The sequence below is a fragment of the Mesoplodon densirostris genome, chromosome 12, assembly GCF_025265405.1.
Source record: "Mesoplodon densirostris isolate mMesDen1 chromosome 12, mMesDen1 primary haplotype, whole genome shotgun sequence".
In the NCBI taxonomy this organism is placed as follows: Eukaryota; Metazoa; Chordata; class Mammalia; order Artiodactyla; family Ziphiidae; genus Mesoplodon; species Mesoplodon densirostris.
This window is the reverse complement of record NC_082672.1, coordinates 51912659-52199123: the sequence shown is the minus strand read 5'-3', so window position 1 is coordinate 52199123 and position 286465 is coordinate 51912659. Positions and strand designations below refer to the sequence as shown.

The 286465-nt window shown below is 42.6% G+C and overlaps 2 protein-coding genes and 2 pseudogenes across 2 annotated transcripts; 2 read left to right on the top strand and 2 right to left on the bottom strand.

Annotated features, from left to right (window-relative positions):
- Positions 1–43101: 43101 nt before the first annotated feature.
- On the bottom strand, positions 43102–164791 carry SCML4 (Scm polycomb group protein like 4). Its single transcript, XM_060115066.1, has 9 exons — positions 164753–164791; positions 105269–105440; positions 82258–82387; positions 79786–79986; positions 77259–77390; positions 74977–75171; positions 54739–55029; positions 45821–45966; positions 43102–43227 (listed from the first exon to the last, which is right to left on the bottom strand). The coding sequence occupies exons 2-9, from the start codon at positions 105422–105424 to the stop codon at positions 43102–43104; spliced, it is 1377 nt and encodes a 458-aa protein (XP_059971049.1). The 5' UTR covers positions 105425–105440; positions 164753–164791.
- LOC132499770 (U6 snRNA phosphodiesterase 1-like) lies at positions 108934–109207 on the top strand (annotated as a pseudogene).
- A 16129-nt stretch (positions 164792–180920) lies between the features above and the next one.
- Positions 180921–246335, bottom strand: SEC63 (SEC63 homolog, protein translocation regulator). Its single transcript, XM_060115075.1, has 21 exons — positions 246064–246335; positions 224886–224985; positions 219935–220049; positions 218259–218371; positions 214354–214415; positions 213703–213761; positions 211964–212014; positions 210836–210944; positions 208447–208541; positions 208215–208347; positions 206757–206849; positions 205926–206080; positions 204452–204599; positions 203023–203105; positions 194436–194495; positions 194061–194234; positions 190556–190714; positions 188698–188799; positions 186503–186601; positions 182290–182394; positions 180921–181326 (listed from the first exon to the last, which is right to left on the bottom strand). Exons 1-21 carry the CDS (start codon positions 246185–246187, stop codon positions 181183–181185), a joined length of 2283 nt encoding a protein of 760 aa, XP_059971058.1. The 5' UTR covers positions 246188–246335; the 3' UTR covers positions 180921–181182.
- On the top strand, positions 225170–226118 carry LOC132500395 (large ribosomal subunit protein uL23-like; annotated as a pseudogene).
- Positions 246336–286465: the final 40130 nt, after the last annotated feature.

Genomic DNA, 286465 nt, shown 5'->3' with positions numbered 1-286465 from the left:
GGACCATCCCACATGCAGCAGAGCAACTAAGCCTGTGTACCACAACTACTGAGCCCGTGTGCCACAACTACTGAAACCCGAGTGCCTAGAGCCCGTGCTCTGAAACAAGAGAAACCACCGCAACGAGAAGCCCGCGCACCACAACGAAGACCCAACACAGCCAGAAAAAACCTAAATAAATAAATAAATAAATTTATATCTAAAAAAAAACTTAGGCACCATCAGCAATCTTCTCCATATAACCATTCTAGGAGTGGATTCTGGTGACCCGGTTTCTTTCTCTCATGGGGCCTGAAGGATCTCGGAGGCTCCTGGTGTGGCGTTATGGTTATGACTCCATGGGAACTCCTCAGCCCCAGCCGAGGCCACGCAGGGGCGGGCACCCAGCTGGGGTTGTCTGGTGCAAAGTCCCTGATAGTGTTATTCAGCTGGACTTGGCCATAGACGCAATCGCCCTGGGTATTGATTTTGCTTTTGTCTGTAGTCCAAGATTGTGCAGCAAACATGTTGACCCTTCAGGAAACAAAAGGTCCCTTTGTTCCAACAAGAAAAGATTCCGTGGCATCTCATCAGACAGCACACCTTTTCCTCTTTCTCTTCCTTCTCTTAATCTCAGTGTTCCCTGAAATACAGAATCCTCTTGGGCTATCAAAACCGTATAGAGAGAAATAGAAATAATAATGTCAATAATTACGAGCACGTGCTGAGTACATGTACATTAGCCTCACTTACTCACGGAAGGTCCTAATATTTCCCCTTTATTGCATGTGAAGAATGGAAAGCCCAGTGAGTTTAGTCATAGCCCGAGACCACGCAGCCAGTGAGTTGCAGAATAGGATTCAAACCCAGGGGGGTTGGTGCCAGAGCCCAGGCTGCACGTCCAATCTGCAGAAAAACTGTTGACATCTTCATGAATTGTCACTTTGTGGCAGTAATTCAGTTCTGTAAGTTTCTGGCAGTGACTCAGCTTTGTTCTAAAGTGGCCCTCATTTGAAACTAAGCCAGAGAGTTGAGTGTTCATGGTTACTGCCCTCCACATCTTACTGGGTGTGTGGATGTGCTGAGGCCACTCTGCTTTCTGAGAAATTAGGCAATGAATTCCCTGTTGGTTATCAAAGCCCCACTGAACACAAGGCCCCATGTGTGATGCTGAGGGGAGACCGGAAACAAACACAGCTCACAGCCCCCGCCCCAGTGGCTTACATGTAATGGGAAGATGGGGCTGTGGAGAAGAAGGACCACTTCTTGGTCTCAGCAGGATCTCTCTGTAGGTTTCCAGAGGTTATATGAGTGCACGTGTGGAGACTGGATTCACAGCTTTGCAAAGCCACCCTCTTTTTGCAGGTGTTCCCTTGACACTGGAAGGGCAACTTGAACTGCAAGCAGGCCTATAGGTGCCGGCCGGTTCTGCCCACAAGGCACAGCCAAATGTCAGGGTTGGGGCCCGGGGGGCGAAGGCACTCGAGACTCACACCGACTCCCTCCCCTCCTCGTCTCCCACAGCTCTTGGTTAAATGGACCGAGACCACTTCTCACAGGGTCCTTCCCACATCATCCGGGCCCCTCGTAGGTGGGCTCCGTGGTCTTCCTAATTTTGCATCTTTGAAGAGCTGTTCTCCACTCTTGGAACAGAAAATGTTGGCTGAGTTGAGGTACTTTTCTCCTACCAGCCTGGTGGGAGAAGAGGACAGGGAACCCCAGAAGCCAGAGCTGTCCTGTGGCAGACACAGGAAGGCTGTGTTCGCAGTTTCATTTTGTTTCCGGTGCTCAAGGGAGGAGGTGCCGGCAGCAGCCCCCGGTTCAGCACATCTTCAGACTGCTTTTGAAAACAAGGAGTGACACAAGGGGAGAAGACGCAGCGCTGCCCTGGGGCTTCTGTGCTGTGCGGTGACTCCAGGCCACAGAGGGTTACACCTTTTACCCTGAGGAGCCTTGGAGATTAGATCATTCCTTGACCCCGAGACACATAGAGATGGAAAGTTAGTCTTGAGCACCCAGAAAGGACCTCTTATTCTATCTTCTCCACCGTGGATGGAATGAACAGTTGCCACCAGTACATGGAGCTCTTCTCATGAGAGGAGGGGCCTCAGCTGGTTCACAATGAATTAGCTGCTTCCTCTGTGCACAGCCCAGCTTTACACACAGCTGCTTATTGAATTCTCACAGCAGCCCTGTGAAGGAGGTGCTGGTATCACCACATCCCCACTTCACAGTCAGAAAAAAACTGAGGCACGACGATGAAGGGGGTTTCTGTCCACAAATAGAATCAGAACCCAGCAGTGGGCTCCAGTGGCCACCCTCCCCGTTGGTCATGCTAAGCATGATCTCACCAGGGCCCAGGACGCCTGGCGGTTCAGGGAGCGGTCGGGTCATTTACTTGGTGCCTAAACCATGAGTTGGAGACACCTTTGACCTTTATATTGTGTTTGGAGAGGAAAAAATAATGTACTTCTCTTGACGCCTGGTTTTGCACATCACCAGAAAAGGAACAGTCAGTGATTCCGTAGGGAAAGTTTGAGGGAGATGGGAAGGGGGCCTGTGTCAACAGCTCAGAGGAGAGGAGAGAGAGGCAAACTGGTCCTGTGTTAGATTCCTGGGGCAGGAAGAAAGGGGGCATGTGGGCCAGGGGCTGTTTTCCATTTCCCCTTATTCTGATGTGGGGAGCTGTAAGCTGGGCTTTCTCCTGTGGCACTAGTTTGGATGGGTGAAAGGGTGTCAAAGAAGAGCAGCAGGGGGGCTGCCAGGGCCACACAGGACTCCGTCCCTCTGCCCAGAGGGCAGGGGGCTACAGCCAAGCCTCACAGGCACTCTGGGGCTGGGCCACTGAAACCAGGGTCAACTAGCTGACCGAATGAATGGATGGAAATGATGAAAGTCCCCATATGCCAGACACCACACCGGGCAGTCACACAGACGGTCTCAGGCACTTCTTACTAAACCACGTGCTCTACAGGCCATGCGATCCTCATTTCTGGACGAGGAAGATACAGTCCGGGAAGATTAAGCAATCTGCTCAGGTCACTCAGCTAATAAGTCAGAGAGCCAAGACCTGGACCCTCAGTCCCCATACGCAATGCTCTTTGATGGCACCACAGCAGCAGAAATACCAGTGTCAACTCAGGTCACAGCTCAGTATGAACTTGAATCAGCCAATGGGACACGTGCCTGATGATGTCATTCCAGCCTGTTTCCAGCTCTCTGGGAACAAATCACGTTCTCTTTCCTCACCCATTCCTCACCTGCAGGGCTGGGCCAAACCAGCAGATGTGAACCCCTCCAAGAGGGAATGCGAATCTTTTTTTTTTTTTGCGGTATGCGGGCCTCTCACTGCTGTGGCCTCCCCCGTTGCGGAGCACAGGCTCCGGACGCGCAGGCTCCGGACGCGCAGGCTCAGCGGCCATGGCTCACGGGCCCAGCCGCTCCGCGGCATATGGGATCCTCCCAGACCGGGGCACGAACCCGTATCCCCTGCATCGGCAGGCGGACTCTCAACCACTTGCGCCACCAGGGAGGCCCGGGAATGCGAATCTTAATGACCTTTATCCAATGTGCACTAAATGTCATTTTGGTTGCATTATTTTATTCATGCCTCACAACAATGCTGTGAGGTGATTCCTATGATTATTCCCATTTTATAGATGAGGAAGCCGAGCACACAGAGGCTAAGTAAGGGCAGAGCGTGCTCCCGCATCTGGGCATTCGGACACCTAGCCCTTCCCTCACCAGCACGCTCACGTTTCGGCTTCCCTCTTGTGGGTGCGTGGATGCCTGAATGCATGAATGGAAGAGCATTTAATCGAGTGCCTCGAGGGACGCCAAATCTGACACTTTCACAGGTGCCATCTCATCTTTGAGTGTGACTGGAGCATGCCCTGGAAGTGACGTGTGGATGAGCACAGCAACGGTTCCCATCTCCTGAGTTATCGAAAAAGTCCGTTGCCCTTATCTTCCTCACCTAACCTCCCATCAATTCCTGTCCTGAATGAGAACTCTTCTTTGCAAACACTGCCGGCCTCATAACGTAACAAAGAAGAATGCTCAAGGGGATTCACTCCGAAGCTCTTTAGGGTGCTTACTTCCACGGCCGTGCCTTCCTCTAACAGCCTGGGAGCAAGCACCAGGGCTAATTCATCTTTGCACTCCCTTCGGGCACCTGGCACGCAGCGTGCTCGGTGTCGAAGGACTGAGTTGCTCGGCAGGATCAAGTGAGCCCCTCAAATCTGCTCCACACCCTCTGTGTCTGCTAAACCCCCTTCGCCATTTCCTGCTCTGGGTTCCCCTCCAGAGCCTCTGAGCAGCAGTGAGGGGCCACCACCTGCCCAGCTGTGTGGATAAGGCCGGCTCGGGAAGCCTCAGCTAGTCGGGGAGAACAAGGAAAACCCCTCGTCATTTCCCCTCTCCTGCTTCTCGTGCAGACACCTCACATTCCATTTAAATGCTCCATCTAAGATAATTTCTGGTATTGGAAATATATATATATTTTTTGCGGTACGCGGGCCTCTCACTGTTGTGGCCTCTCCCGTTGCGGAGCACAGGCTCCGAACGCGCAGGCTCAGCGGCCGTGGCTCACGGGCCCAGCCGCTCCGTGGCATGTGGGATCTTCCCAGACGGGGGCACGCACCCGTGTCCCCTGCATCGGCAGGCGGACTCTCAACCACTGCACCACCAGGGAGGCCCTGGTATTGGAAATATTGAAAAAAAAAATTTGTTTAGAAGAGGCTGGTGGTGGAGGAGGTGAGCTCTGGAAGGCGTGCCTTCTGACCTTGATCAAGAAAGGGAAGGTCAATGCAGAAGCATATTTAGCCACAAGCTTTAGACTATGCGGTATTCTTTCCCCCTTCTTTCTAGGTTTACTTAAACAAAAGGGAAAGATAACAACATAAAAACAATGAAAACAATTATAGACAGAGAAAGAAGAGTTTCATAAAACAACAGCACCCAGGAGGGGCCTTTTGGATTGCGTGCTCTCAGCACCCAAGCCCCCAGCCCACACCGAGACCTGCCTTCCGGTCTCAGCCATTTGCCTCAGGTATTGCCTTCACGTACGGTAGCTGGATTAGGGCTCAGGACCAAAGGCCAGGAATGCAATAAGATACTTTTATACATATTGATCCTTTAAAAAAAGAGTTTGTTTTCATGAAACTTTAATTCACTTTTTTTTTTTTTTTTTTTAGCTTTTTAGCCTAACTGCTACACATTTTATCCCTGTTCTTTGTGAAATGCTAATCCAGCCCGAGGTTTTCATTTTCCGGGTGTAACTTTTCAGAAATTGTATATCTGCATAGCAACCCAGCAAGAGCTGCCTATGTCACGGTATCACATGTCAGAAAGATGAAAAGGACTCCAAATCTCAGCTCTCCACAAACTTGGCCCTCCAATCCTGGGGCAGAGAGCTTCTTGGCCTTAATATAAATGGCAGGAGAGCCATTTCAGGGCCAGAGAGGTGCAAACTTTTATCTTGTTGATGACAGAAAACGACACATGACCTCAGCTCAGCTCAGTGGGGACGAGCAAACCAGAAACAAAGGCCGTATTTTTCTCTGCTCTCGTCCCTGCTGTCAGCTTCCAAGTGCAACCTGAGCCTGGATTCCGAACCCAGTGTCCAGATTAGAGATTGTTGACTCAGATTTAGTGGTGAAACGTGAGCCCGACTCTGTTGATGGCAGGCCTTGAAGGAGCAAGTTTACTGAAGCCAAGAGAGATTGTATGTCAGACGAGAGCCTGGCTTCTCTTTATCACAAACTTCCTGATCTGCCTCTGTTTTAATAGTTTCCACCAGCACCACCAAAAGAGACAGCAAGAGAGAGAGAGAGAGAGAGAGAGAGAGAGAGAGAGAGAGAGAAACAAAGACGGAGAGAGACAGAGACAGAGGGAGGGAGAGACAGAGGAAGCCTTGCCCTCAGTTCCATCTCCTCAGTGTCATAAATCAGGAAATTAACAAGTGTGTAACTGGCCTTTGCCACAGTCCAGGACAATGACCTTTTTGTGTTTCTTACCGGTGGCCAGCACTTAACATAATCAACGGAGAGCCCCACTCAGAAAGGATGTAAAATGGGGGCTTGATCTTGCCATTTAAAGGATATTTCCCAATATGCAGGCACATGGCTTTTATGAGGCTCAAACATGGCTTAGAAACTCGCCTCTTCGGTCTGAAGGCAGGTCATTAGGAGAAATCATTACATCGCTTTCCCTGTCTCTGTCTCTCCGTTTTCTACTTTGGCACCTTCCCGGCTTTTCCTTGGCTTCTGATTTCATCCCTCTTTTAGATTCGCTGTGCCGTCAGTAATTTATGTGCAAGATATTTTCCCAACCTCCAAATGTTTTTCCATTTGGCAAACCATGTCCCGAAGCTTCTACACAATGTAACTGTAGAGTCCATTTACACTAGAAAACATAAGCTTGGTTAATGGAAAAGCCTAACAAGCCCATGTCAGTGACCCCGGGTGCAGGGCCGAGTCACAGACGATCTTCCAGGCCACCCCTGGGGACGCAGTGGGGCTGAGTGTCAAGGAGGAGTGTCTTTCCCTGGTTCCACAGATGCTTGGCTTCGACCCTTCTTGTCTCCGAAAAGGGAAGAATTCCTTCCAAGCCCCTTTCTCGTATAGTTTTTGGAAGTTTTTGGAAGCTTCAGGGCACCATATGGAGAATCATTTCATGATTCTCCTTGATGGCTTTTACGTGAGCAGCTATAAATTGAATGGTTTCCTTCAGGTCTGATATCCCTATGGTACCTGCTAAGGATTGTCAGGAATCATCACTGAAGGTGTTAGTCCTGTGCTGTTCTTGATAGGAGAGAAAACTCAGCCCCCCTCCTGGCAGGGCACAAAGTTAAGGGCACCCGGGACGGGGGGGTGCGGTGGGATGGGGAAGGCTGCACAAGCCTTTCCAATTGGTCACAAGGGTGCTTTGCCCCCAGTGACTTTTTCATTCCTAAGTCATGGATTTAGGACGGAGGCGGAAGTTGAGTCCCCGTCCCTGCCCCAGTGCGGGGCTCCTGGGCTTCTCCTAGGGCTCTCAATAAGCCAGGTCCAGCTAGGCCCCTCCGTGATACATGCTTGAGGCTGATGGACTGGATTTACATCCAGTCCCTCACAGGGCACATCTAGGCAGCATTTTGGCTTCTGAAAGATGAGTTTTATTCACTGAGTAACTGACACTTTCTCTTCCTAAACAGTTGCAATGATACAAACTCCCTGCATTTTACCTTTTAGAAGTGGCTCGTGACGTGCTCTCTCTCTTGACCCAATATTCTGTTGATTTAACAAGCCAGTCAAAGGCAAAGAGTCATTCTAATAAGGATAAGACTGTAGGTGAGTCTTTTTAGGGTGTTTACTTTGCTTGGGTAGCATTTCCTTAACTCACTGAATTTCTCTGGCCCTCTGGATCAGTGCCGGGGGGGAAGAGGGTGGCTAATATCTTCTACGGAACCACTGATGAATGAGGCACCGAGCCCTTAAACTGTTTCCCAAGAACGTCTGTTAAAAAAACAAACAAACAAACAAACATAAAAATCATAGTACTGAAGATTGGTTAGCTCTAGGAGCTCATTCCCTCGGATACATTTTTAGGCTTTTGTTTATCTTTCTTGATTGATAAAGTAATTATCAAAATGCATTAGAAAATAATAGCCAACTGGTGAGAAAAGGAACAGTTGGAGGAAGCAAAGCAGTGGAGGAAAAGCATGCACAGACTCTACCCCAGGCTTTCCAGTGAAACTCCATGAAAATTCATCTTCTCGTTTGCCTTTCCCTTCCTCCGGGGCTGATCAGGGCACTGGCTTGATAACGTCTCTCCATCACACGGTAGCTAATGAACTCCTCGGGAAAGGCTGCTCTCAGCCTCCCTCCCCGAGTCCCTTCCCCCTTTCTCACCTTTTCTCCGTCCCTCTCCACTCTGAAGTCTGCCACGGGCCAACCAGAACCCCAGCAGATGTTTGTGTTTTATGATCCAAATGGGAGCCCAAAGGATCAACCAAATACCAGCCCCAATGAGAGATGGAACCAGGCCATCTGACATCAGAAACACAGAACGCCCACCCGTCCAGGCGGGCCTGGGCTTCCAGGGAGCAGAAGGAGGGCTAGATAATTAGCTGGCACGGCCTACGTGCTGGCCCATTGCTCTGCCTTCTGAAGAGCACACAGAGTCCTTTCCTGGAGGCTCAGGGAGGTTGGGCAAGACCCTCCATGTGTCCCCCTCCCAGCATGGCAGTCCTAGCACACAGTGGTCTCCCCTCATGCCAGAGCACCCCGTGGTGCCCTGACTGTGCACCCTGACCCAGTAAAGAGCTGGAGGTTAAGGACCACTACCGTGGGTAGCTGGGAAGTGCCGTGTGGCTCAATGGGCAGCCCTAAACCCCACACCAGTGCAGGAGCAAATAAGGAGAGTGGACAGAGTGTGGGTGGGCAGATGGAAGGTCTGCGCTTCTGTCTCAGCTCCACCATTTACACTGCTATTGGCTGTGCTGGTTTTCATTGCCTCTGAGGCTTGGTTTCTCCATCCATGATATGGAGATTGTAATACCGACGCGTGGAGTTACTTCCAGGAAGAAGTGATCCTATGTGTGCCAGCTCTGGGCCTGTTCCTTCACTGTCCCTGCTCTGCCTTGGATGGGAGGGGACCAGACCCTGGCTGAGTTCGGCCAATGGGAACATGGGGGAATGTATTTCCTTCCCCGTCTCTCTGACTCAGGCAGCTTCTCCGGCAGCAGCTTCCTCTCTGCCAAGCCTCCAGTCCCCTCTGGAAAGTCCTTAGTATTGCAGTTCCCGTAATGACCTCCTCCCTTTGTCCCTCAGCCTCAGGGCGGCCCTGCCATCCCCTGCCCAGCTGCTCAGCTCACCGTCACCATCACTGGTGCAGCCGGTCCCCTTCATTGAATTCCCTTGCATGTGAATGCAAGTGCAGAGGTGCTTTCTGTTTTCCTGGTTGGACCTTAGGCAACAGAGCCTGTGAACATGTAAACGCGCCGTACACCTAGATGGAAACAGAAGCTCTCATTGCACTAAGTGCGAGGGGAGAGAGCGGCTGACTTGGTTCTTCTCACCCTAAGCATCACATCCTGGACTTTCACCATGAGGTCAGGATCCTCCTGGGCCAGCTGTCAACCGGAAACAATTTCCAGAGGGGTTCTTCAACTGGGGATTTTATAAAGACAGAAAAATTGGATAAGACCTATATATTTTTAAAATCATACATTAGTTTAAATATATATACTATAATAAAAATATCCAGTGGACTTCTGGTCTGCCTTCCATTTACTCTCCACTCAGGCACCTATAGACAGTGTGGTCTGGTGTGTCTAGACTCTTCTATGTTCAGCTGACCTTCTCCTGAGTCTCCTGATATTCCTGTTTCACACCTGGGAGCATTTGCTCACTTCCCAGCCTCACCCCCTGCTTCAGTGAGTGAGCGTTAAGGGTCGTCTCATCCCTGTACTACTAAGGGGGGGTGTGTCCACCGACCCCCTGCTCTGTGTCTCCCGGGTTTGCTCGGCCTTCAGTGCCGTTTCTCTCCGCCTGCCTTCTGTCTTCTGGTTCTGCTGTGCCACAGGGACGCGGAAGGTTGTATTCCACCCCTTTTGGCAGGAAGAGTAACTTCCTCATTGAGGTCAGAATTGAAAATGGATTTCCCCATTGGGCAGAGAGAAGGAGCCCTGACTTCCTGTGTCATGTTATTAATCAGTGGCCCTCCCCTGCTGGTGGCTGCCCGGCTCAGGATGGTCCCTGCTTAACCATTTCCTGCCCAGCATCGTGAAGGCTGCAAAGGCACAGTAGGAGCTATGAAGTGCTCTCTATTTGAGTATTCTATTTTGTGGGCCATCACCCTTTGGGTCCTGAGCTACCTGTGCTCTGTGGGGAGAGGGACAGTTAGGACAGCAGGGCCTTTGCCTGAGGAGCATATTTAATACATTTTTCTCACTCCCATCTCCTCAGGCAGATTTATGCTATTTCATCTCAAAGTGACAGGCGTAGAAAGACATTCTTTATGGGGAAGGCTTCTCTCCTCCCCTTTGGCTGGATTTCATGTCATTCTTATTGAAAGTATAGTAACCAAACAGCATGAGGACATTTTAAACACACCTGTGACATCACAGATGACATTGTACACTCAAGCGCAGAGCTGGGAATCCTTAGGTGTGTACTACCAACATCTCCGGGATTGCAGCCCTGCAATTTCAGACTCATCCCTTTCTCACACAGTCATAAATCGTAACAGTTGAGAGCTGGACTGGACTTCACCGTTCATACCATTCAATGCACCTATCTTTGCACCTCAGGGAACTGAGATGTGGACGTAGGCTGAGTAACTTGGCCAACGGCAGGTGGCTAGTGAGGGGCGGTGTCAAGGTGAGAGCCTGGGTCTTCAGGGACCTCAGTCGAGTGCTCTTTCCGGTGACCACCACGGCGATAAAACCAACCAAAGCTTTTGTTGCCTTGATGCATGTGAGTTGTATTCCACAGATGTGACACCCAGATAAGATTAATGGTGCCCTGGTAAATGTTCAACCATGGACTCTATGGAAAATATAACGTGTGCATATACATACATACACATGTGTGTTATAAATATTGCTAACATAAAGGATGTGTAGCACACAATTTGCACATAATAATAAAATATACAATGCTCTGTTATAAATTCCGTACAGCCAGTTGATCCTCACAGGATGTTTTTGTTGATTTTGGCTGAATTCTTGTACCTGTACCTGGTTGCAGTTGCTGAAGGAGCGTTCAGATATTTTCTTGTGTGTTAACAAATAAGACAAAACCAAAGCCACAAAGACAGGTTGGAACTTTGCTTGTTTATCAGTGACAGCAATGACTTTTTTCCTAAATCAGATAGTAGCCTTCAAATGTGGAGAGAATATTCCTTCAAATTTTTGTGCTATTTGCAATGTAACAGTCATATATATATATAGGACATGCTTTTGAGTTTAATTCTCACTATTAATATTTTCCATTACCTTAAGTTTAGACCATCAGCAAAATAATATATCAAGCCCTGCTGTCTAACATATGCTGATTTCCGTGGCATAAATATTTTCACCATGATCAGTTTCAAGCTAACAGTGTGATGATGTCATTGAACTCAGAGTTGGCAGGACATGTGCAGTGGCTCCTCATTTTACAGTATTTCCACTATTCAGATACAACAGGTATAAATAACCCCAAGAGCATAGATAATAGTATAAGGTGGTAAAATAACTGGGGAGTGATAAGTTTTGAGCATCAATTACTCTTGTTTTTAACATAACTTACTTAATTGTAATGTGTATAATTTAATTTTTAATAATGTCTGTATTTAACAACTGGCTCATAAAATTCCTGAAAATTGAGAATCAGCTCTCGTGAGCCCATAGGGGCAGCCTCCAGCACGGCACTAGCAGAGTATGGATGGGAAGGTGCTTTGCTCCTCCTCAGGGTATGCCCAAGGGCACCAGGCTGAGGAGACCAGGATGCTGGCCATCTGGGTACGAAGGCCTGGACGGAACTCATGCTGAGGTGTAGAGGGCAGATTTAAGAACGTGGATCGGATCCCATGCAGCAGGTGAATAAAGGTGGGGTTGGGGCTTCCCTGGTGGCGCAGTGGTTGAGAGTCCACCTACTGATGCAGGGGACACGGGTTCGTGCCCCGGTCCGGGAAGATCCCACATGCTGCGGAGCGGCTGGGCCTGTGAGCCATGGCCACTGAGCCTGCGCGTCCGGAACCTGTGCTCCACAACGCGAGAGGCCACAACAGTGAGAGGCCCGCGTACTGCAAAAAAAAAAAAAAAAAAAAGGTGGGGTTGATTTTTTATACATCCTTCCAAAAGCTACAGAAAATAAAGTTTTAAATATTAGTCAAGGAAATTGACAGGAAAAGGGGCACAGGAAAAAGAGAAACAAGGAGGAAAAGGATTATTGTTTTTTAAATATCCTTTATTAAGACAGTAATGTGCTGACACAGAACCCTCGGCCTGCTTTTGTGGACGCTCCCATGGGCCTCCCACGTGTGTGCCATGATGCACACAGTGCCGGCCCTGCCCTGGGCATTCCCTCAGTGAGGACCTGACCTCCTACTGCTTTGGAAGGAGAGGATGAGATTACCAGAGTTTTGGATCCATTTTTGGATCAAATGAAAACGTCAGGCTAATCCTTAGCATGTTCCTCTCCTCTTACAGATGCTGGCCTCACCCTAGGGGTGGGCGTCGGATCTCTAACAGTTCCCGTCCTAGGACGGGGCAGAAAGTCCCATGCTGCTGTCGAGGCTTGTGGCACCCCTCCTGACCTCTGTCAGCAGCACCCTCTCTGCACCGGTGACCCCATCTTTCCAGACAACTCCAGCATCACCTCCCCCATGAAGCCCTCAGGGATGATGACCCAGGCAGTCACCCACTCTCCTCTTTCCTCATGGCATCTGTTGTCATTTGCTGTATCTTTTGTTCACTCATCTCTGTTCCCAACAGGACTGTGGGCTCTTTGAGGGAAAGGAACTTCTCTTGCCAGTACCTGGTGCATGTAGGTCTCAGTAAATCTTAGACCCCCACGTCACCTTGTTTAGTGATTCTCAAACACTCGTGTATAAGAATTACCTGAAGAATGGATTAAAATGCAGATCCCCAGACCCCAGAGCAGTGACTGGGTCTTTAATAAAACCAAGTGATTCTCAGGCATATATGTTCACAAACCATATTTTGAGAAATACGGACTTGTTCAATCTTTTCATTTTATAGGTGGGGAAACAGAGGGCAAGAGATCAAATGATCTGCTTCAGGACCCTCAGCTACCGAAGTGTAATGGGGCGTCACGGTGCTTTGACATAGAACCGCCTTAAATCCTTAGTAAGCAAATCACAGCCACACGGATGATGACCGTTAGGAATATTAAACAAACAAAGAAACCCTTGAACTGAAATCACTGCACACCACACCTTAAAACAGCAATAGACTCTCCAGATTTAGATGCCTCCACTAGAAGGGTGTGCAAACAGGTGTCATAAGGGCACCCCTTTCCTATTGCTTATCAGTGTCTCCCGAAAATCTGAGTTGTTTTCTTGCTGACAAGGGAACAAGTCCCCGGATGATTTCTGCCTCTAAACTTGCCTCACCAGAAGCCGTCTGCCACAAGCTCTATTTCCAGCAGAGTGTCCTCTGCCCGCCTTCTGATGCTCACAGTTTGCAGCAGCAGACACAGGGCCCCAAGCAGACCCGGTGTTCAGGTGTCCCGTTCAGGCCTATTTTTATGAGCAAATCCTTGTTTCATCTGTCAGTTGTTTGGCGAGTGCCATGCGTGCTGGTTACTGCCTTGGGCAGCAGGTGCCACCTAGAGGACCCTGTGACCACAACCGCGGTTTGGCAGGAGCTGGGCAGCCCCTGGCCCAAGGAAGCCCTGCAGCTACCCACCAAGGGTTATACCAGCTCCTAAGCAGCCCTGGCACTAAGGCTTCAGAGGATGGGCTTGCCAGGGGAGCAGGAGAACAGAAGAAGGTCGGGCTGGTCCTAGCTTTCAGCTTCCTTCCTTGATGTGATTCCGAGGGGAAACGGGCGGGCGCTCTTTTTCTCGGCCACAAGGTGGCAGCAGTGGGCTGGCCAGGTGCCGGCTCTGCGCGTGGCTCTAGGAGGACAGTCCAGCACGCAGAGAAGGTGTCACCGGCTGCCCTTTAAAATTCCTTTTTTGTCTCTTTTGACTTACTTCACTCTGTATGACAGACTCTAGGTTCATCCACTTCTCTACAAATAACTCAATTTCCTTTCTTTTTATGGCTGAGTAATATTCCATTGTATATATGTGCCACATCTTCTTTATCCATTCACCCGATGATGGACACTTAGGTTGCTTCCACGTCCTGGCTATTGTAAATAGAGCTTCAATGAACATTGTGGTACATGACTCTTTTTGAATTATGGTTTTCTCAGGGTATATGCCCGGGAGTGGGATTGCTGGGTCGTATGGTAGTTCTATTTTTAGTTTTTTTTTTTTTTTTTTTCGGTATGAGGGCCTCTCACTATTGTGGCCTCTCCCGTTGCGGAGCACAGGCTCCGGATGCGCAGGCTCAGCGGCCATAGCTCACGGGCCCAGCCGCTCCGCAGCATGTGGGATCTTCCCGGACCGGGGCATGAACCCGTGTCCCCTGCATCGGCAGGCAGACTCTCAACCACTGCGCCACCAGGGAAGCCCTCACTGTAGCCCTCATTAACATATATGCGTTAATATACGATATTTGTTTTTCTCCTTCTGACTTACTTCACTCTGTATGACAGTCTCTAGGTCCATCCATGTCTCTACAAATGACCCAATTTTGTTCCTTTTTATGGCTGAGTAATATGCAGAAATAGAGATACAGACGTAGAGAACACACGTACGGATACCAAGGGGGAAGGGGGTGGGTGGGATGAATTGGGAGATTGGGACTGACATATGTACACTATTGATACTGTGTATAAAACAGATAACTAATGAGAACCTGCTATATAGCACAGGGAACTCAGGGCTCTGTAGTGACCTAAATGGGAAGGAAATCCAAAAAAGAGGGGATATATGTATATGTATAGCTGATTCAGTTTGCTGTACTGCAGAAACTAACACGATATTGTAAAGCAACTATACTCCAATAAAATTAAAATAAAATAAAATTCCTTGTTTGGAGAAACTGCCATTCTTATTAGTAGGGGCACGGTGATTAAGTTACCAAAACCCCTCCCTTGGTCTTGCCTGTGGACTAACCACAGGCCCCTCTCTGCCTTCAGATGAGTAAAACGGCCACTGCGGGGCATCTTGACCAAACCACAGCTTGAAGAGGTTGAGGCCGGTGGGGACTGCGGGGAGAAAGCCCAGAAAGCACCGATGCTCGGGGTGTGGAGACAGAGGAGTACGGACAGTTTTTTATTTATTTTTAATCTGAGCATGAGTTCTGGCTTCTTTGCTTACTAGCTGTGAACTTGAAGTCTGGCTTTGCTTCCCCTTCTGTAAAACACCACATTCCTCATTTTTCATATGGCAGTAGTCACAGGGTTGTTCTGTGGATCAAAGGAGACAAAATGGTTTGCAAACTCTGAGGTCCCATGTACACAGGTGTGCAGTTGTAGGGGTTCATCTTTTGACCTGAGCCGTGTCACAGAGCTTCACACACTGGAGGAACAGACACTGGCAGGGGAAGGGGCCAGCTCCTCTGCTAGAGGGTCACTGGAGTATCCTGCATGAGCTGCAGGCCGTAAACTCCTGATCTGGCCTGATAGAGTCGCCTTCCAACGAGTCTTCCTGGATGCCTTTCCATGGCATGTTTCCAAGCAGAAAGCTGGCAGTGGCTGCTCCCTCTTCCTCCACTGAGCCTGCTTTTCCATATTGGAAGAAGATGAAATGCACATTTCAGAATGTAAGTTTTTCCTGCAGGACACTATCCCCAATGGTGGAGTGATGGAGAAAAATATTAGATGAAGTCAGGGGATAACTGAGTAACATACTGATTTATAAACTCGTGGAATGAAATGAAGGCATTTTTTCCACTGGTGGGGTTATTTATTATGTCCTAGCTGGCCAGATCCAAGGGTTGAAGAGGCTTTGGTTCCTGAGCAATAGAAATAGCAGGAACCAATTTTCTCCATTGCTCCTCTTTCAAAAACGCAGAACTCAGCCGATGTTGAAATACACAGTCATAGGTTCGACTCGAGACTGCCCTGCTCATCACCTTATTGGGGTGAATGGGGACTGAGACCCAGACCCCATCATCCTGGGATGGTGGCAAAGAAGAGATTAGACTGTCGTCACGGGTCATTGTTCTGTGGAGCTTTTCCTGTGGACCATCCCTTGGTGGAAATGAACTACTCTGGAAATATCCCATGAAATACTCTGATGGGATTTTGATGATAATTTGACTAAGTTATACATCAATTGGTTGGAAAGTGACATCTTTATGATATAACATTTTTTCTTCCATGAATATGGTGCACCTTCCATTTATTCCATTTCTCCTTTATATCTTTCAATATAAAATTGTGTTTCTTTATAAAGATATTGCACATTGTATGTTAGATTTATTCTGAGATAAATTATAGCTTTTATTGCTATTGTAATGGTATCTTTAAGAATATCTACATTTTCTAATTATTTGTGTGTGTGTGTTTGTGTGTGTGTTGATAACAGTTGACTGAAGCCTTATTAGTTCTAAGAGTTTGCCTGTTTTATTGAATTTTTGTGTAAACAATCGTATCAAATAATACTAGTTTTAGTTTCTCCTTTTTGATCCTAATATGTTTTATTTCTTTTTGTTTTTTCCCAGTGCTGATTAGCATTCTGAGCTCATCCTACCACTCTTACTGACTTGAAGGGAAATAGTTTTTTCTGCATAAATGTTTTATTTCAGAACAAATTTAGATTTACAAGAAAGTTGCAAAGATAGTACACAAAGTTCTCGTATAGCCTTCACCCAGTTTCTCCCGCTGTTAACACCTTACATAACCATGGTACCCATGTCAAAACTAAGAAACCAACACTGGCACATCGATGTTAGCTAAATTCCAGACTTTATTCAGATTTCAAGAGTTCTTCAACTAGTGTCCTTTTTCTGTCCCAGAATCTGAGACAGGAAATCACGTTGTGTTTGGTTCTTATGTCTCCCTAGTCTCCTCTGGTCTATGACAGTTTCCCACTTTTCTTTCGCTTTTATGACCTTGACAGTTTTGAGTACTGGTTAGGTGTTTTGTAGTGTGTCCCTCCATTTTTTTTTTTTTTTTTTTCTTGTGAGGCATAATGTGGCTTTAAAGTTTAGTGACTTGTCTAAGGCCAAAAAACAACTTTTTTTTTCCTTTAATGTCTTACTTTTTTCTGATAATAAAAAATATAAATAATACTAAAAAATGCAATGAAAATTAAGGAAATAAAGGTAATCTAGGGCTTCCCTGGTGGCGCAGTGGTTGAGAGTCCGCCTGCCGATGCAGGGGACACGGGTTCGTGCCCCTGTCCGGGAAGATCCCACATGCCGCGGAGCAGCTGGGCCCGTGAGCCATGGCCGCTGAGCCTGCGCGTCCGGAGCCTGTGCTCCGCAACGGGAGAGGCCGCAGCAGTGAGAGGCCCACGTACCACCAAAAAAAAAAAAAAAAAAAAAAGGTAATCTAAAATCCCATCACCCAGAGAAAAGCACCATTTACATTTTGGTGTGTATCTCCAGACTTAGTTCTATCAAAGGGCAAGTTTAGAACTTGGACCCAGGCCAGAATTGAGGTCTCTTGGTGTCTTTTAAGAATATTTGCTTTTATTTATTGTGATATATTTCAAATACACAATATGTATCAAAAATTGTACAAAAATCCATGAACCCAAGGCCCACATATGACAAAAGTTCTCATTTGTATATTTACTTCAGATGCCTTTTGTTTTAATAAACAAAATGTGGCAGTGTTTTGACATCCTCCCCACCCCTGCATCCTTTTCCTCTGCCCTGGAGACAACCACTTTCCTGAGGTTGAGCGTATCTCTCCCACACGTGTTTTTCTACTTTTCTATGTACATTTGCATACTTAAACAATATAAGGGGACTTCCCTGGTGGCGCAGTGTTTGAGAATCTGCCTGCTAATGCAGGGGACACGGGTTCAAGCCCTGGTCTGGGAAGATCCCACATGGCGGAGCGACTGGGCCCGTGAGCCACAACTACTGAGCCTGCGCGTCTGGAGCATGTGCTCCGCAACAAGAGAGGCCGCGATAGTGAGAGGCCCGCGCACCGCCATGAAGAGTGACCCCCGCTTGCCACAACTAGAGAAAGCCCTCTCACAGAAACGAAGACCCAACACAGCCAAAAATAAATAAAAAAGAAGACCCCAAGATCACTATTAAAAAAAAACAATATAAGTTATCATTTCTGTATTTTTAAAGATTTGCTCAAACTATATAAATACTCCTTCTACTTTTTTTGCATTCACCATTGTATTTCTGGCATTTATTTGTGTTGACACACCTGTATCATTTTAGTTATTATATAGTATCCCACTGAATGAATATATCAGGATTCATTTATCCATTCCCTTGTTGATAGGCTTTTAGGTTGTTCTAATGTTTTGCTATTTCAAGCAAATGCTGCTGTAAATATATTTGGCTTCCTTGTGAACACCTGTGAGAATTTCTAGAAATGGAATTTTGATGTTGTAGTGTAGGCAAGTCTTCAACTTTATTAGACATTGCCACAGTGCTCTCTAAGATAGAGATTCAGGTGCTAGCCAGCCAGATCCATGCCTTCTCCTTGGATTTGGGCTGGAGTTGGGGTGGCTCTAACTACAACTTGTGCTGCTCTGTCAGTGTGCCTCCACATTGCCCTGGGCCCCGGGGCCGGTGGCAGGCTTGAAGCCACGATGCTCGCGGTGCACCCTTCATAAAGAGGGCTGCAATGATCCCTTCCACTGCCGTGCGCATGCCCGTTGCTGTGTGCCTGTCCTGTCCTTCCCATCAAGAGGCCTATCTCCCCTTCCTTGAATCTGGGCTGCTCTCGCGGCTTCTTTGACTAATAGGAAGGAAGGACCTGTGTGACTTCTGAGCCTCAGCCCCAAGAGACCTTGCAGCCTCTTGTCTCCCCTTCTTAGAACACAATCCTGCCACCTCAGGAAGCCCAGGCCGGCCCCCTTGAGGGTGAATGACCATGTACAGAGAGAGGTCCTGCCATCAGCAAGCAGCTGGACATGTTGAGTGTAGCCGTCTAGGACCATTCAGCCCTAGGTGAGCCCCAGGTGAGCCACCAGATGCCTGTGGTTATAGAGTAACCCCTGGCAAGACCAAGGGAAGAACCATTCCAGTGTACCCCACCCAAGATGCTTACCTATGGTATTGTGAGCAAATGAAATGATTGTTGCTCTAAGTCATTGAGTTTTAGGGTGGTGTGTCCCACAGCAATAGTCACAGTGCCTCTCCCACACCCCATGCCGCATGTCTCTTGCCTCTCACTTTCTGAGATGCAGGATACCATGAGACCCACTGGTGCCCATACAGACACATCTGGAAATGGTAGCTGGCACGCCAGGACCAACGGAAGATGGGAGCGGGAGGGGTAATCCGTCTCCCTTCCTCCCCTGGGAGGGACTGTCTGAGGATGGGTCGTGTCATGTGGTCTCTCTGCAGGACGGAGCAATCGGTTTCTCGTGGAGCCGTGACCAGCTTGGTTTAACACACCTCCTGATGTTTGCACCCTCTCCTCCCCTGACTCTTTCTTATCTTCAGTTCTGCTTCCCTAGAATCTTGTTTCTCAATAAAGTCTTAACATATAACCTTTTGCTCAGCCTCTGTTTTCTAGAGATTCTGGGCAGAGACAGTTCCAAGTGAGGTCCTAGAGATCAGATCCTCAGAATGGGATTTGGGAGTTGAATAGCCCACTGGTCTGAAGGCACTAGGCCCTGGTCTGGTAGTGAGTGGACTGGGAACAACCCAACGTGCAGTGGTGGCTCTAATGCTTTCACCTGTGCTGCGGTGGGGGTGCAAGTCGAGGGACTGGGATATGCCCGTAGTTTCCAAACTGCTGCACGTTAAAATCATGTGGGGATCTTTCAAATAACCCCACGCTTGGGCCCCACCCCGTACCAATTAAATCAAACTGTCTCTAGGTGGAAGCCAGGTGTCAGCAGTTTTTAAAGTTTACCAGGTGATTCTTATATGCACCAAAGTTTGGGAACCATTGGAATATGCATGGGCTGTGGCTCTTGATTGGTGAAATGGGGTAATTACAATGGTAAGGATAGTGGTAGGTTCTGGCTGCTTTTGATGGCTTTGTAATACTTGATTTAAAAAACAAATGTTTGGGACAGTTTACTTCCAACTTAGAGCATGCTGGGAAAGCCAGGGGGCCTCTGTGACAGCCCTGAACGCTCATCTCCTGCATCCATGGCACAAACTGTGCTGAAAATCAGCCCCGGGATCTGATAATAAGAGAGACAGAGCTGTGAAAGACACTGAATGTGCAGCCTTAGGTCTCCTGAGGCAAATTCATGGCTCTAAACGCGACAGAGTGGGACCCTGAGACTTGGGACAGGGACATTGATTGGAAGAGCCTGAGAATCCTCAGCCCCCAGTTCTCCTTAGTTCTCCAGGCCAGCAGAAGCAGGCCCCTCTCATTGAACAGAGGAAAACGGCTTCCCTTTGCCTGGAGACAACGTGTGAGGCCTCGAAGGCTGGTCCATGTACTCCGAGATCTGCCCCCTGACCTGCACCCCAAGTCCCTGCTGTCTCCAGGTTGATTGCCAGGGGCAGGTCTCAGCGGAGCTAAATGTGGACACACAGTCCCTGCTTCAGGAGGATGGTGCTCACACACCACAGCGTCCGGGACCCGGTGAACGTCTGCCGGCAGGAGCAATGTGTGCACACGTGGCCGTGAGTCTGCAGAGGCTGGACTGATGAGGGCGGACCGTAGGCCGGACAAGAAGGACTTGATTGACGTGGATCACTCACTGGTGCCGCGGGATTCAGTGCGCTGGCTGGAACGTCAATCCTAAGAGTTCGCTTGGAAGTTACATACAACCAGGGTCTACAGTAAAGCATGGGGCACATCTGCTGCGAGTTCTGTGTGTGTGAGTGTGTACGTGTGAAAGAGAGTTGCGAGTGCACATGAGTGTGTGAGTGTGCTTCTACTGAGAAGGGGCTTTATCCTTGGCTTCCTTCGGTGGGCCAGGTGACCGAAACCAAAATCGCCATCTATTTTTGTGCTTTGGTGTCTCGGTAACTTTTGAGAGGCTTATTCACAAAGTCCCTGAAAGAAGGAAAAGGTTCCACTTGGGCTGAGGCCTGAGCCTGAGAGCTGGTCCTTGCCTGGGACAGAGGCCCTAATCACCAGGCTCGACGACCCGGCCTCGGTCCTCAGGGAGAACCAAAGGCCTCACAGAGGACAGGGGTCCTCCATGTGCTCACCTTGCCCTTCAGGTGCCCATGGAGCAAGGGTGGTGGAGGAATGAGCAAGATGTTTGTGGTGCGTGAAGCGCCCAGGGCTGAACCCGCCTCCTGGCACGGAGCAGGAACCGGCTTGGTGCGGCCACCTCGCCTGCTGCAGCCAGAGCTCCACAGCCGCTCTCCCAGGCCCTGAGTTTCCTAAGGCCCAGCCCGGGAGTTTGCTGCAGGCCTGGATCGCACTCTGCTGGGCTGGGAACTGGCCTCTTAGAGGGGCCGCCGCCCAGCTGCATAATCAAACATTAGGAGCCCAGATGAGAAATCACAGCATGGAATTACATCCAGAGGTTCGACCAGCTTCTCAAGTCATAAATCATAGTCAGTTCTCTGAGAACCACGGGTCATCGGGACCTCCAGGCATCTCACACACGAGCTGTTTCAGCAGCAGTCACAGTACGAGCAATGGGTAGGAAGTGAGGCAACGACCCCAAACCTCAAAACCTCCCTGCCCGGGGAGCGGGAGGGAGTCTGTGTCAGAAGCGGGGGGGGCGGGTAGACCCAGTGCGCTTGGTCCTGGCCTTCCCTGAAGTCCAGGCCCCCTCCCGGCCCCCGCACCGACTCCGCGCAGACGGAGGCCCATTGGGACTCTAGAGCTTTTACTGGATGCCTCTTTAAAGTGTCTAATTTTAATGAAGAAATCTTTCGTCTGCCATCCTGTTTCCAGGCGACAAGTTTGGAAGGAATGTTCACAAGTCACTGAGGCCCTTGGAAGAGCGTTTGCGGGTGGAAAATGTAAGGCTGTGAGACGAGCACATAGACGGTCTCACTGGGGTCGGGGTGGAGGAGGCTGAGGAGGAAATAAAACGCCAAGAAAAAAGGCTTCAAGAGCCAAGTGGAGGAAGGATGCAGAGGTGCAAGCAAAAGGGGAAAGTGTTGGACTGGAGATGTATAAAGAATAATTCAGCCAGAAAACACAAAGTCCTTCCCGGGGGAAATCTCACGCAGCTCCAAGAAATGCTAGGGACCAGAGGATGCGTGGGAAGGGGTGGGCGAGAGAAGAAAGGGTGGGAGGGGAAATGTCATCCACTACTGGAACGAGGCAGAGAGACTCCGTGCGTACACAAAACACACACCGCACACAACACACACACACACACACACACACACCACGTACCACATACCACACACCACACACCAGAAAAATTCTCAAATTCATCCCCTCTGGAGCTTTTTGAGCCAAAACGAAAAAACCAACCAAACAAAACAAAACAGCTGAACTGGAAAGTGGAGCAGTGTGGAGAGGGAATAGCAGGTCTGCTGGGTTTTACACCTGGGAGTGTTGGCGTGGTGCTCAGACACAGCCCTGCCCCTCTGGAGGTGATGCTGAAAGAAGGTCTCCACTGCCTATTCTCCAGGCTCCCGACGGCTTTGGCCCAGCACCTCCAGTCCTGTATTTTGCATGGAGGGAATGGCTGCCTTTGCCTCCATCTCTGAGGGGCTGCCATAGTGCTCCCACCAGCTGCATGACACACTCACTATTACACCACCTCCCCTTCCACAGGGGACATGACGCCATCTTGGTAGGAGGTCAAAGCAGACGCCAACATGTTTAGCATCACCTGGTCCTTCTCTGAGGTTCCCAGGCCCCACGGGGAAAGGGATGGGTGAGCATGTATGAACTCACGCACAGGAAATTTGGCAGATGAGGCTATGGGACTTAAACACCGGCAAGAGCCAAGGGTAGGGTGGCGGAGCTCAGAGCTACTCTAAGTGCCCTGGACGAGAGACTTGAAGTGAGAGCTGAGGGGCGTTAATGGAGGTGGTTTTGTTGAAGGAAAGTGGATCTCCTGGATCACTAAATCACTGGAAAGTCTCCTCCAAGGCCGATGAGCAGATGGACCTGGAACTGGCTTTGACTTAGCGAGGCATTTACAAGCCTGTGAATTTACTCTCGGTGGACATGAGAGTGTGTTCCTTCAGCTGGTGATGAACAAAGGAGCAACTTCCTACCTCTTCCTGATTTACAGTCCATGCCAGCACCAAACAGTGGGGGAGAAGGGAAGTGGCAGGCTAGCATGACTGTAAAATATTTGGATAAAACATCAGCTTGATTTGCACACAAATGGCATTTTCAGTGTGCTTCTGTGTACCCGGTTTCCACTAACGACATACTACTTGTAGATGCAAAATTTTAAGGATGTTATCTTCAGCCTGGAGAGAAAGAAACTGTAATTTGCAGCTTTTGCTAAGAATGATAACCTCATTAAGTAATGGGATTCGCTGATTAACTGCTGCTAAGAAAACATCATTGCCTAACCTGTTAGTCTGAAACCGGCAACAGAGCTACTGTCAGATCCACTTCTCCTTCACCTCCCAATCCCGGGGGATTTTACAGAAATATTTCTCATTTAAATAGCCCTTGCCTCTCAATAGTTTTTTATTGCTTTCACTAATAGGTTAACAATAAGTTAGGAGCTACTCCTAGATGGATATTGAATCAACCTTGGTGAAGAGTTCAAGGAGAAAAGCAATTCTGCTTTAAAAAAATGATTTTTTATGAAAGGGATAATGGGAAAATGTGCAAGTTCACTGAGCACTAAAATGAATGGAAATTCTTAGAGATCAGAAGGCAAGATATGTCCGTGCTCAATATGTGTGATGGCACTTTACATTCCTACAATGGAGTGGTATCTCTTTCACTACCTGAATCACAGTGATTCACATAGTATGTAGGAAATTCTCTTCTCTGGTAACTTGCCTGAGAAAATCAACCCCATTCTGTTCTTAAGAATAACTTTCCCTCGTAGATCCCTAGGGAGAGACCCCTGAGTTTGGTGATCATCTTGGTCTCAGCTGCATAAGCTCCTCTCTTCTCTACAGGGCCCCATGGGCCCTACCAGCTCAGGACTCTCAAGATCACGACAGGAGAGTCTAGGCACAAACAGCCTTTCTACGGCTAAGCCACAGGCCCATGGCAGCTGGAGTGACCGGGAGGGGGGTGGGGGAACATAGACCTCTGCTAGTCCAACACACTGTGGTCTGGAAAGGTGAAGCCATTTGCCCAACACCCGCAGCAGGTCAGTGGGAAAGTCAAGATTAAAACTCAGGCTGGGGGTGGCTTCTGGTCCAATCTATTGATGAAATCAAATTCATATTGTATGGCAAGACAAAAATTTAAACAAAATTTTTCTCTGCTGGTTTGGGCCTCCTCCCTCCCCTTTAGTGTGTTTCGTGTGTCTGCATTACTCAGACTTCCTTAGGGGATAACATTCCTTCTTAATCTCGTTAGGGGTCACAGTGACCCATGTATGTACATGCTTTGTACATACGGATCTGGATTGCGTAAACTGTCAATACATCATTTGATGCATAACCCTTTGTCTCAAAAACTTATAACTGCTTTGACCTCTAACAGGTGGAACAGTCCTCAGAGCTTTTTGAAAGAATGTCTCCTGCGTTATAATACTCAGGTTGGCTTGAATAAAATTTTCCATTTCTTTCTTAGATTGACTATTGATTAACTTTTTAATTGACACTATCTTCTGGCTCTTAAGAAACAGGGCATGAGGCAGGGGCTGTGCATGTATGTACACACGTTCAGGGGTTTACATGCCTGTATGTCAGCTTCAAACCATGCATGCTTGCTGCACTGTTCCTGCCCTTCAGTGCTGTCTGCACACCACACAGTTGCTCTAATCCAGGGCAAGACTCCTCCCTTCATAATGGTGTTCCCTCCTTCTTTTCTAGGTCTGCAAGTGTTCAGGTGGTCAAATCTATGTTCAGATTTGGCAGGAAAACATGTAACATTTACTTCAGGATTTCTTCCCCACTTGGACCTTTTATAATTAGGATACTATAGTTGGTACAAAATGAGAAAAAGTAATGGAAGTAATGGAAGCTGGGTTTTCGGAGCTTGCATCTAACTATTGGAGAAGAGCAGGCTCAGGGAAGGGATCCTTAGGACCTGGGTGCCTGGGTTTTCTTGGGGGAGGCTCAGGGGCTAATGGACATGTGAGAAACGCCACCTAGTTTGGACCTGTGCTGGAAGAGAGAGGGGAGAGATGAGCTCGGAAATGGTTGTGTTCGAGTCAGGGCAAGCAGTAAGGTTAATATTTTCAGAGGCTATTAAGTTTTAAGTAAACCAAGGGCAGATAGTAAGAGAAGGCTTTGGAGGTCTTCACCACAACTCTCCCCAAGAGCTGTCCCCAAGTGTTCCTTGCTGGCCTTACCCAGCCCAGAGAACACTTGCATGAGATGATCCCCCACCCGGATTGTTTCACTGAGAACCATGTTGCCCTTGTCAAGGATCATTGCAAAGCACTGGGGATGGGTTGGAGGCCTCTGAGCAGGGAAGTGGCAGGTCAGGGTGAGGGGTGGATCAAAAACCAGGAGCACAGACCCCAGGGAATATTCATTGGAGTGAGGTCTCATGAAGTTCCTCATCTCAGCACCAAGACCCAGCTCTACCCAATAGCCTACAAACTCCAGTGCTGGAAGCCTCAGGCCAAACAACCAGTAAGACAGGAAAACAATCCCACTTGTAAAAAATAAAAAATAGAAATGAGATGGCAAAAAAATATGTCACAGATGAAGGAACAAGGTAAAAACCTACAGGACCAAAGAAATGAACAGGAAATAGGCAATCTACCTGAAAAAGAATTCAGAGTAATGACAATAAAGATGATCCAGAATCTCAGAAATAGAATGGAGGCACTGATGGAGAAAATACAAGAAATGTTTAACAAAGATCCAGAAGAACTAAAGAACAAACAAACAGAGATGAACAACACACTAACTGAAGTGAAAAATACACTAGAAGGAAGCAATAACAGAATAACCGAGGCAGAAGAATGAATAAATGAGCTGTAAGACAAAAGGGTAGAAATAACTGCCAAGGGGCAGAATAAAGAAAAAAGAATGGAAAGAATTGAAGACAATCTCAGAGACCTCTGGGACAACACAAAACACACCAACATTTGAATTATAGGGGTCCCAGAAAAAGAAAGAGCCTGAGAAAATATTTGAAGAGGTTATAGTTGAAAACTTCCCTAACATGGGAAAGGAAATAGTCACCCAAATCCAGGAAGGACAGAGAGTTCCATACAGGATAAACCCTAGGAAAAACATACCAAGACACATATTAATCAAACTAACAAAAATTAAATTCAAAGAAAAAATATTAAAAGCAGAAAGGGAAAAAAAAAAATAACATACAAAGGAATCCCCATAAGGCTATCAGCTGATTTTTTCAACAGAAACTCTGCAGGCCAGAAGGGAGTGGCAGGATACACTTAGAGTGATCCTGATTTTTTCAACAGAAACTCTGCAGGCCAGAAGGGAGTGGCAGGATACACTTAGAGTGAAAGAGAAAAACCTACAATCAAGATTACTCTACCCAGCAAGGATCTCATTCAGATTCAATGGAGAAGTCAAAAGCTTTTCAGACAAGCAAAAGCTAAGAGAATTCAGCACCATCAAACCAGCTTTACAAGAAATGCTAAAGAAACTTCTCTAAGCGGGAAACACAAGAGAAGAAAAAGACCCACAAAAACAAACCCAAAACAATTAAGAAAAGGGTAATAGGAACATACATATCAATAATAATCTTGAATGTAAATGGATTAAATGCCCCAACCAAAAGACACAGACTGGCTGAATGGATTCAAAACAAGACCCATATATATGCTATCTACAAGAGACCCACTTCAGACCTAGGGACACATACAGACTGAAAGTGGAGGGATGGAAAAAGATATTCCATGCAAATGGAAATCAAAAGAAAGCTGGAGTAGCAATTCTCATATCAGACAAAATAGACTTTAAAATAAAGACTGTTACAAAAGATAAGGAGGGACACTATGTAATGATAAAAGGATCAATCCAAGAAGAAGATATAACAATTATAAATATTTATGCATGCAACATAGGTGCACCTCAATACATAAGGCAAATGCTAACAACCATGAAAGAAGAAAGTGACAGTAACACAATCATAGTGGGGGACTTAACACCCCACTTTCACCAATGGACAGATCATCCAAACAGAAAATAAATAAGGAAACACAAGCTTTAAATGACACAACAGACCAGATAGATCTAATTGATATTTGTAGAACATTCCACCCAAAAGTGTCAGAATACACTTTCTTCTCAAGTGCACATGGAACATTCTCCAGGATAGATCACACCTTGGGTCACAAATAAAGTCTCGGAAAATTTAAGAAAATTGAAATCATATCAAGCATCTTATCTGACTACAATGCTATGAGATTGGAAATCAATTACAGGAAAAAAACTGTAAAAAACACAGTACATGGAAGCTAAACAGTGCTCTACTAAATAGCCAAGAGATCACTGAAGAAATCAAAGAAGAAATAAAAAAATACATATAAACAAATGACAACGAAAACACAACAACCCAAAAACCTATGGGACGCAGCAAAAGCAGTTCTAAGAGGGAAGTTTATAGCAATACACTCTCACCTCAAGAAACAAAAAAAAAATCTCAAATAAACTATCTAACCTTACACTTAAAATAACTAGAGAAAGAAGAACAAAGAAAACCCAAAGTCAGTAGAAGGAAAGAGATCATAGAGATCATAAAAATCAGAGCAGAAATAAATGGAATAGAAAAGAAGTAAACAATAGCAAAGATAAATAAAACTGAAAGACTGTTCTTTGATAAGATAAACAAAATTGATAAACCCTTAGCCAGACTCATCAAGAAAAAAACGGAGAGGATGCATATCAATAAAATTAGAAATGAAAAAGGGTAAGTTACAAAGGACACCACAGAAATACAAAGCATCAAAAGAGACTACTACAAGAAACTCTATGCCAATAAAATGGACAACCTGGAAGAAATGGACAAATTCTTAGAAAGGTGCAATCTTCCAAGACTGAACCAGGAAGAAATAGAAAATATGAACAGACCAATCACAAGTAATGAAATTGAAACAGTGATAGCTAGTGGGAAGCAGCCGCATAGCACAGGGAGATCAGCTCGGTGCTTTGTGACCGCCTGGAGGGGTGGGATAGGGAGGGCGGGAGGGAGACGCAAAAGGGAGGGGATATGGGAACATATGTATATGTATAACTGATTAAATTTGTTAATTAAAAAAATTAAAATAAAATAAAGTGTTTAAAAAAAAAATCTTCCGGGCCTCCCTGGTGGCGCAAGTGGTTGAGAGTCCGCCTGCCGATGCAGGGGATGCGGGTTCGTGCCCCGGTCTGGGAGGATCCCATATGCCGCGGAGCGGCTTGGCCCGTGAGCCATGGCCGCTGAGCCTGCGCGTCCGGAGCCTGCGCGTCCGGAGCCTGTGCTCCGCAACGGGGGAGGCCACAACAGTGAGAGGCCCGCATACCAAAAAAAAAAAAAAAAAAAAAAAAAAAAAAAAAATAAATAAAAAAAAAATAAATAAATAAAAAAAAAATCTTCCAACAAACAAAAGTCCAGGACAAGATGTCTTCACAGGTGAATTCTATCAAACATTTAGAGAAGAGCTAACACCCATCCTTCTCAAACTCTTCCAAAAAATTGCAGAGGGAGAAACACTCCCAAATTCATTCTACGAAGCCACAGCCACCCTGATACCAAAACCAGAAAAAGATATCACAAAAAAAGGAAATTACACACCAATATCACTGATGAACATAGATGCAAAAATCCTCAACAAAATACTAGCAAGCAGAATCCAACAGCACATTAAAAGGATCATACACCATGATCAACTGGGATTTACCCCAGGGATGCAAGGATTCTTCAGTATATGCAAATCAATCAATGTGATACACCACATTAACAAATTAAGGAATAAAAACCATATGATAATCTCAAGAGATGCAGAAAAAGCTTTTGATGAAATTCAACACTGATTTATGATAAAAACTCTCCAGAAAATGGGCACAGAGGGAACCTACCTCGACATAGTAAAGGCCATATATGACAAACCCACAGCAAGCATCATACTCAATGGTGAGAAACTGAAAGCATTTCCATTAAGATCAGGAACAAGACAAGGATGTCCACTCTCGCCATTCTTATTCAACATAGTTTTGGAAGTCCTAGCCACAGCAGTCAGAGAAGAAAAAGAAATAAAAGGAATACAAATTGGAAAAGAAGAAGTCAAACTGTCGCTGTTTGCCGATGACATGATACTATATGTAGAGAATCCTAAAGATGCCACCAGAAAACTACTAGAACTAATCAATTAATTTGGTAAGGTTGCAGGATATAAAATTAGTGCACAGAAATCTCTGGCATTCCTATACACCAACAATGAAAAATCAGAAAGAGAAATTAAGGAAACAGTCCCATTTACCATTGCAACAAAAAGAATCAAATATCTAGGAATAAACCTGCCTAAGGAGGTGAAAGACTTGTACTCAGAAAACTATAAAACACTGATGAAAGATTTCAAAGATGACATAAACAGATGGAGAAATATACCATGTTCTTGGTTTGGAAGAATCAATATTGTAAATATGACTATACTACCCAAAGCAATCTACAGATTCAATGCAATCCCTATCAAACTACCGATGGCATTCTTCACAGAATTAGAACAAAAAATTTTACAATTTGTATGAAAACACAAAAGACCCCGAATAGCCAAAGCAATCTTGTGAAAGAAAAACGGAGTTGGAGGAATCAGGCTCCCTGACTTCAAACAATACCACAAAGCTACGGTAATCAAGACAGTATGGTACTGGCACAAAAACAGAAATACAGATCAATGGTACAGGATAGAATGCCCAGAGATAAACCCACACACATATGGGCACCTAATTTACAACAAAGGAGGCAAGAACATACAATGGAGAAAAGACAGCCTTTCAATAAGTGGTGCTGGGAAAACTGGACAGCTACATGTAAAAGAATGAAATTAGAATGCTACCTAACACCATACACAAAAATAAACTCCAAATGGATTAAAGACTTAAATGTAAGACCAGACATTATAAAAACCTCTTAGAGGAAAACATAGGAAAAACACTCTTTGCAATAAACCACAGCAAGATCTTTTTTGTCCCACCTTCTATAGTAACAGAAATATAAACAAAAATAAACAAATGGGACTTAATTAAAAGCTTTTGTACAGCAAAAGAAACCATAAACAAGACAAAAACACAACCCTCAGAATGGGAGAAAATATTTGCAAATGAAACAACAGACAAAGGATTAATCTCCAAAATATACAAACAGCTCATGGAGCTCAATATAAAAAAAACCCAAACAATCCAGTTAAAAAATGGGCAGAAGACCTAAATAGACATTTCACCAAAGAAGACATACAGATGGCCAAGAGGCACATGAAAAGATGCTCAACATCACTAATTATTAGAGAAATGCAAATCAAAACTACAATGGGGTATCACCTCACGCAGGACAGAATGGCCATTATCAAAAAAATCTAGAAATGGTAAATGCTGGAAAGGGTGTGGTGAAAAGGGAACCCTCCTGCACTGTTGGTGGGAATGTAAATTGATACAACCACTATGGAAAACAGTATGGAGGTTCCTTAAGAAACTAAAAATAGAACTACCATATGACACAGCAATCCCACTACTGGGCATATACCCTGAGAAAACCATAATTCAAAAAGAGTCATGTACCACAATGTTCACTGCAGCACTATTTACAATAGACAGGACATGAAAGCAATCTAAATGTCCATCAACAGATGAATGGATAAAGAAGATGTGGCACATATATACAATGGAATATTACTCAGCCATAAAAAGAAATGAAATTGCGTTATTTGTAGTGAGGTGGATAGACCTAGAGTATGTCATACAGAGTGAAGTAAGTCAGAAAGAGAAAAACAAATACCGTATGCTAACACATATATATGGAATCTAAAAAAAAATGGTACTGATGAACCTAGTTGCAGGGCAGGAATATAGAAGTAGACATAGAAAATGGACTTGATGACATGGGGTGGGAGGGCGAAGTTGGGGCAAAGTAAGAGTAGCATGCACATATATACACTACTGAATGTAAAATAGTTGGCTGGTGGGAAACAGCAGCATAGCCCAGGGAGATTGGCTCGGTGCTTTGCGATGACCTAGGGGGGTGGGATAGGGAGGATGGGAGGGAGGCTCAAGAGGGAGGGGATATGGGGACATGTGTATGCATATGGCTGGTTCACTTTGTTGTACAACAGAAACTAACACAGTATTGTGAAGCAATTATACTCTAATAAAGATCTATTTAAAAAAAACAAACAAACAAAACTCAGGAGCAGTCACTGACCCACAAACAGCTAGAGTTACAACCAACTGATGGGAGTAAACAGCCTGGAACAAGGATTCCAGATTCAAAGGCCATTGTTTGAGGAGATTTCCAAGCACTGCAATTTATGTTAATCCTCCTGTCACAGGAGGCAGCCCTCTTGTCCCTGATTACTGACCTGGAAGGAGATCCCAGTCCAAGATGAGCCTGGGTGGACCCTTACCTGGGGACTCTGATCAAATCTGGTGCTCCTTCCCTGCCCCGGGGCTGCTCCTGTGTAGTCATGGGCTGGAATAGGAAGGTCAAGGAGACACGAAGTGTAGTCAGTAGAGACCCCTGGGCTCCTGTAACAAGTCCCTCCTGAGCTACTGTGGGGCTGGGCTGGCGACCGCAGGGGCTGGACTGCAGGCAGCCAGTGGGAGGGGCCTCCCAGGCAGCTGTGAATCAGGCCTTTGGGGTCTTGGCTGTCAAAAGACTTCATTTGAACGACTTTTCCTTGTTATCTTCTTATAGGAATTAGTCCTAATGAAATAATAATGAACATTAAAAAATTGATCAGACAAAATATACAGAGGCTCATAAGTTCCATTCTTTAATAAAAATACAGAAATGCTTTTTACAGCATGAACAGAAAACACTGCATTGTCTTGGAATCTTAGGATTGAGAAATTTTATTGAATCAGTCCCAGGTCCATGATACACTGTACTAGGAAAAAAAAAAAAAAAAGAAAACTGCATCAAAAATGGAAAAAAGCACCTGAAAATATTAAAATCATTAAGGCCAGTAGTGTTTATTTAATGAAACTGTACATATCTGACTATGTAACAGATATGTAACGTCTGACTAAACAGTCACTGTTTAAGGGAATACATTAAAAACAGACCTCTAAATAATGAAAGAATTGGCGCCAAGGAAAAAGTTACAGACAATAACCAAAAGGCTTTGAAAAATTTACAGCACATTTTGATATGGTGTCATATATAATGGTCTATTTGTTAATAGTCTGTTTGCACTGTACATTGTCAAAAATGAGCACATCACCTCACTCCTGAACGTGCTTCGCTGGAGCCTGCTTATTACAAATTAGAGACAAATTATAAATATGTGCAGTAAAAAAACATACAGATAATGCATCTGTATGAATGGTATGTGATGAAATTAAACTAGAGGATAAATAACTTTAATAAGTGCTACACTTTGAGGCACATGAGGAATGAAATTCATGTCGTTTCTAAGTTATGGACACAGCATCTTTTCTCCCCACCTGTTTTTGTACCTTAGTGTAATGCCTATTTGCATTTAACCTAGTTATCTTATGTTTGCATGCTTTGCAAACTGAATTACAGAACCAGATTGCCTGTTACAATTTCCCATTATGTGACACAATTACATAGGAACACTTCGAGGTGAGAGGATTGTCCTAACATCAGGAAACACTGATTGCATCATGCCGGCAAAGAGCAAAAGTTAAGGAGCGTCCTCTTTCCCCAGGTGACAGAATTTACTGCTCTTTCTCTCCAGTGTAAATGCTGTTCCCCATACAATGAGTTCTATTCACTGATTTCTGGTCTGCAAGATTAGATCCATTAGTATTTAAAACATAAAAAAGTCAGACCCCAAAACTACACGTTTCCTAATCGAAGCTCCACATTCCTTGAGCACTTCTAAATAAAGCAGGGAGTTGAAGTAATGTTCCAGAATTACCTTCTGTCCATAAAGAGTGAAAGCACAATGGTTTTTCAAGTAATTACCGTATCTGCAGCACACACACCAGGCCCTCCTTGCACACATGCCTCGGCACAAGCAAATGATGCAAAAACTTTTGCTGGATGACCTTTGTTTCAAATCCCCAAACCTAATCATAAGCACATGCATGAATATGTGTGCACATGCACCCTTTTACAGTCTTTAATTAGAAGGGAGGGGAGACCATCTAGGTAGAGAAAAGGGACGTAGTCAACCCTATTTCTCTCTTACCGAGATGAGGGGATGACGTATTTGTACCTTCGTTAAAGACAGAATTTAACCAGGGAAAGCACGCAGCTGCCCGTCTCCCAGGTGGAAAGACAGCAGAGTCTCCCGCGTGGGCATACTGGGAGCAAGATGTAGAATAAAGAGGTGGAAACATGAGATTAACTAAGGCTGAGTTGAAAGAAAGAATCTGAAAATAAACCCCTCAACTTATCAAGCAAAAGGCACAACATTTCAATCATCATCATTCAACCTTGAGAGCTTAGCACGCATGGATTTCCACTTACTCAGAATTCCTCATTATTTAGTGGAGCCTCGTCATAATCACAGCCTAGCATCGTTAGTAAAACACAAACCTTTTGGCCTCATGACACTTCATGATGTTACAGTGGCACTTAGCAAAAAGTTTTCACTGTTAATGTGAAGAAAAAAAGCTCAACAGAATACAATTATGATGAAAAGATTTTATTTCATCTATTTAGTTTTCGTGTGTGTATGGAATAAAAAGTAAATTTATCTACAAATGTACTTATAGTATAAAATCTTTATATTAATAAAATTACTTCTACTTATCTACAGGAGAGAAACAGTCTAATTAATCAATAACTATAAATGAAAATATATGCTATATAAAACAACTGCTATTTCAAAATTTCTGGAGGATGAGATGAGACAAGCTCGTTCTTTTAATCCTGATGTGATCAAGGATATAGCTGGAAGACGACAGCAAATTAAGTATTGTGGCTTAGAACACAGTGGAGAATGAAAGAAATCCAAGTTCTCCAAACTCTCTCACACTTGGGCAGAAACACTTTCAGTTTCTGTGGAGGAAACAAGTTTGACTTCTAGAAAGACCTCGAGGGCACGTGATGGGGCTGGATAAAGGCCAGGAACAGAGCATTCCCGTTCCAGAATTTTGCTGCCTTTCTCCCTCCTCTAAATCACATTTTCGTTTGGGAAATATGTCATCATCTTCCCCTACCCAGACACAAGCCACTTAATATTGCACACGTCTCAGCAGACTTATAAATGTCTGAAAACAAACCCTCACCCCAGAAGTGCTTCTGATGTAGGTCATTGTGTCTTATCTTTGATCCCAGCTGGCCCTCCTCATTTAAACTGAGACACTGGTCTGGCTTTGGTCACTGAGAGGCACAGTCAGTGCTCAGCGGGCCTGGACAAAGCTACATGTTCTATGAAGAACTATGGACACACTACTACATATAAAATAGATAACTAATAAGAACCAACTGTACAGCACAGGGAACTCTACTCAATACTTTGTAATGACCTATATGGGAATAGAATCTAAAAAAGAGTGGATATATGTATATGTATAACTGACTTGTTTTGCTGTACACCTGAAACTAACACAACATTGTAAATCAACTATACACCAATTTAAACAAGAATTGAAATTAATAAAATCACTTTACAAAGAAAAAAACAACAACTGTGCACCGATCAGAATAGCTACTGGAGGGCAGAGTGACTCCATGCAGATTGCAAGAGCCTGCATGGCTGGCAGAAACAACTCATGCTTCTGAAGAGGTATGTCACATCAGCTCCAGGTCACTGGGCTCTTGACCTTCGAGGCCGAAAGAGGAGGGACACCTGGTGGGATGGGCACTGGGGCCTATGCTTGAGGAAGGCTGATGAGGCCTATGAGTGAGACATCAGGGCGAGTCGCAGAATGAAGCAATCAAAAGGGACAGGACTCTTGTTTCTGAAATCAAGGACAGGCTGAGAGGGCAGGACCTTGAGGAATGGAATGAACAAGTGGAGTTCGGGCCGGAAGCACAACAGAGCCGAGGAATGCTGTAGGCGGGTGACGATGGGACAGTGGGAGCAGGCGAGGGTCAGGACAGCCCGGCCAGGGAGGGAAGAGGCTACCTGTTAATTCTTTATTTCTCCCTCCACCTCCTCTCCTTCCCACAAGGCATTGGAGGTAGTGGAATGGAGAAAAACAGAAAAGAGGAGACAAAAGAAACATGGAGACAGGAAGAAAGAATTAAATGGAAAGTAAAAAAGAATGAGAAAGGAGAGCAAAGTGATGCGTCTGTGGCTCTGAGGAGGCGCTATGGGCCAACGAGAGAAGAGGATGAGAAAACATCTAGACGAGGCCAGACAGGAGAGGCAGAAGCTGGAAATCATAAAACAGAAGACCGAGGGGCCAGCAGTCCCACCGGCCTTTGCTGAAAGTAACTGAGCTGTACATGCCTCTGAAGGTCATCTGAATGCCTCTCCTTTTCCAGATGAGGAATGGGGGTGCGGGGGAGCCAGTAATAACTCGGAGAGCTTGTTTCTTTGTATTGCACCACAATCTGCTGCCCGTGTGGTGTGCAGCCAGCGGGAGACGGTGTGGAAAAGACTTTACCCTGGAGGTGAGCTGTCCAGGTGTCCCTTAAGGCTTCTTCCTCCCAATTCCTCTGCTATTCTAGAGTTCTAGGTACACTCACAATATCCTCAGCTTACAATGACTAAAGATACAGCAACGAACTGTAAGTGAGCTTTAAAATGAACCCGTGGAATGTTCATCCAAGGGACGCTGACCTTCAGATCAGTCTCTGCACTGCAGCTCCTTATACTGACACCTGCCTAATACAGTCAAGTTAACACATGAGCTGTGGCTGTTATTGCTCAAACCATCTGTACCCAGTAAGGAAACGCACAAGGAAAAGACTAACTACTGAGTATGGAGAAACATTGCTTTACATCTCAAGTGGTTTACCTGTATTCTCACCAGACATGACCCCAGTGCCTTTGACTCCAAAAAGAAAAAAAAAATCCACCCTCGAGTGACGACGATGGGCTTTCCACTTTGAAAAGAATGGGTTCTAGCATCTAACAATGACCCCAAAAGAGATGCAGCGGAAATATTCTGAACAATGACAACATCCTTGGAACATGTGCTCAGGCTTTTGAGGTGATGTCTTTGAAGGTGAAACACTCTAAGCTTTGGTGTGGTTGTGAAAAAAAAAAAATCAGTCAAATAATTCTATTCTCAATGCTCCTATGTACCTTCTGGGGAGAAAAGAGAAGCCCCTGATCTCTCCAAATCTGCTCTCAAGGGTGGAGATGGGTAAAGAGTGAAAAGGACAGGGGAAGCTTTTCTTCTACACACGTCCTGTGGGCTGCGCCCTCCCAGGCGGGCTACCATCAGCATGACGACAGAGTGGCTTGCGGGAAAGACCCAGCTCCACTGACCTGCCCTCTCCAAGCTAGGTACTGGGAGTGCAGGGCTCAGGGAAGGTGCTCTCTTCCTCCGGGAGATGCTTGCTGTCCTTGAACAGTTAACCAGCCCACTGAGACCCTACTCATGCTGAGAGGCACCGAGCATTGAGTAGGAAAAGGAAAAGATGTCTTAGAAGTAAAGCTGTAAGGAATCTATTGTTATTCTCTGATGCTTGCAGTAGAACATGAGGCTAAGACAAAAAGAGGAGAGAAATGCAAGTCAGTGACTGCGGGGTTGACCTCCTTGAGCGTTTGGGGAATCAGAGGAAACGAAATGCCTTATCTCTTCTTTTGGCCTGTCCCTTCGGCACTTCTTTCAGTAAAGATATGGGGTACAAAAAGAAACTAGTGGCTTTTTGAATAAAATACGGAAACTAGTCAAGCATTTGTTCATTCAGTGAATGAATATTCATGAGGTGCCTTTTACAATATATGGCAGGTGCCGCTGTGCAAGGTGCTAGATATAATTGTAGCTACTTATTTTCATAGAGAATCTGCTCCATAATCCAGAATTTTATCTAAGCAAACTACATAAGCTACATGTTATGTGTACTTTGGGATCTGATTTTTAAATCATTGCTAGATAGCTCTTCTGAATAAGGGTGCTTGAGAAAGCAAAAGCTCCCTTTGCAATCCCTTCTCTAACCTTCCCCAATTCCCACCTCTTATTGCACCAACTCACAAATACACACTCACTGGGGTGTGCACACACAAGCATGAAATCCATGTGGGCTTGGTGTCATAAACTGTATACCTCTTGCATAAATTCACAATAGACCATGTTTACTTTTCTATCATCAATTATAACTTGTTTTTGTCTAAACTAAAGCTCCCTTAGTTTATTATATCACCAGTGAGTACAATTAAGAGATAGGGCTTCCACGTCTCGTAGCGCCTTTTCCAGTTAATGAGGTGCATGGACTTATAGATTCATTCATGCAAACTTTTGTAACTCACATGCTTATGTGACCACAGCCAGATTTACAACTACACTAAAGATTCTCCCAGGACACCCTTTTTTTGTGTGTGTGAGACCACAGGAATTTCGATAGTTTTTCATGACAGGGCTGATGAATCTGATGGCTATGACCTATCTGAGTCCCACATTGATACTCAGTGTCTGCTCCTCTATGCTAATGTAGCGGAGCTGGGATCTATTCGCCAGTGTCAATTTGTATTATAGGTGTTGTTACTGCATGGACAAGCTCTGTTAAAAAAGAGAAAGATTGCAAAGTTGGCTTCATCTCAAACGTCTGTGTCTGATTCACAGACATCTGTGTCTCCCTGAGAAATAACATTTTCACAACCAGAGCTGTCCAACAGAGAAATAAGCCACTTCCTATGGGAGTAAACTCCCCCTAATGAGAAGCGGTCAGGCTGTGGGGAAGGCGTTCCAGCACTGGATGGAGAGGCGGAGCCTGCCTAAGGTTTGAGGATGCTACATTTATGATGGAGGTAGCCTCCGGTCACATATGCTTACTGTAAAATGACACCCAGTGTGGGTCTGCTGTTTCATAGTGAGCTGTTTGGAGAAGCAAGGTTTTGGTTGTGTTCCAAAGTAGGATCCGATCAATAGAAGACGTTTGTGTTGGCCTTTACAACAAGCATCTAATACATGGAACCAACTCGAAGGCTCAGGTCATGTGGTCGAGCTACAGAGCAGAGAATGGTGGGCTGGCAGCCCAGAGCAAGTCCGAATGGTATATTTAGACCCTTTGGACGGAAAGATGCCCACACTGTCAGCTATCATTACTTAACCAACTGCTGAGCAGCTCTTGGCTCTCGGACGCATCTCCACCCTTCTTGTGCCCCATATCAACTATGCGTACCGCACGCTGACCTGGAGGAAAGGGTCATTCATTAGCTCTGCTTGCTGTTTTTCCTCTGGAGGAAACCAAGCTCAATGCTGAGTGTGAGGAGAACCCCAGGCTCTCTGTGTAGGATTTTAAGAGCACAGGTCTGGGGCCCTGTTTAGAAAAGCAGGGAGCAAAGAAAAGCAAAACCTCCTCTAAAAATACGCTTTTGCCCAGAACTGCTTCTAAGTTAGGGGAATTTCCTGCAGCCTAGGAGAGCCAGAGTGAGCGTTCTTCTCAAGTACAGCGATTTGGTGAAGTCCATGTGTGATGATACCACTGTAACCACAGAGGAATTTACCACAGGAAGTGTCCCAGCTGTTGCTTATTAGCATTAGAACAAATTACACAAAGCAAATTGTTAGCAGACATGTTTCCATAATATTTAACTGGTGGCAATAAATAAGAACGATTCTCTTTCAAGTAAATGCTAGATTTCCAAAAATCCAGCTTCCAATTGTCCATGAAGGAATCGTCTTTGATTAGGATAATGGTTGGAGGGAAGCGCACCCTGGAAGCTGAGGCTCCCAGCCCTCTTCCCGGGGCAGCACGGCCGGGAGTCCTGTGAAAGGAGCCACTGGGGTAACATCACAAGATGGGAACAGGACTGTTTGTACCTCTAGACGGCGGACCATCTGCTGGGTTCACCGCTAGGCTTCTCAGCACGGTCATCTCATGCCACGGGGAACATGGCACGTGGCAAGACCACAGCAGAGCTGGGCAGCTACCTAGTTCTTGGAGTGAGTTTGTAACAAAAAATAAACCATGCCCACGGACAGGTGTTCATCCCTCTCCTTAACAAAATATTGCAGTTCTGAGAAATCACCTCCTCCTTCCCAATTGCCTGTCTTGTTATCTGAGGTTTAAGGAAAAAAACCGTGAGTCCCATCTCCTCCTCCTCCTCTTAAGCCCATTGGAGAAGAGTTGAAAAAGCACCGGATCAGAGCAAATGTCACATAGCACTCACCTCCCACTCACACGTATGGAAACCTGGCTAGTTCTTTAGAAAGAAAGCAGAGTATCTCCATCTTTCAAGATCTTCTGACAATGACTAAATTCAAGTCCCTGGTCACTTCTGGGCACTTCCAATCATCTTCAGAGCTATGACAAAATTCTCCTAAAACAATCTCAGAAAGTAATAAAAAACATACTTTTAATTAAAAAAAAATAAGAAATCTTCCATACGGCACATAGATACAAAAATAGGTTACTGTAGCTTAAAGGGTTGGGCCTGTTAGAAGAGGTGCTCTCTTACCGTCTTCCTAGGACAGTTATTTTTGTCTTCCCTTCTTTACTGTTTCCTTCTCACGCAGTATTCCTCCCCAGTGTATTTTAATATCCTATTTGGTTTTCCTGAGGCGCTCCCCACTCCTTTCTCCTGCTGTAAAGGCAAATACAAGGCAGCCCTGCTGAAAAGAAATGATGGAAGCGCGGTATAGCTCCGGTGGGCACTAAACCAGCCCACTGGGCTCCCTGGTGAGGCCTGTCCCCTTAGTCACACGGAGCAGAGCCTGGGCTGGCTTGGTGAGTCCAGTTAGCACCTGGCCTGAGCAGGCCCAGAACCCCAGCACTGTCCCCCAGTTGTCTCCAGGGCGCACCCTGCTGGTGTTAGAGGGGATACTTGGCAGTAACAGCTTAGAGAGGGTTCTGCCTCAGGGCTACAAAGCTGGGAAGGCATTTGAAACCAAACAAATGCAAAAGCTGATACACTCCCAGCCACTTTCAAAGGCTCTTCCCACTACAGTGTCAGGAAACACACACACACACACATACAGACGAAATGCACTTCTTTTACCTGAAGTCCTCACAAAGGGAATAATGTGCCTCATAAAATATTTTAAATGCCTTAGGCAATAGAACTGTCTCTAGATTTTTTTTTAAAGTGTTTAACAGACAAGTGTAATTGGAAATGGTTGGAACATGTACACACACACTAATTTGAGATTATGCAAAACTATATCATTGTTTACCACAACCTGGAGAAATCTACTGCCATGGACTAACAAGTAACACATCTGTACAAGTTCAAGGGCCCCCAGATAAGCTCCCATTCAGATGAGAATGACACGCGAGGCGTGACTCTGTCTGAGGTCCGTTTAGAGGAGATGGCCTGGCATGTTCTACATTTGCTAAGCTATTTAGCTGCCTGGTTTGACAAGATTTTTGAAAGGGGTGAAAATTAATTTAATTGCAGTATTGCAACAATAATTTGGTCGGCTAACTGCATTTCATTGCAAAAACAGGAAAGGAAGAATTTCCTCCTTAGGTTATTCTCTGATGTAGCAGCATTCCTTTCAAGAGTAATGAGATTTTTAAAAAGTCAGACCTTAACTATCATGGTTTCAGCAATCTGTCCTGCTTAAAGTTTAATGCAAAAGGAGATAGCATCTCTGTGAGAGCAGTTCCACAGGAACATGGACCCAGTTTTCTCCTAGACTTGAGATGGGAAAATCTCTCTCCCCTGAAAACTACTCCGAGTATCTCCTTGACATTGTTTGCAGATGATTTTGATTCGGCGGCACCAATGTTGACGTGTTGTACCGAGGGAGGCACTCCTAAGAATGGTAGAAAGTTTTGAAAATCTCTATATGAGGGATATGTGGATGCAAGGGGCACCACGAGTTTCAGAGGATTGAGCAAAAATGGTGGAGTGAGGAACATAGGCTGTCGTGGGATTTTCTGGATCTCACTGCGATCACACTGGCCGTTCTGAATATATACACTACCCATGTTTTTTGTTTGTTTGTTTGTTTTGTTTTGTTTTTTTTTGCGGTACGCAGGCCTCTCACTGTTGTGGCCTCTCCTGTTGCGGAGCACAAGCTCCGGATGCGCAGGCTCAGCGGCCATGGCTCACAGGCCCAGCCGCTCTGCGGCATGTGGGATCTTCCCGGACCGGGGCACGAACCCGCGTCCCCTGCATCGGCAGGCGGGCTCTCAACCACTGCGCCACCAGGGAAGCCCACTCATGGTTTTTTGAGGGCAACTATCTAACTCCAGATCAGCAGTGAGCACTTCACGATTTACAAACTTTGAGGGACAGAGTCAATTTATTGTTTCAAAATCTTGAAGACGCTGTCCCAAGGCCTGATTCAGGGTAGTTCTGTGAGGTGCCGGGACCAAGAGACATTCAGCTCTCCCGCAGCCTGATAACTCAAGCTCAGTTCCATGGGCAGTTTTAGAACACTCTGCTCTATCCCTTTTCTGTCACGCTTTAAGTCCGCCACCATTTGCGTGTCTAAAAAGGATTTTGCTCTGATGTGCTTTCTCAAATACCACTCATCAAAGTGGGTCTAAGAGCGTGGCATGGAATGTTTCTTATGATCCTCATCCAAGTTCTAATTATAGAGGATCTGATCTGATTTATAGAGGATCAATATACAAATCTACCCAGGGCTGCCCTCAAGTTTGTCCTGGTCTTGTCCTGCACAAGGTCACCTGGTGGAGGGGTGAGAAGGCTGCAGTCCCACCCTGCTCCACTCACCGGCCAAGACGCCCGTCCACGCTGCGTCCCGAGGATGGTGTGCCTTTTCTGATTTGCATTTGGGCCAAGGGAGGCCCTGAGTGGCCCTTGATCGTCCCCCTCCCAGAGATCACAAAGGCTAGTATTCATCTCCTCCCTTACATCACTACGGATGTCTTTTAAGGAAGAGGACATGCCCACGGCAAAGGCAAATTCATTTTGAAGATATGTTTCCTATTCAGTGAGAGAGGAAGGAAAAAAGAGACAGGGAGAGAGAGAAAGGAAAAGGATAAAAAGAAGAATGGAGACAAGGCTGCCCTTCTGCCTAGTAAATTGTGGATTCATTGTCCATCCCTGGACACAGCTGCAAAAGGGTAGAAATCAATTTTTTTCTATTACTCCACGGTGAGAAAGGAAAACCTATTTGTAAATTCAATTAAACCCAATAATAGCATGTCTGTGTACATGCTATTATTATTAAAATTAGCCACACACACAACTATATAATCCCACGATGTAACTAGAAATCAACACTCTCCCATTTCAAAGCTTAGTAGAGACATCTTTCTTCTCTTTTAAAGAAGCACCATGGCTAAATGTCACTAAGCTCTCCGGCATGCCAATACATCGACACCTCAGTAATGACTCTGGAAGGGAAGGAACTCCAAAGCCCCATCTGGGAAGAACGTGCTTCCAAATTCTTGACTTTGGTGCTGGTGCACCTCAGTCAGTCAGTAATGAGTGGATATGAACTAGAACCTTCTAGAAGACGGTTTCTTCCCAAGTTGCAATCTGTGGTGCTGATTGTGGAATAAATTCCTTGTGTCTGTGTAGGCTAGGTCTTGTTCACAGAAACCCTAATCCATCCACTGGGTATTGAATATCAGGCTGCTGAAGAGAGGGTCTGGAAAATACATTAGCACTCTGCCCTCTAGTGGGGCAACACAGTACTTCAGATAACTAGGAATAGAAAAGATATTTTTTCCCTTCTCTTTCAGAGAGCAAAAGAATTCAAGTTTTCCAGATAGTGCAAGGTGAGGCATTTATCCTCAGAAGACAGCTTCCAGAGCTGAATTAAGCAAGGCTCACAATGATAGGGTCCCCAAGTCAGAGCTAAAGACAGGTAGTGCTGCGGTGGGCGTCCCCGCAGAGCCTGCAGGGACAAAGGTTCTTCTCACATCCTTGGACGTCTCCAGGGTCCTCCTTGGGTGATAGCATTCAGTTCCCCACACTCTCATTATAAAAACAGTACCCACCCTAAGAGCAACCAACCTACCAGAAATGTTAAAAATAACAGGCTTCTTCGTAATTTTTTTGGCAAATCATTAACACAGAAGAACCTTTCAAAAGGGCCATGTTGAATTTTTTAAAAGGTCAAGATGCACGAGTTTTATAAAAAGACCAAGTCTTTGTGGCTGTTCTTTTTCAGGAGAGAATCTTTGTGATGGTGGCAAATGTTGGTAAGGCAGAAGATGATCTGGAGATCTGTTGTCTGGATTTTGCTTCTATCTTTTAAACACCTTCAGAACTTGGCTTGCTTCAGTTTATCAATATGGTAGCAGAGTTTCAGTGCAGGTCCCAGCTTTAGGCCCAAGTATTTCATGATCATGTCACTCTTCAGCAACAGGAGGGCATTGCCATCAATCTCCTGGTGGAACAGAATCAGAAAAAAGAAAACCCAGAAAGTGGTCAAAGTAATCAAATAGTGGCCACAGTTAGAGTATGGTCAGGGAATAAAGTAAGGGAATATGGATTTACTTAGATGCATATTCTCTTAGTCCCAAGGCAAGACCTTAAGAAAATAAACGAAAGCCTACAAATACTATGTGCTCCTCTTCCCATATTCTCCCTGGGGTCATTTGATACACTGGATCTTTCATATTCCTGCTCTCTCCTGATTGAAGGAATCTAACATAATCCCAGCCATATTCCCAATATCTCACATATGTTTACCTCTTCATCCAATCTAGGGCTAAACAAGCAAGAAGTGCTTGTTTAGAAGGTCTTGTTCACAGAAACCCTAATCCATCCACTAAGTATTGAATATCAGGCTGCTGAAGTGAGGGTACCGAAAATACATTAGTAGTCCGCCCTCTAGTGAGGCAGAACAAGACCCCTACCCCCTCCCCAAATTCATATGCTGAAATCCTAACCTCCAGGTGGTGGTATTTGGAGGTGAGACTTTGGGAAGTAATTAGGTCATGAGGGTGCAGCCCTTGTGAATGGGATTAGTGTCCTCATGCAATGGGAAGATGGCAGTCCGAAACCTGGAAGAAGAGTCTCACCAAAAGTAGACCTTGATGGCAACCTGATCTTGGACTTCCAGCATCCAGAACTGAGAAATAAATCACTGTTGTTCATAAGCCAGCCAGTCCGTGGTACTTTGTTACAGCAGCCTGGACTGACTAAGGCAAAGTATCATCCCATTAGACCCTGAAACTAGTAGTTACCTTTCCATTCCAGGTGCCGGTATAAGACCCTGACTTCCATCTATCATCCTAATCTCTGGTTTCTTTTTGTGGGACACTCACTTGCCTTTCACTGCTTACCAAATTGCTAATAACACTCTATAAGGTATTTCAGGTGTTTTTTTGGCCGTCAAGAATACTAGGTGGCATACAACTAAATAATGCACCTGCTTCATCTAAGGTTTAGCACAAATAATTACTAAGGGAATGCCAATCCTCTGAGGTCCCAATATTGCTCCCATTTGTCTCTGAAAATGGTAACCCTCCAGACTGCATGTTGAATTCATGAACTTAGTAAGGTTGGGTTTCCTCCTTCACCTATAGTGCTATTTTCAGATTAGTAGAGACAAAGGGTAGAGATTTTGGGTGCTCAGGTGGGGAGAAGAGGCACAGTACAGGACTGATATAGCAGCCCCTCTCATTCCTCTATCCAGCCAGCCACTCAGCCAGCACTGATGAAGCACCTACCCTGTGTCACTCAGAGCTCATCTGTGGGCCCTCCCAGGGGCCTCATTGCTGAATGTTCTCTCTTTCCCCCACCTCCTAGACTTCCACTGACTCCTGTCATGCTGGAAGGAAGCCAGAGTCCTCCCACCCAGATCTGTCTAAACATAACCCCACTGCAGTCCTTGCTCTCAAGGCCCCACTGTTAGCTGAGGTCAAATATATCCCTAATAAAATATGAGTGTTGGATTAGATGATGATCCTCCTCAGGTCTGAGTGTATGATTTCTATGATCTTCAGTTCAAATAAAATGAAAGACAGGGAGGAAAAAAATAATGGTAACTCTGGTAGACAGAAGAATGCTCCCTCTCCTCCCCACAAGATGTCTACGTCCTAATCCCTGAAACCTGTGAATATGTTAGGTTACCTGGCAAAGGGGAATTAAGGCTGCAGATGGAATTAAGGCTCCTAATCAGCTGCCTTTAAAATAGGAAGCGTATCCTGGATTACTGGGGAGGGAGGAGACAGTGCAATCACAGGGCCCTTCGAAGTGGAAGAAGAAATCAGAAGAAAAAAACCAAAGAGTTGGCAGCCTGGGAAGGACTCAGCTTGATGTTGTTGGCTCTGAGGATGAGAACAGCGAGGCAGGAGCCAAGAATGAGGGTGGATCTCAATGCTGAAAAGGCAAAAGGAAATGAATTCTCCCCAGAGCGTCCAGAGAGAACGTCAGCCCCACCGACACCTTGGTCTTAGCCCGGTGAGACCCCTGTCAGATTCCTGACCCACTGAACTGTAAGATAATAAACTTGTGTGGTTTTAAGCTACTACGTTTGTGGTAACGGGTTATAGCAACAATCGATAACTGACATAGTAAGCTTGGCAGGTAAAGTACTAATTCTTACCTTTAAAAAAAATTACCATCTTTATATACTTTAGAATCTCCTGACTATGCAAATATGTAGATGGCCTGCTAACCAAAGGCCATCCGCGAGCCAGGCGCTGTGCTGAACACTTTATGTGCATTTTCTCATTTAATCCTCAAAGCAGCTTAGGAATAGGCACTGTTTGTTGGCATATTGTAGGTGTGCTATAAATGTTTGTTTATGCACAGACAGACGGATGCACAGACAGACGGATGGATGGGCAGGAAAACAGGCACTCCTGATAAAGGCCAAAGTGAGGGAACCGATGGGACAAACAAAACTAGGTGGTTGTTCCGCTCTGAGAACCCTGTGGTTCCATCCGGCCTCCCTTGAGTGGTGCCCCCGGGCATAGTGCAGAGGCCCCCCGCAGCCCCCTGACCGCCCCCAGGCCCACCACTGCGCGTACATGCTTCCGGAAGAGCTCCACGTGGGGCCCCAGAGCCTGCGGGTCTGCGTCTTTCACGAACCAGACCACATCCTCCACGGACCAGGTAGAGGGGTTCCTGCTCCTTGGCCGCCGGGTGTCCTGCCTGTCCGGAGAAGGGCTTGAGGCTGGAAGGTAGAGCACAGAAAGGGAGGCCATGAGACAGCGGGCCTCGGGCCTTGGCACCTACCTGGTGCCTCCTGTCCCCACCTGGCCCTCGAGTCCAAGGCAGCGGCCTGAGTGACCTCCTGCGACAGAGAAAGGCCAGGAGTGCCTACTCTTGGCAGGAGCCTGGAGCACCGGAGGCCACTCCTCAGGGCAGCAGCCTCCCCCCTCAATACAGAGGTTCTCTGCTCTCCCAGGGAATAGAGCACTGGAAAACGGATCTCCTCCAGCAGGTTGAAATGCTGACCCATGTTAGAGTTTTAAAGACCCCCCCCCGATCAGTCCTGTCTCAGTGGGCCCTGGGCCTGCTGTAACCAGGTTCCATGAAGCTCCAAATAGACCTCTGTAGTGCTGTGATGCCAAAACGACTTCAGGTCCTTTCTGCCTCCACTGCTGTCACCCTGAGACAAGAAGGACGCGGCAGAATGCAGGGGCATTTTGTGCTTGTCCTGGGTCTCTGGTGCTACAATCTCAGAAGCCCTGTCTGTGAGAGGTCCGTGCCCTGCTCCGCATGTGCAGAAAGGAGACTCACCGCCTACACGGAGCACCTCGCCAGCCCTCGGGTCTGTCAGAGCACGTGCTCCAACCTCCCACTAGACGAGGGATTCCTTGACAACAGGAACCTAATCCTGTGCCTGGTCCACAGCTGGTCCCTGGTCAGTGATTGTGGCATGAGTTGCATTGCTGCATAAATGCTTTTCCCACATGGCAGATTAAAAGGTGCAGGACATATGAAGGAGGAGAGAGTAGTGAATTAATATTTAAGCAATATTTAGGGGGTGACTTGTTTTGTATGTCCCAAAGGAATTCATCCTCTTTCCCTAGAACCAGCATCCCCTCCTATCTCTCATGTTTCTGAAACCTCAGTGATATCTCTACCTCCTGTCCCTTATTTGCTCCCCGCATTTAATTACTCTGAAGCTATCAGAAGGATGCCTCTCACACTGGTCTCCTCTCTTCCATCCCTGCTACCCCAATCCGGGAACTTCTTACCTGACCCTCTACAAAGGTTTTCTGGCAGATGTCCTCACCTCACGCTTTATTCCTTCTAGAGCAAAAACTGTCCCGGCTTCACACTCTCCCTAGTGCCCCCTTGTGGATGGCCCTCGCCGTGCACCAAGTCCGTACTCTACCACAAGATCAAGGGCTCTCTTTGGTCTCAATAACATCTTTCCTGCCTGGATAGAGAGGAAGAGCTTTGGTGCCAGAGAAACCTAGGGACAAATCCTGGAGCTGCCCGTCGTTAGCTGTAAAATGGCAATGCTCTCCACCTGGAAGGGCAGGTGTGAGGATGGAAATGGGATTGGGGCTGGCCTTATGGCTGACCTGCATCAGGTGGTCCACAGAGGGAAGGAGGCACCCTGCCTGCCTCCCTGCCCGCCTCCCTGCCCGCCTCCCTGCCCTTCTGCGCACCCCCATCTGGGCATACTGGTTCTGACCGAATGTTCATCCAGCTTCCAGTCTCCACCTTAGCTAGTGCTTTTGCCTCTCTCTAGAAGGTGTTTACCTTCCCTCCTTTCCAAAGAAGCTCTACCAGCCGTCAAAGCCCAGGTAGACCCCATTCACAGGCAGCATTTCCATGTCCTGCCATCTGGATGTCATCTTCCTCTACCTTTAACTCCCAAATCTTTGTTTGTTCTTTTCTTAAAGATGCTTTCCACATCTGCCTTGTATTACCATTATGCCTGTGCTTGCCTGTAACCTCCAGTTAGTTTTAATTTCTTGAGGATGATCTTTTTCATCTTCCCCCTGTTCATCCACGGACATCTACTGAGTGTCTCTTGTGTACCAGGTCCTGGGCAAAGTGTTTGGTGAAAAATGGGATCCTCTCGTTACAGAGTTTATAATCATTGACTCTCCACAGCTCCATGCAAATATATTTGTAATATGGGTTCAATGAATGTAAAATGAATCAATACACTTCGCAGAAACAGTATAAGTAACTTACACAAAAGCTTTGTGCGAGTAATCCTTAATCCTATTTTCAGGCCCTGAACAATGAAGCAGCTTCCCTACAGAATACTCCTAAATTAGAAGTTGAGAAGCCTTCACTTCCATTCCCTTCTTTAATCTCAGGGTGCAGTGGTTTTCTGCTCCTTTTTTTCCTCCTCTTTTCAATGTACTTGAGAAGTGCACAGTTCTCCAGTAGTGCTGAGAAAAGTACAGCATCACATTTGAAGTCTGTCCTAAATACATAATAGTTTGGTTGAGAATTGAATTTACTCTGAGATTTTCCCTGCCTTTTCCTTGTTGGACCTGGAAGGGTCCCCTAAGGTGATTTGGCACGGGCTGGGGCGGTGCATTTTGGCGGGAAACTGTTAATACACCCTAGGGCCATCTGAATGCCAACGCATGCTTATTAGAGATGATTTCACTGCATTTAAAGACATCTGCACTCAACATGGGGAAGAGGAACCACGGAAATCGCATTTGCCTTTGGAGCCTGCCCCATCGGACTGTCAGCGATAATCAGGGTGATAATAGATGCTCTGATTACAAAGGCGGGAAGTCTTCAGTGCCAAGAATGATTTTAGAGTGATCAGAGCGGAGGTCAAATCTAATTTCCTGTGTTTGACAGGAAGGAAAACCACCAGACCGACTCACAGCATCATCCATGGGAGCCTAAGGTCCTTTGAGCAAGGCCAGGGAAATACTTTCCCCATGAGCCACAGCCATGGAGTTGAGCAAGGTGGTCTGGCTTGTCTTTATGGGGAGGCTCTCCAGGTGATGAATGTGGAGGGGAAGTGGCTTCGCTCCTGGCACCTGGTACTAGCTGTGGGCATTTTCATTTGGCTCTCTGAGGTGCCTCACAGTCATACAAGACAGCAGCGGGAAGCTGTCTCACCTCGGGACCTGCTCAGGATCCAAAGCACATGAACTAGCTCTAGGAGGAAGAGAGGGAACTTTCTAGCAGGTTTGAAGAGGCTTTGCAATGGCCTGTGCTCACACAAAGATAATAAGCACACTAGCCCCTCCAGCTGCTGCGAAGATCTCAGGAAGACAGATGGGTCTGGCCTGACACAGCCAGGCCAGGCAGATGTGACTGGACAGCAGTCAGACTTGATAGAGGTGAAAATATCTTGCTCCTAAAGGAACAAAGCACTTGCCAACCGCCTTTAGGGGAGGTGGCATTCTCCAGCGCCGAGAACTTCATACGTGGTCAGGTCTGTTCCCTGGGCAATGCAGGAGACGTGTGTATAGTAAAACCCAGCTGTGAATGGATGTAGAATGAAGGATGGTGGTGGCTGTTTCTAGCGCTGAACTCACATCCACCAGGAATAGACTGACTGTGAATCTGCCTAAAGCAACCCCGGATATCTTCACAGCCCCGGTACTCGTGCTGCTGCCTGTGAGTCGCTCTCTGTCTCACACAGACCCACAAGCACATGCATAATTTCCTTTTGTTCATTCATAATTCAGAGGAAACTTTTTAGCTAACAATAGAGTCATGTGGAAGAATGGAAGGAACAGTGAGCTGGGAGTCAGAAGCCCCTACCACCCGCCCTCTGTGCAAGCGTCTCTGTGCTTCTTTGGTGTGAAATAAGGAGTTGGGAAGGATCTCCAAGGTCCCTTCACACCACAGGCTGTCCCGGGCAACACGAGGGAGCTACTTTCTCACACACCTGAAGCCTCATCAGTGTGTCTGTGTGCAAAGCACAGTGAATGCAGAGCCAATGGCCAGGTTTTGAGCCCCTTCCTGGACCTGATCATTCTATTCTCTATGAGCCTCCGTTTCTTCATCTTGTTTCTCAAAAGTATTGTAGGAGTCAAGTGACTATATGGCTTTGGGCTGGAGCCTGACAAGAAGCATCTTGGAAGGAAGCCCATCAGTCTCCAAAAGGGGCCCCTCAGAATCATTTGTTAACTTTTTTCTCTCTGGAATTGGACGCTGTCAGTGAGCAGGGCCCACGTCTGTCTTGCTCACAGCTCCATCCTTGGACCTCAGAAGAGGCCCTGGCACATTGTGCTCCATAAGTATCTGCTGGCCAGGACTGACCAACATCTCTTTGAGTCTTAGTTGCCTCACCTGTCAAACGCCTACCATGTTGTGAGGATTAAATAGGATAATGTGAAGCATTAAATGGTAAGAATTAATCAGAAGATAGTTGCTATTCTTCTTATTATGTATCATTCCATAATGGCCAATAGATTTGTCTTCCTAAGTTCTGTGGTTGTCAGCTCACTTCCCTGTTCAGCCATGTCTGGTGTCCACAGAGTAAAGAAAGCCCAGTCTGCTTGACTTGAACCCCAAATTTCCCACATGATTTCCCTTGGCGTCCCTGCACAAACTCTTCTCTTTCCTTGGAATGAATAAGCCGTGCCGTGCCTTCACTCATTCCCCGCCCCCCACATCGAGCGCTGTCCCCATTCTTCTTTCTCTTGCTGAATTGTTCTCTATCCATCACCCAAGACCATACCCTATGGAATCAAACTCCAACCCATGGAAAGCATATGAGTGCTAATAACAATGCCAGAGTCACTTCAATTCTGAAGCTTGGACATACTTGTGGTTGGGAATTCTACAGCATCTCCTGTTAATGCAAATGTCAGGAAGCTTTTGTTATCTAAAACCTCTTTATAGTTCTTAGTGATTATATCTTGGATGAGAGACAGAGGAGAGCTCTCAGGTTTTCACCTGAGTATCAGCAAAAAACAGGGAAACGTGTCCTTTGAATACATCCCTTCAGAGTCCACTGACAGAGGCGATGGGCATGATATATCAAGACAGCAGGAGGAATTAGAAACAGTGCTGCAAAAAATTTCCTTGCACATGTCTCTGAGGAAGTTTCTATAGGTTATGTTCCTAGAAGTATTATTGGGTCATAGGACATGAACATATTTAATGGAATATATACAATAATTTGGGGAGCATTAGCACCATCATGATACTGGGTCAATTGATGGGTATAATTTAACTATTGATTTATTCATTTTTATGTCCTTTAATAATATTTTATAATTTTTTAAATAAAAGAGTTGCACATTTCAAAAAAAAAAAAAAAAAAAAAGACAACAGGAGGCCAGGGTAGGTATTCACATGAGAGAGGACTGAGAAGTTTGTCATGTCGTCGATACCTACTGTCCTGTGCAACCTCATGCCATTTTCTGGCTTCTGCGGTTTTAAACCATTTTGATTAGCACCATGGGGGAGAATCCATTTCTAGGTCCCTTCCAGGTTTATGACTTAGGTCAAACCCCCTTAAAGAGATATGGTTTCTTAATACCAACTGCTTTCACTTGGGATGCAATTTCAGAGCAATACTGAGCACTTCTTTGGGTGGAGAGAAAACTTAACAGCCCTCCAGAGGGCCTGCAGCTGGCACCTGGACTGGCATCTAGGTGACAAATGGGTAAGGAGGCCAGGGGTTTTCTCTCCTACTTTAATATACTGCCACTCAATTCAGCATGGTTTATCTCCATGGTTTCCAAATGCATTTAGCTGTGCAAACTTTGTTCAAACTACACAAATGTAGAACCCCACTCTTCAAATGTGAAGAGGCCCTGGTTAAAGAGGGCAGTGTTGAGGTACTATCTGCTCCCATCCCCTCTCTCCTATGCCCTAGAACCTCTGAGGGACCCCTTGAAGCCCATTTTGCATGGTTTGAAAATCCCTGGGATAATTTTGAAAGCCACCTTTGGAGTCAGTTGAAGTCAAATCCTGACTCAACACTTGACTGACCTTCTCTTGATCTTCAATTGCTTTATATGTAAATTGAATATAATAATACCTACAATAATAATATATACTTGCTATAATAATAAATTATAAGATATAACTTATAATAAGTCATAAATATTGTGTGGAAAGTGTCTGGCCCACAGTAGGTGCTCAATAAATAGCTATTTAGGATATGCCTCAAACAGGCCCCTTTCATGGGGCTGCGGAGGACTCAAATATGAGTGAGAGACCTCATGAAGCTGAGAGTCTGGCTCCTACTATGGGACAAGAGAGAGGAAGTACTAGAGATGAGGAGACAAAGTGCCACAGGAGGAAACAGGATGGAAGGGACATTTCTAATCAGCAGGGACTGAAACTGCCAGTTGCCGACCCAATCTTTTTTCCACTTCTGCTTACATCTTCCTGGCCACAGTCAGTGGCTTGCTTGGAGTGGAAGGCAGCAGGCACTGGTGGGTTCCATTTCTCTGGTCTCACCCAAGATCCTGAGAGGCAGAAGTCCTGAGCTAGTGGGGCTCTCCTGGGGTGCATCTAGGGCTCTGACAGAGAGGGCTCTCTCAGAGCTTGTTCTGAGCAAGGGTCTGGGCTTCCCTTTGGCTAGATTACTCAGACAGTAGACGAGGACCTAATTCCAGGAGAACAAAGGGCTGAAGCAGAGATGAAAAGGAAGGACGGGGGGCTGTTGGAGTTGGGATGGGAGTTCGTCCCAGGACTCTGTTGGGAGGAGGCAGAAAGAGAAAGGGGGAGGGAGCTAAATACCTGAGACCCCTTTGAAGGGTCCTGGATTCCCCTCATCTGGGCCACCAGATGGGCTGGGGTGGGGCAGACAACTCTTCAGGGACAGATGGAGTGGTAGAGGTTCTCTCCATTCAAATCGTGCCTTCCCCTTACTGCTCGAAATCCTACGTTTGAGACATAGGGTCTAAGATTTCACCAACTTAAATAGGAGAGTGAATATCTCCTTTTTAAAGAATGGCAATACTCTTAGGTTTATGAGTCCATTCAATCAGCCTGGTGTCCTGTGATCACCACCTCGAGCAGCTGGGAATTGCATTGAGGAGAAGAGGTTGAGAGAAGGAGACATGTGACGGGCAAAGGGACCCCAGGATGAGGGCTTTGACAAGCAGGGGCAATGAGAGGGCACTGGGCTCCGTGGGGGGAGTGGAGTGGGGTAGAGAGAATGAATGTTGACTGAACGCCTACTATACGTTTGATATTACACTAACTCTGGGGATAAACGTAGGAAATAACCGCTGCCCCTCATTTACTTTATGGTGCGGGTTTGTGCCAGATTTTGTTCCCTTCTCTTGTTCTTAGAAATGAGATGCAACGTCTCTCCCCTTTGGTAAATGGGCTCTGCCCACTCAAACCTGCCTGGCCGACGGCCCTGCGTGACAATGTTGGGGAGCAGGGCCATCCACGTTTGGCAAGAGCCCCCATGGCTGAGGGAACAGTGCCTTGCCCCTCAAAACTGCCTCCCCTCCTTGGCCCACAGAGGCTCACCTGTGATGGTGAGGCTCTTTGAGGGGAGTGTGTGGAGGATCTGAGATCATACGCAATAGCTCACCACTGTGGCCGTCAGGGCTACCAGTGGACGAGCCAAGGCTCAGAACAGAAATGCCAGAGAAGACAGCCAGCCCGCAGGAGGCACCAGAGGGGCAAGATGAAGACTCCCTGACTCCTGGGCCACTGGCCTCCTTTCTTTAGCAGTTCTCAGGTGTAGAGTTGATGGGTTGTGATCTGTTGAGGGGTGTGTTCACGTGATCTGTGATTGCTGATATTTATTGAGCCCTTACTAACTCTTAGGCCTTGTACTAAATACACATATGAATTTATGTAATCCTCCCAACAAACCTATGAAGTAGGTGCTATTATTATTATTCCAATTTCACAGGTGAGGAAACTGAGGCACAAAGAAGTTCAGACTTGCAAAAGGTCACACAGTCAGAAAATGGCAGATCCAGGATTCCAGCCCAGGCCATCAGGCTCCATAGTCCATGTGATTATCCACTATGCTCTATTCATACTCAAATACTGAACTGAAAATGATTTTATTTAATAACATAAATCAAAATGGACATCAAGCTACCCCTAGAATGACAGTACCTTCCTACACTGCATTCCAATAAGCTAACTTCAATGGGTGAGACAGAAGTAGCATCATAACCAGTACTGTGGGGGGCCTTCCCTAGTGGTCCAGTGGGTAAGACTCCGGGCTCCCAACACAGGGGGCCCGGGTTCGATCCCTGGTTGGGGAACTAGATCCCACAACTAAGAGTTCATGCACATGCCACAACTAAGACCAGGTGCAGCCTAAATAAATAAATAAATGGAAAACCAAACCCAAACAAAAAAACTTACAGGACAAAAATAAATAAATAAATAACCAGCATTGTGGGGATTTTACTTAACTCTGGTCTGCCCATGTATTTGTACCCTGCAAGAGTCACCCACTGTGCAAGAGAAAAGTCTTTAGCAACTTCTGGTTCTTCTTTTTCCAGGCACAGAGCTAGTCTACACCTCTCAGATTCCCCCAGAGTGAAGTGTGGTAAAATGGCCAGCTCTTGCCAATGAAACATGAGTAGAAGCAATGGGCATCACTTCCAGGCTCTAGGGATACATATTCATCTTCCTCGTTTGTTCCTTCCCTTTCTACCACTAGATGCATGGGGCATGGAGGCCATAGGGGACAGGAGAGCCATGAAATGGACAGATCCTGGGTCCCTGAGTTGGGTGCACACACCAACTAGGAACACCCACTTTGGACTCCTGGATAAAAAACTTTTATTGTATTTGAGCCACTGTACATTTTGGATTCTACTTATTCCTACAGCCTAACTTACTCTAATATACCATTTTCTTTGCTTATGGTCAAAGGTTGAAGTCAGCTGCCCTCAAGAACAACAAAAATCCATGAAGGGATTTGTGGAAACTTCTAATTTCCCAGTGTTGCTGTGTTCAAACAGCCACAGTCCCCCGGTCTCCCTACATTTGGTGGTCCCAGGGCAAGGGCAGAGGAGGTTAGGTCATGGGGAAACCAGTGCACGCATTACATTACCACATCTGTTTCCTTCAAGAGAGGTCCCGTTTCTCTTGGGGCTGGAGCCAGGGGGCCTCAGCCCAGGTGCTGAGGGGCCTCCAGAGGACGTGGGGCTGGTATGGGGACCACCGACTGTGGTGGCTGAGCCTCCCCCAAGGTGGCCGTCTCCAGAGTTCTGCCTCTTGCAGTACAACGAAGAGGAGATGGGCAGGGAGCCCCTGTGGCTAAAGGCGGAGGAGGAGGAGTCCACGCTGTAGCGGTTCATGCTCGCAGGGTTCACCAGGCACTCCTCAGTGGTGACCGTTTTTGCTAAGCAAGAAGGCAGGGCAGAGAAGCAGAGATCAGAGAGCAGTTCAAGAAGACACCTGGTGCTGAGTCTTGGAAAACCTTTCCCCAGCAGCACAGGTGCCACTATCTGTGGGGATGGCAGATGAGAAGGAATGGATACCGCGGCATAATCCCAAATAGCTCACCTCTCAGCAGATTGACACCTCACCAACGAAGCATATTTTAGTAGGGATTGGGATATGTGACCCTCCATGCTCTGAGGAAAATGTGATTATCTTGGTTATTGATGACGTGTAAATAAAATTCAAACGAAGGTCTTTCTCCCTCCATGGCTCTGTTCCTCCAGGAGTTTCCGCCAGCTTGTCAGAATCTCCCTGCTCCCTCTTTTCTTGCCCATCACCACTGCCTCCCACACCTGGCCCATGATTCCTGGGAGAGATCAAGCCAGAGTCACAGTGTCCCAGAGTTAGGAGTAACAACTTTGGCCTGGGTTCTTTTTTTTTTTAACATCTTTATTGGAGTATAATTGCTTTACAGTGTTGTGTTACTTTCTGCTTTATAACAAAGTGAATCAGCTATATGTACACATATATCCCCATATCCCCTCCCTCTTGCATCTCCCTCCCACCCTCCCTATCCTACCCCTCTAGGTGGTCACAAAGCACCGAGCTGATGTCCCCGTGTGATGCAGCTGCTTCCCACTAGCTATCTGTTTTACATTTGGTGTGTGTGTACATGTCAATGCTACTCTCTCACTTCATCCCAGCTTACCCTTCCCCCTCCCCTTGTCCTCATGTCCATTATCTATGTCTGCGTCTTTATTCCTGTCCTGCCCCTAGGTTCATCAGAACTTTTTTTTTTTAGATTCCATATATATGTGTTAGCATATGGTATTTGTTTTTCTCTTTCTGACTTACTTCACTCTGTATGACAGACTCTAGGTCTGTCCACCTCACTACAAATAACTCAATTTCATTTCTTTTTATGGCTGAGTAATATTCCATTGTATATATGTGCCACATCTTCTTTATCCATTCATCTGTCGATGGACACTTAGTTTGCTTCAATGTCCTGGCTATTGTAAATAGTGCTGCAATGAACATTGTGGTACATGACTCTTTTTGAATTATGGTTTTCTCAGGGTATATGCCCAGTAGTGGGACTGCTGGGTCATATGGTAGTTCTATTTTTAGTTTTTTAAGGAACCTCCATACTGTTCTCCATAGCGGCTCTATCAATTTACATTCCCACCAACAGTGCAGGAGGGTCCCCTTTTCTCCACACCCTCGCCAGCATTTATTGTTTGTAGATTTTTTGATGATTGGCCTGAGTTCTGACACAGGTGTGATGGTGCTTCCTCCCCACACTTTTAGTTCCAGTACACACAAGGGCACTAACCTTCCACCAAAGATAACAAACTAGGGACACAAATGCTGATCTGGATGGCCCCATGGTTTTCCCCAAACCCTGCAGATGAGAGAGAAAGAACCAATCTAAAGCGCAGGGGGAGGAGAGGACCTGGAGACTCTGCCAACCTCATCATCAGCTCCCCCACCCAAGTAGATCAGGCCTTTCTACACTTTTAAAGCTCATTCTTGCAGCCTGTTGAACTCTGCGAGCTATACCTGTGGCCAAATGGTGTGGGGTGTTTTGCTTTGTTTTGTTTTGAAGAACAAAGTCCAGAGGAATTATAGGGATAGAAAGAGGAAGAAAAATATTCTAGTAATTCCTTTTCTTCAGTCCCTCCCACCCCAGACAAGATCATATCTGTCTGGCCCCATCAACAATCATCTATATACTACACATGATCAAAACAGATATAGACATTCCCCAAAGGCATTAGAATAACAAAAACCAAGGGATCCTCCAATGTTGGCAATGAGTAAACACATTTGGGCCACAAGATCCAGATGTCTTCTTCATGTATGGATTCCTTGCACAACATAGGTATTGAAAGATTAAGAATTGATTTTATTATGGGAACTAGCAGGTCTTCTCACAGATGAGGATGCATATGGAGCTTGCCTGGAAATAAAAACCATTGCATATGGAATGCAGCTAAAGCAGTGCCTAGAGAAAATTTGTAACTATAAATACTTATATTTAAAAAGAAGAACATTCTTGGGCTTCCCTGGTGGCGCAGTGGTTGAGAGTCCGCCTGCCGATGCAGGGGACACGGGTTCGTGCCCTGGTCCAGGAGGATCCCACATGCCGCAGAGCAGCTGGGCCCATGGGCCATGGCTGCTGAGCCTGCACGTCCGGAGCCCGTGCTCCACAACGGGAGAGACCACAACAGTGAGAGGCCCGCGTACCACGAAAAAACAACAAAAAAAGAAGAACATTCTCAAATTAATAACCTAATCTTCCTCATTAAGATACTGGGGGGAAAAGGGCAAACTAAACTTAAAGCAAGCAGAAGGAAGAAAATAATAAAGATTAGAGTGAAAATTAATTAAATAGAGAATAGTAAAATAGAGAAAATCAAAGAAACCAAAAACTGGCTCTTTGAAAAGATCAACAAAATTGGCGAACTTTTAGCTAGATTGGCTGAGAAAAAAAGAGAGAAGACTCAAATTGCTAGAATCAGAAATGAAAGAGATGACATTATCACCAATCTCACAGAAATAAAATGGATTATTAAGAAATATTACAAATATTACAAACAATTCTATGACAATTAGGTAACTTAGAAGAAATGGTCAAACTACCAAAACTGACAAAAAGAAATAGACAACTTAAATAGACCTATAACAATTAAAGAGATTAAGTTAGTCATCAAAAAACAAAGAAATTCCAGGCTTGGATGGCTTCATAGGTGAATTCTAACAAGTATTTAAAGAAAAATTAAAACAAATTATTCACAAATTCTTCCAAAAAGTAAAAAAAGAGTGCTATGGACTGAACTGTGTCCCCTTCAAATGTTCATATGTTGAAGCCCTAGCCCCCATTGCAACTATATTTGGAGAGAGGGTCCATAAGGAGGAAATAGAGGTTAAGTAAGGTCTTAAGGGTAAGACCTCAACCTGATAGGACTGGTTAAAAAGAAAGTACTGACAAGAAGAGGAAGAGACATGAGAGAGCTCTCTCCCTCTTCACACACATGCACAGAGATGAGGCAACGTGAAGACACAGAAAGTGGCTGTCCACTAGCCAGGAAGAGAAGTATCACCAGAAACTAACCCTGATGACACCTTGATCTCCGACTTTTAGCCTCTAGAATTGTGAGAAAATAAATTCTGTTGTTAAAGCTACCTAGTATGTGGTATTCTGTTATGGCAGCCAGGCAGACTAATATAAGGAGGGAATACTTCCCAACTCATTCTATGAGAACACTAATACCCTGATACCAAAACTAGACAAACTCATCACAAGAAAACTACAGATTAATGTCTCATTAATATGGATGCAAAAATTCTCCACAATATACTAGCAAAACAAATCCTTAACATACAAAATGACTTATACATCATGATCAAGTAGGATTTGTTTCAAGAATGCAGGGTTGGTTTAACATCTGAAAATCAATTAATGTAATATGTGATATCGATAGAATAAAAAACAAAGATCATGTGATTATCTCAATAGATGCAGAAAAAGCATTTGAAAAAAATCCAACATTGTTTCATGAGAAAAACACTCAACACACTAGGAATAGAAGGGAACTTCCTCAAGCTGAAAAAGGGCATCCATAAAAAACCCTACACTTAACATACTTAATGGCGAAAGACTGGATGCTTTTCTTCCTAAGATCAGGAACAACACAAAGATGTCTCTATTCTTGCTACTTCTATTCAACATTGTATTGGAGGTTCCAGCCAGGGCAAGTAGGTAAGAAAAAGAAAAGGCATTTAATTTGGGAAGGAAGAAGTAAAACTATCTCTTGTATGTAAAAAATTCTAAGGAATCCAATAAAATACTTTTATTAATTGAAATTAATAAATGAATTCAGTAAAGTTACAGGATACAAAATTAATATGCAAATATCAGTTGTACTTTTATACATTTGCATTGAACAATATGAAAATGAAATTGGGGAAAGAATTCAATTTATAATAGTATTAAAAAGAATAAAATACTGAGGAATAAATTTTACAAAAGAAGTATAAAACTTATGCTCTAAAAACTACAGAACATTACTGAAAGAAATTAAAGAAGATCTAAATACTTAATTGGAAAAAAATTCATGTTTATGAATCAGAGGACTTAATATTATTAAGATTATTACCATCTTACACCCTAAATTCATCTATGGATGGAACGCAATTCTTGTCAGAATCTCAGCTGACTTCTTTGTAGAAATTGACAAGCTGATTCTAAAACTCATATGGATTTTCAAGGAACCATAAATAGCCAAAACAACCATGGAAGAAGAAGAACAAAGTAGAGTAGTCACACTTCCCAATTTCAAAATCTACTACAAAGCAATGGTAACAAAGACAGTGTGGTATTGACTTAAGGAGAGACATATAGAACAATGGAATAGAGTTGAGAGTCCAGAAATAAACCTATGTGTCATGTTCAACTGATTTTCAGTGAAGGTGCCAAGATCATTCAATAGGAAAAGAATAGTCTTTTCAACAACTGATGCTTGGACAACTGGATATCTGCATGCAAAACAATGAAGTTGGACCCTTACTTCATACCATACACAAAAATTAACTTGAAATGGATCAAAGACCTAAATGTAAGAGCAAAAACTTATAAAACTCTTAGAAGGAAATATAGGGGTAAATCTTTATGACCTTGGGTTTGACAAGGTATTATTAGATTTGACACCAAAGGCATGAGCAACAGAAGAAAAAATAGACATATTGAATTTATCAAAATTTAAAACTTTTGCATTTTGAAAGACACTATCAAGAAAGTGAAAAAAATAACCCACAGAATGGGAGAAATTACTTGCAAATCATACCTCTGATAAAGAATTCATATCCAGAGTATATTAAAAAAAAAACTCTTACAACTCAACAATCAAAAGACAACCCAATTTTAAAATGGGCTTGAATGGACATTTTCCCAAAGAAGATAGACAGATGGCCAATAAGCACATGAAAACTTGTTCTAAATCATTAGTTATTGGGGAATGCAAATCAAAACCACAATGAGGTACCACTTCACACTCACTAGGATGGTTATAATCAAAAAGTCAGATGATAGCAAGCGTTGGTGATGCTGTAGAGAAATTGGAACCCTCACACACTGCTGGTGGGAATGTAAAATGATGCAGCCTCTTTGGAAACAGTCTGGCTCTTCTTCAAATGGTTAAAATAAATTCACCACACAACCCAGCAATTCTACTCCTAGGTGTGTGTGTATGCATGTGTATATATATATGTGTGTATATATATATGTGTGTGTATATATATATATATGTATATAAATATACGTATATATATGTATATATACGTGTCTATATATAGATATATAATATATATTCCCAAGAGAAATGAAATTTCCACATAAAAATTTATATATAAATGTTTACAGAAACACTATTCACAATAGCCAAAATGTGGAAATAACTCAAAAAGCTATCAACTGATGAATATATAAACAAAACATGGCATATGCATACAATGGAATAATTTCAGGCATTAAAAAGGAATGAAGTACTGATCCGTGCTACAGTGTGAATGAGCCTTGAAATGTTATGCTAAGTAAAGAAACTGAGCCACAAAAGACCACATATTAAATGATTCCATTTGTATGAAATGTCCAGGATAGGCAAATCTATAGAGACAAAAGTAAATTAGTGGTTGCTTAGGATTTGGAGGTTGGGGGAATAGGGGTTGACCATTGAATAATACACTTTATTTTTATTTATTTATTTTTTTTTGCGGTACGCAGGCCTCTCACTGTTGTGGCCTCTCCCGTTGCAGAGCACAGGCTCCGGATGCGCAGGCTCAGCGACCATGGCTCACGGGCCCAGCCGCTCCGCGGCATGTGGGATCCTCACGGACCGGGGCACGAACCCATGTCCCCTGCATTGGCAGGCGGACTCCCAACCACTGCGCCACCAGGGAAGCCCGAATAATACACTTTAAATGGGTGAATTGTATGATGTATGAATTATATCTCCATAAAGCTGCTTTTAAAAACTCATTGCAGAGGCCCAGTGTTTGGCTGTGAACACATTTCTGTGAGTGTTGTACAGTCAAGTGCAACAGTGCTTTGGCTGCTTGGACACAGGGAAGCTGAGCAGCAAAGGGTAGGCATGCATGCTCTGTGCCTCGTGCTGTGTGGCTAATGCAGTGCTGAACGATGTCTTCAGGAACCTGGAACCCTGCACCTTCCCCTAAATGGCCTCTATGGCATCTTCCCTCCTGGTCAGAAGACATCAGCAGGAAGGACCTGGCTATGGAGCCAGATACTAGGCTGCTTCTTGAATGGAGCGAGGAAGAGAAAGACTAACATTTTTTGAGCACCTACTATGGGCCAGCACATTCCAAGCCAGTGAGCAGGAAGCCTGCCATTATATTCCCTTCATTGAAAAGTTTTCATAGTCTGGGATACTAATCCTTTTAGTGTCCCCAGTGTCTGGCATGGTGCCTGGCATTCAGAAGGCGCTCAATAGGGCTTCCCTGGTGGCGCAGTAGTTGAGAGTCCGCCTGCCGATGCAGGTGACACGGGTTCGTGCCCCGGTCCGGGAAGATCCCACATGCCACGGAGCGGCTGGGCCCGTGAGCCATGGCCGCTGAGCCTGCGCGTCCGGAGCCTGTGCTCCGCAATGGAAGAGGCCACAACGGTGAGAGGCCCGCGTATCACAAAAAAAAAAAAAAAAAAAAAAAAAGAAGGCGCTCAATAAATATTAAGTAGACATTTGGGCAGTAAGGCTGCTGTTACACAGAAGACGTGTTAAAATTCAGATTATAAAGAACTAAATATAAATTCTTCATGTAGATGCTTGGTTAACAATGAAAAAAATCTAAAACATTTATTCTGTTTATTACATGTTTTAAATCCAAATTAAATATGCCTATGGAAGTCTGATAGTCTAAGGTAGAGAATGCAGATAGTTCACCAATCTGCACTACAGCTGGAAAATAGAGACGCAGATGGAATATTGTTCTCCTATGACAACATGTGGAAACGGGGAACAAGGGAATATGGACCTTATTCGTTTAAAAACTGCTGACAACCATGGGTGAGACCAAAGGTAATAAAAGCCAGCTTCTGGGCTATGATCCAAATGAGTTCATCAGAAAGTAAAACCTACTTGAGAGAGCGTCAAGCAATAGCCCTCTACCCAGCAAAGGATGTGACAGTGATCCCAAAGGCGGCCAGGTGGATGGCCATGGAAACAGGTCGCTAGGCCCCAGCCAAGGTCCTACACAGCCTGTAGCTCCCAGGAAGCCTGGCAGTGATTAGCACGTTCAGGTGCACACATCAGGGCGCCATTCAGAATTGACCAGATGGATCTGCTCAAACCCGATTAACACAGCCTTTTCCTCACCTTTATAAATAGGGGTGCTGACACTTAACATCATACCTGAGTGTAAAAATGACTGATTCAATGAAGGCCATCATCATTCAACCACGGGACCGAAAAGGACCTTCAAAGAGCACCCGGCTCAGCATCTCCCCGAGTGTTACAATGTGTCCCACTGGCCCACCAGGGGATGATTCTTGGCGGTACTTAGGTGTATTAGTTTCCTCAGGCTGCAGAAATTACCACAGATTTGGTGACTTAAAACAACAGAAATCTATTCTCTCCCACTTCTGGAGGCTACAGGTCTGAAATCAAGGTGTTGTCAGGGCCATGCTCTCTGCAGGCTCTAGAAGATCCTTTTTTGCCTCTACCTGCTTCTGGAAATAGTCAATGATCCGTGGTGTTCCTTGGCTGCAGACACACCACTCCAATCTCTGCCTCTGTGGTCACATGGCATTCTCCCTTTTTGTCTGTGTCTGGGTCCAAATTTCCCTCTTATAAGGACATCAGTTGCTGGATTAGTGCCTGTAATCCAGTGTGACCTCAACTGGATCACCTCTGCATAGATCCTATTTCCAAAGAAGGTCCCTTTCACAGGTACCTGCGGTTAGGACTTGAACATGTATCTTTTTGGAGGACACAAAAACAGGTGAACGTTATTTTATTACAGTCATATATTTTAGTGCACAGCAATAAAATATAGTTAGCTCATCAAACTATGATTTCACTGATAAGGTATCACTGCTTAAGATGACTAAAGGCTATGGTTAAAAGAAATGAATCCATTTCAAGGAATATCTTGAGTAAACGTTTCTATAGGTTTTAGTCAGACATAGCAAAAATTGTGAAGGTGGTAAATTAACGGTGGAATGCCTTGAGCTTGCCCCAAATTCTCTTTTCAGGCAGGGTGGTATTTGGAGCGGAAAATAAAGTACATAACTGAGCCTCTTATTTAAAAGCTTCCCCCAAAGAGATCTTACAATCTCCTCACAGTTAGGTCACAAACCTCGTTGCCTGAAACGTCTTCCTTACACCTAACCCCAATTCCTCTTGCTTCCGTTAAAACGATGACTTCCGGGTACCTACCCTTTATACTATTAAAACCATTAAGTCATCCAACATACAGGTAAGTTGAATTTAATAAAGTGTGGCTCGTGAATTGTTTGTTACCCAAAACCACTATTTAAAGTTGGTAAAAAAAAAAAAAAAAAAAAAGGACCAAATCTCCTTGGAGAGAGAACTACACTTTTCAAGCAGTTTTGTGGCTGACTGGTGAGTGAACACCAGATGGGGCCAGAAGACCTGGGATCATCTGCGGAGAGTGCCCTGCGTGGATCCGATTCCCGCACACAGACTTGTGGTAAACCACAGGGCTGACAGATTAAGACGTTCCCAGTCTTTTTTCCTGGATTCTTAGAAAATCCCTTCTCATCTGAAATGAGGTACCTTGTCACCCTGGCACCTCTCATTAAACAAGAGGATCCAGCCCAGCCTCTATTTAAGGCCGTTTCATCGCTGTGCACACCAGCTCAGCAAAGCAGGGTAAACAAGAGGCATTTTATGTGCTTCTCTTCTATAACCCCCTGCCTCTATCCAAGACACTAAGGATGCCACTTATAAATCATTAAATCTTTCCTCCAGAAAAAGGATTAATCTGCTTTCATACGATCACAAGAGCATGCTTAAATAGAAAGGCACAGGCACAAATGGTACACTCAAAGAAGGCTGCCACGTTTTCAAGGTTTGGTGTCTTAGGAACGTTCAAAAGAGGCTAACGTGCCTCTTTCATCATAGCTAATCTGCTTGTGGACTACGGTTTCCCCAGCTGCTACGTATAAAGCCTATTAGGCTAAAAAATACTCTAGAAGACTTCAAACCCACTCAAGCCTCAAAGGATACCCCTTTGCTCCTGAACCTGAACCAGGTCTAAGCCTCCTTGTTTGGAGAACAAAGCTCTAGGGTCTGAGTCAGGAGTGTGTGGACTCCTCCCTCCACCCACAGCCCTGCAGAGGCCTGGGGGACGCCCAGCACAGCCCTTCCTGCTGCAGTTCTGGAGGGTCAGCTGAGCACCTGGAAAGTGCAGAAACTCCAGAGAGAAGCAGGAAGAGGCAGAGGGACAGGAAGGAGAAAGCCAAGAGCCAGAGAGAGAAACAGAAAGTCCCAAAGCGGCGACAGCCGTCCAGGGAGGGAAGAGAGGCCCACGTGGATGAGACTCCAGACTCTGCTGCCGGAGGTTTAGCTCAGGGGGTGCTGGCCCCTCTTCAGGTAGGACACAAGAGCCAACTGCTCACAGTTAAGTGAGCTTGGACTATTAATTTATTTAAAGAATTTTAAATGGCACTTTACTTGGATTCTCTGACCAAATGAAGCCCTGAACGGCGACACCACCACCGTCTGCAAAATTATTCTCAAGTCATCTCTCTGCGTGCAATAATAACCCTACATCCCAGAGTCTCAGACACTGTTCTTCCCAGCACTAAACAGTTCTCTCTCTCGCTCATACACACACACACACACACACACACACACACTCCCCCTCCACTCCCCTTTCCTCACATCAGTCACAACTTCCCAGCTGAAGGAGCAACTGCAGAGTGAACCCCTTCTGCAATCAGCTCTGCTACCTTCCCCCAGGCTGAAAGCCATTGCCTCTCTTGGGATTGATTGCCAGCGGGTCTGCCCAGCCCAGCAGGCCACGTGACCCTGCTCAGGCTGACAAGAAGGTCAGACCCCTGGACCAGTGTCCAGAGGGCTCCGTGTGTGAGCGCCTTGGCTCTGCTGTTTAAAGAGATAGCGGCACCACGGATCCCTAGCCCTGAACCCCAGACGAGAAAAGGAAGTAACAGAGTCGGCCTGATAACACCGCCACGTGAATACCCGTGGAATAACTATTCCCCTCTGCTTAACCAGGTGCCACCACCTAAGGAGCACAGCCAGTGAGTTCAGGAATGCAGGGAAAGAGACCTGCAAGGAGAGAAGCAGAAAGAGGAAGGGGGGCAGGAGGGAGAAGGGCCAGGAGACGCTAGCAGGTCCCGGTAGAGCTGCCCCTCCCCTGCTCAGAGCCGGACCTGGGCTTCACTTCCTACCTTGAGTGGCTGGGTCTCCGCCACCAGGCAGCCGCATGCACGCTTCTCGCCAGCACCGCCGCCAGCGCCCAGCGCGTGCTCAGCTGTGGGCGGCAGGGAGGCCCTCGGCGGGACTCCTCCGTGTCCGAAACCAGCAGATTTCCTCTCTGCCCTCCTGCCGCCTTTCACTTCGGTTCTTGTGGAGGTCTGCAGGTTTCCTTTACTCCGGCTCGGTCCCGCCCCCTGTTCTGGCTCAGATAAGCTCATCACGTTTTCCCTTAGGGCCCCCTGTGGCCTCTTGTCCCAGCCTTCCTGGTTCAAAGGGCACCAGGCCACACCACCTATGAGGCTTAGCCTTTCGTTCGCTTCAATTAAATTTTCCATTAACTTGGCCTCTGGCCAGTATAGATTTTCTCTTCAAGCTCGTCTCTAAGTACAGATCGCTCAGCCCTCAGAATCTACCTTATAGCTCCCCTTGGGTCCATTTAAGTACATTTATACTTTCCCCCTGACACCTGAACTTCTTTAGTCCTTTCCAATGTTGCTGGTTTGCCTGAGACTTTGTCTTTAAGAGTTAAGATTTCCTCTTGTGGAAATTTTGCCCAAAGGCAATTTTGCCCAGCCTCAGCCGTTTGAGAATAGTGAATGCCCTTTCAGTCTCCAGAGGAGAGCAGGTTCCCTAACCACCATCCCTGTGGTTTTTTCTTTGCAGCTTTGCCAAGCCTCTACCCCAAGGCTTAAGGGAATGAATTCCCAGAAGGCGGGGGAGGGTGAGAGTGTGGGACCTCCCACAGTCAAGTTCTGTTTCCTCAATAGCACCCCCCCCCCCCATCTTTTTGGTCTTTCATAGAACTCTGGGGAAATTTAAAGTGACCCTTAATCAGGAAAATGTTGGAGTCCCTGGAATAGAGAACACCATATAACTTTTGGTTCTAAATGGACATCCTAATTTTTAGGAAGGCTTTCCCGTATTTCTCAAGTGGGTGACGCAGGCTGCCATGGTGTGAGAAGCTCTGTGGAGAGGCCTATATGGCAAGGAACCAATGGCTTGTGGGAAATGGAATCCTGCCAACAACCATACGAATGAGCTAGGAAGTAGATCCTGCCCTAGTTGAACTCTGGGATGCTTGCAGCCTCGTGAAAGACCCAGAGCCAGGGGACCAAGTTAAGCTGCACCTGAATTCCTGAGCCACAGAAACTGTGAGATAATAAATGTTATTTTAAGCCACTAAGTTTTGGGGTAATTTGTCACACAGCCATAGATAAATAATACAGGTGGGAAAGGGGAATTTGTTTCATTCCTCTTGACTCTGCATATCTAGGTTGGAAGTTGTAACTATTAATTCGGTAGCAGCTAGGATGTATCTGCTACAGAATACCTAATTCTCTGTGAGGAAGTTTATGGGATTTTTTTTCCCCCAAAATCAAAGGGTTTGCTACTTATGTCTGAGACCCAGAAACTACCAACTAATAGGAGAAAGCTCATGGAGTTTATCTTAGAAGGCTACTGGTTTCCAAAGCTCCTTCAATTCCTCTTGGCATGGTTTGCCAATTTAACCCTAGTTCTGAGGCACGGTCAGTAGATACTGGTGTGGATAACTTGCAGATATTACCTTAGGACCCACCACAGGGGCTCAGGGTATTAGTCCAGAGGAGCAGCCCAAAGAATAGAGTCTCCAGTTACAGCTCCTCTGGGCCCTGGAGATTTGGGGACGGCCAAACCTCATATACTTGATCCTTTGTTTCCATCAGTTCTTGTGCTTTCTGTGTTCTGATGTATAAACCAGAGACCTTGGTCACCATCTCCTTGGATCTCCTTAGAGACCTTGCCCATTCCCTAACATCTACTCTTCCATCAAGGCAGGAGCCTCTTTGGACAGGCCTGCCAGAAACACAGAGGGCCTTCCGCACCTGACTCAGCTGTCCCCAGCATCGTCCCCAGTTCAAGAGTGTCTCATGGAGTAGGGGTAGGGATGTCACATGAAGGATAGTTTCATGGAACAAAGGGGAAGATTTCCAGTAGATTTCTTCATTTGAAGAGAGGCATGGGGCAGGGGTAGGGGTGTCTTTCAGAGGATTCCTGAGACCAGCCTTGTAGGAAGAAAGAGTTCATACCGCCTATTTCTTGGCAGCCTCTTTTTCTCCTCCACACTCCCTCCTAGAAGGAGCTCTCCCAAGCAGTAGAAAGCCTACTGGGGATTTACCACCATCATCATTCTGCTCCTCAAGTCTTTGGTGTGGGCATCTTTAATCCACAAAATGACTTTATTTGTGATCTTGGACAAGAGGAGCGTTATCTTCATTTCTTTTTGTTTCATTTTAATGTATATACTTTCTATTAAAATAGTACCAAATTGGTCACCATGATTCAATAGTAGCCTATTTATCCCATATTTAAAGTACCTTGGGAGGTTACAACAACTTAATTGGAACATTCATTCATTCATTCATTTAATCAATAATTATTGAATCCTTGTGCTTCCTCAACATCTACAGGATTCAAAAGAGAAGCAAATCATTACAGTGCAAAGGGATCTAATAAATTACTGAGCATTGTGAAAATCTATTTCAAATTCTACAAAACCCAGTGTTTTCCTTAGTGGTTACATTTTTCCCTTTTAGCTCAATGTTTTCAAATAGGTACAGATATTATACTTCAATGAATGATATCACTGAAAATATGATAAATAGTTTTTCCTAAATGAATTCATATTGGCACACAGGAAGAGCTAAGATCAGGAGTTCTACAATGGCAAACACTCCCTATTCCATGCTGTAAGAGCTCTGGCTGGGCTTCTCCTGGACCTATCTGTCCGAAAATAGAGGAAGCCCTTTTATATTTGCTGCCGAACTTGCGGACATTCTTCTTTTCATCTTTCCATCAAAACTTTCTGCAAAGATTCTTAAGAACTGAGCTTGACACTGATACTTTGTTCTCCTTCCAAATGACCCCCTTTCCAATGCATGGCTTGAGAACCAGATGGCTCATTTTGTTTACATGGCCCGTGGCTATGACAGGGTGAACATAGCTCTGCAATATTCTAATCATTGGCCTGCACATGCCTTCCTTCATTTCTTTTTTCCCCCCCATCATTTCATATATTATTTAAAATACCAGGTCAAACCACACCTACTGTCGGTGGAGTAGGCCACTTTGTGTGGGTTTTGTAGGGATGAGAAAGTTCTCCTGGTGTCCAGGATGATAGGCTCTGACTGTCCTGTGGATGTCATCTAGCAACGATGTAGCTAGGGCACAAGGATAAGGATGAGACACTCCTTGGGGCCAAGATATTAACCCAGAAGGAGAAAAGATAATTGATGTCCCTGGAGTGCAGTTTCTGCCTAGATTTTGCTAAGTGGGCATTTGTGTTTGTTTTGTTCTTTTACATCTTTGCTAGAAGAGGTGACACAGGGGTACCACAAGCCACTTGTGAACATCCATTTTGTGTGGTCAGGCTTCTGAGCAAGGGAACAGGACACACACACACCCCAGCAAGTGTTGGGTAATGGGGCCCTACCGATAGGCTTGGGAGGAAAAGCAAAGGGCCAGAGAGGAGAAGACCTAGGCTCAGCTTCCACCCTGCCGCTGCCTTTCTGTGTGGCTCTGAACAAGTAGCCTCAGCTCTGCAGGTATCACACGTAGAGGGAGCTCAGAAAATGTTTGCCAACTGATCATATGGATATTTCTGTATAATGGAACTCATGCCACTTGATAAGCTCTATTTCCTTTTAGAAATAAACAACCTTTTGGAAAGAGAGATATGCTCTGGATAGTCATTCTCTGTAGAGCTATTACATTAGACAAATTTGTAGTTTAACAAGGAAGCAGATTTGATTTCTAGATGCTGGGTATGAAGGTTCAACCACAGCAGAATGTACCGTGCATGTCTGTTACTCCAGTAGTTTTCTGGTGCCTGGCTCCAAGACCACCAGCCAAGGAAGAAAACATCCAGTCTCAAGAATAAATGTCCTTTCTCATCTCCCACCCCCACTGTCTGTGTATCAAAAAAAGCTACTCAACAAAAAGTAAACAACTTGTTCCCATCATGTCAAACCTTCAAAAGGCAGGAAACCAATCACTAAACTAGATCGTGCAAAAGAGTTCAGCTATCTCACTTGTGGTTTCCAAAGACGATCTCCCCAACGCTTGGTGAGCAGTTTGTTCTATTGTGTCGCATAGAATTCGAAACAGTAAATATTTACTGTGGACTTGTTACATCTCAGGCTCTGCTGGGGACTGCAGGTCCCTGCCCTCAAGTCTACCTAGCAGGGAGACGAGGTCTGGACCCAGGTTCCAGCAGTATAAGGCAGGGAGGGTATGTAAACAAGGGTCTGAGAGAACAGATCCCTAGGGTCTTCTAGGAATTTGGGGAAGCTTAGAGGGCAACAGAGACCCTGCTGCCGGTGGTGGTCAGGCCACACCAGGAAATTTGCCTGTCAGCATTCTTTCCTTTCTTTCACTCTCTTCCCCAGCACTGCAAACCTCCTCTTTCTCACCTGGATTTGCACATGTGCCACCTTTCCTGACTACTCTGCCTCCTCACGCCCCTCTCTTCTTCTCCAGCCCACAGACACCTCCACGGGGCACCAGATCATCCTCAGCAGCAATGCTTTTACAGGTTTGGCACCATCCTAGCACAGAGAGACTTATTTTACCGAAAACCTGAAATAAATTTACCTCTGGGAGCAGGACTCCGTCAGCACACACTTTCTCGTTCAAAGTGTGGTCCCCAACCAGCAGCAGCACGGACATCACCTGGGAGCCTGTTAGAAACCAGACTCTCAGGCCCCACTCCAGCCCTCCTGAGCCAGAATCCACATTTTATCAAGATGCCCCGGTGGTACTAGGGCATATTAAAGTTTGAGAAGCACTGGCTAAAGCTTACTTATAATTGAGACTTTGTTTTTTTTCCAACATTCAAAGATAAGGTAAAATTTCCCCATGATCATCTCAGGACTTCTGACAGAACCACAAATGTCATCAAATCCATGTTTTTGCTTCTGTTCTCCTAAAGCATCCAGAGAACTGCTCTTCTTCTGAAAACATGAACATTTGGCTGTAAGGTTAATAGATTTGGAGGAAAATGACTAAAATTCTTGGTCTCAAGCCAAGAACTCTACCTTCCAGACTGAATTCAGGCAGCTGAGTGGGTCTGAAACCTGGTTTTCCCTGAATGCAGGAGAAAGATCATTTGGTGACAGAGTTTATATTTCAAAGGTCTGAGGAAGAGATTTGGAAGAAGCCCTCTCTCTGCTCTAATGTGAGCCCTTCTGTCTTGGTATCCTCATCTGCCCCTTTGGGGGACCCCACCCCCCAGGGCTTCTAGGGCCTCTCACGTCCTGCTGTCCACGGCCTTCCTCTGCCACCTCCAGCCGTGACTGTCACCTTGGAAGGGACCAGAGGGGACAGCTTGCTCTTACTCCTCTGGGTTGCCAGAGTTCACCCTAATGGCCCTGACATGTGGACATCTGCACTTGTCGCCAGTAATGAGGAGATCTCTCCATCCAAGCAGCTCCTTCTACTTCTGAATGGCTTTGACTTTTCAAAGTTCTTTACAATGTCAACCCCAGCTGAATCCTGAGGGAGCTGTCTTCTGAGAGTTCCACCTGGTTATTCAGCTGCCAAGTCCTCTACGTGGGAGAGTATTCCTGAAACCAGGCTTCTCCAGCTTTAAGTGTCTTCAAAACACCTGGGATCTGTTGTGGGAGTGAGGGAGGGCCACTGAGCTTTCCCTTTCCCAGGTTATGACAGTGCTCCTGACCAGAGTTGGAGTGGCAAGGCGTGAGGTTTAATTAAATCTATCTTCAGGGCCACAGAGAACAAATCCACGTGACCTGCTGTCATATCCGAAACAGAAAATTGTGTCTTCCCCAAATCATCCATTTTTTTATATAGTTCCTTATGTGTCATGGCTTTGCATTTTCTTGTTGTCTGATTAACTGTCTTTTGGAAATGTCCTCATGAGTGTTGACAAACCCTCTAACTGTGTGGCACCAAACCTGGAACACTCCAGCTTTGACTGCACAACCTTGGGGCAGAGGAGGATCTGGTTCAAATGAGTTCAAGAATGTACGATCTTGTTTAGGAACGACGTGGTCCTATGGGTGGATATGAAGCCTAAAATCAACGAAGACCTCCATCCCTTCGCTTATAAATACACCTGCCTTTCTTGCCACAAACGTGGGAAAGTGGGTAATAAACTAATTCCTCATCCAAGGTAATAATAACTTGATATGTTATCCTTTAAGGGAACTTTGACAAGGCAATCCTGAAGAGGCAATGTCTTAGTCTAAAGGCAAACTCTTGAGCGGTGTCATCCTAGGCCCCATGGCAGACGGGTAGGAGAGATGTGTGCCAGGGGGCCGCTCAAAGCTTACCGCGCCGTAGCTGCTTCCCCCACCCTCCCTGGGGCCCCAGACACAAGAAACACACAGCGCTTGGTTCTGTAGCACCCAGGGCAAGGGGAACAATTTCCACAAGAACTGGAGCAATTCATTTTTTCAAAGCAGCCACAGGCTAGGGAGGGACTCACGAAAACAACTGGAGTCATTACTTCCAAAGCCAAGCCAACTCGGAAAGAAACCAGCTTGCAGGCAGAAATACCGGCCTCAGCCAAGGGAAGAAGTGAGGCGGCTACACTACACTTTTCCCAGGAAAAAGACAGGAACTCCAGTCAGCATGGTGAGCTTGGAAGGAGAAAGAATAAGGAGGAAACCAAGGCAAAGGTTTCCTCAGTGATCACTTAAGGAAAGCTGAAGGGGGGTTCCTGGGACAGGAAGTTAAAATGAAACTATTTTAGTTTCAGTTTTGCTGAAGCTGCAAGACAACAGTCTCCCCATACCAGAGTGAAGTGTGGAGATCTAGCAAAAAGAGGTGGTGGGAAGCCAGTTTTACCTGTGTAGATGACCACCCACATGCAGCCTGCAAAAGAAATTGTAGAGGTTGAAAAGCAGGTTGAATAGAAGACGAACTGTGGAGAGAACTGCCCCATGTGATCCAAGGGCTTCAATGTGGCCGTGTGAATAGCTTGATATCTATCCCTGGAACTCAAGAGACACAATGGATTATTGCTTGATTTCCATGAGAAACCAAAAAGTCTGGCTGCTGTGATGGCAGGACAAAGGCGAGGTGCCTGCTGAGATCAGCCTGCACGCCCTGAGTTTGTTTGGGCAAAGGATGTTTCTAAGGGACCAGATGCAGGCCATCAGAAGAGAGATCTGAAGTGAGGTTGTCTTAGATCCTTTCCATAGGACTGTCTGGAGGCACAAGGGGGCCTCAGCAGAAAGAAGCTAGAGATGTACCCATGGATGCCTTGAGGCTGTGGGAAGAATTGTAAGTGACCAGCCAGAGAAGAGTTACCTTTGTCCATGTCAAGGAACGTGCAGATGAGAGATGGTAGGATCACCAAAGGACCCATGCAAGAGCCCACAGGATGCAGAATCAGCTTGAAACACCTGCCAGAACCAGGGAGGCCGATGCCAGCTCACAGCGGGATTAGTCAAGTAAAAACCCTCCTACCTCTTGCCTCTCCTCCTTCCCTCACTCTGATCAGGAAGGATTGGGAATCATTATTAGCTAGATAAGGAAGGGGCAAAAACATAGGGTTGGGCAGGAGGTGGGGAGAAGCCAACCATGCCCTCCTTTACTGCTGCAGGCAACTGGCCTGAAGCAGGGCTGAGCTGGGAATGGGGAGTAGTTCCATCTTTGAGTGAAATTTAAAGTTTGATGATCACACTGACCTGGACATATTAATTATTTACTAGAGAATGTTATCTGAAAGGATCCAGAAAAGTCACGAGATTTGCCCTAAATTTCATCCAGGGACAGGGAAGAAGTGGTCTCACAGGAGACTTTCATTTAAAGGAGAATGGGAGACATGAATTATGTGGCTTTATGATTATGTCCATGGGTCATTGCTTGTTCAATGTAACCATGACTTTGGGGTGTGCAAAGTGAAATCAGATCATCATCTGCTATTTTCATTGCAAGATTCACTGGAAGATACGTGAGCTTTACAATATGTTTCTGAGTCAACTAAGGTTTACAGGAGAGGCCAGATTCATAGACTGTCAGAACCGGAACATTACACATGAGCAACTCAGCCCATCATTTCACACAGGAAACTGAGGCCCAGAGACATGAGAAGACTTTCCCAAGCTCACACATATAGAGGCATCAAGAAAAACACAGAAGTATATAGCATCTGCTCACACAAACTATATTTAATTAGGTACATTTCTTTTTAAAGGCCAGATTTCTTCCTGTTTCCCAGGTCTCTGAAAGTTTAAAGTAAAATTGTAGACAAGGCTCTTGACAGGTTGTGAGAAAAATCTATGCTTAGAATCTAACTTTATCCTTCCCTGATGTCCTCCTAGGCTTAAAACATAGCCACTCCTATTATAAGTATCCTTTTGTTGAATGCTCTAAGGCTGTCTGTGAGCACATACCTGCAAATGTAAGTTTTTCATCATTCATACTGGTCACTCAATACCTCAAAAACTTTCCTAAGCTCACATACATATTTGCCTTATTCCAAGACAGGGTCTCACATGGTGCTTGGAACAGAAGAGGTTCAGCATGTGTTTGCAGAATGACGTAATGGTTAGATTCCATTTCACTGTCTATGTGTTCTTTATGTATCAACAACACTGCTTCCAGAGAAAGAAAAAAGGCAACATGCCTGTTCATCCTTGGGAACCTGGAATCTAGAACCTGGACTCATGTTCAACTCCTTGCAAATCCATAAGTGGGGGGGGGGGAAGTGGGGAAGGAAGGAGCAGCCCACTGGGCAGACAACGGTGTGGCAAGTTTGCCCATGTGGCCTTGCTGCCCTTTCCACTGGCCACTTCCCTATGCTGAGCTATTCTGGGGCTGGTGATAACAAAAGGCGTTCAGCCCCTGGGTCACTTTCTATCCTGTGATGAGAGAGAAACACTCTCACTGGAGGACATATGTGATTTATGGGTGGGTCAAATTCCTGCCACGATAGACACTCTGTTACACATTTTACTGACCTGGATAGGAATCTGAGGCCCCCAGACAGGACCAACGTAATCAATTCGTTAGCCCTTGTTTCTTCAGGATTTCTTTGTTCCCTAGGCTAGTAGTCCTTCAATTACTCAACGATGATGAATAAATGCCCAAGAGACTTAATTAGAAGAGAGGGAAAAACTCACTCATTTCATGTGATGTGGTCTCATTGTCTAAATTCTAATAACTTAGGCCTAGAAGCTATAATGCCAGCTCTCAGTAGCTGGAGCCATCTCTTCCCACTGCAGCCTGGGCAGGGACCGCCGGGGTGTACTTGGTCCTGGTCAGCCTTGACTGTTCCCCGGGCGCCCAGAGGAGCAGCCCGTGAGCTTCCAGCAGCAGAGCTCCCAGGAGCCCCCTTAGTGTCAGCCTCACCTGCCCCGGGAGGGCGGGGACACCTGGAACCACCTGCAGGCCCAGGAAGACAGACGGGCAAACCCTACCTGACTCCATCCTGTCTTCCTGGCTCTCAGGGGCTTCCTCGGAGGCGCTGGTGCCCCTGGGGAACGGCTGGTGGCTGAAGAGGTCGTCACACAGGAGGCTTCGGCACAGCTTGGCAAGGAAGCGGAGGACGTACCCAGTGCTGTTCACCACGGGCAGACTCCGCAGGTGCTGCTTCCCGTCAAAGGACGCGGAGACTGGAAGAGCACAGAGACAGCGACTCAGAGCGGGGCTCTGGAGAAAGCCGTCAGCCCGTCAGCCCTGGGGAAGAGCTTTTGGTTTGTTCAGTTTTGTTTTGTTTTCCACTAAGTTGTATTGGGATTTCACCAGTTTTTTTCACTAATGTCCTATTTCAGTTCCAGGATCTCATTCAGGAGACCACATTGGGTGTAGCTGTTGTGTAAACTCGGTCTCCTCAGGTCTGTGACTGTTTCACAGTCTTTTCTTGTTTTTCATGATCTTGACAGTCTTGAAGAGTACTGGTCAGGTATTTTGTAAAACATCCCTCGATCTGGTTTGTCTGATGTTTTTCTTATGATTTTACTGGGGTTATGGGTTTTTGAGGAGGAAGACCACAGAGGCAGTGGGGGGTGGTACATGATAGCCACAGTTCATCACTGGGATGTTAACCTTTACCTTTATCTCCTGGCCAAGACAGTGTGTGCCACACTTCTCCACTGTATTCTTCGTATTCTGTTCCTGGGAAATAAGTCACAAGGTCCTACCCACAGTTAAGGGCCGTGGAGGGATTAAGCTCTATCTCCTGGAGAGGGAAGAGTCTCTATATCATTTGGAATTCTTCTATAAAGGAAGACTTGTCCCATTTCCTCCATTTATTTATTTGTTTATTCATTAATATCAGTGCAGACTCAATATATTTATTCTGGGGGAATTCCCTGGTGGTCCAGTGGTTGGGACTCAGCCCTCTCACTGCCAAGGGCCTGGGTTCGGTCCCTGGTTGGGGAACTAAGATCCCACAGGCCACATGGTGCGGCCAAAAATAAATACATACATACATACAAGTTTAAAAAATATATATTTATTTTGTGTTGTGGGTTGTCCAATACTATATTATGTATCTTATTGCTAAATTATTCCAATTTTTGTCTTTGGGATCTTTCAGACTGACTCCTGTGTCCCTATGACATACCCTCATTTATTTTTTATTTATTTATTTTTTTTTTGCGGTACGCGGGCCTCTCACTGCTGTGGCTTCTCCTGTTGTGGAGCACAGGCTCCGGACGCACAGGCCCAGCGGCCATGGCTCACAGGCCCAGCCGCTCCGCGGCATGTGGGATCCTCCTGGACCGGGGCACGAACCGGCGTCCCCTGCATCAGCAGGCGGACTCTCAACCACTGCGCCACAAGGGAAGCCCTACCCTCATTTATTTTAAGCAACTCTAGATAGGTGGATCTAGATCAATAGTTAGGTCTACATAGATACGTCTAGATCTAGACATATAGGTATATTCAAATAAACCTGAGTTCGTACTGAGGTCTCCAACTCTTAACACAGCACCACAGTGTTCAGGGTTCATTTAGCCTAAAGGGGAGGAGTCTCTATAAAAGGACAATAATGTCTCCACAGTGATGTTAGATCAAACTCATTTTCTCTAGGGTGACCAGAATTTAGAAGAAACACCTGGTTCTTCCAGCCCAGTGCATGTTTCTTTCTGTAATCCTCCTCACAGCCCTCTGCTGCTGCATGAAGCTCGCAAAGCAGCTCCAGGGTGCAGAACACATGAGAAGATCCCCAGCAGGACATTCTGCTCCCACCTGGGCTCCGCCCTCAGCACCAGCACCTGGAAGGCAGCCTGGATTTTTATACTATATCTCTCAAAGGCTAGCACACTGTAAGGGCTGGGGCAGGGCTACCAGAGCTAGTTTTGATTTCAGAGCTAAAAAACAAACAACAAAAATACTCCACACCCATTTAAATTAGAAATCAAAACAATCTATTTCTCTTGTGTAGCTTTTTATAGTTGGACAAGAGCTTTCACACCTCTCACCTCATTTAGGCCTTCTGACTGCCCTGTGAGGACAGTGGAGAAAAGGTTATGACTCCATAATACAGATGAGGAAACTGAGGAGAAGGCCTAGAGTGGTTTTTTTCCAGCTCATGAGGCCTGTAAGTGGCACTTGCCTGTCACCTTAATACTCCAGATGACTCAGATTAGGAGAGCCAGCAAAGAGCTGCTTAGATGATCAGTAAGGGGGTCATCCTGGCCACTCGAACACTCTGGGAATTCCCCCTTAGGCGGGCACTGCTGCTTGCCTCCGATACCTTGAAAGAGTAGGTGTGCTGGAAACTGAACCCACAGCAGGAAGGTCTGGGTCATCAGGCCTGTGCCATAAATCAGTGTGTATACATTCCCAGAGGTGCCTGGATGGTCACATAGTAGGAAAATTCCACCTCCTGGAAGCAGACATGGAATTTGTGAGATCACAAAATCTACCCCTCTGGGAGAGTGTGACTAAGGCAGAGCGTCCCAACAGGTGTGCTAGGAATGGGTCATGGGTACTGAGATACTATTCCCCCTCAGCCTGTGGGGTGGCCCAAGGCCCAGCCACAGCAGGTTAAATTCCCGTAGCCCATGGTGCCAGCACCAGTGTTCACCATTTTCTACATGTTGTGCCATATGGGGATGTTTAGAAAGCAGTGCCCTAAGGATCAGGTTCTAGGTGGAGAGTGGGAGAGTCTGACTATTCCTCCCTGTGACCCTCCCTAAACCACCTGGGGGCTAGCGCCACCTTGCTGGGCTGCCACATCACCATTAGAAACATGAACGCCCACCTTGCCACCTCACAACCTAAGGAGGTGGCATGAGGAGGCCCCTCAGCGCTACTGCATTCTCCATGACCAAGTCCTCAGCTCCGGCCTTCCTGGGAATCCCTCAGCCAAGGGAAACTTGGCAGGGCTCTGCCCGCTCATGCATTGGTGCCAGGCACTGCAGAGCCTCCTCCCCAGCACCGAGGCCCCTGAGGCCACAGAAAAGCTGAGCAGGAGAGCAGGGAGAACGGGGTCAGCTCTCCCAGCTTGGGGGGCAGGGGCCGCAAAGAACTCAGACAGGATTCGCTCAAGAGTGGGGACACACGGTACAGGAGGAGCTTTCTCTTAGCACTGGGTCTGCGTCTTGAGCCCTGCTGTTTAGCAAGGAAAAGGACAAGGGCTTCAACCTCAGAGGGCAGGCCAGGATCAAGAACCTGGCTCTCAAAGAGAACCCAGAAGAAGAACAGCCAAGGAGCTCTCAGAGGCCTGACAGCAGGACTCTCCTCCTGGCCTCTCTTGGTGCAGTACTTCTTCGTCCTGTCTCTGCGCACATCTGCTGAAGTCTCTTAAAAGTCACCCTGGGTCAGACACATGCACCCAGACCTTGCCAAGTTCTATTTTAATCAATTACCAGCAAGTCAGACCCAGCTTCCTGCTCAGAGGGAGCTCCAGAAGGAGGGCTGAATCAATCAGAGCTGGTAAAGCTGTGTTGGAAAATCTCCCCGTCTGCAAGCCCTCGGGATCAATCTGGAGTTAAATAAAACACTTATGCTTTGGTTTTTCAGGACGCAGCCACATTAAAGGCCCCTCTCCCCGACCCTTATCTTAGCCAGCCAGCAGGGTCACCTGCACTGCCCCAAGGCTGGGGAATTGTATCCCTTTTCCCTGGTGATATGGAGGCTGTGTCTATGATGCTGGGCCAGAGAAGACACCAGGCTGTCCCCTTGGAGTCAAAGCATCTTGCAAAGGCCTGGAGCTCCAGGGCTTAAGGGCGGGTGGTAACAACCACTGTGCGTGTGGGGAGCCTCGGGTGAGACAGACAGAGCCTCTGCGGGGAAACATTTGAAGGGGGCAGAGCTCCCAATTCTGCCTCAGACTTGTGGTGACAGTTTCCACTCCCTCTGGATGCTGTTGGGTCAGGGTGGAAACTGGAGGAGGGTGGTGACAATGGGAGATGGGATTGACCCTGAAGGCTCTTGTTTAAAAAAAGAAATGTCCTGTGAGGTGGGGTTTAGACCATGAACTTTCCCCACTTCCCTGCATGGTGTTAAGTGCTATGAATAAGGAATAAAGCAGAGGAAGGGAGAATAAATAGTGACAAGGGCTGATGTGTTAGCAATGTGGTCAGGGAAGGGCTTTTTGATAAGGTGGCATTTGAGTAGGAATCTGAAGGAACTCCAGGAGCAAGTCACGTGGACAGTTGGGGAAAGAGCATTCCAGAAAGCGAGAACAGCAGGTGCAAAGGCCCTGAGGCAGGAGGAGCATGGTTGGAGGACACAGGAATGAAGCCACTGTGGCCAGAGCAGAGTTTGGGACTCAACAGAAGTGACCAGGAGATCAAGGAAGTTCCCAGGACCAGGTCACATAGGACCTGGGGGCCCTTGTAAGGATGTGGGTTTTTTCTCAGAGTGACATGGGAGCCATTGAGGGTTTGGAGAAAAGGAGGGGCATGATCTGACTTTGATTTTGAAAGAACCAGAATCGTGAAAGGATTCTGGATATATTTTGAAGTTGATTCTGAAAGGATTCTGGATATATTCTGCAGTTAGAACAATAGGATTTATTGATGGGTTGGCAGTGGGAGGTGAAAGAGGCAAGTCAAAGGAGAGGATTCAGATGTCCAGTCTTCTTATCCAGATGTGGAAGTATCTTCTCCTCAAGCCCCAAGAGACACCTTTGGCACATAGGCTCATTTAAGGACCCTGGAGCCCAGAAGATGGGGACAGACCCTGGCCACAGTCCCCCAAGCCTCATTATAACTATTTTCCTCTTTGGAGACACACCCACGGCCCTCCTCATACAGCCTGCTCCAGGGCTTTACCTGACACCATCTCACCACCGTAGCCCTGCTTGACCAGGGAGAAGACCAGCTTCTGCTGGTGGGCACAGTCGATGCATGCTTGCACGGCCTGCTGCAGGACAGCCGACGGCCTCTCGGGCCCAAAGTGCTCGGGGAGCTGCTGTACCTTCCTCCTCTCCAGGTATGGCCCTGCGTTGGCTTGCTTGTTGATGTAGAGGCAGACTGTGGAAACAGACCCACAAAGCCCTCAGCATCGAAGCACGTCAGGCCAGGGGTGGCTCCTGTGCACACTGGGGGTGCCTCAGCCATGTCCCCTTGGCCCTGGTCTTGGGAAACCGAAGGCCAAAGTGGGACCAGTTCTTCCCAACTTAAGAAGTAAAAGAGGCAATAGAGTCAATCACTTCCAGTTGCCAGGGCTTGCTCTCAGAAAGGCCTCCTGGTTGGGAAGAAATAGGCATGTCCCCTCCGATGTACTCAAATCTGAATTGTAGACAATTATGGACAATTGTGGACCATGTATATAAGTGTATTTACGTGCTGGGAACATACACAAAATCTTCCCTTCTCCTCCCAGGAAGCTATCAAGCTATATATAATGTTTGCCATTTTTTTTGTTAACCTTCAGTAATTTAAAAAAATCAACATGTTGCTAATTACTCCAAAGACTACATATTCGATGAAATTCTAAAGAGGATTCTATTTACAATCTCAGGATAATGAACACTCAGCAGTCCATTTAGGTGAGCCCAACCAATGGTCCCCACACTTTTAAAGTAATATACCCCATTGGTAAAAAAATTTTTACCACATGCCCTAACATGTGTTTATTTATTTATAGATTATATACATTCTCAACCGTATTAATGTATTACATACATTTTAAAGATGTAACCAAAAAATAGAAAATTTTAAAGGAGATAAAAAGAAATATTAATAGTAGGTGTCATATTTTCTTCCACATGTTAATGACTCCTCTTATGTCTCCCCCTGCCCCCAGCCCAGGTATGAGCATCTTACCCTGGGGGCCACTAGTGCAGAGAAGCGTTAAAGAGGGACTTTAAGAGGAGACCAATAGGACTTTGGAAGGATTAAACAGTAACAACAAAGTTGAAGAAAATTAGTTTTTATTGAGCACCTACTATATTCCAGGCACTGTGTATCCTTTATCTTGTTTGATTCTCAAGATAAGCCTGAGAATTAAATATTATTACTTCCTCTACTAAAGAAGAAACTGAGGTTAAAAGTGGTTAGTGGCTGCTCAGAAAGCGTAATTAATGGTGCAATAGGGATTTTAACTAACGTCTTTCTGATGTCATGGCCTGTGCTCTTTTCACTCTACCAGGCTTCCTTCTTCAACTAATCCCACATGACTAAGGAAAATCTAATTGCTAAGGGACCTTCATGCCAGGCAGTGTGCTAGACCCTACAGAGAAAATCTACACAATCCCTGACTTCAGAGAACTTAGGGCCCAGAAGGGGAGACAGACCTACTCAGAGAATCACAGGAAGTGATGTGGGACCTTGGCTACAAGAAACATTAGGGAGATGCTAGGAGAGCCCGTCCTGGGAACCTTGGCAGGAAAGTCAGTGAATGCTTTCTGGAGGGATGTACCTGAGCTGAGGTACAAGGGAGGAATAGATTGACCCCAGAGGAAAGATCATTCCAGAAGAAGGAAAGAGAATATGCTACGATCCTATGACAGGCCCTAAAGACTAAGAGCAGGGCCTTGTTGGCCATACTACAAAATTTGGTCTTTACCTAACAGCATTAGGAGAGCACTGAGGGATTTAAGTGGGATGGGGCTGCGGATGGTTTGTGATGAGGGTGAACTATGGATGTGTATGTGTATGTGTGTGTGTGTGTGTGTGTGTGTGAGAGAGAGAGAGAGAGAGAGAGAGAGAGAGAGAGGGAGAGGGAGAGGGAGAGAGAGAGAGAGAGAGAGAGAGAGAGAGAGAGAGGGAGGGTGAGAGAGAGAGAGAGAGAGAGAGAGAGAGAGAGGGAGAGAGACCATCCGACTGCTGTTACTCTTAAGATGGAACTGTTGGCTGGTGGATGCCCCATGAGAGAGACTGGGCCGAGCTCCACCCTGAACTGGACTGGAAGGCACTGGGTGGGATTGAGGGGCATTAGGATCCTTAGGAGATCTGGAAGTACAAACACAGGGATAGAAACTCTTCAAGGTGAGCAGGCTCGCTGTTGGTGCAAAGTAAACGTGGCTCTGAAGATAGTCTGGGCCGCCAACTGCTCTTTCTAGACTCCACCCACCCACAGCAACCAGCTGAACCTAAGATGCATTGAAAACCAATTTTAAATAATCCAAGCTGTGAGACACTAAACTCCTGTTCTCAGAGAATTTGGTCATCCTATCTACTGTCCAGCTGACACACTGAATCCTTCATTTGAGCGACCTCAGTGGCAGCTCTCTAGTTCACAAAGTAACTTTAGCTGGCGGGCAGGCCATCCCAGCCTTGGAGTTCATTCGCCTCACCTACCTGTGAGAGCCTGTGGTGCTGCCAAGCTGGGTATGGTGGCTGCATCCTGAGGGATGGAGCTGAGGTCGGGCTCCGGTGTGCTCCGCGGGGGCGAGAGGGCTAAAGGCGTCATGAGAACCCGAGACTTGAGCTGCAAGAGAGAACCCAGGGAGTCAATGAAAATCTGGAGATGCTCTCTACACTTTCCCAGGATCCTTCCTGGGCTCAGTTAACCACTGCTACTCTGTCATTCTTCCACACCTTTCTATTGTGCAGCTTTGGGGGCTGAACTTCAGATTCAAGTTCACGATCAAGATTCAAGTTTGGGTCACACCCAGAGGCCAGCTCTGCACCCTGTCCTTATAGTGGAGCCACCCAGGAAATGACTGTGTCAGGCAGCGGGTGTGGGACACACAGAGGTGTGAGGAATTGCAGCCTATAAGCCTCCTGAGTGCAGGATGCAGGGTGGGGGACAGTTCCCAGCCTGAACCCCTGTGCTCCTGAGGTTCCTGTGGACAGGTCTTTCCTGACAGCCACCCAGTGACCAATCCTGAAGCTTTGCTCACTCTGCTGAGCTTTCTGTTCACAAAGATCACTGGGTCCTGCTAGAAGAGACAGCAGGGGCCATTCTTCCAAAAGGTGACATGCTTCTCAGGGTTTATTTCCTGCAGTGGAGACCATCAAAGGCTGATGCTGATGCTGCTGGTCCATGGACCACACTTTGAGTAGCAAGGGTGTACATTCTGTTGTTAATGTATATGCAATCCCCATCCATATCCTAACTTGATTCCTGGATTTTTAGGACGTAATAATAATAGTAGTCCTGGAGAAATAGCATTCCTACTGCTAGTTCTCCAACCATTCTACATTCATTCATTTAGGTCATACCAGTGTTTAAGGGAAAAACATTCCAGTGCATGAGAATACCAACTGCAAAGGTCCTGAGGTAGAGCATGCCTGGAGTGTTTGTGCCACATGAAGGAGGCAAGAGTGAGGTTGGAGAGGTGGTAAAACCATGGGGCTTTGCAAGACACTGTAAGTTCTTTGACGTTTGCTCTGAGCTCTTCTGAGCAGAGAAACTACAGACTCCAAACTGACATGTTTAACAATCTTTCTGACTGTTGTATTGAGAAGAGATGAAAGGAGCAAAAGTGAGAGGGCCACTGATCTAGAGTAGATGAACAACGATGGTAGGTTGGATCAGGGTGAGAGCAGTGGAGGTGAAGAGAAGGGGACAGATGCTGGACAGATTTTGAAGGTGGAACCAGAAGGACTTTCTGACACACTGGAGGTAGTGTGTGAGATAAAAAGAAAGAAGTCAAGGATGACTCCGAGGGTTTGGGCCAGGGAGTTTGCAGGTGGGGGAAGGAGGAGGGGAGAGTGGAGACAACGAAGGAAGGTCGGGTTGATTTTGGACATGTCAGGTGTAAGATGCTTAGATCCAAGAAGAGATGGTAAGTAGGCAGATACGTATACTGGACTACAGAGTTCTGGGGGAAAGTCTAAACGGAGATCAAATTTTGGAATCATAAGTAGTGAGTTGATATTTAAGGCTATGATAATGAATGAGATCATCAGAGAATTGAGGGTAGGTGGAGAAGAGGATGATCCATTCATTGAGCCCTGAAAGACTCCAACATGAAGAAGTCGGAGAGAGAGGGGTGACCAGCCAAAGAAACCAGGAACTCTATCCAGTGGGGTAGAAAGAAAAGCAGGAGAGCACGGCACTGCGGGGACAAGATGGAGAAAGTGTCTCATGGAGAAGAGAGTGACCAACCATGTCAAATGCTCGGTCAGACACGGAGGACCAGAAGTGGCCACGTAGCAACTTTTCAACAAGAGAGGCTGTGGTGCAGTAGGTGGGATGAGAACCTGATTGGAATAAGCTTAAGAAATAGTGGGAAGAGAGGAACTGGGTCAGGAAGTAAAGCCAACTCTTGCAAGGAGTCTTGTCTTAAAAAGGAGTGGCCAATTAGCCATAGCAGCAGGAAAAGTAGGACTGAAAGATTTTTGCCCCACAATGAGATACCACCTCACACCCATTAGGATGGCTACTATAAAAAAAATAAGATTTAAATTAAAAATAACACATGTTGATGAGGGTGTGGAGAAACTGCAACCCTTGTGCACTATTGGTGGGAATGTAAAATGGTGCATTCCTCAAAAAATTAAAAATAGAATTACGCAGAAATTCCACTTCTAAAAGAATTAAAAGCAGTGTCTCCAAAAGATATTTGTACACTCATGTTCATAGCAGTATTATTCGTAATAGTCATTGTGGAAGCAGCTACAAATGTCCATCAGCAGATGAATGGATAAACAAAATGTGGTATATACATACAAGGAAATATTATTCAGCCTTAAAAAGGAAGAAAATTCTAACACATGCTACGACATGGATGAAACTTGAGGACATTATGCTAAGTGAAATAAGCCAAGTACAAAAAGACAACTACTGTATGATTCCACTTATATGAGGGACATAGAGTAGTCAAATGCACTTAAACAGAAAGAAGAATGGTGGCTGCTAAGGGACGGAGGGAGGGGGAAAGGGAGAGTCGTTGTTTAATGAGTATGGAGTTTCAGTTTTGCAAGGTGAAAACGTTCTGGAAGTTGGATGCACAGCGACGTGAATATACTTAAACTACTGTACTGTACACTTAGAAATGGTTATAATGATAAATTTTATGCCATGTGGTTTTTATCACAATTACTTAAAAAAAAATTTTTTTTTAATTTTATTTATTTTATTTTTATTTTTGGTTGCGTTGGGTCTTCGTTGCTGCATGCGGGCTTTCTTTAGTCATGGTGAGTGGGGGCTACTCTTCATTGAGGTGTGTGGGCTTCTTATTGCAGTGGCTTCTCTTGTTGTAGAGCACGGGCTCTAGGCACATGGGCTTCAGTAGTTGTGGCGGGTGGGCTCAGTAGTTGTGGCTCGCAGGCTCTAGAGCGCAGGCTCAGCAGTTGTGGTGCACAGGCTTAGTTGCTCTGCAGCATGTGGGATCTTCCTGCACCAGGGCTCAAAGCCATGTCCCCTGCATTGGCAGGTGGATTCTTAACCACTGCGCCACCACGGAAGCCCTATTTTTTTAATTTTTAAAAGATTTTTTGTTGTTGTTTTTGAGAAGGGGGAAATATGTTCTAATGCTGGTGGAAATAGCCCAGTAGAGAGGGAAAAATTGATGATACAGGGGAGTGTGTGGAGAACTGCTGGCATTGAGACTCTGAACAGGTGAGAGAGGATGAGATTTAATGATCTGGGCTATGGCCTTAGAAAGAAACAAGGACTTTTCATCTACTGCAGTAGGAAGGAAGGAGGAATATGAGGCTCTGGATTTGGGTGGATGTGGAGGTGGGAGCTTACAGAAGGCCTTTTGCAATGGCTTCTAATTTCTCAGTGATGCTGGAAGCTGTGTGTGAGGGTGGAGGAGAGTGGGTTAACGAACTAGCGGGGTGGGAGGCCGTGGGGGGAACGGAATCTGGCTGCTGAGCAGCATTGAGGGCACAGTGGGATGTGCAGAAATGAATTTAAATTAATTGAAATGAATTTAAAAGGAGACAGGCCAAAAGTGAGCATGTTGGCTATACAAGGCTGTATGTGTGCAGAGTCTGGGGCTCTTGCTAGAGATCCTGTATAATCAGAAGCAGCAATTAACAATAGATCGTTCATCTTAATTTGAGTTTAGCATTTGAAAAAATTAAAAGGCTCATCATGTAGCAATACCATACTAAGTATTACAAAAATAATTTAAAAGAAACTTCAGTGGTGGGACAGAGTAGATGGGAAACCTCCTGAGACTCAGTCACCATGACTATGGCAGGGTTTCCTCATCTGCCAAGTGTGAAGAGGTCTGCGGCCACTCTGCCTGTTCTCCCAGCTCAGGCACCAAGGGTTCCCCTGGTGGTGTCTCTAGGAGTGGTATCTCTAGGAAGGTACAGCTTGTGATGGAGAGGCTGGTGGTGACAGTCTCCAAGGACCGTGGGCAACAGGCTCTGGAAGAACCTTGGCTAAATCCTCCTTTACAGGCTTAAAGCCCTTCAACGCCCAACATACAGATAACAGTGTTGGTGGGGGAAAATAAACAGGATTAGTAAGTCGTCATTTTCCCGCCTGTGTTCTTTAAGTAAATTACCCAAAGATCTGTGTGATCCTTCCTGAGAAAAATGACAATGATGATGATGAGATGGATGATGATGAGAAGGAGGATGACGGCAGCTAAGACTTAGATAGCAGACACTGTTTACTGTTCAGGTAAACTTCATAATGACCCTAACTTTAATACTTGCTCACTATTTTAATATTTATTAGAGGGGGATCTGTCCAGTGAACCCACCTCCAATGAAATAATATAGTTGGCTGTTACCTCTGCCCATAATTCCTGCCCAGGTGAAGCAATGAAAGGGATTAGAATAAGTCAGCTGGTTGCAGGAAAAACCTTACATATTCATTCATTCATTCAACCTGTAAAACAACTTCTGGGACTTTTGAACAAAGAAGGAACCTCATGCAACTGTGGGTGGTATATGACTTTTAAAAAATATCCTTTTGGTAAGAGGATAAATCATCAATAGGAATATCCTTTGACTCAGCATTCTGAAATTTCTATCTCATTGCTTAATATAAAGAATGAATCATGGGCTTCCCTGGTGGCGCAGTGGTTGAGAGTCCGCCTGGCGATGCAGGGGACATGGGTTCGTGCCCGGTCCGGGAAGATCCCACATGCTGCGGAGCGGCTGGGCCTGTGAGCCATGGCCGCTGAGCCTGCACGTCTGGAGCCTGTGCTCCGCAACGGGAGAGGCCACAACAGTGAGAGGCCCGCGTATCGCAAAAAAAAAAAAAAGAATGAATCAGAAGTAAGGTAACCTAGAAAAGGGAGAGGGGTAGGTCATAGGGGCATGGGAGTCAACTGAAAGAGCTTTCAATGGCCAAACCTGGAGCAACACGAGCAACAGATAAAGAAGGTAGTAGTGGATTATAATTCAAAGTATACAGTGAATATCCATGACTCCATACTCAGATAAATGAGTGACTGACTAAGTAAAAATACATGGGGAGAATCGACAGATCTCCCATGTATAAAAATTCCAAATATTTTATTGTGGAGTATAACTCTTCCTCCTTAAGTGTGGGCCACACACAGTGACTTCCTTCCAAAGAGGACAGTATGGGAATGGGGGGAAAAGTAACTTTACAGTGGAGAAACTGGTCACACACCACCTCAGCCAGGGGATCCAGATCACCATCCACAGTGATAAACCATGTCGATAGTTTGCACCCTTGATATGACGTCATGGGAATGGCACCTTACCTCTGAGATCTTCTTTCCAAAACTCCATAACTCCCATCTACTCAGGGGATAAACTTCAAAAATCCCAAGTTGCAGAACGTTTTATAGAATACTTGACCAATACTCCTCAAAACTGCCAATGTCAACAAAAACAAGAAAAGTCTAAGAAATTTTCACAGCCCAGAGGAGCCTAAGGAGACATGATGACTAAATGTAATGAGGTATCCTGGATGGATTCTGGAACAAAATAGGGGAAAACTAATGAATTTCAATAAAATATGGACCTTGTTTAACAATACTGTATGGTTATTGGTTCACTAGCTGTGACAAATGTACCATAATAATGGAAGATGTTAACTACAGGAGGAACTAGGTGTCGGGTATATGAGAATCCTCTGTAGATTTGCAACCCTTCACTAAACCTAAAACTGTTCTAAAGTATACTTTATTTAAAAAATATCCAAAACAGAATCTGGCAGAATAAACTGGGTAAAATAAAGAGGAAGGAGGGAGGAGAGGCCTCTTTCTTGGCTGCATAAGACTGGAAGAAGATTTACTGCCCAGGATGCCTTGCTCTGACATGCAGGAGCTAATCCTTGGCCTTCAAAGCCAACAGCCCTGTACAGATGCTGGCAAAGTTGGCACCTTTACCTGAAATTCAAAACCTCGATCAAATGGGTAAGGCGACTCCTCATCCAGGGTATGGTTGCCAGTGGCTGTGCTTTGCCTTCTTAAAGCATCATGGTGGGGTGAAGCAGAGGCATAGAGGCGGCCCCTGCCAGCTGGAGTCTCCACCAAAGGGGCTGGGGAATCTGGGATCAGCTCATCTTTCTTTTCCATTCACAGATCCAAAATACGGACCTGGAGAGTTTCTTGCTCCCACTGTCTTCAGGGGAAGACCTTCTCTAAGACATTTGCTAGAAAATCACTGCAAAGAGTTGGGAGGGGATTTGTCTGCAAACTGAGATGTGTGGCCAGGGCACACTAAAGAAGAAGGGATCAGCTGATGTAAAATTCAAGTATTTATCCAGAAATATGCAAGTGTGGAGAAACAGAAGTACTGACTAAAGAGTATTTGTTAGATTGACAACAAGAGGTTAGTAAATGAAGGATACAGAATGTGGTCAGGGGGACTATAAAGATGTGTAGAGCCTGCCTGCACATCAGCAGAGGATGAAGCAGCAAAGCAAAACTAAAATAAGTTCAGGATAGCAGTAGGCACATACAATGGAGCACTAGCTTTTGGGTCTGGGTTCAAAGCCTAGCTCAGTCACTCACTAACCCTGTCCTAAGTCTCACTACTTAGACTTTCAGAGCCTACATTTCCTCATCTGTAAGGTAAGGATAACAGCACCTTCTCACAAGGATGTGACAAGAATGAAGTAAACAGGACTTCCGGGTAAGATGGCGGAAGAGTAAGACGCGGAGATCACCTTCCTCCCCACAGATACACCAGAAATACAGCTACACGTGGAACAACTCCTACAGAACACCTACTGAACGCTGGCAGAAGACCCCAGACCTCCCAAAAGGCAAGAAACTCCCCACATACCTGGGTAGGGCAAAGCAGAGAGATTCCCGCACAGAAGAGCGGTGCCGAGCGGCACTCACCAGCCCGAGAGGCTTGTCTGCTCCCCCGCCGGGGCGGGCGGCGCTGGAGCTGAGGCTCGGGCTTCCGTCAGAGCGCAGGGAGAGGACTGCGGCTGGCGGCGAGAACTCAGCCTGAAGGGGGCTAATGTGCCACAGCTAGCCGGGAGGGAGTCCGGGAAAACTCTGGAGCTGCCGAAGAGGCAGGAGACTTTTTCTTCCCTCTTGGTTTCCCGGTGCACGAGGAGAGGGGATTAAGAGCGCCGCGTAAAGGAGCTCCAGAGACGGGCGCGAGTCGCGGCTGAAAGCGCGGAGCCCAGAGACGGGCGTGGGACGCTGGGGCTGCTGCTACCGCCGCCAAGAAGCCTGTGTGCGAGCGCAGGTCACTGTCCACACCGCCCTTCCGGGAGCCTGTGCAGCCTGCCACTGCCGGGGTCCCGGGATCCAGGGGCGGCTTCCCTGGGAGAACGCACGGCGCGCCTCGGGCTGGTGCAACGTCACGCCGACCTCTGCCGCTGCAGGCTCGCCCCGCACTCCGTGCCCCTCCCTCCCGCCCGGCCTGAGTGAGCCAGAGTCCCCGAAGAGGCTGCTCCTTTAACCCTGTCCTGTCTGAGCGAAGAACAGACGCCCTCCGGCGACCTACACGCAGAGGCGGGGCCAAATCCAAAGCTGAGACCCAGGAGCTGTGAGAACAAAGAAGAGAAAGGGAAACCTCTCCCAGCAGCCTCAGAAGCAGCGGATTAAAGCTCCACAATCAACTTCATGTACCCTGCATCTGTGGAATACATGAATAGACAACAAATCATCCCAAATTGAGGAGCCAGGAGTCAGTGCTGTGCCTCTGAGGTGGGAGAGCGAACTTCAGGACACTGGTCCACAGGAGACCTCCCAGCTCCACATAATATCAAACGGCGAAAATCTTCCAGAGATCTCCATCTCAACACCAGCACCCAGCTTCACTCAACGACCAGCAAGCTACAGTGCTGGACACCCTATGCCAAACAACTAGCAAGACAGGAACACAACGCCACCCATTAGCAGAGAGGCTGCCTCAAATCATAAAAAGTCCGCAAACACCCCAAAACACACCACCAGACGTGGACCTGCCCACCAGAAAGACAAGATCCAGCCTCATCCACCAGAACACAGGCAGTAGTCCCCTCCACCAAGAAGCCTACACAACCCACTAAACCAACCTTAGCCACTGGGGACAGACACCAAAAACAACGGGAACTACGAACCTGCAGCCTGCAAAAAGGAGACCCCAAACACAGTAACATAAGCAAAATGAGAAGACAGAAAAACACACAGCAGGAGAAGGAGCAAGATAAAAACCCACCAGACCTAACAAATGAAGAGGTAATAGGCAGTCTATCTGAAAAAGAATTCAGAATAATGATGGTAAAGATGATCCAAAATCTTGGAAATAGAATAGACAAAATGCAAGAAACAGTTAACAAGGACCTAGAAGAACTAAAGACGAATCAAGCATCGATTAAAAACACAATAAATGAAATAAAAATTACTCTAGATGGGATCAATAGCAGAATAACTGAGGCAGAAGAACGGATAAGTGAGGTGGAAGATAAAATAGTGGAAATAACTGCTGCACAGCAAAATAAAGAAAAAAGAATGAAAAGAACAGAGGACAGTCTCAGAGACCTCTGGGACAACATTAAACGCACCAACATTCGAATTATAGGGGTTCCAGAAGAAGAAGAGAAAAAGAAAGGGACTGAGAAAATATTTGAAGAGATTATAGTTGAAAACTTCCCTAATATGGGAAAGGAAATAGTTAATCAAGTCCAGGAGGCACAGAGAGTCCCATACAGAATAAATCCAAGGAGAAATACGCCAAGACACATATTAATCAAACTGTCAAAAATTAAACACAAAGAAATCATATTAAAAGCAGCAAGGCAAAAACAACAAATAACACACAAGGGAATCCCCATCAGGATAACAGCTGATCTCTCAGCAGAAACTCTACAAGCCAGAAGGGAGTGGCAGGACATACTTAAAGTGATGAAGGAGAAAAACCTGCAACCAAGATTACTCTACCCAGCAAGGATCTCATTCAGATTTGATGGAGAAATTAAAACCTTTACAGACAAGCAAAAGCTGAGAGAGTTCAGCACCACCAAACCAGCTTTACAACAAATGCTAAAGGAACTTCTCTAGGCAAGAAACACAACAGAAGGAAAAGAACTACAATAACGAACCCAAAACAATTAAGAAAATGGGAATAGGAACATACATATCAATAATTACCTAATGTAAATGGACTAAATGCTCCCACCAAAAGACACAGACTGGCTGAATGGATACAAAAACAAGACCCATATATATGCTGTCTACAAGAGACCCACTTCAGACCTAGAGACACATACAGACTGAAAGTAAGGGGATGGAAAAAGATATTCCATGCAAATGGAAACCAAAAGAAAGCTGGAGTAGCAATTCTCATATCAGACAAAATAGACTTTAAAATAAAGACTACTAGAAGAGACAAAGAAGGACACTACATAATGATCAAGGGATCAATCCAAGAAGAAGATATAACAATTGTAAATATTTATGCACCAAACATAGGAGCACCTCAATACATAAGGGAAATATTAACAGCCATAAAAGGAGAAATCGACAGTAACACAATCATAGTAGGGGACTTTAACACCCCACTTTCACCAATGGACAGGTCATCCAAAATGAAAATAAATAAGGAAACACAAGCTTTAAATGAAAAAAAAAAAAAAAAAAGAATGAAGTAAACATTTAGCATAGGGCTAGTGCAAAGTGAGAACTCAGTAAGTATTTCTGATCATTATTGCTGCTAGTATTATAATTTTATTATTAGAAATTCTAGAAATACAAGTGAGTTCCAAGTTTCTTGTTCATGTAGCCATGGCAGGAAAGGGAAATTGCCCGTCTTTCTTCTAGGACCCATCTACATTTTCTACACTTACCCACTTGGGATCACATCTTCCCAAATCTTTGAAAACCCACCCTCCTACCTTACACATTGCACATAATCCCCTTTAAGAAATATTCCCAGTACGTTAAGTATTGCTTAGGCAGGAGCTGCCCTTTCCAAGTTGTATCATTTAAGCTAAGTCTAAAAAGGGAAAAAAAATCATTCCATGAGGCAGTCATTTACTCAACAAATATTTATTGAGCACCTACTGTGTGCAGGAAACTGTTGTAGGTGCTGAGGATACCTCTGTAAATGGGGGAGATAAGGTCATTGTTCTTGATGAGGTAATATCATAGTGGAGGAAACAAATAAGAAACACAACAAAAATGTCAAATTGTGATAAGTACTACTCTGAGAAGTAAAATATGGGGATGTGATAAAAAGGGACCAGGTGACTAGGGTAGGCTGATAAGGAGGTGACACCTACATCAAGATCTGAATGACAAGAGGGAGGCTGAGGGCTTCCCTGGTGGCTCAGTGGTTAAGAATTCGCCTGCCAATGCGGGGGACATGGGTTCGAGCCCTGGTGCGGGAAGATCCCACATGCTGCGGGGCAACTAAGCCTGTGTGCCACAACTACTGAGCCTGCGCTCTAGAGCCCACGAGCCACAACTACTGATCCTGCATGCCACCACTACTGAAGCCCGCACACCTAGAGCCCGTGCTCTGCAACAAGAGAAGCCACTGCAATGAGAAGCCCACACACCGCAACGAAGAGTAGCCCCCGCTCGCCACAACTAGAGAAAGCCTACACGCAGCAACAAAGACCCAATGAGGCAAAAAATTAAATAAATAAAATAAATAAATTTATAAAAAAAAAAAGAGGGAGGCTGAGGAAAGAACTTTTGAAGGAGACAGAGTGGTCAGTGTAAGCCTCCTAAAGCTTGGCTTCTTCAAAGAACCAGGAAGCCAGAGTGGCTGGAATTATGAGCAAGAGGCAGAAGGATGCAAGATGAGGTTAGCTGGGTGGTCAGGGCCCAATCATGAGGGCTTTCTAAGTCAGTGTTGTAGACTGAATCGTATCCCTCTCAAAAAAGACTTGTTCAAGTCCTAACTCCCAGTACCTGTGAATAGGACTTGACTTGGAAATAGGGTATTTGCAGATGTAATCAAGTTAAGATGAGGCCATACGGGATTAGAGTGGGCCCTAATGCCAATGACTGGTGTTCTTATAAGAAGAGGGAAACTTGGACACAGACACAGACACACAGGGAGAATCCCATGTGACAGTGGAGGCAGAAATTGGAGTGATATGTCTACAACCAAGGAACACCAAGGATTGCAGGCAACCACTAGAAGCTAGGAAGAGTCAAGGAAGGATCCTACCCTAGAAACTTCAGAGAGAGCATGGCCCTTCCAACACCTTGATTTTGGACTTCTGGCCTCCAGAACTGTTGTTTTAAGACACCCAGTTTGTAGTACTTTGTTATAGCGCTCCTAGTAAATAAATACAGTCAGATTAAAAAGTTTGGATTTTATTCTAAGAGTTATGGAAACAATTAGAGAATTTTAAGCAGAGAAAGACACAACCCAGTTTTTATTTTATAAAATTAAGTATGGCTGCTATATGGAGAATGGATGGGGAGAGGCAAAATAGAGAAAAGAATACTAGTGAGGAGGTTATCATATGGTCCAGACAAGAGGCATAGGTGGCTGAGCTAGGGTGAAAGTAGTGAAGACAGAAAGAATTGGTTGGATTCAGGTGTACTTTGGAGGTGAAATTAAGGTGATTAGAGAGAGAAAGTGCAAAATCAAAGATAACTTCTAGATTTATTCACATAAACTTTGTTTGATAGTATATTTTTATTACATTAGTTTAAAACATTAGCATTTTACTTGTTGCTCATTTAGTTAACTTTGGGGAAGCCATAATACTGGCTTGTGTCTAAGGTTCAAAACATTCCTCCTCTAATACTCAAGCAGTAAAATTTCAGAATACTACAGGAAACATTCTATGCGGAACTTCTGGGAGAGGACGTGAAAAAGAAGTCGAGCATCCACATTTCCTCATCTGGGAAATGAACACTGAGAATTGACATGATTTCACATTGCCCAATGAGCTGCAGGGGAGTGGTGAGAACACAGGACTCAGAGAGGGCTGGGGTTCTAATCCTGGTTCTGCCCCTGACTCATATGGGACTCTGAGCAACCCATTCAGTGCCTCTGGGCTTCATCTTCCAAAGCCATTAATGCGGGTAGGGTTGTTGGCATTTTTTTTTTTTTTTTTTTGGCCTTGCCACTCAGCATAAAGGATCTTAGTTCCCGGACCAGGGATCGAACCCGTGCCCCTTGCAGTGGAAGCATGGAGTCTTAACCACTGGACCACCTGCGAAATCCCAGCTTGTTGGTTTCTAAGTTCTATTCCAACTCGTAATGTTGTGTATGTACCTTGCATTAGACTATTTCTGAAATCATTAAAGAGTGTGAGATAAAACCAGTGTCAGTGCCATATTTTGAATGTTGATTAGAAGAAATGAGGCATCCTAAATTTCTTTGGAGTTTTGTTTCTGGGAATATAGAAAATTATCTTATTTGGATTAACTGAAAACAACTACCAACAATGGATAAAATGTAAGATTAGTAAAAGTATGGAGGCGCTAACAATATATAAAGGATAATTGGGCCCAAATATAGGTGAAATCTAGACCTCGGAATTGCCATGGATCAGGGCTCACCCAAAGGGCTACAACCTCAGGGTAAGGGTAAGCTAGCTGTAAACTTGTCCTGCCCTACCCCACCCATACCTGACTCTAAGGAAAGTTGCCTTGACACTGGGGGAGGGGGTGTGCAGAATCCCTGGGAAGATATTGCCACAAGCCAGAGCTCACACAGATTTGCAGCTCAAGTTCACAGAACTTGGGCAACCAAGAAAACTTCAGGCTGTGAAGTTAGTTTAAAAATTACCCAATCTGGCAGTGCTCCCAGGTTGCCTGGAGAAACAAACACAAATCATCTCTGGAGAAAGGTCTCAAAGAAGTCCCCAAAATAATTTTTCAAAGTCAGTGAATAACACAGCCCAAACACACAAGGAAGCAAGGAACCAAAGCAAGAATGGGCAATAAAAACACATAGCAGTAAAACCCAGAAACGGGGCTTCTCTAGTGGCACAGTGGTTAAGAATCCGCCTGCCAGTACAGGGGACACGGGTTCAAGCCCTGATCCGGGAAGATCCTACATGCCGTGGAGCAACTAAGCCTGTGCGCCACAACTACTGAGCTCATGCGTCACAACTACTGAAGCCTGCGTGCGACTAGAGCCTGTGTTCCACAGTAAGAGAAACCACCGCTTCTTTCTTCTTATGAGAAACCTGCGCACAGCAACGAAGAGTAGCCTCTGCTCGCCGCAACTAGAGAAAGCCTGTGCACAGCAACAAAGACCCAATGCAGCCATAAATAAATAAATAAATAAATATAAATAAATAAATAAATAAAATAAGATATTTCAATTATCAAACTTAGATTCTAAAAGCAAGTGTGATACTATGTATAAAGATATAAAGAACAAGTTTGAAAATATCTCTGGAGAACAGAAAACTATAAAAAATAGCATAGCAAAATGTAAAAGAACCAAATTTAACTTCTATACAATAACTAAAATTAAAAACTAAATAAACAGATTTAACAGCATACTAAACATAGCTAAAGAAAGAATTAGTGTGCCAGAAGATATGTCAGAAGAAATTCACCAAAAAGTAGCATAGAGACAAATAGATAAAAACTATTGAGGGAAGGTTAAAAGACAATGCGAATATGAGAAGTTTTAACATTAGAGTTTCAGAAAGAATGGAACAGAGATTATATTTGAAAAGATAATGGCTAAGAATTTTCCAGATCTGATGAAAGTTCTAATCCACAGATTCAGGAAGCCCAACAAACTCTAAATAAGATGAATAAAAAAGAAATCCACAGGTAGACACAACAGAATGAAATTGTAGAACACTGAAGACAAAGAAAAAGATCTTAAAATTAGCTTAAAAATACAAAACCTGCCAGGGAACACTCACATAAACCAGATGGAGAGCTGAGTTCTTTACAACAATGGGCCCCAGAAGATAAATGGAATAATACCTTCAATGTGCTGCAAGGAAAATAACAACCTAGAATTCTACACCCAGCAAATATATTTTTTTCCAAAAGTGAAGATGAAATAAAAGTACTTCCAGACAACAAAAGCTAAGAGCATTCATCACTAGAGGATATATATTAAAGGGACTTCTAAAAGATGTACTGCAGGAAATGGACAGTGATTTCAGGTAGAATGTATGATATGCAAAAAGAAATGAAGAATTTTTTAAGTGGTAAATAAGCAGGTGAATCTAAATGAAAATAATTGTACAAACCAAAAATAATTGTTTTGGGGGATTAAAAAAGCAAAAAAGAATTAAGATGTGTAACGACAGTAATATTGACATGGGGAGATAAATGGAGTTAAAGTGTCCTAAGGTCCTTGTATGATCTAGGAAGAAGCAAAGGTAAGGTTAACTTTAGAAAACTCTAGTACGTAAGCATGCTGTAATTTCTAGAGCAATCAGTAATACAATAGAAAACATAGTGCTTAAACTTCAAGAAGTAGAAAAGAAAGAATTATATGCTTAAAAATCCAAAAGAAGGCAGGAAAGACAGGTAAAAGGAACATAGAATGAGTGAGACAAATAGAATACAGAAAATAAGACATAGATTTACACCCAAATTTATCGATAATTACTTTAAATATAAATGGACTAAATGTCTAGTTACAAGATAAAGATTATTATACTGGATGCTATGGATTAAAATGTGTCTCCCCACCAAAAGATGTTGAAGTCCTAACCCCTAGTACCTGTAAATGTGACCTTATTGGGAAATAGGGTCTTTGCAGATGATCAAGTTAAGATAAGCTCATTAGAGTGGGCCCTGATCCAATATGACTGTGTCCTCATAGAAAGGGGATATTTGGACACACAGACAAACATGTACAGAGGGAAGACAATGTGAAGACGCAGGGAGAATGCCATCCACAAGCCAAAGAACACCAGAGGCCCCCCAGAGCTAGGAGAGAGGCCTGCAACAGCAGATCCTCCCTCCCAGCCCTCAGAAGGAACCAACCTGGCTTATCTTGATCTCAGATTTCCAGCCTGCAGGATTGTGAGACAATAAATTTCTGTTGTTCCATCAACAGATGAATAGATAAAGAAGTTGTGGTATATGTACACAATAGAATATTACCCAGCCATAAAAAAGAATGAAATAATGCCTTTTGCAGCAACATGGATGGACCTAAAGGTTATTATACTAAGTGAAGTAAATCAGACAAAGACAAATATCATATGATATCACTCATATGTGGAATCTAAAAAAATAATACAAATGAACTTATTCACAAAACAGAAATAGACTCACAGACATAGAAAATAAACTTATAGTTACCAAAGGAGGGGGGGATAAATTAGGAGTTTGGAATTAACAGATACACACCACTATATATAAAATAGATTAACAATAAGGACCTACTATATAGTACAGGGAACTATAGTCCATATCTTATAATAACCTATAATGGAAAAGAATCTGAAAAAGAATATACATATTCAGTAATACACATATATAAGTAATACATATATCTAACATGTATATATATTAAGTGATATATATGTATATCTAACATGAAATTAATACAACCTTGTAAATCAACTATATTTCAATAAAAATAAAATTTAAAGAATTTGCACTGTTTAAGCCACCCAGTTTGTTGTATTGTGTTACAGCAGCCCTAGGAAACTGATGTACCAGATTCTATTTTTTAAAAATCATGTTTTCTCTCCCTTCCTTCCCCTCCCACACCATCCGAGGATAGCTTTGTCCACGTCCCTGCCCATAGCTTTCCCTGGGGGCACACTTCTCCTTTAGGCTCACTCTTTCTTCACACGAAACTCCCTCAGGGTTCTGCTGAGATTCAGGGAGCAGGGTTAGGGAAAATTGAATACCTCACCGTGTTTAACCTTAGACTTTAGTCTAAAAAACTTGCCTGTTGGAAATGCAAATCAGCTCCAACAACAAGAAGTTTGTGGCCAATGGCCTAATTCCATTCCGAGGAGTCAGCCTGTTTCTGGGTTTACCCACACCTTTTTCTCCTTTCCCTTGGGAGAGATTAAACATGCAAGGGATGGAGGGGCCAGTATCCTTTGGCTTTGTTTATATTTCTCTTACTCCTTAGCATAAGTGAAAATACCAACTAACATTTATATCTGAGTTACACTCAGAATGCTGGTCAGGAAACATTCACCAGATACCGCTGCCCCAGACCTACTGCTTAGCCTCACCCCTGACTATTGCTCCAGCCCTGGGGTGAGGGCAGGAGGGCGGGGATGGTCACAGAAAACCCCAGGAGAGACAGTTCCCCGCCCTAGGGTTAGTGTGCACGGAGGCGGAGGTGGTGCTACCATCCTGCCTGGGTGGGGCTGAGAAGAATGGGTTAATTTCCTCCTGACAGAGGGCAGCCGAGAGAGGAACCAATGAAGCCGTGAAGCCCGTACTCCGTGAGTACGAGGAGACAGAAGGAAGAAAAAGGAAAACAAAAATAACCATCATTGGATAAAGTGGGATGCAGAAAAACAGATCCATCCATGTGAAGTATTTAATAAATGTCGACGCTGCCCTGTGACTCCAACAATCTTTAGTAGAGACCACACATTTCAAGGAATGCTTGCTGTGATGCAGTTTCTTACAGAAACTGGTGAGGGAGCCAAGTTCTATGCATCAGCAGGCGTGGGGTCGGCCCTGAAGACGAGAGTGGGGATATGGAACATACACTTACAGGCATCCTGTGCATAGCAGAGCTCAGAGCAGTGGGGAGGTGGAGCAACTTCTATTGGTTCACAAGAGGTGATTGTTAAATTTTCAGGAATATTGCAAGTTGTTTGTTAAACACAGCAATTATTAAAAATTAAAGTGCATACACTTACAGAGTATTAATTTTTAAAATATATTAAGAACAAAGGCAGGGCTTCCCTGGTGGCGCAGTGGTTGAGAGTCCGCCTGCCGATGCAGAGGACGCGGGTTCGTGCCCCGGTCCGGGAAGATCCCACATGCCGCGGAGCGGCTGGGCCCCTGAGCCATGGCCGCTGAGCCTGCGCGTCCGGAGGCTGTGCTCCGCAACAGGAGAGGCCACAACAGTGAGAGGGCCGCGTACCGCCAAAACAAAAACAAAAAACAAAAAAGGTAATAGATACTCAAAACTTATCACTTTCTAATTATTTTTACTGTTGCATCTGTGTGGAAATAGAGTACAAGAGTGATACTGCAGCACATCTTTTACCAACTCCACGTTCAGGAAAGTCACATTGGTGCCTTGAAACTGGCCATGTTGGGAATATTTACACCTTGGAAATTGGCAAATGCTACAAATAGGGCTGGATTTACTGTTTTGTTGACTTATAGGCTTAAGAGAGTGATGGAGAAAATATTAAAAATGCAAATTAAACTTAAAAGTGTGTCTTGTCTGTAGTCATTACACAGCGAATAGAATGAAAAAACAAATATTTTTTGTTTTCACAAACTATTATCCAATTCAGAAAAGAAGTCAACCACATCCTTGACAAATGAGTGAAATTCCAACATACAACTTCACTGTTTACATTTCTCTCACTCCTTAACATAAGTGAAAATACCAACTAACATTCATGTCTGAGTTACACTCAGCATGCTGGTCAGGAAACATTCACCAGATACCGCTGCCCCAGATCCACTGCTTAGCCTCACCCCTGACCATTGCTCCAGCTCTGGGCTGAGGGCAGGAGGGTCACAGAAAACCCCAGGAGAGACCGTCCCCTCCCTAGGTGCTGCACACCGTTCAGCCCAAGGGAATGGCCCCTGCCTAGTGCCTTTGTAGTCATTTCCCTCGTGGGCCACAGGTGGTACTTCATATGCACCATCAGCAAGAGGGGGACCTTGAAAGTAGGCACAGGAAAGGTTAGATGTCGATTCTTCCCTTCCATACTATTAGGCTGCCGTTAGTGTTCGTAACTATGACTCTTAAGGCAATAGAAGATCTGGATAATCAAAGAAGCACAGAAACCAACTCAACAGTTATAATAAAAACACACTTTAGAAAGAGGCTTTAAACAAATGTTGAAACAAACAAACAAACAACCCTTTCCACTTAAGTTTGAACATTCTCTTAACTGAGATTTTTGTTAACTTGACGTCCTTGTTACACAGTGCCAAGAACACATACTTTTTCGGGGGGGAAAAGGATGACAATAAGAAAGGAGAAACAAAACAAAAGGTTGCATTTACTGTTGCTCTTTAGAAAATTACTTTCTTTATAAAGTGAATTTACCAGTTAATGGAAGACTGTCCTTTAAATAGTTAGCAGAAATTGCTGGCTCTTCCCAAATATCCATGCTCCTTTCTTCATTTATTAATGGAATCCCTGGATTTCAGCTTATCGCGTGGTCCCTCAGCACTACATTTTCCTGCCTCCTGTGGAGCTAAGTGTGGCCAAGTGACTCACTTCCGGCCAGTGAGTTGCTAGTGTGAGGGTGTGTACAACTCTGAAGGTTTCACCCTTAAAGGGGAACAACGTGCCCTCCACCACCTCTGTCCCCATTCTGCTGGCCGAAGTAGTGGGATGGCGGGACCTGGAGGAGCCACCTTAGAGCATGAGGTAGAGACTGTGTCTTAAGATAGCAGAGCAACAATATAAGAGGAGCCTGGGTCCTCCACACGGTGGAGTCATCGAATCAGCCCCACATGGCCTTCCCAGACAGTAACATGAGAGATAAATTAGTTTCTATCTTCTTTAAGCCACTGTTCTTTGGCCTTTGTTACAGCAGCTGAATTTGTATGCTGAATGATACAATTATTAACATTTTAGAACATATAAACTATTTGTTTTTAATATTTCAGGGATGATATTCTTTCTAGAGCATGTTACACTTTTCTTAGCTGGTTAAACAGAGCAAACAGAAAGTAATCTAGGGCTTCCCTGGTGGCGCAGTGGTTGAGAGTCCGCCTGCCGATGCAGGGGACACGGGTTCGTGCCCCGGTCCGGGAAGATCCCACATGCCGCGGAGCGGCTGGGCCCGTGAGCCATGGCCACTGAGCCTGTGCGTCCAGAGCCTGTGCTCCGCAACGGGAGAGGCCACAACAGTGAGAGGCCTGCGAACAGCAAGAAAAAAAAACAAAACAAAAAACAAACAAACAAAAAAAGAAAGTAATCTACTCTTTTTTGAACCAGGAAACACAAATACTATTCTGAACAATAATGCAAGGAGATTGCTGAGGTGGCGAGGGCTGCTGGCCCGACAGTATGTGGCCTCAGGCTGCGGGTCATGGTTAATTCATGCCTAATTCCTGCAGTTTTCCTGACTCCTCTCACTATGAAATTATCAAGGATCTATAAGAAATATATATATATAAAGTGCTTAAGCCCAGAGACTCAAATGTAGAAGTGCTCAGTAAGTGTTACTTATGACTATTATTGCTATTAGTATTAATTATTATTATTGTGTACTGGGAACAAATGGCTATCTTAAAAAACCGGCACTTTTTTCTTCCTGCTTAAATCATAAAGACACAGAAGCTGAAAATCCCGCTATTTGGAGCCATTATAATCAGCTATGTCTACTGAATGGAAGTTAGGGTTTATCCCTGGTGCAGACCCTCTCTCTTTACCTTTTTAAAAAGACTTCCATGGTCTCCTTAGTCATGAAATGTAAGGAAAATCTACCTGTTGACCTTGGGGAGTCTCTGAACCGAGGACCTAAATCAACAGCAGATTCTTCAAACTGAGATGTAAATGTTCTGTTTTATAATGAAGAAAGCTGTTTTTATGGCAGAGTATGGCTCTTCGGAGAAAATATGACGTTAAGAGGTTTTTCCTTCCTTTGACTGGGGTGAGAAGGGGGCAGCAAGGCCACAAAATGATACTCACAGCAGCAAGCGTGCCCCAGCAAAGCGGCTGCAGGCCGGGGCCAAGAGACATGGCCAGATGGGCCCTGGGAGGAGGAATGACCCATGAACTCTGGAGCACTCACATCTGAATGCCAGTTAAACCCTTCCTTTTCTGCCTATAATTTGCTCATGTTATTCTCAAGACTCAGAGAAGAGGTTATATATCACAGCCTGTGTTAGCTGTGCTTGGGTCTTAAAGGGAGAGGCTTATACCCATACTTGGACCAGAGAGAGTTTCCACACGTGCAGGGACACAGAGGTGGTTGACAGAGCAGCTTGGGACAGCACCAGGCAAGAAGCGACAAATGTCAACCAGCACAAACCTGTGATACAGTTGGTACAACCAGGCATCCTCAGAATATCCTGGCTCAAAACTTACCATTTTATTATGATAATATTGTTAATATAAATATAATAATGTGCTGACATAAAGTTATAGTGTTATTATTTTATAACTGATAATATTATTGTATATTTTATTGTTCTAAATTATTAACATGATATCATATAATTATACTTTCAGTATCCAGCTGTGTGTGCAATCTTCTTCCCAAAATATCTTCCCCTTCAAATCAAAGGCTATTAAACTGCAATAATCAAGCTTGTAAGAAATGCGTCTACAATAAAGGTAAACAGACACTGCGGAAGGGTTTGGAAGCATTTTCTTAGTAATAAAATACAAGATCTTTAAGGGTAGACCAAGTAATATCTTATTTCACTTGCTCAGGATTTTTTTTTAACAACTCTGGCTCCCCAGCTGTGTCCCAGGTAGTTAAAATTGCCAAATGAGTGGCCATTTGGTAAATGGAATCAAACTGTACACTTTCCTTGCTGGCATCTCCACAATTAAAACCATTTCATTACTGGTAAAATGGGGCTTCAGGGTCTAAGAAATTGTCAAAATAAAACCGGAGAGACTTAATACGTTGCTAACTTTATTTTGCCAAGTAAGGACATTTTTTTTAAGATTACCAAACGCTCACAATATATGACACTTAATAAACTTTAACACCAAAATAGCAGGAAGCACATATTTCAGAATAAAGGACAATCCTGGGGCTTTCCTGGTGGCGCAGTGGTTAAGAATCTGCCTTCCAATGCAGGGGACACGGGTTCAAGCCCTGGTCTGGGAAGATCCCACATGCCGCGGAGCAACTAAGCCTGTGCGCCACAACTACTGAGCCTGCGCTCTAGAGCCCACGACCCGCAACTACTAAGCCTGCGAGCCTAGAGCCTGTGCTCCACAGCAAGAGAAGCCACCACAATGAGAAGCCCACGCACCGCAGCTAAGAGTAGCCCCTGCTCGCCTCAACTAGAGAAAGCCTATGGGCAGCAACAAAGACCCAACACAGCCAAAAAAAAAAAAAAAAAGAATAAAGGATGATCCTTTAGGTAGAATCATTTTAGCTTTGTGAAGACTTTAGACGTTTTTCTCCTGTCACCAGGAGCGGGTCGGAACTTCATATAGACTGGCACCCGGTTTGGAGCCTTTTTTCTCGAACACAAAGCCCATGGCTTGGGGAGATATCTGGGAGCTGCTGGCCTGAAATAATTCCCACAATTTCCTCAAATATATGGGAGGTGGACTGAAAGAAGAGCTGTGGCCTGTTGTCCCCAGAAAAGAGACCCTGTGAGGCATGGGAATAAGATCCACCTGCCATGTGCAGGGCCCGTATGTCAGCTAACTGTCTCCAAAGCTTTCTTCCTGCCCTGAGCTGTCTCTGAGTGTTAGGAGAACTGAAAACTGCCTTTTTCAGGAGACAGGAAAATTGCAAAGTTGGGTTCATTCCACAGAGTGAATTTCCATTTTTCCTGGCCCCAGAAATGCTGTGTCTGTCGGTAATTTTCTTTCTTGGGTCACAGCTCCCAGGGGAGCAGGAGAAAGGCCAAATAGGAGAGAAAAATTTTCAGTGTGTTTCTTTAGATCCTGGATTCACTCCCTGGCTCTATAAACAGAAGGGCTGCCCTGCTCCAGCCTTTCAGATGCAATTCCCAGACCCCAGCAACTGCATAGGTAGCTGAGCAGAGAGACCTGCCCTGGGCCAGCTTCAGAGACACAATTCTGAAACCGGTGTGCCCATGAGAAAAAGGAAGCTCTCTTTGTTAAAAAAGTAACCAGTGACAGAAGGCTTTGCTTCAAGAGCTGGCTGAGTAAAAGCTTCTTTTACTAAAACCAGTGACCCCCAAATAACTTTAAATCACCTTCCCCCTACCTATTGTGTCTATTTTCCAGCAGTTGGAAGAACTGTGAAGAACCAAAGGGATAGAGGTTGAATTCATTACCAATTCTTCCGGAAGCTTTGTCATTCTGCTGACCTGAAATAATTTCCATACATTTTCCTAAATATATGGGAGTTAATTGCCAATTTGCATTTTGGTTTGCGTATTCAGATCTCAAGATGGAAACATAAGCTCTTTATTTCTAGAAAAATAGACGAAGGAAAACTTCTGAAGCTCATTTTCTAATGCCCGAAAGGCTCATGGAAAACAACTCAATGATCTTTCTTTGCTAGCAGACTCTTCAAAAACATCTTAGAGGAGAAGCTCTCCCTCGGGTTTGGGTTGTTTTATGTGATTTCAGTTACATCAGAGAATTTATTCTCCACCCCACAGCCTCGCCAAATCATTAATTCTTGAAAGAGTAACAGGATTTTCATTTTGCCTGATATGTCTCCTTGTAGCCAATCTTGACGTCAGCGCCTTTTGTAAGCAGGAAACTACGAATTAACACCCTGAATTTTCATGATAAGTCCCCTTATTGAGGCTCTATTAGGGAAAACTCTTCACGACCTTTGACACTAGCTTGCTCGCATTATTAATTTAAATGTCTCAGGGACATCATCTGCTTCTACTGAAATTAATGACAAATGAGTTCTGGAAAGTGGCTTCCAGAGCCGCCCTCATAAGAACAGTCAGGGGAAAGCTCAGTGTCTGAAACGTTAATTGAGATGCGAGGCTTAATAATGTGTGTTTAGCTATGACCCTAAAATCTGCTCGCCTTACAACTTTCCCCATCTGGTGTAATTTGCTTTCTCCACTTGTAAAAATGCACATGACAGCGACAGCATGTATTGTGTGCCATGTTGCAACAATGAAGCCTCGTCTGTCACATGCTTCATTGAGAGAAACTTATTTCTCACCCTGTCTTTACCCAGTTTCCAACCTCTCATCACATTCTGCACTGGAGTTCTGCCCAAGCGCCATGCCCCAGCACAGTTCCACTTTGGAGAAAGGAGATGATGGAGCCATACCTTGTACCCGGGTTTCCGCCCTCTTTTCTTTGGGATCTTCACTGCTGGTAAAGAACCAGCTGAAGCAGAATAAAGGTTATGAACTGCCATCTTCATAGGTGTTGAGTGAAGTGGGGGTCGGCCTCGCTTTCTCCCCGGGATCCTCTGAGACTGCATTTCTGCTGGTGCCAGTCTTACAGAAGGAAGTGACAAATCGCTCACAGGCAGAAGAGGTGCTAAGAATTAGTCCAGACACAAAGCAAAACAAAAACAGAAGTGTTTGTTTGGTTTGCAAGGCAAACATGGATCTGGTTTGGTGATTTTGGCCATACCTACTCCTTAAGGGAGGGGAAAACCAAATATGAGAGAGCCAGGCACCATTAGGAGCTTTTAAAGTGCTGTTGGGCTCCTGGTATAATTTCAAGGATAGTGAATTTCCACGGGACTATAGTGAAGTAGGGAAGACACTGGCTAGGTGAGGAGGACAACAGCTTCCCAGCAACAAGCACAACTGATGGTGTCTCCAGCAAGGAGACAGCTTTACCTATGTGTCTCAGTTTCCCAGTTCAACTCTGAGCTGAAATAATAACAGTATTAAATAAACACAACCATTTTCTCACATTCACTCCTACCTTTTGGTTGGGTGACAGATTGTTATGACCTTTTTTTTCCCATGAAAGAAATTTAACAGTACAAATCAGTTGGATTAATGTTGATTATGTCCCCTATCAAAATGTGGACAGAGATTTGCATACAGAGATGTTCATTTTGACATGATTCAGAACTGCAAAAATAAAATGGATAGAGCCCAATAACAAGCAATAGGGGAATGGTTAATATATCTACAGAATAAAACAGTCAACTAGCTACAAGCCTTTAACAATACTCTTTTTAATAACATGAGGTTGAGTGAAAAAGCATCACACAAATTGCACATAAAAGTTATTTCAACTCTGCAAAAATTTATGTGGTGAAAAACTAGAAGGAAATGTGCGAAAATGCTGCCAATGGCAAAGATAGTGGGACTATGGGTAACTGTTCACCACATACAAATCCTTTCCCCCTCGTACTATAATATGCTTAGCATTAAAAATACTTATAATAAGCTTCTCAAGTAAAGTTGGCTAAATCTTGCAGCAAGAGGTAGTTGATCAACCTCAACCTAGAGAACGCAGCTGTATCATGAGCTCAAGGATCACATTTCCTGGAATGTTCAGGAAAGTGGCAAGTGGGACAGAACTTTAGACTTTAATTCAGGGGTGATGTTAGGTGATAAAATTCATTTCTGAGCATTAGTGATACCTAATAGTGGAAATGAGAGGCTCTTTCTCAAAAGGCTGCTGAAAGAGTTGGAAAAGACAATAGAAGCAATCCCTACACCCTGGTCTGGGCAGCACTGCAGGGACCAGATTGCTTTACTCAGGAATGAAAATATCAAATAGTGGGAATTCTTAAAAACATGACAGGGAAGAGACTCCCCTGGTGGCCCAATGGTTAAGAATCTGCCTTCCAATGCAGGGGACGCTGGTTTGATCCCTGGTCTGGGAACTAAGATCCCACATGCCACAGGGCAACTAAGCCCGGGCACCGCAACTACTGAGCCTGCGTGCCACAACTAGAGAGAAGTCTTCGCATGCTGCAACGAAAGATCTGCATGCCGCAACTAAGACCCAACACAGCCAAAAATAAAAATAAAAAAATTAATATTAAAAATAAAAATAAAATTAAATTAAAATTAAAAAAACATGACAGGGGAAATCTGGGGCATAGCTTCTATAGATGTAAGGTCGCTTTGTTAATTCTGTGAATATTAATGGTATTCTATCAATGTCTTGATTTTTCTTAGAAATATCGTACCTAGTAAATAGATTTTTAAAGCATACATTTACCTATTGACTGTATTGTTAAATATTTCAGATAGATGGACAAGTTATTAAGGATATCAATTTTCTGTTTTTGTCAGTTTAAGAAAAATACTATACCTCATCAATTCTATGATGCATATTTTCTCACATATTAACATCTTTGAAATCAGGATGCACCCTAAAGCACTGTAAGCATGTCAGAATTCCATAGGGAGCATTTTTTCTTTCTTAGTGGTATATGAAATAATGACATGTGATATATTTAAAGACATCTTAGAGTCAAGGAATTATGATCAATGCAGATAAACCCATATATAAACAAATATGTAAACATCTAGACTATTTCTAGACTTAGTATCTCTGCTCCACAGTGCCAACGAATACCCAAATATTCATTTTCAAAAGAGAGGCTTTTAAAAACATTGAAAAACCACAAAAATTATTCAGTAAGGTTTTTGCTATGTGAAACTTTATCTGAATCCCATTTTGAACTACCATGATCAAGTTTCTGCTTCTTCATAATTAGTTTATCTTTACAGATTTTGGAAACAGGAATTTTCTTAGTCTAGGACAAGTTTCTCTGCCTTTCTACTTTCCTCTAGTGAGGAGGTCAGCAATGTATTTAATAACATCAAGATCAAAAGTCAACAAGAGAAAATCCACAATCAGAGAAGGCACTGAATTTCTTTCCTCTCATGAAAATGTGAGTCCTCTGGAAGGTTCAATTAGCAGCACTCCTTCCCTCGTGAGTTGGGATACTCTGCTAACTGAGACACTCCCTCACAAAACTCTTCTTGTTGAACAGGTTTTGAAGAGTAAAGGAAGGGTAACAGGGCTTCCCTGGTGGCGCAGTGGTTGAGAATCTGCCTGCCAATGCAGGGGACACGGGTTCGAGCCCTGGTCTGGGAAGATCCCACATGCCGCAAAGCAACTGGGCCTGTGAGCCACAATTACTGAGCCTGCGCGTCTGGAGCCTGTGCTCCGCAACAAGAGAGGCCGCGATAGTGAGAGGCCCACGCACCGCGATGAAGAGTGGCCCCCGCTTGCCACAACTAGAGAAAGCCCTCGCACAGAAACGAAGACCCAACACAGCCATAAATTAATTAATTAATTATTTTTTTTAAAAAGGAAGAGTAACAAACTAATGAGCACATTATCCTAAGAATTTGTATCACTCAAAATTACACTTAAGTATCCCCAAATTTCTAATATGCCAGAAATAATTTCCTAGGAAAAATAGTCATCTTTTAAACTGGATTCTTTTGTTCTACTTCCCTCTCCCCGGCGGGAGGAAAAAACAGGACTCGTGCTACTTTCCACTCCCTTCTATAGAAGCACATCCATCGCAGGAGTATGAAGGACCTTTCCAGATAACTAAATCTGATCAACGGACTTCATGCTAATAGAACAACAGTGAAGTATTTTTAATGGAATACTAAGTACTGGTTAGTAGTTGGGGAGATACTTGGAGATAGGGAATCTTCCCACAGTCTCCTCAATTCACCATACCTGAATGATTATGTATTTCATCCATCAATCAAGAAGATGCTGTTCCCCAATTCCTTGTTACAAATATATACCATTTTAACACAAAAATAAATCCAATTTTAAGTAATGGGACAGAAAGCTGTTAAAAACTGAATAGTCTATTTTAACCATGGGGGAGTCTCAAAATGTCTTCTTGGAATAATTTTAGAGAGTTGGGGGAAAGCATCTACAAAATGATTCTTTCAATAACAGATCCAACTTCCTGCGCAGAGGAATTCCTGGTGTGGTTCAACCGCTGGCAGGCAGGCTGTGCTATAGTGGAGGGGGTCCCCCATGAGTGTGGCACTCCGGGTGGGTTACGGCAGCAGTGGCTCCGAGGCTGAGGCTGAGGCCGGGGGCCCGGGGCCAGCCGGGGACTGGAGGCCGCAGTCGGGGCCAGAGCCCCCTTCCCAGCCAGAAGTTGCCAGTACCCGACAGTGTACTGGACATGTTCCCAGGCACCGAGGAGTGGCCTGCAGATGGTAGCGCAAAACACGGGAGCCGGGTGCTCACCTTTCCCCACGAGCGGGGCAACTGGGCCGCCCATGTCTACGTACCATGTGAGTAATGCGTGAGAAGCACGTGGCTGACACTGACAGGTGCCCCTTATGGGAGGAAGCTGGCCCCACCCAGGAGGAAGAAGCCAGAAACCTTTGACATTGGTGGTGGGACAGAGATTAACTCAACAGAGAGAGAACAAGTTTCAAGAACCAGGGGATTTTTCTGTTAACTTCGTTTCAGGTTTTCTGGGTTTTTTTTGTTTTTGTTTTTGTTTTTTTTTTGCGGTATGCGGGCCTCTCACTGTTGTGGCCTCCCCCGTTGCGGAGCACAGGCTCCGGACGCGCAGGCTCCGGACGCGCAGGCTCAGCGGCCATGGCTCACGGGCCCAGCCGCTCCGCGGCATATGGGATCCTCCCAGACCGGGGCACGAACCCCTATCCCCTGCATCGGCAGGCGGACTCTCAACCACTTGCGCCACCAGGGAGGCCCTCTGGGTTTTATTTTTATATTGGGGTGTAGTTGATTAACAATGTTGTGATAGTTTCAGGTGTACAGCAAAGTGATTCAGTTATACATATACATGTATCTATTCTTTTTCAAATTCTTTTCCCATTTAGGTTGTTACATAATATTGAGCAGAGTTCCCTGTGCTGTACAGTTCAGTTTTGAATTCGTTGCCTGAAATATTTTTTACTAACCCTGCGTATAATGTTCTCCCTGCTCATGAGGATGTGACCAAGGGAGGGTCTAGGGCAGAGTGTCAAGGCCATCCCAGACTGCAGCTGTAGCTGGTACTTTATTTCGAAGAGGGCTGTAGGTGTGCTGGCCTCCAATCCCACCCCACCCTAGCCCTAATGAGTGAGTGGCAGGCAGAAAATATCCAGGCTGCAGAGTCTGACCTCACTCCACTACCCACTACTCTGTGTGCCCTTTAGTAAGTTGCTGACTTCTCAGAGCCTCAGTTTCCTCATCTCTAAAATGGGGATAGTAGTAATACCTATCCTCTAGGACTTTTGTGAAGATTAAATCAGATAATCTATATCAAGTTCTTAGCACGATACACGGAGAACGTAGTGGCTCTTATTATTTTGTGTTAGATCAGGTAGTCTCTTGGAACCTCCATTTCCCCATCCACAGAATGAGAAGGATTCTCTATACTGCCTACTCCATAGGGCACTTGGGCAAATCGAGTAACTTATTAGGTGTGAGCAGACTATTAACCATGCAGCTCTAGTCACATGTTTGGTTAAAAAAAATGAATAATCTGTGAACACACAGTGGTGGTCCTTGTTGTGTTCTTTGTCTTTATGAACAATTAGGAGCATTCTAAATGTCTATCAGGAGATTCTAAATGTCTAATAAGTGTCTGATTAAAGAAATGAACTGTTTCTGATTATGGGTTACTGTGGAGCTGTAATCATGAGCTTGATTTATGTAATGAGAGGAAGGCTGTCCAACATGTGGTGTTATATGGAGAAAGCCAATCGAAGAACTGCCATGCCCTCAACGTTTTTAACAAATAAGATATATATGTTAGTACATGCACTGAGAAAAGGCTGGGGAAATAGGCACCACATTTGACAGCCTTTATCTCTAGGGTAGTGTCTTGAAAGTGGGATGTATGTGCCTACGGAAGGGATCAAGATGGTCCATTAGAGAGAAAAGTATTAAAACCTTTTTATGTATTTCTCTTTATCTCATCTTTTAAAATTTCTGTTGTTCCAAGTGTACATTTTATAACACATAATTTTGCAGTGTAGCACATGTATGAAATTTATAAATAAATACACATTTATTGTGGGTAAAAAAAACAAACAAAAAACCCAAGATTCAAACACTTTGGAAAAGATGGTGGCAAAACTGCAGGGTCCCCAAAGTCTCCCTTTCCCAAACTAAGACATGAACAACAACAACAAAAAGTAAAAATAGCAAAGATCAATACTGAAAATAAAGAAAGGTCCCAATCTTGGCCTGCAATGGAAACAAAAGAGATCGAAATTTTTTAGGGAAAACAAAATTATGGATGATAGACAATCACAATTTATCAAATATTTAAGGAAAAGGTCAAAACTAATAGCAAAGTAAAATACTCAAAGATATATTAAGAGGCTGTCATCAAGCATAAAGAGCCTCTCTGTGTCTTAAGAAACTTCCTTTAAGAACGAGCAACAACGGGCTTCCCTGGTGGTGCAGTGGTTGGGCGTCCGCCTGCCGATGCTGCGCCTGCGATGCAGGGGACGCGGGTTCGTGCCCCGGTCCGGGAAGATCCCACATGACGCGGAGCGGCTGGGCCCATGAGCTATGGCCACTGAGCCTGCGCGTCCGGAGCCTGTGCTCCGCAACGGGAGAGGCCACAACAGTGAGAGGCCCGCGTACCGCAAAAAAAAAAGAACAACAACAACAAACAAAATCCTAAAAAAAATACACTCAACAGCAAAGGGAAAAATCTATAAGCATTTAGGCAGAACAAACAGATCATTTACAATAGGAAAAATAAACAGGCTAGCTGTCCTCAGCTCCATTAGCCAGAAGATAATGGAATCACTATGGTGGCCATTTTTCCAGATATTTATCGTTGCCACATTTTCTCCCATCACAGGGCCTTTGCCTACAATGCTCTTTCCTCCTGCTCTGGCTTACTCCCCTCATTCTTCATCAATTAGCTCAAGGAAACTTACCCTGAGTTCTCATTAGGGTTCCCTAAGCTTAGAGTTCCTCAGCTGTGGCTACTGCATGTAAAGCATCCACATTGGAACTTGGACAAGAGAAGCAGATGAGAACATGAAAGTTATACCACCTGCTGTGCCTCTGATCTAGCAGCCACCTTTCTTCTGCCAGCATCCATAACACCTGGGTGGGCTAACCTGTCTGCTTGCAGAGGATAAAATTTCAGACCCTTCTCTGCTCTTCATATAGACTTAATAAGAAGTGGAAGGAGTCACATGAAGAAAATAATAGTTTTTGAAATTCTACTTATGCCTTAAAAATAAGGTGAATAAATTGAAAGATTAATCTATCATTGGACAGATGGATATTTCAAGAGTATAATTTTAACCTAAATTATTCTATAAATTAAGTGTAATCACATTAAAAAGCCAAACTGATTTTAAGACAAGAAAGACAAAACAAAGGCCAGCAGGACAGACTTGCCCTTCTGGTTCTTAAAATATGTTATAAAACTATAACAATGGCAGTATTATGGTACAGAAATAAGCGATCGGATTAATGGAAAAGTTAGTCCAGAAATTAAACGTATATTAAGTTTCCATTTGTTTGAAATTTAGGATCATTTCATATCAATGCAGACTGCTCAATAAATAATTTGTGGACAACTGGCACTTAGAAATCAATAAAATTTTAACTATACGTCAGCAAAATAAATCCTAGAGATATCTAAGGCTAAAATATACAAAAATAAAAGACACGTTAAGAAGTGCCGGAGACAATATAAGTCAACATTTTTATACTCTTGGGATGGGAATGGACTTTCTAAGTATGATGGAAAACTCAGGAAGTGGACATGGAAAGACTGATGGACATGACCACGAATGCTTTCATACAGCAAAAGTACAATCGTGAATAAGGTTGAAAATAAATGAAACTCTGAGGAAACCATTTGCTACATACGGAACCCACAGAAGGTTAATACAAAGAACTCCTTCAAATTACTAAAATAAAAATTAACACTCCAATAGAAAAATGGGCAAAGGACACAGACAACTCACAAAAGGCAGGGGGTGCGTTCGAGAAGGCAAGAAAAAAAAAGAAGAAAGAAAAGGAAGGAAGGAAGGGAGGGAGGAAAGAGAGAGGAGAGAAATAAATGATCAATTATTACAAGAAAAGATTCTAAGCTTCACCGGTAACCTTCCAAAAGGTAAACTGAGATATCATTTGACACTTATCAGATTGATAAATGTGAATAACCCTGATAATACTCCATGTTGGCAAGGGGGTAGAGGAAATTCCCATTTACTGTTGGTAGAAGTAGAAATTGGTTAAATTTTCTTGAGGACAATTTGAAAATCACTTACAAGCTTTATACGTGCACACTTCCTAATCTAGCTCTATCACTCCTAAGGATTTATCCTAAGAAGATAATCTGGGAAGAACACAAAGATAGATGGCCAAGGATATTCTTCAAACATTGTTTATGATAGTAAAACACTGAAAGCAATCAAAAGGCCCCTCTCAAAGCAGCCTTCGTTTAATAAATTATTTCACATTCATAAAATGGAATACTCTGTCATTTGTGTGTATATACATACATACCTATATACATGCATTTATGAAGATTGCAAAATAGCATTTATAGTATGATTCTATTCATATCTCTTTTACATATACAGATAGAGATAAATCTGCATGTGTTTAGGCATAGAAAGAAGTCTGAGAAAGATAATCATCAAAAAGGCTGATGGTAGTTGCTCTGGGCAGAAAAATATTGAAAGATGATTTTGTTTTCTTCTTTGTACCATTTTGCATTATTTGAATTTTTAAACCATGGGCAGAAAAATAGTATAAAGGGAAAATAAACAATGAGTGAATAATTCTCATTCTCCGGAAGTTTCTATTGGAAATGTGTGCTTCTTTAGATGGCCTTTCGTTTTCTTGTTTTCTAATGGTTTTGGCTCCTAAGCCACAGAACTTCACTGGCCACTGCTTTAACATCTCAAATAAATTGTAATGAAAAGGCAAAAGACTTTATAACCAATAATACAGAGAAAGTTGTTTCAGAGCTAAGAATGTTCATAAACAGATGGTGGACAGGGGTGCTTTGCTGGGCTCCTGAGAGAACCAGCTCACTGTGTTTACTGGCCTTGATACCACCTCCCTGCAGGCACTTCCACCCAGTTGGCAGCTGGGTTACTGCCCTTCCCCCAAAGATTTCCACTCATCTCCAAAGACCTTCAAAAGACCTCAAGTGCTGTCCAAGGACATCCTAGCCATGGGCATATAATTTGATACATCCAACTATATAAATCATTTGAGAACTGTCAAAATCCTGAAGTATATATGATACCTCTGAATTTCTCTGCTTTCAGTTGCGGACTTCGGTAAATACAGACTGCCTCAGTTCACTTCAGAATTAGAAGCCATCCTAGAGCAAAGAGCATTAGTAAGCATTAAAAGGTTCTGTCTTTAGAACAACCTAACATTCACGTCTCTGAATCTCCAAGTTATAACCTTTAAGTGGTTGTCAAATCCTGACAACGTATTAAATCAAGTGATTTGCTGCTGGTTTTCAAAGTCTCCCTCTTCTTATCAAAAAAAGGCTTGGCTAGAAATATTATAGCTGAAACCAAGAGAAACTAAGATCTAGTCTATGAATTTGGGGATGACAGTTTACCTGCTTGCCTTGCAGATCTAATACACATAAATCAAGATCCTGGCTAATGGTACTTCATCAAGGTAAAGAACAAGGAATTACCAAATTCAAAGCATACACCAGTCCCATGGGGCCATTGAGTCACCTAATTCAATCCTGAGGCATGTGTTCATGTATCCATTCATTCATTCACTGTTTCATTTATTAATACATCCAAGAAATATCTGTTGAATATGAAGTGAGTGTCAAGTATTGTGCACAGACACTTGGATTACAGACAAGAATAAATAAAACACATCTCCCTAAGATATGCACTATGGAGAAGCAGACAAGTAAGGAGGCAATAATAATATGTGAGGTAGATGGTATAACAAACGTTTCCTATGAAATGCTATGAGAACATCAAGGAGAAAAGAAATCATTTCTTTTAAAAGGGTTGGAAAGAGTGGATGCAGGAGAAGCACAAAAAGGTGACATCAGAGCTAGGATTTTCCAAGCAGAGCAAGCTAAACACACAGAGCTGGCGATACAGCAGGTACGTTCAGGGATGTTTGGTGGTGCATGGAGAAGGGATGGGCCAGCCAGACCGGAAGCAGGGCCAATGGCTTTCTGTTGTTTCTAAAAGCATTGAGATGAGGTAGTTACAAGGCTCTCTATCCTCCTAATGGACTCGAGATTATTTCCTTCTATTAACTGCATGGGATGGGTTTCTGACCTTGGTGTCAGTCATGCTCTTTCTCACTGTCATTTTAAAAGTACAACCAGAAGACAACCCTCAGAATAGGAGAAAATATTTGCAAATGAAGGGATTAATCTCCAAAATATACAAACAGCTCATGCAGCTCAATATCAAAAAAACAAAAAACCCAATGAAAAAATAGGTGGAAGACCTAAATAGACATTTCTCCAAAGAAGACATACAGATATCAACAAACACATGAAAAGATGCTCAACGTCACTAACTGTTAGAGAAATGCAAATGAAAACTACAACGAGGTATCACCTCACACTAGTCAGAATGGCCATCATGAAAAAATCTACAAACAGTAAATGTTAGAGAGGATGTGGAGAAAAGGGAACCCTCCTACACTGTTGGTGGGAATGTAAATTGGTACAGCCACTATGGAGAGCAGTATGGAGGTTCCTCAAAAAACTAAAAATAGAATTACCATATGACCCAGTAATCCCACTACTGGGCATATACCCTGAGCAAACCATAATTCAAAAAGATACATGACCACAACATCCATTGCAGCTCTATTTACAATAGCCAGGACATGGAAGCAACCTAAGTGTCCATCAACAGAGGAATGGATAAAGAAGATGTGGTACATATATAGAATAAAATATTACTCAGCCATAAAAAAGAACAAAATAGTGCCATTTGCAGAGACGTGGATAGACGTAGGGACTGTCATACAGAGTGAAGTAAGTCAGAAAGAGAAAAACAAATATCGTATAATATTGCTTATATGTGGAACCTAGAAAAATGGTACAGATAAACCTATTTGCAGGGCAGGAATAGAAAGGCAGACGTAGAGGACGGACACGTGGACACATGCGGGGAAGGGGAGGGGGGGATGAATTGGGAGATTGGGATGGACATATATACACTACTATATATAAAATAGATAACTAATGAGAATCTACGGTACAGCACAGGGAACTCTACTCAATGCTCTTGTGGTGACCTAAACGGGAAGGAAATCTAAAAAAGAGGGGCTATATGTATGCATATAACTGATTCACTTTGTTGTACAGCAGAAACTGACACAACATGGTAAAGCAACTGTACTCCAATAAAAATTAATTAAAAAAAAAAAAGTACAACCGGAATCTTATTTTCTCTCGTTCTGGGGGCACCATGTTGCATTCACCATAAGCCAGAGTCTCTAGCATCATTCTTTTGCCAGCAGCCTCCTACGTACCCTAATACCCATGGCTCCCCAGGCTGCTTAGGTCTGTATGTGAGGTAGTTTCAAGCAATCAGGATGTGCCTTGGCATCTATCTAGAATTCAACCACTCTCCAAGGTGACGTAAGCCCTCCTGCTTCAGGGTCCTTCCTTTCTCCACACACGGATCTCTCCCTTCTCTCAACTCCTTCACCACCTATTGCCTGTGCCGCCAGTTTCAGCAGGCACTGATTAAATGATGGTTTATATAGTTTTCTCATTGCAAGCACGTAAGTGATTTCTGCCCACCCCTGGAGGCCCGGGGCCGTGTTTCCTTCATTTGTCACTATGCTCTTCACAGCACCTGGTGCAATGTTGCCCCCACAGAGTGCACCTAGCACCTGTGGCAATACCAGTCGCCTTGGAGTCCCGCCATCTCACCGAGGCTCCCGGCTTTCATATGTTTTCATTTTGGCTAGAAATATACGAACGTAATAGAACACTTTGCTGGTCAATGAGAGCTTCATACCATAAGAAGAGGGACAGCAATATAATCTGTTGAATGGAGAAAAAGAATTCCCTTAATATATATTTTTCCCCAATTCTGTCACAAAAATTGGGCCCACAGAAGCCAAAACCAACACTCATGTGTACTCACTCCTGGCACTCGCTTTCTGTTCTCTGCTACTGTTTTCCACTGGAAATAAAAACCAAGGCTCCTGAGAGGTAGCTAATTCTGTATCTTGGGGACAGAGAAAGGCCAGAATTAGCTTGGAACATCTTATTATTACCAGACAAGGATGACTTAAAGAATATCAGGGGTGGTGCTAAGAGGACAAAGAAGCAAGTTGTAACAATTTATGAATCAACCATAATAATAACAATGGTAATAGAGTGAATTGAAATAACTGTTTGTGAAAGGCTATGAATTCTTTATGATACTCAGGAGACTAAGCTAAGGGGCCCCAAACTCTTATTTGTAATTGTTTTAATACAATAGAAGGGAGAATAGAATAAAATATAATTTATTTATCCACTGATTGCATACTGATATGCCCTTGTCTTTCCACGTCTAAATACACATGGATGAGTACAAAGAAATTATAAATAAGCCAGCTTATTCTGGAAAAATAGCAACTGACCCAGGAACAAGCCCCAGTTGTGCCACATAATAACCAGGTAGAAAGTGGGTTCAAGAGAACGCTGAAGGCGATGAATCTGCTCAGTGTCTTTAGAGGGGTTCTAACGTGCAGACTTACCCCCTCAGTCCCCAGAGATGAAGCTTCTAGATGTGCATAGTAAGTGTGTGGAGACTTCAAGATGCAGGCAAATCCTGCACAGAACTCCCAGCTCTGCTGCTGGGTAGGTGCAAGGGCTTCCCGCCTCCTTGTAACTGGCCGTCGGCTGAGAGGGTAGATTCTAAAGCCTGTCACATCCACTCCACCCCTGGCTGAATTTATAAAAGCCCCTCCCTCCCTGATTCTGCAACCTTCCCTGCATCAAGGAAGGGTGCAGCAGCCAGGGTGATAGAGAGCCAAAATTCATATATTTAAGGGGAAGGAGGAAAGATACATGAAGGAAGAGCAGAGACTATGAGCCTCGAAGTGGGGAAAACACCCGTTCCAATCTGCAGGGTTTGGAAAAATGTTAGAACATTTGAAAGAATGAGAGACAAGCACACCACAGAGGTATGAATTATTTACTGGCTGGGCAGCTGCTCGGCGGTACCCTCAATCAGCTGTTTTCTGGGTCCTGCCAGTACCCTCAGCTGGCACAGGAAGAAGAGAAAGCTGCTTCTAACTCCAGCACCGCCATCTGGCCTAGAGCTGCTCCTCAGGAGGTAAACTTCAGAGGACAAGGGAAAGCAGAGGCCAGACCCCAGAGGGACTGGCTGCCACTTCCTTGTTTCAAGTGTTCACCCCTTTTTAAAAAATCCAGTCCCCCACACTGACAGGCCTCCCCCCTCGGGTGATGTCCTTAGAGAAGGCAGCCCTCGGGAGATTCCATGGGCCAGTCCTGGGCAGCCTCCCTCAGCTCCGCCCCCTATACCGCGCAGCAGTTCTCTACACCAGGGGCCTGGTCCCCAAAGCTGTTTGCCAAGCTTGCCATGACAGCTGGCTGCTGGCTGCATTTGCTCAATGGGAAGTGCCGGTCTGAGTTTGGAGGTGGCTGTTGGCGTGGGTGAAGCCAGGGCTCTGTCACCCACTGCCTCTGCTTTGCTGGGTCTCCGCCAGGAGCTGCCTCTCCTCTGAGGCTCTAGCTCCCGCCGGGCAGGCCCACGTGGTACCACGCTCTGCTGGGTGGCCTGGGCCTGCCTCCTGCCACACCACCTCGTCCCTCTGCCCCTCTAGCCGACAGTGGCTCACCTCCAGGGACCGTGGCTAATGGTCCAGCCTCCTGTGTTGGCTCTTCCATCACTGTGCCACCACTTCCCTGCATTACATGCCCAGCACCTTAAAAATACTAAAGAGGTTTCCTAGTTAGACCCCGACAGACGGACATGGAAAGGCAGGTCAGTCCATGACCGGGCAGAACTTTGTAAGAAAGGCTCCTTTGGGAAGTTCCCATCTTTCCTGCCACCTCCAAGAATGGAGTCTGTCTCTCTGTGGCCACACCTGGAGCTCTGCACACATGCAAACCCATGGGTTGTGAGCAGGAACCTGGAGGAGGGAGGAGATAGAATGCTTTCTGCCATTGCTGTGGTCAGCAGAATCGTGGCTAAGAAAAATAAGAGCAGCTGACTTTCAAGATCAATGTTTAAGTTTACATCGTAGCATGGATGGCATGCTACCATATGGTGGGTGAGGAAGAGACACATACAAATACATACACTCACACATATATCCACTTACATATGCATAAAACACCTCAGGAAGGGTTTAAAAATGGTAGCATTCATCTCTTGGAGGTTGGCGGTGGGAGAATGGGGATTTTTCTCTGCATACTGTTTTCTACCTTTTGTATTTTGTGTCTATTCAAAACTAAAAATAACAAACAAATAAATGAGCTCATCCACAATCTCTTACTCCAGAGAAGAATGGATGAGTGGCTCTACCATCCGCAGCCATTGATCAGCCAGGGCCATCTGCAGTAGCATGTACGGGGTAGGATGGGGCAGGTGCTCTGGACCCTGCAAGGACCACGAATCACAAGCCGATATGTGGGTGCTACGCTCATTGGGTGCCATGGCTGTGTGCATTTGTACTGACCAGGACAACTAATAACCCCAATGACCTGACTGACTGGACCAACAATTGTTTCAACGGGCATTCATAGGCCATAAGGCATAGTATCAGGCGCTAGTGGAAATGACCCCAGATTTAGGGCGCTAGCCTCTAGTCCTGGCTCTGTTCCTAACAGGCAGAGAGATAAAGACCACTCAAACCCTCCCGGCCCCCCTCTAATCTGTGCAGGGTTTATCTCTAAACTCCCTGAAGAACAAAGCTGACAGATACCTCCAGTAAGAAGACAACAAGCCCTCGTTCAATCCAGACGGTTTCTCACTTTACATTGAAGCACCAGCGAGAAGAGCAGCAACGCCCCCGTGTCCCTTGTCCCACAGGACAACACAGAAACAAAAAGGGCCACATGACTGCACCCTGTTGCCGAGGAGCCCTCACGCTGCAGGAAGCAGTTTTGGAGGCTGCAGCTGCACCCTCAGGGAGAGCCAGGCGAAGGCCTCGCCCAGCGGGCAGTGGGAGACTGTCCCACGATGGCCCCTGGGCAGATCGGGAGGTGAGAGGCAAGCGGCCCGCTAGCAGCTCCTCACAGGCCTCCTACACGCTCGTGGTCTGGGAGCATCACAGGGGCTCTGCCAAGACTCACGTCAGCTTCGTTGAGCCTTGCCTGGTGGCCTACATGGAGACGTGCCATCCCCAGGGTGCCAAGGCTGAGCCGGTCCCCATACTCCCCTCCAGCCTTCAAGAAGCTAAGCACCGAGGAGGGGAGAAGAGATATTTGTACACGATATGGCAGGAGGACGGTTCTGAGGCAGCTTGTACCCTTAGGATGAGGACCAAAGGGTCCAGGATGCTCAGAGAGAAGAGGTCTGTGGGGCTGAGATTCTTGGGGCCGCAGAACAACCAAGGGGAAGTCAGAGCATGGGGCCTGCTAACCTCTCTCCACCTCACCCTCCACAGGTCCTTGCAGGCTGGCACTCCCCGAGGGGCCCTGGGCACCCTCCCCTTTGCTACTGAACCGAGAGGACATCCAAACTGAAGGGGGTCCCCTGATGCAGCCCTGGAATTTTGCCCTATTACCTACTCCTAGCTCATTTCAGGCGGCTTTCATGGGCTTGAACACAGTGGTGAAACCGATCCGCTTCCAGTCTGACTGAAGGGTAGAAGGAGAACTCAAGGTGAGTGAGTTGAATCACAACAAGTCTCCTCAGAAGCCTCTAAGGTGGTGCCCTCACTCACAGTTTCCTCTAAGGTCGGAGTCAGAGAAGTGCCGTTACTTGATCTTTGCCCAGCTTTTCAAGAGAGAGATCTATCCTTTCCCCAAAAGCCAACAGCTTCTCCCTGAAATGTGAGGCCTTTCCCCTTGGCTAGATAAAAAGGAATCACTTTCCTCAAGAAGGTGGCTTTCTAGAGACTCCTCCCATACAGCTCTGTCTGGATAGGATGTTTCTGTTCTACATCTCCCCAGTGTCTGTGACTGACAATTTCTATCACGACACCACAAACATGTCATTCCATTTATTTGCATCCTTGTCTGTGTCTCCTAATATATCTGAGCTCCTTGAAGGAGGCGCTGTATCTTGATCAACATATCCCATCTAATTTAGCATCTAGTACAACTTAGGGACTTAACAAATATTTATTGAATAAACGATGAGTGGAGGATCACAGCCCAGCCCCTCTTCCAGGACTCCCTCGCCTCCCCAGCACAGAGGCAGCTGGATCCAGCCCAGGGCACTTGCCACCAGCAAGCTCAGGACTCTACCCCACAGTAGCCACTTTCCTACAACAAGGCCACCCCAGCAAGACACAGTGCCCCACGTGATCCCAAGACGGGCCTTCACCTACTTCATCTCTATTCACTTTCATGATTCTCTAAGGTAAGTATTACTGTCCTTGGATTTACAGATGTGGAGCTATGACCCAGAGAGGTTGCATGAGATCACCCATTAGTGGGCAGAACTCAGATTCCACCCCAGGGTCCTCTGCACAGATCCCTACAGCTGCCTCCCAGGGTCAGCCCTGGGTGGCATGCCAGGAGCTGGCAATGGAGCTGGTCAGGGGGACAGGAGGGAAGCCCAACCCTTCAAGACACACCTCCACATCCCTATAGGATGTAAAGAGGTGACACTGATACTAAGGGAAAGCTTAGGGGGTCTCAGGCAACCCAGTCAACTCACTGAGCACGCGGTGACTGGACGGATTCAGGGGCACAGTTATTCGGCCAGTGCCTGTGACATACAGACTGATCCAAAGATTTTTGAAAGATTAATAAAGAGCCGTTGCAGGCAGCAGTAAGGCAGCGTGTGCTGGAAGACACTGTCTCTGCTGGGAGGTGGAGCCAGTGACCTTCCGTCACTCGGTCTCTGAACTCAGTCCACAGTGTAGGGAAAGGCACTTTTTAGGGCAACTACAACTATTTCTTTTTTTGAAAACCACCATTTCCTGTTTTGTTCTCTATTTATACTTTACATTTAGTTTTGAGAAAGCACTGGTGGTTTGGTGTTTTGGCTGTTTCTAGTTCAGTCTTTATCAACAGAGCAAACTTTCTTTTCAAGACAATGTTTTAGCATATAACCGAACTGTAGACCTAGATTCCTTTAAAATACTTTGCTAAGAAAAATTCTTAAAGCTTTAACAGTAAGACAAATCACAACTCTCTAAATCAATGCCTCACGGAATGGGAATCCATTCAGCAGTCCTGGGGGTTGTGAATTCCTCAAGGATTTCACACAGGGATGTTTTAGACAGCATCCTTTTCAGCACAAACATTTTCACAAAAATTTTCAGGCACAGAAATGTGAAACTATGCTATCTGCATTATGATACTCTTTGTAAAACACTGAAGTATCCAAGACACTGTTAGTGGTCTGCAATGAGACTTAGCAACTGAACGTTTGCCCTGGAAGAACTCACTGTCTAAGAAAGATACACACCTTGGACTGTCTAAGAAAGATATACACATTGGCTCCACATAGGCAGGATACAGCAGTCAACAGAAAACAAATATGAAAATAACCCAGGAACCAATGCCCTCACCTCTTTGCAAGTCAAGGAGAGATGTATGTTAGAGGTGAAAGACAACAACAGCACGTGCATGCTTATCTTGAAAATGATTTTGGTCCTCTGTGTTTGGGGGTGGAAAGCTTTGCTTCCCCAGTATACAAGGGCCGTGTTTCTTTGATCGAGGGGCCAGTAGGAGGAGCTGGTGGTCAGGGCCCAGCGAGCAAGGATCAGGAGAGACGGTTTTGAACTGAAGTGGGAAGTAACTAGAAAAGCAGTGTGACGCTTGGGCTTCAGTGTCCTGACCTGTCAAACAGAGACACCAGTACTTGCCAGGGTCACATCACCAGGCTGCCTTGAGAATCCGATAAGAAAATGCCCACAAGAGCCCGTCCTAATCTTATTATTATTAAAGAAATACACCCAAATGCATCCAGAGAATGCCACACTCCTCATCTCCACCTGCAGAGCATCACACTAGTCCTGTCTTCCCGCTAGATTATACCCTCCTCATGGGAGTGAAGCTGCTATGGACATCCTGGCATCTGGGGGACTCAGAGCTCTCTAGAAGGCTGTGAGGCTGGAGGGGTCCTTGGTGCCTTGCACTGTCACCATCCACCATCTGTACGTGCAGTCACTGTGCACTGGTTCACTCTTCCCCTTATTTCACAAAGAAGAATCCCAGGGTCTTTAAATAGGAATGGAAACCATCACCAGGTCTGGCAATAGAATGGGTGAAGGGAAGGAGGGGCTGGAACAAACAGTACTGGGAAACTTTTCCCTGTGGTATTTTTTGTTTCTTTGTTTCCGTATTTGTTTTCCTAACGTAAAAAAGGAAGACAAAGTGTAGTCCTAATTTGCTTCTGATCACCAAGGGTCACAAAGGCTTCCCAGTTGTCCTGTTAAGTGCAGTTGCAGCAGCATCCCACCAGGGACACGGTGGGCTGGTCACTACTTCTTGGACCAGTGTCCCCCAGTGGCCACCCTTAAACAGCCTGGGGCCCCAGAGTTCACGGTACTACAAGACTAGGGACGAAAAAGCAACTTCTTGGCCCTCAAAAGGGAAGCACTGGTCAGAAATGGACTCTTATCCCCTTGGTCATCCCTTGAGTGATTCAACAAATATTTTCTGGGCACAATACTGTGTACCAGGCCCTGTGCAGAGCCCACTGGGGACACGAAGATGAACCCAGAGTGATCCCTTCCCCAGAGACTCTCAGGAGGACAGAAGGAAAGCAGAGTACCTACAGGTCATCACGTGTCCTCAAGTCCCAGCCCATCGTGACCACACACACACACACACACACACACACACACACACACCTCCTTCCAGGGGGGCCCCAATGGCACGTTGTGGTGTGCACAGCACAGCCAAATTCTCAGTCTCCGTCTCCCAGGATGGCTCTTAGCCTGGTGACGCTCGCAGGTCACTCAACAAGGAAAAGCAGTCACAGCACACACTCAGTCCAGATAAGGAGGGGTGGCTGGTAACCACAAATGCAAAGCCTCTGCAGACCAAGCATGCCAGCCCATGGCACAACAGCCAAGTTCATGTGCGGGTCTTCCCTGAGCAACTCCTTCTTCCCTTGGGACACCCCACCCATGGAGCACGGGATTCCCAGTCCCTCCAGCCCTTGTCAGCGTCTCCCTCACACCTGTGCCCCTGATGCTGCAGGCGCTGTCCCTGGTAGACATGGTTACACATAGGGCCCAGCTCACAGGACCAACAAGGTAACAAACAGTGGATGAATAAGTAAATGGATGACAGAAGCGGGTAACTGTGCGTACATTATTTTGTTAAATTCTCACTACAAGTCTTTAAAACAAGTATTATTACGTACCCCCATGACACGGATGAAGAGTCTATCAAAGCTACACAGGTGATGGCTCAGAGAGGCTCTGTGCCTTGTGCCAGACACAGCCTCTCACCACCAGCACCTGGTTAACAAGATGTTAGTCACTGAGACCCAAGGGGTGTCATCTCCCAGGGCTTTTGTTTCTGGCTGGAGGTGGAGTGGGAGATGTTGTATTTTAAAATGTCTGACCGAAAAGTCTGGAAGCCTTGCACACAACCTGAGAGAAGTCAAGGATGTTATTACTGCTGTACCTGGGCTGGGTAAGGCTTATGTGACCTGCTGGGGCCCTGCATACAGTGAATCCTCAGCAAATAGGATTTGATTGACTCATAAAAAGAAAGGGAGGGAGGGGAGCATAGAACAACATAACTGTGGCCTTCTACTGCTTGGTTGTGAAAGAAAAGGTCAAAAAAGGAAAAAATAATGACTCTCGTCCTGGTCTCTCTCCCATGGGTTAGCAGTCAGCAAACAGGGGCTTCCTGGATAATTTTCTACACCTTCTCCCCTTCTCAGAGGTCTCCTGAGGCTGTGCAACAGCAGTTAAATCAATTCTTAATTAGCTTTCAACATTTACCTTTTGAAAATCCATACCTATATGAATATTTATTGAACACTTACCACTTACTAGGTGCAAGGCACGTGTGCCAGGCCCTGGAGATACAAAGGGGCATCAGGACAAGCATGCAAACAGAAAAGTTTCTGCAGTGGCAGCCTTGCCTGGTCTGGGACAAACCTTGCAAACTTACTGCAAGAGGCAGGCAGAGAAGTCTCAACAGAGATCAAAGCACAGAAGGAGCTGAGAGTGACAAAAAGCACTAAAGAATACAGGGATGTGCCATTGGGTTAACTTTTATTTTTCACAGCAAGAATAACAAGGATGGAATTAGCCTATTGCTTAAAATAGACTGGAGAGTTCGCAGGTGACAGTGAGCTGCCAAAAGGCTCGGGGACTATTTGTTCCTGTTTAGTACGGGAAGGGGAAGGATCTCAAACTGGAGGGAGCAGAACACAGGGTGAGCAAGAGGTCGGCTGCCCTGGGTCGGGACAGAAAAATTGGTAACTGTTCATCACTTCAGTGAGCTCAGTCTCTCCAGACTCAGACAAACCCTTTCTCCAGGGCAGCAGGAGTTTACTCATACGGTCTCAGAGCTGCTGCTGGAAATTTCTGAGAAATCGTGGGAAATGGAGAAGTACTAGAAGAGCAGAGGGGCATATTTTATCCCAATTTTTGAAACAGGTTGAATTCTGGATGTGAATAAGCCATTACAGAACTGATATTTAAACAAATTGGTAAACTCTTATAAAAGAATGTGGCCATCACTAATATTGGAACATTGGCTCGCTAAGAGCAAATTCCCTTAAAGTTTAAGGGTTAACCTAACTAGATTTATTGGTGGGGCGAGGGGGTGGGTGGGGAAGTAGGGATTAGGTTGGAAATCAGGAATGCTATAACCACGGGCTGTCTTGATTACCACAAAGTATTTGGCAATATTTCCCAAGATTATTTCATGGATCAAGATAGTACATGTGAGTAGAAGGATAATACTTTTGGGTAGAATTGTAACTAATGAGATACCACCTAGGCTGTAAGTTGCATAACTAATGACAACACTGATCTGCAGGTTGTCCCTAGTGGCATGCCACAGGTCTCTAGTGTAAGTTATATTCTCCCTGATGACGTGGATGAAGATTTGGAAAGCAGGCCTATCAAATAAAAGTGGATAACACAAGTCTGGGAGGGACAGCTAATGCTACAGGTTACAGAATTAAGATTAAAAAAATTTTAACCTGGTAAACCAAATCAATCAAATAGAAATTTTAAAAGACAAAATACTTAAAATCCTCCTTCACAGATGTACAGGAGAGACTTGACAGGAAGGCTTTCTGTGTGAAAAAGATCTAGGAATTTTAGTTAACGACAAGTCTTTTTTAGACTATGGTGTGGGCTATTTTATTAAAAAGCTCACAAGATTATAGATTATGTATAGTGTCCAGATCAAAGGAAACAACCTCATTGTCTGCAGAACATCTAGAGTTTTACACTTGTTTCTGGGGGCAAAAATTAAAGGAAATATTATATCCAAAAGGAGGGGAAAATGGCATATGGAAACTTTCCTCTGTGGAACAGTTGAAATAACTGAGGACCCTTAGCTTGGAGAAGAGATTGATTATTCCATGTGGCACGAGTCAGAACCAGAATATAATAGGCAGCCTCCAAAATGGCCCCCAATGATCCCCATCTCCACTCCCACACTGTGTCAAGAATTTAAATTAAATTATTAACAGAAACATTGATTACTCAGAATTCTCATAATCTAAGACCCAGTCTAACTCAAAACTGGGAAAGCAGTAATTAATGTGCTTTCTTACATCAGCAGCAAGAAGAACTGAGTGAGATACTATGTATTACTGCCAGTGGGTATTTATTCTATGGGGCAGGAAGCCCCTGCATGCACGTGAAACACAGAACCAATAACTGGGAATCATACCGGACAAACAAATACTTAACACGAGCTGAACAGGACAGGGCATTGGCTTCCTCCTCACTGCTTCTGGGCGAGCATCTGTCTCACTGTGACTCAGGTGGACTCACATTCTTTCTGCTTTCATCTCTTTTGTCACTTCTTTATAGGCTGAGTTGCACCTCTCTATCTGGGGCAAATCCCAAATTCTAAGAAGCCCAGTTAAGTAAGGACATTAGAGCCTATTAAAACAAGAAGGTCAGTATAGGAAAAGAAAAATATTGTATGCATTCCAAACATCAGACTCTTTTACTCTGGTCTTATTATCAGTCTCGTATTATATTTCATAATAGATTTTCAAGAAGAATCTTTGTTTGCTATGAGACCTGAGGGGCAGAGGTAGTCAATTAAGATGAAACCAAAGATGTGATCACAGCAGAGTTGCTGGCACAAGGAAGGTGCTCTCCACAGATGCTTACTGAGTTGGTTTGCACTATGTTGGATTGAATTGAACAGATTTAAATAGAAGCGCTCAGGATGAGGCATTTAATAAACTGTCATCTAACTGAGCTGGGTTGACAAAATAAATCATGGGAAATCCATATCCTGGAACACGGTGCAGTCTTTAGAAAGACTAATTCCCTGGCCCCAGAACAGCCCAGAGGGGCACATTCAGGCATCTCTCTGTGTGCTAACAGGGAAATGTCTCCAGGATTTATTGTTCCATTAGAAAACAACAATAAGAAGTAGCCAAAGAGTATGTTAGCACGTACACTTATCTCATTTGTTTTATACAAGAAAAGGCGTATATACACTTTTCAGAGCACATTTTGTTTACTTTATTGATTAAAATCTACTTGAGTGTACCAAACAAATGTTCCAATACTTAAACTTTGTTCTTTGATAACCTAGTTGAGTAGTGAATTCGTTTCCTAGTGCTGTCATAACTAATTACCACAATCTTGGTGGCTTAGAACAACAGAAATTTACTCTCTCACAGTTCAGGAGCCAGAAGTCTGAAATCAAGGTGCCAAGCATGGTTTAGTCCCTCCTTAGGGTCCTGAGGGAGAATCTGAGAGTCTGTCCCTTGCCTCTCTCCTGGCTTCTGGTGGCCACCAGCAATATTTAGCATTCCTTGGCCAGCAATTACATCACTACAGTCTTTTACTCCATGGTCACATGGCCTTCATCCCTCTCTGTGTGTCTCTGTACCTCCACATGGCCTTGTTGTAATGACACTAGTCATTGGATTTACAGCCCATCCTAATCCAGTTAGACATCACCTTAACCAATTTCATCTACAAAGATCCTATTTCCAAATGATATCACATTCCAAGATTCTGGATGGATGTGAAATCTGGGGGGGACACTATCCAGGCCAGTACAAGTAGTATGCATCGACCTTTCATTTGGGGGAAATACTGTCTTTACCTTACCATCTGTGGTGGTATGTTAACTAGAATATGAATTTCTATAGAAGTCTTTTGCTATAATTTAAGGTATTTTTCTTCCTACATCCCCTAGGAAGATGAAGAAAATCTGATAGCCCTTCTTGTAATTTAACCATAATTTTTTTTACCTTCAAGCTAATTTGTGCAAGTAAAGTTTTCCACTTAAATTTACATTTTCCAGATAAAAATATTTGTTTTAGTTGATACACAATTACATACAGTGAAATGCGCAGGTCTTAAAGGTACAGTTTAATGAGTTTTGACAAATGCCTACAACAATGTAATTCATATCCCAGTCAAAATTTAGAGCATTTTCGTCACCTCAGAACGTTCCTTTATGCCTCTTTCCAGTCAACCTTACTCTTCCAAAGCCAACCACTATTCTGATTTCTCTCACCATAGACTAGTTTTGTCTGTTCTTGAGTTTCATTTAAATGGAATTATACAGTATGTATTCTTTTGCATCTGGCTTCTTTAGTTCATAAACATATTTTTGCACATATAATTAATTCATTTATTTTTATTGCTGAATAGTATCCTGTTATATGAATATACCACAACCTGTTAATCTATTCACCTGTTGATAGACATTTAGATTGTTTCTGTTTTTAAGGTATTTGAACAGATCTGCTGGAAACACTCATGTACAAGTCCTTTGTGGACATATGTTTTCATTTTCTAAGGTAAATACCTAGGAGTGGAATCTCTGGGTCACAGGGTAGGTTTATGTTGAACTTTATAAGGAACTGCACAACAATTTTCCAATGGTTGCACCGTCTTCGCTCCCCCAGCAGCGTGAAAGAGCCCAGCTGATCCATATCCTCACCAATATCAGTGCTGTCAGTCTTTCATTTTAGCCATTCTAGTGTGTAGAATTTAATTTGTATTTCCTAGATGAGTAGAGACGTTGAGCACATTTTTTATGTGTGTATTGGCCATTCACGTATCCTCTATTTAACGTACCGGCTCAAGTCTTTTGCCCAAATATTTATTGGGTTGTTTGCCTATTAAATTATTGAGCTGTAGGAGTTCTTTATATATTTTGGATACAAGTCCTTGTCAAATATCTGTACTACAAAACTTCTCTCCCTGTCTGTGGCTTGCCTATTTACCCTCTGAATAGTGTCTTTTTTTTTTCTATTTTTTTTATTAGTTTCTGCTTTATAACAAAGTGAATCAGTCATACATATACATCTGTTCCCACATCCCCTCCCTCATGCATCTCCCTCCCTCCCACCCTCCCCATCCCTCCCCTCCAGGCAGTCACAAAGCACCGAGCTGATCTCCCTGTGCTCTGCGGCTGCTTCCCACTATCTGTCTACCCTACGTTTGGTAGTGTATATATGTCCATGCCTCTCTTTCACTTTGTCACAGCTTACCCTTCCCCCTCCCCATATCCTCAAGTCCATTCTCAAGTAGGTCTGTGTCTTTATTCCCGTTTTACCCCTAGGTTCTTCATGACATTTTTTTTCTTATATTCCATATATATGTGTTAGCATACGGTATTTGTCTTTCTCTTTCTGACTTACTTCACTCTGTATGACAGACTCTAGGTCTATCCACCTCATTACAAATAGCTCAGTTTCGTTTCTTTTTATGGCTGAGTAATATTCCATTGTATATATGTGCCACATCTTCTTTATCCATTCATCTGATGATGGACACTTAGGTTGTTTCCAGCTCCGGGCTATTGTGAACAGAGCTGCAATGAACATTTTGGTACATGTCTCTTTTTGAATTATGGTTTTCTCAGGGTATATGCCTAGTAGTGGGATTGCTGGATCATATGGTAGTTCTATTTTTAGTTTTTTAAGGAACCTCCATACTGTTCTCCATAGTGGCTGTACCAATTCACATTCCCACCAGCAGTGCAAGAGTGTTCCCTTTTCTCCACACCCTCTCCAGCATTTATTGTTTCTAGATTTCTTGATGATGGCCATTCTGACTGGTGTGAGATGATATCTCATTGTAGTTTTGATTTGCATTTCTCTAATGATTAATGATGTTGAGCATTCTTTCATGTGTTTGTTGGCAGTCTGTATATCTTCTTTGGAGAAATGCCTATTTAAGTCTTCTGCCCATTTTTGGATTGGGTTGTTTGTTTTTTTGCTATTGAGCTGCATGAGCTGTTTATAAATTTTGGAGATTAATCCTTTGTCAGTTGCTTCATTTGCAAATATTTTCTCCCATTCTGAGGGTTGTCTTTTGGTCTTGTTTATGGTTTCCTTTGCTGTGCAAAAGCTTTGAAGTTTCATTAGGTCCCATGTGTTTATCTTTGTTTTTATTTCCATTTCTCTAGGAGGTGGGTCCAAAAGGATCTTGCTGTGATTTATGTCATAGAGTGTTCTACCTATATTTTCCTCTAAGAGTTTGATAGTTTCTGGCCTTACATTTAAGTCTTTAATCCATTTTGAGCTTATTTTTGTGTATGGTGTTAGGGAATGATCTAATCTCATACTTTTACATGTCCCTGTCCAGTTTTCCCAGCACCACTTATTGAAGAGGCTGTCCTTTCTCCACTGTACATTCCTGCCTCCTTTATCAAAGATAAGTTGGCCATATGTGCGTGGGTTTATCTCTGGGCTTTCTATCCTGATCCACTGATCTATCTTTCTGTGTTTATGCCAGTACCACACTGTCTTAATTACTGTAGCTTTGTAGTATAGTCTGAAGTCAGGGAGCCTGATTCCTCCAGCTCCTTTTTTCGTTCTCAAGATTGCTTTGGCTATTCGGGGTCTTTTGTTTTTCCAAACAAATTTTGAAATTTTTTGTTCTAGTTCTGTGAAAAATGCCAGTGGTAGTTTGATAGGTATTGCATTGAATCTGTAGATTGCTTTGGGTAGTAGAGTCATTTTCACAATATTGATTCTTCCAATCCAGGAGCATGGTATATCTCTCCATCTGTTTGTATCATCTTTAATTTCTTTCATCAGTGTCTTATAATTTTCTGCATACAGGTCTTTTGTCTCCTTAGGTAGGTTTATTCCTAGATATTTTATTCTTTTTGTTGCAGTGGTAAATGGGAGTGTTTTCTTGATTTCATTTTCAGATTTTTCATCATTAGTGTACAGGAATGCCAGAGATTTCTGTACATTAATTTTGTAACCTGCTACTTTACCAAATTCATTGATTAGCTCTAGTAGTTTTTCGGTAGCATCTTTAGGATTCTCTATGTATAGTATCATGTCATCTGCAAACAATGACAGCTTTACTTCTTCTTTTCCGATTTGGATTCCTTTTATTTCCTTTTCTTCTCTGATTGCTGTGGCTAAAACTTCCAAAACTAGGTTGAATAAGAGTGGTGAGAGTGGGCAGCCTTGTCTTGTTCCTGATCTTAGTGGAAATGGTTTCAGTTTTTCACCATTGAGGACAATGTTGGCTGTGGGTTTGTCATATATGGCCTTTATTATGTTGAGGAAAGATCCCTCTATGCCTACTTTCTGCAGGGTTTTTATCATAAATGGGTGTTGAATTTTGTCGAAAGCTTTCTCTGCATCTATTGAGATGATCATATGGTTTTTCTCCTTCAACTTGTTAATATGGTGTATCACACTGATTGATGAATAGTGTCTTTTAATGAACAGAAGTTTGGGTTGGTCTTTTTTTTCAGTGAAGTCCAGTATAGCAACATCTTATTGATTAGTGGTTTTTGTGCCCTCTCCAAGGAATGTTTTCCCACCCCAAGATCATGAAGATATTCTCCTGTTTTCTTCTAATTTAGAAGCTTTGTGATTTTACTTATTACAGTTTAAGGTCTATGATTCATCTCAAATTAACTATTGTGTTTGGTGTGGGATAATGTTCAGGATTCATTCATTCCCACGCATAGTTAGCAAGTCATCCCCAACACAATTTATTGAAAAGGCTTTTCTCTCTCCATTGAATTGCTTTGGTGCCTCTGTCAAAAATTAATTAACCAGGGCTTCCCTGGTGGCACAGTAGTTGAGAGTCTGCCTGCCAATGCAGGGGATGCGGGTTCGTGCCCCGGTCCGGGAAGATCCCACATGCCACGGAGTGGCTGGGCCCGTGGGCCATGGCCACTGAGCCTGCACATCCGGAGACTGTGCTCTGCAACAGGAGAGGCCGCAACAGTGAGAGGCCCGCGTACCACAAAAAAAAAAAAAAAAAATCAATTAACCGTATGAATTTGAGTGTATTTCTTGGGCTATTTATTCTTTGTCACTGACATATTTGTCTATCCTTATGCCAATGCCAAACTCTTTTGCTTACTATAACTTTATAGTAAGTCTTAAAATCAGGTAATGTAAGTGCTCCAACTTCATTTTCCTTTTTCAATATTATTTCATAACTTACATTTGAATTTCCACATAGGTACAAAAAAAAAACCTACTGGCATTTTGAATGGGATTGCATTGAAACTATAAATGAATTTGGGAAGAACTGAAATTTTACCAGTATGGGGTCTTACCATCCTTACACGTAGTATACCTCTCCATTTATTTATGACTTCTTTGGTTTTTCTCAGAAATGTTTTTGTAGTTTTTGGTGTAGATATCATTCACACATTTTGTTAAATTTATCATTAAGTATATTTTGGTTTTTGATGTTTCCCCACCTCCCCTCCTGGCATGGTGCACTCAAAGTCATCCTTCCAGATGGCTCAAAGGGCATCTCCTTGAGGAAACTTCCCATTCCTACATCTACCTATACCTGCTCACTCCCTAGGTATGGAAGCTAGAGTTCTCTGCTACACCTAGGAGGGGCTCATTTCTCTCTGGAATATAGTTCATCAAGGTTTCTTTGCATCTATCACTTTTTGCTAGTCCCATTGAAAAGTATAGGTTTTATTTTTCTAAGTTTTTCTTGTTGCTTCCCATGTCCAAAAATATTTCACATTTTTTTACATCCTAACTGGAAGTAGAAGCCTCTAGGTATTCTTGCACATGCAAAGACAGTTTCCAGAAGTATATGCTATTACAAGGCTAAGGACTGAGAAGTGTGGAATGAGAGTGAGCACATAAGTGGGTAAAGAGAGACATTTTTACTTTTTACTATGATCTTTGTTAATTCATTCATTTATTCAGCAACTGTTTATTGAGCACCTACTATCTGCCAGTGTTCTGGGCTCTAAGGATATAGTATGAACAACAACAAAAAGTCACTGCTCTCATGGAACTTATATTCTAATGGGGAGAGACAGGCAATAAACAAACAAATAAACAAATATGTTATAAGCTAAGTGATGGTAAATGCTATAAGAATAAATTAGGTTAAGGGGGATAAAGCCTGATGGCAATGAGGGTGCTTTTTTATATTGATGGCCTGGGAAGGCCTCTCTCATCAAGGGATACTTGAGCAGAGATCTCAGGGAACTTGGAGAATGAGCCATGGGGATATGTGAATGAAGAGGGTTCCAAGCAGAGAAAACAGCAAGTTACAAGCCCTGTGGTGGGTATGTACTTGGGTGTACTCCAGGACAGTATGGAGGCCAGGATATTGGGTGTAGACTGTCTGAGGGGAGGGACGGGAGCTTAGGTGAGAGAGAGAATAAGGGGCCAGAGACTGTAGTACCCCGTAGGCCACTTATGAGTGTTGGTTCTTTCTCTGAGATGCAGAACCACCAGACGTTTCCAAGCCAGAGAAATAATGTGACTCGCTCTGGCTGCTGTGGAGAGCACAGCTATGTGAATTCTGTACCAATTTACTAATTTTCATTTTAAACATGAACATGCGTGTGTACAACTTGTATATCTTGAAAAAATAATTTAAAATAAGTAAATAACCCTCAACAGCCTGCTACAAAGTTAAGTCCTGGCAGAGTGCCCACCATTATTTAAGGTCAGGCCCCCTGGGAAGGTAAGATGGGGTCCAGGGCTTTGCTTCTCAAGTTTCATTTCAGCCTTACAGATGCAGGACACCCAGAGGGGAGTCCAGAGGAGACAGAGAAAATGGGAGCCAGATTCAAATTGCAATATGTTGTTTAAGCATCCAAGTAGACCTAATATTGGAATCCAAACACAGTATTTTATACCTATGTATATGTGTGTGTGCACACACAGACACATACAACCTTTAATTTTAAGAATTGGCTAGCCCTCCAAATTTCTCCTGCTAGCAGAGGATATTATCCAGTTGTCCCATTTTTTTCTCAGCCCTTGAAAGGAAAAAGTGTGACAAAACTGGGGTTGTCGAGGCAGCCCAGAGCCGAGTTGGACATGTGGCCCTTACCTGGGAAGAGGCCCTGGTCTCATCCCGGTCTGAGGCGTGAGACCAGCACCGGTCATCTGAGTGGGGTGGGGTTCAAGTTCATCTCTCCCCCTCATCCCATTCACGAATGCCTTCTATGTTTGCCAGACGAACCACACCCCCGTACTTGCTGCCCTCACATGCCCTGGCTCTTGCTGGCACACATGGGAGGCATGCAAGCAAGCACGCTGATACCTTCCTGATAACTTCCTTCTTCCTCCTTGCCCACCAGAAAAATATTCTCAAGCCTGCTCCACTGCTGGACATGACTGATTGCAAATTCTTCCTAATCTTGAGCTCAACCTTGCCTCCCAGAAACTTCTCTCCCCGGCCCTAGTTCTATCTCTGGATTGACATGTGAAGTCCACTTTCCCCTCCATACGGAAGACTAATTCTTTATGTTTCTAGAGGATCATGGTGAGACTCACACCTTCAGTCTGCCTTTCTCATCTTGCCTCTCTCCATTCCAGACCCAGGACATGCTCCCCCTAATCCACAGACAGACTGTCTTGCACATACTGTTCAGCCTGCTGGAATCCCTTCCCACCTCCCTTCTCTGTCCGGCACACTCAAAGTCATCCTTCCAGATGGTTCCAAGGGCATTTTCTTGGCAAGACTCCCTACCCTGTCCAACAGCGAGGACCCATGGCGCTTTGTGGGAACTCCTCTTACAGCTGGCCTCTAAGTGCCTAGGAATGAGTGATGTAAAGTTTCCCATATGTGGTGAGCTGTTTTATAGGCCCTCAGATCTAAGAGCACATGGCAGCTATAATATTCGCAATCAGACCTGATGAGAAATCAGCCTGGTTCTGAAATATGATATTCCTAATTATAATGAGAACAATGGCATTGAAATGGACAGACATTATCTCCGAGGAGACCCAGGATTGGCAGGGGATCAGAGGGCACGAGAACCCAGGGATTCATGTGGAGAAGGCCACAGTTATGAGTTCATGATCTATAGATTTCTGTCAGCCTCAGAAGAAGGTCTAAGGAGACATTCCTTTTCTTTTCTTTCCTCATTGAACAAAATAAGATTTATCACGGGGTCAGGTGATACCACAGAGAGTCCTATGCCTACCACCTTCTCTACTTCTCACAGGCAGCTTTCAACTTAGAGGGCCCCTTGTCAACTCAGAAGGACAAACAATCAAAAAGAGATTTTTGTCCTAATAGGCAGTGAACAGGGGCTCAGTTGACAATCCATGTGCTAAATGACAGTATCATATCAGCTTCAATTTATTGCACACTCCCTGTGGCCAGGCAATATGCTAAAAGTGTTATACCCATCTTACCTCATTTGCTCCCCATGGCTACCTGTGATATAGGTGTTCATGTCTATAGAGCAGCAGGCCCACCAGAGGTCAACACTAAGGAGCAGACCCACCCAGCTGTGCCCTGGATGGTGGTTACTGGGTCTCACTGCTAGTGGAGAAGTAGAAACCAATTAGGGATGTTACGTTTGTTTGTAATCAGTGAACTTGTCCAATAATTATTGAGCCCCTCTGATGGGTGAGACACATGGAGTAACTTACTTTGGCCATGCAGATAGACAAAGTCAGGTCCACTAGCACCAGAAGTGGGTCTCCTGCCCTTCAAGGACCACCTCCTCCAGGAAGCCTCCCTGTCTTTCTCCAGTTCTTGTTCTTTCTCTTGGAGGGGCATTCAGGTCTGCACCTCAATCCCCTGCTCCCTTAGGTCAGAGGTTATCTATTCTGTGTGTTTGTGTGTGTGCACGCACGCGCACACAATTATGTCTTCTCCTCACTTAGGGCAAACTCTGAGGACAGCTGCTGCCTGGCACTCAAGGCTCTGTGATGCAGCTTTGGTGTCCGAGCAGCCCAGGGTTTGAATCCCAGCCCTGCCACTGCCTCTTTTCATCTCTGATTCAGCCACCTCCAAGGCCAAATCTCTGACCTGAGGGCAGTTGCCATATCTTTCTCTTGGTTCCTGGCTCTTTGCCCATGTGGTGCTGGTAGTTGGATGAAGCCTTGAGCTCCGCCCTGTAAGAATCCTCCAGCCTGTCTGATGGCAAAGAACTGGCTTCCCCTGCCTTAGGGCTCAGGTGCTCCTGTGTGATAATTGATAAATCGCTGGCAGCCAGAGAATGTACATCAGCAACAGGGGAGGGAGAGGAGGGAAATTTTTTTTCTTTTTTTGTGCGGTACGTGGGCCTCTCACTGTTGTGGCCTCTCCCGTTGCGGAGCACAGGCTCCGGACGCGCAGGCTCAGTGGCCATGGCTCACGGGCCCAGCCACTCCGCGGCATGTAGGATCTTCCCGGACCGGGGCATGAACCCGTGTCCCCTGCAATGGCAGGCGGACTCTCTACCACTGTGCCACCAGGGAAGTCCGAGGAGGGAAATTTAAATGAGTCTTAGGGGATTGGAAAACTATTTGGTGAAATGTTCCTAAGCTTTTTCTACTTAATACCCATAAATTTCAGGGGCCATGTGCACTAACAGCTTTTGATTTATGATGTCTGTATTCTTGCACTGTATTTATGCCAAATTATGAAAAGGTAGCAAGACTCAAAAGAACCTTTTAAAAATGCTTTGGGACCCATCATGGGGTCGAGCCATTTATGTCAATCTTTGCCACTACTTGGTTAAAACAAGGGCTCTGGGTGCTGACAGCCGAGTAGCTAATTGGTGTTGGACCCCAGCCCACCAGGAGTCCTCCTCTTCTTAGAAACATTTTCCTCCCTTCCTCCAGACCCCTGCCTCAGGTAAAACCTTTTAATGGCTGCTGAGGGCAAGGAGGAAAGCCCACCTTGGGTAAACTTCGTGGGGCCAGGTCTCACTCAGCTGCCACAGCACAGAAATATTCCCAAGACCCCTAATTAAAATGCCTACAGTCAACCAATATGCTCCTGCTTCATTGCCCAGGGGTTGCAAAGCTCCCTGCTAAGGCTGAACACTAACTAAACACTGTGTCAGCCTTTCTTGTCCCATTACAATGTTATTGTCATATTTATTAGCACAATTCCCTGTTGGACACTGGTTGGAATATCTGAAAAGTGAGTTAAGCACTCTCCTTGGCTAGATGGGGAAAATGCTTGGCCATTTTGGCCATTTCCCTGAACACGCATCAACTTTGCAATTTGTGCTCACAGCAACTCCCCGCCAAAGACAAGCCGCCCTGCCGGTGTTCCTGCACTGGATGGAGAAGTTCTCGCAATCTGTAATTGTCTTGCATTCACGAAACTGTAAGATGACTAGGTTGTTGCCATTGTTTTTATTTCAAAGAACGGTTCTGTTATCTGTTTACTAAAACTTAACAACCTACAGCACTTCCATGAATTAATTACAGTGTGAGGGGAAAACAAACACAAACATCACCCATCACGTTGTTCCAAATCACTTCAGCCCAATTGCTTGATATTTGGAATTCAGTTTACTTTTGCACATCTCCCTCAATTACTCCCTCCTGCTTTGTCTGTCTGGCTGCCTGCTTCCGCATTCATTTGTGGGAGACGTATTTTACCCAGAGTAATAGAGAAGTTGGATGAGGAAAAAAGAAAACAAAAACAAAAACAAAAACCTCTTCGGGATGTTTGACAAGGAAGGAAAGACATGTTACTATTACAATTTTGTTCTTGGCCACAACAGGGATGCATATCCCGATACCTTCTTTCTTCCTCCTTGCCCACCAGAAAAATATTCTCAAGTCGTGCAGCAGGAGAAGGTTAAGGATCTAAATACTATATATAAAGTCTGTGTGGAGAATATGTGTGGAGAATCAGGGTCAGGGGAGTGATATGTGAGCAATGTCTTAAAAGACATAGAATTTCATCACATGGAGAAGTGAGGGAAGACATGGGAAGAGAAAGTGAAAAAACACAGAAGCTTTGAGAATGTATGGGAAAGGGCAAAAGGCTCATATGGCCTTTTTCATTTCTATTTTTGCATATGTTTTATAATATGTATACTGCATTAATACAAGTGTATGTATATAATCTATGACTATACATACACTGGAAATGTGCGCTCAAGGAATTATTTATGATGGAGAACACAGTCCAAACATTTGGCACCTATTGATGTAAGCAGTGGAGTCTATGTGAGATGTTTAAGCAGCTGAGTGACTAGAGTGGATCCATGTGTTACAAAGGTAACCTTGCTGCCATGCACGAAGTGAGTGACGGGAGGAGGAACTAGGCAGAGGAGCAGGGCTGAAGCCTGTGGTCCAGGAGAAGGGTGACAGTGAGGGCCTGAGCAAGGGCAATAGAGGGTGGAGGGAGAACCTGAAAGTGCAGGAACTCTTTTGGAAGTAGCATCAATTAGAACTTGGTTTCTAGTTGGAAGGCATGGGGTGAGGAGAGTTAGGGATTCTGAAACTGTTATCTTGGGTAGCTGAGGAAGCAGTGATCGCTTTCATGAAGTCAGAATAAAGGAGAAGGAGAAGATGTGGGGAAGGGAGCAAATAATGAGCCCAGCTTTGGAAATGTTGAGTTTAGGGTACCTGTGGAACACATGGGTGGAGACGTCCATGAAAACAGTTGAAATGCCAACCTGGAAGTTGGGAAGCTAGCCAAGCAAGTCTGTGGGTGCATAACCCCCTCAGGTAACCACCCATCCTGCTTTCTGTCCATACATCTCCTTCGATCCCTCTGGAAAACACAGGGAGCAGCTCCACGCCAGGCCTGCTGCCCTCGTGGTCCAGGGAAGGGGCGGCTAACAGAGAGGCCATTCATGGGCGGATAAGGCACTAGCCAGTTCAAGCATGGCCTCTGTCCTGTAGGCTCACACAACAATCCTGATGCTACCACTATCAGCTGAGGAATTCAAGCACAGGGGCACTCATTCTCACTCCCCTCACTACAGCCCTCTTCACACTGCCTGCCACATCGGGGCCAAGAGTCACCGGAAATCTTCAGTCAGGGGCATCAAGTGGTATGTAGATAAATAAAGTCACCCCAAAAGCCCCCAGAAAACCCCTGGCCCCCAAGTAAGGCGGCTACCCCAGTGCTTTCCCTCAATGCCTGGACACCAACCGAATCCATGACAGGCCAGTCAAAGCCAATTCACACCATCAAACATGAGTGAGGAGAGTGCTTGAGTTATATGTTATTGCAATGTATTTTCAAACTTCCTCATGCACAACCATCACATATTGCCCATCCTCAAATGAGGGATTCTAGGAAAACTTTACAGGTTAACGTTGACAGCGGCTCTGGCCTGGGATTCAAGAATGCAAGCTCTTCATCCTAACCCCGCTACTGTCATAGACCCTGCAGCAAGGGTGCATCAGTCTCCTTGCAACGAAGCTTGTTACCAGCGCACATGCATCCAAACATCAGTGTCAAAATTCAGGTCACAACAATTATTATTCATTTTCAATTGGTTAATCTCTCAAGAATAAGAGGGAACTCCCAGATTGAAGAGTTCAAGAAAATCTAGTTAAAGGGATGAAACTTAGATTAATAATTTTCACTTGAATAGAATCTGTATCCTCAAGACTCCCCCACCCAACTGGTGAACAAAGCATCTTAGGATGTCTCCTAAGACATCCTAAGATGCCTTGTGTCCTCCTGGGAAAGGTAGAATGCACAGTGGGAGCTGCGACCACAGCATAAACTCTGAGGTGCTATCAGTACAACCCTCCTTGTTGAGTTCCATCAACTTCATGAACTTTGTGAACTTGCACCGCTGGGGGAAGAGGAGAGAGGGGGAGACTCCAGTTGCCATTTAAAAAGAATTTGGAGACATCAGATCACCTCCTCTGCCCTGAGGGGAGAGTTGGAACCTTTGTGAGGTAGGTCCCCCGGCCATCTGGAGTGGGTTCGACAGATATGTGACTGACCTAAAATTCAAAGAAAAGTAGGTGTTTGCTAAGTCATGAGAGGCCATCATGAGGCACATTTAGCATTGATAGTTTCCAAGGAAATAGATGAAAACTGTCCGTTGAAATCTTAAAACTGCTGTGCACCGAATTATACACCCCCAAAATTCATATGTTAAAGGCTTAATCCCCAATGTGATTATATTTGGAGAGGGCCTTTAAAGAGGTAATTAAGATTAAATGAGGTCATAAGTGTGGGAGCCTGATCCAATGGGACTGATGTCCTTATAAGAAGAGGGAGAGACACCAGGGGTGCTCACGCACAGAGGAAAGGCTGTGTGAGGACACAGCAAAAAGGTAGCCATTTACAAGCCAAGGAAAGAGGCCTCAGGAGAAGTGAAACCACTAACACCTTGATCTTGGACTTCTAGCCTCCAGAACTGTGAGAAAATAAATTTCTGTTGTTTAAACCACTCAGTTTCTGGTATTTTATTATGACAGCCCAAGCAGACTAACACGGGCACTATGAATATTTTCTTCTTTAGTACCAGAAAGAGATCACTGCTGTTTTCATCCTACAGATATATAATCAAAATAAATACAACTTGTTTTTGTGAACTTCCTTGTTTTCCTTTTTGTGTGTGTGTGGTACGTGGGCCTCTCACTGTTGTGGCCTCTCCCGTTGCGAAGCACAGGCTCCGGACGCGCAAGCTCAGCGGCCATGGCTCACGGGCCCAGCCGCTCCGCGGCATGCGGGATCTTCCTGGACTGGGGCACGAACCCATGTCCCCTGCATTGGCAGGCGGACCCCCAACCACTGCGCCACCAGGGAAGCCCCCTTGTTTTCTTTATTGTATTGTTTGCTTCTTGTTCTTCCTCATGTTACTTCTGAATCAACTTACCCCTACTCCTTTCTCTAGTCTGACCAGAACTCATCACTTCAGGGAGTGGAAGTTTCATCCCTCTCTCAGACATTGAAGATAGGGTGAAGACAATTACAGCCTCTGCTGATTTGCAGCACTTTGTGTAAATGAGGGCTGCCCAGAATGCCCCCAGTCAAAAGGCATCCTCCTGGAGAAGAAGATGTGTCTTCTTCAATCCCACTGAAGTGCCCACCACTGATTTTCTGTTCTGCGATGACATTAAGTCAAAGAGGTCAAAGAGATAAAAATGCTGCCCTAAGGACTTTTTATTCCACTTCCAAGGACAGTTTAGACACAAATTCACAGAGAGGGGACAGTGGGTAAGTGAAATTGATGGTGCTACATAGCATCATCCAAACAAGCCCAGCCCAGAGGGGGACATGAAAATGTTCAGCTCCCTTCATGGTCATGAGACATGGACCTATCATAGCTCCTATGATGTCACATCGTATACATCACATCTGAGCTCCTTGTCACCACTGAACCAGGCTTCACATTACATATTGAGATAGGGTGTCCAGTGACCCCGACTTCTGGGGCAGACATTATCTCACCAGAGAACCAAGCTTGCTGTGACATACAATCCTGTGCAGGAGCTGGCAGGCAGCCCGAACGGCAGCTGCAGAACTGTGGGCAGCTCAAGGCACCGACAGCAAACATGGCAGCCAGCTGGGAGAGGCAGGGAACGGCCACTCCCGGGAAGGCAGCCAGAAGTCTGAAGGGTGGCTCCAACCTCCCCAGAAGTAGAGTCACCAACAGGGACATTCTCTAAAAGCTGCTCTGAAAGCCAAAGAATAACTCTTCCAGGAGACACTATGGGAAGGATTCAGAGGATCACAGTCTCTATGGGTGAACTAAGCAATATCACTAAGGATTTCAGCTCCAAACCCTCAGACCAGAGATAGGGATGGCCTAGGGCACAGTGGAGTGCTTAGCAAACTTTGGATCCTTAGCTACAACCTTCGCAATATTTGTCATGTCTGAACACCTCCTATGATGGTTAATTTTACGTGTCATCTTCACTGAACCATGGGGTGACCAGATATTTGGTCAAACTCTATTCTAAGTGTATCTGTGAGGATGTTTTTGGATGAGATTAACATTTGACTCTGTAGACTGAGTAAAGCAGATTTGCCCTCTCTAATGTGGGTGGGGCTGATCGAATCAGGTGAAGGCCTGAATAGAACATAAAGGCTGAGTAAGAGGGAACTCCTCCTGCCTGGTGGCCTTTGAGCTGGGACATCATTTTATTCCTGCCCTCAGACTTGAACTGAAACATCAACTCTTCTTGGTTCTCAAGTCTTCCAGCTTTCAGACTGGAACTACACCATTGGCCCTCCTGGGTCTCCAGCTTGCTGACCACAGATCGTGGAACTTCTCAGCCTCCGTAATCATGGGAGCCAATTCCTTTTTTTTTTTTTTTTTTTTTTTTTGGCCACTCCGCATGGCTTGCAGAATCTTAGTTCCCCAACCAGGGATTGAACCCGGGCCCTCGGCAGTGAAAGCACCAAGTCCTAACCGCTGGACCACCAGGGAATTCCCTGCCGACATCTTATAATAGATCTCTATCTCTAATCGGTCTGTCTATCTATCTATCTATACTATTGGTTCTGTTTCTCTGGAGAACCCTAATAATACACCTCCTGTACCATATTTACTTAATACCTACTAAATCTTTAAATAGTTTATTTAAATAAATGCATTTTAAAATGCAACTTTGTCATATTGACAAGTTTAAATCAAATATTTTGTTAAAAATATAAATATATAAGCTAACTGTAAAATTAAATACACACTTATTAAAATAATAGTTCCCTTGAAAACACACACTTCTGATGGTAACTGTATATGGCACAAAACTTCTGTCTCTCATTTCAGTCCCTAGCAAATGGAGATCAACTATATTTTATAGTGAATTTTACCCTCCTTTCAAGTGGAAAATCCTTTCCTCTTAGGCATCAAAAGTAATACTCAATACACAATACAACAGAGAGAATGCCATTACTATGTGCTTCAGTTATCAGTTGCTACACTTAAAACTACTCCAAGCTTTGGCTTATTGTGTAGGTCTCACCGTTTTGTGGGTCAGGAATTCAGGAAAGGCTCCACTGGGCAGTTTGTCTCTGATCCTTGTGGCATCAGCTGGGGAGGCTGGGACAGGAAGATCCACTTCCAGGATGGTATCTTCACTCACATGTCTAGTGGCTCCGTGTTTCATGCCTATTCCTCTCTCCCCTTGGTGTCTCATCCTCCAGCACCTCTCCACAGAGCTTTGACTTCTCATGGCCTGGTAGCCCTGGGGCAGTCACACTTCTTATGTGGTGGCTCAGTGCTCCAAGGGTGAGCATTCGGAGAGTCCCAGAGGTTCCTCCTGTCTGTCCTGGAACGTGACTTCCGCCACATCCTATGAGCCAAGGAAGTCATTTAGGACAGCCCAGAGTCAAAGAGAGGGAATTAGACTCCACAGCTCCATGGTAGGAATGTCAAAGAATCTGTGCCATCTTTATTCCTTCATCCCGTTCTTATGTACTGAAGAAGGAGAAAGTCCTCAGACATGGGATTTCCACATCATGGATAAAAGTGTATCGTCTAAGAACTAAGGCAGGAGCCAGGTCACACTGGAGCACAGGCATCAGTTTGAAGTCAGACACACCTAGCTTTGACACCAGTTATACCACTTGCCGGGTGACCTTGAGTTTAAACTCACTGACTCTCGGGGGTGGGGGAGTGTTGTCTGTAAAGTGGAATAATGGTATGTTCCAGGGCTACCCTGTGGATACCTAGTAAAAAGCCTTACTTTAGTCAGTAAGAGTTAATGCTTTTAAGCAAACCCAGAAAAAACTGATGATTTTACAAAGGTATTTTTAAAATACTGTATTTATGATAAAACCTATTCATACTCTGAAGGAGAATGAGACATGATACAAAGAGCCTTCTCACTTAGCTTAAAGCTGCAGTTTTTGGAGGAAATTCGCTAGCGAGCATCTTCTCAGAATGTCAAAGTCACCCCCAAATTCCTGCCATGATATTTGAGATGGCTCTGCTTAGTAATCATGTAGGGAGCTGGCAAAACAGAACCATCTCTTTTCTAAGCCATAATTAATCAGGTGTTTGGGGAGGGAGGAGAGAGTGAAATCCATGGCAGCTGGCATGCTCTGATCCACAGGTGCTCGGCGGTGGTGATCACACCCCTGCAGAGGGGCATTTTGGAAATGCGCTGGTCCAATGCAGGGGGCAGGGTGAGCATTACTGTACTTGGAGGGCAGAGACGAGGGACGCTGGGTGCACGCAGCTGTCGCACATAATGAAGCCCTTGCTCACCGTATAGTCACATAAGTGAAGACCTCGTTTTTCTGAATCTAGAACTAACTTCGTTTTGCGTATAAACATAATGTATTTCTATTCAGCTATAATATTTTCCAAGAATTCAAGTAGTACATAAACCAAGGAAAGACTGTCTCTATTTTGTTCAGAATTCCAAGAGTTGTTTACCATTTTGGAAAATCATGTCACTGGCAGCAGCAGAAGCTTGTGCTATTCAAGTCTCCAGTATCACTCGCCTGTTTTAGCTGCACTGGAGGTAGCGAATGTCAAGCACCTGATCACGTCACTGGCCTCCAGAGCCAGGCACCTGCACTGGAAGTAATTACAAATTACGCTGCCTTCGTTCCTCTTTGGATCTCAGGTGTGACATCATGCTGATTTTTCTTAAATTGTGGGTGGGTTATATTATCTGGGAAATTCACTTCAGGACTGTAAACAGGGCATTAAAGATATTTGTAATAAAAATGAGGGTTGAGGGTGACAGGCCTGAGAATCCACTGCTTTAAAAGAAGTTTGGGGCTTCCCTGGTGGCGCAGTGGTTGAGAGTCCGCCTGCCGATGCAGGGGACACGGGTTCGTGCCCCAGTCCGGGAAGATCCCACATGCCGCGGAGCAGCTGGGCCCGTGAGCCATGGCCGCTGAGCCTGCGCGTCCGGAGCCTGTGCTCCGCAATGGGAGAGGCTACAACAGTGAGAGGCCCGTGTACCGCAAAAAAAAAAAAAAAAAAAGAAGTTTGTGTGGATCAAAAATGCGTTTCCAAGTGGAAACACCAAGGAATCATTTCCCTTCTGGAACCTGCTGGACCTAGGAGCAGCCCAGCCAGGCCAAGCAGGAGCAGCTGGCATTGAGGCATGAAAGAGCTCTTTCTCTTCAGCCCTCACAGGTGAAAAGACATGGATGCTTCAACAGCTTTTCAAAATTAAGGCAAGACTCAGGAGACTTCACATGGCCATGTGACAAGTTAAGCCTCAGTTTCCTTATCTGTGTAATGGAGATAAAAATAGCCCCTCCCATATTGACTTCCTATGTGGATAAAATCCAACAAATGAGATAAAGCATGTTTAGTGCTTCCCTCAGCACCCCTGAGCATACAGTGCTCAATAAATGGAAACATGAATTTATTACTGAGATAGGCTGGGACCTGGGACCTGGGACCCGTTGCTGCAGTGCTTGCACCCGGACAAATGTCTCCTGAAGCAACAAAATACGAAGAAACTATAAGGGACTAAAAATAGCTGTGTGCATGTGCAGTTGGGGCAAATCATGGACCAAAAGGCCAAAAACCCAACTGCCACTTCTGAAGAGCCAGGAGCAAAAGGAAGGTGTTGGGAGCAAAAGCAGGGTACTGCGCATGCCCCCTGCACACAACACCACCAAAGGGGTGGGCAAACCACCTAAGCTACCCCTCCAGCCTGACCCCTGGACACACCCCTTACCCTCACCCCATATAAGGAACCAGCTGGCTTGCCCTCAGGAAGCCAGCAAGTGAGCAAGGGAAACTTACTTGTCCTCGCTCCCTCCTGCTGCACCAGGGGCCCCAATAAAGCCTTACCTGAATTTCTTGTCTAGCCTCTGATCCATTTCCATTGATTAAGGAGGCTAAGAACCCTCGTTGGTAACATTACTGTTCATACAGCACTTTACAGTTTATAATGCTCTTTTCTATATACTGTCTCCTTTGAACTTTATATACATTATCCCAAGTAATCTTCCCAACTTCTGAAATATTATATCCTATGATCTAGTAAAGTAGGGGTAACACCAAAGAGTGTGCATGCCCTTTCCACAACACTATGCTGCCTCCACCCATGCCGACATTATTCATTTACTCATTCATTCATTCATTCAACAAATATTTATTGAGCACTTGGCATATTCAAGGCACTGGGCCTCAGCAGTGGGGGCTAACAGGACTACCATCCCTGGGAGGAGGGGAGGTTCAGGACGACCCAGAGTTGCCACGATACTTGAACTGGGTCACACTGGTAGCCACTCAAAATCCATGCTGCTCCATTCAGATTTATTATGTGCAGCTCTGAGGACAAAAGAACACCCTCACGGTAGGAAAAACTTACTGGAGGAAGAAGCCGAGGGAACTTCTGGGGGAGAGATTCCCTTGCTAACAATTGGAGCTTCCAACAGTGGAAAGGGGCAGCCCCTTGAGGATGTAGGCTGCATCCTTTGCAGACACTAGGGGAGAGACTGAGGCTGCCCTGGGAGGGAGGCCTTCAAAACCCATTCAGTTAAAGAATCTGGGAATCACTTAGAGATCACTTCTCAGAGTAGAGGTTTTTACTTTTAACTCTTCCCTTCAAATGTCAGATGTTTTTCCCTTAAGCTCATTATTTAGGTTATTACTTTAACCTTCCAGCTTCCACAGAGGGGTGACCTGGCTAGAAAATGGTCTGGGACTTAAGTGGATCCATGGTCCCAGTGTAAATTCTTCTTATCCTGTCCCAAATCCGTATTCTCAGGGATGAAAAACAAAACCCCCTGGAAACTGATAATCAGTCTACCAAGTACACAAGCAGAATACATGAAATCTCAACCAAAGGGCAGCCTGGGACTGCTTAATTTTGCCCAGGAAGCCATGTAACTGTCCACTGTTAGAAATCTACAAAGACTGGCTAAGTCTTTGGTCCCATGTAAATATTTTTTCCTCAGGCATGAAAATGCCAAATATAGTCATAAAAGCAGTGGCCTAACAGAAATAGATTTTTTAAATGATTATACTTCCCATTTATTCCACACTACTCTGGTCTCAAGCCAACTAATAAGAACTCAATTTCTCCACACCTGACACTAGCAGATTTGGGCTGCTTCCAGGGAAACGTGTGTAAAAGACAAACATTTCTGAATGTGCTTTTTCTTTACACTGCTATCAGAGAAATTTTAGGTCCTTTATTCTTTACTAGGTTCATGCCACAAGACTTCTTACTAAAAGGAGGGCAATAGAAAGAAAGGACCAGTCAATTATACCACCACACATCGTCACACACCATTGCATCCCAACTTCAGTTTCTGACTTCAGTTCCCTGGAGACAGTTTATATTCACCTGCTTTCATTAATACAATACACATTTGTACTGTGCTAAATACTTAGTATTAATTACATTACAAACACTCAGTACAAGGGCTATATTTTCACACTGTAGGTGGTGATTTCAGGCGTTAGAGCCAGTTGTTGTTGTTGTTTTTTCTTCTCATTGTTTCTATGCTTAATTTGTGCACCAAAATTTAAAGCTTTCTACAGCTTTCCACTTGAAGCATCTTTGCAAATGAGGTCTTAAAGTGATAAATCAAACATGCTTGAGTATCTTTTGGCATCTGTAAGGGGGAATTCTCAATAGAAGTGGGAATGCACTGATGGCTATTGGGTTGACTCCCAAATTTCATGGCACAGTCCCCTAGCACAAGCAACAAGGGCAACAGTATGAATCAAACCAGTGACCACAGGTTTCTCAGGACTGAAAAGTGACACAACTCTATTCCCACAGTGGAGTTCCTTCCTGATCAATAAACCCAATGCCTCCCCCAATGTTTCTGAGTTATTCACTTTAGGATAAATAGCATATCTTAAGAGCTAATTGTTTGATTAAGCCTTGGCATCATCATAATTTCCCAATAGCGAGAGCACTGAATCCTAGAGGTTGTGAAGGAAAGAGGTCAGCCTCTTTTCTGGAGGGCCACAAAGAATGAGAATGATTCCTGTTGGCTTGTAATAGTTTAGACATGGCGAGGCCCAAAGGAATTAAGTAACACAACCTCCAAATCCTGGCTCCAAAACAAAAAGTGTGAATGCCCCGAAGTTGGTTTTCACCTTGGGTTTTTCTCCTCAATTCTTCTTTTTTTCTTTTACCAAGGCCCTGTCAAAACAGGATTCAAATCCTGAGGCCAGTTCCAGGCCTGCTCAAAGACTGAATCCAAGGCAGATCCTCACACATGGCCGCTGTTAAGGGTTAACATCAGTCTGGTGAGAGCGCTCAGGGCCTGCCTCCGGACACCAGAGGAAAACACACTCCTTGGCGTTCCACCCTGGTTTTCTCATTAGAATGATGATGTCCCAGGATGACTTGTGGACAAATGCGAAAGGGAACATAGAAAATCTCTCCCTCCAAAAGAAGACAAACAACCCATAAAGCTCTGTGAGCTGACAGCCTTGTGCTCCTGTTGGCTATTGCTGAATCCTTTCTGAACTGCACCAGGGGATATAGGAGGGAGGGTGATGCCCAAGTCCTCATTGGAAGAGGGATGGAATAGGCTCTCTCCTCTGGGTTTTATCTTTGTTCAGTGCCATTTTCCCTGGGCTGGACTAGGACCTAACCAGAGTAATTCTTTGCTCTGCCCAGATCAGCATTTGCTCCCAAGTTTAGGGACCGTCTTCATAAAAGGCTGTATATTTCTTTAGAATGAATTTCAGCCCTATGTGTGTGTTTTGAAAGAACTGGGCTTTTGCTCTAGAATGGTCAGCACAGAGAGACAAAAAGGGCAAAGTCTTTTGTTACCAAATATTCAGCTCACGAAAGTTGAGTCACCATCACAGGGCTAACCAGACAACGTCACCACCTTTCAAAGCACAGCGTTGACACTATTTTTCCCTGGCACATTAATTTTCTCACAACAGCCAACTCCACTCCTCTGCTTCTGCACTGAATGCCCTCTGGAGACAGTAAGGCCACCCCAAAGTGCTCAAAGGAGTGTGCAATCCTTCCTAAAAAGCAGTAACACTGGGACCAAGTTCCATTTATGTGATCAATAAATGAAGCTGATGAAAAAGAGTGCACACCTGCCTCCCCACAAATAAAAATTTAGGGAGAACGTGTCTGAGTTTGCGGGAGAGTAAAGAGGAGTTTATACAGTTTGGTGCCACCAGATTCTCTCTAAATCACAACTGGTCAAACAGTAACAACAGCAACCCCAGGGAAGCCCGCAACGTGGATCTCGGAATATACTCCTGTTACTCCAGGTGTCACATAGACTCAGTGGAATGGCCTAATGCAAAGTGAGAATTGCCACTGGGTAATAAACTCCTTTCTGTCCTAAAATAATCACTGCAAGAGGCAGTGAGAGTCCACGAAGTAATCACTTCAAGAAGCAAGAGGTGTTTTATCTCCTCAGTGGTGGCAAAGTGCCTCTTCAGATTGAAAAATGCTGATTTATTCCAGAATGCGGAAATCCTGCTGGCTGTTCGTCTTCGTCCCCCGCTCCTGAAGGCAGGGATGTTCTTGACTGTGTCCGAACTGCCAGTTTAACCCAGCAGGAAGTTTTGTCTCCATGTCTATTAGCTGAGAGAAGCAACAGCTCACCAACGCTGACATTTGAAGAACCCAGAGGGTGGAGAGAGAGGTCTGACTCCTGGAAGGAGTGATTTGCACACATCGCCACTTGCCTTCCAGCTGCTGTGCCCAAATAGTAGCGTCCCTCCTCAGGCTGCCCCTGAATGCCACCCACAAGTGACCAACAGCACTGGAGAGTGGGGCACGGGGGTTTTGTTGTGGAGCAGGCTGCTCTGAAGTGCCCAGAACTCCTGTACCTCCTCAGACATTTATACACATAGGTCAGAATAAGCCAAATTTCAAACAGCCCTGAGCACGTCTAAAATGGCCTGCAGCTCCTCTTCTTTGAGCCTCAGTCTGAATCTCAGCATCTGACCACCCCAGGGTGAGAGTCTGAAGACGTATTAAGGAACAAACCCTTGCCAGAACTGAAGCCGAGATGAGCGCAACAATGAAAAACACTTAGAACCTTGTGGGCTCGCAGCCAAACACTCGAACTTGGTTTGAACGGACCAACGAATGCACGATTCGCCATAGTGATTTACAGCAGAGATTCTAGCAGAGATTTACAGCAGAGACTAGCGTGTGGCCCTCTTGCAAATGCAGAGGGTTTGGGGGGAAAGGTAGAAAAGGAAAATGAAGGAAGAGAAAGCGACAGATGCAAATGAATCCAAACACTCCGAGCCACTCTTTCAACCTCAGATATTTTACAGTTTGAGTGATCCTAATGGTCTTCGAAGCACACTGGGAAATGTCGCAATAGATGTTTGAATTAAAGTCCAGTAGGTTTGCCAAAAGACCAATTGTTAAAAATTGGCAAGATTCCAGAGAACTTACTAGGCTGCAGACTGCCCGGGGCTGAGAGAATTGCGAATTCCAGAGAAAGTTAATTATCACCTTATTGATAAAGGGGTAATTTTTAAAGCTTATGGTGTGGCTTTTGTGACTCAATTAAAATTTAGAGTAATTTACTAGACACAGTGGTGGCTTCTGTTACATTATATAGTATAAAACCATTTGATTTTTCTCCCAGGGGCTGTTTTTTATCCCCCTCACCTCTCCTCACCTGTCTGCCTTTGAAGGCAACAAAAACATTAAAAACATGTAAATCTCAAACTAGCCTTTTGAGAGATTGCAGGATTAAGAAGTAAGATGTCCAGAAGACACTTAAACAAAGCTCTCTCCTAGAAAAGTCAGATTTGTCCACCAAAATTAAGAATCACATGTGCTCACACCAAAAGGGACTGCTTTCACAAACTTCATTTCCAAAATGTGAGACCTAATTTTATGCCCTTTGTTAATTTGATGGGAAAAGAGTCTTTCCTCATCTCTTTTCCCTTCTCTCCCACACCACCTGCAAATAAAAGCAGAGGCTCCGTGGAAGAAAAGCCTCACTGAATGAAACTGGAGGTGCTTGGGCTGTGAAGCTCCCAGGCAGTGTCGCCTCCTGCTCTCTCCAGGACGTGTTGATCGGGGTAAGCACGCCCAGTCACCTGGCGTCAGTGTGACGCTGAGACTTCCAGGGGTGCAGACTTGGGAGGAACCTCGTCCCGAGGAGCCCTGCCCGGGGCCCCAGGGAGCCACTTCTGAGCTCCACCCCACCTCTGCCTGCCAGGACCCCATGTTCGCTCTAAAGTGTCTTCAGGAGCGAGTGAATGTGTGTGATGTGTCAGCCAGCCACGCCGAACTGCAGACCTCCAAAACACTCTAAACTATAACTTCCCACGTGTGCGTAAAGATTATTTCTCTCTGAGCATTCCTTGTTTTGATTTAAGGGCACTTCAGCAATGTTTCCTTAAACTTGTTTAAATATTTAAGATCCAAAATTTAGATTAAAAAATACATAAAAGCCGCCACAATATGAGAGGTTTTTGCTTGTGATTTTTCACATCATTTAAAGTTTTAAAAAATTTTTTTAATTCTATCTTTGTACTCTGGGGCATCGCTTGAATTTTATAATAAGTAAATGTTATTTCACATTTTAAAAGTCATTATTCTTTCAAAGCTTCAATATAAAAGTTTTACAGCAGAGACAGTACCTGGGGCTGGCTTGTGTTCTAGCAGCTGGTCTGCTTGTCTTACCTGCTGTTGGAGGAGCCCCTGCGATCCCAGCCCACAGAAGCCAAGAACTAGAAAGTGAAACTGCTGCTGGTTTCACTTGCCTCAAAAACACACTACCAAAAGCAGATAAATGACCCAAAGCAATTTACTCTTGTATCTCTTATTGTTTTCTTTCTATTATTGTTCATTTACTTCTCAGGTTGTTTTATTCTTGCTGTTGTCGTGGTTTTGTGGGGGTGGGTCCTGGCAGCAAAAATAGAAGTCATTTTAGTGGCATAGGGAAGAAATTTAAACACGTTAAACATAAAAGAACTGGGTGCTTGTGGAATTTTCACTTTTCTTATAATTCCACAAATCAAGCAGACATAAATTATTTACCAAAATATTACACAGCCTCTCCACACACACAAAGATAAAGAAAACACATTCATATTTTTAAAAATATCTGTCACAAGTATGTTTGAAAGGTAGATTGTGAAGCCACCAGACAATTTCCCTAAAACTGAAGGCTCTACATTCACATTTTATTTGAGTCTAGACAATTCACTACTGCTTTTCTAGGTAATCTGCACCAAGCACTGTTGCTCAAATACCCGCTTCATTTTTTCGGGCTACTTCTACCAAGCAACACACAAAAAAATGCTGCACATGAATATTGCACCCCTAGGTAGTTTACTTTTCCACACTATAAATTCCTTCATAGTTATTTTTATGCTTTCACTCCAAATATCCTATCTTATATATATATATATTTTAAAGTCTCGAGGGAAAAAAAGCAACTATGTTTCTCACTCTTCAAAAATGGTTCCTCTGGTTGAAAAGGAAGAAAAACAGAGTATACAACAAACATCTGGATTCTGAAGTGCCTGGATTACTTTCTCAAATACCGCAATTTCTGAGACCAACCAAAAAGCCACTTTCTCAGAAAGCTACTGATTGTCGGATCCTCTTGAGTATCATCACAGAATCCAGCGCCTCCTCTCCTTCACTGTTACAGGTAACAGAAGGAACTTTTGAGCACCTCAACCATCAATCTGATGATTACCTGCAGCCCGCACCTCACCCTCATCCACTGTCCTATCCTGCGCAGCAAGCAATCACGCCCCTGGATTCAAGTCACACAAAGCCCTACCTGGGAAGGAGGTGACTCTGTATTTAAACTTGGGAAAACTGCTCCTGACACTCCATAGTCACCTGGTTTTTTTTCCCCAAAACTAACCAACACCAGCAACTAGCAGTAAATAGTATTCTCATCTATCCTGGTAAATTAGGAGAAACTAGTACAAAGACAAAAAAAATATTCCATCTGAGATATAAAAAACAAAATCCAATTTTAAAAACCACTCTTACATGTTCACAACATACTGATTATAAAAATTAAATTTTAGGTAAATATTTTTATCCCAAGACATACTACAAGTTTTTAAATTAAAAAAACAGAACAAAGCAAAGTGAAATCATCATGCCAAAAAAAAAAAACTAACCAATTATTTGAGTGCACATTTGGGAATAAAAATAACTTTCTACATATTCAAATGCAGAGTGAAAGAGTAGTATATGTACCCCAAATTGATAAACTATATAATTCTATACTATGTCTTCCCCTCTGAGATCTGGTCAAGAAATCAAACACTGTATTTTGAGTCGGAGGAACTAAAGTTTACCTGCCTGCCTCAGCGGTTTTAGTGCAGGACACTCGTGCATTGCCGTAAATGTAGGCATGCAATCCAGAAGAACTGAAACAGGTAATCTGTTATGCTTATAGTGAAAAGAGAAGGATCCCATGTCAACGGCACACCCTCCGATTGTGCATCTCCCTTACCTACAGCTCGTTCACCAGAGCCCTGATCAGGTTCTTTACCAGGTCGGGAATGTTGACTCAGAAGACAGATGACTTTCAGTACATGCAAACCGAGTATTGCAAAAGCTAATCTTCCACCCGTGTGTTTAGTAGCTCACAGTTAGTCTCCAGCTGCCCCGCTCTCCGGCTGCAAACATCTCATTAGACTAATGCATTCAGCACAGGCAGAAAACTCGATTTACCATAGCTACAGCAATGAATTTCCATTACGATGACAGCTTCAACCACATCATGTCCAGAAAACCAGCCAACCACTGGCTTTTAAAGAACACACACATTTTACATGCAGAAAACGAGGCGTGCGAGTGTGTGTGTGTGTGTGTGTGTGTGTTTTGTGTTTCCTTCCTCTTAGCAGCCCAACTAAGAGAAATGTGCAGTGTAGCTTTTTGCTGACATGAGCTGCAAGGTAATGACACTTCTGCTTCTTTGGTAGTTACGTCCTGTAATAACCTGAATTATGACACAATTGTCAGAATGGGTGTTTCCAACATTTCGGTTTTCATTACCCCTCCTCTGTTGCCATAGAAACCAGACTGTAACATCATCTCTTTGTCCCAGTCCTGCAGCAGTGTGCCAGCACCGGGCTTATAAGATACTGGTGATCTGAAGGAGTGAATGCTTGACTTTGAACAAATAAAATAAAAAGAATTATTCTAATGACCTCGTTGTTCAGGAGAGACTGTGTGTTTGCCGGAGGAGTGTGCCTATACAGGTAAGCACACCATGCTCATACGTACTGACTCTACAGCTGCATACAACACATATGGTTAGTTCTTTTAAACGGGGCACTGACTTGGGCTCCAGATCTGTGTGTAAGTGCAGAAGCGTAAACATGGTTTACACTCATAAACATGGTCGGGTCCTGCATGAGGTAGAATGGTCCTCACATGGGATAAGGGCCACTATTCATCCTCCATGCCCTATTGTTTTCTCTGTGGCAAATCAATTTATAGTGGTAAAGGGACTTTTTCTTCTTTTTTTTGTAAAGTGGAGCAAGGCTCCCAATTGCCCATTTCATTCACCCCATTCTGGCACTTTATTCCCAAGTATTTCCTACAAGATGAAACATCTGTTTAATATGTGACCACCTGCAGGCTTATTCCTGGGGGTGAACAACAAGCAAATTTAGCCAGGACTAAACATCAACCAGGGATAATTAAGGTTTAGGCCACAACTTGGACAGTTACTGAGAATGAAAAAAATGAAATTACAATTTGAGCTTTTTCCAAATATATATACAGAATCACAAAAGAAAGAAATAAGAAATCTCTCTCCTCAAATTATAAACATAGAAAAAAATTAAATTTTTTTGAAGTCAAAGCATTGTACTTATTGAACAAGAAGTAAATTCACTACTTAATCATCTAATTTTGTTGTTTTGTTTTGTGTGGGAAAAGGCAAGTTTGGTAGTTTTTCATTTTGCTCATTTAATATAAGTTCATTTCATTAAAGGAGGAGGAGGAAGAGGAGGGAGGGAGAGGAAGAGGAGGAGGAAAGAAAACAGGACCCAATGGATGAGTTCAATTTGGCCAGCATTTCTGCTGCAGCCACAGTGGTAGTATTTATGCCCATGGCCTTGAACACAATCCTACACTACACTCAGTGAAGCACCTTGGCCTGAGATGCTAGACCAGTCTTTGCTTTAAAATATTTCTTCAGATAAATCAAATAAAAATTTCCTAGATAATCTAGAATATTTCCCAATTTCTGCAAAAGAAGAAAAAGGCTTGTCAAGATCTGCCTGAAATAAAGGAGTTTTCAGTTTTCCTACCCAGCTCTAGAGAATTTGTGATTCTGGTCCTTGGGGTGCACAAGATCCATCCTTAAGTCAAGTGTGTCTGGGATGCAGGCACTGGCATCACAGGTCAATTGCACAATGAGGCTTAAAATGGAAATTAACTAAACCTCGCTTGCTTTTAAAAAGTAGATAGATGCTTGATGGATAGACAGATAGATGATAGATAGATAGATAGATAGATAGATAGATAGATAGGTAATTTTACTGGGATTTCTTTCTTTATACAACCATGACTGTGGGTCTTAAGTAATTAAGTTCATGTTTTTAAAAATCCTCAATTTTTTTTTTTTTTTTTTGCAGTACGTGTGCCTCTCACTGTTGTGGCCTCTCCCGTTGCACAGCACAGGCTCCGGACGCACAGGCTCAGCGGCCATGGCTCATGGGCCCAGCCGCTCCACAACATGTGGGATCTTCCCAGACCGGGGCACGAACCCGTGTCCCCTGAATTGGCAGGCAGACTCTCAACCACTGCGCCACTAGGGAAGCCCTCCTCAGTGTTTTTAATTCCAAAAAGAGAAAGGAAATTTGGTGGGATGGCTGCATACAAGCTAAGGGCTCTGTTGAGAAGACAAGGGGCCCTTCCGAGCTAATGTATCTCCAGGTTTTATACTTCCCTGGGCTAGGATCAGGATGCTTAGGCTATGCCACGTTGTTAATTTTCTTTGGTACTGTGGTTACATTTCTGTCTCAGACCACAGGCAGCACGTTTCACTCTTTCTACACAAATGCTACTGGGTTGGTGGTTAGCAAGAGGCAGCCAGAGGGAACAGGTTAATTTGAGGGCATCCCAAATGCAAACCTGCTTAGAGTAGCCTCTCTCTGAAGAGTAATCCCTATGTCAGCTGCTGGTAAAGAGTTCTGGTTCCAACACAAGAATCAGTTGGAGAGGGCTGTGTCCTGGACAAAGGAGTCAGTGCTATGGGAAAAACAACCCTTGTCATCATAATAATAGCCAACATTTACTGGGGAAATATCATGTACCAGCCCTTTTCATATGTTATCTCATTTACAACAACCCTATGAAATAAGTATTATGAGTACCATCCCCATTTTACAGAAAATGAAACTGAGACTTGAGGACTTTAAATAAGTTGCTTGGGCAACTTATTTAAATTTAAATACTTACTTAAAGTATGCAGCTCAGAAGTGTTGCATACAGGACTGACCCAGGCATTTTGTCCCCAAAGACACAGTACTTAGTCATTTGGCCACATGGCCTCCTGGCACTGCCCCTTGTTCCAGCTCTGCCATTAACCCAAAAACATTGGTCGAATGTTATTACACTCTCCTTCTATAACATGGGGATGGGAGTAGGAGACTAGATCACCTTTGTGGTCTCTTATGGTCCTGACATTCTACAGTCCAATGAATTGCTTTATCTGCTGGGCTGGAACAGGCAAATGCTTTGGGCTGGAGGAGAACTCAGTTATGGTTGTGGCTATGGCCATGACTACTAAGGGGGAAAATAGCACCCTCTCTTTCATTAGAATAAGATCTGATAAACTCGTGCTTTGGACTGTCAATTTGGGATGGAGGTAGAGGGGAGAGAGCATAGAGAAAGAATAGGGAAGTTTTAAAGGCCAAGATCCCATTCCTGAAGTAGCAAAAGGAGACCAGTTTCCCACAGTCAAGAAGCCCCATGACACTGCTTCCACATCATTCAACACAGACTTTTCCCTGAATGTTCCTGAAAATTTGAGAAGTTTCAGGGTTATGGAAGGTATGAGGCTTATGATCCCGTTTTGCCAGAGGGGAAATCGAGGCGGCAGATGGTTAACCTGATTAGTCAGACGAGAGGTAAACAGTTAGTAGAGCCAGATCTCCTAGTTCCTCCAAACTGCCACGTCTTCAACCCAAAGCCCTACCTTCCACAGGGCCAGATCTTTGTTTAAACTACACAAGCAGGAATCTTTCAAAATTAGAAGCAAAACTGTTCTTTGTAGTGAAGTTAAACGGGGAACAATCTCAATGTCCAATAAAAAGAGATTATTTAAGCTAATGTATCATGTGTCCATACTATAGAATATACAATGTAACCACCAAACAACCAAAAGGATGTCATAGAAAGCCATGACATGAAAAAATGTTCTCAATATATAGTTGCCAAAAAATGCAAGTTACAAAAGAATATGCAGGGCTTCCCTGGTGGCGCAGTGGTTGAGAGTCCGCCTGCCGATGCAGGGGACACGGGTTCGTGCCCCAGTCCGGGAGGATGCCACATGCTGCGGAGCGGCTGGGCCCGTGGGCCATGGCCGCTGAGCCTGCGTGTCCGGAGCCTGTGCTCTGCAACGGGAGAGGCCAACATACCACAAAAAAAAAAAAAAAAAAAAAGAATATGCAGAATAGAATCTTATTTTGAAAAGAAAGAAAAAGATTTGAAAAATACTGGAGCTATGGTAATAGTGATGATCCCTTGGTGACAGGATTATGAGTAATTTTTATCTTCTTAATCTCTCTTTTTTATATTTTCTATAAAGGAACACCTACTTTATGTGGTAATAAAAAGTTAATGTGAATTAATTGATTAGTGACAATTTTTCCTTATTACATCTGCAAACATATTTGCTTTTAATTCTCATAAATCTTAAACCTCAAATTTCTTTTACATCAATGAAATAAAAATAAATCCTGTGCCTGGTGGTTTTAAACTACATTCAGCCATGGCCTTAGCCAGTGCTTCAAGCTTGAAGACTGCTCCCCAACTCTCTCAAGTTATCCTGTTATCCTCCACTCTGGGCTTCACCATCACCTAATATCTTTGAGCCCATGCAGCGTATCCAGCACAACTAACACAAAATCAGGGACAGACTCCCTATCCTTCTACACCCAAGGGCTCCCACGGTCTGTGGGGTCCTTTCACACCTGATGATACTCAGTCTTGCTTTAGTAAAGCCATATTCTAAAGATAAACGAGTTGGTGAGGGGAGAAGGTGATCGAATGAAGTGAAAATCACTCCCATCCAAGGAAAAAATGACTCATTAAAATTCTCTTGGGCCTAAAACTTAGTTCCTTTCAGATGGGGCCTACTGTATTTGTGGCTCTGGGCCTGTGGCCCTGGCTGATATTCAAGGATTGACTTAGTGGAAATATTTGTCTCAGGGTCTGGCAGTTTTGGTGGTAGCAAGTCCAGTGACCCTCATCCCAGGTGCAGTGTCTGGTAACAGGGTTAGTCAGTGAGGGCATGTGCTGACAGCCAGGAGAGCTGCAGGAGACAATAGCTGGGACTTTTCTTTGGTAACTAGTCTGTAGATTCCAAGCTGCCAAGGAACCAGTCTTGTTCTCCACTGAATCCCCAACATGTGTCTGGTCTGTAGTAGGAAATCAACAAATAATTATTGCTTAATGAATAAAAGAAACTAGTGGTTAAAAAGGTGACCTAATCTTAATCAATATTAGTATAGGCTTTAGACCTGATTCCTTTTCCCCCCCCCCAAAAAGTGACTGACTTTGGATATCTGCCATCAGAAAAAAAAAAATCCTAATCTGTTAAAACTGAAAGGATGACTTCCATTTCCTATCTCCCTCTACCTTTATGCTCTAAAAATGCTATCTCCTTGGGATCACTTCTGCTTTGAGCCATGTTTGTTTGAAACTGATGAATTTTTATTCAGCATTCATAAAGGTGATCTCCAAATACTTTTGGCTATTTGATAGGTTTCCTTTAAGCTCCTAAAATATTTTCCCCAAGTTAAATATGAGCGATCAATGTTGGAATGCTGAGAAACTCCTAGAATTAGAGAAAGTGAGCCTCAGCCATACCTGTATGTATACTCCAAAGAGACAGAAAAAGAGGCTTCAAATAAAGTAGAGTATATGCAATTTACTCTTTTTTAACCTGAATAGCCAAAGCAATCTTGAGAAAGAAAAACGAAGCTGGAAGAAACAGGTTCCCTGACTTCAGACTATATTCAAATCTACAGTAATCAAAACAGTATGGTACTGGCACAAAAAAAGACACATAGATCAATGGAACAGGATAGAAAGCCCAGAAATAAACCCACACACCTATGGTCAATCAATCTACAGCAAGGGAGGCAAGGCTATACAATGGAGAAAAGACAGTCTCTTCAATAAGTGGTGCTGGGAAAACTGAATAGCTACATGTGAAAGAATGAAATTAGAACATTCCCTAACACAATATACAAAAATAAACTCAAAATGGATTAAAGACCCAAATGTAAGACTGGATACTATAAAACTCCTGGAGGAAAACATAGGCAGAACACTCTTTGACATAAATCACAGCAATATCTTTTCGGATCCATCTCCTAGAGTAACAGAGATAAAAACAAAAATAAACAAATGGGACCTAATTAAACTTAAAACCTTTTGCACAGCAAAAGAAACCATAAACAAAACAAAAAGACAACCTGCAGAATGGGAGAAAATATTTGCAACGGATGCATCTGACAAGGGATTAATTTCCAAAATATACAAGCAGCTCATACAGCTCAATATCAAAAAAAAAACAACCCAATCAAAAAATGGGCAGAAGACCTAAATAGACATTTCTCCAAAGAAGACATACAGATGGCCAATAGGCACACGAAAAAATGTTCAACATTGCTAATTATTAGAGAAATCCAAACCCAAACTACAATGAGGTATCACCTCACTCCAGTCAGAATGACCACCATCAAAAAACTACAAATAATAAATGCTGAAGAGGATATGGAGAAAAAGGAACCCTCCTACACTGTTGGTGAGAATGTAAATTGGTACAGCCACTATGGAAAACAGTATGGAGCTTCTTTAAAAAACTAAAAATAGAGTAGCCATTTGATCCTGCAATCCCACTCCTAGGCATATATCCAGAGAAAACTATAATTGGAAAAGACATACACACCCCAATATTCATTGCAGCACTATTTACAATAGCCAAGACGTGGAAGCAACCTAAATATCCATTGACAGATGAATGGGTAAAGAAGATGTCGGGTATACACACACACACACACACACACACAAAAAACACACAATGGAATATTACTCAGCCATAAAAAAGAATGAAATAATGCCATTTGCAGCAACATGGATGGACATAGAAATTATCATACTAAGTGAAGTAAGCCAGACAAAGGCAAATATCACATGATATGGCTTATATGTAGAATCTAAAAAAAAAAGATACAAATGAACTTATTTACAAAACAGAAACAGACCCACAGACATGGAATACAAACTTATGGTTACCAAAGGAGAAAGGACAGGAGGAGGGATAAATTAGGAGTTTGGGATTAACACATACACACTACTATATATGAAATAGATAAACAACAAGGACCTACTATATAGCACAGGGAACTATATTCAATATTTTGTAATAAACTATAAGGGAAAAGAATCTGAAAAAGAATTGATATATATATATATACACATACATATACACACACATATAACTGAATCATTGAATCACTGTGCTGTACACCTGAAACTAACACAACATTGTAAATCAACTATACTTCAATTTTTTAAAAAGGAGTATATGCAATTTAGCTGATAAGTTACTTCTTCTGGACCCAATTTCTACAGAAAGGGGTGTGTGTGTCTGTGTTAAGTAGGAAGGACCAGGGGGCTCAGCTAAAAGAAACTCTACATTTTAAAAATGTCATTTAGAGAATAGCCTGTTGGGGGTTGCCTGCAGTTGCAGTTGCAGTTTCTAGAATAAAGTCATTGATTACCTGAAGCTCCATCTCCCTTTATTTGAGGGAAGATCTCCAAGATGGGCCCTTTAGTTACCAGAAGGCAAGAACACAACCATTGTCCTTGAAACAGAACTTGAATGCAGATGATGCAGTCTGAAATTTTTCACTGTCTTTAGATTAAAAAGTAGCTGGTGGGTGAATAAAAAGCAACCGGTTGATGAATTCCCTGCAAGGATAACCAACTTTAGTATGGGCCACAATTTTAATAAGCCCACTTGGTTAGAAGCTGAACCCAGAAAACGGAGTCTGGGGCCAAGAGGAAGGAAGAGAGAAGTAAGGTTGCATTGACAGTAAAAAATAACTCAGAGCATTCACTGGCAGGGAGTCCAGTGAGCTTTCAGTGAGGCTGACCCAACTCAATGATACGACAAAACACCTGGTCTGAATCATCCTATGCCTGGCTTCCCACATGGTCACAATATGGCTGCCACTTGCTTCCAGGCCATGTACTTCCCCATTCACATTCAACACAAAGGAGAGCTTCTCCAGGTACCTTCCACAGAGGAGCTAGGAAGCTTCTTTCCTAGAGCAACCTGCCAACATCTCTCTCATCTCATTGGCTGCAATTGGGCCATGCCCCATACCTGAACCAATGACAGCCACTAATATATGCTGATTGGCTTAAGCCCACCTTTGGAGGGGGTGGGAGGTGGATTCTGTTTTGCCCCAGGCACAGGAGCTGCCTGGGGAGGGCTGGATACCTGAATAATTGCAGTGCTCTTGGCCAAAAGGAAAAGGAATGGGTGCTAAGGGACCATAACCAGCAAGAAGTGACTGATTAGTAGAAGGTAGGGAGGGGGAGATCTGGGAGGAGAGAAGAGCTTGATGGGTTGGGGGATAAAGAGATGGCAGGATGCTGTGCGCTGCGCATGTGACCCTCACTCCTACAGCACTCTCAGACATGATCTTCAGGAAAGACCACAGAAATTGTGAAGTGCTTGATGTGGTTGAAGTTCTTGTAGAAATTGGTGAAGACGCTGAGTTTTGCTCTGTTTTGGTGAAGATGTTGAACACATGAGAAGCCAGGGACGAATACCAAAGGGATTCAAAAACTGTTAAGCCTGGGGAAGTAGTTAACGGCTAAGCCATATGAGGAGAACTCTGGACTTCCCTGGGATGTGAAAATCAGGAATTTAAGGGACAGAAAGGCAGCCAGCTGACAAAGGGGCTACAGCCATGTAAGTTGGGTGTATATTCAGCTATACTGCACTCTTAAGTAAAGGGGAGGGATATTCTGGAGATCCTTGACTGGAATTGGTGCTCTCCAGATGAGCTATTCAAGACTGAATGACTCACACTTTGAGAAGAGTACCTTAATCTAGCTGCACAGTTCACCCCTAACCTGCATGTGTGTGTTTTGTGAGATGAGAGATAAAAGCCAGGCCCTGACTGAAGGGAATCGATGGGAGGGTCGGTTCCGTCCTCTTGAACAATGTAGGGGCTGCAGGCAAGCCTCGGGAAAATGGCCAGGTGGAAACTGAAGGAGTTCCTACAGCTTAGGGCTCAAGGGATGCTGTAGGGACTCAGAGGCTACCTGCTTTTGGCAGCAACAGGACATGTGGCAGCACCATCTGGGAAAGGGTCCTTTACTGACCTTCCAGTGATGGAGACCAGGAACAACCTCTGGACTAATACAAAACCCAGAGAGTTTGGGGGACTCTCCAGTGAGGGATGCCCATCTTCTCCTGGTTTGTGGGAGTTATATTCATACGAACACTAAAGGAGATGGGAATAGCAAAAACTAAAATGAAAAGAAAATTTAACAAGAAACATACAAGTTTTATGTGAAGCTCAGTGGCTCAGAGCAAGTATTCTGGCTTGACCCTATCTGTGACCTTGGGTGAAGAAACTCAACTGCTCTGTGCTTTATTTAATTTCTCTTGTCTGTAAAATGGGCATAGTACTACTGTTGTGAGGATGAAATGAGTTAGAATAGATATAATGTCAAGCTGTTAGAATAGTGCCCGGAATGAATGAATGAATGAATACATAAATAGCTATAATAAGGAAAAGGGAATCTAAACGGCACAAACACACTTGAGAAACAGGAGAAAAGGGGGATAAAAGCAACAAAATTGTAGAAGCTGCAAAGCAAATGGGCTGATGGACGAGAGGGATCTGACCTGGTGGACCCACGATATCTGAACCTTTATTCTGAAGTCGGGGGTACCAGGATGCACACACTTCACACCATGAAAGCCTCTGAAACTGGAGGCTTCAGGAATCTCCAAACGTGGAAGTGAGAGGGGACTAAGAACAAGAAGACCAGACCCCCTCCCCACCCCTATGCTGCTGGTGATGGCCCCTCAATCCTGACCAAACAAAGGATTACTCTATTTTTTTTTTTTTGCGGTACACGGGCCTCTTACTGTTGTGGCCTCTCCCGTTGCGGAGCACAGGCTCCGGACGCGCAGGATCAGCGGCCATGGCTCACAGGCCCAGCCGCTCCGTGGCATGTGGGATCTTCCTGGACTGGGGCATGAACCCGTGTCCCCTGCATTGGCAGGCGGACTCTCAACCACTGCGCCACCAGGGAAGCCCCCCACAATCTCTTTTTACCTCAAATGTATTGAGAAAAATTATTAATGTGCTCACAGTGGATCAAGAAACTGATTATTTAAATGATTAGTAGGTACTAATTAGCAGCCACAAGTCTTAAAGGTGTGCAGGGTGTTAAGCCCCCAACTGCTCCTGGGCTCTCAGCTGGACCGAGGCTTCCTCACTTTGCCAAATAACTTTATTTTTAAGGACAGAATCCAATTCATTTTCCAAACAACTACCTCCAGAGCCCCAAATGGCGATGGCCGTCACAGCAAGGGGACTCCCTCCCTGAGGTCAATTCTCCATCCCATTTGCTCAGATGCCAAATTTTGTGCCTCCAATACATTATATTTTAGGGAGATTAAAAATTCATATCCCCAACATAGTGAGACAAAGGATCTCATTTTGGCAAAAAGGACCATTTGGAATTATGCCTGGGGGGGATGAGTTGTGAAAAAATCTGTCCTAAAGCAGCAGGTTGTGATGGCCCTGACTACTAAGTTAGCATTGCTGGAGCCTGGAGAGTCTCCCAGGGAGACAAGTAATGGTGGGAAATTGCATGTGCTATTAGCCTGTTTTCACACTGGACTTAGCAGCTACTAGAAAGGTGATGGTTCTCTGGAAATTACAGAATAGTTGACTGGATTCTTTTTGTCTCCATAAACCAGTGGAGGAACTGGGATTCTCTCCTTTGCATGATTTCCTGTTACTAATTAGAATATTACAATCTTATGGAACAAAAGGGAGACCAAAGTCTGAGTTCGAAACTCTGCAGTGACTATATTCACCTAGAAAGAATTAGGCAAGGCATTATTTTGAATCCTCAGATCTCAATTGTGTGTGACAGAACATGGAGTTGCATTAGAGTTTTATCATCAGAGTAAGAGGATACAGTCTGGGGAAGCTGGGTTTTATGAGACCCAGATTGCTATGAAAATGTACTACACGTTATTAAATTTTTACCTCAAATCCTCCGAATGCCTGTTTTTCTTTCCTGGACCAATTCACAGCTCCTCGGTGAACTTGGGTGCCACACATGTTGGACAAATCCATGGAGGATGCTCTGCTCAGGGTCCTCTTCCCACCTGCAGTGAGAGGAGACAAGTGGGCCTCTGCCCTGGGGAAGACAAGGACCGCTCCCTGAGGCAAGCCTCTCCACCATGGAAAGGTTCACTGTGGAGAGGAAAGCGCCTCTCCTGCCAGGAGCTCAGCTGATGTCTCAGACCAAGTTTAAGTGTCTGACAGGAACAATGTTCTCTCCCTGGAAGCCAGCACTTACTGGGTTCTAGGAGCTTCCTGACCAAAGCTCCAGCCTGGCAGCCAACCCCCTGTCTGTCAAGGTGCTGATGGGACCCCTCCCCCCCGCCAAAAGAGTCATCTCTCAGGCACCAATGTATTGCACTTTCATTTATCAGGGTTTCCTTGGTGTTATGGGTTGAATTGTATCCCTCACAAAATATGGTGAAATCCTAACCCCCAGTTCCTCAGAACATGATCTTAATTGAGACAGGGTCTTTACGGAGGGGATCAGGGTAAAGTGAGGTCGTTAGGGTGTGCTCTAGTCCAATATGACTGGTGTCCTTATAAAAAGGAGAACTTTGGACACAGAGACAGACATGCATTGGGAGAAGACAATGTGAAGAGACACAGGGGAAAGATGCCATCTACAAGCCAAAGACAGATCCTGGAATGATCCTTTCCTCACAGCCTTCAGAAGGAACCAACCCTGCTGACAGCTTGATTTTGAAAATCTAGCCTCCAGAACGGAGACAATACATTTCTGTTGTTTAAGCCACCCAGTTTGTGGTACTTTGTTATAGCAACCCTAGGAAACTAACACACTTGGCTTTCTCTCCCCCAAGACTAAGCAGGTCAGGAGCAAGGGGGAGCATATCTACATCTGAGTCAGTCCTATTTTGGATGGGATTCAACAGTGGAGTGAAGGAAACAAGCTCAACAAGGGCCAAGCAGTGTTATTAGGAATATTATAAGGGTTCTGGTCCCTCATAGGGGATTGAGTCCTTTGACCCAAAATCTAAATGTAATGGACACATAGACTGTGTGTGTGGTGTCCCATAGGACATTGGGTGTAAAATGGTTATCCAGAAGCGAGGTCCCCAGAAGGCTCCCACCAGGCTTTGTTCAGGGTGGTGCACAGGTGGTATCATGACTTCCATATTTCTGCCCTACCCAACAGTTCCTATTCAGCATGGTCTTCAGTCAGAAAGTAAACCTCTCTAAGAATCCACCTGTCAATGCAGGGGACACGGGTTCGAGCCCTGGTCTGGGAAGATCCCACATGCCACAGAGCAACTAAGCCCATGAGCCACAACTACTGAGCCTGCGCTCTAGAGTCCGCGAGCCACAACTACTGAAGCCTGCGTGCCACAACACAACTACTGAAGCCTGTGCACCTAGAGCCCGTGCTCCACAACAAGAGAAGCCACCGCAATGAGAAGCCCGCACACCACAATGAAGAGTAGCCCCCACTCGCTGCAACTAGAGGAAGCCCACGCGCAGCAACGAAGACCCAACGCAGCCAAAAATAAATAAATAAACTTCTAAAAAAAAAGTAAACCTCTCTGCCAAAATAGCAAAATACAGATTTGTCTATTAAAATAAATTAATGTAAAAATATTAAGCTTCTCGAAAAGAAGTTTCCATAGACATAGAGAGCAGCAGCTTTAGCTGAATTTCATGATCTAAATGATTGATTGCTTCTTCTTAAAATCTGTTAAGAACGCTGATGGCTTGTGAAAAAAGTCACAGACAAGGTTGTACTTGAATTTAACTGAAACAAAGCAGAGATTGGATTTTTTTTAAACCCAGCCAGGTTTTTATAAATGGAATTTAAAATATATAGATAAGAAGACCTTCAAAAGACAAAACAGAAATGAATCTCTCTCACGATGAGAGCTTCACGCATTCTTTCATTCGCCCACACCTTTCCGTTCCTCCCTCCACATAAATTCATTCCTGGCTAGAGTTGCCAGAAAAAATACAGGACACTCAGTCAAATTCGAATCTCAGATAAACAAGGAACACACACACATACACACACGTACATTTAGTATACCAAATGTATATACCTTACACATATATGCATATTTATTAATAAATAGATTTATATATATATATTATATAATATATATTTAGTATAAGTGTTTTCCTAACTATATAATATAAAAATATATTTAATATACATTTTAGTATAAGTATATAACAAATATTGCATTAAACACACTTAAATACTAAAAAATAATCTGTTGTCTACCTGAAATTCAAATTTACCTGGGCATCCTTTGTGTGTGTGCTAAATCTGGCAACCCTGTTCCTGGCCCCAAAGCCAGGCCCCTGACAGCTCCGATGGAAGGTGTGGCGGTGAGTCCTAATGAGGATTATATTTATCCAGGGGGGTGGCTGTATTTCCTCCCTGCTCTAGCGAGAGGCCCTGAAGTTCACGGGGTTACCCCTCCGAGGCAATGACCGTGGGTAGCTGTCGGCCCCCAGGGTGTTGTTTCGGGGCTGAATCCTGGGGACAGTGGGGAAGCCCCCGCCCCGAGGACGGTGCGCCAGGTCTATCCACCTGAGAGACGAACAACGAAAGCGGCAGTGACTCCCTTTGGCCTCCAGGGGTCCGAGGAGAAGCAGCTCGGTCCTGGGAGTGGGCAAAGGGGACATAGTCGGGACTCCGGGTCGCCCGTAGCTCGGGCGTGGCTCCGGCCACAGGGCCTCGCGCCGCGGGCTCACAGGAAGGCGCCCCGGATGTCCCGGCTCCCGACGGCCTGCTCCCGGCCTCCTCGGCCGCTTCGCGCCCCCTGGCGGCGGCAGCTGGACACGCCGCTCACTCGCTGAGTCCGTTCCCGCCTGAATCCCGACACCTGCACGGAGCACCTGCACTGGAGGTCGAGAGTCCTGGAGAAACTAGTCCTTCGTGGGGCAGGGCAGAAGAAAGTAACCGTTTCCACCGAAGACACCTATTTCAGGGTCTTCAGAGACAAGGGAAGACCTGAGCTCCTGGTAGTTTATCTCCTAGGGACAATCGCACTGCTCCTGAGAGCATCTTTGCCCTTGTCTTCCCCTCGTTTTCCGCAGGTATTAGGTAGCTTAATGCTCTGCTGGCCCCATCACTTAGACCACCTTGAGTAAGTGTGATAGGGAATCCATCTTTTTAACTACAAGACTTGCCAAACTGTAAGAAAAATACAAGTAGACATCTTGCTCAGTCAAAATTAGTAGTATCTCTTGCTGCAAACGCAAAACAAAAAGATGAAGGTCTTGTGTCTTGTTTTACCTTACTCACGCAATGACGCCATCCTCTCCCCTTCTCACAATGCTGTACAGACGTTCTCTAGGCAGACAGGAAAATCAAGAGACAGATGTTCCAAGTGAAAACCAAGGGCAAGAGATGTCCTTACAGCCAAATGACTGTCTCTCGCCCTCCTTCTCCACCCAATGCAAGTTAACTGACAAACACTGTCAAGGTCTTCATGGTGGGTGTTTTTTTTTATGTGTCCGCTTGGCTTGGCCAAGGTACTCTGATATTTTGGTCAAACACTGGATGTTGCTGCGAAGGTATTTTTTTAAACGAGATTAACATTTCAATCAGTAGACTTTAAGTAGATTATCCTCCACAATGTGAGCAGGTCTCATCCAATCAGTTGAAGGCCTCAAAAGGAAAAAGATTCACTTCCCCCAAGGAAGCAGGGAATTCTGCCTCCAGACTGCCTTTGGACTCAAGACTGCATCAACTCTTCCCTGTCTCCCAGCCTGCCAGCAGCTCACTCTGGAGATTCTGGACCAGCCCAGCCTCTACAATCGTGTGAGCCAATTCCTTAAAACACTTCTTTCTCTCCCTCTCTCTCTCATACATAGATATAGACATATCTATATCTGGCTGGCACCCTGCTCAGCCCAGACCCATCCCTCTCACCTACTCCAGAACTTGGCTCCAGCAATACCCCTCTCTTGCCTTATAAGTTTTTCCTCTCCAGTAGATGATTTCCTTCTGCATAAAACATACTGTTATTGCTCTCATCTTTTTTTTTTTTAAAAAAATCTTGATTTCATTTCTCTTCTAGCTGCTACTCTCTTTCTTTGGTCATCTTTGTAACAACATCCCTCTTAAGAGTTGTGTGTGCTCTCTGTCTCCAAATCTTTCCTCCCGTTCTCTTTGTTTGCCTTTTTTATTGTGAAATACAACACATATACCAAAAAAAGGGGGAGTGGAGGGTAAAAACAGAACCATACAGCTTAATGATTTATCCAAAACAAATACCCTTGTTACCACCATCCAGGTCAAGAAAAATAGCATGTTAGCAAGAGCACAGAAGTCTTCCTTATGCTTTCTTCAACTTCCTGCCCATCTGCCCCCAAAGGTAGCCACCATCCTAACTTTTATGATCATCACTTCCTTGATTTATTTTATTGCTTTACCTTCTAGGCATGCATCCCTCAACACTGTACTTTAGTTTTACCTGTTTCTAGAACTTTAAATAATAGGATAAAAAAAAATGTCTTCTGTGGCTGGCTTCTTTCATGCAATATCATGTTGGCAAAATTCACCCATGTTGACAAATGTAACTGCATTTCATTTATTTTCATTACTTTATAGAATCCCATTGCATTAGTTATCTATTGCTGTGTAACAAATTATCCCAAGATTTAGCAGGTTAAAACTAATATTAATTATATTACCTATGTCCTGAGAGTCAGGGATCATTTGTGGCTTAGCTGGGTGTTCTGGCTTTGGGTGTCTTTGAGTAGTTGCAGTCAAGCTGTTGCCTAAGGCTATAATCTCTGAAGACTTAACTAGGGCTGGAAGATCCACTTCCAAATTCACTCACAGGGCTGTTGACAAGACTTGGGCCTCTCCATAGGTCTGCTCATGACATAGATTCCCCAGAGCAAATAGTCCAAGAGAAAAAATGTGAGTGAAGGCGCTCCCAAGATGGAAGCTGCAATGTTTTTTATAACCTAATCTCAGAAGTGACACATTGTCACTGCTGCTGTTTGCTATTGATCACACAGACCATCCTGGTCCAGTGTGGGAAGGGACCACCCAAGGACATGAGCACCAAGAGTTAGGGATCACTGGGGACTATCTTGGCGGCTCCCCACCACAACCTTTGTATAAACATAGAAAACTTTATCCTTTCTATAATCAACCAATATTTGGATTACTTTAATTTTGGGGCTGTTATGAACATTCTTGTACATGTCTATTGGTGTATATGTGCATGCATTTCTGCTGGATAAATACCTAGAAGTGTAATTGCTAGGTCACTGCCTACATATAAGGTCAAGTTTAGTTACTAATGGCAAACTGTTTTAGGAAGTGATCTACAAAGTTACAACCCTACCAGGAGTAGATGTGATTTCCAGTTGCTGCATGTCCTCAATACCACTTGGTATTGTCAATCTCTTCAAATTCTGCCATTCAGATATCAGCATGTACTGATATCTCATTGTGGCTTTCATTTGCATTTCCCTGATGGATAAAGAGCTTGAATAGGTTTTTTTATGTATGTGTTAGGACCTTGGGATATAGTGTTTTGTGAACTGTAGTAGATGTGGAGACATGGCACTCAGCTCCTCCTTCCAGGAAGGACTTGCTGCCCAGCAGCGGAGTGGTCCCCAGACAGCCTCCAGCCAGTGGCTCTTTCAGGGTCAGCCTCAACTGTAGAGAACCACCTTGTCCAAGGTCACGCTCTTCCTGGGGAGCCCATTCTCTGACTGAGCAAGGCAGACTATAAAAGGTACAGCCGTACCAGCCTGACACGGGACACAGGACACATTAATGAGCACCCTCCTCCAAGTTAGCCTGGACTTTGCTGGGCCTACATCGAAGTTCATCTCTTTTCTGTGCCCGATCCTGCTTCCTCCCCCTTTTGTACACAATAAGCATCTTGATTCTTAATAAACATCTTGCACCACAAACTCCTTCTCAGGGTCTGCTTCTGAAGAACCCAATCTGTGACACAAAGTGTCTTTTTAAGCCTATTGCCCATTTTCCTGTTGAGGTGTCTGCCTTTTTTTTTTTCTTACCAATTTTTTGGTGCTTTTTGTTTAGTATGGATACAACTCCTTTGTTAAGTGCATGTATGGCAAATATCTTCTCTCACTCGGGGGCTTGCTTTCTTCATTTCTTTATTGTGTCTTTGGACAGAAGTCCTTCATTTGGATGTAATTCAGCTTCTCAATTTTTTTTCCTTTTTAGACATGTTCTTTGTATCCTACCCTAAGGTCATGAATATATTCTCCTATATTCCAAAAGCTTTTATTGTTTTGCCTTTCAGTTTTAGACTTATATGCCACCTGGAGTTAATTGTTGTATAAAGCATGAGACAGAAGCCATGTATCTTTGTTTTCTTTTTTCCCAAATGGATATCCTATTGTCCCAGCATCATATTTTGAAAATGCCTTCCTTTCCCCCACTGCTCTGCAGTACCAACTTGTCACATATATCAAGTGCATGAGTCTATCCACACGTGTGGGGCTGTTTCTGGATTCCCATTCTGTATCATTGGCCTCCTTGTCTGCTCTTGTCCCAATATCACACTGTCATAATTCCCGTTCTGAATTTCAAAGCTGCTTGGAGTGGGGTTTTTGTCTCCAGTTGTTCCACTGAAATGGCTCTTATGAAGATCAGCAACATTTCCTCCTGGTTAATCCAGGGGTCAATTCTCAGTTCTCACCTTTCTTGTCTTCTCAGTGCAGTTGACACCAGTGATGATACCTCCTTCTCCTTGACAGCGTCTGCGGGAACCCCACACTCTTGGTTTTCCTCCCAGCACACGGTGTGCTCCTTCTCTGTCTCCTCCGCCATCTCCTCCTCACTCCAGCCTGGTAGTGTTACACTTCCTCAGGGCCCAGACGTCTCTCACTTATTTCTTTGTTGATCTCATTCAGTGAGTAAATGCCATTTCAACCCAAATTTCTATTTTGAGGTGGACCTTGTTCTTAAGCTCCAGACATACACACTCAGCTGCCCACCTAACTTTTCATTTGAAGAATCTCAAACGAACATATCCAACACAGAACTTCTAATCTTTTCCCCCAGATCTGTTCCACGTCTAGGCCTTGATCTTCTCTGCTGACAGCAACTCCATCCTTCTAGTTACTCAGGCAAAAACCGTAGAAGGATCTTTACTCCTCTCTTTCCCTCATAACAGCACATTCACTTCATTAGGAAATCCTGCTGGATTTACCTTCAAGATATGCACATCCCAAATCCAAACACTGCACCCCACCTCCATGGCTGCTGCCCCATTGAGGCCTCCATGCGTACAAAGGGATAGCTATACAGGCATACCTCGTTTTATCGTGCTTCACAGATTTTTTTTTTCCCACAAATTGAAGGTTTGTGGCAACTCTGTGTCAAGAAAGTCTATCAAAGCCATTTTCCCCACAGAATTTGCTCACATGTCTTTGTGTCCCTCTTTGGCATTTCTTACAATATTTCAAACTTTTTCCCTATGATATTTGTTACCGTGATCTGTGACAGTGATCTTTGATGTTACTATTGCAAAAAGATTATGACTTGCTGAAGGCTCAGGTGATGATCTGCTTTTTAGCAATAAAGTATTTTTAAATTAAGATATGTATGGTTTTTTAGACATAATGCTATTGCACATGTAATAGACTACAGTATAGTGCAAACATAACTTTTATATGCCCTGGGAAACCAAAAAAATCTTATGGCTCACTTCATTGCGATATTCACTTTATTGCACTGGTCTGGAACAGAGCCTGCAACATCTCTGAGGTATGCCTGTATAGCATCCATTGCCTTATAACACATGTAAAAATTCCAGGGAGAATTCTGCAGTAACCTTCTAATTGGTCTTCCTACTTCAACCCCTCTCTCCTTACTCTTTTTTTTTTTTTAACATAATAGCCAGAAGTATTCTTTTAAGACATAAAAGGATCAAAACCCTGTCACTCCTCTGCTCAAAACCCAGCAGTGGCTCCCCCTTCACTCAGAGTAGAAGCTGAAGTCCTTAAACTACCTAAAAGGCCCTGCCTTCTGCGACCTTGACCTTCGATATCTCTCTGAGCTCATCTCTTGCTGCTCTCCCCTCGCTCACTCTGCTCCAGCCGATCCAGCCACTTTGATGGCCTCTTTGATGTTCCCCGCACTTGCCAGCCACTCCTGTCTTACAGCCCGTGTGTCAGGTTTTTTTGTTTGTTTGTTTGTTTGTTTTTTGCGGTACGCGGGCCTCTCACTGTTGTGGTCTCTCCCGTTGTGGAGCACAGGCTCCGGACGCGCAGGCTCAGCGGCCACGTCTCACGGGCCCAGCCGCTCCGCGGCATGCGGGATCCTCCCGGACCGGGGCACGAACCTGCGTCCCCTGCATCGGCAGGCGGACTCTCAACCACTGCGCCACCAGGGAAGCCCTTGTGTGTCAGTTTTGCCCTCGGTCTGGAACACTCTTTCCCCAAATATCTGCACGGCTAACTTCTTCACTCCTGCAAGCCTTGGCCCAAATGTCAACTTGAGATGAGACCCGTCTTGACCACAAAAAGTGAAACCTGTCCTCCATCTGCCTGCCTTGTTTTTCTCTACTTTCTTTTTTCCATCACTCTTATCACCTTCAATTATACTATTTAAATTACTGATTATGTTTATTGTTCATTCTTTTTCTCCTCTTTTAGAATGTACAGCAGGGGTCTTTATTTGCTTTTGTTCTTTTCTGTTTTCTTTGTATCCCAAGCACAGTCTACTGTAAGCTTTGTCCTCCGCCCCTCCCCTCGGCCTCAGGTCCCTGCACCTGGAGCCCATGAGGAACCCGTCAGTGATGGTCTTCCGGGGTAGCCCTGCTGTCGGAAGCAGTGGTGCAAGTAAAGACACGTGGGTTGTACAGTGCAGCCCCGGTGGGGGAAGGTGCCTGGGTCCCAGCTCCAGCTCCGTCACCAACTGTGACAAGTCACTTCTCTTATCGGAGTCTTTGTTTCCATGTCTCTCCCTCACGTCAATGCCTGGCCCTCTGTGGGCGCAGCTGGAAGTGTGATCTACTTCAAACCAGAGCTGCTGAGAAGGGGCCTCCCAGGTTCTCAGCACTTGCATACACGCTGTCATGAACTCCCCACGGTAAGGCCACCCCATGGAGGTGGCACCAAGACTAAACTCCATGGATTTTGTCCCCATACCTACATTCTCTCTGCTTATATTAGGCTGTGGAGAGACTGGGGGACAGGTCCTCGGTTCAATCAGATTATAAGTACCTAGCACTAAATGCAAAGAAAATTTTACGAATCATACAGAGGGAGATGGAGGAAGGCTTTTTTTAAAAGATTTTTTTTTCTCGCTCTAAAAATTATTCAACACACTGAAACAGTCACAGTTCTACTCACAACTCAGTTTTAGTATTAGCAAACCTAAAATCGTCTGAAGTGTGCTGCCCCTAATGTGTCATTCCTGACGCTCGGAGGGATACCCTGTCATCAAGTCAGCAGACTTGAAAGATGTGGAGGTTCAGTGTATAAAGAAATAATACTGTGAGTCATAACACTAGTTTCATCTCCAATTCTCAAAAGCACTATTCGGAAAATCACAGTAATCCTCATAATTTGCATGATAATGGGCCCGGATCAGCATTTTGTGAATGGGGTAGGGTAGCTGGAGCAAGATCTCAGGACGGTGGAGAAAGAGCAACTGCAGAGTGCGGAACCAGGAGTTGGTTGTGGGGAAAACAGCAACTCCGAGACATTTGGAAGAGATGCCCTGCTTCCCTTCAACTTGGGGCACCTCTTCCGGTGCTCCCCCTTCTCTCTCTCATATATGTGTTGTCACATCAAGAAGAGGAGGCTCTGGAAAATTTTGGAAAGTTGATGTACAGCACAGCCAGCAACAGGAGTCCCAGGAATATGGCAGAGAATCAAGAAATTATAAAAAGCTGGAGAAACTTTGGATGTGATTATAAAGCAAGTAGACTAATTTTTACAAAGATATAGATGCAGAGTAATTCATATAAATGAGGGAGGCTAGAGTTATCCCAGTAATATTACTGAATGTCTCCTTGGGAGTCCTCAGATGCACTTTAAATAAAAATCATGATTTTTAAAAAGGCACCCATTGAATTTTAGTCACATGCTTAATTTTCATCGAAATATCAGCGAATTTGACTACCCTCCCAATTCATCATCTCTAAATGACTTTTCACAGTAAAAAAAATAATAAATATTCTCTCAAAGGATGTTCAAATGCCAGCACAACTGTTCAGAAGAATATTTCAGAGGTTCCTCAATTATTTCAACCAAAGACACTCCAAACACTCCCTGGACTTGGATAGCATCTTAGGAAAAAGGACCCCACTAAAGGAATGGCAGCTGTTCTACAAGGATCCACTCACTTGGAGGCACATGTTCAGTTTGTTGGGAAAAATGGGATTTGTGGGGCAGGGGGGCAGGACACGTTTTGGGTTGAGGTTTTGGGCAAAGGTACAGAGGCAATTATCAAAATCTTTTATGGTTATAATATATAACAGCTATAGTGCTCATTTTTAGACACCCTGTTTGCACTATCACACTGCTCTGGATTCAATTTGGAAAATTCTGTATTTTTTTTAGTTGGTGCACATGTTAAGTGAACGGTCTTCAGTTGTAACATAAAACTATCTTTGACAATAAAACATTTGCAAGAGGTTTAAATGCACATTATTCTCAAGGAACATGGCCTCACTGGTCCTAACGGTCACTAAATAGAACTCATTCTCTTTTTTTGTTTGTTTGTTTGTTTGTTTTGCGGTACGCGGGCCTCTCACTGTTGTGGCCTCTCCCGTTGCAGAGCACAGGCTCCGGAGGCTCAGGCTCAGCGCCCATGGCTCACGGGCCCAGCCGTTCCGCGGCATGTGGGATCTTCCCGGACCGGGGCATGAACCCTCGTCCCCTGCATCGGCAGGCGGACTCTCAACCACTGCGCCACCAGGGAAGCCCAGAACTCATTCTCTTTGAAAATAAGTACTCTATACCTCTTTGTAAATAGAAGTTACTATATATTTTGAATTCCAACTTTTGAGAGACAATTTTCTATGAATATCTCATGTTTCTGCAAACCTTGTGAGCAGAGGCACACTGCTTTTGTTCCAGACTATCTTTTTATGAGTGCATAGGAAACAGCCTTGGAAGAAAGAGTATCTCCCTCTTGGGCAGCTTTGCTTCATACTCTTTTTTTTTTTTTTTTTTTTTTTTTTTTGCGGTATGCGGGCCTCTCACTGTTGTGGCCTCTCCCGCTGCGGAGCACAGGCTCCGGACGCGCAGGCTCAGCGGCCATGGCTCACGGGCCCAGCCGCTCCACGGCATGTGGGATCTTCCCGGACTGGGGCACGAACCCGTGTGCCTTGTATCGGCAGGCGGACTCTCAACCACTGCGCCACCAGGGAAGCCCTGCTTGCATACTCAAAGAGTAGGTTTCCTGAGCTCGAAATTCCTCAGCATGTGCAGCCTCCACCTGAGCTACTCCAATCAGCCCCGTGGAACTTGGGAGACAGAGGAGTAGATGGGGAACAGGAAGCTCACGCAGCCTCCAGTGCCTCTGACTTGGGAGTCTCCTGTCTTCTGCCAGCATCCATGGCACTGTGGCAGGTTGTTAGCTTGCACACAGAGTAAAAATCTCAGACCCTTCGATAGTTTTTGACACCTACCATCCAAAAATTAATTTTGTAGATAAGAGGGTTTTTTTGTCCTGACTTACCACCTCTCTCAAGCAATCTAATACATTTGTATTAATAAACGTGGATTGTCTTCGGGAGTTTGTTGCGAAGGGGCTTAATGTTTCTAGCCAGAAAACCGAGAAGTAAATTTAATATGTTAAAGGACACATGTAATAAAGGCTAGGGTTAGACAGGAATACAAAACATTAAAGGGAAGGAGGTAAGCCTAGAAGGTGGCGATAGAAATAAATTATACAGCCATGTCTTTAATTTTGGTTCTTTGTGTCACAAACTAAACCATTCTTTGCTAAAGAAAATTATAGCCCTATCGCCCTCTACCGGAACCAGGCTAGAAACTACAGGGAAATAGTTTTAAAGTTCTTTATGGAATCTGCTCATAATTATCCAGATTTTAAAGTGTACACTTCAGGTGTCCAGTAACCCAGCCTGGCAGGTTAATGCTGGACCATCTAGTGCCGAAAAGAGTGGACAGTCCTTCTCATGCTCACCTGTAATTTGTAGCAGCCACTGACTGCAGGGACCACTAACAGAGCTGTAGACTTTGCTGGAAGTCCCTGGAAGCCACACCTAGCACTTCTGCCCTCACCTGTCCCACTTTCCTTCCATGGACAACAGCTGCTTAGAACCCTCCCCTCATCTATTAACCCCATCACCAAACCTACTCTGTTCCACCTCAAAAAAATCACTTTGCTACACAGTGAATGCCAACCCTTCAACTCCAGCAGAGTAGCATCGTTTTGTGAACTCAAATGGTGAGTGCCAAAGGTCCAAACCTTCATTTTTGCTTAAATGGCAGTATAACAACACTTCAAAGCAGCATATCCAAATATTTTGATCATGCATTGAAATCAGAAAAGAATGTATAATGCACCAATAAATGTATTATTTATTTACAAAGTATAGAAGTGTACAATTGTACAATATATTATGTACATTATAAAACACACAAAAATAGAAATTTAAAAGGCTGAGATTAAATACAAACAACTGCTTTAACATTTTCCCAGTGGACTGATAACCTGCATATTCCTGGGATGTACAAGCCCCCACCTGAAACCACAGCCCTAAAGCAGGCCAATGATTGCTAGACTTGAATTTTTAGCTCAAGTTACAGAAAAATGTACAAGATCACAGCTTTTTTTTTCATTTTGCAAAATAGCTCTAGCATCAAGTTTAAATGTGTGAAGATGCTTGATGCTAACTTTTTAAGACATATTTGGGCTAATCACTGCACAGCTGGTAGGTAAAATGTCACATTATGGTTCACTGATAGCTGTTTCAGTTACCATAAGGCAGATTAAATAGGGGATTTCATGGAGTTGAATAAGAATATTTGGGGAGGAAAATTCTTTAAAGAAACACTTAATAATAAAGGATGAAGGTTTGCCTTTTTCTTTTTTTAAGCCAACAAGTAGCTAGCACCTAAAAAAACTCCTCTGCCTACAGTGGAAAGACAAACAAAAAAAGGCATTCCAAACAATGGTCATTAGCCAATGCAAATGGATTAAAACAGACTGCCACACATCTGCCTGCCCTAATACCTATGAGTCATTAAGAACGCAAATTCTTTGATTTTTACAGCCCTGGTGTCCAATCACAGACCCAGCCACACTGAAACTCAGTAAATATGAGATGAATGATGAACAACCCCTCAAAAAATATGCGAAGTGCTTGCTGAATTACATTTGAAATAACAATTGTTGCTAAAGACCACTCCAGCATCTGGTTTTGATTGGCTGAAGTGAATAACTGGATAAATGTTATGGTCGAGAATAATATGCTCAGAGAACCTCATTACATTCCTCAACACCCTTGCTCCCTTTTTCCACATCAGTCCATTGGTGTCCACCCGCTCTGTTTCCACCCAGGGCCTGAGCTTCCACCTCGCGGTGAAGCCCTGCAGCCAGACAGGCTCATCATCCTTCTGCACCCCTCAGTGCAAGCTGGGAGAAATAGAATACAGTGATGTTCTACACAGAAAACCTTATTCAATGTACTCAATTTTTAAAAAATGTTCACAAAAAAAATTTTTTTTAATTTTAAAGGACATGAACACCTTACTTCGAGATTGAGATAGGCACGTGGGGCCTCAATCAAGTTTCATAACACAAAAATTTACAACTGAGGGCTTCCCTGGTGGCGCAGTGTTTGGGAGTCCGCCTGCCGATGCAGGGGACACGGGTTCGTGCCCCGGTCTGGGAGGATCCCGCGTGCCGCGGAGTGGCTGGGCCCGTGAGCCATGGCCGCTGAGCCTGTGCATCCGGAGCCTGCGCTCCGCAGCGGGAGAGGCCACAACAGTGAGAGGCCCGCAAACCGCTAAAAAAAAAAAAAAAAAAAAATTTACAACTGAAAGACTTTCAATTGTGGTCTCCTCTGGACGAGTACCTTTTGTTTTAATAGGTACTTCACCAATTTAAAGAGAAAAATATTATACAAGTAGCTTAATTTCATAAATAACCAGTTCCACTTTGTATACGCACACTGAATGTTTTCGTCTATATATTCATCTATTCTGTTGACAAAACGTCAGCGTTTCTTGATGGGAACAAAACTGAAACTGCACTCAGTGAAAGTTTCCATTTGATTAAATGCAAACCAGGGTAAATTAGTTATTAAATCTCAATAATAGAGAAAGAAAGAAGGGATGTAGAATTCAGAGACTTGCTGGAAAGATGAGAACTATAAAATGAAGGCTCAATTCTTTCCCTATTGCAATATGGAAAGAGCTCATTAGAAGAAAATGTATTATTTGGTTAGGAAGTACACATGTATCACACAAATGGCAAAGGAAAATAGGCTAGTAGGGTCTCCTAATGAGGTGATGCTGTTTTTTTAAGCACTGTGGTGAGTTAGTGGGTTGTAAAATCATCCTCTAGCCTTAAAATCAGAAAGAAGCCAGTTGTTTGAATAACTTACAAAGCCTCCTTAAGACAAAATAGCCACTAGAATAGAAATACTTTTCTTGAAAACTGTCTTTCAAGAAAACCAGGATTGCACAGACTACACATTGTTTCATTTGCTCACTTTCCTTTCCTTCATGCCACCTGCGTTTTCTCTAACCTCTCCTTTCACTGGATGCTACAGGCTGGCTCACTCCCTTCCACCTCACTTAGGTGGCCAGCAGCTTCCCAGCAAAACCTGACTCGAAAATTAAACCCACCCCCTACTTATAAAATGAAACAAATCCTCAGTGGCGCTTCTGCTTCTCAAGGAAGGGTCTCACTAACACCTTTAAAAGAAAAATAGATGATGGAGGTTCCAGTGAAAAAATTGCTTTGACCATATTATAGGAAATATTACATCCTAAATTTAGAACCAAAAAAACCCCCATTCATGTTTTTGGTTAAGTTTCAATTTTTATTTCCAACTACTGCAGTAACAAAATACCAGTGGTAATTCTGCATGGAAAGTGCAACCTTCTAAGTAAACAAGGTCACAAATTAGTATTCCAAGAGTACTTTGGTCTGTGGAGATTTTGATAGGAGAGGATTATTACAATCAGTCCTATAATAGAGACTTATGCTTCCTCTGTATCTAGTAATACCTCAATAACTCAGCATGTACACATTTCTGCTCTTTACACGCACTCCCTTCCAGGTCGTACTGTGTGAGAGTGTGAGGGGAAAATTCCTCCCAATCATGGGTTTTTCTATAGTATACAGAAATAGCAATCACTTCAGCAGTCATGTACATTATTATTAAATTTTTAGTTGAAAAATAAAAGAATGAGTTATCCTATCATATCCCTTTCTGGGAGTAAAAAGACACACCATTACAAACGTAAAATGAGTCAAACTTCTATTTTATTGACAGGAATCCAAAATGAATACAAAAAAATGCCTCGTTTGCATGTTATATTTTTCCTTAAAAGGCTTCTGATAGAGTCAGGTAGATTAAAAGCTAAGAATGTATTTCAGCTTTTATAATGAACCTTTTAAAAAAGGTTTAATAACATAAGTCACCAATATCAGAGAACATATGGTCCCACAATCATTTTTAGATCTATAGCTTATAAAAAGAATTAGATCCTGTATTGATCTGCTAAAATAGAGGCTTAAAAATGTTTTAAGCCATTAAAAGCCATTTTTATAATCTGATAACTCTGGGCAATTAAAAAAAGGAAAATCCCAAAATGTAGCCCTCTATATTATGTGGAATGTGACAGAATGCCAACTTACGACCAAGATAGGCAAAAATAAAATGTTTAAAGCTATGAATGGAGTTGTTATAAATACTCTTGTATCACTGCAAAATGTCAATAAATGAACAGAGCTTACCAAGAGATTAAAACTTGAGCAGATGTTACTTAAAACATTTGTGGTGTTTATCATACTTCAACGTTTGTTAAAACTAAAGCTAAACAAAGAAAAGTCGCTCATTTGTAGATTGTTTTTCATGTACCTTTACTTTCACTGGGACCATAAATGATCAGATAATACATAGCCCACACTTCTGGACAGTTATAACAAAGGGTTTATTATCATTTGCAGATGAAATAAATGCACCATCCCATACTTGAAAGGCTTTCACAAGCCTTAAGCATTTTTCAGACTGTACCAAGGCACCACCACTGCCTAGTTATATTATGCACCCATTTCTAGTAAAGAACTAACACCTCCTTCAACATCAGTTCTGCACTGTTTCTGGTTTATTACACACTTCCAAAACAGCAAAAATCTGCAAATATGTGCAAATATTGTGGTCCATTCATAGTACTGCTTAGTCATCATCTTCCTCCTCTTCTTCCTCTTCCTCAAAGCTATCTTCAAAGCCCTCGCTGTCCTCCTGGTCTTCATCCCCCTCTATTGCTGTATCCCACTGTGGGTGATTTTCTGGCACAGGCTTAGCCTCATGAACTTCCAACTATAAAAAAGAATTAAATGTAGACTTCAGAAACTTGGGGAGGAATAATGGGAGAAATACCTGGTAAAGAAAAGGTTTTCTTTGACTGCAGCAATTATAAAGAAATAGATTTTATGCTGTTAACTCTGAATTTAACATACTTAGAACAGATATTCATCCCAGAAATAAAAAGGTGAATCTACTAACATGTAAGTATAGTTAAATTTCTAATGTAGTTTGATAGTTTGATTTTAGGAGCTTATACTATTTATTCTGTGGCATGAAAGATGAATAACTGTGATTCTTGAGCGAGAACACTGAGTAATGTCTTAATAAGTCTTCTGCTGATGAAGAAAAACTCAAGTGTGACTTCCAAAGAGGTATTTTCAGCCTCCAGACTCATGAAGTAACATTCTACAGCCAATGGAAAGAAATACAGTATTCTCGTGGGGGAAAAAAAAGGTATGTCTTTGCTGGCTCCCTTCTCTTAGGTCTCCAGTATACAGTGCAACAATACTTCTTCAGCACAATCTCCCTAATGCAATAGCATGCCTCTTATAAAAAGCTCAAGTGAAATGGTAAACACTGATGGGAGTGTGCTTCAAATGATACACAAATGTATACTCTAAAATGATCAAAAACAAATTAGTTTTGGAAATCAATAAACACTACAGTGGAATCTGTGGGAAAACACGTGTGCTTTTTAAAGAAAACAGAATCCATGTGGTGAGGCCCTGTAAAGTTACAGCATATTACAGCACATTAAAATGTATCACGTAAGTTATACTCAAGGTTCTAAATCATTATACTCTAATACAACTTAAGTTTATTATTGAAAGAGTAGTCCATCAAGTATATTACCTAAAAGTATGAGATGACCTCTTTTTCTATTATTCTACATTTCAAAACTAGAAAAGCTTCCCCAGTATATTAAGCACTTATTCAAATAGACAACCATATGTACTGCATAGTCATTATTCTTACCTTCAATGGTTTAATCTGATCCAAACCCATATAGGAGTCTGATCTTAGAAACACTGTATACTGATAATTTCCAGGCTTTCCTGGTGCAGGAAACTTCAGTTCTACCTAGAATATAAAATCAGCACTTAAAATCTGTATTTTGAGGAGCGGAAGAAACAACAGCTCACTCCTAAAATATTTAGACCAGAGTATTTAATAGCTAGGGTTTACTCAGATGACACAGGAGGTCCTAATAAATGTTACAAAAGTTCTAACAACAACAAATATATACATATATGATGTTTATGTCATATATATACTATACAAAAAGAAAACAAAAAGAGGCAGAATTGATGGGGTTAATTTCTATCTCCACAATTCAAGAAAGCATATTTAAAGCAACCAAGTTCTATGTTGACCATCACATCTTGACAACTTGAAGAAATGAAGTTGGGTATAAAAGTAAAATAAATGAAATGGACTAAAATAGACTTCACCAGAGAGGAAATAGTTCTTGCCCAATTTTCTTATTTCTACGACAAATGCTGTGAGATAATAGAATATATATATATTGGTCTCTGCCCTCAGTTCCAGGCACAGAGCTCTTCAAACCCCTGTAATTTCCTAAGTGATAAGAGCACAAGAAGCATCTTTTGTTCTAATATTTGGTCTTTGACTCTGGTTCCTGACACTGAGCTTATAAATCCCTTGGAATTTCCTGGGTAAGAATGAGTTCTCTTCTAATGAGGTGGCTCTTGGTGGGCTCCTAGATGAGGACTGGTCACCAGAAAGCCCAAACCATGATTAGAGGCTTAGAACTTTTAGTCCCATGCCCCCAGTCTCCAGAGAAGGGCTGAAAACTGAGTTAATGATCAATTATGCCTTTGTGATAAGGCCTCCATAAAAATCCCCGAAGTAGGGGTTCAGGGAGCTTCCAAGTTGGTGAACGTGTGCAAGTGCTGGGAGAGTGGATTGCTCAGAAAGAGCATGGAAGCTCCATGCCCCTTCCCACATACCCTGCCCTAGGTATTTCTTCCATCTGGATATTCATCTATATCCTTTATCATATTATTTTCATAATAAACTGGTAAATATGTTTCCCTGAATTCTGTGAGCCATTCTAGCAAATTATTGAACCCAAGGAGGGGGATCATGCGAACCACAATTTACAGCCAGTTGGTCAGAAGTATAGGTGACAACCTGGGACTTGTGACTAGCATCTAAAGATGAGGAGTGAGGGAACAGCAGTCTTGTGGGACTGAACCCTTAACCTGAGGTAGATATCCAGGTAGACAGTGTCGGCACTGAGTTAAACAACAGGACACTCAGCTGGTGTCACAGCGAATTGCTTGGTGTGGGGAAAAGCCCACAAACTGGTATCAGAAGTGTTGAGAGTGCGGCAGTAGTGTTAGAGTAAAGGAGAAACACATGGGAGAAATATGTTTTTTCTTTACAGATGTCCAATGCCTTACAAGGTCAAAAAGATACGTTATTTCCTATCATATACTAATCAACTTGAAATACAAAAATTTACGAACTCTTAGAAGTTTCTATTCCACTTGGACAGAGGAAGAATACATTTTTATGATGACATTTAGATGTTCTGGTAGTCTGCCTCCACTTTCCAAAATCCAGATTTTGTTGGCAAGATTATATATTAAAATTTGCCATTAAAACAAACAAGCTAGAAAACATCATGGGAGATTTTTTTAAAAATTAATCTCAAAGTTTGGCCCCTCTAACTGTAACATCAAACCTACAAATCATAAAAGAAAAAGACTACTAAATCATACCATCAAACACCCAAATAAACCAATGGATAAACAAATGAGTAAATATTTCTATTTTTTGCTTGATAAAAACAGCCACAATAGTAAAACAAACTGGGGAGAAATATCTGTAACACACATCACAAAGGGCTGATTTCATAATATTTAAACAAAAATAAAGTCCCAAAACCAATTTAAAAGACCAATAACCCAACAAAAATGAACAATGGTCACAAACAGACACACAAAGAAATATGATTCAAACACACTGAAAGATGTACAGTTTCCCTCTTAAGAGAAATATAAAATTAAAACTACACTGAATACAGCCAGCATAGTAAAAATTGATTCAGGCAGGAATCATCAACATATGCTAAAATGAGTGGGTTAAAGACTATTGGAGAACAGGGTATTCACATAGTGTCCAAGTATCACCTCACAGATTGGAGGAAGACATACTTTTTAAAACAGAGACAAGCCTTAACTAAATGATCAACCATAATATATTACCAATATCAGGCAAACTAATATAATGTGCCCCTGATGTGATGTACTAAGAAGATTATTACATCATCTATGAGTATTTTTGCCAAAAATATTTGAGAAGAATGTAAGTGTGAGTAACCAATAAGACAAATTCAGATTAAGGGATATTCTATAAAATACCTTGCCTGGACTCTTCAAAAATGTCAATAGCTGGGACTTCCCTGGTGGCGCAGTGGTTGGGAGTCTGCCTGCCAATGCAGGGGGCACGGGTATGAGCCCTGGTCCGGGAAGATCCCAGATGCCATGGAGCAGCTGGGCCCGTGTGCCACAGCTGCTGGGCCTGCGCTCTGGAGCCCATGGGCCACAACTACTGAGACCACGTGCCACAGCTGCTGAGGCCCGCGCACCTGGAGCCTGTGCTCCACAACAAAAGAGGCCACCGCAATGAGAGGCCTGCGCATCGCAGCGAGGAGTGGCCCCCCCTCCGCAACTAGAGAAAGCCTGTACGCAGCAACAAAGACCCAACGCAGCCATAAACAAACAAACAAACAAACAAACAAAAATTTTAAAAATGTCAATGGCATGAAAAAATAAAAAAGAAAGAGGTCAAAACTCATAGATGAAGGGTCTATGGGGGCATAATGTGCATGCCACGTTTTTATATGTCTCACACACTGAGAGGCAATGGACACACTTGAACATTCATTCTCCCTATGGAGAAATAAACATTTAGCAATATCTATCAAAATTACAAATGTGCAGAGCCTCTGATTCATTAATTCTACCTCTATGAATTTATCCTATAGATATGTTTGCACATGTGCAAAATGACATGAGGTTATTCATTGCAGCAAAAGAAACATCTTGTAAGTCCACCAAACAGCTGAGTGCTGAATAAATTAACTCCCACACAAAAGAATATCATGCAGCTATAAAAACAAATGAGGAAGCTTTTTCTGTATTAACAAAAATTAATACAGAAATTAATTTGCACCATAACTTGGTGCAAATTCCAAGTTATGTCACTAAGAGAAAAAGGTAAGGTGCAGAACATGGTATATGCTACCTTTAGTGCGAAACTGGAGAGAATACACCTACATATTTGCTTGTAATTTATATACAATACCACATGAAGAATAGATAAAGTTTTGATAACACTGATGGTCTCCAGGAAGTGGAATGGGTGACTGAGAGACAGGGATACAAGATGTTTCAGTGTGTGCACTTTTGTATATCTTCTGAAATATTAACTAGGTGAACGTATTATCCATTCAAAAATAGGTAAAATTTAAATTTAAAAAAATGTAAAAATTACTCTGTCCAAAAATACCCTTAAGTTGGTACCAACTCTAAGTGTCAGATAAACAAGAAACTACTTCATACATGTACTACTTGGTTAGAAAGGTGGGAAAAAACTTTTTGGATTAAAAATCATCATCATAGATCTTGAAATTCAAAGCTTTGCTCTTGTCCACCAAGTCCAGGTAGACAGAACCTTCTTCCTAGAAAAATAACATAAAAAAATCAAGAAAATCCAAGGGCAAAATATGTTCATCACAAAGCTATATTAGTGATGTCACTGACAGTGGACTAAGCAATGTAACAAAAAATTTCACTCTAAAAAACGAATCACCAGTTCTTATATTTGTTTTTTAAGACAAAAGGTATATATATCTGAGCACTAACCCAAAGAGGATAAAAATCATAAATTTTTGTAAAACATAATTAAATTCTGGAGATAAGGTAAGGCATGTGTTCTTAGACAGTAACAGTGAAAACTCCCCAAAATAAGTTGAGAACAAGGTTTTAGAAGACTACCAGGTTATAGTTCAGTACTTCATAAATTTCCAATGAGCTCCCTCCAAAAGATGTCAGAGAACAGTTATAAAATGTGTCTTAAATAAAATGTAATAAGCCAAATACGATAAATTGATTTCTATACTGTTTTCTATATTTAAATAATGTTGTTGGATAATTACCTCTTCCATATCTTTTAGTGTGCACACATGATATGGCATAGATATTAATGTCTGTTCCTTCCTATCTGCGATATAAAGCCACCACCATTCTTGTTTTTCCTGCAAAGAAAAAAAGAGTATAAATAACCAAAAAGAGTTAGAGAAATACAATTTTGCCTTGTCTCATTTTAGTGGTATGGTTATCCCTTGGTACCTAAGGGGGACTGGTTCCAGACATGCCCCCCCACACCCACAATGTGGACACCAAAATCCATGAATGCTCACATCCTTTATATAAACTGGTGTCGTATTTGCATATGATTTGTTTCATCTCTAGATTACTTAAAATATCTAATACAGTGTAAATGCTATGCCAGTATCCAGCAAATTCAAGTTTTGCCTTTTGGAACTTTCTGGAATGTACCCCCCTAACATTTTCAATCCACAGTTGGTCAAATCCACGGATGCAAAACCCACAGATGCAGAGGGCCGACTGTATTTTCCTTGTTTTAATTGTTGCGTATCCCCAGCACAGACTCAGTGCCTGGTACAAAACAGATGTCAATAAATATTTACTGAATGAATAAATTGTTCTTAACCATTTGTAGATCCGCTCTCCACAACACTTTTGTATGTAATTTTGGTGTTTCAAATGGCCCCTTAAACGCTATTGATGAACCTCTGTATTAAAAACCCCTGATTAATTGTAAATGACAAAAGATAAGCTAAAAAAGAAAACAGTATGAACTATTACAATATCATTTAGCAAATAATCTTAGTAATGCTACCCAGTAATAAGCAAAAGCCAGAAAGTAGGAGTGGAATGGACTTGGGAAACAATATCAGAAATTAATATATTAAAATACATTACTCATAAGAGAGCATCTCAGATTCTAAGAGCCTGTTTATACCTTTTACTGCACATGATTTTTTTTTTTTCTTTTGCGGTACGCGGGCCTCTCCCGTTGCGGAGCACAGGCTCCGGACACACAGGCTCAGCGGCCATGGCTCACAGGCCCAGCCGCTCTGCGGCATGTAGGATCTTCCCGGACTGGGGCACGAACCTGTGTCCCCTGCATCAGCAGGCGGACTCTCAACCACTGCGCCACCAGGGAAGCGCCCATGGTACTTTTAAAACCAATCAATGAGTGGAATTTATTCGCTTGATTTCAGGAGCTTTGGTGTTGGCAGACTACGCTGCAATGGGCAAAATGCCCCTAACAGATGGGCTATAGCTCAGGACATGCCAGAAGATCAGTGCACACAGTAAGATGAAATCCTGGGCTGACTTCTCTCCAACTCAAAACAAAAGTCTGTGCAGAGCCACTCACTTATTATTAGGAGAGCCAAATCACTTAGGAATTTGCCTTCAGCAGCCCCCAGCAACTAGAGATTGATGTTCTAGAGCAGAAAGTAGATTTATACATGAAATCACCTGCCAAACATGAGTGGTAAGCACAAGGTTCTGTGGCAAAGCTGCAAGACAGTCTACGGAACAGCTTTGCTAAACTAAGAGGCAACCAGTCCTTGATCTCTAGCCACAGACAAAATCATCCACAAATGCAATACATCAAGCAGATCCCAAATTCATGTGAAAGACAAACAACATAGCGTATAAAAGAGATCAAAAGTTGAACAGGCTACAGTCACAAAGTAAACAAGCACAAGGAAACAAACAGCACTGCAATGATCTGTCCTGAGCTTGGGGCTTGGCTCCTACTGAACTTAGTGGGTCCCTCAGCCATGGGCTTGCCTCTTCCCATGGACCAGGGCAATTATCGGAGCAAGTCTAGTGGCTACAGGTGGCCAGTAGAGAACCCTCAGAGAAAACCCATGGGGAAAACTTAAGAATATTTTCATCCTATTTAAAACATGACAGAAGTGTGAGATTCACAACGGCCATATAGTCATAGGCAAAATATGCATTTGTCCAACTAGGAGACTGCCTGAACTGCTAATGAAAAATCATCATTAAGCACAACTCTCAGTTATCTGGGTGCAGAAAAGACAGAAGTACTTAAAAAGTTAGCAACCCTCCTTTTAAACAACACATTCACTAAAAATGATTTATGTTGAAATACAGGCTTCAAAAATGTGGCCTATCAAGAATAGACCACATTCAGCACATTTGAGCCAATACACACTACAAAGAGATAAAAAGCAACTAAGAAATATCTGAATAGAATAAGGAAAACAGTAGGCTGTGTATAACTCACCTCAGGAAAGTAAAGACTATAAACAGGATGTGTTATCTTTGATTTGGTCTCCAGTAGAGCTCGCTCCTTTCGCTGTATACTTTGTTGTAATTCTTGCCACTCCTGTAAAGTGAAAATTAAATCTTTGAAATCAAGCATGTTTTCAATCATTTTCAGGGGTGTCCGTCTTCTTCCAGATGTTATTCCTGACAATGCTAACTATTACTGAGTTCAGTCCCACAGATCTGATCATTTCCCTGCCCCAGGCTTACAATGCTTCTTTTCATAAATCAACTCTAACCCGCCTGGTATGAATTACACAGCCCATCATGACCTGACCTGGACCTGTCTCCTGTCACTGTTTTCCTTTTCCTCCCTGCACTTTTTCTTCTAGTCATTTCCAACCACCTAGCCTTCTCTGACCTCACCAGCTATTTCACTCCTCCTAAACCCTGTTTAGATTTCTGTTTTCTTTTTTCTCTACCTATTAAATTCCTACTCATTATTCTTTCAGGAGCAGCTGAAGCCTAAAGGATGGGTTCCTGAGTCCCACAGATCGTCCTCTACCCCAGAGCTGAGTGGATCGCTCCTTCCTTTGTGCCATTACTGCCCCTTGCACAACGTGCACAGTCTCTTGGGTACTATAATGCTTACTTACAAGTCTGCCTTCTCCATCAGGCTACTATCATTCAAGGGCAGAAACTGTTGCACATTTGGCTTTGCATTCCTATCATCTAACACAGTGCTTGCAGTGTGACAGATAATGAGTAATTATTTGTTAGTTGTATAATTATTTGTCAACTGAATGAATTTTCTGGTTATCTGAAGAAACTAGTTTATCAAAACCCTACTAACCTAGTCACCTCTACTAACCCTAATACAGTCAGAAAGAAATATGTCAACTCTTTCTCAAAACAAGGGTGGGGGAATAACTTCTTTGATAGGTTTTAATTTCCTGGCAATCAACTTAATTCTCAAAGTACAAAAACACTCAGGGGCCAGCAACCGCTAAAAACAGTTATCCTTATTTTTCTCCCACCATTCCCAAGGGCAAGTACATTATTTCTGTATACCTTTATCCTTTGCCCTTTTCCTTTCCTTTTTTTGGTCTCTGCTTCTGCTTCAGAGGCTATTCAGGGAATCTCTTTTAAATTCCTAAACCATAAGGGTTACTTTTAGATCAATGGTCCAGTCAAGAACACCACAAACAAAGAAAATGGCTGATCAGGTTACAGTTAATTTACAGTGAGCCTCTAAGGACCGTTATTTGTCCACCAAATATTCTTTTCTACAGCTTTCTCATAAGTCATGTGCAACTTAATGCCATGCCATGAGATTTTTTTTCTATTCCCTTTACCCTCACAATCTTAATTCCTTAGTGATAGCCCTTTCCTTAATGTCTTATATACCTCTTGAAACGGGTGGTATTCCGTAAATGTTAGCTTTTACCTTAACCAACTTCTTGACGTTACAGCCCACAGTAATGTTTCTTCACCCTAAACATTTCCTGGAACTTTTGAGATCCTCTTCCAAGTAACTGCTACCTATTTCATAATCCACCTTTCCTTACTCATATTTCCAGATAACACAGAAAATTGCTTTAAGAGAACAAACTGACTTCACCTCAGACCCAGGTCCTACCCCATCTAACAATTTAAGATTTAAGAAAATTAGGATTTCCAATCTTGTTAGAAATAATTTTTCTTTATAATTACAACTACCATCCCTCAAAAACATTCTGTAAAAGTAATATAAGATTATAAAATATACTGGTATTGCTTAAGACAAGCAAAAAAAGTAAGCAAGCAAAGGAAAAACAACAGAAACCAAAACTATCATCAGAGGTATAATTCCAATTATTTAAATTTATTAGTCTTACTGCTTCATCATCCTTGTTTTGTTTTTCATCTTGCTCTCTATCAGAGTCTCTGTCACTACCATCATCTTTTTCACTTTGAGAGTCTCTATTGGTTTCTTCTTCCTCAGAGTCACTGCCTTTGTCAGAAACTTCTTCTTCATCTTCCTTTACTGCAGCTTCCTAAAAGGAAAAAGCAACCACAAAAGCTCTGAATATCTCAATGACTATACCATTCTGAGTCCCTGAAACTAATTTACTGTCATAATAATTAAACTGGCTCAAGATTGTAATTTCACTATTCATGCAGAATTTTAGAGAATTATAAACATTTTTATGTATAAATATGTGGGAGTCAGATTGAAGACTTTTAACATTTGGCTTATTTGTCTTTTTGTCAGTTATTTTATTCAGTCTTCATAGTTTGTAAAACAAAAATATTTTATTTCTATTTGCAAAATATACTACCACAATGGCTAAGATGGCTCATCTTTCATAAACACCAATTATACAATATATTTTATTTGAGAAGGAGAAATGAGAAGTTTATAGTACTGTGTTGGGAATTTAATATCATCTTCAATAAGGAGTATAATGCAGTTAAGGAAAGTCACTGTCCCAGACAAAATACTTACTAGTCCATTTCAAGAAGCAAGAAAAAGAATAGCAAATTAAATGCAAAGAAAGTAGGAGTGAATAATACAGATCAGAAATCAATTAAAGAGAAAGCAGATATGCAAAAGGGAAACCCAAACAAAACCAAACATTGGTTCTTTAAAAAGATTAATAAAATTGATAAATTTTATTAGGCAAGACTGATCGAAGAAAAAAAGAGACAATACAGATTACCAATATTAGGAATAAATGAGACATAACTACAGATCCAAAAGACATTAAAAATAAGGATATTATGAATAACTTTGTCAATAAATTTGACAACTTAGAGGAAATGGACAAAGTCCTTGAAAAACACAATTTACTAAAACTGATATAAGAAAAAAAGTGGAATATGTTAAATGAATGGACTCTACAATTAAATCCCTTTTCAAACTCCAAGCCCATATGGCTTCTCTAGGTAATTCTTCCAAATAAGAAACAACCTAATCTTATACACCCTTCCAGGAAAAGGAAAGAGAGAATAATCCCTAACTTGTTTAATGAGGCCAGCATAAACGTGATCCAAAACCTCACAAGAATATTACAAGAAAGAAGAATGACAAACCAATATTCTCTCATAAAAATATATGCAGGAATCCTAAACAAAATAGTACTAAATCCAGATAAATATTTAAAAAATACTATGTTATGAGCAAATGAGATTTGTTCCAGGAATACAAGGATAGTTTAAAATTTTTTAATTCATCAGTATAATTTAGTCACATTAACAGAAAGGAGAAAAATCATACAATCATCTGATGATAAAAAAGCAAACTGGGAATAGAGGGAACACCTCCTTAACCTGATAAAGAATATCTACAAAAACCCTATACCTAACGTCATACTTAGTGGTGAAATAATGTTTGCTTTCTCCATGAGATCAACAATAAGAAAAGGGTGACTGCCATCTTCACTTCTACTTCTAATCAACATTACACTGAAAGTTCTAGCCAGTACAGTAAGGCAGAAAGGAAGAAGCCACATAAAGATTAAAGTAAAGCTGTCTTTATTCCCAGATGGCATGATTGTGTATGTAGAAAATCTTTTTCTTTAAATATCTACAAATAGTTAGAATTACTGTCAATTCATCAAGAATCCTTGATATAAGGTAAATATTTAGAAGGCAACTACACTTCTATACACCAGCAATAAACACTGAAGAATGAAATTTTTTAATGTTATTTGCAATAGCACTAGAAAGGATCAAACACACAGGATTAAATCTAATGAAAGATGTGTCATATCCTCTGCCAATGGAAATCACAGAACACTGCTGAGAAAAATTAAGGAAGAGCCAGTTAATAAAGATAAAGCATAATTATGAATAAAAAGAGTCAATACTGTTAACCTGTGAATTCTTCCCATACTGAACCACAGAGTAAACACAATACCAATCTAAATTCCAGCAGCTTTTTTTGGGTGGAAATTCTCAAGCTTATTCTAAAATTTTAGCTGGAAATGCAAAGGACCTAAAATAGTCAAGACAATTTTGAAGAAGTAAAATAAGAGTTCGAGGACTTACATGACCATATTTTAATACTTAAAATAAAGCCACAATAATTAAGACAGTGTGGTACTGGCACAAGAAGAGACAAATAATCAATGGAATGGACTAGAAAGTCCATAAACAGATTTGCGCATATACACTTAACGGCAATTTTTTTTTTACAACAAATCACTATTGCAATTCAGAGAGGAAAGAATGATCTTTCCAATAAATGGTGCTAAAATAAGTGGTCCATAATCCCAATTTCACATTATTCACAAAAATCTAAGATATAACACAGAGCTAAATTTAACAAGTAAAATAATAATACTCCTAGGAGAAAACAAAAATATCTTCCATTCCTTGTGTCCTTGGGATAGGCAAAGATGTCTCTAACAGGACACAAAAGCACTAACCATAAAGACTGATGAAACAGACTTTATTAAAATTAAGAACCATCAAAAGCTCCATTAACAGAGCTAAAAGGGACTCATATCCAGAATACATAAAGGAATCCTACAAATCCATAAGAAGAAAAACAACCCCAAAATAAAAGAGGATATCCAAATGGCCAGTATGTACATGAAAAGGTGCTCAATATCATTAGTCATCAGGTAAATAAAACCACATACAGGAAAAACACATACACACACACACACACACACACACAGAGAGAGAGAGATACCACCATGATCCATCACAGTGGCTAAAATAAAAAAGAATGGTAAAACCAAGTATTGGTGAGGGTGGAACGGGACTCGTATTTTGTTGGTAGGACCAAAAAATGGTACAACTTTAGAAAATGGGCTCTTTCAACAAGTTAAACATACACCTATTTTATGACCCAGTAATTCCACTGCTAGATACATACCCAAGAAAAATGAATGTCCACAAAATGACATGTACAAAAGCAGAACATCTTTATTCAGAATAGGCAAAAACTAGAAAAACCCATAATGTCCACCAATCACAGAACAGATAAATTGTGGTATATTCATATAATGGAATCTCTCTCTCTCTCTCTCACACACACACAGCTGCTGCTACACACTGTACAGATGAATGTCAAAGACACTACGCTGAACGAAAGCAGCCAAACAATTCCACTTACAGGAATTTTAAGAACAGGCAAAACTAATCTATGGTCCTAACAGTCAGAATAGTGGGGAAGGCCGTGGGGGTGGATGGAGGGGTCACTGACTGAGAAGGGTACAAGAGAGCCTTTTAGGGTGCTGGTAAGGTTTTATATCTTGATCTGGGTATCATGGGTACACACAATTGTAAAACTTCAGGAGATGTACATGTAAGATTTGAACATTTTAGTGTATGTTAGACCTCAATAAAGATGATAATAGCAATAATCTTTACATAAGATAATAAACTTACACTCCCAACGACTCCATTAGCCTGCTTTTGTTTCTGTTGCTTTGGTTGTGATAAGGGCACAGGTGTAGGTTTTTTTTTTAAAGGTTTCTTTTTTTTTGACTTAGCAGTTTTCTTGGGTCCTTTACTCTTCTGTTGCCATCCTCCTTTTGTTCTGTTCTTGTTAGTATCACCCTGCTGTAAATCACAACACACATGCACACTCAGAAGTTGTAGCACTAGTTTCATTTGGAAGTCATAGTAAGTTTTAGATGGAAATGGCTAAACTAATAAATGTTGTAGTAAAGTGAATTACTCTCCCACAGCAATATAAATCAGAGAACTAAACAAAACAGTTCTTTCACCATGAAAGATAGATAGGAAAACTGAAGTTTTTACCCCATCTTCTGCTGGCTGTTCCTCTGCAGCACAGATGGACTGCTCCTTTTCAAATACTTCCTACAGGTAGCGAGAAGAAAAATATAAAGCCTGTCAACCTATATTTATCTTTCCAATAAAGCAATCTTTCAACATATATTATCAGTAAGTTTTTTAACTGCTGACAATTGCAGGGGGTGGGGACAAAACCATGGATAGACAGGAGACTTGAAGCGATTACTAAATGATGTATGTGTGCAAATTTAGCAATCACTAAATGACTTTTTTTTTTTTTTTTTTTTGCGGTACGCGGGCCTCTCAGTGTTGTGGCCTCTCCTGTTGCGGAGCACAGGCTCCGGATACGCAGGCTCAGCGGCCATGGCTCACGGGCCCAGCCGCTCCGTGGCATGTGGGATCTTCCCAGACTGGGGCACAAACCCGTGAACCCGTGTCCCCTGCATCGGCAGGCGGACTCTCAACCACTGCGCCACCAGGGAAGCCCTAAATGACGCTTTAAAAGTTACCTTCTGAAACATCTCACATCTGTCTTGAATATATTTTGAGAAGTACATTCTACTTAAATTTATAAATGCAATGCCTTAAAATATGTAAACTCATAAGTCAGTCATATTTCATAATTTAAATTTTTACTTTTATTCTAATAGTAATCAGACATGACTATTCTAAAGTTATGAGAATTTGAATATATTACATTATTCTCTAACATTGAAACTTCATGAGACCAATATTAGTTTATTTATGATTGTAAGTGATATTGCTGATATAACTGATATAACTTAGATATAACTAAGAAGTGGAACACCAAATCTACATATCCTAAAGACATACCCACCCACCAAATAATCCATTTAGAATCAGTGCAGAAGCTATAAATTTAGGATTTGAAATCCAGTAAGAATTTAGCAAGAATCTATACTAGAAGATGACAAGTGATGTGGGTTGTGTTTCATAAACTCCCTAGAATTATTAAAACTAACAAGTGAAAACAATAACTGTTGGGCTCAAACTGTTGGCCTAATGCATCGGTCAGCAAACTATGGCTCACTGTCTGCTTTTTAAACAAAGTTTTATTAGAACACAACTATGCCCATTTGTGAGTTCAGCAGTTGCTACAGAGACTGTATGGCCTGTAAAAACTGGACATATCAATATTTTTTAAATTAATTAATTAATTTCTTTTTGGCTGCATTGGGTCTTCGTTGCTGAGCGCAGGCTTTCTCTAGATGCGGTGGGTGGGGGCTACTCTTTGTTTTGGTGTGTGGGCTTCTCATTGCTATGGCTTCTTTTGTTGTGGACCATGGGCTCTAGGCGCACGGGCTTCAGTAGTTGTGGCTCGTGGGCTCTAGAGTGCAGGCTCAGTAGTTGTGGCTCACGGGTTTATTTGCTTCGCGGCATGTGGGATCTTCCTGAACCAGGGCTCGAACCCATTTCCCCTGCATTACCAGGTGGATTCTTAACCACTGCGCCACCAGGGATGTGCTGAACATATTATTTAATAACTGGACCTTTATAGAAAAAGTCTGCCAGCCTCTAGCCTAATTCTATCATCTCTACTTCATTTCTTCACTTATTAGTTGGGTTCTAATGCTTAATTATTCTGAGATACAACTGATGCAAGAACTGAAAGATAAATACTTGATTCTTTCCCTTACTCCAGGGCACTTTTTCTTTTTCTTTTACTAATTACCTGAGAAGTGTCAACAGCCCAAGGCCAATTTTGTGCTCATTTCTCAGGCTGGGAATTTCAAAGCCTGTGGGCAGTGTAAATCTAGATTCTAAACCCAATCCGGGCCACTGGCTTAGAGCTTCCTCTTCTCCCAGGAGGCACCTCTCATCCAGAGTCCATGATACAAATGCTTCCTTACCACTTGCTACCATAAAATCAGTATCTTTGATTTGATATGTCCTACTACAAAATATGCTTTTCCTACCAGAGGTTTTAGACATGGGTTTTAAACATAGCATAGGTTTCCTACAGATGTCAATAGATCTCAGGGTAGAATAGGCTAAAATCTACCACTGGCTGAATAAAACTGAGCTTAAATACTACAGTCTATTAAAAATGAGTTACGACTACAGTTGAAACACGGGAGTTATACTTGGCTTGGGAGGTAATATAAATATGTAACAGAAACTGAGAAAAACAAGATGCAGGAAACATATACATTATGACTGGATTTAATGAAAAAGAATGAGAAAAGCACAAGTATACATATACATGCATGTACATATAGGCACTGAAAAGGTCCAGATAGTAAACATGAGCATGGAGAAAGATACAAAAAGATTTACACAAGACTGAATTCTGGTCATCTGGGTATGACAAGGAGGTTTCCTGAGGGAGCAGGGGTGAGATAAGGGATCCATGATAAAAATATCATTTAACTCTGTGGGTATTCATGCTTTAGGCTAGCTAAAGGGATGACCATCAAAACTGATGATCTCAGGGCTTCCCTGGTGGCGCAGTGGTTGAGAGTCTGCCTGCCGATGCAGGGGACACGGGCTCGTGCCCCAGTCCGGGAGGATCCCACATACCGTGGAGCGGCTGGGCCCGTGAGCCATGGGCTGCTGGGCCTGCGCATCCGGAGCCTGTGCTCCACAACAGGAGAGGCCACAACAGTGAGAGGCCCACGTACCGCAAAATAAACCCCAAAAAACAAAAAAAAACCTGATGATCTCAGAGAGGTAGAATTTTAGGTGATTTTAATTTCTTCCTATACTTTTCTGCATTGCCTAAATTTTCTCCCCCACAGAGCATGAATTTTTCACATAATTAGGGGGAAAAAAGCTAATTTTACTGTACTTTTAAAAATAAAAATAAAAGGGGGTAAATTCTCAAGAATTGACTAAAAAGAAGCAGGTAGAGGGCAGACAGCGGAAGCAAGAAGAACTACAATTCTGCAGCTTGTGGAAGGAAAACCACATTCACAGTAAGACAGACAAAATGAAAAGGCAGAGGACTTTGTACCACATGAAGGAACAAGATTAAACCCCAGAAAAACAACTAAATAAAGTGGAGACAGGCAACCTTACAGAAAAAGAATTCAGAATAATGATAGTGAAGACGATCCAGGACCTCGGACAAAGAATGGAGGCAAAGATTGAGCAGATGCAAGAAATGTTTAACAAAGATCTAGAAGAGTTAAAGAATAAACACCTCGAAGAATTAAAGAACAAACAAACAGAGATGAACAATACAATAACTGAAATGAAAAATACACTAGAAGGAATTAATAGCAGAATAACTGAGGCAGAAGAACGGATAAGTGACCTGGAAGACAGAATGGTGGAATTCACTGCCACGGAACAGAATAAAGAAAAAAGAGTGAAAAGGAATGAAGACAGCCTAAGAGACCTCTGGGACAACATTAAATGTGACAACATTCACATTACAGGGGTCCCAGAAGGAGAAGAGAGAGAGAAAGGACTCGAGAAAATATCCGAAGAGATTATAGTTGAAAACTTCCCTAACATGGGAAAGGAAATAGCCACCCAAGTCCAGGAAGCACAGAGAGTCTCAGGCAGGATGAACCCAAGGAGAAACACGCTGAGACACAAAGTAATCAAATTGACAAAAATGAAAGACAAAGAAAAATTACTGAAAGCAACAAGGGAAAAATGATAAATAACATACAAGGGAACTCCCATAAGGTTAACAGCTGATTTCTCAGCAGAAACTCTACAAGCCAGAAGGGAGTGCCATGATATATTTAAAGTGATAAATGGGAAGAACTTACAACCAAGATGACTCTACCCAGCAAGGACCTCATTCAGATTCGACAGAGAAATCAAAAGCTTTACAGACAAGCAAAAGCTAAGAGAATTCAGCACCACCAAACCAGCTCTACAACAAATGTTAAAGGAACTTCTCTAAGTGGGAAACACAAGAGAAGAAAAGGACCCACAAAAACAAACCTAAAACAATTAAGAAAATGGTCAGAGGAACATACACATCGATAATTACCTTAAACGTGAATGGATTAAATGCTCCAACCAAAAGACATAGGCTCGCTGAATGGATACAAAAACAGGACTCATATATGTGCTGTCTACAAGAGACCCACTTCAGACCTAGGGACACATACAGACTGAAACTGAGGGGATGGAAAAAGATATGAAAATGGAAATCAAAAGAAAGCTGGAGTAGCAATACTCATATCAGATAAAATAAACTTTAAAGTAAAGAATGTTACGAGAGATAAGGAAGGACACTACATAGTGATCAAGGGATCAATCCAAGAAGACAGAACAATTATAATTATATATGCACCCAACATAGGAGCACCTCAATACATAAGGCAACTGCTAACAGCTATAAAAGAGGAAATCGACAGTAACACAGTAACAGTGGGGGACTTTAACACCTCACTTATACCAATGGACAGATCATCCAAACAGAAAATTAATAAGGAAACACAAGCTTTAAATGACACAATAGACCAGATAGGTTTAATTGATATTTATAGGACATTCCATCCAAAAACAGCAGATTACACTTTCTTCTCATGTGCGCATGGAACATTCTCCAGGATAGATCACATCTTGGGTCACAAATCAAGCCTCAGTAAATTTAAGAAAATTGAAATCATATCAAGCATCTTTTCTGACCACAATGCTTTGAGATTAGAAATCCATAACAGGGAAAAAAACATAAAAAACACAAACACGTGGAGGTTAAACAATACGTTACTAAATAACCAAGAGATCACTGAAGAAATCAAAGAGAAAATCAAAAAATACCTAGAGACAAATGACAGTGAAAACACGATGATCCAAAACCTATGGGACGCAGCAAAAGCAGTTCTAAGAGGGAAGTTTCTAGCAATACAAGCCTACCTCAAGAAACAAGAAAAATCTCAAATAAACAATCTCTTACACCTAAAGGAACTAGAGAAAGAAGAACAAACAAAACCCAAAGTTAGTAGAAGGAAAGAAATCATAAAGATCAGAGCAGAAATAACTGAAATAGAAACAAAGAAAACAATAGCAAAGATCAATAAAACTAAAAGCTGGTTCTTTGAAAACATAAACAAAACCAATAAACCTTTAGCCAGACTTATCAAGAAAAAGAGGGAGAGGACTCAAATCAGTAAAATTACAAATGAAAAAGGAGAAGTTACAACGGACACCACAGAAATACAAAGCATCCTAAGACTACTACAAGCAACTCTATGCCAATAAAATGGACAACCTGGAAGAAATGGACAAATTCTTAGAAAGGTATAATCTCCCAAGACTGAACCAGGAATAAACAGAAAATATGAACAGACCAATCACAAGTAATGAAATTGAAAATGTGATTAAAAGTCTTCCAACAAACAAAAGTCCAGGACCAGATGGCTTCACAGGTGAATTCTATCAAACATTTAAAGAGCTAAACACCCATCCTTCTCAAACTCTTCCAAAAAATTGCAGAGGAAGGAACACTCCCAAACTCATTCTATTGGGCCACCATCACTCTGATACCGACACCAGACAAAGATATTACAAAAAAAGAAAATTACAGACCAGTATGAGTGATGAATATAGATGCAAAAATCCTCAACAAAATACTGGCAAACAGAATCCAACAACACATTAAAAGGATCATACACCATGATCAAGTGGGATTTATCCCAGGGATGCAAGGATTCTTCAATATATGCAAATCAATCAATGTGATACATCATATTAACAAACTGAAGAATAAAAACCATATGATCATCTCAATAGATGCAGAAAAAGCTTTTGACAAAATTCAACACCCATTTATGATAAAAACTCTCCAGAAAGTGGTCAGAGAGGGAACCTACCTCAACATAATAAAGACCATATACGACAAACCCACAGCAAACATCATTCTCAATGGTGAAAAACTGAAAGCATTTCCTCTAAGATCAGGAACGAGACAAGGATGTCCACTCTCGCCACTATTATTCAACATAGTTTTGGAAGTCCTAGCCACGGCAATCAGAGAAGAAAAAGAAATACAAATTGGAAAAGAAGAAGTAAAACTGTCATTATTTGCAGATGACATGATACTATACATAGAGAACCCTAAAGATGCCACCAGAAAACTGCTAGAGCTAATCAATGAATTTGGTAAAGTTGCAGGATACAAAATTAATGCACAGAAATCTCTTGCATTCCTATACACTAACAACAAAAGATCAGAAAGAGAAATTAAGGAAACAATCCCATTCACCACTGTAACAAAAAGAATAAAATACCTAGGAATAAACCTACCTAGGGAGACAAAAGACCTGTACCTGTACTCAGAAAACTATAAGACACTGATGAAAGAAATCAAAGATGACAAAATCAGATGGAGAGAGATACCATGTACTTGGATTGGAAGAATCAATATTGTGAAAATGACTATACTACCCAAAGCAATCTATAGATTCAATGTAATCCCTATTAAATTACCAGTGGCATTTTTTACAGAACTAGAACAAAAAATCTTAAAATTTGTATGCAGACACAAAAGAGCCCAAATAGCCAGAGCAGTCTTGAGGGAAAAAAACGGAGCTGGAGGAATCAGACTCCCTGACTTCAGACTGTACTACAAAGCTACAGTAATCAAGACAATATGGTACTGGCACAAAAACAGAAATATATATCAATCGAACAGGATAGAAAGCCCAGAGATAAACCCACGCACCTATAGTCAACTAATCTATGACAAAGGAGGCAAGGATATACAATGGAGAAAAGACAGTCTCTTCAATAAGTGGTGCTGGGAAAACTGGACAGCTACATGTAAAAGAATGAAATTAGAACACTCCCTAACACCATACACAAAAATAAACTCAAAATCGATTTGAGACCTAAATATAAGACCGGACACTATAAAACTCTTAAAGGAAAACATAGGAAGAACACTCTTTGACATAAATCACAGCAAGATCTTTTTTGACCCACCTCCTAGAGTAATGGAAATAAAAACAAAAATAAACAAATGGGACCTAATGAAACTTAAAAGCTTTTGCAAAGCAAAGCTACAAACAAGACGAAAAGATAACCCTCAGAATGGGAGAAAATATTTGAAATGAATCAATGGACAAAGGATTAATCTCCAAAATATATAAACAGCTCATGCAGCTCAATATTAAAAAACAAACAACCCAATCAAAAATGGGCAGAAGACCTAAATAGACATTTCTCCAAAGAAGACATACAGATGGCCAAGAAGCACATTAAAAGATGCTCAACATCATTAGAGAAATGCAAATCAAAACTACAGTGAGGTATCACCTCACACCAGTAAGAATGGGCATTATCAGAAAATCTACAAACAACAAATGCTGGAGAGGGTGTGGAGAAAAGGGTACCCTCTTGCACTCTTGGTGGGAGTGTAAATTGATACAGCCACTATGGAGAACAGTATGAAGGTTCCTTAAAAAACTAAAAATAGAATCACCATATGACCCAGCAATCCCACTACTGGACATATACCCAGAGAAAACCATAATTGAAAAAGACACATCCACCCCAATGTTCATTGCAGCACTATTTACATAGCTACATGGAAGCAACCTAAATGCGCATCAACAGACAAATGGATAAAGAAGATGTGGGACATATATACAATGGAATATTACTCAGCCATAAAAAGGAACGAAATTGGGTCATTTGTTGAGACGTGGATGGATCTAGAGAATGTCATACAGGGTGAAGTAAGTCAGAAAGAGAAAAACAAATATCGTATATTAACGCATATATGTGGAACCTAGAAAAATAGTACAGTTGAACTGGTTTGCAGGGCAGAAATAGAGACACAGATGTAGAGAACAAACGTATGGACACCAAGGCGGGGAAAGTGGCGGGGGACGTGCTGGTGGTGGTGGGATGAATTGGGAGATCGGGATTCACATATATACACTAATATGCATAAAACAGATAACTAATAAGCACCTGCTGTAAAAAAAATAAAATTCAAAAATTCAAAAAAAAGTAGGTAATGAAATTCTCAACAATAATCAATAATTAATCTCTGTATAACACTTTACAGTTTAAGAATGATACCCACACTACCTTGTAATTATAATGTTTTATAGGGAATTAACAAATCATCACAGGAAGAATTAATGTATTTTTCAACTTTGTGTGTGTGTGTGAAAAACTAATGTGAAAACTATAAAAATTAATTTAAAATTACAAAACAACTAACAGAACCTGCAAAATTAACATTTGCAAATCTACAACAGTTTTGACTTTGAGAATGTATAACTTAGAGTGAGAGAATATAAAAGCCTTAACACATAACTTTTTTTTTTTTACAACTTTATTGGAGTATAATTGCTTCACAATGGTGTGTTAGTTTTTGCTTTATAACAAAGTGAATCAGTTATACATATACATATGTTCCCATATCCCTTCCCTCTTGCGTCTCCCTCCCTCCCACCCTCCCTATCCCACCCCTCCAGGCGGTCACAAAGCACTGAGCTGATCTCCCTGTGCTATGTGGCTGCTTCCCACTAGCTATCTACCTTATGTTTGGTAGTGTATATATGTCCATGCCTCTCTCTTGCTTGGTCACAGCTTACCCTTCCCCCTCCCCATATTAACACATAACTCTTAAAGCATAAAAATACAGACTACTTACTGCCATTGTTTGCCTTGTCAATTTAACCAACACTGTAACTAAGGATCCTACTGTGATGTTGTTGCTATCTTCATCATCCAATACTATAAGATAAAATAAAAATAAATAAATAAACATCAAGCTCTATGTAAAGGCAAACAGCAAAACCTAACTTATTCAAATCAACCTGGTATTTCAGTATTTCAAACACACAGAGTTTTAAACCTACTAAATAAAAAATAATTTATTGACTATCTACTCTGTAAAAAGCTCTCTAGTAGATGCCTTCAACAATGTACTCATTTAATCCTTAAATCAGCTCTATGAAGCATTATTATTATTTCTTTAAAGAAGATACTGAGGTTCAGAAATAAAGTAAAATGCCCAAGGTCACAAAATGGCTATATCGACACTGCTAAGTTTCAAACCCAAGTCTTTTAAAACAGAGTATGTTAGGACTACAACAGCTTTCTCTCACAGTGATATAAAAATAGGATTCTGTCACTCTTAAATTGTACAAACTTTATACTCACAAGATCTTACCTATATGAACAAATGTGTGCCTGTAAGAATAAAATAATTAAAACTAGTATTCTGAGCAACAGTAAAGATATTTTAAGGCAAGAACTTGAAAATATTGTTTATATTGAAAAACACTTTAAAAACATTTTTTGCAATGTTTTTTGCAATTGTTTAATTTTTTAAAACCACATTTGCCACATACATCCCCAAAAGTCTAATAATAAAATAAACTTAACTACAAGCCCTTTAAAAACAGAAACAATTCCTAACACATCCTTGTATTCTTGGTCCCCCAAGAATGTTTTCACAATGGTAACTTAGTAAATGTCAAAGCTCAGAACAATGTCACAATGAAGGAATGGAGCAGAATAATCTCTAATTCTGTCACCATTCTAAGATACTATATTCAGCTCTAAAATGGGAACTCACAGGACAATTATGTAGGTAGAAAAATAATCTCTATTTTTTTTTACTCCAAGCAGACAAAGACAGAAGTAAGTCAAGAAAAACACATAAGTGTGGCACAGAGCATGGTGATTTTCAAGATTTAATTAATATAAACAAGTTAGGTTTTTTAAAAGTTAATTTTAGAACTAAGCAGGTATCTTATACTAACAACAGATATATTTCAAATATCCTTCATTACATCTAGAAATCTCTTTCATTCTTTGAAAAGTTAAGATCTTCTTGAAAGCTGAACTACAGAACAGAAGCATCCTCAAACCTAAGCCCATTAGGAGGATAATAAAAGTAGGGTTCTCAAAACTAATAAGTATACAACATCTTCCATCACAGCAAATCTGACAGGTAAACTACAGTTCTGCAACGTCTAATTAAAAGTTATTAAATAAAGTGTTTTGAGGACCTTGAGCCAAATAAACAAAAGCCAATCTATCAAAAGGGAAGCAATGGGAAACCTCCCACTTACCCTGTGATTTTATGTCCATGGTCACAAATGGGAAACTCCCAAGGACAGCCATAACCTCTTCATACTTTTCATCTTCAAGGAAGTGCAATAGATTGTGACGATCTGATTCTTTTAAACTCACCAAATCCTGGATAGTCTTAATTTTGTACTAAATTTAAAAAGAGAGAGAAAGAAAATAAATCCCGAAGTCATATAACTTTACATAAAAGGAAAATTATTAGCATGTTTACCAAAACAAAATCCAAAGACTTTTAGAAAAATGTTAAGATTATATACATTTCAAAGCAGAAAATACAACTTCACTGCATTTCACGGCCTTTTTCTCCAAGGAAATTTAAATTTAAGAATTTTTTTTATTACAAAGTTAATACACAGCTACTTTTTTTAATTAGAAAAAAATAAAGTTAGAGGAAAAAAATAATAACATTCATATAAACTCTTGACCCAAGCAAGAATGACTGTCATATGATTTGTTCAGTTTGCAGACCTTTATTTTTAATTTTAATGATAAAAACCTTGAAGAGTATGAATTTATGTCCATGTAACAGCTGCATGCACCCTTAAGTTTTACTATGCAATACTCTCATTTTTGTTATTTTCTAAATACAGCTATCTGTTATTGCAGTAAAGCCCAGCCTGGCTAAATGGATACTCAGGAGAGGGTTTTTTAATTTCTGAGTATTTGGTGCCAGTTATTAATTTTTACTTTCACCGATAGGGATTAGCTCATGAGGCATGTGAAATGCCTGCTTTTGAATTCTCAAGTTTACAATTATGACTTAAAATGTGATCAAATTTATAAGAGTAACACACTTACTCGAAAGGAGAGAACTCTGATGCAAATTTCTAATATATATTTATTAGTTCTACCTTAACACTATCAAATCCAATGTCTATCTTCTGCCTACTTTGTCTAATATCAATATATACAAAGTAATGTTTAAAATCTCCTACCAAAATTACAATTTCATTCCACTTTTTCTTATATTTCCTCAAGTTTTCATTTATATTACATTTCTGAAATATCTTAAGATTTATTATCATAATCTATATACAGATTGTATTTTCTAAATAAGAATTATCTGTATTTGATCTACTTATTTTTTGAATGCTTCATTTTTTTTGCTCAGACTCAACCAATAAACTATTACCCGAACTTTAAGCCACGAATGAAATAAATGGAACGTATACAGTGCATTTTTACTTAGTACGTTTATTTTTGGCAACATAAAGAACAAAGAAAGTGTTGACTGCTAAAATGCACTGACCCCCAAAGTAAACCACTACAGTAGTAAAATATTATAACAGCTACCTAATCAAGAAAGTATTAACAGAATCACTTGAGGGATAGTTTTAGAGTTTAAAACATTGTAAATCTAAGTTCATAGTAACCATTTCTAGAAAAATTTTCATTCATGTTACCTTTAAGTGACAGGACAAACTGCTTAAAACTAATTTTAAAGTAGCAAATTACCTTTTTATGATTAGAAACCCTTCTAAGATTGTCTTCTTCAATGTGAGGGAGCTGCAGAAGGGGAGACTTAAACTGCTGAAGGCCTTGCACAGCCATCTGGGAAAGCTTCATGCAGTTTTCCAGGGATGCCAAAGTTGGAGCACGAAACTCCCTTTCTTAGAAAGAACAGAAGAAAAGCAAACACAGGTCTGGACTTTTTATATGTTCAGGAGTACACAATTCATCACAAAAACAAATTCATGTGAACATCCTTAACATCTCAAATTTTATGATCACAGTGTCGAATTTCCTTTAAAAGTTACTGGGTAAGACACAGAAAATACACAAACTTGGTCAAATGCACATACTGATGTCATGCCAAAAACTGACATCATCCATAACAACAAAACACAACCAGTATCTCTTTTTTAAGGGTCTCTCTTTCCATTACTGACCATAAATAAACTCTCTCGTTCTTTTTTCCATTATGTAAAAAACACTACATGTCAGATGAATCATCATCACATCACTTAAAGAATTACTTCAAACTCATTGTTAACCTAATTCTAAAACTACTAAGAGGAAGGAAAAGGGTATTTTAAATCTTTGCAAACAATAAATAACAATAAATAACAATAAAACAATGAAAAATTAAATTCAAAAAACATAAGTCACCATACTTTACATATGAAAAATACAGGAAAGAAATAAGAAAAACCATGAACAAAACTGGAAAAACTGATTCATCTCACAGACAGAATTATACTAAGCACCCAAAAATCTTAAAACTATGAAGTGTCATCTGTATGTGCTTGCAAGAAAAAGTACAACATAATTATGCTTCCTCCTCACCTTCACGGCTCCGGGCCATTATTATTAGTTGGCAGATTACATTAACCATTTCTTGAAGTAGGGCAGGGCATTTTTTCAGCATAAATTGCTGATCTGCAAAACAATAAAACACCTGAAACAAATCATTCTTCTTTTATGATTAAAACATCTTTATCACCTGTAATCCAAGACGAATGCTAAATTTAAGCTGTCACACAAATTTTTCACATGACCTCAGAATATTACAGGTTGAACACAATAGTTCCTCGTCGGCAGCACTATGTCAAAAATCAATCAGAAAACCCTACCTCAAATTAGATGTTTCAAAGGCAAACTTTTAATATTGTGGTCTTGGGCTTTATAAATTACTCCCTACCTTTTTTCTTGGAAATAGCCTTGATCTTAAATTTAATTATAATCTTACTAATTTAAGAACTTCAAAATTCTTCTTCTTGTGTACCTAAATCCTTATAAGTATAATTATGGTTAAGTCCAAAGACTAAGACTGAGAATAAATGTCAACTAAATGGAGAGAGGAGGAGGAGGGAGACAGACACTTTCATTTATACTGCATATAATAGTTAACCATTAAGATCATCCATTGGGGTTGGTACTCAACCTAAAAAAAAATCTGTTCCCTGTTTCTTAGATAATTGGTAAAAATTGAGATGGTTTCATATCTGTACAGAACATTAGGAACAGAATTACTAGTTAACTTGCAACTTCAATAAACAATGCCTAAATAGCACTCCTTGATTCCATCATAAGCAGCCTATCCTATCATTAATCACTGAGCATCAACTGACCTTGTTTTCAAAGGCATTTGATTGCATTATCGGCTTAAAGTGGGGGGGGAGGGGTGGTGGTTCATTCAGAAAGAAAATTCCCTAAGGATAATAACTTTCTTTTAAAACTTCCAATTGAAATAATGCAAGTGAAAAGAGATGACACTCAAATTCATGACATCCCTGGAAACACCACTGTCCCAATCCACTGCTTTTCTTTTAAGTAGAATAGATGGCTTCAAGTACTCATGAAGCTTTAAATAAAGATTAAACAGACATTTCATTGGTAACTACTGCTGGAGTATGATGGTGGTACTGGTGGCGGTGACTGACACATCTGTTGTCAAAATCCATTTTTTTTCTTGCCCCAAAAGGCTTACAAAATCCTTTTTTAAAAGTCACCGGGAATTATTGTATAACCTGCAACTGACTTAACATTTTTCATAGAGAGTATTCTCTCACCTTGAAATACAACATTTTAACATTTGCCAAAACATCTGACTTACTAATACCTTCAAAGAATTTGTGAAGTAATTATGTATGTAGCTTATAGATTTGTTTTTAAAAGGTCCTTGAGTAATTATCTGATTGAGCAAAAAAGAACAGTGACAAAAAAAACACTGCACCACGAGGTCTAATTAAATCCACCTCTTCTGTACCACTAAAACCCTACAGATATTAGAATCACAAATACCTTCTTCAAGGGTCTCAGGAATTTTCATTCTAGCAAGATGAGACAGTAAAAGAACTCTGGCCTTCAGGCTATATGGGCAGGTAAGTGGCGGCTCATTCTTCTTTAAATTAATGCTGCCAATTTCTCTGATTAGCTAGAGTAAATAAAATAATTATTTTAAAATGTATACTTAAAAAAGCATTAACTTTATATATTTAAATGTTTATCAAGGAATTTGGGAGACAGGCCTAACCTGAGGTATTAGAATATTATCTGTTGGTCTGCTTGTGGCATCCTTGTTATACTGAGGATCAAATTCAGAGGCTCCAGCCAAGACCATGATAAGACCTAAGAAAACAAAAGAAATATGAAGAAAAATAAATTTGCTCACCCATTAATCTGCCTCCCATGATACTTGATTAATCCTAGGGTGAGGCAGTTTTCCAATCACATACAATGCTAAAATCATCTGAACTCCACTATCAGTAAGCATTAATCTCTCTCAGAACAAAAGAAATGTCTCACTTTTTAAAATGTGTGCAATATTACCTATCACAAGTAAATAGAAATACATATCAAATTAAGGGCCCAGAAGCAACTAGGTGCATTAAAATCACTACAAATAGCATCTGTTTCTAGACCTAAGCATGTGTTCCACAGAAATTTATAGCAGGAAGTATTCTATGTGATGTTACTAACTGCTTTGTAAAAAAAAAAAGGGGGGGGGACTTCCCTGGTGGCACAGTGGTTGAGCATCTGCCTGCCGATGCAGGGGACACGGGTTCGTGCCCTGGTCTGGGAAGATCCCACATGCCGCGGAGCGACTGGGACCGTGAGCCATGGCCGCTGAGCCTGCGCGTCTGGAGCCTGTGCTCCGCAATGGGAGAGGCCACAACACTGAGAGGCCTGCGTACCGCAAAAAAAAAAAAGGGGGGGGGGCGGGGACTCCATGGCTAAATAAAGCTGAGAAATAAGAGTTAAAAAGAGTTTCAGGTTTCTTCACTTCATGACTCCTCAGAGCCTGGAGTAAACTAAAATATACTGTAATTTGCAGAAATTTTTATTATGGAACCCTGGAGGGTTTTGTAGGAAGTGTTCCTTGAAATACACATGATGTGAGGTCACATATATTAGCGTTACTCTCGTTGGCCTATACAAGGTCTTTAATGACTGGCACTATAGTCATCAATCTTACCTTACAGCAGAAAATACATGCAACATCCTCACAAAAAGCAGGACGGTACAGAGGTTAAGTGTGTAGCTGAATGACCTAGAACAATATTCTTCACCTCTCTGTGGGCCTCAGTTTCTTCATATGTGCCTGACACACAGTCAGCATAGTAATGTGTGTGAGCTATTACTATTACTACCCTCAAATGTTTGAATGAAAACAACTAAGACAGCTATATAAATGGTGCCAATGCTAAAACCAAGGATATATAACCAAACCCACCAGCTAAACAAAGCTTTTCTGATAGAATTAATTGTGAAAGGCCAAGTACCATCCTCAGAAATGAAATAGAAATCAAGATCACTGATCCAAAAAACACATTAAAACAGGTTACAAGCATGAAACAGTTTCATAAGGGAGAATGTTTATATATTAATATTTCGATCCAGTGTAAGCAAGAGTCATACATGTACATAAGGGAAGGTAACATTCACTCATTCCTCAGAAATAAAAGATCTGCTCATTCTTCAGAAATATAAGATCAGTTCATTCTTCAGAAACACAAGATCAGCTCACACAGTCATATGATCCTGAGGAATCTCTTTCTCACTACCAAGAAAGGTGGTAAAATTGGCAAATATGAAATACGAAAAAGTCCACTCAGGTTTTGGAACAAAAATGCATCCTCCAGTGAGGCACAATTTAAAACTTACTTTTCTTTTTTTTTTTTTTTTTTCTTAAAGGAAGGGAAGGGAAATGTGTATGATTTCCACAGAGCAGTGATTCTGAAAGGCAACACTATATATTCCAGGGATAAAATTTATAATGCTAGCTTTATGGGATCAAAGAAAGTTATTTAGGATGGTACTTTTTTTTTTTCATAATGAATTTTGAAATAAGACTCTGGGAATGAAATATTCTGGCAGTTTTCTTTTAACACACCCAAGACCTCTACATACTTTACACGATTAACACAGTATATATGTACTGGTTTAGGGCTTGGGAACCACATTACCTGAGTTCCATCCTAGCTCTGTCACTTACTGTGTACCCTTGGGCTCAGTTTCTTCATCTATAAAATGTGCTTAAAAACAGCACTTATTTATGGGGGCATACAAAGATTAAATGAGTTAATATATGCATAGTGGCTAGCAATGCCCGGCAATGACAAATACTCAAGAAATGTTAGCTGGTATTATTACAAAATTAGCCCACAAGAAGTTTTACCATAAAATTTCTGGAGGGAAAAAAATATGTATTGATATATACATATAGCTGAGTAAAATGGGAATAACAGAACTACAGATTAAGACATATGATAAAAGGTGTTAGCATTTTCCTCCAACTTTAGCTATAATGAACTGAATATCCCTAAAACTATTAAATGGAATTTCTCCAGTTGAATATATATCAATTTTACATAAATGACTCAGAAAATAATCTAATATCACAGTTACTTAAATTTACTTACGTTTCATATCCATATTTCGGGTTTTATAAACAAAGTATGTATAAATCTGTGTTGTGCGTATTAGAATCTGGTCTCCACTATAGCGTATTGAGCGATACCACCAAGAGCCCTAAAGCACAAAATTAAACCAGAAATAAAGCATAAAAACTACGATGTTAACTTTGATGCAGAATGGTCAAATTTTCTAAATGTTCATAAACCAATAAAAAGACCTACTCTTTAGAACAAATGCCTTTGTTACATATTTCAAATGATTTGGTAAATATTTATGCTGCCTGAGGCCTAAACACCAACCTACCTCATTACATATATATGATTAAAACATTTAAGTTTCAGCTAGAAATTGTTTAAAGACAAAATAGGAATGAAACAACCCACTGCTATAAGCAACAAGCTGGTTCCTCACACATAGCATGTCTTCAATAAATATTTGACAAATAAGCATAGGAGCAATTTTATAGTTGATATACTACTTTCATTCACATTATTCCACAGAAGTGGATTCTCACACAACAATCCTATGAAGAAGGCAAGACAGGTTAATTGTTAGCCTCACTATGGGACCCGTTGGAACCGTAAGATCAGTAAGAACACCACCAGTCATAAGAGTAATAAACAATAAAATCATAAACTTTATGGTACCTCCGTATTGAGGTACTATGCAACTGTTTTTAAAAATGAGGTTGTTCTACATGTTGTACCCCTATATGAAGCAAAAAAGTCACAGAACAATACATATAGTAAGATCACATTTAAAAAAAAATGTGCACGTGTATATATACATAATGCATAGAAAAATACCTGACAAGGAAGCAAACTTAGCAGTGATTATCTCTGACAGAGAAATGGAGTTGGGGGAGGTGGTAATGGAAGATTTTCATTTTAAATTCTAAATACATCTGTACTATCTCATTTATGTGTAATTTTTGGATCAGGAGGAGATTCATTTTAACATATAAAGATATGTCACCTTTAGAAGACCTTTAAAGTATAACTGAATATAAGATTCTTAAAATTCGAGGATTAATGGATTATATTCTAATACAAATTACAATCTTATAAGGAGACTCCAAAGCATGCACCGATTCCGTCCCCTAAAAAATGTTAATAAAAAGAGTTGGAACTTACCACAACAACTGGAAGGATAACCATGAATGCCAATCCATAGACAAGTAAAACCTTGAATTGAAAAGGAAAGAAAAAATTATGGCCTTCATCAGGTAAATTATGACAACATCCATGAACACTTACTTTGAGGCTTACATGGGGGAGGCACTATTAAAAGCACTCCTCATGCAGTACTTTATTTAATCCTCATGTTCAAACTCTAAGAGGAAGGTACCATTATTATTTTCCTTTTGCAGATAGGGAACCTGCAGCATATATAGTCAACCCTCGGTATCCGTGGGGAACTGGTTTTAAGGCCCCCAAGGATAGCAAAATTCAGGGATGCTCAAGTCCTTTATATAAAGTGGTGATAAAAGAGTAGGGCCTCTTTATCCATGGATGCAAAACATGCCGAAAGGGAGGGCCAACTTCAGCTGACCCTTGAACAATGTGGGGCTTGGCTCCCCAACCTCCTTGCAGTGGAAAATCCACCTCTAACTTCAGAGTTGGCCCCCATTACCTGTGGTTCTGCATCCGCAGATTCAACCAACCATGGATTGTGCAGTACTGTAGTCCGTATTTATCAAAAAAATCCACGTATTAAGTGGACCCACACAGTTCAAGCCCCTGTTGTCCAAGGGTCAACTGTATTATATATCCACACCTTGGCAAGTAGTTAGTGCCTTGGAAATAAATGGTAGAAGCTGGTTTCTTTGCCTAAATATCAAACAGAACACATAATGTTCTGTTTGCATGTAATTTCTATCTATTGGTCTTAGATTTCTGTCCTACTGCTTGATCTCAAATCTGGTAGCTAACTATCTTTTCTCTTCTCTAGTATTCCCTGAATAACCCTAAGCATAATAAACATGCTTATATACAGCAACTATATACCCTGGAAAATAACATGTAAATAAATAGCCATAAAATAACACTAAATAGCCATTTTCAAAACAAAACATGGATTTTTTTATTGCTTCAAAGATAGCTCCTAGGGGCTTCCCTGGTGGCGCAGTGGTTGAGAGTCCGCCTGCCGATGCAGGGGACAGGGGCTCGTGCCCTGGTCTGGGAGGATCCCACATGCCGCGGAGCGGCTGGGCCCGTGAGCCATGGCCGCTGAGCCTGCGCGTCCGGAGCCTGTGCCCCACAACAGGAGAGGCCACAACAGTGAGAGGCCTGCGTACAGCAAAAAAAAAAAAAAAAAAAAGATAGCTCCTAGATAATTATTTTCAAGAAAGGAGAAGTAGGGAATTCCTGAACAATAGGTTAGGATAATTCCTGACGTTTTCAGAGTTTCAGCCTCTGTTACGGACTGAAGTCTGATATCCTGCTGTCTCCTGAAGTACCATATGTAATATATATCATTATGTTAGCACACGTTAAAATTAATTTAGCCTGGGTAAATGTGGAATAAAAGATAACTTAAATTTTGAGCGCTACTTAAGATAAATGTAGATACCATAAAAAAACAGTGGTTCCCTAAACCAAGGGTAGGACCCAATCTGAAACCACCTCCACAAGAAATCACCACAACTGTAAGGAATTCCTTAAACAGTGTGGGGGGGAACCCTACACTAGAACATACTGCCCCAAACCAACAACCTAATAATAGGAAACGATTCTTTTCTCCATTATGCAAAAACAGTTTTCACAATACACAGTTAAATTGAAAACAGCATACAGCATTTTCTTTGTAAAGCTCTCTTTATATTACCAAGATATATCGAACACATTATAGTGTCTTATTTAAATGTACTCACCAAAATTGAATTTTTCTGGTCAACTATCCAAGCTGGCAGGGCAATTCCAAAGCTTGTGGCTAAAATAGGAAGAATATTTTTGAAGAGTCTCCGTTTCCAGTTTTATTTCTTTATATCCCCAAATTCCGTCTCCCCACCCCCTCCAAAAAAGCTTTAAGATTATTTTATTATGTGTTTCCATTACACAAAAGTTGATGGACATGGTTTATATTTGAAATTTTAAATTTTTCCAGAAGAAAAAAAAATTCTAAGTATGTGAATTCCTTTTTCCCAGAACACTTAAATGCTTTTATATGTCCTAAGTTTATGTAAACACTATGAATATATGAGAAAATGTTTAGTCAGTAAAGAAAAACAGATTTTTTTCATCCAATTTTTATCAACTACTAACTGGAAACGAAGAATAATGACAGTGACTACTTTCCTCATCAAATCAATCAAAGTTCTATCTTTCAAACCAATCTCTAGAAAGAATAATAAAGTAAAAATTAATTAAAGAGAACTCAATTTACATATTTGTTTAACTCCTTGTGGTTGTAATTTTCCTATTCACAAACTAAGAAAATCAAAACATTCTTTTCAATCTAGTTAACATTTTTATAATATACACATATCATAACCCCAGTATTTTTTAATCATCATTTACCACACCTTGAGGCCCATCTGGATTTCCAAACTCTTCCCAATTTTTCCGGGACTCTTCATCAGTTAAACTAGCATAAAAGGAACAAAGGTGCAAAATTAGAAAGCCATATCTGAAAAATAAGTACTCATATACACAAACTCCATTAACTAACCAACTTACTTCTTAAAGATAATTTCAGAGAATCAAGAAAAGAACTCTCTGAAATCAGAAAAAAAAGGGGGAGAGGAAGATAAGAAATTCAGCATTAACAGAAAATGCTAACTATTGAGCCCAGATACAAATTCCTAGTTGGCCCATGGGTTCTCAGGTTTAGCCAGTTCTAGCCAGAAGATTTAACTTTAAAGGCTACTACATTTTCTAAGGAGGCAGGGAGGAAGGATTATAGGTTACTTTTAAAAATCTTATATGCTCAGATATTTCCCAAAATTTCTTCAATAGGCATGTTATTACTTTAATAATGATATGTATCTATTTTTAAATATAAACAATACATGATTAATAATAATCCCTCCAAAACTGGCACCACAGTCTCAAAAAAAAATAATAACACCTATAAAATTCCACTGCTTTGGAAAAGGTCATTTGCATTGTGCTAAGATCACAATTTTCTCCTAAGCCAACTTCCAGCAAGACTAAGAAAATACCTGCTAAAGCAACAGCTGCTTAACCCAAGCAATACGAAAGTGACAGTGATTTTTTAAACACCTAAACATAAATACAACCCCTGACCTAGGCAATGGCTCAAGGCACAGGGTGAGAGTAGTTTTATTCCAGGTCCCAGTATAGATGTTAAAAAAAAAAAAAATGAAAAGAAATTTTCAATTCCTTCAAAACCTTTACAATGCTGCTAAGGAGACAAGGCAGACACATACACACAAAATGACCAATAACATAATAAGGAAGGCATTCTTGCAGACCAACTGGCAAAAGAGTGTGTTTATGTCCAAATCTAATTTTAGCCATATTTCTATTTCCCAGAACATATGCACTTAAGATACAATGAATTTTCTATTCAACAAAGCTCCAATTGAGAGAGAGAATGCAGAAGAACCTTCATAAAATTGCAAAATTTTTCAATGATTTGAAAATATTTTTAAACTTATCGATTTGGTCATTTATGAAAACAAGAACCTTGATGTCTTTAGTCCTTATTCAACTATAACTCCACTTACACTGTTTGACCTAAGGCTGCAGTAAAATACAGGAGCCAATGAAAGGCATTATTAGAGAGACTGCAAGTTAATAAGCAGTGGTGCTAAGATTCCTTTCTGCTAAGGGAGGAATGTTTTTCAAAAACTTTTGCCTTTGTTCCCCTGTACAATTGTCCACCCCACCCAGAGCTTTAGCTATTGTTTCTTTCAATTTTCTGTCTCCTAATCAGTCTTTTCCCCAAAATAATTATCTCTGTCCCCTCCTGACTTTCTAATGATGGCAGCACCATAAACTGTTCTGTTCTCTATACAATGCCCTTAGGTTTTACAAAATAAAGCACAGCTCTCATCAGAGAAGCACTTGATTTTTCAACCTGCATACACACCTGATTAAAATTCCATTAACTCTTTCATTAAACCATTTGTACAACTGTTGTGTAACCATCCTGTATACTCAAAGGAATTATCCATTTTTTAAAAAGTCAGTGTAAGAAAGCAACTGATTTTTGGCTACTTATTAGTGCTTCAGTATCCATTCCTAACACTTAAGGTACTTAAAAGCTATGTGATTTCAGTATAATTTATATATAACAAGCTTAAACAATACCAATGGTGCTAACATAATTTTTTTAAATTCAGTGAGTATAAAGCTTCCTAAACATGATTATACCCCTTGACTTTGGGGGAGGGAGGTTATATCATAGATCCTATTAGGAATCTAATGAAACCTATGCCCCTCCTGCCCTGGAAAAAAATGCACATTTACAAACACACATAAGTTCTGTATACAGTTTCAGGGACCTCAGTTTATAAATCCTAACCCAGAGAATGCTTTCACTAAATTATATGTGAGGGGCCTGAGTTGGCTATGTAGAGCTAAGTTACATATTCATTGTAAGAACACATGAAAACATACTTTTTAAAAATCAAAATATCTTTAAGGATGTAAATCATGCTGCCCACTTGTTATAAAGTAGTTTAAACATAGATTTTACACCCAAAAGCAAAATCCCAACTATATCCAGAAGAATGAATCAGATATCAATAGTTGGTCTAACTCCTCAAAAATAACCATACCTCCTTTCCTTTAAGTTACAATCTGGTCTGAAGAAATAGGAATGACCCAGCTTGTTTATTATAATGAGTGAATAAGGGAAGAGAAACCAGCCTGAATAACCAAGGCAAATTCTGAAAAACTTTGTAGATGATGAGTTTTTTATAACTGCATTCTACAAGTTGCTTGAATTACATAACTTAGGCTGGTAGAGTTATACATAAGATTGCAGCTTCAATCACTCAGAACCTATATTCAGTAAAATGCACCCTTTTAACTAATCTAGTTATACTTGTACAAGTTACAATAACTCAAAGTTCCGGGTCCCATAATCATTTTAATTCTTCATTTGTCTGATAGACCATCAACTATTTAAGACATTTTACATACAAAACATTCTACATCTTGAACATGTAACTGAGTTAAAACCAAAGGCCATATATTATTCTTCTGTACTTCTTAGAATAGTGACCATACATCATAGAGTCAGATTTCCAGTAACCTGAGAACAAAATCATGAACTTGAAAGTGTTACAATACCTGAAAACTCGGGGGGGGGGGGGTGGAAATAACTGTACCAAAAGCACTAAAATTAAAACTACTAATTATTTTGGGGAAAAGAATCTGATTAGGAGACAGAAAGTTGAAAGAAACAATAGCTAAAGCTCTGGGTGGGGTGGACAATTATACAGGGAAACCAAGGCTATCTGACTTCCTCTGGAAATCTTCAGTTCTTAAATTACCTGAAGACAGCAACTAAGGCACTGCAATACTTGTGCAACAAGGGTAAATGCTTAAAGGAGACACACTGAAAAAAGGCGAAAAGGAGACACCAACTGAAAGACAGCAATCTGGAGGACGTCTGCTGCGAGGAAAAGAAAATGTAGTGTACACTTCAGAAGCTCCTGAAAGTACTGCTTTATTACAGAATCATATTCACATAGATAACAAGCAATCCACAAAGGGGGGGCGGGCTAGGCAGAGAGGAGACACGGTCAATATACTTTTATTAAGCACAAAAATGCGCAAGATATTTCCCAAACTTTTGTCATTCACATTCCACTTTCACAGCCTGCTATTATATCTGCATATCCTATTATTTACTTATATTTTTTAAGTTAGCTTACAAAATTATATACATCACCGAGTCCTCAAAAAACAGATAACATATTGTCTGTATTTTACTCTTTAATTCAACATAAGAGCTGTGTGGGATATATCTGATTCCTGAAGAGTCCAGCTAACTTTTTAACTCTTGTAATATTAATACTCAAGGAATTACTCCAAATTTTATATACTCTATCTTGTTTCCCCAAAATTAAACTCATCTTTAGTTTACAGTTTAAATGAGACAAGCTACAAGCCAAAATAAAAGAAATAGATCTAGCCTAACAAAAAGCCTAGAAATGAAAACAAGGTGCAAGTATATCTCTTCTAATCAGGATGCTTTGAAAATAGCTCAATTAACACATCACTTATTACTTAATTTAACCAACTTACATGGCAAAAGCACTACTGTAAGTTACTTAAAATTAAGGTTTGGCTAATTAACACTTCAAGGTTGCCAGGTAGTTCCATAAATGACAGACTCAACATATGAGGCGCTTAATAAAAGTGTATGACAACTATTTTATTACTACTTTATTCAAATAGAAAACTATCTTTACCACTCCTAAAAATGTGTAACAGGTCCTATAATACTTACGCTGCATAAGCTTTTGCTATCCTCATGAACATAACTTCATCACCTCCTTTATCTGGATGATACTTAAGTGACAGCAAACGATACTGTTTCTTAATTTCTGCTACTGTTGCCCCCTAAAAGAAAAGGCTTCGTTTTAGTAAAAATAAGCACAATGCTGTAAAAACATAATCCATCCCACTTTGAACTTAAAATATTGAACTACTCAATATTTTCAGAAACAGAAAATGAAGTTTTCATCCTATATATACCTTGTCCTATAAATTTCACCCACATTATTTTTTAAATAAAAATATTCATTTTGTCCAATATATTTTCTTTTACTGAGCACCTAGTATGTGCCACGCAGTACCCTAGGCACCGACGATTTGAGACTGATACTATATAATGCCATTTAAATAAAATAAAATGATAGTGACATTTAAATATCAAAGAATGATCACAGTAAATTAAGTCTGGCTGAAAAAAGCTCAAATCAAAGGTTAACTTCCTTTCTAAGAAAAAAATCTGAAGAATTTCTGGTTTCACCTGCTTGCCAATATTTTAATATTAAGTAAATACTTAATAAGCTTACCTTAGTTGTTTCCTAATTAGATTCAATTTCTGTGAATAAATTTTTCACATTGATTTTTTATGGCATTAAATTGCCCCCAAACCTTTTAATCTTAAAAAATCTCTCTTGATGACCATGATCATCACAATAAGAAAACTCAGATGATATGCAAAATTTTCTTCTACAAAGCAGAAAACTAGAAGATTAACACACTCCTTACTGTGTATCATATGAATCTCTGGATCAAGCCATCTACTGAGGAGAGACTAGAAGTAAAAAAAAAAAAGTAGTATGGGGGAAAAAATGGAAAGGGCACTAGATTCACCTTGGTTACTAAGAAGTTATGGGATCCCAGACAAAACACAAATTTTCCAGGCCTCATTTTCTCCATGAGAAAAAAGGCTAGATGATCTCTAGCATTCATTTCAGTTCTAACTTTCCACTGATTAACTTAAAAGACCAATTTTCTACTGGGACCCATCACTCAAGTTCAATCAAGAAAGTCAGGGCCTCCCTGGTGGCGCAGTGGTTAAGAGTCCGCCTGCCGATGCAGGGGATGCGGGTTCGTGCCCCGGTCTGGGAGGATCCCATATGCCGCGGAGCGGCTGGGCCCGTGAGCCATGGCCGCTGGGCCTGCGCATCCGGAGCCTGTGCTCCGCAACGGGAGAGGCCACAACAGTGAGAGGCCCGCAGACAGCAAAAAGAAAAAAAAAAAAAAAAAAAAAAAGAAAGTCAGCTAACAGGTACACTCAAGATTAACCTGAATTTCTATGACAAAGACACCAACACACTGCCTTAGTGTCAACTAACACAGGGTCCCATCCAACTAACATAAATAAACCTCCTGCTTCTAACTTTGCATTAAACCAACCTTAGAAATGTCTTTTAAAAATATACTAACTTCTCATCTCATCTTCAGATATTTTTACATTTTAGCAATTACAAACCAACCCTTAATAGGATGGCAATAAACATCTGTGGCTTAAAAAATATATATGCATTAGAATAATAATGGATTAGGTACCTTTTTTAACTGACCAGAGTCTGATTTCTTTAGGCACAGCTCAATTTCTTTTAGGCTGTGGGCCCAGAGTATTTTCAAGGGACTATATAAAATACTACTTACGGGATCCAAATTTAATACTTCATAAGGATTGTATTCTTGATATTCTCGGTCTGTTTTGGAAACTTTGTATGTAAGGAATAATAACAATGCCCATCCTGCAAGCAGAACTATTTTCCTGTTTAGAAAAAAGATAAGTGAAGTATAAATAAATACAACTATATGGTTTTCCTTTAAGATTCTAACAGACACTATGGCAAGGCACAAAACGATCTTAAGCAGTCTCATGTCACCGTGCTATTGACTCGAAGTCTATAACCACTGGGTTGTAAGACACAATAAGGACAGCATCTTTTTTCACCTTTGAATTCTCTAGAATCTAGCAGTGCCTGGCATATAATATTCTCTCAGTTACTAATTGCAGAATTTTAAGTAAGAAGTGAATGTATTCATTAATTTATTGGACCCATTCCATTACATCAAAATATATTAATACTTAGTATTTAGTTAACCATTTAATGTAAAAAAGAATTGCTCTTGACCTTGTAATTACACTTTTAGTAAGATAAACTATGAAAAATAATGGGTCAGTTGTGCAAAGATGAATAAGTAGCCTTGTTTATAACAGTAAAAATTTGGAAACAACCTTAATGTCCATTTATAAGAAACTAATTAAATAAACCATTTATAGGAGACTAATTAAATAAACCAAGATATAGCCACAAAATAGAACATTTTTAGCTAACAGATATAGAAAGACGTGCAAAACAGGTTAAAAAAAGATATAAAAGAACATATAGTTTGAAAAAAAACTAATTTCTTTTCTCTTCAATATGTTCTATTTAGTAAAAATATTTAAAAGATTGATATTACCAGTGTAGGAGAGGCTAAGGTAAAAAGGAACTCTCATACATTCTACACTCTGAAGGAATATCTGGCAATAAGGTTATCTATCAAAAGCCCTAAAGAAGTGTATACCTTTTTAACTATCATCTATTCCACTTCAAGAAATTTAGAAGGAAATAAACTAAAATTAAGTTTATAAAGTATAAAAGGGTGGTTACAGGTATAATTAATAGCTGAAAACACACACACATAAATGTCCATCAATAGAGTACTGAACAGATAAATAACAGTACATCCATAGAGAGATACTATCTAGACACTAAAAATATTTGCTGTGGAAGATTATCTACCTTGTACTGTTAAATTAGAAAAACAGCTTTCAAAGCTGTATGTATAATATAATCCTATTCTTTGTAAATAAAAGTTTATTATAAGTAAAAATATAGAAGATAAATCATCTTGATGGTGGTTATCTTTAATGATGAAATTGAATAATTTTTTTTACACCTTTTGTATCACAGTTTGTTACATTAGGTAGGAACTGTTAAACAAAGACATAAATGAATCATAGGAGACCTAATCAAACAAAACTGAAGTGACCTATTTTCAAATACAGAAAGAAAACATTCCGTGTGTTTAAGCTCTCTTGATAGGAACATAACTTAAACGTGTTTATTTGGAGTTTCCAGGATCCAGTTCCAACTTACCTCCTTACTTTTATCACCCTAGTATTTCAAACAAAATAAATCCCCATATCCCACAGTTCCCTAAGCTTTTCCCACCATTATGCTTTTGCTCTCTTGGGTCTTTCAACCTAGAATTCCCATTCCCCATTGCTGCGTATCCAAACTATATTCATCCTTCAAGACTCAACTCAAATTATCTATCCTCCAAGAAGCAATCCTTAACCCTTGTTAAGATGATCAATGGGGAGACCATGGTTACAGTCACAAAGAAGCACAAACCATGACCTTCCTCCTCTGGCTCGTTGCAAACTCCTTGAGCACGTGGACAGGATCTTACTCAGTTCTGACTAACGTCAGAGTAACAAACAGAGATGGCACTCAGATGCAAATTTCTTTCTATCTGGCCAAATTAATGCTCTAAACCTTATTAAGGGCATAATACTGCAAGCTGCTTTCCATACTATCTGTATGTCCAAAGACGAAGAGGGAGGCCTACCTGGAATACTCCCACTTTTACCTGGCTATCTAGGGAGAGGTAGTTAAGAACATAGGCTCTGGAGCAAAAACTACCTGAAGTCAAATCCCAACTTTACCACTTATTAACTTAAGAGATCTTGGCAAGCTGCTTAGCCTTTTACAATTCAACTTCCAACTTTTAGGGTGGGTCTGAGAATTAAATAAGATTAGGTATGTAAAGCCCCTAAAAGGTGCCTCACAGATAGTAAACAACCAATTCATGGTAGCTATTTGCTGTTATTAGTAACTCTAACCCAAGTCTCAGCTTTCAACTAGGACCTCACTTACAAGGAAATCTTCTCTATCTCATGCCAGTTAAGAGCCCTCCCTCTGTTCTTTCATGGCATACCCTCCCCGCCCCTTACAACCCTTACTAAACTCTATTATCATCACTTGTTTACTTGTTAGTATGTTACTCACGGTATATCAGCGCCTAGTATAATACCTGACACATACACAGCACACAATAACTACTTATTTTATGAATAATGAAAATAATTTAACAGTAACTTTTGACTCAAACCCAAAGTTTGCTAATACCCTCAATATGCTAAAGAACACTTGAAAATATATTTTATTTCCACACAAACTTAGTAACTCCACACTTTGTTTTGTGAACTTTCCCAAAAGGCTACAAAGCTCAAAAAACAAAGATAAAAGTAAAATTGAAAACCACTAAAGTAAAATTTTAAAGCAAACAAGGGTAGAAGAGAAAGGGAACAAAACACCTAAAACACACTACACCCTGTGTTAGATGCTCTTCATGTAGCGTCTAGCTCTCTGAGCCAAAGAATAAAGGGAAGAGAGAAGAGGTTCATGACAGAATCCCCAGGCTGATGAAAACTACCACAACCGATAAAACCACACTCTAATTTCCTGAGAGCCAAACCAAAAGTAGAAACATAACAGATTACATCATGCTCTGTGCCCAATTTTTTAAAAACATGTTTGGTTTCCCTTAAAAGACAAACATTTCCCCTACATACAGCTTCAGTAATTAAGTTGAGGTCTTGTGTTTTTTCTTTTAAGCAACTTCCAGAAATTAGAGTATTACACAATGACTACTTAATTTTGAAAGAATGCTTCAAGGTTAAGTAGCAAAGTGGTTTTGATGGTTCCTGACCTTATCTAAAATTCTACCAGTATTATTTAATTCTTCCTTGTTTAAACATCCATTAATCTGTACTTCTATATAAGTAAATCTCTTCACTAATTATTAAAGAGAACATCACAAAGTTGGGGTTTTTTTTCTTGAGAACTGAGGTTCAGATACCCACAATGTGTTGACCAAAGCCCAAAACAGAAGAGACTGGAAAGCCAAAAATATCTGCCTTGCTGCCTCATAAAAGTTTAATTTAAAATGAGAAGCAAGGACTTCCCTAGTAGCGCAGTGGTTAAGAATCCACCTGCCAAAGCACAGGACATGGGTTCGAGCCCTGGTCCCGGAAGATCCACATGCTGCGGAGCAACTAAGCCCATGCGCCACAACCACTGAGCCTGCGCTCTAGAGCCCGTGACCCACAACTACTGTGCCCGCAGGCCACAACTACTAAAGCCTGCGTGCCTAGAGCCCGTGCTCCGCAACAAGAGAAGCCACTGAATGAGAAGCCCACGCACCGCAACAACGAGTAGCCCATGCTTGCCGCAACTACAGAAAAGCCCGCGCGAGCAACGAAGACCCAAAGCAGCCAAAATAAATAAATTTATAAAAAAAAACAAAAAATGAGAAGTAATAGCAAGGAATACATAGTGAACATGAAACTACTCTTGTAAACACTAATTGTGCCTTTTAGTTTCACACCATTGAAGAATTCCTAACACCAAAGCTAAGATTTCCCTCCCTCTACAAAAGAACTAAACCAGGCACATATGTTGAAAACTATCATCATCATTTAAACCAATTTTTTTTTTTTTTTTTTTTTTTTTTTTTGCGGTACGCGGGCCTCTCACTGCTGTGGCCTCTCCCGTTGCGGAGCACAGGCTCCGCACGCACAGGCTCAGCGGCCATGGCTCACGGTCCTAGCCGCTCCGCGGCATGTGGGATCTTCCCAGACCGGGGCACGAACCCATGTCCCCTGCATCGGCAGGCGGACTCTCAACCACTGTGCCACCAAGGAAGCCCTAAACCAATTTTTAAAAATAACTGGATCCACTTTTACTAATATCCTCTGCTAGGTCTTGTCCTCCTACCTACTGGATAGATATATGTAGGTAATTCACAGGATATAGTCCTCCAATAATGGCAGCTCTTTCACTTCCCCTCAGTTTCATCTGTTACCTGTAAATTGATGACTTAGGGTGAAGGTCCAAAGCCCAGGCTACCCAGCATATCCCACAGCCTCAAAAAACCAAAGACACCTACTCTAATTAAACATGCTAATGGCCTGTTTAAGCAGATGGCCCTGCAAAAATAAAGGGTAACTAGGTCCCTACTCCACCACTTCTTGCTGCAGGTATTTGGTCAAGTTACCTCATCTTCTTAGTCTCAGTTTCCTCATCTGAGAAAAAGCAAAAATATCTACCTTGAAGTTAACATAAAACTAATGAGATAACATGTAAAATCCTAGCACAGCACCTGGCACACAGTATGTGCTCAAAAAGTTCAATCACCATGAAATGCAAACTTGACCCTGTCACCTCCCGTGCTTTCGATAACCTTTTAAAGATTCCTCCATAGTCTTTAAGACAAAATTCAAATCCTGACACAAGATATACAAGATCTTCCTTCAAGATTTGACTTTTCTTTCTCCCCTCGTCCCCCAAGTCAGAAGTACACTCTCTCTCTTTTGAACTTCTCAACCACTCTGTTCAGACTGTTCTCAAATTTACTAATCACATCTTACCCCTACTAAGGTTATAATTTCTTTACAAACACATGTTTTTATTCATCATTATACCCCTATTTTATATGATACCTAGCAAAGAGTAAGCACTAAGTATGTTTTTTATTGAAATCAATTACTTACTTTACTGTAGGAATAATATTTGGCTGAGGTTTTAATAACCGTAAACGATACCACATACATCTTCCATATACTTTTCTGATATTCTTTAATCGATTTTGTTCTGTCAAAAAAAAGAAAAATAAGGTGATAGTTCAACGGTTTCCACAGTGAAGGCAAAACCAGAGTTAAAACCATACTAACCTTCATTATCATGCTAATATTATATTGGAACATCAAAGTACTCTCTACTTAAACTTTTAAGAAAAATTCACAAGATAGGCTAAATTTTCTACCACTTAGAACAAATGATCTATCTGGAAAATTTTATTCGACTACCAGGCAATCATTTTTCATGTGAGACTTAACTTCTAACTGAAAAAATTAAAAACTGACTTGAACCCAAAATATTTAGTTATATAATCAGTAATTTCTGAGAAATTCTCTCCTCCTTCCCCTTCTGCTATAAAAGTAACAAAAAGTGCAAAATAGTTGGAATGTGCACTTTATTAAGGAAGCCAAGCAGAAATGATAGTCTTCAAATATGAAAATAATTATGTTAAATGAGAAAAGTCACCCAAACCCATAAGAAGTTAAAATAGGTTTATATAAGAGTTATAACAAAAGGTATTATTTTAGTCCCCCTGAAAAATCTGCAATTCAATTAAAAAGGAATTAAACCAAAGCCAACATATCATATACTGTTTTACTAAGCTCACCACAATCACTTGGTTTGAATAACTCTCCCAAGTTTAAAAAAATTTCGCTAAGTTTTAAAATAAAAATCTACCTTTTCATGAAGATGTTATATAGAAAGCAAAGTAAGAAGCCCATGCCACTCCAAAGCCAAAGACAAAAACAAAAGCTTGGAAGGCCAAGAAGGCAGTGCTAAAAAGCATCCATATCCACACACAAAAAAAGAAGATTGCATGTTACCCACTTTCTGGGTGGCTCAAGACACCCCAAAGGCAGCCTGTTTATCCTTGGAAGAGAGACAAGCTTAACCACTATGTCATCATCAAGTTTCCCTTGAGCAGGGAGTTGGTCATGAAGAAGACAGAAGACAGCAATACACTTGGGCTCATTATGAATGTCAAAGCCAACAAGCACCAGATCAAACGGTCTATGAAGCTCTACAACACTGACATGGCCAAGGTCAACACCCTGATCAGGGCTGATGGAGAGAAGAAGGTATATGTTCGACTGGCTACTGACTATGATGCTTTGGATGTTGCCAACAAAACTGAGATCATCTAAACTGAGTCCAGCTGCTTAAAACTAAATAAAAATTTTTTCACAATATTAAAAAACTACAAAACCAAAGTCCTTAAATGAGATCTCAGGTAAGTAAAAGAACTTTGCATATAATAGAATGTTCCAAAGCTGCCATATAAGAAGCCCACCAACCCTGTTATCACCATGCTTCCAGGAAAGAATCCACATGAGAGAGCTATGTGGCAGGAGGTATAAGAACATGTGTGGCGAAGAGCGATCCATGTAGGGGGAGGGATGGTGGCAGAAAGGAGACTGGTAATATGCAGGGAGAATTATCAAGTAAGTTAATATATTAAGGATAACTGCAGTCCGCTTTTCACTGTCAGAGAAGGGAGTTACATATGTGAAAAATTAGAAAACATGAATGAACTCTGTGGTATTAGAGTGCAACTGAAGATATAAGTAAGAACTAATTAATATCTTTTAATATAGAAATATAGATGTAGATCTATACACATACATACACATTCCCTAACTCTATTAAGTGAACCTAGGAACAATGACATCTCAATAGCAGTGAGCACACCTAGCACCCAGATCTTGATTTCTAAATAGCATTCTCCGCGAATGGGAACCAGAGATCCAAGTATCTTCCCACAAAATATTACAAAAGGGAAAGAATGATTTTACAGTGGAGAAGTGTGATAGGCTGAATAATTGCCCCCTGTCAAGATGTCTACCACATCCTAAAACCCACAACCAGTGAATATATTACCTTACACGGCAAAAGGGACTTCACAGATGTGACTAAATTAAAGATTTGAGATGGGAAGATTATCCTGTATTATCTGGGTGGTCCCAATATAATCACAGGGGTCCTTATAAGGAAGCAGGAGGGTCAAAGAGAAGATGATGTAACAATGCGAGCAGAGGCTGGAGTGATGTTCTTTGAAGATGGAAGGAGAGGCCACAAACCAAAGAATACAGGCTGTCTCCAGAAGCTGGAAAAGGCAAGAATTCTATTCTAAACCCTGCAGAAAGAACCTGCCCTGCCAACACAATCACTAGCCCAGTAAAACCGCCCTTGGAAGTCTGGCCTCCAAAACTATAAATTTGTGTAATATTAAGCCACTAAGGTTGTGGTTTGTTACAGCAATGATAGGAAACTAATACAAAAAATCTGGTGGACAACATCTTATCAGGTGATAAGTGAACATCACCAGCAATGAGACAAAATGCAATCATATACCATCTAACAGAATGCAATGAGAAGAACACAGAATCAGTTTTGTGAAATTCTTCTCTAAGATACATAACCTGAAACTAATAATGAGAAAATACTAGACAACCAAAATTCAGGTCCATTCTACAAAATAATTGGCCTATAATCTTTAAAGTCAGGGAAAAACTAACTAAAGAAGTGTTCTAGACTGAAGGAGACTAAAGAAACATGTCAACTAAATGCGATGATGTGTGATTCTGAAATGGATCATTTGCTATAAAGGACATCATTGAGACAAGTGACAAAACTTGAATAGGTCTGAAAATGAAATGGTAGTAATGTAAATTTTCTGATTTTCACAGTTAAATTATGGACACTTTTGAAAACACCACTGGTGATTTTTAAATCTGGATTTCATTAAATTAAGCCTCCACAGTCTCCCACTTTAAGTATGAAACCAAGGAAACATGTTATAAGAACATGCTGAAGTCTCTTTATTAACCAGATGGCTTGATCTATTCAAAGGAATAATATTCTCCCAATGTTTCTGTCCAAGAGAAAGTACACATGGTTTTCAGTCCCCAAAGTCTTGCACAATGTGTACATGCACCTTGTATGCCTCACTCTTCCGATCCAAAATTTGTATCTTAACCTTTTAGTAGAATATTTAAATAATCAGTAAGTACTACGGGGTATAGTTTACACAGTAACACAGTGATATCCAGCACCACTCAATATTCATAGTACACATTCCAAAATTCTATACGAATGACCTCAAGTCAAAGTAACTATCAAAAGTAAAGTCCTTCCACAAGGAGGGACGGATTGGGACTTTGGGAATAGCAGATACAAACTATTATATATAGAATAAACAACAAGGTCCTATTGTGTAGCACAGGGCACTATATTTAATATCCTGTAATAAACCATAATGGAAAAGAAAAAAAAAAGTACTTTGAGAGTTTTTTAAAGACACTTAGAATAAAAAGAAATTCATTTATCAACTTCTAGTTTATAGAATTACTAGTTTCATGGGCAGCAAAAATTACCTAAGTAATATCATTAACTTATAATATAGTTTTAAAAGAAATCATTCACATTTATAAAAAAGGGAAATTACAAGGTCATAAAACAATTCTGTGATTTAAAAAAAAATAGCAACATATGATGATTGCTCTCAGCAATCATGAAGTTTGTATGTCCACAGGAGTAGTCCAGGCTTGGGGGCAGGTTACTATGGTTGTGCTTCATAAGCTATACAGTGCCTTTGCTAAAACAGTCATATCCACCTGTCATGCAGAATGATCTGTCAGTCTGTAGTATAACTGAGTGAACCCTTAGCACCATATTCCTAGAACCTGAAGAGCTGAAAGAATGTTAGCCAGATCCGGTCTTCAAACCTGTGTGCCTGCTTTTAAAAGAATTTTTTTTTTTTGCGGTACACCGGCCTCTCACTGTTGTGGCCTCTCCCGTTGAGGGGCACAGGCTCCAGACGCGCAGGCTCAGCGGCCCTGGCTCATGAACCCAGCCGCTCCGTGGCATGTGGGATCTTCCCGGACCGGGGCACGAACCTGCATCCCCTACATCGGCAGGCAGACTCTCAACCACTGTGCCACCAGGGAAGCCCTAAAAGAATTTTTTAAAATCATGTACCCTCTTGTAGAGTTCTAATTTGACCAATCTAACCAATAGATTTCATCGTAAGTTTGAAGAGTTGCAAAAGATGTTGTTTCTGACATAAGTTGATATTTTAAAATAAAATAGTTTCATTGCTTTTAAATGTACCAATGAAATCTAAAAATCATAATAGCAATTTCATATCCACCATCATCCATTTACAGAAATTTATGAACAAGCTCTTCATTCTACTTCCCCCACATAATTTTATCCTAATGTAATATATTTTTATCCTGGTAAGTCATTTCTTATAATACTGACACATACTTCTTCAAATTAATTTGTTTTATTCCCTGTGACTATTTTTCCCAAATTTTTATATTGAAAATTTTCAAGCCTTCAGAAAAGTTGAAAGAATATTACAATGAACAATACCCTTCACCTAAATCCACCAACTATTAACATTCTGCAACTCTTGGCTTTATCTCTAGTTCCTGCTTTCCCTCCCTCTCCCCCTTTTTTAGAGTAAGTTGCAGACATCAAGACACTTCACTTCCAAATGATTTGGCACGCATGACCAAAGAACATCAGTAATTTTACCACAGTGAAGTTTAACACATCCATAAGGTTTTTTATGTGTTAAAATTTCTGCTGCTACTTTTACCCGTATGTGTGTGTGTGCGTGTGTGTTATCAAGGCAACATAAATATTACAAATTGATAAATTACTAAAAAGAGTAAAATATCCATTACGCTTTCATTTATAAGCAAATTGTAAATATCCCATATGTTCAAAGAGTTGAAACTCTAAACACTGAAACTTAGTTTTAAAAATAAAAAGTACACTGCTGTCAATATGGCACAATGTTAGGTAAAATAGCTTTATCTTTTACTTTAAGTATATTTTTTCAAAACTTGGAAGTTGCAGATTATCTTCAGTTATTCAATTTATAGAAAAAACATGCTCCATAACCTAACTGACAAAGGCAGTCCTCACTGTTAAACCAATTAGGCAAACCAAACTTGGTCCAAAAAATTCTGACTTCATTTTTCAGTTCAAATAAATATATCAATATATATTTTGATATTTTGAGGATTATAAAAATCACTGAGAAATAAATTTTAGAATATACCTTGCAATATAGATTACTAAAATTAATAAAGCGAAATGATATAGAGATAACATAATTTACTTAAAAGAAAAAAATGTACCACACTTCTTTCCAAAGTTCAGGGCCCCCTAAAAGTATTCCTAAATCCCTAAGGGGTCCAAGAAAATAGTACCAAGAATCAAAAGGTTATATTCAATATTCCAAAAAGTCTAGAAGACATTATATATCAGTTTTCTAGCTACCCAAAGTCTCTCTGCAGCTAGTTGAGAATATATTACCTCAATGTGATGACACTGGCTCACTCATTGTTGGCACAATTTTGTTCTTTTATTTAAAAAAAACAGGAAAACACGTTTCTCTATAATAGTGCAGTTTGGTTCCAAGAATACTTCAAAATAGAAAAGGCATGAAAATGATAATTTGGAAATGGAAAACTGGGAATTCAGTGCTCCAGACATCCAAAACTATCGCTTACCTAGTCACCCTAATCTCAAAACAGACTAAGAGAAACTAAAGCTTCTGTTATGCTCTTAACCCGAATCTGAATAGTTAGCCATAGTGTGTCATTCTCAAGGCCAGGTCAGAACTGTTTGGATTTGGGATAGATAAGACACTTGACTAAACACTACTCACCATCACTACCACCCAGTGCACACAATCACAGATTACCTATATTGGAAGGATTTCAGAAACTTGGGTTCAGTTGCCACCTACCCCCTATGCATACCCTGGCAACAGAGAAGGAAACCCAGAAAGCAGCTGAAAATGTTTGGATCAGAGTAGAACCACCCCACCAGAACCAAAGTTCATAATCCTCAGGAATGCCTAAGGATTATATAAGTGCAATGTAAGTGCAAACCAATACAAACCAAGTGGTTCAAATAGATTCAGCTGGTGCTTGACTGGACAGCAGCATACAACTATACGATATGCTTACCTACCTCAATTTTATTTTCCCTTTAGAGTACTGAAATGAGTACCATAGAACACAGTTTTTCAGCCTCAGCACTATGGACATTTTGGACTAGGTAACAGTTGTGGGGAGCTGCCCTGTGTATTAGAGTATGTTTGGCAGCATTATGGTCTCTACCCACTAGATGCCAAGAGCACCTCCCCACTGGAGACGATATTAAACACACACACACCAAAACACATGGCTATAGCGGGGTCATGGAAAGCAGCTGAATGATATGGCCTGAAGATCAGGGACACGGAGAAGAAAGGAAAGGTTGGGAGAATAAACAGAGGTGATAAGGCAACAAATTCTCTTTTTCCATTCCCCTACAAGTATGCTTCAGGCAAAGAGAATCACTATATATTTGAGTACTTATGAACACCTTGAGGGAGGGGGAGGTTGGGGAGCTTGATTATTTTAAAAGAAAAAAGCCAGACAACAAAAAAAAGCTGGAGGAAGAAAGCCCACAACAATCTCAATTAATAGTAGTTTAGCACACTTAGAGGTCATGTGAAGGCAAAAATATTCAGATATTCCATAATTATCCCTGGGGGTATATCTCACAATTACAAGTGTTAAGCTGTCATTGTAAGCAACCTTTGTAAAGACCACTTGAAAAATTTAGCAAGTTATGGAGATTAAAAATATATACTTACAGGATGATCAAACACCTAATGTTATATAATGCTGCACTTGTGGCTTGGAATAAAATTTCCAGTGATGGTATCATATTCAGAGCCCAAAAGTGCTATATCACAAACGCAGATGAAACATATACATTCTGAAAAACTGTTAGATGACTCATAAAATAGCTCTGGTGATCACAAAGACACTGAGGTTGAATACATGAGGAGTCTGAAAATAATTGTTTCCTGAAATGTAAGGGGATAAAACTGTATTTTTAAGTACTATATTTTATAGTATATGATTTTTAAATATTTTAGGTAGATACGACTTCATCCTTTAAAGGATATATATCCATGCTGGCCAAAAACCTTTTTTCACCTCATTAAGAAATAGGAGACCTTGTCAACTTCTCTGCTTAGAAACTTTCAATAGCTTCCAACTGCACCTAAAATAAAATCTAAGCTTCGTACCAGGCTTACACACATTATCAGCACCCCAGCTCCTTCTCTGACTTTATCCCAGATTCATCTCCTCACCTGCCACACTCTTGCCACTTTGGTCTTCTCTGTTCCTGGAATATGTCCAACTCTTTCTTCCCTTGAAGACTTTGTACACTGTTTCCCCAGCCTGAAACAGGCTTTTCCACTCAATTCAGATCTTTGAATGGCTGGCTCCCTTTTGTCACTCAGCTTGAAGAAATTTTCTCAGGAAGATTTTCTCTGAATATTCTACTTCTCTACACAGTATTTATCACTATCTGATTTTGTTTGTTTGTTTGTTTAGATGTCAGTCGTCTCCCCCACACTAAGATGTAAGCTTCAAGAGAGAAGGGATCCTGTCTATATTGTTCACTCCCATATTCCATTGCCTAACATAATGCCTGGCAAATAGTAGGTGCTTAATAAATATTTGTTGAATGTTTTAATTACCTCATTTAGACCTCCCAACCACCCTGGGGGTACGTATGTATGTATGGATGATTATACTTCAAAACAAAACAAAAAAACCTGAGGCTCAGTGAGATTAAGTAAGTTGCCCAAAGTTACAGATGGTACCAAAGGAATTGCAAATAACCACTAAAGAATACAGATGAGACTTGTGCCCAGGTTTAAATTCATAGGCCTGTGCACATAATCACTTTAACTGTCTTTCCTAATCAAAGAATAGTTAGATTGCCTTGACAATTCTCAAAAGCAGCTAAAATATATTATGTCCCTATTCTCATTAACTTAACCAGACCAGACTATATCTCCGAAGCAGAAACTGTAATATGAAGAAATTCAAGTCAAAATATTTAAGAACAAGGAGTAGCTAAAAACAACTGATTAGATGACATCTCTAAATTTCTGAAACAGAAGTTTACAGACCAGGGATTCCCTGGCAGTCCAGTGGTTAGGACTCGGCGCTTTCACTGCCGTGGCCGGGGTTCAATCCCTGGTGGAGGAACTAAGATCCCAGAAGCCATGCAGCGTGGCCCAAAACAAACAAACAAAAACAATAAAAATTTATTTTTAAAAAAGTACTACAAATAAAACCGCCACAAAGACTTCAGTATTAAAGAGTGTGGGACAAGGCAATGTAGCACATAAATTTGAGGGGGAGGGGACCAGTTCTTTTTTGTTTGTTTTAGCTCAATTTGCTATAGAAGTGTCAAGATCCAGAAGAAAAGCAAACCATCCCTCATATCTGTAGGACACAGGGGTTTTTGTGAGCCATTTGTCTCTAAGCCAGAAGATAATACTAAGGAAAGAAGGGGAGTCTCAACTGCAGGAATGATTCATTTCAAGCTACGTTTCTTTTTTTTTTTTTTTTTAACAGATTTTATTTATTTATTTATTTTGGCTGCATCGGGTCTTAGTTGCAGCATGCAGGATCTTTTGCTTCGGCACGTGGGCTTCTCTCTAGTTGTGGCGTGCAGGTTTTCGCTTCTCTAGTTGTGGCGCGGGCTCCACAGCTCGTGGGCTATATAGTTTGCGGCACACAGGCTCTCTAGTTGAGGTGCACGGGCTCAGTAGTTGTGGCACGCAGGCTTTGTTGCCCCGCAGCATGTGGGATCTTAGTTCCCCGACCAGGGATCTCAAACCCGCGTTCCCTGCATTGCAGGGGGAGATTCTTTACCACTGGACCACCAAGGAAGTCCCTCAAATTACATTTCTTAAACTGAACTAGAGGTGCAAGATAGTGGAGAATTCTAAACGAATTATAGTGTGCAAGTGGGTCCCTGAGAAGGATGCTATGTCTCCTTAGCATACTCTCAAACATGACCCAAGACCCTACTAAAGGGTCATCTCTACCCTGCCATCTCATCAGCCGACAACACAGCTACTCTGTTAACTACCGTACTCTTCATCCAATCCTCTACCATTACCACTCTATTTTTCTTTTCACCTTTATCCCAAGTGATAATCCACAGCCCAAGTCAAAGGTTAATTATTTCTAAGACAAAACAAGAGAAAAAGAAATAGAGAAACTCAAATACTGTTACAGTAAAGAAATACTAGCTTTAAAAAAAATGGCAATTTAAAACACAGGATGGGGCTTCCCTGGTGGGGCAGTGGTTAAGAATCCGCCTACCAATGCAGGGGACACGGGTTCGAGCCCTGGTCCGGGAAGATCCCACGTGCTGCAGAGCAACTAAGCTCGTGCGCCACAACCACTGAGCCTGCGCTCTAGAACCCACGAGCCACAACTACTGAAGCCTGTGCACCTACAGCCTGTGCTCTGCAACAAGAGAAGCCACTGCAATCAGAAGCCCGCATGCTGCAACAAAGAGTGGCCCCCGCTCACCGCAGCTAGAGAAAGCCCGCACACAGCAACAAAGACCTGATGCAGCCAAAAATAAAAAATAAAATAAATAAATTTTTTTAAAAAACCCACAAGGATGTATGTCCCACTGGGACCTTAAACACTACATACCCCAAAGTAAAAACAATTCACTGAGCTGAAAGGGCCCACAGACGTAAGAGGTACAGAGAATGTCTTCCTCCTTCTATGGCTATGATTGGCTCATTCCATCATAGCCAATCTAGCCAAAGATTCTTTGAATAAGCTTTTAGACATTAATACAAATTCATACAGTAAACTCAGCATATACATAAGAGCAGAAGGAAGAAAATATTCACCATTCTGACACCCAGATAATAATCAATAATAACATTTTAATGTGTTTCCTTTGTAGTCCTCTTTTGGAGAACATCTGGGAAGGAGGAAGGAAGAAAGGAAAGTTGGCAAGGTTGAGGGTACATACTCAGGAAAGACTTCTCTACGAACAACGAAATTCCAGCAACTAATTTCTAGGGGCAATGTGCTTCCCTCAATCAGAGGGCTGCGGGGCTGCCTCAATCAAGGCCCTCAAGAACACTTCTGCAGTAATGATGACATCTACTACTTCTCCCCAGTGCAGCAGATGCCCAAGAGACAGTTTCTCAGACAGAAGAACAAGCAGGACATACAAATGCGAATTTAAGGGCAGCACTCTATCATGTACCAGCGTACAAACTGACAGACACAAACACATAAAGCTAAAGTTTGTGTTAAAATCACATTACCTGTAATTTTTAATTTTTTAATTTCTAAATGTCTCTCATGTTTAGAAACTCAATGTAAACATCATTTAATGACTACTAATAACCAAATGAATTGACACCATAATACACCCACCATCCTATAATTCAACATACAAATTGTTCCTGATTTTTTGGTATTATGGGCATTTAAATAGGGTGTTCTGAGACTCAATTTCCAACGTAGGGGTGGGGAAGGTCCCCACACCTTCGACGAGTAATTCTTGGAATACCAGCTAGGTGTCTGAAAATTCAACTCAGTTTTGACACCATCTACCCAGAGTTAGCATCAGACTCCACAGGTTGAGGGCTCGGTCCCACAAGACTGCACACCCACGCCCCCCTACTTTAGATGCCAGTCACAAGCCCAGGTTATAGACTGGGGGGTTCCAACCACCTCCTCCTTTGGTTTGATTAATTTGCTAAAGTGGCTCACAGAACTCAGAGAAACATTTCACTTACTATATCACCGGTTTACTATAAAAGGTTACAAATGAGGAAAAGCTAAATGGAACAGATAGATGCATAGAGCAAGGTTTGGGGAAAGGGTGAGGAGCTTCCATGCCCTCTCTGGGTGCAACTCTCTCCCAAAATCTCCATGTGTTCACCAACCCAGAAGCCTCTCCGGACCCTATCCTTTTGGGGTTTTATAGAGGCTTCATATAGGCACGGTTGATTAAATCACTGGCCATTGGCATTTGAGCTCAATCCCTAGCCCCTCTACCATCCCTGGAGATCAGGGGTAGGACTGAAAGTTCCAACCCCCTAATCACATGGTTGGTTCTCCTGGTGACCAGCGGAGTCCCTTTTCAGTGCTTCCAAAAGCCACCTCATTCACATAACAAAAGACACCTGTATCACTCTTAACACTTAGGAAATTCCAAGGATTTTGGAAGTTGTGGGCAGGAACTGTGGACAAAGGCCAAATATATACAAGAACCATATATCTGGTCATTCAGATGACCAAAATATATTTTTATAAGTCACAATATCACAGTATATCACACAATATCACAATATCTTTCTTTGGTCCTATAAGTATTCAGAACTATATCCTTAGAACAGTGTCCCAGAAGTGGAATTACTAAATTTAAAATTTTTAACATTTTTATAGCTTTCTTCTAAAAAAGGAAGTAGGACTATACATTCTTTTCAGCAGTTGGCATGAATGGCACCACCATTCTTCAGCAGTCAGTATTAAATCCAATTTTTACTAATCTGTACTCAAACTCTTGAAGGCAGACATTGTTGTCATATACATAATCAGCCCTGCGCTTTCCAGGTGCCAAGAATATAGCAAGCACAAAATAAATATTTGTATAGAATGTAGAGAACATCTTTATTAAATAAATATTGGTGGGTACCTACTATGTGCCTGGATGTTTCTGGACACTGAGGATACAGCAGAAAACAAAACAAAAAGCCCTGCTCTCACACACCATACATTCCAGCGGAGGAGAAAGCAATAAACAAATTAAGTAAACTATATAGTATATTAGAAGATAAGTGTTATGAAGAGAAATAAAACAGAAAAAGGGAAGAGCTTCTCTGATGGTAGAAAAAAACTTAACAATTTTAAATAAGGTGCTGAAAGAAGGCAACACTGAGAAGATGGTGTTTGAGCAAGGACATGATGGAGATGGGGGAGGTCGTAATGTGGCTACTAGAGAAAAAGCATTCCAGGCATAGGGAGCAGCAACTATAAAGGTTCAAAAGAAGAAGTGTGCCCCATATGCCCTAAGAATAGCAGAGCGGCTAGTATGACTGGAATGGAAGAAACAAGAGAGAAAGTATAAGAAATGAAGTCAAAAAGCTCATGAAGGACTTCACAGGCCACTCTAATGACTTTAGCTTTTACTGTGATTGAGATGGGAGAGGCTTAAAGGGTTCTGAACAGAAGTGACATGGGCCAGCTTCGGTTCTAAAAGGATCACTGCTACTATTTTGAGAAGAGACTGCAAGGAGTAAGGGTAGAAACGATGAGACTAGTTAGAAGGCTAATGATAATCCAGGCCATAAAACAGGACGGTGGTGGTGGTGGAGCAATAAGAAATGGTCACACTAGATATAATAATTTGAAGGTAGAGCCAACAGGACACACTAAAAGTCTGGAAGTGGCATATGAGACAAAGAGATGAACCAAGAATAACTCTAAGGCTTCTTGCCAGAACAGCTGAAGAAACAGATGTGATTAACTGAGATGGAGAAGACTATGAGTCAAGAAGGTTGGGGAGAGGGGAGACAGAAATCACATCAGTATTTTGCATATTAAGATGTCTATTAGATATGCAAATGAAAATGTGGACTCGGAACTTACATATACAGAAGTCTGGAGTTCAAGGAAAGAGTTCTGGACTGGAAATATAAGTTTTGGAAATATAAGTTTTTATGAGTCACACAGCTGATATTTAAAGCCATGAGACCAGGTGAGATCACCATAGGAATAAGTGTGGATGGAAAAGAAGTCAAGGACTCAGCCTTGAGGTATTCTAAAATTAAGAGGTCCTCACTGGTAAACTATGCTCAATAAATTATCCCACAAAAATAGAGACTACCCACGTGTCTAGAGCCAACTGATTTTTGAAAAGGCTATTGTTCATTCAATGAAAAATGAACAGTCTCTTCAACAAATACTGTTTGGACAACTGGATTTCCACCCCTAGGAATATACCCCAAAGAACTGAAAATAAGAACTCAGAAATTTGAATGCCAATGTTCACTGCAGCATTATTCACAAAAGACAACAGAAACAACCCATATGTTCATCAACAGATGAGTGAATAAAAATGTGGTATATCTGTACAATGGAATATTATTCAGCCATAAAAAGAATGAAGTTCTGATACATGCTACAACATGGATGAATCTAGAAAACATTATGCTAAATGAAATAAGCTAAACACAAAAGGACAAATATTGTATGATTCCACTTATATGAAATATCTAGAACAGGCAAATTTACAGAGACAAAAAGTAGCTTAGAGTTTACCAGGGGCTGAAGGAAAGAGAGAATGAGAAGTTATTGCTCAACAGGTACACAGTTTTATTTGGGATGATGAAAAATTTTGGAAAGATGATGGTTGCACAACATTGTGAATGTAATTAATGCTAATGAACTGTACATTTAAAATGGTTAAAACTACAAATTTTATGTTTTATATACATACTACCACAATACAAATTTTAAAAGAAAAGTAATATATCAAGTAATATCTCAAGTATGCCCCTTACCTTCCTATTGCTACCACCATTGTTTGGGCCCATATTATGTCTTGTCTGCTTCTCAATCTCTATACTGTCTCATCCTATGAGATGTTATTACATTAACTTGCATATAGCACAGTTGCAAAAGTGTTCTAAAATGTTCATAATGACACACTGTCAACCAAATCACACATACACTCTTCAGCTAAACATATAAGGTTTTCTATATGACTTAATCAAGTTTTCTGGCCTTTTCTCGCACTTTTTCACTCTGGGAACTCTGCTGCAACTGGTTTGATCTGTACTTTAAACATGTTTCATGCTTTCCAGGCTCTACACTTTTGCTCATGTGATTTCTTCTTTGCACCTCCTCCCTCCATTCCACGCATTAAATCCTTCTCATCCTTTAACAGTCCAGTCAAAATCAACTTACTCTAAAGAGCCTTTCCTCACCTCTAGATACCCACTACCACCCCCAACTAGATGCAAATACTTTATCCAACTAACTTCCATAGCACTTGCTTTCACTTCTCTTACACTTTCTTCGTTGTGTTTTGGATATAATAATTTGTGTATCTGTCTAATCCTAATTCTCCCACCCCAGCCAGATTATAAACTCTATCAAAAGACTATATTTACACTGCATTCATCTTTGTACCATCTGCTGCTCCTAGTACAGGCAAACAGTGAATGCTCAATCAATAACTACTAGATTTAATGAAACAGGCAAAAATCTAAAGTGAAAAACATCTGGAATCTACACAAGAAAATTCCTTCATCCATACTGACAAATATAATTCCAAAATGTAAGGAACACCTTATGTTACCAAACCCAAGTCTGGGTTTGCTCACCTGCCACAGCAAAGCCAATTTACTGATGCTGGGTTGTGGTGAAGGAAAGTACAGCATTTACTGCAGGTGCCAAGCAAGGAGTAGGGTAGCTCATGCTCAAAAGACCCAAACTCCCCGACTGTTTTCAGGCAAGGGTTTTTAAAGGCAGCATCTGGGGGTGAGGGCTGCAGGATACATGGCTTTCTTCTGACTGGCTGGTGGTGAGGTAACAGGTGGTGTCTCAGGAATCTCAATCATCAACCTTCCAAAGTCACCACAGGGTTGGGGCAGGGGGCAGGTCTTAGTTCCTGAAGAACAACTCCAAGAGATCCTTCAGATAGTTCTGTATATCCCTTGAGGAGGAACTAGGACTCTGTTTTATCCCTGAACTATTGTCATTACTTTTCTTGTTTAACTGCTTTTCCTTTGTTTCTGCATTCCCTCACTTCCCTACTTAGTAACTACCTATGCCTACTCTTTGGAACTCAAGGAAGGCCTAGGAGACTCAAGTCTTTTTCTACAAACAAGAAATGGGGGACACGGAGGGGCTTTTGTACCTGGCAGGGTCCTGCTTGGTTTCAATCCCCCTTTCCTTTGATACTCCTCAATCTTGAGGGGAACAGGTACAGAACTGAAAGGGAATAACGTTTTGAATAGAGAGGTTAATCATAAACTCGGCAGAGGAACTCAGGGTTTAGGGGGACTTGGCTTCACTTATTAAGAGAATGAACAATAATGCCTTTCAACAAACAATGTGACGGTGAGATGGTGTAACAACATTTGTCATCAACAGAGTCTGGTAATGGGACTTTTTTAAAAAGGAAGTCTGAGTACAATATGGATATATTTGTTATGACCTGTAAAGTATAATTAAGGGAATGAACATCTGAAAATTTTATTTTATATGAAAGTAAGCCTATCTTTGTCTTTCAGGTTCTCCAAGATCAAGCAAGAATGCAAGATGACCTTTAAAAACAATTTTATAAATGCATTTACTAATCCAATGTCTGTCACCGCATTTATAAAACCTAAATGTTGTACTATAATTCATACTGCCAAGTTTCCTCTATGACGTGGGACTTAAATGTGTATATGCTCACGTCTGATACCTTTTCTGTCCAGACAGAACACAGAGGGAATGACTACTTTAAAATGACTCAAACTTCTCAGATCTCTAATACCCCTTCAAAATCTAAAATCTTAGGAAGACTGTATGTTCTAAGTGGAATATGAACATTCATAAAATATACTCCTTTGAACACAAAACTGATAACTAGCCAGTTTTTTCTGTTAAAAAATCCACTCAACAAGAGATTGAGATAACTCTACTGTAATTAGAAATTATCTAGATAAATCAATAGATAAAGCCAACATTTCATTTTAAATAAAAATGTTCATCCCCATCCTTTTCCCTGCACTCAACCCTAAAACTGATAAAAGTTAATATGTTATTATTGGACCAATCACCAAACAGCTTTTAAGAGGAAGAGAAACAAAACAGAAATGAGTGAAAATTCAAAATCTGCACTCCACTCTCTCATTCCCTCCACGGTACTTATATTCCACAAACAGCCCATGCTAGCTTAGAATTCTCTTTCTAACCTGCTCATTCCCCTATATGCTGACATCTCAAAGGACTAATAAGCCTCTGAAATGGACTCCTTCTCCATCTAGTTTTTCCCCACTCAGACACCACCACCTCCCACCAAACCATTCTCCACTCAAAGCTCCACAAAAGCAAAACTGACCATGTAAATTACCCTACTTAAAAACCTCCATTATTTACCCAATAACTTATAGGATAAAGTATAAAATGGTTGATTTGCTCCTAAGTGCCAATCACATTAAATCTTTATCACTTACTGAACATCTCCACGTTTTTGCATATGCTTTCCCCTACAACTGGAATGCACTTCTCCCATTTACCTTTTAAGACCTATCTCAGATCAACTCCTCTACATTAAACACCCAAATCCCCAAACAGAATTATTCTCTCCTTCCTCTGTGCTCCCACAGCACCTTCCACTTATCATTTTAATACTTATTATAATGTGTTATAGTAATTACAGGAGAGAGTATAAGGTAGTGGCTAACAAGAGAAGCTTTGGCATAAGATGGATTTCGGTCCAACACTCAATCTTCCACCTAGTAGCAATATAGCTTTAGACAAGTTGGTTACCTTCTCTAGGGCTCAATTTTCTCATTAATAAAATTGGGATAACACTTGAGTCTAGTTTAAAGTGCTATAGTGAGTGCATTCTGCACTACCCATCCTTGAGGCTAGTCAACATTCAATGAACAGCAGCAAAGCTGAGGTGAGGATCACAATTATCTGTCTAAGACTGGAGGAGGATGTGGGGTCTCCCCGCCATAAGAAAAGGGACTATGTCTAAAGTCATCCCAAGGGGATGCACACACCAAAATGTTTAATCACTTCTGGGTGATTTGGGTGATGGAATTACAAGCAATTTTTGTTCTGCTCCTTTGATCTTTTCTGCATTGAGTATATGCAACTTACTAAGAAAAAAGCTATAAGCCCCTAAATACCTGATCCATCGGCCTTCTTTCGTGGCGCAGTGGTTGAGAATGTGCCTGCCAATGCAGGGGACACAGGTTCAATCCCTCGTCCGGGAAGATCCCACATACCACGGAGCAACTAAGCCTGTGTGCCACAGCTACCGAGCCTGTGCTCTACAGCCCACAAGCCACAACTACTGAGCCTGCGTGCTGCAACTACTGAAGCCCGTGTGCCTAGAGCCTGTGCTCCACAACGAGAGGCCACCACAGTGAGAAGCCCACGCACCGCAACGAAGAGTAGCCCCCGCTCGCCACAACTAAAGAAAGCCCACGTGCAGCAATGAAGACCCAATGCTGCCAAAAATAAAATAATAAATATTAAAAAAAGCTTTAAAAAAAAAATCTGAGGGCTTCCCTGGTGGCGCAGTGGTTGAGAGTCCGCCTGCCGATGCAGGAGACAAGGGTTCGTGCCCCGGTTCGGGAAGATCCCACATGCCGCGGAGCGGCAGGGCCCGTGAGCCATGGCCGCTGAGCCTGTGCGTCCGGAGCCTGTGCTCCGCAATGGGAGAGGCCACAACAGTGAGAGGCCCGCATACCGCAAAAAAAAAAAAAAATCTGATCCATCACCTAGAAGCAGCATCTAGCACAAAGTATTATGTTCTATAAATACTTGCAAAATGAAAATTCTACAGTACATTTAGTTTTACAAGCAAGCATGTTTATATGCATTTATTTCTTTGCTTCTCATAATCACTTCTTGGGTAGGTAGGGCAGGTTATTATTATCACCCCTAGAAAATGAGGATGAGAGTTCAGAAACAACTAAACAGGGACTAGGCTGGAACTTAAAACCAAAACTTCTAACTTCAAATACAGCGTTTTTTACTTTACTACTAAGCACTAAAAGTGAACTCCTACTCACATTCCCAAGTCAGAGAGCTAAATCACTTGTACACTATTTGAGAGGGAGCAAGCAAAGAAGAATAAAGGAATGTAACTTTTTTTAAAAAAGTTTCATTAATCCTTTCAAACAATGGGGGAAAAAATCTGAGTACCTAAGTGTACCAAATCAAATTGTTCCAGAAAGTCTAAGTAACCAGCAAAAACAGCAGGAGCTAAGAGCCCCAATATGTGCCAGACACTAAACATTTTACATATATCTATTTTATTAATTTAATTCTATAAAACAGATAACTACTGTCTCTAGTTCACAACTGAGTAAACTAAAACACAGAAATTAAATCACTTGCCTAAGATAACACAGTAATTGGCAGATCCAGGTTTCAAAACTAGGCAGTTTTGAAAAAGATCAAAGAGTCAAAAAAAACCCTCCAAAATCTCAGGAAAGCAGTGATATATTTTATCTCAATTCAAAGGATCTATAATCCTTAACCTATGGAAAGAATAAAAGCCCTCTCTGGATTATCTGAATTTCTAATAATTAGAAATAGTTATTTTCTCTTGTCAAATATCATTATAAACCTATTAAAGTTGCTTTAACAAAAATATTCTACTTGCAACTACAAGAACTTTACAGCCCAATTCTACAGTAAGTACTTCTTAGCTTTGTAAAATAAAAAAGCTAAGACATTAGGGGTTTTTTTGTTTTCAGGAAAGTGCACATATCAAAAGAAATACACCACCTTCCAAAATGACAACTCCAACAAAAGACCACTACCTACCTTAGCAACACTACTCAAACCTAGTTACAATTAACAATCACATAGGGACTTTTAAAAAACCAATACATAGCAGCCACTCCAGACCAATTAAATCACAATATCTGGTGATGGGTCTAAGTGTTTTTAAAAGGTCCCCCAAGTGATTCTAAAGAGTAGTTAGGTTTAAGAACCACTATTCTAAGGAAATCCAAACCCTCCATATTATTACTTCACAGAGCTTCTGCCCATAAAGGTCTGAAAAAGTATTGTCATCTTATTCAGCCAATTTGCAAACAACCAAGAGAGTAAGATAAATAGGACCCTTCAACTACTAAAAGGGGTATTAATTATAAGCGCACTTAGCCCAACAGATTACACAAAAATCAAGGCAAAAGGATTCCAATGATGTTTTGGATAACAGAGTAACTTCAATTAACACGTCAAATATGCCAATGACCAAGCTATTTCTATTTGTCAAACCCTATATTTTCCAATCTGAAATGACGCCATGCTTTCTGATGGACTCAAGAGCCCAACAATTCCAAAACAGCAACATTGAAACAACTGTCACCTTGAAACTGAAAGCCCCCAAGTGTGTCATCTTTTAAAAAAGCTAAATAGGGCTTCCCTGGTGGCGCAGTGGTTGAGAGTCCGCCTGCCGATGCAGGGGACACGGGTTCGTGCCCCGATCCCGGAAGATCCCACATGCCGCGGAGCGGCTGGGCCCGCGAGCCATGGCCGCGGAGCCTGTGTGTCCGGAGCCTGTGCTCCGCAACGGGAGAGGCCACAGCAGTGAGAGGCCCACGTACAGCAAAAAAAAAAAAAAAAAAAAGCTAAATAAAGATTAAACTCAACTTTAATGTTGTACAATTGCTGGGTAAATCTTTTTATGCTTTCATATAGAAGATACACCTGAAAAGTCAATATTGCCATAAGAACTCTGAAATTCAAAATTACATGCCTAGATGTTTGCAGGAACATAATTTGGTGACTTGGACTGATAGAAGGCTACTTATAACCTTTATTCATCTCACTTAAAAAAGTAGTCATGGGCTTCCCTGGTGGCGCAGTGGTTGAGAGTCCGCCTGCCGATGCAGGGGACACGGGTTCGTGCCCCGATCCCGGAAGATCCCACATGCCGCGGAGCGGCTGGGCCCGCGAGCCATGGCCGCGGAGCCTGTGTGTCCGGAGCCTGTGCTCCGCAACGGGAGAGGCCACAGCAGTGAGAGGCCCGCGTACAGCAAAAAAAAAAAAAAAAAAAAAAAAAAAGTAGTCATATTTTGCTGTTGGGATATTAATTTGATTATTGGTGCTGTTTTAGACCTTTAAAGGATTGTTAGGGTAGGTACTATCTTTCTAAAATTTGAAAAACTCTGTAGCATACCTGTCCTCAAGCGTTTTGAATAAAGCATGTGGATCTGTAGTAGTAATTTTGAATAACACAACAGGATATTTTAATATTTGATTTTTGAAGCTTATTTAGTTTTCCTGTGAAACTGTAAGTAGCTAAAAGCACTGAAATCAGTCTTAAAGCATAACAAGTTCCGATTTGATTCCATGCTTCACTGGTAACAGTGTCCCCAAAGTACAGTATACCACCTGGACAACCCAGACTCCCACCACACCCAACTTGAGAGAATCTGTTTACTCAAGTTAGCATAGCTCTTGTGAAACAGAAAACCTTCCCTAAATGTTCTTACTCAAAAGCTACTTGTTACTGTTAACGCTACCACAAACAACCTACTAAGGCCTGGCAGTTCTATCAGTTTTAAGAATATCACCTGCCATATATCCTAGTAGAGTGCAACAAACGGAATCCAAAACCCAAACATAAAATGCCTTGCAAAGAATCTAAATAATTCTGTGTTCTAATCTGACGTCGTTTAATGTGAAAAGATTGAGAACTAAAAGCAAACGGACCAGCTACCTCACAACTGGACTACCTAGAAGACTTAATCCTTCCTTCATACTTGCACTTTTTCCGCCATAAACAACAGGAAACTCCAAAGAAACGGAAATAGAGAAAAGTCTAATTTTTCCTAAGGGGAATAACGGCATTGCTTCCAACCCCCCCCCCCCAAGTGTGAGTGAACAAATGAAAAAGCAACGGGGGAAAGGCACGGGGGGAGGGGCGGTTGGCGAGCTCAGCTGGAGTCCTATACCTGCCACCCAGCTCCGACGGTGCCCGAAACATCTGTAACGACCGCTGCAACAGGGAAACTGGGCTGTGGGGGTAAGAAGACCGTGGCCTGAGGGCTCAGAGTGGAGCCTGCACGGTCGGCTTCCTCCTTGGCCAACTCTTCTCTCACCTCCCAATTCCCATCCTCCCTATCCCACCCTGCTCCCTCCATAAAGAAAAATACCCAATAAAACCGGAGGCAGAGAAGACAAAGAGGCAAAACGAGGCTGCAAGGAGCGTCCAGAACAATGGGGGACAGGGTGCAAAGCGAAACTCCCGAGGAGGACAATGAAGGGGGTGTAGAGGAACCCGGAGAGGCACAGAGGGAAACACCGCCGAGCCCGGGCCCCGCCAGCGGCGGACGCCTGGACTCGAGGCCCGACCGCGCGGGCGGTATCACCCCGGGCGCGGCGGGCTGGGCCGGAGCGGGTGGGAGCGGCGCGGCCCGGAGGGGCCGGCGGAGCCTGCGCGGGTCCACGGGCTGCTGCCGGCGGGACTCACCGGCATTCTGATCTCGGGGCCAGAGGTAGTATGTGGCCGGGATCACGATGAGCCCCACGAAGGAGGTGAGGAAGTAAAAGAAGGTGTTCCCGCTGTCATCGTACTGGAACTGCTGCCCCGCCATGGCACCCCCTCCTCCGCCTCCCTCTTCTCACCACCGCCGCCACGACCCCACTCTGCTTTCGGGGTCCCAGCGCCCCGGCCGCGTGTGGCGTAGCTCCTACGCCGCAGCTCCTACGCCGCCGCCGCCTCTCCTCCCCGCCCCCACGCTACTCTCACGGACCCGCTGCCGCCACCGCCGCTGCGGTCCCAGCTCTCGCGAGAAGAGATAGCTCCCTCCCCGCGCGGTTTTTCCCTCCTCCGCCCCCCGCCTCTCCCCAACCAGCTCGCAGAGAGAGACGTGGCGCGCGCAGCCGAAGAACTCTGCGAGCTCCCGCCCTTAGCCCTGCCCTCTTAGCCTCAGCTCCGCCCCTCAAGCTCTGGTAGACCCTCCCTGAAGGCCCCGCCCCTACCCCTAAAGTCCCTCCCCCTCCCCTCAGTTTCTTTTCCGAGGCTCGAGGTGCGGGTCCTGAGGGTCGGTTTACAGGGTCCCAGCCGAGGCTTCCCGGTCGAGCAGTGGGCGCGGGCGGTTCACCTGACTGCGACCGGGGTCGCACCCATTCGAAGCAGAGCCGAGGCTTCCTTGCCTCCCCTGTCTCCCATCCCTACCCACCCTGTCCTGCACTCTCACTTTTCAATTTCCCTGATTGATAAGAATGTTTCCTTAAGTTCCGGATCCGCTCCTCCAGTTTGGAAACACTGGTCCGTCAGAATAGGGCGCGGGAGCAGGGCGGTGGGGAGGGATGGTGAGGGGTTTGGCTGTAGGGTTTTTTTGGCAAAACAACGTTTGCTATTAAGAGACTGCGATCTACATTGCGCCCATTTTGCAGATGGAGATTCCCCAAGCCGGTAGAGATGGTGACCTACCTATCCCAGAGCTAATAATATTTATAGCATTTTCTTCGACACAGGCAGTAGGCAATTTATTGCTTTATTGCTTTAAATCATTCAATGGTCGGCGAACCCCTTGGAATGAATCAAAGCATGCCCGCTCTCCAGATGAGGAAATGGAGGCTGAAAGAGAGTGCCTGAAGTGAAGCACAGTAAGGAAACGTCTGGGGATTCAAACCCAGATCACGCTGACGCCACAAAGCCAGTGCCCTGACCACCGCCTCGTCGCCGACCCTCGCATTTCCCTGAGAGCGGCCGGCCCTCGCGTGCGGAGTGTGGGCAGGAATCCTCACTGCGAGGAGAGACGGCTGGGGGAGCAGTCGCTCTCCGGGGCCTCTGCCCTCGCCGGCTGTGAGATCCCAGAGGCTGGTGTCAGCTAAGCTGGGAGCCGAGGGGGCTGGTGCCCTGATCCGTGAATGACCCCCACGGTCCCGCGGCAGCCCTGGCTGGAGCCTATCCCAGCATCTCCACCTCCCCTCAGGGGACCAAAAGGAAAGGCCCACCAGAGTCACCTCACAGAGTCGTTGTGAAGATTAAAGGGAGTTATGGTGAAAACTGGAAAACCAATGCAATAAACAAATATTACACTGTATTTTTAAAAACTCATTTTAAGGCTATATGGTCTATTTACTAGGTTCCTTTCAATATGCCTTCCAGTGTTGGAAGAGAAATCTGGTCACATGTCATCTTTTATTTCATGTCCTCAAAAATAGTATTTATCATAATCAGTGACGACTTCCTTCATAATAGATTATATTCACATGTATTCTCTCTTCCCTCTCAAATGTCCTAACTACCCATTTTGAAAGGAAATTTCAGAAAATCATTTGCTCTGCATTCCCCTCCTCACTTTTTTCTGTGTGAAGTTTTCAAAGACTGTATTAGAGGGGAAGAAATAAAACAGAGAGGTGAGGGGGAGAGGATTGGACAATGAACTCAGCACAACACTGTGATCACCCAAGGCTGATATGCCCAAAACAATCTGCCTTGCTTCAGAAATAAGCCTGTCATAAAATTGGCTCAACCGCCTGAAGTTCCTTTTGTTTATGTTGAATTTGTTATTAAGTCTTGTTTTAATAGTGCTGAACTGGTTGTTTTTTATTACCCTGATTATACATTTTACTCTGCATTTGGATAAAGATAATACATCAGTTTTATAACCTTGTGTCAATATAAATTATTCATGAAAAATATTCCCCTTCTGACTTTTTTTCTGCAGGAGTAATCTTTTCACTGCAGTTTGAGGTCATGCATATGAGTGGTTTGTACAGAACTGAACCATGAAACCAAATTTTGAACAAATCACATTTATTTGCTAAACTCCATACCTATCTAGAATATGAATTTTTTAACCAAATTAAAAGATTAAAGATTTGAAAATGTATAAACAGTCTGTTTTAGAACTTAATGCTATTCATCATAGATAAACTCAGATCACCCAAATATTCCCCAAAGCAAATCTGAATCATACCTTTAATTAATCACAATTTTTTCTGACTGATTTTTTAATTGCTTTTTAAACAGTTGTTTCTTTTAAGATATCATTTCAGTGAAATATTTAATAGTACTGAGTGAATATGGTAGAAACAGAGCTACGAACACATTTTGTTTAGTCTAATAGGACATGTTAAAAGGCATTTTTGTATTTTCTCTATATATGTCTGTAAAGGATTATTTTAATCAATTTCATTTTAATTGCTAGGTAGATATTTCCCCTCAAGTGTAGAAAACCTGACTATTTTTTGGTTCCTCCTAGTAATTTGCTTTTTCCTTAAAGTGAATCTTTCCTTCCTTGCAAGTCATGCTTGTAACTGCTGGTGTTGACTTAACATTTATACATACCAAAATACATTTGTGTAGCTATAGTCAACATGATTTAATCTTCTGCTTATTGTAGTTAGCCTCAAAGAGGCTGGAAAGAACCAAATAAATAAGTAGGTACATGCAATTATTTCCAGTCTTTTCCCCCCCTTTCTACCCTACAATAACCTTCCCTGTCAAAGCCTAGCAAATCATCTGTAATGTTATGCCTCTTATTACTTTTTTTCAGTGCCAGGATTTTCTCCATTAAGAGCTAAATCTCTTCTGATACAAAATGAACAATTCTTTTTATTTGATCTTACAGAGATGAAAAGTTATGCCTATCATAATAACAACAGTAACATCAACAAAGTAACCTTTGTACAACATTTATTATTTACAAAAAACTTCCTCAGCATTATTCCAGTTGAAATTTCAAAGCATGACCCACATGTTGGAACTTTGACTAGGTAAAAGGTACTAACCCATTGCAATCCTTTCATTCCCTAGCTTCCTAAGGCCCTTATGACCCAATGAAACCCCAGTCTTACACTTGGAGAGAATGTGAAGGGAGGTATGGGTTAGGAAGACATTGGAACTGGATTATGCTCCACTCTGAAAGCATGAAAACAATGTTAAAAGAGGAATTGAGGGCTGTGGCTTTCTTTAGTGTTGGGATCAGGTTTGCATTTGGGCTCCTCTCTTTTCATGAGTATGTTGGACTTGTCAATATTGTTCTTGTTCTATACCTACTTTTGTGATTACAAAGCTGAGAATTATTGTAATAAAACCAGTTGCCAACAATGTATCAACAAACTTAGGTTATTCCTTTATGAATTAATTTTATGCATTACCAACATATCTAAACTGCTTAAAGAAAAAATGATTGACATTTCACAGTGAGCCATAAAATAGCACTTAATGAAATTCCCCGCCCAGATTGAAATATAATTTGGAAGAGTGGCCATAAATAAACAGGAGAGATCACTATGGGCAATTTCAAGTTTGTATATTTGCGTAAGGAGAAAAAAATTATCTCAATAGAGATTAGAACTTAAGGGAAAACATAAATCATCTTGTTGAAAAACAAATATTTGTGGATCCTGAAGTTTATAAAATTGGGGAGCCTTAATTAATAAAAAATATAAAATTATGATTATAAAATTAGGTACAAAAGTTCATATTCACTATGAACTCTGGTGATAATGATGTGTCAAGGTAGGTTCATCATTTGTAACAAATGTACCACTCTAGTGGGGGATGTTGAAAATGGAGGAGGCTCTGGGGGCCAGAAGAGGGAGAGAGTAGGAAATATATGAGAAATCTCTGTACCTTCCATTCTGTTTTGCTGTGAACCTAAATCTGCTCTAAAGAAAGTCTACTAAAAAATAGCTAATATTTATAACAATCATAATTGCTATAGGTTTGTGTTCTACAAACAAAAGAATTCTAATAAATTCTATTTTTGCATGATTTCCATCAGGATTCTTTTTAATATGGTAACATTTACAATTGTATAAACTGCATATTGAATATATTTCTACTGAGAGAGATTTTTCCTTTTTGACAAGGCTCAATGACAACCAAATTCTCTGCTTACAATTTTAACATCTCATGAGTAGAAGAATTTTCCACAGAGTAGTTTCTGACTCTGTACGTTTCAAACAATATTTCTCCTCTATTACCTACATACTTCAGGTACCAGGTCTAGTGGAATATATTCATATCATGAATCAAGATGTATCACTCTTTCATGTTGCAATGCTCGGTAAGTTTGCCCCAGGGGTAGAGGTGGAAGAAGTATTCCTGGAAGTGCTAGCAACTATACACAGAAGTAACTGTAAGCTACATAAAAATATCACCCTAGCTCCAAAATGAATGCATCCCCTTACTTTCAAATATACAGATTATTATAAGGAAGAAAATCAGTCATTCAACATTTAACATTCATTGAAATCACATATACTATTAGCAAGAGTGGGGCGCACAGGAATGTTTAAGACAGGGTCTCTGACCTCTGGAAACTTGCCTACAGTCTAATGAGAAGGGCATACTTTTTTCAATAAGTAACAAAAACCAGAGGAAGGAATTGATAAATGCTGTAAGGAATATACAAATAAAATTATTTCCAGGTTCATAGGAAAGAGTCCTTTCTTTTGGCAGAGAGAATCAGAAGGCTTCAAGGACGAGGTGGCAATTGAGCTAGGCCTTGAAACTTAAATAGAAATTGAAGGAAAAAATCCAGGTGGAATCAGCTCAGAAAACATTTGAAGAATAGCATGAAGTCCAGTCTGGTTGTAAATGGCAATCACAGAAGTGGGAAAATACTTTTTAAGTCCAGCTTCCAGGTTACAGGCAACATGTTAGCAATATTGCCATTTAAGGAGCTTTGTTAAAGGAGTCCATAAGTGGGAGACATTGCAGTCTCCTTTAGATACCTTAAAAAAATAGAGAGAAAAAAACAAATGGTTTTAACTAGCATGGTTTAAGTAAGGGCCTGCAGAAAACAAGAGGGTGAACTAGGTCATGATTTCTACTATTTTCTTCTTCCTCCTTTACCCAGCATATAGTTTCCACTCTTTGATATCAATCAAATCTTAACATCTAATACAATAGTTATGTTCCCAAAAAGATTTCTTTGACATACCTTACCTCACTCTGCTGGCTCCTATATTTCACATCCTGTTCACTCTCTACTTCCAATCCTGCTTTCCCACCTCTCTCCTGCCTCACATCTGTTCTCTACGCAGCAGCCAGGGATCCTTTTCTTCTTTTAACTTTCTATTTTGAAATAATTATAGATTCACAAGAAGCTGCAAAAACAGTAGAGACAAGACCCATTTACCCTTCACTGCTGGCCTGCAGAGGGCTGAGTGGTTATGGTCACTGTGGGGTCCTAAGCTCTCATGGCTCAGTCAGATTAGCACGGACTCAGAATAGCCATCCTAGAGCTGACTGATAGCCAGTGAGGAGGTGTCAGCATCAGCAAGCATTTCCAGTTCACCAAAAGTTTGGTGTGTGCCCTCCCTGCCAATGTTAAATAATCAGATCAAGGAAGGGAAACTTTGACCTACAGGCTGACTAGACTCAACCCTCATTTTAACCTCTGATTCACTGGACAGGTTGGCTAGAGACCATAAATATCAAATACATGAATAAACTTGCCTTCCAGGTTCAGTAGTTGCTTTGCTTTATGGGTAGTGAGACAATGGCCAAACCAATCTGACAATAGAACTCTAACGCACAACCCTTACAGCAAGCAATCCAGGAAGCCAAAACACAACCTCTTCAGCAATTGGCCCAGAGCATCAGGACTAGCTTCTCAATTTTTTGCCCCCATTTGCTAATTAGGATCAACAAGCCAAATATGCTGCCTTAATCAGTCATGCAGGATACCCAACTCCTAGTCAGCCTGTCTCTAGCTTCTCCATCAAAGCACACTGAAGCCTTCACTATTTTCACCGTAAAGCTTCCCCACTCCCCTGTCTGGCTTTGAGTCTCTGCCAAACCCAAGCAATGGTGGCAGAATCTCTTGCTATAGCAAGGTCTGAATAAATAGCCTTTGTTTGTTTTCATTTGGAAGATCTTCACTTATTTCTACATTATGTAAATACTAAATGAATTGCTTTTAACAGTTGTTAGGTATACATAGTATTACACACATAGTAGTAGTCTAGCATAGACGTCTTCATGATTTGCCAAGTGCCTACCTCTACTCCCACAAAAACCTAGACACTGAGGAAAAAACAACCAACCAACCAATCTATGAAATCAAACTCTTCCTTAGCAGGGATTACCAATTTGATCCTTATAATTAGCCCTTCTGTATGCCTATTCACATGTCATTACCTGTTCGTACGGATAAGAACTACCAAACTTTGTGCCATATACAGTTGTGCTTTTAAAATTGTTTTTGACCATTATTTGTAGCAAGAGATATATTTTACATTATGGCTCAGTACAAGTGTCATAAAAGAATACTTAACCCTCACCATGTGCAATGTGGTGTGATATTTTTCTATCATATACTATACATTTATTCATATTAAATGTACATGTAATAAACTATACTTATGTGTGAAATGCTTTATTAAAGAAACACTGGGGCTTCCCTGGTGGCGCAGTGGTTAAGAGTCCGCCTGCCGATGCAGGGGACACGGGTTCGTGCCCTGGTCCGGGAAGATGCTAGGTGCCATGGAGCGGCTGGGCCCGTGAGCCATGGCCACTGAGCCTGCCAGTCCGGAGCCTGTGCTCCGCAACGGGAGAGGCCACAACAGTGCGAGGCCGGCGTAACGCCAAAAAAAAAAAAAAAAAAAAAGAAACACTGAACTACGGTCTGGAAGATTTCTGAAGATGCATAGAAAAGCTCAATCATAGAATACAGATAAGGTCTCCTTTGACAGTATGTTCTTGAACATTCTTTTATCAGGTGGGGAGCTTCTCATTTAAAGAAATGCTCTAGCACAGTAGTTCTCAAACTTTAGTTGCAGGAGAATCACATAGAAGGCTCATTAAAGCTCAGAATGCTGGGCCTCACCCCCAGAGTTTCTGAATCAGGCTGTGGTAAAGTGCAGCCTGAAAATTTGCATTTCTCACAAGTTCCAAGGTGATGCTGATGCTGCTAGTCTGGAAACCACACTGTTCTGGTGAATCATTTTTATATATCAAATCATCCTTTTGCACGATGAATAACCACTTCCCAATTTGTCTGCTCGTCATATATTGAGTTTACTGAAGCAACATATGTTGTAGTGGTTGGATGTGTGTGACTATAATTTGTGTCTGAGCAGAAGGTCAAAAGTCAGGAATTAAGGGAGACCATCTGCTTGCCGATTCCTTCCTCCAGCCCTCTCCAGAGTTATTTAACCACTCATTCATTTATTTCACAAATATTTGTGACTCTGTGCCAAGATCTGTGCTAGGCTTTAGATTACCATCCGCCTGAGCATTTTAGAAGAAAACAGTTCCCTTCAGAAAGCTGTAGAATGGGGACTTCCCTAGTGGCACAGTGGTTAAGAATCCGCCTGCCAGTGCGGGGGACACATGTTCGATCCCTGGTCCGGGAAGATCCCACATGCCACGGAGCCACTAAGCCCATGCGCCACAACTACTGAGCCTGCGCTCTAGAGCCCGCGAGCCACAACTACTGAAGCCCATGTGCCTGGAGCCTGTGTTCTGCAACAAGAGAAGCCACTGCAATGAGAAGCCCATGCACCTCAACGAAGAGTAGACCCCGCTCGACCCCGCTCGCTGCAACGAGAGAAAGCCTGCGCACAGCAACGAAGACCCGATGCAGCCAAAAATGAAAAACAACTTTTAAATTTAAAAATAAAAGCTGTGGAATGATGTGAGTCCCTTTTTCTGTTCTTTTATAACCATTTTGTTCCTGATGGGTGAGGATCAGGTGCCCTTCCAGAAACAGGAAGATGACAAAATCAGGAAGCTGTTGCAAGTTTTAGAGCTCCTGATTCACTGGTTTTTGAAGGCAGTGTTTTCCAAACCTCCTCTCTGAGGAGGAGCAGAGAACCCAGGTGCTAGTTAAAATTATAGCTCCCAGGCCCTTGGCGATTCTGACACAGTTAGCTGGGGAGGAAGCATGGTTGTTATATTTTTAGCAATTACTCCAGGTGAGTCTTAAAACCAAAGAAGTATGGGAAACCTCGTTTTAAAACACACTATTACGTATAAAATAGATAACTAATAACACAGGGAACTCTACTCATTACTCTGTGATGACCTATATGGGAAAAGAATCTAAAAAAGAGTGGATATATGTATATGTATAACTGATTCACTTTGCTATGCCGCAGAAACTCACACAACATTGTAAATCAGCGATACTCCAATACAAATTTTTAAAAAATAAAATAAAACTATCTTTGAATACAATATAGACCCTAGAATTATATTAACTGAAAGAAGAAGGTATTCACAGTAGGTAAGTGGTCCTCAAACTTCGCTGCATGTAAGAACCACTTGGGGAATTTCCAACGCCTAGGTCATTCCCTATATCAATTATATCAGAATTTTCCTTCCTATCTCCCTCGTGAGTCCAATTGGCAGACAAATTTTAGAACCAGTACAATCAGTTGTGTAAGTTAAACCCCTCTTCATACTGAAGCACTTTTCACAGTCTCTTCCTATTGCAGCTGCTTTCCATCATCATGAAAAACTACATCCTGTTTAAATATTGGGGACTTAAGTATTGGGGCAGGTGAAGTATTATCAGGTGATCTTGAGTGCTCTTGTTCTGCTGACACCAGCAGCCTATTAGCTTTTGAAAGCTCTGGACTAGATCAGGAACTACCCCAAAGCTTGGTGGCTTTCTCGTAAAGGAATGCTTCCTATTATAGCCTGAAATATACATAATAGCCCATACTCAAGGCTCTTCCTCCCAGGCCTTTAAAGGTATAACACTTTTCATTCATACAGAGATAAACTGTTGTGGAAAAGAGAACATTTGTCTTGTTGGAGGTTTTCAGGAACTTTGTTAGCAGACCTATATAGATAGCTATAAGAACAAAGGATCATCACATCCTTCCCAGGGTCTGGCCAGCACTAAGAAGTTGGCAACAACCAGCCACAACCCCTCCCTTTTTAGTATAAAAGAAGTCTGAACTCTAACTCCAGTGAGATAGGTTTTGGGGACAGTAGTCCACGATCCTCTTGGTCTCCTGGTTTTCCAAATAAGATCACTATTCCTTGTCCGAACCCCCTGTCTCTCAATTTATTGGCCTGTTGTGTGGCAAGCACTATAAGCTTGGACTGGTAACAATCCCACAGCAATGTGTAAGGGTTACAATTTCCTCACATCTTCATGAACACTTGTTATAGTCTTTTTTTTAATTTTAGTCATCCCAGTGGGCATGAAGTGATAACTAATTGCGGGGGGGGGTGTTGTTTTTGTTTTTTTTGGCTGTGTTGGGTCTTCATTGCTGCACACGGGCTTTCTCTAGTTGTGGCGAGCTGGGGCTACTCTTCATTGTGGTGCACAGGCTTCTCATTGCAGTGGCTTCTCTTGCTGCAGAGCATGGGCTCTAGGCACGTGGGCTTCAGTAGTTGCAGCACTGCGGGCTCAGTAGTCGTGGCTCATGGGCTCTAGAGCATAGGCTCAGTAGTTGTGGCGCATGGGCTTAGTTGCTCCGTGGCATGTGGGATCTTCCCGGACCAGGGCTCGAACCCGTGTCCCCTGCATTGGCAGGCGGATCCTTAACCACTGAGCCACCAGGGAAGCCCCCTACTAATTGCGGTTTTGATTTGCATGTTCCCGATGACTAATGATGTCGATCATCTTGTCATATGCTTATAGGCCATTTGTATGCCCTCTTTAGAGACAAGTTGATCCAGATCTTTTGCCCTTTTTAAAATGGAGTTATTTGTCTTATTATTGTTAAGTTGTAAAATGTCTACTCTGGTACAAGTCCCATATTAGATATAGGACTTACAAATATTTTCTCCCTTTCTGTGGGTTGTCTTTTCACTTTTTTGATGGTGTCCTTTGAAACACAAAGGTTTATAGCTTTGATGAAGTCTGGTTTATCTATTTTGAATTCACTTTTGAAATTTCTTCTCTTTAAGGCCAAAGGTGATTGATCTTTGTCCTATTGCCCCAAGAGCTGGCATGTCATTCTTGTCAGGAGCTGCTGTGATATAGGCAGTGTGACTATATATTCAGCCTCTTTCTCGTGTTCTGTGCCATGAAATGTGCTGCTTCCTTACTTGAAATTCCATTTCTGCCTCCATCTTCTCTGCCTAGCCAGGTCTTTATTGCCCTTGAAGACTTAGCTCAGACATTTTCTCCTCCTGTTTGGGGATCCCCGGTCCCCCCCACTTCAGCAGAGGGAGCCACGTCCCATTCCTCACTGCAGATGGTGTGCAGCTCTGTCTTCCCTCATAGAAGTCATCAAAGGCAGGAATTTGGGTTTATTGTCTTTGTTATTCGGGAGTGGAGTCTAAACAGGTCTGCATTTGAATTTCAGCCCCATAATTAGCTGTATAAATCTGGGCAATGCAATATTTCTGATCCTTGGTCATTTTTACAAAATGAAAATAATTTCTAAACATAGGATAATTGTAAGATTGTAGATATAGTAATAAAGTTAAACTATTTAGCTTGGTGGATTCTAATTTTTTTTTTTTTTTTTGCGGTACGCGGGCCTCTCACTGTTGTGGCCTCTCCCGTTGCGGAGCACAGGCTCCGGACGCGCAGTCCCAGCGGCCATGGCTCACGGGCCCAGCCGCTCCACGGCACGTGGGATCTTCCAGGACCGGGGCACGAACCCGTGTCCCCTGCATCAGCAGGCGGACTCTCAACCACTGCGCCACGAGGGAAGCCCTTGGTGGATTCTTAATAAGTCCCAGCTATTGTTTTTAGCATTATTATTATTATTTCTTTTTAATGTGGGAGCTAACAGTATCAGGCACATGGTAAGTTCTCAAGAAATGTTAGTTTTCTTATTTTCTAATTCCAGCTCCAATAATGGATGTCTGGTGGCAAAGAGAACCACTATAGACCTGTCGTATCTCCTGTGTGGGCACCTCAGCTACACTCCTTTCAAAGTTTCCAGGGAGCTGTTTCCTGATGCACCTTGGAGCATCTGATGAAAACAATGAACCATAGCCCCAGAAAATGCACGTTACCCAATAGCTTGTGTATTATTTTGGTGGGATTTCTGAATGCCTGAAGCCCATCCTGGGTCCAGGGACTAAAGGTTAAGTAGATTTTAACAGATATCTACAGCCAGTGCTACCCACTTAGTCCTCTTAAAACTGAGCAACTTTTACCATACCATCCAACAATGGCACTCCTTGGTATTTACACAAATAAGTTGAAAACTTATATCTACACAAAAACCTGAACACGAATATTTAGAGCAGCTTTATTCTTAATTGTCAAAACTTGGAAGCAACCAAGATTTACTAGATGAATGGATAAATAAACTGTGCTACATCCACACAATGGAATATTATCCAATGCTAAAAGGAAATGAGCTATCAAGCCATGAAAAGACAAAGAGGGAACCCAGATGCATACTACTAAGTGAAAGAAGCTAATCTGGAAAGGTTACATACTGTGTGATTCCAACTAAATGACATTCTGGAAAAGGCAAAACTATGGAGACAGTAAAACAATCAGTGGTTGCCAGGGGTTAGGGAGGGATGAACAGATGGAGCACAGGGGATTTTTAGGGCAGTGAGACTATTCTGTATGATACTACAGTGGTGAACACATGTCATTATACATTTGCCAGAATCCATAGATCTTACAACACAAAGAGTGAACCCGAATGTAAACTATTTATCTCTTTGGGTGATAAAGATGCGTCAATATAAGTTCATTGATTGTAACAAACATGCTACTCTGGTGCCAGATGTTGGCAGCGGGGGAAGCTGTGCGCGTGTGAGGGCAGGAAGCACATAGGAACTCTCTGTAAACTCCACTCGATCTCTCAGTTTTGCTGTGAACCTAAAATTACTCTAAACAATAAAGTCTTTTTTGTTTTTTAAACAAGCACCTGGCCCTGTAGAGTGATGCCCGGTAGCTGTGCAACCATCTTCCCAGGAAACAACAACACAACGTACAAATATATTTTTTTGAGAGATATGTTCTCTGGAACTTCGGCATGACTCTCTGGTATCACCGTGGGCATGAAAAATTCCGTTCTCTTTGGGGTTTCGAGAACTACTTAAACCAAGCAATAACCAGATTGTTGCAATCTTCCTGGGAATTTTTATTTTTTAGTACAGAGGATTACCAGCAGATGGCAATCAAAGAATATGAAACCTGAGTTTATCCTATTCAAGATATTTGACAACTGGTTGAAGAATGGTAAGATGATAGATTGAAGCTGGGCAGACCACTGTATTTGACCTCTTGAATACCTGTTCTCCATAGAGCCACAGTTTCTTATGCTCCAAACAAACAGGTCTTCTTCCACCAGGAATTGAAATAAATGTCTAGCCACAGAAGAGACACCAGGGGCAAACTCCTAGATTTTTTTTAGTTAATCAAATGGGGACTCTATGTGAAAATGAATTAGAAGAGCTTGTTGTTTTTATTTAGGCGTTGTACTTCCTTTAGATTTTCTGCTTACATTGTGAGACAGGGTAAATGTTCTTTGGTATAAAACTGAACATTTGTGTAAATGAGTTCCTAATGATAGAAAATAGACAGCTGTAGTAGAATAGAGCTGCAAAATCACCAGAGGGAAGGAATTTGCTCAAAACAATCCGGTGTGTGTGCGTGGGAATGGGAGTGAGGAGGGTTCCTGAGGGTGTTCTTACCAAACTTAGGATTTTACAACCGATTTTACAAAAATAGGAATTTCTTCTTTCCTCCTTTTGCTTCTGGAGATGTACTAGTAAGTAGATTCTCAATTAAATCAAGCATTCTCAATAATGTGTCTATTAGGCATGGAAGACTTTGTTCCTGTTGGGTAAATTCTGGTATTTATGCTTTCCATTTGCTAAACTCACCATGAGTCCACAGAGAGAGTTGCAGTATAGCAGAGCCTACAGAATATGAATATTGCTAATTTGTCTATTGAGACAAAGAAAATTTCGGTTTATAATTTACAGTTTGGGCATATTTGATGGCATAAGAGAACCCCGTTATACATGGCATGTGGATCATCGCAGAAAATGATTAATCTGTTTTGTTTTGTTTATTGACAATATCTTTATGAAAAAAGCCTCGTAAAGCACTTGAAAAAAATAGACCTGGAGAGTTTGGGGAATATTCAACGTTTAAGAGAAGCAATGAAGAGTAAATAATATTTTTTGGACTCTTACTATGTATTAGGCAATATTATCTCAAGACAGATAAATTATTTAGTCACATATTTACAGATTATGAAACTAAGGTTCAAAGAGATTCATAATTTGCCAAAGTTACATAGCTAGTAAGTAGCTGAGCTGGCATTTGAAGCCAGGCCTGTTTAGGTAAATGTAAGTACTTCCCTACATTGTAATTTTTTATCTTATTCTGACAGGTGATGTTAAGCATTTGAAACCTAGCTAATTCAGAAATTTAACCAAATCAGCTGGGTAACTGTGAAAGAATCAGAGTCCCAGGTCATTCCCACAGAGATTCTAATTCAGAAGATTGCAGATGGGGCCCAGGAATCTGAGTTTTTAACACACTCCCCCTGCCCTCCTGCAGTGGTTCTGCAGCAGGTAATCTTCTGACCTCAAACAATCGAAGAAAACACAGGCCCAACTCAGTGGACCAACTTTTCATGATCAAAGAACCCTCTGAGGACCTGATGAAAGCCCTGGACGATTTTTTCATAAAAATGCACATTTTACACCTAAAACTTTGCATACAACTTTAGGGAGTTCACAGATACTCTGAAGCCATGGACACTTGGTCTCCTACATGTCCCAATTAAAAGTGGCCTAATAAGAAGCCCCTTCCATCTCTCCACCGAAAGATGTCACTCTTCAGCCTCAAACAGCCTCAAAAAGCCACCCCAAAAGATGCCAGTGTTTTTATTTTTTTTCCTTTCTCCTCAACTACAAAGGGAAGAGTTTCCCAGGAAAATGAGTTTACTGTTTGTAAAGGAGCTTCCCCTGTAAATAGAGAAGACTCTGGTTTGGTGCTTCAAAAAATTAGGTTGAAACAAATGATAATATTTTCTACAATCACAATGAAAGCTGATCTGGAAATTAAGATGTTGTGATTAAAACCAACAGTAGGAACCACAGATTAATATGGGCACAACCAGAATGAAGGATCATGAACTTTACTTTCCCAAAAGCCCCTTCTCTAACTTCTTTTCAATCTCTAGGTTTTCTCTTAGGTCTCCACCTTAAAGCTAGCTTTTGCATCATTAAGCAACTAAAGACTTATGCAGCATATCTTTTGAAACATGTACATAAAAGACATTGACACAGAGTCCTCAAAATTTTTTACCATTAATAGGTTCTGGATTCTGTAAAATAGGAAAAGCATAAGGAGAACATGTAGCTCTCTATGTAGGACTGGGGTCTTGATAAACCTATGTAGCTAGAAGTAAGAGGGGAAGTGTCTGCAAACACCCTGATTTGTACATAAATGTCATATGTTTACTATCTTTTCTGGGGAAAGAGTCCATGGCTCTCATCAAATTCTTAAAGGAATCTTTAATTAAAATTTAAAATGTAATCATTTGTAGGAGGAGTCTTGTCTCACAAGACCAAGACAAGCAAACAGGATGACAGAGCCATGTGGTATGGGCTTGGTGAGCATCTTCTTCAAACATAATGCAATAGTCAAGATTGTATATGAAGTATGGACACAGCATTGTCAGAGCACGTGTCCTTATTTTGGTGCCCTTCTTCACCACTCTACCAGAAGGTCCACTTTCCCAGAAACATGTTTTCCTTGGTATGAGAACAGAAGCATGTATTTTGGATCAGGAAGACTTTTATCAGTGACAACGCAGATTATACGTACCTCTCTGACACTGAATGTACTTGTAAATCAAGAATCATCATTCCTAATTCATCAGGTTACTGGGAGGCAGAAATGAAATAGCATATGTAAAGCTCCTGGCACAGTGTCTGGCACAGAGTAGGCACTCAGAAATGTTTGTTTTTGTCCCTCTTGCTCACCACCACACTAAGATATCCCCCATGACAGGAATGCTGAGCTCACACTATCTACTGCTCAGCCAGGGCTGCACCTATCAGCCTGAAGGAAATCATGTTTCCTTAGGAATTCCCACTTTCCAGTCTCCCCTCCGTCACTATTGTAAAGGTAAGCAAGGACCTCAGGCACAGAACATGCCTGAGGCTAACAAGAAGTCACAAGGGATGAAAAGATGTCATCCCTCTCCTTGGAGTTGTCAGACCCTAATAGGGCAGACAGTACCAAAAATTAGTCAGCAGAAGCCACAGGGCATGGAATGCTAACAACACACATATAAGCACCAATATTCTACACACATGAAAACAAGTTGTGATCGAAAGGACAAAGCCATGTGGAGTTGATTTAGGAAACTGTCACGAAGAAAATAATTATTGAGCAATATTTTTAAAGTAGGGGAAGGGATATAATTTGAGACAAAGAAAGAGGAGGGGGAAAAGCTAAGAAAGGAGGCTAGAGTGCCATAGGGGCGGGCTGAGGAAGGAGGTGGACATGGAGCCGCTTTGCGGGGCAGCAGGAGAAGCCAGACTGGAGAGCCTGTGAAAAGATGAGAGCAGTTCTGTGTGGGGGAAGGCAGGCAGCTAATTGGTAGAGACCCTTGAAACCCATGATTAGGAGTTTTAATTTAATTCAAGAGGCAATGGGAGCTATTGTAGGCTTCTAAGAAGGGGAGTGATATGATCAAAACGATGCTTGAGGACAATGGTTCTTGCCGCTGTGAGCAGGGTGGATTAGATGAAGGAGACTCTCAGGCCGGGAGGCTGATCTGAGGTTCTTCCAGGAATGCAGGGTTACAGGCGCATGGCCTAGAGCAGGGCTCTGGGCATGGGATGGAAGGAGCAGAGCTGAAATATATTATGGAGGGTAAACATTCATTCATTCTTTTTAGAACCAGACACTGGGTTAGGTGCTGTGATAATATGGGGAACAGGCACAGAGGCTGGGATGGGGAGAGACAATTAGACAATTATAATATGGTGAGAAAAGTGCTGTGACCATTGAACCAGAGATATATAAGAGTGCATAGCAGGAGCAGCACTTAACAGAGTCATGGGGAGGGATACAGGTGGTCAGGGAAGCCTTCCCTGAGGAAGTAGAATTTACCCTGGCAATTTAATGAAGGATCGGAAATTAACTGACTGAAAAATCACTGGGGGAAATGTTCTAGGCAGGAAGCCTCAAGATGAAAGGGTAGGAGTGGAGCCATGAAGGAAAGGAAAGAATGGTTTCTAGAAAGGCTCAAAGGAGCAAGAAGGGTGGGACCAGACCAGGAAGAGCCTTGAGTCTGCAATATGAACTGTGGACTTTATCCTTAGGGCAGTGAAAGGCCAGGAGAGAGACATGGTTCATTTTTCATCTTAGAAAAATCTCTCCAGCAATTGTGGGAGAAAAGGATTGGTGATGATTAGGATAGGAGACTTGCATAGTCTAGGCAGAGATGATTGGGAAATAGAGACAGAGACATGTAGATATTTAAGATAGAGAATTTATGGGATAAGAAAGAGATTGAGAGGAAGAGAGTATTAGCAGGATGTCATTAGCCCAGAGAGGGGAGGTCATTCTCTAGGGTCATACAGCCAACCTGTGGAAGCATCAATGTTAGAATCCAAGTCTCCCATTCTTTTTATGTTTTTTGTTTGTTTGTTTGTTTGTTTGTTTTTTGGCCACACCGCAAGGCTTGTGGGATCTTAGTTCCCCCACCAGGGATCAAACCCTGGGCCCCCTGCAGTGGAAGCATGGAGTCCTAACCACTGGACTGCCAGGGAATTCCCACCTGATTCTTTTTAAAATAAGTATCTTTCATATGTCTCCTCATCATGCTCATGTTTTCCTTTACATTGTCAAATATACCTGTATGACTTACAATAGATGTTTTAAGCTCTTTATCTGCTAATTCCATTACCTCTGTCATTTCTGGATCTGTCTCTACTGGTTGATTTTTCTCCTTGGTGTGGGTCATATTTTCCTGCTTCTTTGTATGGCTGGTAATTTTTATCAGATGCCAGACATTGTGCATTTTACATTGTTGGACACTAGATTTTGTTGTATTCTTAAAGAGTTTGGGACTTTGTTCTGACGTGCAGCTAAGTTATTTGAGTTTGATCCTGTCAGTGTTTTCTTTTAAGATTCTTTAGGGCAAATTTGGAGGAGGCTTTAGGGCTTCAGCTTTCAGCCATGATGGAGTAACAGGGACTGGATTTACTCTCCCACTTGAAACAACAATAATGAACCAGATTCAATGTATGAAACATTGGTCATCAGGCAATGAAGGACAGTGATCCCTGAGAGATAGGAAACAAATGAGGTGAGTCCTATGATTGCCCCAGCTTTCTGCCTTGAAAGGTTCCCAGGCCACAGCATAGAAAAGTCAAACTCCTGTGGATCCTGTTGGACTTGTGAATTGAGGAGATGGAGCCGAGAGTCTGGGGAGATAAAGGCAGCTAAAGTTCACAGGACAGAGTGCCAGAGAAGAGAGAGCTGAACAAAGAGAGAAGTCTAGAGATTTTCAGAAAATCACCTTCAAATATTCAAGAGTATTTATCAGGGCTTCCCTGGTGGCGCAGTGGTTGAGAGTCCGCCTGCCGATGCAGGGGACACGGGTTCGTGCCCCGGTCCGGGAAGATCCCACATGCGGCTAGGCCCGTGAGCCATGGCCGCTGAGCCTGCGCGTCCGGAGCCTGTGCTCCGCAAGGGGAGAGGCCACAACAGTGAGAGGCCCGCGTACTGCAAAAAAAAAAAAAAAAAAGAGTATTTATCAGCACAAGCATGTGGAAAAATGATCCAAGGCTGAAGAAAGAACGATCAAACAGGATCAGAGAGAATACTACCTGGCACTTGCTCAGGGCTAAGGATAATGTCTGTTCCCACCAGCCAGCATAGAAAACCTCATAATTCATGGAGCATTGGTAGAGTCCTCAGAAGGTCTTGCCTCAATAATGGGGAATGATTATTAGTCCTGGACTAAACACTGCTCTAGTTTACTCTAAAATATCATAAATGCGAGGCCCCAAAAGAGCAAATGATTTCTAAGTAACTTAACTGCATTTCAGAACAATGTTGAAGAATATTTATAAAAATTCAAAAATACCCATCATCCAACAAGGTAAAATTTCCAATGCTGGTCATCCAATCAAAGATTACCAGGTATGTAAAAAAACAAGAAAATATGCTCTATTATGATGAGAAAAAAATTGATTAATTGAAACCAATCCAGAACTAGAGGAAATGTTAGAATTAACAGAAAATATTAAAACTGTATTTTCCGTATGTTCAAAAAGTTACGTAGAGACATGGAAGGTATTTTAAAAGACCCAAATCTAGAGATTAAACCTGAGATAAATTATACACTGGATGAGATTAGTAGCAGATTAGACATCACAAATTAGTGAGATTGAAGAAAATATTCAAAATGAAATATATAGAGAAAAAAGAAATTAAAAAATGAACAGAGGGCTTCCCTGGTGGCGCAGTGGTTGAGAGTCCGCCTGCCGATGCAGGGGACACGGGTTCGTGCCCCGGTCTAGGAGGATCCCGCATGCCGTGGAGCGGCTGGGCCCGTGAGCCATGGCCGCGGAGCCTGCGTGTCCGGAGCCTGTGCTCCGCGGCGGGAGAGGCCACAGCAGTGAGAGGCCCGCGTACCGCAAAAGAAAAAAAAAAAAATGAACAGAGCATCAGTGATCTGTGGCACAACTTCAAGCAGACTAATATGCACATAATTAAAGCCTCCAAAGAAAGGGAATGGGTACAGAAAGATATCTGGAGAAATAATTTCCAAAATTTGATGAAAACTACAAGCTCACAGATCCAAGGAGCTCTAAAAGCAAAACAAAACAAAAACAAAAAACCCAAGCATGAAAAACATAAAGAAAACTACTCCAAGGCATATCATAATCAAATTACTGAAAATCAGTGATAAAGAGAAAATCGTAGAAGCAGGAGAGGAAAAAATATATACATTATATACAAAGGAACAATTAAAATGACAGCAGATTTTTCATTGGCAGTTAAACAATGGAACAACACTAAAGTACCGGAAAAAAAAAAAACCCAACAAACTGTCAGCCTAGAATTCTACATGCAGCAAAAATATCTTTGAGCAAACCACAAAAAAATGTTTTCAGACAGACAAAAGCTGGAAAAATTCATTACCAGCAGAACTGCACTACATAGGACTCATTGTTGTAGAGTTAATTTAGCCCCTCTACAAGAGCAAGCACTCTATCTGAGGTCTCTATTCTGACTGGATGAAATACAACTACTCCTAACCCTGTGTGGGCTTTGAGCATTGATCATCCCTACCGTTTTTGCAAGGCTGTTATTCCCAGGCCTTGGGGGGTTTCCTCTTACACATGTTCAGATCAGCCAAAGACTCAAAAGGGCTCCCCTGGAGCTCTCTGGAGCTCTCTTTCTGTTTACCTCCCTCCACTCTGGTACTGTACACCACAAATTCCCCAAACTCTGTCTTTCAACTTGGCAAGATTATCAGGTTGTTTAGATTCCTTCTTCTTGCATCCAGACAATGAGCTAGAGTGCTGATAAAGCATTCCTTGTTTCGTTCCGTTTTCTTAGGGATTACAATTCATAACCCGCTGTCCAATGTCAGGAAACTGTTTCAAATAACTTGTCTGGTTTTCCAGCTGTTTATGGTAAAAGGAAATTCCTGTAGTATTTAATCCTTCATAGACTGAAACAAAAATCTTTCAGGTTAATTTTAACTCTTCCAATTGTCACTGTGCTCACTGTCCTTGGGATTCAAACTCTGCCAAGTAAAATGCAACTCCAGTCCAGATTACAGGGGAAATTTGGGGTGGGTGGGGAGAATGTTTACCTGGAGGGGGACCTGAATGAATGAGGGGCAGAGAGAAAGCAGAGAAAGAAATCAGGATGATGTCCAGGTCTCTGACTTGGGTGTTGAGGGGGTAGTCATGCTATTAAAATAGCATGAGTAGAATCTGGGCATGTTGACATTGAAGTTTTGATAGATGATAACTTAAATCTTGGGAAAAGAGATCCGGGCTGGGCTGGAAAAACTGATTCCAGTGTTATCATTGTACAGGTGACCATTCAAGCTTGGGAATAAATGTAATTAGGAAGAGAAATATAAAGGAAAAGAAAAGTAGGTCAAGGGCAGAATCTCGAGTAATGACATTTTGGAGGATAACAGATAAAGAGAGATGTGTACAAAAAAGAGATCGAGAAAGAGCTTTGGGAGAATTGGAAGAAAACCTGGAAGAGAAAAGAATGATCAGCTCTGTGAATGAAACAAAGATAGTACTGAAAATTGACCATTTGCCTTGGCAGTTATGAGTTCAGTGGTCTTTGCAAGAGCAAAGTCAGTTAGGTGGTCTGGAATGAAGCCAGGCCGGAACAGGTTTAGGAGTGAAAAGACAGACAGCAAGTGAAGACAATGAATGGAGGGGACTCAGAAAATTGGATGAGAAGGGAAGGAGGGAGATACAGTCACAGCTGGAGGAGATCAAGGACCTCAGTAGGATACATTTTTTTTCTTTTTAACTAAAGAAAACTGGAGTTGTTCGTGGCATGGGGGCTAAGACCCAGTAGAAAGGAGAAGTTTGGAATTGGAGAGAGAGAAGATGCATGATGGGGGAAGTCATACAGAACCACATAGGAGGACAGAATCAAGCACTCCAGGAACCCTGTGATGACTGCTGTCTGTACAGTAAAATAACAATTTGTAAGGAAAGTCATTATGGATATTCTCTCTTTCCTCCTCTTTCTTCCCCTTTGTGCAACCCCTTTCCTGCTCTCCAAAAAATATACATGATTTATATACTCTGTAAGTTTGGATTGTCATATATCAGGTTTCCTTAAGGCAGAATGGCTTCTATATTAGAGTGCAGGACCCAACACCCCCATTGTGTCCCTCTGAGATTGTTGGCTAGAGCATGGGCTAGACATCCAATTATCTGTTGTGAGTCAAGCAGTGTTTTGGGACCTATTCAAATGTCATATATCCTGTCAGGGAAAGTCTCATGGGCTCAGTCATTCAGTGACTATTCATTGGGCATTGGACACCCCTGGGGTAAAGGGAGGTCCCTGCCCTTGAGGAGTCTACTATCCAGTTGTGGAGGAGATAGGTACACAAAAGACACTAAACTGGCGTTGCTAACTATGTGTGCTGAGTGTGTATAGTGTGGACATGCTGGAGAGGTGATCAACAGTTTGGGTGGGTTGTGAAAGGCTTCTCAGAGAGGCAGGGTTGAGCTGGTCCCTGGAGAAGGGCTTTCTGGGCTGGAACGTCACATGAGCAAGTGCACAGAGGTTGTATTGTGTTGCATGTTGAATGTGGTACATGTAAAGGGCAATCACACATACTGTCTGACCGTGGCTGTGGATCCAGAAGTGGGAAGAAGTAATGCTGGAAAGGTGGTTGGAACATTTCTCAAGATAGAGGCAGAAAAAAAAAAAGACAGGGGCAGAAGGCAAGGCTGACACCAATTATCAGAAGTACCTGTGCTCCTAATTGACACCAATAGTTAAAAACAACGTGTTGGATAAGCGCCATTCAGCGCCTATTGGAAAGAAATTGCTAAATGATGTTTTACAAAGTTATCTCAATTTGCCCACAAAGGCACGAATTGGGCTTTAAGCAAAGTGAAATCCTTTAAAAATGGGCACATCGGGCTTCCCTGGTGGCGCAGTGGTTGAGAGTCCGCCTGCCGATGCAGGGGACACGGGTTCGTGCCCCGGTCCGGGAGGATCCCATATGCCGCGGAGCGGCTGAGCCCGTGAGCCATGGCCGCTGGGCCTGCGCGTCTGGAACCTGTGCTCCGCAACGGGAGAGGCCACAACAGTGAGAGGCCCGCGTACCGCAAAAAAAAAAAAAAAAAAAAATGGGCACATCGGAGATTTCCTTTTTGTGTCAAACTGCTGTAAGGGAATGAAGAAATTTGGGAGAATAATGGACATGCTCTATTATGTCTTGATTGTGGTGGTATTTATATGGGTGCAAATATTTGTCAAAACCCATCGAATTGCACACTTAAAATGGGTGTGTTTTATTGGATACAAAGTATACTTCTCAAAAAAGTTTACTTTTAAAAAGCAATTTGCACAATAAAAAATGAGAGTGAATCCAAAATAAACAAACAAATAAACAAATAAATAACTGCTCCTGGAATTCCTTTCTTTCAGCTGAGCAATACCATTTTGGAAATAGATTAGGACTTCTTGAGAGTAAGCAAGAAAATAAAAAGATTCTGAGTTACTAAGATGAGTGAAAACAAAAATTTCCAATGAACTATTATGATTATTAACCAGCCAGCATGGGTTTATGTAATTAACTATCCCAGAGGTTTTATGACTTTCTTTTGCCTTTAAACGTGTTCTTCAATAAGCCAATCATGGGGATGCACTGCAGGTGGTGAGAGGCATAAATTGCTGGGTGTAATTATCTCCCTTAGACATTGCATTAGGGCACAGATACACTTAAACTGGCATTTTAGAATCTCTCTTTTCCAGCCTATAGTGTTTGTGCTTGCTGCGTTATTTGAGAATATCCAATTCTATTATAGAAGAAAGAAAAACACATAAGGTGGATAAAACTCATAAGAAGGATTCAGCATAGATAGAAAGTAAATGAGTAGTTTATGAGAAATAAAACTCAGGATCTGATAAGTATACATGAGTGAGCAAATAGCCTATGAAACAGAATTCATAAGATGTGCTAAGTATTAGGTAGTAATTGGTAACTCGTAAAATATGTTATATGCTAAAAAAAGATTAACAAGAGTGTTACTCATAGACAAAAAGGGATAGAAAGACATGTCATATGTTATGGATTATGCTACCTCTAGGCTGGTAGTTATGTCGTCCCTAAATCAGTAAGCTTTCAGTGATCTCTGTATCATCCTTTATGGCCCCATGTGTGCTCTTCCCCAGAAATGCAGCTGAAACTCATAGCTTTAGTAAACTAATTGGCACGCTTTGACTCTGTGCGGGTGTACTTGCCCTGTGTCTTTCCAATAAAGCAAGCATGGGGTAGCTCTAGGTGCGTTCTTTCTACTGAACCCCCTACCTTGTCCAAACTCAACTCTGGTCCTTCTAACTACAACACAAGCAGAGAGAGAAGACTGATCTTCCTTCCATGCTGCTTGCCCTCATTCTAAGGATGTTAACCACCACCACCCCATCTATGTCCCCCTGTTTCCCATTCTGTGTTTTAAATAGATTCAATAAATAATGTTATTTGAGAAATTTAATTTGGTCCATGAGCCTTTCTATTCCATGACCTCTAAGAAAGCTTTGCTGGGAGTGAAATTGGAGGCTGTTATTCCTTACAACACAGCCTGATTTGGTGGATAGTTAAAGCAGTCTTAAATTCATTTGATATTTTTAAACATATTTAAGATGCAAATAAAATTTTATTCCTGAGTTTCCAAGCTAAGTCAGTGTTTATCCAATCAAGTCCTTTTGTCACATGCCCTGCCAGGTAGCATGAGTGCTTATGTGGTTACAGAGAGGGGGGAAAAAACAAAACTTTTTTCTGCAGGGAAAGGAGAGGAGGAAGAGAGATTTAGAGGAAGAGGCACATCCCTCCATGACTCTCATTCATTCACTGATTCCATAAACACTTAACAAAGCTCCACTATGTTCCACTTATTGTGGGAGGGCGAGAGTGATAAAGAAGATAGAGTCCCACCCTCAGGGAGCACACTTTCTCCAGGAGGCCCCAAAAGCCTGAAACATGAAGAAATAAGTGAGCTTTGTGCAGGAGAGGCATTTGTAAAAGTCTATAGGAAAGAGAGGTGGTTGTGGATGCACCTGCTCAGGTGTGTGTGTGTGTGCGTGTGTGTGTGTAAAAGAAAGCAGACCTGGGCTTCCCTGGTGGCACAGTGGTTGAGAGTCCGCCTGCCGATGCAGGGGACATGGGTTCGTGCCCCGGTCTGGGAGGATCCCACGTGCCGCGGAGCGGCTGGGCCCATGGGCCATGGCCGCTGGGACTGCGCGTCCAGAGCCTGTGCTCCGCAACGGGAGAGGCCACAGCAGCGAGAGGCCCACATACGGCAAAAAGAAAAAAAAAAGAAAGCAGACCTCACAGAGGATGTTTCAGTTCAGAACTCTTGAAGGAGGAAGAGGAGTTTGCTTGGTGAACAAATGACCACATTTTGGCACCCAGTAGGAAGGGTTATTATCAGCAAAGACCCAGGCATGTGAAAGAATGTGAGTGTGGGACCTGGAAGAGATGGGTGTGAACAGAGTAAAGAATATAGAAAGCGAGAGGGAGCTGACAGCACCGGAAGGCGGGCCAAATAGAAGCCTGCGATGGAAAGCCCATAGGCCCCTCCCTCTCTCTCTCTTCCCCCCGCCCCCTTACATCCATTCTAATAGCAAGTCCTCCTGTTGGCTCTACCTCTACAAGACAGCGAGTGCAGCCACTTTTCACCGGCTGTATGACCCACCAGGCCCAGCTGACTGTCATCTGTGTTGAACTGTGGCAATAGCCTCTGAGCAGGTTCCCCTACTTCCGTCCTTATGCAGCCCTCCCAGCTTTCTACTCAACATAGGATAGCCAGAGTCATCTTTTCAAAGCTGAGGTTACATCAAAACCCTCCTCTGCTGAGAATCATTCAAAGCTCCTCATCTCACTCAAAGTAAAATCCAAAGTCCTCACAATGCCCCGAAAATCCAGCGTGATCTCTCCCGACCTCTGCCTCCCATTCCAAGCACACTGGTGTGCTCCTCTCCACCGCAGTGCCTTCCTTCCTCTGTGTTCCCTCTACCTGGGGAGCTTTCCTTGCCCCGGTTTCCACTTGGTTCACTCCCTCACTTCCCCTAGTCCCTCTTCAGTGGCTTTCGCCCAGAAGCCTTACCTGATCAAGCCAGGATAGCACTGGCCTTCCCTTCACTCGCTCCAGATCCCCCTCACTTGTTTTCTTTTCCCTGTAGTACTTATCACCATCTGACATACTATATACTTACTTGTTTATGTATTGTTTGTTTCCCCCATAGATATCAGTTCCACAAGTGCAGGATTTTGGAGTGTTTGGTTCACTGCTGAATTCCCAGCTCCCAACACAATGCAAGGCACACAGCTCATGCTCTGTAAATATCTGGGGAATGAATGAATGAATAAATAAATGAAGAACTGTGGAAGGATTTTAAGCAGAGGAGTCTTGTGACCATATTTGTGTCTTAGAAAGATCCCTCTCAAGGAGGCTGAGACTTAAGCGGGGAGATGGACAAGAGGTATTAAAGGTCCTGCCACAGAGGACTAGATTCTAGACATAGTTATTAAAAAACAGAGATCAAATGTGTGTTTACAGACTGACTGAGATTAGAGCTACAATAAAGAGTAATTTCAATGTGACCTAGCAGATATTTCGTAAGTATTAACTATAGGCAAGGGATCTTGGGAGGGAGAATGAGGGCATAGATAGGACAGATTCTGTCCCAAGGGGGTTACAATCAGGTGAGTCATGGGCACAAGAGAGGTTTGGTGCAAATGCTGGGAAAGTGGAAGAGGGAAATATTTGATTTTCATGAGTGAGGAAGTTAGAGATGTTGTGCAAGAGGAAGTCTTTAAGCTGGGTCTCAAAAAAATGGGTAGAATTTTGAAGGCAAAGACTGGAAAGGGCAGTGAGATGATAGATTTTCAATTTCACCATCTCTACCAACACTTACACAACTTTTTTTTTTTTTTTTTTTTTTTTTGAGGCACGCGGGCCTCTCACTGTTGTGGCCTCTCCTGCTGTGGAGCACAGGCTCCGGACGCGCAGGCTCAGCAGCCATGGCCTACGGGCCTAGCCGCTCCGCAGCATGTGGGATCCTCCCGGACCAGGGCACGAACCCGTGTCCCCTGCATCGGCAGGCGGACTCTCAACCACTGCACCACCAGGGAAGCCCACTTACACAACTTTTGATGGAGTTGCTAATGACTTGAGAAATAGTTCTTTCTATACTGTAAAATAAAATTTTTGAAAAGAGAGTGTGGGACACAGAAAAGCAGAAAGGAAGAGTCAGGATAATTCACTATCTGGATAATTTGGAGAACAAGTGAATCATGCCAATAAGATTTTAAGAAAACAGGGACAAAATCACCTCCTTGTTCAGATGTGTCACAAAGGGAACAACAAGAAAACTCATCCAAGCGAGTAACTCTGCTGACTCCTGGACTTCGACCTGGGATTTGAAGATCCTGGATAAGCAGGATTCCTACATAAAGGCTGGCAGTCACGCTGGCTTGCAGAGCTTGCCTACATTTTTTAAAAAACTGTCAGATTAAGCAATGCCTGGCTGCAGTATATTATTAATACAAATTCTTAACTGTCAATTAGTTAACTCGCTAGTAAAAAGAACCTGGTTTATAAGATTGCTGCTAATGAATATAATGCTTTGTTCTCAGGCAAAACATCTGCTTTGGATATGTAATTAGGGGAAAGGCCCCCTCCCACACTCCCCATAGGGAGAACATGTGCAGCTTTATTCAAAGGAGCTTATTATACCTGTGAGGGGTCAAAGTCTGTGGATTTGTGGCTTATGGTATTATGACAGATTACAAAATCACTCCATTATGCTAGTCAATCTGTTTCCAAGCACCTAGCGGGGAGCTAGCCGGCACTGGATGCTCTGAAACAAGATTCCCATTGGTTTACTTCCTAAGGTCTTATGATAGGTCAGCTGTTGTTGACATCACCCGACAGCTCACATGTCAGAGCCTTTCTGTCTGACTTCTGCCTCTGTTACTGCCAAGCTCTCCTCTGAGAGCCGGCCTGTGCCTCAGGCCCTAAGAAGAGCTTAAGTGGATCTGAAATCCACGGGTAGCCCCATCATTTGAGCTAATGAAAAGGAAAAGGAAGCACAACACTTAAACCCTATGTGTCCTTTGTTTCTGACTCTTCCTCTCTCCTGCCCTTCCCCCATGCCCCCTCTTTTTATTTTCTATTAGTTCCCTAGCTCCTCATCCCACTCCTCCCATAGGCATATGCCTTCTTATGAAACATATTTAGAGAGGAGAGTAGCTAGTTCCAAAAGCCTTTGTTTCGAAGTCAATTGTCACATGTACCTACAAAACCATTTCAAACTCAAGAGGTTGAAAGATATTTGATATTTGCCTGATACTCCAAAGAAGTGGTTTGAAGGAAAGTCAATGTTATTTCCTCAGCAGAGTAATAATTACTTTTAAAGGGTTTTCTCTCCCTCATAGTCTACTTTTCCAGCAGTGCCTTGCCATGGGCTGGATAGTGTGTGCAGGAAGGGAGGGGGTGATTGTCTTCATTCCTGCCAACTATGCCCTCCCTGTCTAATTTCTGCAATTGTCCAAACAACCCAGAGTTTACGAAGGTGAAATTGACTGGGGGATGTGACATGTCAAATCATAATATTTATAAGACTTAATGAGCTGGAATAAAACCGCAATTTTCAAGTAGTAACATCTGAAAGAAAAAAATAAAAACCATATCCGCAGGGGCTAGGAGGAATGGAACTGCTTCCCTGAGATGGAGGAAGAGTTTGGCTCCAGTGGGAAAACAGCACTCGCTGTTGCCAATCGTTGGGGAAGTCACACCCCTTGGAAGACACATCTGCTTTTCATCAATGAATACTATTTAGGTGACCATTAGGAACTGAAAATACCTATGCTAAGACAAGACATGAGAGAAACCTGAATGGACCTAGGGGATAAATGCTGTTACCCAGAAGGGCTCTGCAGTTACCAAAGTGGGAACAGAAGCTGAGCCGATTAAGGGTCTTGTATCAGTCACATCTGTAATTGATAGTTCAGTGTTATTTTTGCCCCGTGTCTTCTACATATCCTTAGAGCTCCTGCAGCCTTATTCAATGGTTCCATTAGTACAGTGTGCCATTGGACTGCACCCTCTTTTTAAGGAAGACTGCCTGGATCTACAGGGCTTTTACCTGGTGTGTATAAGATGTTCTCTAACACGTATAGAGAAGGGAAGTTAGGAAGAGATCCACTGTAGGTGAAAAATGGAGGAACTGGGTCCTGGAATGTTTGAAACAAGAGCCTGTGGTATAGTGCAAGGAACATGGGCTCTGGCACTAGAAACACTGGGATCTGATTCATGGCTTTCACTTACTAGTTGTGTAACCTCGAACCAGTTACTGAATTTTCCTGAGTCTCGGTCTCATCATATGTAAAAATGAGTTTAATATAATTGGAACTACCTTGGGAGAAAAACAATGTAAAAAATGCCCAGGGTAGGGTCTAGCACATAACAGGAGCTCAGTAATGGGTAGCATTTTTTTTTCCAAAAAATCATTATTTGTTTTGAAACACTGGGCACTTTTGTAGAGTCCAAAGGATCCTAGGCTTTGAAAGGTGAAGGATTCAGGAACTATTTCAAAATCTCATATTGTAGAACAACACTCCTGAGACTGCTTCATGTACTAATGAAAATTCTGTGGTCTGGGCAATTTACAAAAGACAAAGCCCCTTATGTCTTTACCCCCTTAGAGTATAAGATCTCTCAGGAAAGGGATGGAGGCTTTCTCATCTCTGTGTCTCTAGAACCTCCCAATACTGCTTGGATATTCTCTTATTGAGGAATTCAGACTGATATGTCTTGGGAAACATTACAAGGGACTGTTAGAATGCAGCCTAGTTTTAGGAAAATTCCAATTAGAAGAAATTGCCTTAGGGGTGGGGGGCAGGATGAATTGGCGGATTGGGATTGACATATACACACTACTATACATAAATAGCTAACTAAGGAGAACCTGCTGTATAGCCCAGGGAACTCTACTCAGTGATCTGTGGTGACCTAAATGGGAAGGAAATCCAAAAAAGAGGAGATATATGTATACATATAGCTGATTCACTTTGCTGTACGGCAGAAACTAACACAACATTGTAAAGCAACTATACTCCAATAAAAATTAATAAAATAAATAAATGAGGCTGGATAGAAGAATGCCAAAAAAAAAAAAAAAGAAAGAAAGAAATTGCCTTGGGCTGATGAGTCTGTGTTTTCCCGTCCACAGCGATATTCTTGGAGACTTCATTCCCGGCAGGCAATTCGCAATCCAGTTGACATCATAATTGCACAGCTCATCGCTAGTTGAACATAATCTACTATCCTCCAGCTTGTTTTGTTACTTCGTATATTCAACAAATACTTACCAAGCATCTACACTGTGCCAGGTAGAGATGCTGGGGCTATGTACGGTGAACAAGACAAGAAAATTCTTACAGAACTTACTTTCTGCGGGGAGGGGAGAGGAGGACAAACGGTAAAAAATTAACTCAATTTCAAATTACGGCAGGTCTATGAGGGAAATAAATAGGATCATGGCCTGGAGACTGAGTGGATAGAGGTGGTTCCTGCTTCAGGTACAGTGCCTCAGAAAGGCTTCCCTTGGGATGAGGAGCCAGTCCTAGGAAGGAAAAGCGTTCTAGGTCAAGATATCAGGTGAGGACAGGGGCAGGGCCTGGAATTCTGGAACAGCAGCTGGAATTTGAGGAACACAATAGAAAACAGCTGGGCTGGAGCATGGTGAACAAGGGGAGAGTGGTCAGCAATGTGCTTGGGCGAAGCAGGTGGGGTCAGTGCATGAGGACAATGCAGGCTAAACAAAGTGAGGGGTTTGGGTTGACTGCATGATTCTCTCATAGACTGTTTGGAGGATGCTTTCCATTTGTGTACACTGGCTCCTCTGCAGGCTACCAAGAGGGCGGTCTGGATCTCTATAAACCCCAGTATACTATAAACATTATTAAGTCAGTCTTTGTCTACCCCACGAGCCACAGATCCTAATGAATTGGGAGCAGCCCTCCCTAGGAATATTTTTATTAAGGATAATCTATTTGATATTTTTTGTTTCAACTTGAATTTTTAATGGTGCACCTGAATAAAGAGACATTGAATAGATACCTTTCAAACATCCGGGAAGTAGTCAACAAAATCCATGAAAAGAAAGTAAAGAAACAAGTAAGGCTTGTGAGAGAGTTCTAAGCCTCTTGCATTTGTCTAGGGCTAAGAGTCCCCGTGGCTCAATAGAGTATGATTAGAAGGACATTATCAGAGTTTTGAACTTAAGAACTACTGGGCAGCTAACTAGTGAACTGGAGAAACAAATCAGAGCTCTAATAATAAACTTCTACTCTAAGTTTTTTGTTTTTTTGTTTTTTTTCAGTACGCGGGCCTCTCACTGTTGTGGCCTCTCCCGTTGCGGAGCACAGGCTACGGATGCGCAGGCTCAGCGGCCATGGCTCAGGGGCCCAGCCATTCCACGGCATGTGGGATCCTCCCGGACCAGGGCACGAACCCGTGTCCCCTACATCGGCAGGCGGACTCTCAACCACTATGCCACCAGGGAAGCCCTGATGAGCACTTTTGAGATCTACTTTCTTAGCAAGTGTCAAATATGCAATACAGTACTATTATCTATAGTCACTGTGCTGTACATTACATCCCAGAACTTATTCATGGGCTGTCATTTTTGAACCAAGGATTACCTGCTCTGCCTATGGGTAAGGGTACTTGGGGCATAATGACCATATTTTATGGAGGTGAGTACTTCCTCCTCTACCTCCTCTAGTCTAGACACACACCCTCCTTTAAAAAAAAAAAAAAAAGATTTTATTCTGGTGCTAGGAACCTGAGGTTTGGTGGAGAATTTTCCCTGAGTTGCTCCTGACTATGTCTTGACCTAAAAGCCTGTATAAAATCTGTCTCACACGAAATGGCTTGTGGAAGTGACCACCATTCCGCCACCCCCCCCGCAAAAGCAGCACCTCACTTCCGGCCCCTAAGCCCACCACCCTTGAGGGAGGGAACAGCTGAAGCTTCCAAAAAGCTGCCAGTCTCTGTGTGTGGAAAAGGAGAAGTTGGGATAGGTAGAATTTCATATTCACAGAGAGCAAGGAAGAGAAAGAGACCATTGTCTGCCTGAAGCCAGGTTTTCTGATCCGATTCCCAGAAACCTCACTCCTCTCCAAATATCCAAGCCCAGCAGTTCCTTCCAAACCCATCCTGAGGAGCACCTTTAAAAAAATCACAACCATCAGTTCAAAAGAATTTGTACCTAAAAATGTTCTTCATAAAAAATTTTTGTCTCTACATATGTGAACACCTACCATTCACTTAGCATTTAAAAGTTTTGAGTTACAACACCAGTCCTGAAGAAGATTTTAACTGGTCTCTACTTCTTTTACTGAAATTAGAATATGCAGCCACCAAGTAAACTTGGTTATCCTTATATTATCCATAAGATTGGTTAATCTAGAGGGAAATCATCATGTGTTTATAGCCAACTTTGCTTTTCATATAAAATTAAAACAGCCAAAGAAACAAAAACCACTTATTGAAAAGGATATACAATTTTAAATTTTAAATAAAATATAATTGCCTACTATAACTAAATTCCAGTCTCCCTGCTCTTTAATAGTTAGTAATCCCTGGTTTTCTTACCTAGGGCCTGCCTGATTCCTGACATTGGCATTCTCATTAGATCAAGAACTCTGTGAGCTCAGGCCCATGTCTGTCTGGGTCACTGCAGGAGCCCCAGGGCCTGGCATACTGCCTGCCTCGCCTTAGGGGGCCAGAAATATCCCTTCAAAGACTGAGTGAGTGGACACAATCCAGCACCAGGGCTTTAGAATAAGCTGAATATGGTTGGATTATTTCTGGAGTGTCCGGAAGGAGACAGATAGAATTTAAGGGGTAAATGTGAATCAGAGCAGAGGAAGGGAGCCAAGACCAAAGGATTATCAAATGTGTTTTGGTTTTTGTCTCCCCAAGCCCTCCCTAGGGAATTTTTATGAGGCCAAAAATAAGAGATAAGGGGAAAGTTCAGGCAGAGGACATCAGGAACTTCTCAGGAACTCAGGTGTGAATAGGGCAAAGGACAAAGCAAGGGTCTTGGATGTCATTCTTGCTGGTGCTTGGGCATGTGACCTAAAGGCCAGTTCTACTTAAAGATTCGATTTGGTTCATTGAAATCAGACTCTTCCTGGTATGGCTTAAAAATTTCAAAACAATTTGACAACAAAAATCTTTCCAGTGAGTTATACTGTAGTTAGGGGAACTTCAGTTCAAGGCCACATTCCCCAAAGTATATATTTTTGTCTTTTCTTAATAATTTCAATGGGGAATTATAGGGTTTTGTTGAAGGAAATAATGGTGAGTAAAACAAATGTTAAGCAGATTACTTTCTTGCAGTAATTCTCAGAGCTTTTAATATGTTAATGTACATTATGAGTCTGAGAGAGAGAGAGAGAGAGAGAGAGAGAGAGAGAGAGAGAGAGAGAGGCATCTCTGAAGACTACAATTCTGCAGAGCCTTTTTTGGGGGGAAAATATTGACTTAGTGAGTAATTCCACCTTCCTCTTAAGTACTCTTTGCTAAAAGAAATCCCCCATCTATGTCAACACTTTTCAGAGGGCTTCATTTTCTTTTTTTGTGGCATGGAAAAGCCCAAATGAAAATGTAAAGACCAGAAGTATATATTTTTCAGTAAGAAAGAAATATTCTTTTCTCCTAAATTTTGTTTTTTTGCCTATTGAAGCCAGAACTGGTATTATTACTTTATATAAATATAATAGCCGTTTAGTGATCATGACAAACAGAAAAATATGACAAAACGGCTTTGTGAAAGAACACAAAGTTAGAAAAATGATCTACCAAAATATAACTTTAAAAAATACTTTAAGGGCCTCCCTGGTGGCGCAAGTGGTTGAGAGTCCGCCTGCCGATGCAGGGGATACGGGTTCGTGCCCCGGTCTGGGAGGATCCCATATGCCGCGGAGCGGCTGGGCCCGTGAGCCATGGCCGCTGAGCCTGCGCGTCCGGAGCCTGTGCTCCGCAACGGGGGAGGCCACAACAGTGAGAGGCCCGCATACCGCAAAAAAAAAAAAAAAAAAAAAAAAAAAAAAAAACTTTAAAAATAAAACAACCATAAAAACAGAGATGTAATGTGGTTTTATTACCAAGTATTTGAAAAGTAGAATGACTCATTATTTCTGTAATTCCTAAGGGTACAATTTTATAATTTGCCCAAGGATTTGATTTGATTTTCTAGTGGCCCCAAAGGTGGCAACATCTGCTTATAAAAGACTTGATTTGGACTGTGTGGGCTGCTGAAGTTTTTTCAGACTTTTTCTCATTGAAACAAGATTGTACGGTAGTCTGGCAGCGTCACTTTCTCACTCATGCTTCCCAGAGGCTTAAGTGGTCAGAATTTACCTTTTCCTTTTCTTCGCAATACCAATTTTGTTTCATAGTTAATGGGTGTAAAATATCCTCTGAGGAGAAGCTACAGAGTTTAGAATTTTTCCTTTTTCAGAAGTCAAAAGACAATAGATTATCAATTTATTTATCCTTCATTTCCCACCAAATATTTTCTCACAGATTCCCTGCACCGCTCTTACTTCCTTTTAACAAAAAATTCATAAATAATATGAAGTAAACACAACTGATAGTGGTACGGGCCTTGGCCCATCATTGCTTACCATTTAAGAGGTGTCTACTGCAGTTGGAAACTAATTTTTGGTTCCTGTGGATATAATCTCCATGGATTTTCCAAAAATAAATGACTAGACTGGGCCCAAGTAAAAAATATGTCTTAATCATTGAAGCAGCTTTTTGTCTGACCATCATCTACTCACTTCTTTACTCTGACAGCTGCCTCTCCTCCTGTGGCATGAAGGAATACAGCACTAAAGGCTGAGACTGTCCTAAAGGATGGCTGGAGAGGCTACATGGAGGAAAAGAGAACCCTGGGATTGCAGGGCTGAACTGCCTATGCTGCCCTGAAGATTCCCTGCAGCAGGGTTATCCTTGCAAAGCAGGGTAAGAAAGGGAGTGGATCCTGAGCTCTGAGAGCTGCTCTCAGTCCTGTGGGATTTTTCCCTCAAAGAATTGCCCAAAGAGTCTGTTTTCTAGAAAAGTCTGAATGATGGCTGGATTACAGAGCTGTTGTAGCTCAGAGATGGACGGTGCTGGCTGTAATTCCTCTGCTTGCCTTCCTGACCCATTCTCCAACCTTCCCAGCCCTGCTCTGTGCCCAAGGAGACTGACCCCTTCTGATGAGAGGGCAAGAGGAGAGAGCGGTCAGGCTTTATTCTTTGCCCTCCCACCTTAGTAGCTGCGTCTCTGTTGATAGCTGTGATGTTCCACACCTATGGCTCCCCTCAGGGAGCTCCAGCTCTCACCAGGCTCCAAGACCACTTTTTCTTCCCCTTCAGCCCTAGGGGAATGAATGACTTCCTGCTGGTGCCAGACTCTGGGTGCCTCAAAATCCTTCGTTCATTTCCTTAACCCCGCCCACACCTCTGGAGGCAGTCCCTTTATTACAGTCTCCCCATTGCACTAACAGTCTTACCTGTTGGGATAAATTCTGTTTCCTGTGGGAACCTGGCTGTTACACCAACTGACGCTCATTTTAACATGAAATTGTTAAAAGAGATCTCGATTTTGTAGAATATATTTCTTCACAACTTCAGAGTATTGCTTAGAAGTATGGGTGTTGGGGTCATGCAGATCTGTTATTAACTGTGTGATTCTAGGTATGCTTAATCCTTCTCTCCAAGTGTCAGTTAAGTATCTCTAGGTATCTCATCCAGAAAATGGAGCTAAAAACAGTATTTAATTCATTTAGCACATAAAATTGTTGTTAGGATTAAATGAGATAATGTTTATAAATTACTTAGCCTAGCACAGCGCTTAAAAGAGAAGACTGTCTGGGCTTCCCTAGTGGTGCAGTGGTTGGGAGTCCGCCTGCCGTTGCAGGGGATATGGGTTCATGCCCCGGTCTGGGAAGATCCCACATGCCGCGGAGCAGCTGGGCCCGTGAGCCATGGCCACTGAGCCTGCACGTCCGGAGCCTGTGCTCCGCAACGAGAGAGGCCACAACAGTGAGAGGCCCGCGTACCGCAAAAAAAAAAAAAAAAAGAGAAGACTGTCGATAAGTTGGAGTGCTTCTTTCTTATTACTATTTAAGTATATTTCAATTTTCAAACTGTGATACTGCAATTTCTCTCTATTAATTGTTCAGTGTTTCTTACTTGTGAAACTAAAAGCCAAACACATTATAAAACATTATTATTAGTTTACCAATATGGACATTGAATGCTCAAGGGATTTGCACTGGTTTAAGGTTAAGGACCAATAGCAGAGAAAGAAGGGAGTTCAAAAGCCTTGGCCTTGGTTACTTTTAGGAAGTAGCATTGTTCCTACCAACCCCCCAAAACGACTGCCCAGCTTTTCACGCTTTTCACTCCAGGCTATCACACACTCAGCCCTTCCTGGGTGATATGACACTTTCCCTTGTCCTTTAGTACAAAATAGAATTCCCCTGCTCATCTTTTCCACCTGAAATATACTAAATCAATTGGTATTGGTTTAATTGTGAATGACCAAAATCTCAAGATAATAGTAGCTTAAGGGCTTCCCTGGTGGCGCAGTGGTTGAGAGTCCGCCTGTCGATGCAGGGGACACGGGTTCATGCCCCGGTCTGGGAGGATCCCACATGCCACGGAGTGGCTGGGCCCGTGAGCCATGGCCGCTGGGCCTGTGCGTCCGGAGCCTGTGCTCCGCAGCGGGAGAGGCCACAAAGGTGAGAGGCCCGCGCACTGCAAAAAAAAAAAAAAAAAAAAAAAAGTAGCTTAAGCAACATGGAAGTTTATTCCTCCTTCACATAAAATCTGAGTGGGCAGGCCTGAGTTGGTAGGGTGCTCCATGGTGTCAAGGACTCAGGCTTGTTACTCTGCTATGCATGGCCCTTGTCCTTTTCTTTCAAGATGGAGCTCCAGCCATCACAGCCACTTTCTAAGCAGCAGGATGGAGAAAGGGGAGAAAGATAAAGGGCCTTGTGAAATAATAGAAAATATATATTGGTCACTGCCTCCCAGGTCCAGGCACAGAGATCTTAAAACCTTTGTAATTTCCTAAGTGATAAGGGCACTAGGAGCATCTTTTGTTCTGATATTTGGCCTTTGACCCCAGTTCCTGACACAGAGCTCCTAAAGCCCTTGGAATTTTGGATGATAGGAATTTTGTTATTCTAATGAGGCAACTCTTGGTGGGCTCTTGAATAGCTTCAGGATGGGAGCTGGTAACCAGAAAGACCAATCCATGATTAGAAGCTTGGAACTTCAATCCCACCCCTATCCTCTGGGAAGGTCTGGAAAGGGGCTGATGATTGAGTTAATAATTGATCATACAAAGCCTTCATACAAATCCCCAAAGTATCGGGGGTTTGGAGAATTTCCAGGTTGGTAAACACATCCACATGTGGGGAGGGTGACATACCCCAACTCCACAGAGACAGAAGCTCCTGCACTCAGGACCCTTCTGGACCTCTCCTCTTCATCTGGCTGTTCATCTGTATCCTCTATCATATCCTTAATTATATAATAAACTGGTAACTGTGTTTCCCTGAGTTCTTTGAGCCATTCACAAGGAGAAAGTCATGGGAACCCCAATTAGAAGTATAGGTGACAAGCTGAAACTTGTGATTGACATCTGAAGGGGGGGTGGGATCTGAGGCTATCTCCAGGTCATGTCAGAGTGGAGTTAGATTGTAGGACACCCAGCCGGTGCCAGAGAGTTGCTCGATGTGTCAAACCCCACACACCTGGCATCAGAAGTGAAGCGTAGTAGTAGTGTGAGAGTAAAGGAGGAACATGGGAACTCACCTACACCAGTTCTCTCTTAAAACAAGCGTCCTAGAAGTTGCCATTCAACACTCCTGCTGTGAGCCCGTGGGCCACTAACCTCAGTTGGATGCCGCTCCTCTCGCCCACTTCAGGGAGGCTGGGAAATGTCATCTTTATCCTGAGAAGTCAGGCGTCCAGTGCAAACTTCTGTAGCTATGGAAGAAATGAAGAGCAACCACTGGGGGCAACAAGCAACCTCTGTTAAAGACGTCTTCCTCTCTACCGCTCTCCTTCCTCACCACAGTCAATAGGAAAAGAAGGCAAGGAGATTTTTTTTAAAAAAACGGTGCCATCTTGACAGTAGAAGAGGGCATTTTATAGTGGTTTTCAGCTTCTCAGAAGAGGTATGGTGTGAAACTAAAAGAAAACCAGAGGGATTTCCCTGGTGGTCCAGTGGTTAAGACTCCACGCTTCGACTGCAGGGGCCACGGGTTTGATTCCTGGTTGAGGAAATAAGATCCTGCATGCTGCTGTGGTGAGGCCAGAAAAAACAACAAAAACAACACAGAAAGTTGTACTGTGTCATTCTGCCCCACCTTGAACTCTGCTCAGAGCCTGGTTTCCAAACATGAGCAATCAGTAGACTTTGTCTTAGACTGTTGCCACTGCCCAAACATACCAAGCAGTCAGAGCACAAATCTGGATAAATATAGCATTGACTGTAACTGGAATTGCAGAATACATTTCGTATCTGAGACGTGGAGACAGCCTGCCACGCGACATGCAGGACCATAGCTCCCCAACCAGAGATGGCCCAGCCAATCATAGCACCTCATTCTCCTGGGCACAGTGATTGGTCCAGGGAAGGGCATGTGCCCCAGACTGGGCCAATTAGAGCCCTTTTCTGAGACCAGGTTGGAGCTGGAGGAGAAGGGGTCTTGCTTTTTGGAAGTATGTCAATGAGGACTGCCGGCAGCCATGTTTTTTTTCACTACATGAAGAACACCTGTCTGCAGTAGGAAAGAATGAAGACAATATAGACAAATGGGTAGAGGGCACAGGTGGCAACCTCCCTGCAGTTCCTCAGTCCAGTCAAACCCGAAGCTAGATCAATTTCTGGACTTCCCAGTTAGGTAATCCAATAAATCTCCTTTAACGCTTAAGCTAGTCTGAGTGGATTTCTGTCACTTGTACAAGTCTGAACCAAAAAAATTAAAAAAAAGTTAAACAACATGCTCTATTAGAGATACACTTAATAAACTTCTATGAGTCCACAGTAAATTCAGCGAGATGAATGCTTAAGCAGGTTGGTATCTAAGAAATATTCGTTAGCATACTATGGACAAATCAAAAGTGTTATAGGAGAATGTTGAGGAAGTCAGTTTTGCTCATTTTTGCTGTCTTCCTTCTTACACTGGTAGTTTTTGCTTTTGAAATTGTAAGAAGAAAAACAATGAGTCAGTCAAGAGAGAAGGAATAGATAGAGAGGCAGTAAAAGGAGGTATGGGAACAGAGTGATGGAGAAGGGAATAGTGAGAGATGACACCGAGTATCAGAGCTCTAGCCTGGGAGTCAGGGGACCTGGGTCACAGCCCTGGCTCTGCCATTACGGCTCTATCTGCTTGGGTGAACCACTTTGACTAGTTGTAATTTCTACACCTGAAAAATAAGGAGGCCTGGAATAGAGATGATTAAGGTCCATCTTGGCTCTAATAGCCGATCCTTCTAGTATATTCTTATTTCTAGCAGGAAAATGAAGGACGCAAGGGAGTAGGGTGCATCACTATTGGATTCACTGCTGTCAAGAGCATGACCTCAGGTTTCCCAAGAGGTCTAGCTCAGAAGGCAGCTGTTCCAATACCCCCAAACCAGCCTCAGATCATCCCAGGCAATTGAGGCTCTGGCTTTTCCCTGGAAGGGTCAAAACTTGGTCAACAATTATTAGACTGGGGGTAGAGGTATATCCAAGACTGAGCTCCTTGTTTATAATTCATTAAGGAATTCATCAGACGCCCTGGGCAGAGAGGGCAGAACCCACCTAATTGCCTTCTTCCCTCCCCACCCTTTTCCTGCCCACTGAGAAATCCTGATCCATATTAGATCCTATACAAAGGAGCATGCTGGAACTCATCCAACATAGCAAGCGCAGCCTGCCCAGCAGAGACCTGAGCAAACTAGTTTCACACAGGAAAATTCAATTGCCTGCTATTGTCACAGCCAGGGAGGCAGGAGAGGAGCACTCCTATCCATCACAGCAATTTAAGGAGGAGGAGAGATGAGAATGGGAAGAAGTGATGAATAAACACGGGAAAAGAAAGCTCTACAGAAGTGTGCTCCTGCTCAAAAGTTGGGGTTGTTGGGCTTCCCTGGTGGTGCAGTGGTTGAGAGTCCTCCTTCCGATGCAGGGGACACGGGTTTGTGCCCCGATCCGGGAAGATCCCACATGCCGTGGAGCGGCTAGGCCCATGAGCCATGGCCACTGAGCCTGCGCATCCGGAGCCTGTGCTCCACAACGGGAGAGGCCACAACAGTGAGAGGCCCATGTACCGGAAAAAAAAAAAAAAAAAAGTTGGGGTGGAAGGGTAGTGTCTGAGAAGAAAGGAGTTTTCTTCTAGCTCTTTTAAACCGTTTTCCCCATTTCAGCCAAAATAGCCAGCAAGGAGTTTCTCAGTTCTTAGAGTGCTGACAAGTAAGACTTAGCACACAGCAGGTGCTTAATAAATCTTTATTGAATGAATAAATCAGTGAATGGATGGAAAAATCTGTTGGTCACCGTACTGACTCTCTTTGACGAACCACAAAAATGGAATATGCTCCACAGAAGAGAAGGCATGATGAGGATGGGGCTCCTTGCAGGCTCAGCTGAGGCTAATGGTCCCCTCTCCAGACTATCCAGGCAGAGTCATAATGGGTCACATCACACAGAGGTTATTTCCTTCAGTCAAGGAGCAATTACTGGGCCCTTCTTTTGGGTTCAGGACCATATAGATGTTAGTCCCTGACTTCTGAGACCTTGCAGTCTAACTGAAGAGATAGTCTTAGCCCATATATAGAACAATGATATGAATCACATAAATCACTAAATAATCAGTCTTAAGTAATGTAGGGAGAACTATAATTGCAATTAGAGTCCAAAGATAAGAGATGAGTGGGGCTCAAACAGTCTAGAAAGATCCATTGAAGTGGGATTTGACCTTGATGCAGAGAACAGACAAATGTGCATTCACTTGGGGAAAACTTGGGTTAATTTTCTGGACTCTGATTCCACCTGAGTCACAGTGCTATTTTCCAGATGCATAGTCAAGTCCCCTTCCAACTTCCCTTCCACAGTCTGCATGGCAGGCGAGATTTTCATCACCATTAGAGCAGAGGGGGGCTTCACAAAGAGCAGTGTAATTTGAGTGCTG

Bases quoted from the DNA above. Each gene is read 5' to 3' on its own strand.
- SCML4 (XM_060115066.1), bottom strand. From the start codon at position 105,424: ATGCAGTCTCAGAGGATCCCGGGGAGAAAGCGAGGCCGACCCCCACTT. The intron at 75,172-77,258 runs GTATCGGAGGCA...GTGCTCTTCCAG, and splicing joins AGCACACCTACTCTTTCAAG to TCTCCGCGTCCTTTGACGGG. The intron at 45,967-54,738 runs GTAATGTAATGC...TCTACCTTCCAG, and splicing joins TCTTGAAGGAAACAGATGTG to CCTCAAGCCCTTCTCCGGAC.
- SEC63 (XM_060115075.1), bottom strand. From the start codon at position 246,187: ATGGCGGGGCAGCAGTTCCAGTACGATGACAGCGGGAACACCTTCTTT. The intron at 204,600-205,925 runs GTAATTTGCTAC...TTTTAAATTTAG, and splicing joins GGGTTTCTAATCATAAAAAG to TACAAAATTAAGACTATCCA. The intron at 194,496-203,022 runs GTAAGTAGTCTG...CGCTACCTGTAG, and splicing joins TGACAAGGCAAACAATGGCA to GAAGTATTTGAAAAGGAGCA.